Consider the following 288,358-nt stretch of genomic DNA (forward strand, 5'->3'; position numbering starts at 1 on the left):
TGGCCCTGGCCGGGCAGGGGAGCAAGAAGGACAGGAGGCAGAACCCCTGCTCGCGTGAGAGAGAGAAAAGGTAGTGCCCATATGTGTTTGGCGAAGCCATCTGCAGAGCCCCCATGCATGCGATCGGCAGCGCCTGCCCACAGAGGGCTCGTGGCATGGGGAGCCTTCTGAATTAGCAAATGGTAATAAAACATAGTAATGGAAGAAAGCAAATAAAGCCACCACTCGTCGCGAGGTAACGCTGGCTACCTAGTCTCACTAGAGCAACTACCCACATGCTCTGGTGCTCTCTTTCAGATGCTTCCTTAAGGTTTGGATTCCGGCAGCCCAACCGTCGCCGGCAGCGTCGCCGACTCTAGAAGTGGGGAAGCGGCGGCTCACCTCCAACGTCACGTGTTTCTTTTTATAAAAGAATAAAAAAGAACAGTATGATTTCTGAAGATTCCGCGTTCCGCTCCGAGGCAAGCGTAGCCATCAACAAAATCATTGATGGCTTGTTTGGATGCCCGTTACAAAGGCCATGGTGCAAACCCAACTGAGGGAGCCATGCAGAGTAAGCACACCCTCTTGGGCCTCCTGCAGGCATGCACTAGCCTCAAGCAAGCACAACAAACACACTGTCAAATGATAACCAAAAACCTGGCCTCGGAGACCATTCTACTCAACAAGTTGCTGTCTTTCTGTGCTATTTCTGATGATGGCTGTCTTGACTATGCCTGCACCATTTTCTCCCGCACCGATCAACCTAGTGTACTCATGTGGAATGTTATGATCAGAGGGCACTCCCTGTACAATAAACCTGAACAAACCCTCTTCTTCTTCAAGGGGATGCAGCAAGCAGGCTTGTCGCCGAACAATTATACGTACCCGTTTCTTCTCAAATCTTGTGCTCTCCTCTCGGAGACAAAACATGGAGAAGGGATCCATGGGCATGCAGTGAAGAGCGGGTTTGAGCTAGATATATTTGTTTCCAGTGCCTTGCTACATCTTTATGCTTCAAGTGAGAGGATGGAATCTGCAGAGCTTCTGTTTGTGAAAATGCCCATAAGAAATGTTGTCTCATGGACCACCATGATTGCTGGCTATGCACATTGTGGCAAGGGTGCAGACGCTATAAGAGTTTTCAAGGAGATGCAGGTGAATAACATCCATCCTAACCATGTCACGTTAGTTAGCGTTCTTGCAGCCTGTGCACTAACGGGAGACCTGGAGATGGGGAGATTCATTCATGGTTATGTTAGGCGAAGTGGGATGCAGACGGTAACTGCTCTAGAAACCGCTCTTCTGGACATGTATGCTAAGTGTGGCAGGTTGGATGTTTCTCGTGAATTGTTCAATGAAATGCCTGACAAAAATGTCATCTCTTGGAATGCAATTATTGGTGCATACAATCAAGCAAGACAGCACAAGGAAGCCGTAAGGCTTTTCTACAGAATGCGACTCCATAACATCAAACCAGATAAAGTAACCTTTTCGGGCATCTTGACTGCATGTGCTCACCTTGGAGACGGAGGTTTGGGTCAAGCAATTCATGCTTATGTTACCAAGAGTAACTTCAACACGTGTGGTGCTCTTGGTACAGCTCTCATAGATATGTATTCTAAGTTAGGAGATACAGACAGTGCAGTTCAGATCTTCCACAGCATTTCGCACAAGGATGCATTTACGTGGACTGCTATGATTGCAGGATTGGCTATGCATGGACAAGGAAAAGGTGCACTTGACCTCTTCGAGGAAATGCTAAGAGAAGGGGTACACCCAGATGAAGTCACATACATGGCTGTTCTTTCTGCATGCAGTCATGCAGGACTGATACAGAAAGGCTGTGAATATTTTGATTGCATGACAACTCTGCACAGAATCCAGCCAACCGAGGAGCATTATGGTTGCTTGGCTGATCTTCTTAGTCGTGCTGGGCTCCTTGAAGAGGCTGAGAGATTAGTGGAATCAATACCAGTCAAACCAAATGTTGCAATATACACCGCTCTTTTGAGTGGCTGTAGGATCTACAGGAATGCAGATTTAGCCCAGCGTATTACGAAAAAGATTGTTGAGCTCAAACCTGAAAGAGCTGGTGTCCATGTGCTACTCTCAAATGTCTATGCTAGGGAAGGTAGGTGGCAAGGTGTGAAGCTGGCCAGAAAAGTAATGAAAGAGAAGCGAATAAAGAAGTATCCTGGATGGAGCTCGATCATCAGGGATGCTGATCGTCTATGACATTCTGGACAAAGTGAATGCCATGAGAGAACAGGCAGGCAGTGCAGAGGTTGTACTTCTTGTTATAGAAGAGGAACTGGTTCCTACGTTGAGTAGTTGGTTTTGCATGGTCCCATGAACCAAAATATGTAATTCTATAAAGAAAGCTGTGTCTTAGTACCAAATAGGGCTTCATTCCCCGCCATAAGTCAGGATGGGTGTTGCATATGTATGGCCATTGAGGTCTGAGAGAAGGGAGTTCTGGGAGAAGCTTCTCATAATTGTGATATTTACAGAATGTACACGCAACCAGCTGAAATGAAAATCTTTGTTCTGTGAGACGGATCTTGCTTCTCATGCCAAATAGTACATACATAATGGTTGTATTTACAAACAGAAACAAATCATTACAAACAAGACGTCAGCTTTGTCATGGGAAAACATCAGAATATGCCTAAGCTGTTCCAGCAGAATGATTTTTACTGTAAGATCCAAAGAGCAAGACTACTGCCAAGAAAGAGAAGTAACTCTTCATGCTTCCATCTCTAAATACGAATTACAGTTCCCATGGCTTCATGATGCCCTTAAGCATCCAAGAATACCACTGCTATACCAGGGAGCACGGACATGATACAAGACAGGTAAAAAAGAAATTAAATAGCTTCAACAGCATATGCGTTAGGATCCCTAGCCTTTTTGTCATGAAAGCGAGCTGCTGAAGTGGCTTATTTTATGGGATAGAAAATCGACCATTGATCTGTAAGAAGAACATGATCAAGCAATGCTTCCCACATTATATCAGTAAATAAGAAGCTGACAACAGATGAATTCATTCATCATCTAGAGATACTATGATTTGCATACTGAAACCAGATCCCTTTACATTACACTGCCATTACTCACACCAATGAATTTTTCTCATATTTCACAATCGTCCTTAGAAGCTGGAAAATGAAATGTTACCCTAAAAGGATTTTGATCACAAGCATAGTTGCTCATTTCCTTGCATTATGTAACATGATGGAGCAAATTAAATTGCTAAAGCAGTAAGTACTGGAAAATATGAAATGAAATTAACGTAACTTTTTATTTATGATCCTTTTCTTGAGTGGGGATCACAGTAGATTGGCCGTACGTTGGTCCAGTCATAGATTGCTTTACCTGGGCAAAAAGCCTATAAAGTACCATAAAGTTATCAACTATTAAGGTATTCACCAAAAGAAAAGGTGAAAGGAGAATAAGGGCGGCACATTGACAGTTCCCAGTCATCTCCTGAACAGAAATTCATTGTGCTCCTCATCCTATCATAAGCAGGTATTTGCTGCAGCACAGAAGTGTCTGTTCTTAGCAGTTAAAGTCACAGACAGGACAGATCGCATCTCCTTCATACCAAACGCCAATCTCTTAAATCTAGGAAGGCTTGAACACCACATGTTCCTTCTAGGAAAAGCATACTTGTCCTTCAATGCTGATTCTAACAACGTGTTCGGCCACGAATGAGAACTGTTCCTAAATGCTAAAAATGGGAACAACAGAATGGGATCCACATCGATCAAGTAGCACAACATTAAGATCTGAGGCCATACAAGATCTTGGGATCTTAAGTACCAAATTTTCAGATCTTTAATTTCTGAGAAGGATCTAAAATTCTTTATTTGAAAAACATGGATTAGCTAACATGTTTGCATCTTAAAATCCATGAATCTCAAGTGAGATACCCCCTTCCCCTCCTTTTTTGTTTGAAGATCCATGGATTTGAGGCTTTTAAATTCACGATTCTCAGATCTGTATCTTTCTAAAACAATGGATTTGCAGTGGGCCTCTCGTAAGAATAGATCTTTAGGTCTAGATAAGGATAGTTAAAGGCCCCCTAAGAAATGGTAAAGAAGTAAACGATATTAAGGAAAGACCAAATGGCAACCGGAAAAGAAGGGGAAGCAGAAGGCCAATGCTGGTGGAAACCTCGCACTTGTCCTCCTCGGCTTACTGCTTATTCATGGTGAATTTCAGAAGACTTTCAGGGATTTCATGACAAAACTACTTAAATCCGGTTTCCACGACACTCTAGGGACATGGTGGGCTCCCTCTTGACTGGGGAGAAAACTAAAATGCGGCGAAATTTTCATCAGTCATCCAGTAGAACCAAGTTTATTCACTAGATTGGCATTCACAATTTCATTTTCGCTAGTCATTAAACATACTACACAAATAAGACAGCAGAGATTTATCAACGACTACAACTAAGGTGCATGAAGGCAGGTTCATAGGCTTCTGTTGGTTTGAAACATTATTGATGAATCAGAATCTGCTCCATGGAATGCACATATCTTAAGAGAAAAACTAGAGAGTGGAGGAGTTGGCAAAGCCCACGCTTAGTTCGACTAATTGCCTTCAATATCTAGATATGTGACCACTTGTTAGTCTTCAAGTGACGTGAACCAGAACCTCTATGAATCAGATTTCGAGAACTATGCATCGTGTAGACAAGCTACATTTGAAATTTTGTTAATCCCATCATCTACTTTTTTACAAGAAATCTATCCAAGTTTAGTTTAACTAACAAACATTTAGACAAGTTCAAACTTATCTTTACGGTTTACACATGCATCCTCCCAAAATCTTTTGAAAATATCGCCATGATTGCCTTCTAGCAACCCCTGGAGAAACAAGCATCGTCACCGTTTCGCTCAAAGAAAAGCTGTTTGTCAGACTAAACGGAAGTGTTCGTCCATCAGCACAGGTCTCAGATTCCTTCAAGCAGTTCTAACTCCTACATCGTCCACATGTATCAGTTCAGAAACTAATCCTTACCGAGAGTAACACAACCACTTCCATGGCACATTTAGGGATGTTATAAATAATTCTGGTCAGTTATACTTTACAAATAAAAACCCCAAATCTTAGGGTTGTAGGAGGTGATTTCTCTATCACACGAAGTATACAGAAAGCAAAGAGAATCAGCGAACGGGAAAAGGAAAAAGAGAATACGGCCAAAATCCTCATTTGAATTCTTAAAAAAGAGAAACTTGCCAACTTAGAGATATTAAAAAATCTGGACGTTCGAAACAACAACTACAAACTGAAGAAATCAGGAAGCAGGGAAAGGAAAGACCAACATAAGAATCCGCTTTGTCTCCTTCTCTCCCTCTAAAAGTTCCGATTAGGGGCCATTTCCAGGGGATGGGGTATCATTTCCATCTCCTGCGGCGAAGCGGTCCTGATGAGGATTCGGTTTGTCAACCGTTTTACTGCGTCTGCGGCGGAAGGAGTGGACAGCAAAGTCCACGACCACCCAACCGAATGCGAGCGCCGCAAAGACGATTCCTGCATCCTTCAGGCTCTTCTTCTTGGCCTCTCGCTCCCTCCAACTTTCTTCCACTACCACCATCCTCTCTCTCTCTCTCTCTCTCTCTCTCTCTCAACCGAAAACGAGAAGACATGCAATGCTATCTGCATCTGCATCTGCACCTGCAGACCGATGTTTAACTTGGAAGTGTCTGGATTGGGCTTGAGTTCGGTTCTCAGTGGATCTTGTAGCTGGTTCTGGAAATGAAGCTGTCTCATACCCACGTTTTAGTGTTCGACAGCAACATTCTTTTCATTTACTTTTAAGGGGGTAATTTTGAGTTTATAATTAAAATTTCAAAAATAAAATTTCCAATTTCAGTTTACTTTTGTGTTTGATATCTTAGAATTTTCATTTGAAAATTGGAATAACGTGTTTAATAAAATAGGAGTTAAAATTCTAGAATTAAAACCATCATGACATATGCCCTCAAACGATGAAAAATTCTAAAACTTTGAAATTATAATCCTACCCCTCTATGGTAAAATCATAATTTTGAAATTTTGATTCAATAGATGATCTATAATTTTGGAATCAAAATTCCCTGTTTCATAACACAATTTTCGTTTCATCAAAAATGAGAATTTTAATTTTAAAATCTCATAATTATGATCATTTTTTAGTCTAGGATATTTTCAGCCATCCCACATCTATGGTTTAGTGTTCCAACAACAACATTTGTTTTGATTCTTTTACTTAAAGGGGTGAAATCCATGAATTTGAAGTGGCGTGCTTTTGCTCATGTAGAAAAAACTTCACAATAAGATTCACGGTTCATCAAACAAAAAATTTAAGTCTGAATACTTTACTTTGCCTCTTTTAGAAGGAGAGTTCTCGATCTTAAATCTACGGTTTTTAAATCAAACATTTCTTCAATCTTAATGGGTATAGTGTAGCTGGCTGGGTTAGGAGCATGTTAAAAGTATGTTTATAGTTTGATTTTCGTGGGTGTTGTGCATCTTAACTCTTAAGGTGTTAGGGTGTGACATACAAGTTGACAGGTGCACAAAGAAAATGAAAAGACTTTTAAACTTCTTTTTGAATGGTAGGGATGAACCTCTCCCTTTCTAAAAATCAAACACCCCTTGCATTTTTTTCATTTTTTCTCACAAATATAGTAAAACTGCCTTTTCATTTAAAATAATTGAGAAAACGAATATATCATGTATAATGAACTTTAGGACACAGGCCGTGAAACCACCTGAAATCACCATATCAAGAAAAACTCTTGAACAAACCTTTTAAAAAAATTATAATAAACATGGAAACAACACAAAATATGACTTCTGAATGTTCATGGAGCGAAGGACAAACATTCTTAAACTTTTGTGGTGGCAAAAAGAATATACGAAAAAAGAAAATAAATAAAAAACAATTAAGCAGTACAATAGAAGTATTGGAGTGCTGATCACGATTGCCTTGGACCTCCTTGACCACACAAATAACAGGTGCCATGTTAAAATCATCCCCTATCCTTAAAATTGTATTTACTTATTTAGCCATCAAAAGGTACTTTTTATCTCTAGATCGATACAGATCAATATAAATTTCGCAAACTCAATTCAAAATATTAAAAGTTAGCTTTACACAACAAATATACACTCAATAGAAAAAAAAAGTAGGGGATTGAGCTATTTTAGGATTTTATATATATATATATATGTGTGTGTGTGTTTTAAACTTTTAACATTTTCACAATCTCATTTTCATCTTTCTAAAAAAGCTTCTTGTTTTACTATATCACATGTATTTTGGTTATTACACACCTCTACCACGTAACCAATTTCGAAGAGAAGAGGAGGGCTTTGTTTTGTTGGATAATTCATCCTCGCCTATAGATCAGTCGACATTTTTCAAAAATCTTACGAAGAGAACCTCTTATTTTCAAATTTGTTGTTCCTTAATTCTGAATCTACTCTTTGAAAGAAAATAAGTCTCTTTTCTTTAGTTCACCTTAAGTTAGTGTTTCAGCATCAAAACTTATCCCCATCAAAATTTAAATACCTAATCGTTTGTGTCACACCCCGACCTTTTTGACAGTCAAAACATTTTTTTTTTTCATTCAACATCGAGGTGTGACTACACAACATTTTAAAAGAAATGAGCCAAGCAATTCCAAACAATGGGGCAAGCTTTCCATTATATAGCATTTCAGTTCAACAATATATTCGACAAAAATGCCCCAAAATCACAACATCGATGCCTAATAAAAAACAAGGCATCAGTAAAACCAAAACCCGACGCGCCGGCATTATAAAAACCGAAACCCAAAACCTCCCCAGTAGGACGTGCGTGTAGCCATCTGCTCAGCCTGCTGTCCCGGGTCCACCAAAACCTGAAAAAAAAAGAAACAACTGAAGACTTAGCCTTCGCAGTATGGCAACAAGACAGGAAAAGTCCAAACCCTCTTAGGTAGGGCTCAAATATACAAGCAAACATCAGAACAATCTATCATTATGTCGTGTCAGGACACGACATGCAGAGGTCACTCAATGGCTACAATAACATAATTTCAATCACATGCAAGGCATCCTCAACATGTCACTTGCATTCATAAGCACAGTAGTCACAAGCACAACAATCCTGTACATTTCAATCACATACATTTCAGTTTCATTACTATCAGTGAATTTACAGTTCCTGTTGGTGCAAACACAGGCACGTGCACACCGCGGGCGGCCCACAGCCGAGAGACAACCCCCATGGTAGCCCAGAACAGTATGGATCCATCTATCCGCTGCACCGGTAGAGCACTCATCCATGGATGTGTAAATTCCAATGAAAGATACTCAGCCTTCCCTAGGACACCCAGGTTGGGAAGGCGGGAGCCTACGCTCCAAGCACATTACACAACAGTATCCTGGGGCCTTGCACCGCCTGCGCTCCGAACAGGCGAGACCAGTGGCGAAAGCGAGACAACTCCCAAACACATAGTCACATCCCACTGGCCTCTCATCTCTTATTCTTTCATTCTTATACTTATACTTGCACAAACACAATTAACTGGCTAGCTCATGGGGTTGGCTCACTTCACGAGTGAACTCACACCTCCAATTGCTTCCACACGAGGGTTACACATAACCACAACAGTTTTGGCTAGCCGTCATAACAATATGGGTACAACTACCCTCTGTGCAATCATTTGCATCATTACCCGCGGCAATGTGTATTCAATAAACATAACATTCACATTCATCATTATAACAATCACATCTTTGAAAACTTAGCCAAACCACAGAGAGTAGTCTCAATCTGTGGTGGGCTCGTAGCTGTCCTATGCAGTTATCATTCTACGATGCTTTCTAATGCACAATTGGGGTCGAGGAGACACTCGACTCGATACCCCGCCTCATCTGTCCTAAACAGTTATCAATTCTAGCATGCACATGCAAATGCGTAACATTATCAAAACAATTACTATAAGCCTTTCAAAACAATTCATATCATATATCAATTTATGTACATGCATACACACATTCATTCACGGAACACTCAATCAATTCACATCACAAATCCTAGGATCATGGGATACTAGGAACACACATTCATTCACTTGCCCAGGCAGGGATTTGCCTGTAATGTCGACATACCTGTGGCGCGTTCACAAGAATCTTTAAAATGCCTCGAGCTTCGAATCTGGTAGCTCAAGGTCGACGGGACATACCCAGTGTACATGCAGATACAAACACAAGATAAGATTCCTACTACATACCTCAACAATTCAAACAAAAACAAAACAAAATCATTGAGGCACGTGTCATCGCCTCAAGAGGGTGTCGACGGGTAGTGTCGACCCACGAGTTCTCCAATAGGTCACTTCCCAACTTCTAGCCGTGCCAACAAATGTCAAAACTCAAAGCCATCAATCCGTCTATCACTAACGCCTTTCTCAAAACTTTCTTTTTCTTTAATCAAGGCACCTCCAACTTACGTACGCTTTTCCTATTGCTTCAAAAATTAACCCATCATGCCAAAATGGTCATTAAATACACGAATTATCGCTTTTCCAACCTAATCCTACACTTTCCCAAATACAAAATCTCTAACATGCATCCCAAACCATCAATCCTACTTTCTAGCATGCTCAAACAATAATTATATATGCTCTACTCTATAATGTCCAATAATCTAAGCTCAAATAGGCCTTGCTCACCCCAAACTAAGCGTTTATACTGCTGTGACGCCTCCAACAGCCACCTCAAGCGTACAGTCGTCCCCGAATGGCAGAAATCGTGCCAAGCCGCCACCACCAACACCACTTAAACGCTGATACGAGGGGGAGAACACGTTCCCCAACTGGAATCCTAACAAACAGTGATGAAATCCATGAGAAAGAGTGCTCGGTTGGAGAAAAATGGAGAAACAATTTGAAAATGGAGAGAAAGACCCAATTTGGGGACGTGAGGCAAGGGGAAGGTGTTGACCAAAGGGGCGGACAAAAGAAAGAACGAAGGGAGGAGGGTTCAGACAGAAATGGGGAAGAAGGGCAGTGAGAGGAGAGGACGGGAGAGAAGAGAGAGACGGTGAGAGTGAGGAAAGGGATTGTGTGAAGAAGAGGGCACGAGAGAAAAGAGGGAGACGGCCAGAGAGAGTCGTTCAGTGGAGAGGGGAGACGAGAGACAGTGGGAGAGCGAGGAGAGAGGAAGAGGCAGGGGACGACAGGGTTCACTTCAAGCTTCGTCGTCGTCGTCGTCGCCGCCTTCTTCTTCCCTGAGTTCCGGTCGTGGGTAAGGAAGAGGCGGTAAGAGGAAAACGGAGGAGAAGAGAAAGCGAGGGAGGAGGGACAGCGTCGGGCTCCTCTCGCGTGGGGCTAGGGTCCTGGTCTGGACCCCGACCTGACCCGCTCTGCCCAAAACGCCGCGCGTTACATCCTACCCTCCTAAAAAAAAATTTCGCCCCCAAAATTAGATCATACCTCAATGCAAGAACAAGTGCGAATATCTCTTCCGCATGTCCTCCTCAGGTTCCCATGTGCTCTCCTTCAATCCATGGTACTGCCATTCCACCTTCACTAAAGGAATTCTCTTCGTGCGAAGCACTTGCTCTCTTCGATCCACAATTCTAATAGGTTTTTCTTTCATTGTCAGATCATCTTGCACCTGAATACCTTGAAAATCAATCACATGTGTCGGATTTGGTACGTACTTTCGAAGCATGGAAACATGAAAAACGTCATGAACATGACTCAAGTCTGGTGGTAGTGCCAATCTATAGGCCACCTCTCCAATCTTCTTTAATATCTCAAAAGGTCCTACGAACCTCGGGCTCAACTTTCCCTTCACACCAAAACGAAAAACACCTCTAGTAGGGAAAATCTTCAAAAACACATGATCACTAACCTCAAAAGACAATTCTCTACGACGAATGTCGGCATAGCTTTTTTGTCTACTCTGAGCAGTCAACAACTTTTTCCTTATCAATTGCACTTGGTCGGTGTAGTGTTGCAAAACTAAAGGGTTTTCGATTTTACCATCACCCAATTCGGTCCAACAAACTGGCGATCTGCACGGCCTTCCATACAAAGCCTCAAAAGGTGTCATCCCAATACTAGAGTGGTAACTGTTATTATATGCAAATTCTGCCAGTCTCACATGTTTGTCACATTCTCCTTTCCACTCTAAGACACATGCACGCAACATGTCCTCTAAGGTCTGAATGGTCCTCTCTGATTGCCCATCAGTTTGGGGGTGGAACGCTGTGCTTAGCTTAAGCTTGGTACTCAAAGCCTTCTGCAATTGCCCCCAAAATCTAGAGGTAAAATGTGGATATCGATCCGAAATGATAGACCTTGGCACACCATGCAATCTCACTATCTCGCCAATATATAACTCTGCGAGACTTTCCAAAGACTGATTAATTCTAATAGACAAAAAATAAGCGGACTTCGTCAGTCGATCAACAATCACTCATATGGCATCATGTTGTCTTCGGGTGTGAGGCAATCCAACCACAAAATCCATTGTAATGTCTTCCCATTTCCACACCGGGATATCGATTCTCTGCAACAAGCCTCCGGACCGTTGATGCTCTGCTTTTACCTGTTGACAAACTAAGCACTTTACCACATATTCTGCAATTTCACGCTTCATTTCAGGCCACCAAAATTTTCTCTTCATATCCTGAAACATCTTTGTACTGCCAGGGTGTATAGAAAACTTAGATTTATGAGCTTCATCAAGCAACCGTCGCTTCACCCCTTCATCTCTAGGGACCCACAATCTATGTCGAAACCGCAATGAACCATCTTCATCTTGATGCCAAAAAGCATCTACCTTCTTACACTCTTCCACGTTCTTAGCAAAATCAGGATCTTCCTTTTGCTTCAATACAAGCTCTTCCATCAAAGGGTGTTGTATCACGGCACTCATCGTTACTTTGTTCTCGTCACAAAGGTAAGGTTGCCATGCTATCACATCTTGTAACAAATTCCAAGAACATGCTAACATACTGTACATCGTTGCCTTAGCTTGCCTGCTCAAAGCATCAACCACCACATTCGCCTTGCCTGGATGATATGATATCGTGAAATCATAATCCTTTAGGTATTCAATCCATCTTCTTTGCCTCAAATTAAGATCCCTTTGGGAGAATATATATTTCAAAGACTTGTGATCTGTAAACACTTCAAATGTTGCCCCATAGAGATAATGCCTCCAAATCTTTAGTGCAAACACAACTGCTCCCAACTCCAAATCATGAGTGGGATAGTGTTGTTCGTGTGTCTTCAACTACCTTGATGCATAAGCCACCACACGGCCATGTTGCATCAGTACACAACCATAATTGATTCCTGATGCATCTGTGTACAGTACAAAACCCGAATGACCTGATGGAAGTGTCAGAATAGGAGCAGCAGTAAGCTTGTCCTTCAGAGTTTGAAAACTCCTCTCACACTCTTCATTCCAAATAAACTTCACTCCTTTTCTCAATAGCTTAGTCATTGGTGTATCTATTTTCGAAATGTCTTGTATGAACCTGCGATAATATCCTGCCAATCCCAAAAAGCTTCTAACATCGATTACACTGCATGGCGCCTCCAGTCCTGCACAGCTGACACCTTAGCCGGATCGACGGATACTCCATCCTTAAAGATTACATGACCCAGAAAGTTTACCTTCTCTAGCCAAAATTCACATTTTGAATACTTGGCATATAACTTATGCTTGCGCAAAAGACCCAATACACTTCTCAAGTGATCTCTATGCTTTGTCACACTCTCTGAGTATACCAAAATATCATCAACAAAAACAATAAGAAATCGATCCAAGAACTCTTGGAAAACCTGATTCATGAGGTCCATGAACACTGCGGGAGCATTAGTCAACCCAAAAGGCATGACCCTGAATTCATAGTGCTCATATCTGGTTCGAAAAGCAGTCTTAGCAACATCTTCCTCCCGTATCAAGAGTTGATGATAACCTGTCCTCAGATCGATCTTGGAGAAAACATTTGCATCCTTAAGCTGATCAAACAAGTCTTTGATTCTAGGAAGCGGATACTTATTGTTGATGGTGACTTGATTCAACATGCGGTAGTCAATACACAAACGCATTGTCTCATCTTTCTTCTTCACAAACAACACTGGTGCTCCCCACGGTGACACACTAGGTCGGATGAAGCCCTTGTCTAAGAGCTCCTGCAGTTGCTTCTTCAATTCTTCTAACTCTGCTGGTGCCATACGATAGGGTGCCTTAAAAATAGGAGTTGTTCCTGGTGACAACTCTATCTTGAACTCCACTTCTCGTGTTGGAGGCAAACTTGACAGTTCCTCAGAAAACACATCAGGGTACTCATTCACAACCGCCACATCCAGTAACCTCACTGGTTCCGTCTCATTGGTCAACACATTGACCAAGAAAGCAACACTTCCATTTTCTATCAACCGTTTAGCTTTCAATGCAGACACCATTATCTTATCAGTTCGACTGGCCTTACGAGCATGAAACTCCACAGGTTGCATTTCATCAGTCAACAACTGTATCTGCTTCTTCCTGCAATCTATATTAGCATAATGCGCATATAACCAATCCATACCCAAAATCACATCAAATTCGTTAAAACTCATGATCACCAACTGTGCAGGTAAGTGATGTTGATGGATCTCCACGTCCACATCAGATAGATACTCACTACACGACTCTTGAGCATGCATAGGGCTAACAACTTTCAAGACATACGGCATCTTCCTAGCAGACACTTCTAGTGAAGTAGCAAATCGACTAGATATAAATGAATGGGTCGCCCTAGCATCAAACAACACTCTAGCAATATGAGAACCAACAAGTAAAGTACCTTCAACAAGGTCGTGTGCCTGCAGCTCCTCCACGGTAGTAGCATAGACACGTCCAGTCGTCTGTCGTGCGCTAGAAGGACCGGCCTCTGGCTTCTTCAACTCTCTTTCTTTCTTTAAGGGACAATCCTTGATAAAGTGCCCCATCCTTCCACAGTGTAAGCAAGCTCCGATCTCTCGATAGCATGGCTTCCCAGGGTGCACACGTGAACAAGTAGGGCACCTCTGAGAAGTCGGAGTGGCCACTGACCCCTGGGTAGCCTCACTACGGGTTGGCTGGTTCCGTCTGAAGGTTCGGTCATCCCGCCTCTCATAAGGCCTTGTCCTGCCAGCAAAGTGGTGGCGCTTCACCTGTGTTCGTCCACCTTGTGAATGCTGGTCTGCTTTCTTCTGGTGATCCTTCTGTGTCCTCGCCCAGTCTTCTTCTATACATCTTGCCATAGTGACCGCCTCGTCCAAGTCACGAGGTCTGCTCGTCAAAACTTTGCTTCGCAGTCCCTCCCGCAGACCGCGCACAAACTTGCCTGCTCTGGCCCCATCTGTAGTGTAGAAGTGTGGGCAATACGCCTCCAAGTGTCGATATCTCGTAATATATTCCTCCAAGCTCATTTGGTTTTGTTGCAGATCAAGAAACTCTTGCATGTTCTTATCTCTAGCATGCACTGGGTAGTAGGTGTTGAGGAAGGAATCTCTAATCTGCTTCCAAGAAATTGACAGTTGGCCTGCATACCGGATCTCAAGAGTTGATTGCCACCAATCCATGGCATCACCTTTCAGCAGGTAAGTGCCATAGTTCACTTTGTCTTCCTCAGGCATCTTCAGAAGCACAAAGATGCGTTCAACTTCCTCAATCTACTGTTTTGCCTTATCGTGACTGCACCCACCTGAAAAGATAGGTGGCTGCATCGCCATGAATTGTTGAAACGACACCACTGATGCCTTCTCCTTAAGTGGCGCAGTGGTGTTTCCTGAAGGAGATGCATTACTCCTCTGGTTACTGACCATGGACTGTACAAGGGAGGTCAGTGTTTGCAACGTGGTCAGCAAAATAGTCTGCTGATCCACAGGTGGAGTCTGCCTCAGTGGGGTTTGAGCACCCCCACCCAGTTGGGCATACTGATGCCCTGACGTACTGTCATCGCGTGGGGTATGCGCATCAGAATGGGCCGGACTAGGCTCTCTTTGTGCCTCTGTGGATGGCCCTGCTCGCTTCTTACCCTTACGATGATATTTCATCTGTACAAACAAGAACCTTAATCTCAAATCTAGTCTATGACTAATTTCACAAATCAAATCACAACGTGCATTAGCACCAAGTTCAAAACATAGATCACACTATGTACTTATACGTGAAAAAGCATAACCACAATAACAATCTAATTAAATGAATGCGTACCTAGGCAACACAGCTTCACAGATAGGCTTTAACTCACATCCATAGTGGGGTTTGCCATGGCTGTGATACCAAAACTATCACACCCTGACCTTTTTGACACTCAAAACATTTTTTTTCATCCAACATCGAGGTGTGACTACACAACAGTTTAAAAGAAATGAGCCAAGCAATTCAAAACAATGGGGCAAGCTTTCCATTATATAACATTTCAGTTCAACTGTATATTTGACAAAAATGCCTCAAAATCACAACATCGATGCCTAATAAAAAACAAGGCATCAGTAAAACCAAAACCCGACGTGCCGGCACTACAAAAACCGAAACCCAAAACCTCCCCAGTAGGACGTGCGTATAGCCATCTGCTCAGCCTGCTGCCCCGGGTCCACCAAAACCTGAAAAAAAAAGAAACAACTGAAGACTTAGCCTTCGCAGTATGGCAACAAGACAGGAAAAGTCCAAACCCTCTTAGGTAGGGCTCAAATATACAAGCAAACATCAGAACAATCTATCATTATGTCGTGTCAGGACACGACATGCAGAGGCCACTCAATGGCTACAATAACATAATTTCAATCACATGCAAGGCATCCTCAACATGTCACTTGCATTCATAAGCACAGTAGTCACAAGCACAACAATCCTGTACATTTCAATCACATACATTTCAGTTTCATTACTATCAGTGAATTTACAGTTCCTGTCGGTGCAAACACAGGCACGTGCACATCGCGGGCGGCCCACAGCCGAGAGACAACCCCCGTGGTGGCCCAGAACAGTATGGATCCATCTATCCGCTGCACCGGTAGAGCACTCATCCATGGATGTGTAAATTCCAATGAGAGATACTCAGTCTTCCCTAGGACACCCAGGTTGGGAAGGCGGGAGCCTACGCTCCAAGCACATTACACAACAGTATCCTGGGGCCTTGCATCGCCTGCGCTCCGAACAGGCGAGACCAGTGGCGAAAGCGAGACAACTCCCAAACACATAGTCACATCCCACTGGCCTCTCATCTCTTATTCTTTCATTCTTATACTTATACTTGCACAAACACAATTAACTAGCTAGCTCATGGGGTTGGCTCACTTCACGAGTGAACTCACACCTCCAATTGCTTCCACACGAGGGTTACACATAACCACAATAGTTTTGGCTAGTCGTCATAACAATATGGGTACAGCTACCCTCTGTGCAATCATTTGCATCATTACCCGCGGCAATGTGTATTCAATAAACATAACATTCACATTCATCATCATAACAATCACATCTTTGAAAACTTAGCCAAACCACAGAGAGTAGTCTCAATCTGTGGTGGGCTCATAGCTGTCCTATGCAGTTATCATTCTAGGATGCTTTCTAATGCACAATTAGGGTCGAGGAGACACTCGACTCGATACCCCGCCTCATCTGTCCTAAACAGTTATCAATTCTAGCATGCACATGCAAATGCGTAACATTATCAAAACAATTACTATAAGTCTTTCAAAACAATTCATATCATATATCAATTTATGTACATGCATGCACACATTCATTCACGGAACACTCAATCAATTCACATCACAAATCCTAGGATCATGGGATACTAGGAACACACATTCATTCACTTGCCCAGGCAGGGATTTGCCTGGAATGTCGCCATACCTGTGGCACGTTCACAAGAATCTTTAAAATGCCTCGAGCTTCGAATCCGGTAGCTTAAGGTCGACGGGACATACCCAGTGTACCTGCAGATACAAATACAAGATAAGATTCCTACTACATACCTCAACAATTCAAACAAAAACAAAACAAAATCATTGAGGCACGTGTCATCGCCTCAAGAGGGTGTCGACGGGTAGTGTCGACCCACGAGTTCTCCAATAGGTCACTTCCCAACTTCTAGTCGTGCCAACAAATGTCAAAACTCAAAGCCATCAATCCGTCTATCACTAACGCCTTTCTCAAAACTTTCTTTTTCTTTAATCAAGGCACCTCCAACTTACGTACACTTTCCCTATTGCTTCAAAAATTAACCCATCATGCCAAAATGGTCATTAAATACACGAATTATCGCTTTTCCAACCTAATCCTAAACTTTTCCAAAAACAAAATCTCTAACATGCGTCCCAAACCATCAATCCTACTTTCTAGCATGCTCAAACAATAATTATATATGCTCTACTCTATAATGTCCAATAATCTAAGCTCAAATAGGCCTTGCTCACCCCAAACTAAGCGTTTATACTGCTGTGACGCCTCCAACAGCCACCTCAAGCGTACAGTCGTCCCCGAATGGCAGAAATCGTGCCAAGCCGCCACCACCAACACCACTTAAACGCTGATACGAGGGGGAGAACACATTCCCCAACTGGAATCCTAACAAACAGTGATGAAATCCATGAGAAAGAGTGCTCGGTTGGGGAAAAATGGAGAAACAATTAGAAAATGGGGAGAAAGACCCAATTTGGGGACGTGAGGCAAGGGGAAGGTGTTCACCAAAGGGGCGGACAAAAGAAAGAACGAAGGGAGGAGGGTTCAGACAGAAATGGGGAAGAAGGGCAGTGAGAGGAGAGGATGGGAGAGAAGAGAGAGACGGTGAGAGTGAGGAAAGGGATTGTGTGAAGAAGAGGGCACGAGAGAAAAGAGGGAGACGGCCAGAGAGAGTCGTTCGGTGGAGAGGGGAGACGAGAGACAGTGGGAGAGGGAGGAGAGAAAAGAAAACAGGAAGAAGAAGAGAGAAAAGAGGAAGAGGCAGGGGACGACATGGTTCACCTCAAGCTTCGCCGTCGTTTCCATCACCGTCGCCGCCTTCTTCTTCCCTGAGTTCCGGTCGTGGGTAAGGAAGAGGCGGTAAGAGGAAAACGAAGGAGAAGAGAAAGCGAGGGAGGAGGGACAGCGTCGGGCTCCTCTCGCGTGGGGCTAGGGTCCGGGTCTGGACCCCGACCCGCTATGCCCAAAATGCCGCGCGTTACAGTTTGAATCTTTATTCAAGTCTATAAATTATATGTCCCTTTGTTGAATCATAATGGCTGACTTTTATTTTTACTCTATCTCCTGGTAGTATTCGTATAAAACTATGTCTTATCCGCCCTGAAACATAATATTTTTACTCTATCTCATGGTAGTATTCGTATAAAACTACATCTTATCGACCCTGAAACATAATCTCCTGGTAATATTCGTATAAAACTACGCCTTATCCGCCCTGAAACATAACTTACAACGAGGTCTTTGTTATCTAAGTGAACCAAGAACATGCCACTGGGAAGTGATTCAGTAATTAAACCTTCGTAGATCAATTTTTGTTCTTTCATTCCAGGTAACCTCCTTGAAGTATTAACTAATGTAGGAGGAGTGACATTAGACAACCTACCTCTACTCTCTTTTTCATAAATAAGAAGTTACATATCAAATTTGTATACCAGATGGATCACCTCACCATATATAAAACAAAATTTCTCCTCCAGTTCTTTCTAGTCGAGCTTCTTGATCTGCTATTATATGCCTAGAAGTAGAAAGAATTACAACCCCTATCCCACCTAAAATCCTAGATATTCATTGAGAGTTGGAATAGATTCGTAGACTTGGTCTGCTGATACATTTTAAAATATTTCTACATGCTCTTTTCCTATTTATTCTATGTTGTAGGGTTAAACCAAGAAGTCGTTGTTGTTTTCCGGGTACTTCCTAACATTTTCGATAAAACCTTCTCACAGAAGTATTTTCATAATATTTTTGGTAAGATTAGTGGACGGTATTCTAACTGTTCCTTTTTTATCCATGTCAGCATTTCTTATATAAGTTATTATATTGGCAATAGTGTCTCCACCCATGGCCAACTATCATTTTTTTTTTTTGCTTTGATATAATCAACATGTTTTTTTTATTTTTCATTAAATATATATGCCTGAGATAGAGTCTACTAATTGATCCATTTCAAAGACTCTACTACCCATTGTCTCGTCTACTAGTGTTCATTATTTATAATACTTCGGGAGACCGACTCCAGTTAAAATCCACCACCTGTCCTTTTGACAAGGAAAGGCACAAAATCCTTTTCTCTCTCCTTCCTTTGGAGAGACCCCAAGTAAGAGGGAGAAGCATAGCTTTGATACGGCATCATTTTCTTCTTTGAAGTCTCACTCAACGTCATTTGCTACATAATTTGGTAAGTAGAAAGATAGGAAGAAGAGTCGAAAGTGGTGTCTTGATCGCTCTTTATACTTGTTTGTGGTTCTACCTATTGCTCTTCAAAATCACGTGATAAAATCTGCTGTTTCGGGGGCTGGAATTATTCTTGGATTGTGTTGATTAGATTCACTTTGGCTGTAGTTTTCCCCAAACATTGGGGTTTTTCCACATTAAATTGGTGTACCCATTTTTCTATTTTCTATCTTTCCTTCAGTATTTCTATGTCCATCTTCAAAACTGGTTGAAATGAGGCGGAGTTGAAAATAGCATGTATTGATTTTTTATCGTGAAGTGGAATCATCACGAGCAGTGTTTTTCTTCTGTGTTTTCTCTTCCTTGCATTTCCTTTCAAATGGAATGTAAAAGGAAAAATGAAAATGCAAATAACCATTAGTGCTTCATCAAAACTCCATACTTTCCCTACAAATGAGACTTAAACACCTTTATATAGCCTAAAAAAGAACCCTTGGATCTGAATCCCAAACAAAACAATAACTAAAAAATCAAAATATGAGAACGCTGAACTAGATTCTTTCAGCATTGCTCCTACATCACTTGAGCTCCACAAAAGTGCACTGTTCCTCCATTACATAAAGTGCACTGCCTTGGTCAAATGCATGCATAAGATATAGTCATATGCCTTCACATAAAGTGCAGAGCTTCTCCATAATGAACATTGATCATGTTCCATAAGAAGAGGTTTTCTATTCACTTGTATGCGAGGGAAAAAAAAAAAAAGATCATGGGAGAGTTGGAAGACATTTAACATGCTTGTAAGTCTAAAAAGTCATGCTAAAATGATATAATACTATGGAAAATCAAATGTTGACTCTCATTATCTAGATTTACTTAGTCATCTGATCCATTATGATGGATGGTTAACAGAAAAATAAGAGAAAAAAAAGGTGATAGACATTTTCATCATCTAGTATTAGTTCATACATTTTTCTCATTGTTTTTCTCTCAACCGTCTATCATGATGGATCAAACAGTCCTCATGAACAAGCTGAGTAATTCTGAATTTCTAGAGTCATCATTCACTCACTCCTAATACTATTAACTATGATTTTTGAGTGGGCTCAATCTGGATCATCAAGAGGCTATGCATGACACAAGTGCTGATCCAAATGCAACTTGATCCTAAAAGATTTAGTTTTAAATCAACTAAATCAGTTAAAGGGCTTAGGATCACCCAATTGTACACTGCTTCATTGAGCATCTATTCTTACTACTACCCAAAGTCACTAAGAGAAAACCTAATGCATTTCATAAACTACAATTATAAGTTGTAACTTCATTGTAGTTATTTCATAAACTACAGTTGGTTTTATTCCCTTTACATTGATGTTTTAGAAGCATATCCAAATAAAGTATAATATAAAAGTTTTCAATTTGACCCAGATGAGTCCCGGAGTTTTGCCCCTATAATCAAGCCGATCCAAGACCTCTTCACGGATTTGCCAACTATTGTGAGGAGTCAACATTGCTGAAACATATAGTTCTTGTAATGCTCTTCACATAATATATAAAAGAATGCATCTCCATTCAAGTCCAAATCATCACATACAAGATGTTTTATTTAAACAGTGAAGCAAAATAACATGCATCAGAACTCATTCATACATATTGAAGCGTTCAAAATTAGGCATCCTTTGTAGGGTAGGATGCCATCATGTTGATTCCACACAATCCTTCTCTGCTGCCGGTGTTCCTTTTCATCCTGATATAACCCTTTTCTCCCCACTTTGGCCCCCATGAGTTCCTCACGATAATGTAGTCCATTCCCTTTGTTGAGCCATACCCAACTGCTGTTACTCCGTGGTCTAGGTCAGTGGAACAAGGCCCAGTGAACACCCCCTGAAAAAAAATTAAAGAAGTTCATAGACCATGTTTAGGTCATCACTGAAAATAATGCCCAGAGTAGGTGTGGGATACGTGTGGGCAATTGCCCACATGGACTTCAAAAAACTTCCTTTTTTTATGTTAGTATTTTTGAGAAAATTTTTCTCATTTACATATTGGTCCCTTTAAAAATTTAAAATGTATACTTAGTACCTCTTGACTAAAATTTTCTGGCTCTGCCCCTACCTAATATAACATGCATAAACACGGGTCATTCAGATCTTCTATTGGACCTCATCCCAATTCTATATGGGAAGACCATATGTAAGAATAGGCTTTTGCAAAAACTCTGCCACTAATTATCTTTTGTTCTAAGGCAGTTTGATACATTAATTACAATTTATAAAAGCTTTGTCAAATTGGGTAGCTTCCAAAGCTTTTTGGGATATGAAACAAATTATTAAGGCCCATGGTAACACCATATACTTGAATTCATAGTCACAAAAAACATTTTTGCATTTTAAGCGGTTAGGTTTTTCTCAGGTATGATATGCTGACCTTGAAAAAAAAACGTTGAAAAAAAAGGAAGAAAAAAGGTAAATTTTAAAAAATTTGAAAGTTCTTAAAAATTTGTAAAAAAATAAAATAAGCGAGAATCTAATAACACAAACATCAAAAAATAAGTAGTTAAGCAACAAATCAAAATTAGAAAATAAAAACAAGTAGTTTTGAAATTTAAAAGGTGGGAAAAAACCTAAAATAAAAAATGAAACACGTGTTTTTTGGCTTTTTTTTTTGTTTTAGCACTTTTTTAAATGATATTTTTAAAAAGTTTTAAATGGCTAACTTCTTTTCATGCTTTATTATGTATTTTTTTTTTAAATGCATTCTTTTGTGGTTATGCTTGAATCAAACACACAGAGGTGCAAACCAGTATATTTAGTCGAAAATACTGAATTCATGTTCCTTGAATTAGTAAATTAAGGAATACTAAAGTCTAAAGGAAGGGAAGCAGCATCCATATGGAATATATATGTATTACCCCGCTGTAAAATTGGAAGTCTCGGCCTGAAGCCTCTATGGCGACAGCCACAGGTTGGTGTGCGAGCGCCTTTAACAGGCTCTCATCGTTCGGCGGCACATCTTCGTACCCACTGATGGTCACAACTTCCAGATCACCCTGTACATAAGAGTGTCAAATTACTTGATCACAGGATCATCATCATCATCATCTCTCTCTCTCTCGGCATACCTTCTTCTGCAAGCACGTGTTCTCTCTCATGAGGTAGGGATAGTCCTCCTCCCTGTGGAGACCTCCATTGTTGACAATGAACGAGTAGGCGTAGTCAATGATGCCGCCGTTGCAGCCGTGGTTGTTGTCGTCGCAGTCGACGAGTTCTTGCTCTGAAAGAGATGTTAGATTTGCAGTCACAATTTGGTTGATCCCCTCCACGGCAGCTACCGTTGAAAACGCCCAACAGCTACCTGCATCCATGCACCCTCACATATATTTACACCCAACTCCTTACATAAGAGCTAGTCTTCAGTTGAATTATATATATATATATATATATATATATATATATAGACTGCTACTTGATCATTAGATCTGGAATTGAAACAAGGAAAAGCAATTAAGCAAATCTTAGACAAGCACAGTTACCGCATTGTCCTTGGTTCTTCACAGCAGTGACAGCTCCCTTCCTCCTCCAATCGACTGACTTTGGAATGCTAACTACGTTGCTGTACCTAAAGCCATTTCCTGCGTCATGACCAGCACCTCCATGATCTCTTCTTTTTGGCCTGGTGCCCAGATACTTGGCCTTGAACTCTTCATGGCTCATGTCTGCAAATTCATTCAGCCCTAGCCAATAGCTTTTGTTCTTCCTGTTCACCCTGTCTATGTGCATAAGATTGTCCTTGAATATCTCGAACCGTTGCATTTTCTCTTCAAAAGAATCGTAAGCTTTTCCGTGTTTGGATAACCACGACTCAAACAGGTCGATCAGCCGATCTTCTGCCACAAGATCCTCTTCCGCATACCCAACGATGGAAAAATCTCGAGAATATGCGAAGAAAATGAGTGAAAAGAAGGACAAGACGGCAAGGAAAGTGGATGCAGAGATCGCCATCTTTGAAACAAGGCGGGCTCTCGACAGGGATGATCTGATGCTCGTCTCAGACAGCAGCTCAGGCTTTAAAGAGGGAGGAACCTAGCTACCAACTTCCCTTCAGTTAAAAGTCTACATAAAAGTTATGATGCCGGTGCTTTAAGCACGGGGCGCAATGTATGGCAGACTTCATTGATAATGTCTGAGCCTTAAAACAAAAGCAAACATAACCAGTACTGATCAGGAAAATAAAACGATGAAGATTTTCCAAAAAGAATCCTCCCTTTATGAGGTCATTTCTAAATTAAATAGCCCTCGGCTAGCCTTTAATATATGTCTGTATATTATTCAATAATCTTTTATCGCCAACCTAAGTTTGTGATTGACATTCATGGATTTAAGTTCGGAAACCCCAACACACAACCCCCCCCTCCCCCCTTTCACAAAATCTGACTTTAAAGTCATGGTTTTTAACATGTAATGTAAATTTAGATCTATGTTACAGAGACCCTCAGTCTGTTTAAACTGGGTAGCACATCTTTTAATGCAGCCTCAAAACTTTAACGAAAAAACAAAAAGAACATTACTCATGTTTTGCCATTAACTTAAATGGGTCAATCAGCAAAATTGATGGTTCTACCTGTACCTGTGCTTTATTCAATGAACTATCTCTCATGTATATATTCATTTATTTCAAATCAAATAGTTCTGTTTTCCTGATGCTGCTTAGTGGGTGTTTGTTTCACTGTGAGATCCACGGTGATATGAGACTTAGATTCATGGATTTTGGTTTTTAACATGTATAGATTTGTGTTACTTTTAAACTAGGGATCTTGGGAAGTACATCTTTTAATGCAGCCTCTAAACTTTAATGAAAAAAATGAACGTCACTTATGTTTTGCCCCAAATATAGCTGCTAGTTTCTCAATCTCAAGCTGTCAGGGATGAAAACTGCAAATTAATTAATTAACTATATATGTCCCACCAAGTGACATGGTCAGGATGTTCTTTTTTTAATTTATTATAGCTTCAACAAAGGGATAGGAAGGCTTAGAAGCAAAGTCAAGAACTTCCAAAGTGGAACTCACTCTGATTAAGCTAAGTTATAAGGTGTGGGTTCTTAATTAGGCGATCAGACAACCCGCATTATTAAAATGCTCTAATATCTGACCCTGCGTTAACTATGGACAACAAGGTCTCGTCATGAGCTTGGGAGCCATTTCTGTTATGGAATGTCAATATATCTGCTTTGAATCGGATATCCGATGACTGAATCATTCCCAAAAGTAAGATATGAAAATAAAATTAAATATTCAATTAAGTAATCGGATCGGATTCTGATTTAAAAGCAATCCATTGGATTTAGATTCAGATTCAGATATGTATTCATATCAGATTCAATTTTGGATTCAGATTGAATTTAGTTTTAAATAAATATTGTATATACAATACTCTTACATTTTGAAAATCAGCCAGACTTAGATTCAGTTGAAATTTCAGAGTTGTGAAAATCAGATTTTGGATTCAAATTTGGATATGACTTTTCTTTGTTCATATTTGAATCCAAATATATAAATATCTTAAAAAAAACTGATGTAGTTAAGGATATATTTGATCCAAGTCCGACCTGTTGACACAGCCTTGCTTTGGTATTAGATGAGACCAGGACGAAGTTGCATTGGGATATACATTGAAGTGCCGTCAATTGTTTAATTAGTTTAAATACGTTCTCTTATGAATTAATTTTACGAAGAATTATAAATACCCACTTAACAATTAAAGGATTTATGAAAAAAACCGCTCAACTTTTGAAAATTTACATTGGAAATCTAGCTAGATGCTAATTCTCAAATAATCGCCTTAGCCATGGCAGCCGAGGGAAAACGTTGAGGGAAATTTTTTTTTGAACGGGAAAGATTTTGCGTGGAATTGAAATTAATAAGGGAAAAGAAAATTGTTTTTCTAAGTGACAATTTTACCCTTAAATAAATGAGAAATACCCAAAAACAAAAGGCATCCTGCCCCCTTCATCTTTCATCTCTCTAATTTGTTGAATCTTGATTAACGAAACTATCATAGAAATAAACAGTTAATCATCGTCACGTGGCCGATTCTTCGGCCCAATATTCTCATATTTGAGTCGTGCACTCCAAATTACAGAGGTGACAAGGGTTTGATGGGAAGTTTTTTTTTTTTGACGAAATTCAAAGGAAATTGCAAGAATATATGGAAAAATCGATAATAATATCCATCTATTGGTGGCTAGAATCATGTTCTCTCTTCCATTCCCAATATTGATGTTGCGTCACTTCATGCCTTCCAGTTAAACTGTCAACCAAATTGAAATCATCCTCAAAAAGTTCCTTTGGCATGATAAAAAAGACAAAGGGATGAGAACATTTTCAATGTACGATATTCAAGCTAGCTCGATGCTTGAGATCAATAAAAATACAATTTCTATTCCCCTGGATCGCGACTACCAATTCGTTAAGAATTTCAATTACTTGTGAACATCATGGATTAAGGCCTTCAAATGAGTTCAAAACTAGGGCTGCACATGAGCCGAGTCAAGCCCAAGTTTGGCCAGCTTGAGCTTGACTTGACCGCACAAAATAGAGCTCTAACTCAACTTGTTTAACCCATTTAACTTGTTTAGACGTTAACTCTTTTAACGTTACTCATATAAGCATTAACTCGTTCAACTCGTGTATGCGTTAATTCGTGTAACTCGTAGAACCAGTTTTTGCAATATTATATAAAGCACCGGTTTGCAAGTTGAGTCGAGTATAACTGGGTTGAGTTCTTGAAACTCGAACTCAACTCGTTTATCATTTTGAACATCTTTGTAAGCTAGAACTCAGCTCATTTATAAACGAGTCGAGCTGGAGCCAAATTTTTTGAGTGAGTTATCGTTGTGCAGCCTTATTCAAAACCATAAAGACGACGCCATATATGGTCACTCCTGCTCCACGTAGGCCTTCATTCCCACGGGTGGATCTTTTAATGCCAAAAGCATACTATCTTTCCTTCCTAGCTCTAGAGGAACCCGAGTTGGCTCGACTCGTCATGCCCTACTTTTAGGACATTTCTGATCTCCCAATGCATTTCTGTCAAGACCGTGCACCTGCATGTGTGGTCACCAGGACGTAACTGGGCTCCAAACTCACCTGAAGTGCTAGAGGCCAGTAAACATAAGCTTCATCACTGAAGCTTTGTTCTAGCTGCTCGCAATGTGGGCAAAAGCCTGGGACACCTTAATTTGGGTTTCATCTTGTCCACACTTGAGTCGTTTGCCCAAGCCTCATAACCGGCATCTTTCCCTCAAGGAGGATCTTTCTGCTTCATTGAGCCCTTGTATTTTCAACAAGGAACAGGTGAATTGCTCGGGCATGGATTGCAGAACTTATTCAAATTTTTGGACGAATAAAAGCATTACAAAAAAAAAAAAAAAAAAAGGAACAACCAAACATAACGAGAATCATTTTTCTAACTTTCATACTCGGGGGTGGAATCAAGGGAGGCTGAATCAGAATCTGCTTCTAATCTTGAAAGAACGTCGGGCACTCCAGCAGTATTCCTTATTATCTGCATACAATAAACATTCATTTACGCATAAAATGGTAGATGAGAAAGCTACAACTGATATTTGATAAATCTGTCAACAGAACTCAACATCAGGTTATTCAAGCTCCGTTAACGTGTAAGGTCTCACAAAGTATGGGATCTAGCCTATAATATATATATATATATATATATATATATAGAAAGAGAGAGAGAGAGAGTGAAAGAGAGAGAAAGAGCTGCAGCATTCATGTTTCAGGATGATTCTATAAGCTTCATTTCCAAAAGAAAAGCATATGAGACAATGCCAGGATGTCATGAATATCGTGCTTAATCCAAGAAAATTAAAGACATGCAAATGTCACCTAATAAACACAGTTAAAACTATAAACAGCCAATCATTTCGATTACTATGGTGTTTCCTTGTTTAGTGGCTAACAGCATCTTTCATATGTTCATCAAACTTAAAAAGGAAGGACAAAATATTGGTCAGCTTCAGTTTTTCTTGTATCAGGAGAAGGCATGTAATCAATTAACATAACAGAGTTTCTCAAAAGAAGGCATCAGTTCTGTAAGCCTACAACCTAGATTGAAAGGAGAAAGCTACTTACTAATATTTCTTCATCCAGGTATGATACCATAAACATTCGCTGGAAAGTCCCACCTGAAACACATTAATATGGTCAGCCACAAGTTAATGGCCAGCAGTAATTAGTAAAACATTCCTACACTCCATGTAGCTAACTACAATTCATACGTGGAGATGAAAACAAATTAAACAAGCTATCTCATGATTATTGACAAGCACAAGTCAAGATTGATTTCTGATCAGTACAAATCCCTCAAAGGCTAGGCGTGTATCCACTTATAAGGACCCCCATGCAAATTTCTAGCTCTCAAGAAAAAAGCTAACATTCTAATCCAGTAAGACTTAGTTGCTAAGGATCTCCAGAATCTCACCAAGAGGAACTTTAAGCCCGTCAGACATGAAGTCCCTTATAGGGAGTGGCAACTGCTGAAGTGCACCAAGTGCTTGTTCATATGCACCCTTAATCTGCTCCGGTAGAGCCTCTTCCCGAATGGATGGCCTCTCGATTACTCCCTCAGTGTACTCTTCACTCATTCTCAATGGCCCTTCCACAGCCAACTTTGTGGTGATAATAAACTTAGTTTCAATCTGCATTTCAAAATTACTTCATTAGAGGTTCTTCATTTTTCCATCTAACTGTATGCTGATGAAGACACAACATGATGCAAAAACTCTATCAAACTTCTTGTGGTTAAATATAAACCAAATGAAAGGTTTTGAGATTTTTAATATGCTACTTACAGCCGTATTCTAGATGTTTTTTGATAAACAGTGGTTACAAGCTTATGCAATCAAAATCCACCTGCAAGATATTTCATCTTTAGCACAGTGAAGGTTAGAAATGGATCAAGACAGTGTTTGACTAACTACAAATTTAGTGACAACTTGGCTCATCCTTGTTTTTTATTCATTACAAAGTATTTTATCTTCACATCCACAAATAAGCATATCATCCTATGTGACTAGATGAAGGTATAATCACCAGCGCTCCTATGATCATTAAAGTTTTCCCCTTTCAACTGCCTACGAATAGAATCATCAAGGTTCCTACTTCCCGGACATCCTAATAAATTAGTCTCATGCTGGCAGGAGCAATTTAATTCTAGTACATGATACGCTTAAGGTGATTTTACAAATAAATACACTTGAATTCCAAATTCATGTTTAATGCAGACATTGATGAGCATTAGATGATGATAATGATAACTTATGATGAGACAAATTTTTTTATGATTTACTGGTGTGACCTAAGGGAAAGGTTCAAAATGAACATGTGATTTTAGATTAGAACCTTTCAGCCAGATGATTACCGAGTTAAAAAGTTGTAGACTTGCAGTAGCTTTGGCATAGCTGTCCTTGATAAGCACATCTAATCCCAACAACTTTGCAACAGGTGAAGGAAATCTCCTGGAAGAAACAATCCACCAGTTCTAATAACTTCCAGAGATTTGTGTAAAATCAATGCCTATTTTCCAGCTATTGACATGCATTTTGCAATATATGAGACATTTCTCAGGTACAAAAAAGGCAATTTATGGGAAAAAAATAAATAAATATGGACCCATCATGATAATGCATTACCAAATAAGACTTCTAATCCTTGAGATGACATTGGAACCAATATGACTATGATGATAATGCATTTCCAAGTAAGACTTCTAATCCTTGAGATATCATATTTGGAACCAATACAATTATGCATGGAAAACATTACTTTAAACCAGATAACATGACAATAACATCTGGTAGTGATGCCATTGCTATCAAAACCTCATGGGCTCATTATTAAACAGAAAACTTTTCATACATAAATGCACATAGATAAACTAATTAAGCAAATAATAGTGCAAGCATGGTTGCACATTTTAATATATATATATATATATATATATATATATATATATATATATATATATATATATAAACAGGTAACTACCAGACCCTCATATAGTAGACTTGATGGGAATTATCTAACCATTGATTCTAAGAAGATTAAACGGTGGAGATAAAGTTGCAAGTATATAAGCGAAAATATTTTTTTAATAAGATTTGAAATATCCCTCAAAGGAGACAACAGGTTTCATTTAGGAAACTGATTTGTTTACCTCTTCTTCTTCTTCTTCTTCTTCTTCTTCTTCTTCTTCTTCTTCTTCTTCTTCTCTCTCTCTCTCTCTCTTTTCCTTTGAAGAGTATCTCGGACTCTTGAAAAACAGTTTGACTTCTATATTTACAACTTAACTTCCACCATCTGATCTTCTTGGAATCTAAGTCTGATTCCTATCAAAGTATCGTATATGAGGGTCTGGTAGCTACTATTTTCCTATGTGTATACACACACACATATATATATGGAACATCCGAACATGGCCAACAAAAAATAGGACCACTGGTGTGGATTAACTTCAACCATCTTATCTAACTCTATCAGACCCTTACCAAGGCTGTCAGTTCTAAAGGGAGAGTCGAAATGTTTAGTTTTTGAAAAATGATGACATGTTTCTGTTTTCCAAATAGTTACTTGCTCGTGCCGATTTGTAAGCTATGTAACATATGCTCAGGTGCAGGTGCAGGTGCAGGTGTGGTAGCTGACTCAGTCAATGTGAGTCAGGTGTGGCTGAGCTGACCCAACCTTTTATGTTCAAGTTGGGTGCATACCAAACTTGAGTCACAAGTTGGGTGCAGTCAAATTCCACAAAGCCTAAAATTATCCTTTTATTGAGTTTTATGAAAAAAAAAATATTCAAACCCCCCTTTAGGGTTCAATTTTCACCTCATGCCCTCACATGTTCAACATAAAGATTTTATGCAACATATCGCACCTCAGATGCCCCCAAATCTTCACAGATAAGCAGCTCAGCAGACCCCTATCGGATGCTCAGCATGGCTCCTCCAAACCGTGTTCCTTTCTTTTCACTCTAATATGACTCTAATACCATATCTTATAGAGTTGACAGGAAGAACTCAAGACTTCAGAAGAGAAATCATCATAAGGGCATGGAAGAGTGGACACCCTCAGGCCCTAGAGTAACACAAAATTCTGGACCAAAATAGCCATGAAAAAAATGCCTATCTACAACAATGGTACATGACTAAGAAGCCAAAAGAGAAAAAGTGTGGATAAATAAGGCTATGAAATAGTTACAGAACAAATCATATATATATATATATATACACACACACACACACAACTCATGAATGAACAATTTTGTATTTTTAATATGTATGTCTGTGTAACACCCGCACATACACATGCACCTGTGTGATGTAAAACCATGTTGATCAGATGGTCAAAGTCACTCCACACCAGTCTCATATTTGTTAATGCACATATTACATAGGCACAATACATTTTTAGTTATTTATCTATTTACTTGTTCATATACTGAAAATCTTGAACTCCATAAAAGGCTTATTTGACACACTGAGCTACTTAGATATTATGACACCTTGAATTCAGACTTCTACACCAAGTCATGACTGTGTAGCATATCAAGACAGCAACTTTCTGGAACACCAGTTTTCAGTTTGAGTAATCTTTGCAACAGGAAATGTCAAAGCTGCAAAAGGGGCAAAAAGTCTTCAAAAAATAAAGCAATATAAAAAATAACATTTAAAAAATTAAAACCTAAGGCCAAAACTTTTACTATATTGCAGCATGAAATTCTGCACTTCCACCATACCACATATAATATGTTTTGAGTTGTACCTTACAATTCAACTTGTTCATCTGTAGGAAACCATAAACAGTTTCATGTCTTTCTATTTCTTTATCATCATTTTTTAATTACCAAAGAAAAATTTTGGAATGAAATTTCCAGTATTGTACAGAACTGTGGCTGCACAGCCCGAATCTAAATGACTAGGTTTGAACATAGAAATCCAACTCAGACATTCTTCAGATTTGCAGGCCTGACCCTGTTCACATGCGCCAGTTGGTGTCAAGGACATTATTTATAATAGTCCTTTCAACAAGAAACAAATGGAGCTTCAAACTAAGATATTGATCAACAATGTAGCTGTAGGACCAAATTAGTAATACTTCCTGGTGGAAGGCTGCTCATAGGCTCACGAACTAGCATATCAAACATGTCAGATCTATACTGTGAGGAGTTCTCAAAGTAGCTGTACATAAGAAATCATCAGCTGCTGACCAATGAGACTACTCCATTCAAGAGGGGACCTTGCTACTGGGAGTTCACCTTTTTCCACAAGTGATAGGAGGACCAAAGAGATATGAAGGTGATGACAGAAAAGTTCAGCGCTCATGCTCTCAACTAATGAAAATATCATTGTTGGGGACTTGCCCTACTTATTTTGATTAAGACACTGTGTTATGAAGAGTATAACTTCAATTGAGGACAATCTCTCTCTCTCTCTCTCTCTCTATCTCTCTCTCTCTAACCCAGTGCTTGTGCTTCTCTAGATGTGCGTCTGCATTCAAATAATGGTCAACTCATGTGTTTCGACCTTCTATCCAGCACTAAAATCATGCGACCAAACTATGGTTTCCATAGCTTCAATACAACCCCAGTGGGTCAGACCCCCAACCAATTCATGGCCTTGATTGGTATCACAAACCCAACTCCATTCACACACACACACACACACACACACACACAGAGAGAGAGAGAGAGAGAGAGAGAGAGATGAGAGAGAAAGAACTTGTTTGGAGCCCAATTTGATCATTGTAAAAAATAATAAGATCAGATAGTCTGCTTACTCAAGTAAAATCCTTGCAGCAAATAATCCTGGTGTACCTGCTCCAAACCACTCAAAATTCCACCGCCCTTCCAGGAATGGTGAACTGAAAAAACAATAGCAGTGTTAGGAATATAGGAATCATAAAACTAAACCATTTCAAGAGTACATAAAATTGCTGGCTCTGTTAACTTCCCTAGAAAAATCAAAATTTAGTGTTTCGGGAAATCCTCACGTAGTAGGCCGAGGTGTAGGGTTGAGCCGCTCAAGACTAGTAATTCTTTCATTTACATCAATGCGTTGTACATCTGTTGTCTTTCCAGTAAGCAATGCATCTAAGCCACCAGAATCTTTGAACTGAAATAGTACAAATAAATTAAAAAGCATGAGCAAAACATAATATGTTGAACTGTAGAAAAGATTGTTGACCAGCGATATCATATTAAGGCAAAACTAAATAACGGCAGGTAAAGAAAATCAATCTACACTGCTTGGCATTATTTATTTTTGAATTTAAAGATTTCAAATGCAAGCAGCTTTATACATGCTCCATGTCTTAAAGATCAAGTGTTTTAATTTGGCAAATCAAACAAAAAAACCATTAATCCCGGTTTAGTAGTACTAGCAAACATATAACATTAGAAAGGTTGACCAGTAAATTTCACTGTACGGAAATATGTCATCAGCTGGTTAGATCCTGAATGGTTTTTGTACCAACGCAGATGTAACATACATTGGACAAAGGTGCAGTCACTGCAGCCACCAAGAGGTAGTTAGCAGTCCCTTTCTTGACACAGTCACACAGCGAAAAACACATGATCTCATAAAATGGAAGCCCACTATTCTCTGGTTTGTTAAGCGTAAGTAACTTAAGATGTTCCACTCTGGGCTTCTGCCATTTGAGAAAATCCAACCTCCAAATGTTATTCATCTAACACACTAAGTGTAACCTTATGGCATGAGCTGACAGATATAACTCAACCAAATCGATCTTCCGCTATAGATGGTTTTCAATGATGCAACATCAAGTCATAATGCCAAAGGTGCATGAACCTATTTGATGGGTGAATTTCTGGAAGTCCTATAAAGGTAAATTTACTTGTTAGGCTATGATGGACAAATATCAAGTCCTCATGGGTGTCTTAGCCAGTATCATTTCCAAGTGTCCCAATCGGAGGTACCCAGCTCAACATGTTAAAACGGTAAATCTCATTGATGATGAAGTTCCAACATTTAATTTCAGAGGTATATAAATTGATGATATGTTATTATTGTAGCATATATCTCACCATGATAAACTACAAAAAAATATTTTTTTATCATTTGATGCATATGTAGATGGTAGTCCAATGATAGGCACAAATATTTTTTTAGTCCCATAAGATGTTTATGTATTTATAAACCAAGCATAGATATTGTACAAAATCAAGAGCAAACTCATGGCAACGTAACAATTTGAATTAAACATTTCTTCTGTTGTAAGTTTGTAACAGTTCAAGAAGTTTTTCCTTATGTTTAAATTTGCACTTGTGATGTTCTAGGTCTGGACGACTCTTTTTATTTTTCTATGCTTAATTTCAGTCATCAAATCCTTATACTACAATGCATGCTAAATACTGTGAATATTTTTTTGGTGTTCTAAGGTTTACATTGAACTTCATAATGCGGCAGAGCAATGATCCAACACCAAAATTTGGATATGAGCATGATTTTCAAGGTCCCTTAGATGTAAGGTTAAATTTATCATATGCAGTAAAATCCTAAAAAATCTGGACAGGCTGTTACAGACAAATTCGTGTACAACTGCTCCAAGGGCAAATTTAACTCACCAAATGTGTGCAAGAGATATCATCTGTTTTAAGATAAGCAAGAGCTGCAAGAGATATGCATTCAGAGAATAATCTGCACAAATTATTATAGAACTTGAAGCTCATTAAGCAGATCAGAGTCATGGATTCACAATGCAAAAGTTGCACAATGCACACATCATAATGATAATAAACTTGAAGATGGCAAAGTGACTGATTGGTCATTATGACACTTGGATTTATGCTCTATTTAGATGAATGTATTGTCACTATTGTGAATGCACTTTTGAATTTTAAATTAACTGCTTGGTGACTACTTGAACTAAATGCATGAAATTACCATCTAGACATGACTTACTTTATTGAATTTCCTATTTAATTTGCTCAATAATGACTGATCATACTTTATATGTCATTTTTTTATTCTTTTACCATCTTTTGTTTTTTCTAAAGGGTTTACGCTTTTGCATCATTTTTTTCCTTTTTTTCTTTTTTGACTTTTTATTTTTCAATTTTTATTGGAATTTTTAATTTTAAAAAAAAATTAATCAATCAGATTGAAAAACGATTCTTTATCCAATTCAATTCTCTAATTCACTGGACCATTCGATTTTATGATTCAATTCAAAAACTGATTTTGATAACATTAAGGAAAACTGCTTGAAAGTTGGCAGTTTTACAAAAAATGCAACTCCCAATTGTACATCTGCTTGAAGGATAAGTACGTGAATAATAGAGCCTCTTAATTCACGTCAAAACAGAAAATGTAACACTCCATCTAATTCATTACAAACATGGGTGTAAAAGCACTAACGTATAGATAAATGCATGTAGTCGATGTATAAAAATTATAATGCATGTCATGCATTATCAGTCCAACTGGTATGTAGTATGTACTACACCATTTTAATGATATGGTACAGATAAGCCATGACTTTGTTGTTGTGTTAGGCAACGTCGTGCTATGAAAGGGGAAAAAAAAGTTCACTAAATATAAGCAAAAGATACATCAAATGTAATGAGCAAGAGAGAGATAGAGAGAGAGAGAAAGAACCGGGGCTCTTGATGAATGTATAGGCATCCAAAGAGAATAGGTTTTCTTTTCAGGGTGGCTCCCCACGTAATTCGATAGACCAATTTAGCAAGAACCAACGAATGCACATCGGGGATTTAACTCATAATAGATACTCAACACTTTTCCATTAAAAAGCCAATTTTTCAAATGAAAAGTCGCATGGTCACGAAGATGAGGAAGCAACGAAAAGCCCAATACTCTATAGTTAGAGTAAGAAGGATCTCCACTAACAAGAGAAAGCAGTAAATGAGGATCCTGTTTCCTTGATCAATTTATCCTGAGCCTAATTCATCACAACGAGGACTGTCAAATGAGATGAAGGGGATAGAGGGGAGAACAGACCTTAAAGGGACAAGCGAATGAAGTACCTTCATGAGGAATACCGGAAAAACAATAGATGGTTTCCATCATCCTTTAGATTGAGTACGTAATCTTGAGAAGGGAACAAGAAAGGAGTGGAAAGACTAAAGAAGAATGAGACAGAGTAAGAAGAACGAGAGGAAGTATAAGCAGAAACTCACAGCCAATAGCAGGGACTCTTTAGCGGAAAGCCTCTCCATCTCCTTGGCGTAGGCAGCCGACGCCCCGATAGCCGCCGTCTGTCCTGCAGTTGCTTTCACAACTCCGAGCCTGCAATTCCTCCTGCTCCGGGTGAAAACCCCATTTGGCGAGGCCCGCCCATTTCCTATACTTTCACGGGAACGACTCACTCCCATCCACATGCATCCGAATGCAGTGGTCAGGTCAAGAACAGCAGCCATCAGAGCGAAAGAAAAAAGAGGAACAAATCTCGATTATGTTTCCTGAGCAGGTGGAGGTACAGAGGGCAAGTAAAGATATTGAACGAAATAACTCTCTTCTTCTTCTTCTTCTTCTTCTTCTTCAGCTCCTCACTTGCGACTTGCACAGATTGTAACCAACTCACTGAGTGGAGGTTCTGGAACTGTGGACTGTCGTGGCACTTGAGAGAGGGTGGTTGGAGATGCAAAACGAAGCGAAGTCCTCCTCTTTCACACATTATAATGCAATATAATGTTCCGCTTTTATCCGAACGGCTGATTTTTTATCTTAAATTAATTGAGTTCGCTAGTTTGTCCTAAATGAATCTAAAAGGAATGAAAACAAACTAAACGATGTTTACGTATCCGTCCTCAATTCCTAGGACTACAAGTTTAATTTACTTTCTGTATTAATTTCTAGAGCACCTTTTAGGTATTCTCGTCGTCACAAATATAAATCTTCCTACCATCTAGCCCTCCGTTTAGTCACGGCCACTTGTTCTTGTTACAATGCATTTGGTGAACTTGATTAAACATTCCATCCAGAGGCAAGATATATATATATATATATATAGAACCACAAGGCCTAAACACAAAGAAAAAGAAAGTTCTCTCTGTCTCTTTACGCATAGAAATGTAAACAAAGAAATTATTCCACATTTTACACCAACATATTAGTTGTTGCTGCTCCCCAGTGCATGAAGAAACTCTAAAAATGAATTGGTATGACGCATTCGTTTGATTTGAAAAGAAAGCAGGAATTAAAACAACCTTTAACAAAGAAAAAATGTGATACAAGAAACAATAATGTGATTAGATGCCTTGGCATCATAATAACAAAAACAGAAAGGTGATAAATTGGTCCACAAAGAAGCGGCTTATGAAAAAAACAAAAAATAAACAGAATCAGTTGCTTTGTGTATGTCATTAATGTCAGTTAACTGGATGTTTTGTTAGAAATTTTGAACCAGGAAATGATAAAAAGTCTAGCAGATGAGGGACAAGGCTAACAATGAGAGCACACATTTTAGGTGGATCTCAGATTTCTAGCTCCTTAATAGGGAGCAAATTCAAATAATAATAATAATAAGTCATCTAAAACGAAGATATTAGAGAATTCAACTTCTTACTAGGACACTAAAAGAAAGAGTAGAAATCAGGAGAAACTCAACACGTAAAAAAATAAATGAACATGAAGTACTATATGAGCATTCAAATTACAAGAAACAAATCTGAAGAAGAAACCTGCGGACTATTTCAGAACGTTGTAAAATCTTATTGTTTGCTTGAAGAAGAAAGTTGTGAAAAACAATCAGAAACATCTCGCTCAAAATACTAGCGAGCCAGAGACTCGTGATTGTTGGCTTTGATGAGTTTTTACGTGTGGCTTCAAGCAAGCTTTCCCTGTTCATATTATTACATTTCAAACGTTAGCAACTAAATTGGACAAAGAAATCCTGAATGAAAGTTTTATACCTACCAAAATCCAAGCAACAAAATTTTAAATCCGGAGAGTCCGTCGGCAAGGGGAGGTGCCGGCCGACACACACACACATATATATATATATATATATATATATATATATATATATATATATATATATATATATATATATATATATATATATATGTGTGTGTGTGTGTGTGTGTGTGTGTGTGTGTGTGTGTGTGTGGCATTAGCGATGGTTTATGATGACTTTAACAACAATTTATGGTCTTTTATTGGCAAACTTTTAAATTTTAGTTATTCGGCAACTATTCGGCACCACATATTGATTTTTTTTTATATATAATACAGGTTTGTGTTAAAATATCTAGTTATGAGGATGCGGCCAATTTCTTGTTGGTCAACTATATGAATTGTAATTTGGCCAGTTGAATAACCTTCAAATTGATAGGCATGTTTGCTGTGATCGGGTCCTCCACCTTCATTCTGACGATTATGTACAAGTATATAAAGGAAGAGAATTTCCTATAACTGCCATGGTCAGCAAATCAAGAACGCCTTCTTTTACTTGCCATTTTCCGATTGACTCATTCTTTCTTTTAAAGTACCAACATATGTTATACCTTAGGCCCCAAACACGTGGTTGTGTTAGGGCTGAAACTGAAACAAATATTTTTATGCACACGAGCCAAGTCGAACCCAATTCCAACTCGATCTGACTCGACTAAAAAAACTCAAGCACGAACTTGACTAGAAGTCGAGCTCGAACTGGACTCGACAATACTACATTGAGCTCAAACTCGAGTTGAGCTGGATAAAACGTCGACAATACAACTTTGAGCTCAAATTCACCTTGTTTAACTTGTTCAATTAAGCATGTTTCATTTCTTTTACTCGTTAACTCGTTTAGTTGTTACTGGTTTAACTCTTTTCTCATTATAATTCAACATTCATTTCATCATCGAGTCAAGTGGAGTTTAAACTAGTCAAGTTATAAAACTAGAACTCAACTTGTTTAACGTTTCAACTATACATTTGAACTTGAGTTTGACCTGTTTATCAGCGTGTTGAGTTCGAGATGAATTTTGATGAGCAAGTTCAAGTCAAGCTCGTGCGGGCTCTACTCGTTGTGCAGACCCTTCTTATATGGACAAAGTGAAAATTTGGAAAAAATAATGTTGTTATAAAAAAAAAATGAAAATACGCCTCTAATAAAATGGTGGAATATCTTGCTTCATCACCTAACATGGAAGCCGGCCACTTTAGAATACAAACACATTCATCTTTGCCTTAGTACACCGGATTCACTAAAATGACTTATTTACTTATGTACAAAATGAAACAATTGTTTTTTTTAAAGCTAGTATTAAATGAAGTGTTGAGTCAAATTAAGAAAACCTAATGATTCAATCAAGCGGTAAATGAAAATTAGAATTAGAATTATTTGTGAGCAAATGAAACAAGATATTAAAAAATTACAAAAGAAAAAGTTGACGAATTGGGCAATAACAAATCACTCTTCAAATTTTTAAAGTTAAATTCCTTTCATAATTCTCAAATTGCTGCCTTTAAATGAAAAATGTTAATTGAAAAATGTTATGTACAGAAATACCCTTTTCAAACAAATCATCCTAAGAAAAGACCCGATCGACTGTGAGGGTCTCTATGGAGATAACCTAGGGGCAGATAGAAGAGACCACAATGGTGAGAGAAGTCCAAATAAAAAAAAAAAATTAAAGTTAATTTTAAAATTTTCATTTATCCTATAAAAGAATTTTGAAACTATAATTTGGCCCCCTCATGAAAAATTCCTACCTCCGTCCCTGATGGCAGATGAAGAATTGGGTGAGAAAGCGGGAGCGTTCATGATGGATCTAAGTCCATAGTGCCTCATATGTGGTGTAACAGTTTACAGAGCCATGTTGTTAGTTCTACTGTAAACATTGGTGTTGGGAGGGTATTTGATTGTTTGGCCTTTGGTCACAGATGATTTCTGGTTATTTCTGATCAGTTGTGAGGATCGGTTGCTTCGACTGAAATTCTTTCCTCCGGATTAGAACACAAGGTCAATAGCTTTGTGTCAACCAAAGAGGTTGGTTCAAAGTTGCTGGGATCCTTCTATGACTATCAGAGACTTCAATGCCCTGCGTGCTTTCTCTCAATTTATATTGGATTTTGGTACTGGGGTGACAGAGGATGTTCATAGATATTTTACATGGGCTAATAACAAAAGTGGGAATGAATTGGTGCAGTGTCAATTAGATTGGTAATCAAGGTTGAAGAGACGGGGACTGTTTTGGGCTAGGTATAGGGTACCTGGCCCAATGCCCACCTTTATTCTCACTACCATGCACGTGATCCTTCTAAAGAAACCAGTGTCCTAGAAACAGAAATATTGAAGAAAACGGGGAAGATGAAAAGAGATGGAATGAAAGATTGGCAGGACATGAGAAACAGTGCATTAAGGAAATGGTCAAATGATCATCCTCCTCTAGAAAAGCTCTACCTTTTGTCTCGCTTGCTCTGTTACTACACTCGAATGACATCATTCAATAGCCGGAGAAATTGCCATGGGAGCAGATGCCGGCAAATGCAGTCGAAGAAGAAAACAAGCGTTTCTTTGTCAATTTTGAAAAAAATAATGTCTTCCATCCATAGCAGATCTTTGAGAGTTTCATGGAAAAGTTAAGTGCCAATTTGTTGTGTTTCAATAGGTAAGCGGTTGTTTGTAAAATTTTCTAAATTTATGTGGGACTCTGTCGCTGGATCTGTCTGATCAATCCAGTCAACTGGCACGAGAGCATGACAAGGTCTAGGCTGACCAGGCTTGACTGGCAAGAGCTAACGCTGTACAAACGAGCCGAGCTCAAGCTAGGCCAGCTTGAACTCAACTCGAGCTTTACAAGATGAGTTTGACTCACTTAAACCGAGTCTCAGCTCCAGCTCAGCTCATGTCCCTTAATATGTATTTATGATTTCAAGTGACCAATGTATGCTGAACTCTGTTATTTTTCATAAAACAAAGTTAAAAATTTCACATTTTTATTTAAGCCATTTTAAGCTTTTTAAATTACGTGTTAAACCAGTCAAGTTCGTCCAACTCAAACTCAACTCATTTACAAACTTGAATTATCAATTAAACTCGAACTTGACTCGTTTAACTTACGAGTCTTACGAGTCGAGCTCGAGTTGAATTTAAACAAACATCAAGCCCGAGTTGACTTGACTCATTGACCATCCATCCCTAGCAAGAGCAGCAAGAAGAGCAAATGGAGTGATGATCATGGTATGTGGAACAATCTTCCCTTCGAGGAAAAGAGAACCTTTTACTATCGTAAGCAATTCAATTCAATGATGAAGACTGTTTGAAAGGTCAAGACTGGGCAGCACCATCCATACCACGCCACAGGGTTTCACTTGGTACTGCATCTAACACGTGGTCTTACACAATCATATGGTACAGCATACGGGAATCGACAGGGCAGGTCTCCATACATCCATAATGGACGCCCTCATATTAGGATATGAACACTGAAGAAACTCGTCTTTTGTGATTTAAACGTCTATGAGGTGCCTCCAGAAACAAAGATGATCAGCGAAGCCAATGGTCCACCACTACAAATGAACCCGCTCAGCCACTAAAGTTTTACACAAAAATTACAGGACGTCACAGTAGCTCAGCCATAAGCACAGCCATGTCAACAATGAATGCCAGTCAAATCTGGAAAAGCTTTTGACTGTTCCCATGCCTGTAGGCAAGTGTAGAACTCATGAAAACTGTGGCAAGGATGAAACTGCATTAAGCATCGCCAATCAAAGAAATGAGTTAGTGTCAATAATCATAAATCATGACAACTAGAACGCAATCAAGTAAAATCAGGACATGACATAAAAGTACTTGTTCAATCATCAAAAGAAAAGGAAAATGATGAGTTCAGCGAAGTATCAGCAACTATTGAAATTTTCCATGCAGTGGATTATCTTGAGTCAAAAGTGGAAACCAAGTTTGCATTGATACATGTGTGCTCGTACTTTCTAGTAGTTTTCTGCTTTGAAGTTGCTAAAAGTTGTTGAGGCATGGTTTACTTCTACAATTGTCATGATAAAGTAATTAAAAACATCATTATCAATGATTTATGGTGGAAACCAAGTTTGCATTGATAGATGCATGCTCGTACTTTCTAGTAGTTTTCTGATTTGAAGTTCTTAAAAGTTGTTCAGGCATGGTTTACTTCTACAATTGTCATGATAAAGTAATTAAAAACATCATTGTCAATGATTTATGGTGGCAGAGAGTGTCGTATCTTTTCCAATTCAAAGAAACAATTTGTGACATGTTTGAAGTTGATAAAGATGAGCCCATGCTTCATAAAATTTATAAAATATGAGAATATGATTGAGCAAATTCAACATATAGTGTTTTTTAAGCATGAGGAAAAAAAGATTGCACTTGATGGTTAAAAACTTTTCAATTGCATACATTTAATATTAGTGGAAAGATGGAATAAAGGCAATATATAATTGCCTTGCACGTCTAATTTTTGAATCTAAAATATTATTCTAAAAAATGGCTAATAGGAGTTCCTGGCTGTTTCTCTAATTCAAAATAGTGAGACATCTAAAAATAGACTAGCACGCATGGAGAGACTTCATTTAAATCCTTACATCAGAAGAGAAGTTATAAATACACAATGTTTTGTACTAGTACCTTTGAATATTTAAATGCAGTGCTAGCAAGAGATGACAAAGAACAATGTTTTCCATTGGTGCTAGTCTTAAGGATAAAAAATGCTCACACTCCAAAAACTTGCAATGAGATTTCTACATCAGCCTGCTATATATTCATGTTGAGAACGAAATTGAAACACATATCCTCAAGCAGACGACATCAAAAGGAATAAACACATTGGCGAGTACCAGAATATTTGGTTTTTGTGCACTCCAATTTGTGTTTTGTTTTACGAAAGAAAGGAAAATAGCTATTGCATTTTTTTTTATGTTATTTTATTGATTCACTTGTGTTCCATTGGATTTGCTATGTTTCTATGCTTAATATATTCAACTTTCTAATTTTTATATTGCAATTACATGCAATTGTGGATCATCCAAACTTTGGGATGTAGAAAGAAGAATTATGACAAAGAAAGCATGACGCACACTCTTAACATGGTTGTAGTTGATTTTCTTATTCCCTTCTTCTGATTTGCAATGACAATGAAAGCTTGGAAGATATTGATGGAACAAGAAGACTCACATATATGATGCTTATGAAGTATGAACTCAAAATTGAAAAATCTATTGCTTGCTTACTTAATTATATAATAATTAATTGTTTCTTTTTTTTGAACCCTTGATAGAATGATTGATAATAAATAAATAATATATATATATATATATATATATATATATATAGGAAAAACGGTAGCTACCAGACCTACATATACTAGATTTTGATGTCAAAGCCATGTTTCTAAGAAGATTAGAAAATGGAGATTAAGTTACAGATACAGAAGCCAAGCTTAATAGTCCAAAATACCCTTCAAATATGGGAGGGGAGAGAAAGAAGAGGAACAAATGAGTTTCCTTAAAAGAAATCACTTGTCTCCATTGAGAGGTATTTCGGACCTTTGAAAAAATAATTTGGCTTCTATATTTACAATTTAATCACCACCATCAAATCTCTATGCCTTGGGATCGACTATGTAGATGATTCCATCAAGTCTGCTATATGAGAGTCTAGTGCTACCTATTTTCCAATATATATATATATATATTATAAAACTCTGCCAAAATGTCGCCTCTATTATCGCACAATCATGGGTGGATTGAAGAGCATCAAGATGCACTTAGTTGGTTCACTGTACACTACCCTAAAAGCTTGTCTTAATGTGCCTCCAAATGTGCGAGAACAACTTATCGCAAGTTTAGACAATGTTGACAAAATTATTCTTGATTTTGAGAATAATCTACCACAACTATCACAGCAACCACTGACGCTGCCATCGCCACCTTTCACATAGTAAAAGCTTAGTGGAGCCATTAAAGAAACACTGAAGATTTTCATTTCTTGCTAAGTCACATGGGTACGGGTACGGTTTGGGTATGGGTACGGAGATATGGGTACTGTTAGATTTTGGGTGTCGAAGTATCACCTATGTCCAGATTGAGCAAAGGAAGATAAGAGAGAGAATAGGAAAAGAAAAATGAGGAAGGGAGATAAGCGTTTACATTCTCACACAACCCATTTATATAATGATCCCTCTACACAATTTACAAGAATCTAGAATGAAACAATAACAATAATCTAGAGCCTAGAGTGAAGCAACACATTAATCTAGAGTGAAGCAACACATTAATCTAGAGTCAGAATAAAACAATTACAGAAATTATAATCATAACCCTGCCTAGATAAATGCGCTCAGACATGGTTAGATGTGTTGGATCTGATTCAGTAGACGTGTTGGATCGGGATCAGATTAGATCCAACATCTTATCATCCTCCCTCAAGTTGTATATGGTTTTGCACCATGTACAACTTGCCTTTTAGAAATCAAAATCGTTGCTTCATTAGTCCTTTTATAAATAAGTCTGCAACTTGTTCATCTATATGAACATAAATAGGCTGAATCTCCTTGTCTTCCGCCTTTTGTCTAATAAAATGTTGATCAATCTCAATGTGCTTTGTTCGACCATGTTGTATGGGATTAAAAGCAATGTTAATAGCGTTTTGATTATTGCACATTAACATTGACGTTTTAATCTTTTCTCCAATGTCTTCTAGCAAATGTCTAACCCATGTGACTTCAGTAGCACCTGCAGCCATGCATCTGTATTCTGCTTCAGTGCTGGATCTTGCCACTGCCTTTTGCTTTCGACAACTCCATGACACAAGATTACGTCCAATGAAAATACAAAAACCAGAAATGGACTTTCTTTGATCGGGATCTCCAACCCAATCTGCATTTGTGAATGTCATAAGTTGATGTCCAGCGGATATATTTTCACTCTTACCATAAACTAAGCCATCTCCTGCTGTCCCTTTTAGATATCTTAATATTCTTTTAACAACATCCATGTGAGTATCTCTAGGTGCATGCATAAATTGAGATACTTGATTCACAACACATATAATATCTGGTCTAGTGAATGTAAGATATTGAAGTGCCCCAACAATACTTCGATATTGTGTAGGATCTTCATATAACTCTTCATCCTGAGCACTTAGTCTTTGATTTAGAACACTAGGAGTTCCAACAGGCTTACAATCAGACATACCTGTCTTTTTCAGTAGATCCAACGTGTATTTCTGTTGTGTCAATGTGAGGCGATCATTGTGCCTATCAATCTCCACTCCAAGAAAGAATCGTAAATCACCAAGCTCTTACATTTTGAAGTTTTGCATCATCAAAACTTTAACTTCTTCTATGTGTTTTTCTGAATTTCCTGTGATAACAATATCATCAACATATATAAGAAGTAAAGTAAATATGTTTTCCTTTTGATAGATGAAAAGAGAGTAATCTAAAGGACATCTTCAAAAACCACATTCTTGAATCTTGCAGGAAAAACTGTCAAACCATGAGCGTGAAGCCTGTTTGAGTCCATAAATAGATTTTCTTAGTTTACAAACCCATGCATGAGGATCTCCTTTCGTATATCCTAGAGATTGTTCCATATATACTTCCTCCCTCAAATCACCATGAAGAAAAGCATTCTTCACGTCCATTTGATGTAGTCTTCATCTATATTCAACTGCCAATGATATAATCACACAGATTGTTCCCATTTTGATCACAGGGCTGAATGTTTCATCATAATCTTCTCCATATTGTTGTGTGAAGCCTCGTGCCACCAATCTTGCCTTGTATATTTCTACACTGCCATCAAGTTCATATTTAATTTTATAAATTCATTTCGATCCTACTACATTCTTTTCTTTGGGTCGAGGAACAACTTTTCATGTTCCACATTCATGCAATGCATCTATTTCTTCATTCATTGCCTTGATCCAATGCGACGACTTGGATGCTTCCTCAAAAGAAGTAAGTTCATCTCGTTTTATAACTTGAGACATAAAGAGCTGAAAATCTAAGGAGAGATTATCATAGCTTACCCATCTATGAATGGGGTGTCGCACTCGCACCGATCTTCATAACTTGAGACATAAAGAGCTGAAAATCTAAGGAGAGATTATCATAGCTTACCCATCTATGAATGGGGTGTCGCACTCGCACCGATCTTCTAACAGGCCGATCATAGACTTCAACGTGGGAAGAGGTCGGATTGCCATCTCTCCTTCTTTTCTGACGTGTGTAAACCTGTCCTGAAAATCGACATGAAGCATTGTTTTCTCCTTCTTTCATAGCTGGAACAAGTTCTTTGTTTCCTTCTGTTTCTGTGATATGTGAAGATCCTATCTCATCATGTGGATGTGATTCTAGACTGCCTCCTGCAAATAGCTCAGCACTTACCCAAGGATCATATGATCCCACAGGTTGAGAATTCTCAGTAGAAATGTTAAAATTGTGTTCATCAAACACAACATTTCTTGATACTTTGATGCGTCTGGTTGTAGGGTCATAACATCTGAAACCTTTGTATTCATCTGCATAGCCAACAAACCTGCACTGCACTGCTTTGCTATGAAATTTATTTCTCAATGACGAGTCAATGTGAACATAGCACACACATCCAAAAACCCTTAAATCATTGTAGTTTGGATTTCGACCAAAAAGAGTGAAGTAAGGAGATTTTGAATCCAAAACTGTCATGGGCAGACGATTTATTATATGCACAGTAGTGTGAAAAGCCTCCGTCCATAGAGTAATAGGAGTATTACTATCATGCATCATACTCATACCACTTTCCACGATGTGATGATGTTTCCGTTCAGCTACACCATTTTGTTGTAGGGTGTATGGGCATGAAATCTGTCGAGTTATCCCATTTTCTCGTAAAAAGTTAATAAAGTCATGTGAAGAATATTCTCCCCCACCATCACAATGGAAATGCACAACTTTAGACGAGAACTGTGTTTCGATCATGGCATGAAATTCTCGAAAGATACTAAACACTTACGATTTTTGTTTCATGAAGTGAATCCAAGTATATCGAGAATAAGAATCTATGAACAAAACATAATAGCGAGAGCCAAACAAAGAATCAATGGGAGCTGGCCCCCATACATCAGAATAGACAATCTCAAAAGATTTAGAAGCTCTTTTATTGATATTATTATGAAAAGGAAGTATATGACTCTTACATAGTTCACAACTAGAACATTTTTTGTCATAGGAATCAAAAGATAGACTGGATTTTGGAATGAGATTATCTGATGCAAGTTTTTCCAAAAACCCACGACTACAATGTCCCATACGACCATGCCATAAATTTGACTTACTGACGTCTGATTGGAGACAGCTAAAACTTGGAATTTGTGAAGGTTTGGAAGGAAAGCAGGTCAATTGAGCTGGACTTGAAGAGGACTGGAAGAGATAAGGATTTTCCTTGAAAACATACATATTTCCTTGGCGTTCTCCTTCAGCGAATGTTTTCTTCATTAGAAGATCCTTGACATACACAGAAGAAGAAGCAAATTCAACAGATGAGTTTGTATCATCTACAAGTTTAGAAATGAAAATAATATTCTTTCTGATATTTGGAGCAAGGGCAACATTTGACAAAGATAGTGGAAATTGTGATGTTGGAAGAGAAATTTGTGCATTTCCAATATGTGTGATAGGATGAAAACCTCCATCACCTGTAACTATATTACTTTTACCAGAATAAGGAAGAAGGTCATGTAACTTACTAGCATTTCCAGTTACATGAGTAGCAGTGCCTGAATCCAAATACCATTCGCCTTGATCACTTTGTTTCATTGTCATCTTGGAGAGGGCAGTCATAAGTATTTGTTATGCATCGGCTTCAGGTTTATTTCCTCTGTTTTGTGGATTGAACCAGCAATTTGCTTTGATGTGACCCTTCTTGTTACATTGGAAACACGTTGGCACCTTTTTTGTGGTATTAGTTTGAAATCTTCTTGTAACACTTGGTGTTGGCAGAATACCTTTGCCAATTTGTTCATCATGCCCACGATTCATGCCTTCTTGATGAGCCCCATTTCCTTTTCTATGACCTGCGGCAGCTTCCATAACTAAAGCATTGTGAGCATTACCTTGGTTTGTTCCTCCCATCAGTTGTTTCATATTCATTTCATGTTGAAGCAGCTTGCCATGAAGTTCATTGAAGGTGGGCAAGATAGGGAAAACTTCAAGAGCAGTAGTGAAGGCATAAAAATCTGGTCCAAGGCCGCTAAGAGTCTGCTGGACTTTTTCTTTGTCGGAAACAACATATCCAGCAACTCCCAACTGATCAGCTATCCCTTTAAGACGTCCCAAGTATTCCATAATCGACATTGACCCTTTGCTAAGATTCTGAAACTCTTTCTTCAAATATAGAATACGTGCCTCTGAAATTTGAGAATAGGTTTCAGCAAGACTGATCCATAACTGTCCTGTTGTACAGTCATCAGAAAGAGAAATCAACACTTCTTGAGAGAGCGTTGATGTGATATACGAAAAAAAACTTTGATCTCGTTTCATCCATGTTATAAATTGAGGGTTACAAATTTCCTGAGTGGCAATTGTCTCTCTTCTCTCATTCTTAACCTCTTGTTGAATGAACTGTGGTGGGATTGGAATGGAGCCATCAAGATGTCCGTACAGATCCTGACTCCTTATGAAAGGAGTGATCTGCCTTTTCCAGGTAAGATAGTTGGAGTGGTTCAGTTTTTCAGAAATAAGGTGTGGCAAGAAGTTGAGGACATATTGGATTGTGAGAGAATATCCATTATATATCTATCAACGTAGATGTATACAAACAGAAATATAAGAGTGTTGTCAAGGTAGATGAAGGATTAGTAGCAGAATGTTAGAAGGAGTATAAGAGAAAACCAACCTGGAAATTTCAAGTCTGTTCAAACATTCTCCTCGGTAGAACCAGCCAGACCTTGCTCTGATAGCATGTTAGATTTTGGGTGTCGAAGTATAACCCACGTCCAGATTGAGCAAAGGAAAGATAAGAGAGAGAATAGGAAAAGAAAAATGAGGAAGGGAGGTGAGTATTTACATTCTCACACAACCCATTTATATAGTGATCCCTCTACACAATTTACAAGAATCTAAAATGAAACAATCACAATAATCTAGAGCCTAGAGTGAAACAACACATTAATCTAGAGCCTAGAGTGAAGCAACACATTAATTTAGAGTCTAGAATAAAACAATTACAAAAATTACAATCATAACCCTGCCTAGATAAATGCGCTCAGACATGGTTAGATGTGTTGGATCTGATTCAGTAGACGTGTTGGATCTGGACCAGATTAGATCCAACATCTTATCAGGTACGGGTACGACAACTTTAAAAAAATGTGGGTACGGGGGTACAGCAGGATATATGTATGTATATATGCAAAAAAACACAAAAAAATCAAAATGAAAGCAACATTTTAGTAAACAAGTGATATAAACAAAAACATCAGTATGTTAATGAACAATAAATCTAAGAATATAATGAAAAGTAAGGTGAAAAAAATAAAATCAAAGTAAAATTAAGCAGTTTGAATCTAAAGGTGCTCGAATGTGTCTAAGTACCCACTTTGGGAACAGGTACAACGACACGGGTACGTGGACCTTACTGAAGTACCCGTATGACTTATTGTTATTTTTAGTAGACTAATGATTGTATGGTTGAATTCTTGAGGGACCTTAGATAGTTAAATTTTAACTTACTATTATGTGATCCTATGTGCAATCAGTGAATTAAGTGATTGACATGATTCACAATAATTTTCTTATGTCTTTGACTGCTTTGTTCACTTCAAATGTTGTGTTTGTGAGCCCTCTTTTAATTTTATTTTGCTTTTAACTAATTCAAACTAACTAGTCAAGGTTAGTCTCCTAAAGCTTTGACTTACTTGAGTCTAGCTTCCGATTTTGACAACTAACCCAAGTGGCAAGGAGAAGCCGCTGGAATGCACCAAAATCAAGGAGGAACTCTTTTCAACTTCTTGAACGGGTTTAGATGTGAATTTAAGAAAATGAGGTTGACTCTTCTCTTTACTCACTGCTCCACCTCACAAAGATATTCTCAGCAAATGTAGTGGTGAGAAGACAAGGCACAACATGAACAAAAATGGACAAAATGTTCTAGCAATGAATCTTCATCAACAGAAGAAGACACAGCTATTCAATTTCAAGTCAAAGAAGACATCAAAACTTATAGACCATAATATTTTATAACATTTTGAGGTCGAAGTCAATGCAATGAGCATATTTATAAATAGGCTGTTTAACAAGTCGAACTAACTCGAGCTCGACTCGAACTCGCTCGATAAACTTGACACGAACTTGACTCGTTTATTAAACGAGCTCGATAAACTTGACATGAACTTGACTCGTTTATTAACGAGTCGAGTTCGAGTTAAGAAATGAACTCTACAACCTAAACGAGTCGAGCTTGAGTTAAGTGGGCTCGGCTCGGTTAAACTCCGTTCAGCTCAAGAAAGAAAATATATAAAATACGTCTCATAAAATGATAAAAAAAAAGTAGATTGCTTAAATGGATATACACGTGACTGGTATGTGGGAGGTTCTATGTTCAAGTCTGTATGCTGCCTTCTTAAAAAAATAATTTTTTTTTTAATGAAATGCTTGGATTGGCTCAAGCCAATCTTCCGAGTTCAAGTTTTAATAACTCAAGCCGAGTCGAGCTCGAGCTAATGAAATTGAACTCGAGTTGAGCTTGAGCGGAGTTTGAGTTCCTTTCAAGACATACAAGCCGAGTTCAAGCTGGCTCAACTTGGCTTGAACTCGCTCATGAACAGACCTATTTATAAAATAGCTATATACCATTTCCTTTCCCATGAACTGGGAGCTATCAAACCCGTATTCTTGGAGAATTAGATGATAAGGAATGAAAAAAAAAATGCTATCTCATAGATTCTGTCAGCAGAAGCTATTGAAGAATTAGACAATAAATGAAAAAAAAAATGGTATGCTGTAGTCTCTCTCTCTCTCTCTCTCTACACACACACAGAGAGACACATACATGTGCAAATACAAGACTATTCACTATAGCAAAAGTTCATGTGTTTTTTAAAGTCCTCCCAATTTTCACACAATCTCATTGTGGTCATCTAAATGCCGGGCAATCTATGGTTTAGGGCCTTTATATCAAAGATCATTTACATTTTTTGATATGCTTAATGTGAACAGGTATACCTCAAATTCTCAAATATTTTTTTCTGTAATGGATCTGAAAATTGACAGCTATTGGAATAGTGGGAAAATGCTGCAGTGTCTCGTCATTAAATGTTTCTATGCTTCAAACTAGGATGAACTCATCTCAAGCACCATAGCTGAAGGAGGTCCATATGCATCGAGAACATCCTATGAAACTTCTGAGGTGACACAAATTCGATATTTATAATCAGGCTTACCTTATTCTCTATTTTCTTCTTTTAGTAAATGCGGCCCATTGGTTTGTGCTGGTTTAACAAGATTTTGTTCGTTAAAACAGGTCAACGAAGAGAGAAACACTGGAGCTGATTTAAACTTTTGCAGACAAGGCCGAAGATCAGCCTCAAAGTGGAAAAGAGCTTGTTTTTTGTGGTTCTAAAGCATTTTCTCACTGATGTGCCCTTTCCATCCGTTTCTTAATTTCATGTGAGATGGTTTAGCACTACGAACTTGGAGGTTGATTCTGTTCTAAATGAAAAATAAGACTGCCATGATGACTACAGAAGAAGGGTCAACCTCAAAGAGGACCATTAAAGTTATATATACACTCGCGCACACACACACACACATATACATAGGACCTTAGTTTTGGCCACTATTTAAAGCAGTTCTCAAATCTCAGTCTAGAAAAACCAACCATATGGATGTAAAAAATGTCCATTTTTTTTCTCAGAAAGAAATTTGATCCATATCTTAGATTTTATAAGGATCTGAGTTAACAGCTTTAAGTTTGTAATGCCATCAAATCCGAACTAGACAACCTTTTTTCTCAGTCCACCATACTTGGAAATTCCACATCCATCTAGACATTTAGATTTTTTGAGAAAACATTTTACATTGCTGGAAACAGCCTATCAGGTGAACCATCTAGATAGCCAAATTCCAAAATTTGCAAAAAGACATAAATTTCTACGAAAATTCCCGTAGGCAATTAGGTATATTTTAGGTACATATTCTTTCTCTCTCTTTTATATATATATATATAAAATGTGTGTGTGTGTGCATGTGTGTAAATGTACATGTATAGAGTTCCATAAACCAAACAAAGCCTGAATTCCGATTTTCACTTTCATCTTGCTACAGTATGCAGTGCACTCATGTCACCGCAGGATTGAAGATGGAGCAAAACATTCTGCCCACAAATAGCCTAAATTTTGGGATATAAGTGTTAAAATATAAATCCTTCACCAGCACGTTGAAGAGGAGTCTCTTAGGATTCCACCTCCTTGTAGAATGTGTTAAGATATTTAATGTCCTTGTAACATGTGAAGAGTCTCCTAGGATTCTATGTTGTAGTTAATATCCTTGTAATATGTGAAGTCTCTTAGGTTTCTATGATGTAATTAATGTCCTTGGAGCTTGTGAAATCTCCTAGGATTCTACGATTGGAGACTCTTAGAATTCTGGAAATGGGATTATAAATAGAGGCCGTGCAAACCATTTTGGCCACGGCTTCTTCTCCTCAGTTTCTTCTTGTTTTCATTCTCTCTCTCCCTCTCTCTCTCTCTCTCTCTCTCTATCTCTATCTTCCTGCGTGAGTGCTGTTTTCTGGTTACAGATATTGGTGCTAGATTTCTATCATGGTATCAGAGCGCCAGGTTACGTTATCTCTACCAAACGAAATGCCCAAACAGGTCTGATCTGGTTAGAACTCTTTTCTCATCTTGTCTCTATCCTGAATTTACTTTTCTCTTGCGCAATTCTTGTTCCTTTTTCTTCTTGCTTACCCAAGGACACATCTTGTTATATCGTGTCTTCTTTCCCTCTCATCTTCTACCTATATATCATTCCTTTCTGCTGTCATGGAAAACCTTTCGCATTCTGGCATGTCCTCAAGTTTTCTTCCTCACCTTATTACCGAAAAACTCAACCATGAGAATTATCTGATCTGGAAAAGGCAAATCATGCCTTTCATAAGAAGTCAAGGCCTCTTTGGACATCTCGATGGTTCAACAAAGCCTCCACCAATATTCATCTTACAGGAAATAAAAAATGAGGCAGGAGAAGTTATTGCTGTTCATGAAGACAACAATCCTGAACATGTTATGTGGATGAGACGTGATCAAAGTCTGGTTGCGTATATTTTGTCCACTTTATCTCAACAAGTGTTACTTTCAGTTTCTGATGATTGTACTGCAGAAGAATTATGGGAAACCCTTGCTGATACCTTTTCCCAAATATCAGAAGCTCGAATTATGTACTTAAAGAAAGAATTTCAGAATTTGAGCAAAGGTTCAACGTCTATCATGGATTATTTGGCGCGTATTAAGGCCTTCGCAGACCAACTTGCTGCCTCAGGGAATAACATTTCTGATAAGGAAAAGGTGCAGCAAACTTTGAATGGACTTGGGCATGATTATCATGCTTTTATTACAGCTCTTGAGGTCCTTCCTGTTCTGCCTTCCTTCAACGAACTACAAGGTAAACTTCTCCAACATGAAATGAATATGAAAAGAGTCATTGAAAGGACTGATCAAGGAAACTCCCAAAATGTGTTGGCTATGAATGTAAAGTTTGGTAAGAGCCATGGGAACTCCAACCATGGTGGTCGTGGCATTCTACCAACACCACATAACCAAGGTATGTCTCCTTTGGATACTTCAAGAAAAATACCAATTTGTTTTCAGTGCAACAAGAAAGGACACATGAAGGCACAATGTTGGTTTAATCCTCAAAATAAAGACAAAGGGGTAAGACATGATTATAAACAAGGAGGACAAAGTTCTAAATCCACCGCTGAAGATATGCAACAGCTATTGATGACCGCATTCTCAAAGATGACTATAAAGCAAAATGAGCAGGGAGAATGGTTCTTGGATTCAGGTGCAGCTACCCATGTGACAGGAAATGCAGGTAAATTGACTAACTTATCCCCTCATTACGGTAGAAGTTGCATTATAACAGGTGATGAAAAATCTCATCCTATTACACATATTGGAAATGCACATATTCCATTGTCATCCTCGTCTCTATCACTGTCTAATGTTGTTCTTGCTCCCAATATCAAAAAGAACATCATATCCATTTCTAAACTCATTGATGATACAAGCTCTTCTGTTGAATTCACACCTTCTTCTGTCTATGTCAAGGACCTCCAAACGAAGAAAATGTTCGCTAGAGGGGAGCGTCAAGGGAATATGTACGTCCTCAAGGAATGTCTACCCAAGGATTCATCCGCTTTTGATATAGGATTGAAGACATTTTCTCTTTCTCATAATGCGTCATCAGTGCCAAGTTCTTGCCATTTTCAATCAAAAGTAAGGGGCCCTAACCAATTTTTGGAGTCTGATTTGTGGCATAGTCGGCTAGGACACTGTGGTCGACATTTCATTGAAAAACTTGTCACAGATAGTCTCATTCCAAGATCAAGTTTACCTCTTACTTCAAGTGTCAAAAAATGTTCAAGTTGTGGACTTTGTAAGAGTCATGTTTTCCCTTTCCATAATATAAATCAAAGGGCTTCCAAACCTTTTGAAACTATTTTTTCTGATGTATGGGGGCCAGTCCCTATTGATTCCATGTCTGGGTCAAGATATTATGTCTTATTCATTGACTCTTACTCACGTTTCACCTGGATTTACTTCATGAAACACAAATCAGAAGTACCTCACATATTTCGAAACTTCTATGCCATGATTCAAACTAAATTTTCATCCAATGTGGTGCATTTTCAATGTGATGGAGGGGGAGAATATTCATCGCTTGATTTTATTGAATTTCTACGTGAAAAATGGATAACTAGACAAATTTCCTGCCCTTACACACCACAACAAAATGGTGTAGTTGAGCGGAAACATCGACATATAGTTGAAAGCGCCATGAGCATGATGCATGATACTAATGTGCCCATTTCCTTGTGGACTGAAGCCTTCCATACTGCTGTATACATAATAAATTGTTTGCCTATGACACTCTTGATGTCTAAATCGCCATATTTTACACTCTTAGGCAAACAACCTGATTACAAGAACTTGAAGGTTTTTTGTTGTGTATGCTATGTTCACGTTGATGCTGCCTTGAGGAACAAGTTTCAAGACAAAGCTATTCAATGTAGATTCGTTGGATATGCTGATGAATATAAAGGTTTTCGATGCTATGATCCAACAACTAAACGTATCAAAACTTCAAGAAATGTCATTTTTGATGAACATAGTTTTGATAATACAAATGAAATGCCTATGACCATTGAATCTTATGATCCCTGGACCAGTACACAGTTATTCAATGCAGATCCTATTATAGAAAATGATGTGCATCAAAGTGAAGATTCAGAGAGAGCAATACAACCGTCGGATATGGCTCAAAGTGAAAATCAAGAAGATCCAACACAGTCATCAAGTCATCACGAAAACAATAATGAAGAACAGAACAACGATGCACATCGGTATTCGGGTCTTATCTACAGTCGACGACTAAGGGACAGAGATGCTCACAGTGAAGAAGACAACATGCCCCACCTTAGAAGATCCCAACGCATTCGTCATCCCATTCACAGGTGGGTTAGCTATGATTCTTTATCACTTGATTTTCAGTTATTCATGGCAAAAGTTGGCAAGGAGGAAGAACCTACTTCATTTGATCAAGCATCAAAATCACATCATTGGAGAAAGGCTATGAAAGAAGAAATGGATGCCTTGCATGAATGTGGAACATGGGAGATCGTTCCGAGGCCACACGAAAAGAACGTAGTGGGCTCCAAATGGGTATACAAAATTAAATACAAACCTGACGGCAGCATAGAAAGACACAAAGCAAGGTTAGTAGCAAAAGGGTTTACACAACAATATGGAGAAGATTATGATGAGACATTCAGCCCTGTGATCAAAATGGGAATAATTCGCGTGATTATATCATTGGCAGTTGAATATGGATGGAGACTACATCAAATGGACGTGAAGAATGCTTTTCTTCATGGTGATTTAAGGGAGGAAGTATATATGGAACAACCTCCAGGATACAAGAAAGGAGACTCTCATGCATGGGTTTGCAAACTAAGAAAATCTATTTATGGACTTAAACAGGCCTCACGTTCGTGGTTTGACAGTTTCTCTTGCAAGATTCAAGAATGTGGTTTTCGAAGATGTCCTCTAGATCACTCTCTTTTCATTTATCGAAAGGAAAACATATTTACTTTACTTCTTATATATGTTGATGATATTGTTATCACAGGCAATTCAGAAAAACACATAGAAGAAGCTAAAGTTTTGATGATGCAAAACTTCAAAATGAAAGAGCTTGGTGATTTACGATTCTTTCTTGGAGTGGAGATTGATAGGCACAATAATCGCCTCACATTGACACAACAGAAATACACGTTGGATCTGCTGAAAAAGTCAGGTATGTCTGATTGTAAGCCTGTTGGAACTCCTAGTGTTCTAAATCAAAGACTAAGTGCTCAAGATGGGGAGTTATATGAAGATCCTACGCAATATTGAAGTATTGTTGGGGCACTTCAATATCTTACATTTACTAGACCAGATATTATATATGTTGTGAATCAAGTATCTCAATTTATGCATGCACCTAGAGATACTCACATGGATGCTGTCAAAAGAATATTAAGATATCTTAAAGGGACAGCAGGAGATGGCTTAGTTTATGGTAAGAGTGAAAATATAACTACTGGACATCAACTTATGACATTCACAGATGCAGATTGGGCTGGAGATCCCGATCAAAGAAAGTCCATTTCTGGTTTTTGTATTTTCATTGGACGTAATCTTGTGTCTTGGAGTTGTCGAAAGCAAAAGGCAGTAGCAAGATCCAGCACTGAAGCTGAATACAGATGCATGGCTGCAGGTACTGCTGAAGTTACATGGGTTAGACATTTGCTAGAAGACATTGGAGAAAAGATTAAAACATCAATGTTAATGTGCGATAATCAAAGCGCTATTAACATTGCCTTTAATCCCGTACAACATGGTCGAACAAAGCACATTGAGATTGATCAACACTTTGTTAGACAAAAGGTGGAAGACAAGGAGATTCAACCTATTTATGTTCGTACAGATGAACAAGTTGCAGACTTACTTACAAAAGGATTAACAAAGGAACGATTCTGGTTTCTAAAAGGCAAGTTGTACATGGTGCAAAACCATGCACAACTTGAGGGAGGGTGTTAAAATATAAATCCTTCACCAGCACGTTGAAGAGGAGTCTCTTAGGATTCCACCTCCTTGTAGAATGTGTTAAGATATTTAATGTCCTTGTAACATGTGAAGAGTCTCCTAGGATTCTATGTTTTAGTTAATATCCTTGTAATATGTGAAGTCTCTTAGGTTTCTATGATGTAATTAATGTCCTTGGAGCTTGTGAAATCTCCTAGGATTCTACGATTGGAGACTCTTATAATTCTGGAAATGGGATTATAAATAGAGGCCGTGCAAACCATTTTGGCCACGGCTTCTTCTCCTCAGTTTCTTCTTGTTTTCATTCTCTCTCTCCCTCTCTCTCTCCCTCTCTCTCTCTATCTTCCTGCGTGAGTGCTGTTTTCTGGTTACAGATATTGGTGCTAGATTTCTATCAATAAGATATTGAATAAAATATGTATTTCATGCAGCAGTAACTTTCTATTGTATCCATTCCCTTCAATGTTCTGCATTAAGGCTGAAAAGTTAAACCAATCATATAGGAAAGGAGCAGGAAAGCAAGAATATTGAGAAAACAAGAGTGACACTAAAGCAATGGCTGTACTTCAACTTACAGATGTACAATTGGCAATACTAAAACACAATGTTCATACACCTAACAAGGGAAAACTATAAATCTTGAAGCAGGATAACTGTCGTCAAATTCTGTAATTCTTCAACAAGAAAACAACTTACAGTACATTTCCAAATGGAATGTTTCGTTAAATGAATTTGCACTTACCGAGCTTCACCCACCAATGTGTATCATCGGTCTGTTCGCCGTCTTTGCCAGTTGAAACATATCAGCATGAGCAAATTTCTTTCTCTTCACCTGACAGAAGGAAACAAACATATAGAAAGGAATTACATTACGATATTCAAACTGATTAACTTTGCAATTTTAATACCAAGAGAAGTGACAGGATCTTCAAGAAGGGAATGCCATCAATACAAAGATCTTCACCACTATCATGTGAGAGCTGAGAGCTTTCTAGGGCCTTGCAGGGTATTACGGCCAATTTGTGTGTGGATATGGTATACTTGCAGTCGGATTAACGACACTGACCAAGAAGGGACAGTTTGAGTGGAGGTGAAGACAGAAGAAGCTTTTCACACCCTCAAGAAGGCAGTGACATCAGCTCCTATGCTTCAAATTCCAGACTTCTAACTCACATTTGTGGTAGAATCTGATGCTTCTGACACAGGAGTAGGTGCAACACCGAGTCAAAACCAACACCCTATCGCCTTTCGCAGCAAGGCCATGGGTTCTACTTTCAGTGCCAAATCTGCCTACGAATAAGAGCTTATAGCCATTGCTTTGGCAGTTATGAAGTGGAGGCACTACTTAATGGGCCAGCAATTTGTGGTACTCACTGACCACTACAGTCTGAAATTTTGCTTGCAGCAGCAACTTTCAACCCCTACCCTTCAGAAATAGATGTTTAAGTTGATAGGGTTCGATTCGAAGTGAAGTTCCATAAAGGGAAGGAAAATGGTGCAGCCAATGGTCTTTCTAGAGTGGTGGAACAGCAAAATGACTTGCTACTCCTGGCATTATTAGAGCCAGGTCGACTTATGGGAGCAAATTAAACAGGCTCATCAGAATGCATGGAGCAAACTAAACAGGCTCATCAGAATGCATCTTCTGTTATGCGCATTAGGTAGTAGCTGAAAACATAGGCATTGAAGGCCTACAGGTACCAATGGAGAGATCTTTACTTGTATCATCATGGTAGAGTCTTTATACCTCCAGAGATGGACCTGCCTATGATACTTACGGAACATTACCATGGTAACAATGCAGCTGGTTACAAGGGAGCTGAAAGTACTTATCACCACATGAAGCCCTCTTTTTACTGGCCTCGGATGAAACGAGCAGTCAGGGAGTTCATCAAACGGTGTGAAGTGTGTCAGCGTTATAAGTAGAAACTTAGACGCCCGCTGCCCTGCTCCAACTTGCCCATACCAGAGCAAATTTGGGAAGACAATTTTATTGATTTCAAGGAAGGACTGCCTGCCTCGCATGGAAAATCTGTCATATTAGTTATGGTTGACCGCCTGTCAAAGTACACACGTTTTGTGCCTCTTGCACATCCCTATATAGCTAAATTAGTGGCCAAAACCTTTCAGGATTATGTGCGAAAACTTCTTGGAATGACATGCTTTATTACAAGTGACTGTGACCCCTTGTTCTTAAGCTCTTTTTGGTATGAATATTTCAGGTTGTAGGGCACTAAATTGCAGATGAGTACCTACCTACTATCATCCACAGACCGATGGGCAAACGGAGGTGGTTAATCGGTGTTTGGAGATGTATTTATGCTGTTCTGTGGGACAGCATGCCAGACTATGAGCCGACTATCCATCTTGGGCAGAAGTAGCATATGATACCAGTTGGCACTCGGCAACAGACCTATCTCCATTTGAGGCCATCTATGTCAGACCCCACCAGACATTAGATATTACCAACCTGGGTCCGCAAAAGAGAAGGATCAAGGAAGTCAACCTACAGCTCCGATGCAGAGATGCAGTGCTTAAGGAGCTTAAGCAACACCTTTCTGCTGCAAGAAATAGAATGGTGCTCCAGTAAAACAGAAAACACCATGACCTGAAATTCAATGAAGAGGACTGGATCTCCTTACGTTGACCTTAACAGGGACCTGCCTGGCGTCTTCCAAAAGTCTTCAACAAACTTGCTCCTTGTTACATTGGACCCAACACAATTATCTACTGCCACCTACCTATCCATATAGACGCCTGGGTATCTATAAGATTAGAAGAGATGGTGCCTGGGTGACAGAATGGCTCATAGAATGGTCCAACTATGATAATCTTCCAGCAACTTGGGAGCAGCTAAAGAGATACACAGGAGCCTGACTTCACACCTTGAGGACAAGGTGGTTTTTCGTAAGGGGAACAAGTTGTTAGACCCGACCCAGATTAAGTAGAAGAGGCCCCTTGTCTCTTTATGTGTCCAATTCAGTGAGTCGGATGTCTTACTCAATGTAACAGATTTGGGTCAGGTGGACTAGTTAGGATGCTGTAATAAACCCACCCAACTGTGAGGTATATATATATTGTAGAAGGGATTAAACCCCAATCATAGAGATACTTTTTTTACAATCTGGGCTTCTGAGTGCATGCATAGTGGAGAGAAGAATGTGTGAGTTTTGTTAGCAGAGCTAACACTGTTTGATCTGAAAAAACAACTCAAGCTAAAAAGAGCAAAAACAAGCACATCAAATGGCCAAAGAGTAAAGACAAACTAACAAAAATTATACAAGTTTGCCACAATGCAGCATTGAAATATGAGGATCTAATAGTACTAGTGATCAGTACTCCTCAACAGTAAACAAGAGAAGAACATAATTTTTTTTTCATACATAATTTAAAGAAAAAAAACTTATAATATACATACCGCTGCCCCAATGATTTCCTTCAACCCATCATCATCAATACCATTGCGAATTGGATCTCTTAAACTTACCTGTTGCAGATCTCACCAACCAGAGAATGAGTAATTGGTAGTCAAAATCACATGTTAAACCCATAAAGCAACATCTAGCCAATGTCATATTATTGAGGTCTTCTTAGGAATTTCACTGTGTTCTAGCATACATATTTATCTAAAAGATACCTCTAAACATTCTTCCCAACATCTGCCACATCATAATGCCACAATGACCAAAAAAAGAAAGCGGCTATGGAGCATTAATATGAAAAAATCAGAACATACCAAAGAGGAATAATAATGCTGAGCAAACTGTTGACTGTTTTGTTGTTAATTTCATTAAAATTGTAAACAACTAAAAATAAATATTGAGCACCAGGCACCAGTTCATTCTCCATCCATTAACTGCAAATGTTATGAACACCAATAGGTTGATCATAGTATGAGGACTGTAAGATCCATATTGTTAAGTGCATGTTGGTCAGGACAGGGGAAAGACGGAACAAACAGCAGCAGCTTATTATTGACTAGGTCCTACAGGTTGATACCAACAAAGCAGTGAACAATTCTCCAAGTACAACAAAAACTTGCCGGCTTTAGAGTGAGATAGTGCCATGGTTCCCTAGAAGTACTAGGTGCATTATTTCATACATCTTAGACATTCATTAGCTTACAAAAACCAGGGTTATGATACTCTGCTCACTGGCAGAATTTCTGCTTTCTCTCTGCTAATCTACTGAGCACATTTTCACCATTCTGTGCAATATCAGAATTCAATGGCTGCAAACTATTATGAAGGTATTAAAAACTTGGGGTGATAATATTAGACCCACCTTATGACTTTTCCAGTTTGTGAATTTGTTTCATAAAAGTTTTGACACATACTTGTCAGTTATTTGAAGTATGCCAACACCCTACCTTCTTCAAGAAACCTTTTGACATTTGCCGCTAATCTGGATTGTTTATCACATGCTCCGTATTATCATAAAAAGTGGTAACAGCAGATAAACATGGACCATTATTAAGTACATAAAGGGAACTCTCATTTACCATTGACAAAGATGTTGAACCCCTAACATATGATTGAATTCTAGGTCTTGTGGACACTCTTGGAAAGGCACTATGCCCGTGTCAACACTGCTGGACACTGGCAGGTACAGGACAAGGTTTGGGCATGGTAGACTTATGTTTTTTTGTTTGGTAAAATGTGTACTTTATGAATATAGACAATGAGTATATGTTTGTTTGCTTAAAATCTATATACATAAATAAATAAATAAATAAATAAATGTGTATACATATATATATATATTTATATATATACATTTGAAAATAACTTGCACCAGTATCCACACTCTCACCCGTGTTTGCACCTGTACAAACATCCACGTTACATAGCTTGCTGGTGTCACTGGTAATGACATAACTATGTCTTTCATCACGACTCCTATTTTTCAAAATATGCATGATTTTATCTCCATGTGAAAAATACACTATGAACAAAAAGACATCCAACAGTTGTCTTCAGCAGAAAATTGATGACAAATGGACATGGAATCTTTTTCATGCGATGTAGATCAGATACCTCAGAGGGACCAAAAAGGCACACTTTGAAGTTTCCATCAGCGAGAATGCGCAACCTATTGCATCCAGCACAAAAATGCTCTGTCATTGATGTTATGAAAGAGACCGTTCCACAAAAGTGATCAACTTTAAAACTTTTGGCTGTATCTGTGTGATGGTCATGCAATTTCTTTAACTTGCCAAATCTTTTTTCCTGCTCACAAGAATCTTAAACAAATGACGAAGGACAAATAAACTTTAGAAAAGTAATAAGACAACCAATAGAGACTCTGTCAGTGGTCTACCTTACCACTCTATCCAACATCTCTGCATAAGGTACAAGCTTTTTTATGTTCCACACGTTCCCATCAAAAGGCATGAACTCAATAAACCGGATATTAACAGGTTTGTACCGTGTCATTTCCACAAAATCACATAGCTCATCATCATTAATACCACGCATTACAACGCAGTTTACCTGGATTTTGACATTCCAATCATATCAAAAGGATATCCATTCTAGTCGGTTTAATCAGAAGTTCAAATATAGACATGTGAAGGATAATGACAGCCCAACAGAATGACATTATGACAAATGACCACAAGAGGATAAATCAAACACAGCAAGAACTAGTAAGAGATAGAGGACAAACCAGCCAAGCAATCTAGCCAGACATGTAGAAAAATAAATGCTTACTTTCACAGGATTGTATCCGAGGCCTATTGAAGCATCAATTGACTCCAGAACCTTTTCATGTCCTCTCCGGCGAGTCATGAACTCAAACTTTGTAGGAACCAGCGTGTCCAAACTAATGTTGATAGACTTTAATCCATTTTCTTTTAATTTTGGGAGCTTCCTTGCGAGAGCTATACCATTCGTAGTCATGGCCAAAGACTTTAAGCCCTTCAAGCTAGACAGCTGCAGGCAAACGTCCTCAATATCCTTCCTTACAGTTGGCTCCCCACCAGTCAGACGAATTTTATCCACACCAGAACTGACAAAGATATTAGCAAGCCTGACAATCTCGTCTGTTGTTAGAAGTTCAGGTTTGGGAGTAAGTTCAACACCCTCAGCTGGCATACAATACTGACACCTGAGGTTGCACCTCTCAGTTAATGAAATCCTTAAATAAGTATGCATTCTTCCAAATGAATCAATTAACATATCCGAAACGGGACAGTCATTCTGAACAGTCTCAATCGACAGATTTGCACAAGACGTGGAGCACATCCTCATCTGAGTTTCATCACGAGCAAAACGGGGCATCTGCGTGCTTCTAGGTGAAGCAGAGAAACCAAATTTGCGCACAAATCTGAAAGTGTAGGCATCAGTCTGTTGTAACAAAACCAACAATCAGAAAATCTGTTGATAACCTCCTATACGTCCAGATTATTACGAGAACCAATTTAGTACTAAAAAAGGAATAATTGCAGTGCATAGAAGCAATTTCGTCTCAAAACAGATTGATTATTGAAATTTCACTCACGCAATCACCAAACAGACGATATTTCGAACTCAATGAACGTCGATGATGACTGAGATCGCGAAACCACCACCCTCGCATCTCTCTTCCGCTGAAAAAAATTAGTGGGAAAGAGAAAAACAAAATTAAAGCTCAAGCATGCCATGAAACTACCGACTGGTCGTGGGTGAATTTGAAAGGAATCAAAAAGTCTTCCTCTTCCGAAAATCGGCCGCAAGAAAGCATCAGATTTCGTGAAAATCCGTCCACCATGCATCAACAGACTACCCAGAAAAAAAAAAAGAAAAAAAAACAGTATTCCACGAAACAAAGAAAAATATATAGAAAAAAAAAAGTAAACTTGCCAGACGTGAAGAACGGCAGAGCCGCGTTCTCTTCACTTCTCCTCTCAGGTTTTCCCTTATCGGTCGCGACGTTGGAGAAATCTACAGAGAATTTCGAAGTTGGCGAAATTACGATGGCATATGCATCAAATCTTTCTATCTCTTTCTCGCTAAACCTGAAGATGGCACGTGGGGTGAAGCCGGAGAGGAGGGGACCTTACCTGGACCCCCTCGACCAAACACTGTCCGCCTTTTATCTGTTCGTTGTCAACTGGAGCACATGTACTTGGATTTTTGGCTGGAAGGAGAAAGTTGGTACGAAATGAAAAGAAAAAGAAAAAAGAAAGAAAGAAATGATGGGAAAAGAAAAAGAAAAAAAAATTTAAAAGAAAATTTTATTTGTGTGGAATGAAAGGAATTATCGAATGCGATATTTGTTTACTAATACAAAAGAAATTCAAACAAAGAATTTTAAATTTGTTTACAATAATCCCTACAACAACCCCAAATTTGATCATGATTCTTTTCTCTTTCTCTACAATAAGTCGTCTTTGTTCAAATGGATGCATTGCATCTAGTTCTGGATTTCTTCTAAAACAGATTATTCAATTCAGTTCATTGATAAAGATTATAAGAATAAAATGAAAAATATTGTTGCGTCTAAACTCAGGTATCAGAATCTGTAATAGAATGAGCATGGATACCAATCCACGTTCTCAAAAAAATAAATGATGCTAGCAAATGTGGGAATCTAATCTCGTTTCCACATAGTTTAAACTTTAATCTCCAGCGATGGTGCCATTAAAATATGTAAAAAATTACTCTGCCCATTAGCGCTTACACCACTTTGTGGTAGCTCCTGTGAGGAGAACGCACAGAGGCGATGGCTACCAGTGGATTTATTCTGTCCAATGTATACATAGAACAGATAAATCCCCTTTATTTGATACTCTTCTAGTGACAATCTCTATTTTCTTTGACCATATCCAATGCAATCCTGCTGGGGGAAGGCCTTCAACCAATTTATTGAAGAAAAATGGATAAAAGATACAAAAGAGTGGAAGGAATGTACACAAAAAAAGAACACAACAGCCTCACTTATAGAAAAGGGCTAAGCGACGAGTTCAATTCCATCCAAGAGAGGAGGGGTCCCAATAAAAGAAACATTGGATTGCAAGGAGTTAGACAAAATGACAACTCCTTAGATGGGTTACTACAGCAAAACTTGAGGTGTGACTTCAGCTTGCATATGTTTTGGAAACTTGGTTGTAGTTGAGTTTGATTGTGAATCACTTGCCACATGACTTTAACCCACTGCATGTTGTTAGTAAGAACCTGCACACTCTGCCCCTACATTGTATCTAATCTGCCTTTTGGTAGATATCAGCGCCCACTTTTAAAGTAGATATTTGGATTAGAATCTCATAATCTGTTTTGAGGAGATTTAGACTAGGAAGGAAGTTTGTTTTCACCCAAAGAGAGATCTCTCTTCTCTGATCTGGTGGCCAATTGAAGGATTGGTAAATCAAGCAGCATTCCTTCTAGATTTTGTCAATATTTTGTTATGGGCAAATGGGACGGTCTTCAAAGACTATTGAGTTTCTCCAAGCCCAAACTTTCTAAATCGCTACTGGAAAGGTTAGTCGCCAGCACCAGCTTAGCCATCCCCTCTTGAAAGAGGAGGCGATCCACCACTGGATACCTTGCGGGAATGACCTGAAAGTCCGATAGAAATTGTGGAATTTAGTTAGGATGAGCTGCCAAAGGCCAGTAGTGACCGGACAAACAAAAAATAGGTGATTGATAGACTCTTCATCAGACAGGCAAAAAAGGCATCTATTCGGCAAATGAAACTCTCTCCGTTGGAGGTTGTCCATAGTGCTCAATTTTCCTTCGCTGGCAATGTAGGAGTACCATTGAGCTCTAGGGGGGAACAACAACATTCCAAATGACCTTTTTCTAATAGAAAGAGTTTCCTTTCTTTCTGACGTCTTCCCAAACAAGTTGCCAAGATACGTTTTCCCAATCTAAACCCTTTCATTGCCAGGAGTCTTGAGATTGAGAAAGGCGGATAAGGTTTAAATGAGGAAGAACACCCATAGCCAAGCGGTTAGCCTCAAAGTCATGTTGAATGGCAGTCTTTAAATCTGCAACAGAAATTGAACGCATGGCCTCTAAGATATAGAACTTATAGGAATGGATTTTGAACAACAAGATGCCCTCCCCCCAGTCATCCAACCACGCTCGAGCCGTAAAGCCATTCCCCATAGACCATCTGACCTTTTTTTTAATGGCGTCCCAGCCTCATTCTATTCCTTTTCAAAGCCAAGAGTCTTTGGCCTTGCCCTTGCATGCCCAGAGACTATGGTTCATGAGATATTTCTTCGAGACAATAGATGCTCAAGGAGATGTCGTATGACCAACTTGCAAAGCAAGATTTTCCAAGCAAGCTCTATTTAGGCCTTGAGCCCCATAAAAAATTAGCTGCAAGAGATTCGAGTGCCTAAATAATCTTCTTCTAAAGTTTAAAAGGAGAAGACCGGAAAAATATTAGGGCTATCAAGGAAGATTGCCTCTGACCATATGAGCTAAATGTATTGAAAGCACATCTCCCTCAACGTGCAGGTTAACATCCAAAGACGGCCCAACCGACCGGCACTATCCCACCAGTTCTCTCTCTCTCTCATAAGAGGAAAGGCGGTGGGCACCATTTGCACCTCCTCCGGCAGCACGGTGGTGGGGGAGCAGAAGAGGATTGTTTCTTTCATTTATATCATGCCTATTTTAGTTTTGCCATGGGCTGGATGAGGTTGCATAGTAAAGCTTGTGTTTGGGTGGAAATGTTGTATTTCAAAATGCCTGATCTGGATATTGCAAAACATATATCACATAACGACTTTTTCCATTACTTATCTGTGAGCCAGGGTGAATCAATCGAGATCATCTCTTCCTGCTCACTAGTTGTTTCACCATTTCAATAATGTTATTTAACATCTGTGCAAATGGTCAATATTTTTTTCCAAGCTAACGACAAACAGTGGAATGGGATTTTTGGCATTATAATTCCATTCAATCACACACAACTCTTTTCTGATTCCTGGTGCTGCCAGACACTTAATGTGCCAAACTATCAAGTATTTGGTTTGTAATATATAGCATCATAATGAAAAAGCGCATTTTTTTTGAAAAAAAACCAGATAAATTAAATTGTCGTTTAAAACTTTTAAAAAATGCATTTCCTTAACGTGTTTTTTTTTTTTTAATGCCAAACAGTTTTTTATTTTTATTTTTTATTTGTTACAAATTCAGATGTTTGTGTTATTATTTTATTCACTTATTTTATTTTTTCTTTATTTTATTTTTTTAATTTTTAAAAATTTATCTTTTTTTTTTGTTTTTTTAACTTATAGTATTATACAAGAAAAAAACCTTGTAGTTTAAAATTCTAAAATGTTATTTGTAATTCTGATATATAGTTTATTTTATTTTTCAATGTTTTGCCGGTTTTGACGTAAAAAACAGTTGTAGAGAGAAAAATAAGTTGAAAAAAAAAAAAGTAAATGTAAGAGCATCATCAAAAACTAATGAGAAGAAGCCAATAAATGATTTATTCAAATATATGATATAAATATATTATTATTATTTATTTAATAACAACAAAAAGAACTAAACATACCAGCTAAGTTTGACTTTGACTGCTCGGGGGCGGCGAAAGGCCACTAGCCCGCACGGGAGTGAAGGGTCATTGTCCTCCCAACTCTCGCGGGAGGGCCAAATCTGGCCACGCCCTCTATCGCCGTAGAGACGTCGGGGAGGGACGGATGACCCTCCGCGCATCGAGAGAGACGCTGATTTCAGCCCTTGTGCAGGCGCCGGTGGAGGGCCATCGCCGACATTCCACCAGTCGGATCCTCCCCTGTTGTGTCGACGGCGATAGCGGGAAGGGGTAGTGAGAGAGTGATTAAGAGGGATCTTTATTATACTTGAGTAGAAGAACTCCAGTGCAACTATTCTGAAATGAACAGTGCACGCCTGGACCCTACTTTCACTGTTGGAAAATGGAAAACTTGTTCGAAAGAGGCATTGTTTGTACAATGTTTGCGCATGGCTCGCCAATGCCATGCTTATTTTTTAAATCTTATAAGAAAAAATTGAAACTTTGATGTACTCATAAAAAAAAATGCCACATATGAATAATCATTATATAATATTACATACACCCCTATAGCTATTGACAAAGTGGTTTTTCTTGAAAATCAATTTGGCTAGTTTTTCTCCAAAACCACCCCCTTGGAAGAGAGGGCTTTGGCCTCTCCACTATACTTTTCACTTTTAAGGTTCACAAATCATGCTTCAAAACCTTTATGGTTTATGAGATGAGTGAACTAGTACATGAAAGTGACCACTGAAATCGTAACCTAAACCGAGTAGATGTGGACTGTCTTGCTGTCTAGTGTGTTACCATGAAATTGAAAAAAAAAAGACTACTTATTTGTTGATAAGAGTACTCATTACATGAGTGCAGAGTCGTGCTGCTTCATCCTTTGTTTTATTATTGTGATTAATTTTCTTTACACACAGTTGCTCCTCATGGTGAATATACAAAAGGCGGCATGAAAAGAGAGCAAAAAACCTTGAAGAGAAGTTGACCATCCTTGGAGCATAGTTTCAGGATTTTTACCCTTCTTTGTTTGTTTGAAGTTGTAATAAATGTTAATTTCACTCGAACCCTCTTAGTAGGTTATCATAAGCATGATTTTTTTCTTTTTGCAGACTTATCAATTTTTCTGTAATAATTTCTTGTTAGAGCAATTTGAAGACTCGCCATCAAATAATCCTATTTCTTGGGAGCTCAACTTCTCACTTTTCATTGCTTGTGCAAACCGCTTATAAAAAACTTGATGCATGATATAAACTATAATTTTTATTGAAGATACTTTTTACGGAATCAACTTTCAAACTTTGATGCTATTGTCACCATGTTACCAAGATAACTTGCTCATCTTTTATTATCTCTATGACTTGATCAGTTTGACTACATGCTTCTTTTTAAGTGCATATCTCTAGGAGTTTTAATTTGCTTTTAGTATCATTTCAGGTTGTTTAATTTGCTTTTACTTAAGTATCAAGTTGCTTAGAGTTTATTTTTTGTTGTTTCATCAGTTAGGCCTGCCAGAATGACACAAGCATCTAGTTTAGTTTTAGGCTACATTTTTGTGGTTGTACAATAGAAGCTAAATTGTTTTTCTATTTGTGTTTCATTTTGCTTGTTACTTTTATGTGTAGTTAGCATTTGCTTCTTTCTTTCACTTTCTTATTGTTTGACATTTAACTATGCTTGAAGATTAGATTAGAGCTATGACAAGTTTATTGTTTGTTTGACTTGCTAGTGCATGCATGAACTATGCATGTGTTGGTCATGCTTTTGTGATAGTACAATTGTGAAGAAATCTAAAAGGTAAACTTTACTGTTTCAATTAAAACCAAGTCAACAATAAGTTTAAAAAAGGAAAATACAAAATAAGCAAATCTAACACAAAGAACTCTAAGGACAATCTTCTAATAGCTACTTTGAAGAATTGCAAATCTTCTATTGTGGCACTCAATAGCTCTAATGCATCCACCAATGCCAAGTCTACTTTAGAAGATTCTCCTATTGGTCACCAACTTAAAATAAAGGGGAAAACAATAGGCAAAAATATAGCTTGGGCTCTAAAATCTATGTTAATGACAACTAATTTAATAAACTATAATTAGTAGGCGATGGAATCTAGTTTAAAACATATGTAATTGAATGTAAACCTATTGAGTTCACTCAATAGTTCCTAGAGAAGCTGCACAAAGTGCTACATATATGTTAGAGAACATGTAAAAAGAAAGAACTGAATCAAAGCTCAGTCTATATATTGTCTAACTTCATTCTATAGCATCAGTTGTGCTTGTAACAATCCTAATGGATATGGAACAAATTTAAACTCAAAAGCTAGATCAAGATGCTCAATACATATTAATGTTATCCCTTAAGATTTTTAGAAAAATTGTATAACAATTTTAACACAACAAAGATTTCAATTCAACAATAGTAGTTTGACTAGAGAAAAAATTATGGAGTCAACCGGTCTACCATTGAACTAGGTATAGGACTTTTCAATTGGAATATCTAGCCATTCAGCATGTAAACAAACTAAACTTAATTTTAAACTAATTTCAAAGTGTAGCAGCGATAATAAATATGCATTATGAATCAAGACATTTCATGGATTACACCTTCAATTTCCTACACATTTAGCACAATTGGATTGCATCTAGTTGGTGTCTAAGTCATTCGCCAAACTTCAGCTCATATGAAGCTGAATGAAACTAAAGTCATATGCATTTTGATTAAAGAATGAGCACACAAAACATCTAATTCAACATTTCATGAAACATGACATTTAAGAGAAAGAAAACCTTATAAATCAAAATTATAATTTTGATAACTAACTTTCTACACCTTGCTATGAATGGCCTGAAAATGAATATCACAAAAAGTTTATAACACGTCCAAGTTGATAAAAATCATCCATATTAATGACAAATAAAATACAATTATAATGATAACTGAAAAGTGTAAAACCTACTAAAAGACACATTCTAGGTGAGCGAGAGGTTCATCCATACCATCCGGAATGAGACCCAAAAGCCCCCCAATTCCTCTTACCTTCAGGGTCTAGAGCTGTGTCGGCGTTAATAATTGCAACAATACACATTTCAATTTAGATGTCATGTCCCACTACCTTAAGGCGCAAGAACATAAAGCTCATGGGAGTCAAACTAGAGAACTGATTTGCTACAGATTTTTAGTCCGACCAGCTATACTATGCCCTTTGAGGCTAGTAAAAGAAACCTTAATTAGCTTGTTTTCTTAGAAATCTAGCCAAACAGTCTTATAATGGGATTTTTGGCAACTTGATAGGCCAACCAACAACTACACCTGGATTAGAGATGTCAGCAAAGCTAATGTAGAATATTTGCTATCATATTGAACTTGTTCAAAAAAATCAAAGTTTACCATTTTAATTAAAAAATCAGATCGAACTCAACTATAAGAATGATATTTCACCACAGTCAAATTTGGATGAAATTAAGTTTTATTTGGACGTCCTATACCCAATGTCCATACATTTTGGAAATTGGTTCTTAGCATATGGTGATGAGCTTCAAATTTGGGTTCATGTAAAAATTTGAAAATTAGATTTAGATCAAATTTATATCGTTATTCATATTCAACATACACTTTTCTTCATTTATATTTGAATCCAAATTTGAATATGAATATATGAACATCTAAAAAATTGGATATGTAGTACATTTGATTCAAATATGATCCATTGACATTCCTAACTAGATATACCTTAATGCTTTAGGTATGGGGATCCTCATGACTAAGGCCATGTGATAGCATTCTTATTACACTAGATGTAATCTCATGTTGAATAGCCCCTATGTTCTTATCCTGTTAGGTGTTAACTTGTTGGTCATAAATCTTCTCCTTTTGTATCTCACAACTTGTTAAAAATTATCTACAAAAGGATGAGGCTTGAGGTCATGCAACCATCACTCCTACATATATCAACTATTGGTTTGATGCAACATGTTCCTACAAGTCTATTACACTAAGCCTAATTAATAACCCAAACTATAAAAAGTAACAAATGAAACAACATAATACAAGATATTGCTCATACATAGAAAATAGAAATAATGTATATGCTGAAAAAAAAAATACTTTTTCCCATTGGATTGCATTTAATTTCGTACAACATTATTTGTTGCTTTTTATGAGATTTAGATCAGGTACCTATGTAGTGTATGCATGAATCTTGGTGTTTATATTTTTGAAATACAGTTTTGAGTTCATGTATATTTCTAGGAATTACAATTTTAGTCATTAATTTATAGCTACTTTTACATAATATTAATCACAATTACATTAGCTCTCTTCATTTCTTTGTAGAGTTAGTTATTTTGTGTTTTACTTTGTTCTATATAGTCATTGAATTCTATTTGAAGGGTCTCAGTCATTTCTTTTTGAAAATTATTCTCAACCTAAGATTTCAAAACACTCTTTGACTTAATTTTGCCATGTTTTTTGTCTATATCTAGAAAATTATTTAGCAATCATTCTATTATTGTGTACAGACACATGTCTTTTGATGTTCAATACCTTTTTCCTAGAAAAAAGGTTTTCATGTTAGGCAGCTATGTAATTCTTAAGCAAATAATCAATCTCACTCTTAAACCTGACCAAATATGTCCATACAGTTCTAATAAAGTCACCTACTACATAACAAAGTAATAAGTTCACAACCTAGATGTCTGTTGTTAGGGACCCCAAATGTCACAATGCAACAATTCAAAGGGCCACCTGAGCAAGATCACAAGTACTGAAAGAACGCCGTGATTATTTTGAGACTTCATAAATATTGCAAAAAAAACTAACATTCTCATATTAGAATCACAGTCTCTAATTGCTTTTTCTTAAAGTACAATGGTTGACCGAGCTTGAAATTCTATATATCAAAGTGTTATTAATATGAACTCAATACAACTGCATCATCCACAACCTTTGGATCTTTGAAAATGTACAGACTATTCTTCAATTCAGATCGATTATTGTCATCTTGCGGCTCATGTCCTGGATGCAGCAACCATTTGAAGAAAGATGTACATTGCAATTATTTGGTTCAATGAGTTTACTTTATGGACAGAGATTGAAGCTAATGTTTGGCAAGTAATAAACAGTTTTGAGTATAAGATTAGATGATAGATATAACATGGCCAACATGTGTAGCATAAGCTACCTTATTGTTTGACAATCTAATAGGAGAACAAGACTCCGATATTTTATTATTCATTAAAAGATTTAAAGAAGATGACATGTGGTCACTCAATTGTCAACTATCAAGTATCTAATTGCAAACAAGTGTCACCCAAAACATCTGATTACACAATTGGTCTATCTTTGAATAATTGCTTCATTTGATTATATGCGTTAATAGTCAAAACAACAACTATGTCCTAGCTTTCTTTTTGAGAGAAGTAGAAACTAATGCAGTTGAACTCTACTTAATCTCATCAGTATAATTATTGTTATTTGATTACTTTGTTTTGTTTATCTTCTCTAAAATTGGCTAGAAACCATTCAATTTAAAACATCAGTCTCTTGTGTACCCAAAAGTATGATAGTAACTATACTAAAATTTGTTTTTTATAGAACTTTTGCTTCGGTAGATTACATAACTGAATTTGAAGCTACTAGACTCAAATGTTCAATTGAGCTCATCTAATTCATGCTTTCTTTGTTTCTCTTCCTGTAAAACCAGCAAATATACTTTGGCTATTGAGGATGAAGGATCTAGCAAAATTCATTTGATATGTAAAGCGTTATACAATTCATTCAATCCCATCAAGAATTGAAGTACTTGGTCTTCCTATTGTTTCATGCAATTATTCTCAACGTTGAACAGGTACACTCTGGGCAAACATAATATGAGTCAATTTTCATCTCTATAGACCTTTAATTTTGTGTAGTATCTAGCAATGGACATCATCTCTTATGATAGTTTGCTAATTGTTGTCTTGATCTGATATTTTTAAGGATAGTATTCCAATTGTTTATTTGATCTATTATCTCTAACGAGTAGTACTCTGTGTATCATTCTCTCAAATTGATCTACACTTCATAACTTGTGGTTGTGATATAACACTACCAATTGAATCTCTAAAAACAGACTTCAAGATCAAGAGAGAAAACTGTGTGATTACAATGCCTTTACTGTATAAATTTCGGTGAAGGGATATTAAGTTATGGCAAACTTCCATCAACAAACATAATTTTATTCTTGGCTGACTAGTGCCATAACCATTGTACATCTTGAAACTGTCAAAACTTGATAAACCACTCTTTTATTCTCTGAATGATGGAGATAGTAAGGATGTGAAAAAATCAACAAAATAGGACTTAGATGCTGCTCCCAATCCTAATGAGCAAGGTTTTGCACAATGAGGTAAATGATATATAAAAGTGTCAGGCCTTGTCACTGACATGGCTCTAATACCATGTGGAAATGCAGGAATAGAGAAAACAAAGACTACAACAACATATCATCAAGCAAAAAGGTGTTATTTATTTACTGAAATATATATGTGTTATACAGCCAATGAATGGTTTACAAGATGCCCAACTACTTACTTTTATATCTGATTCTTTTACACTTTTTTATAGATAGAAGAGTTATTTTCTTTTCTATGTCATACTCTTGCTCTGAGCTCATGCAACTCAATAGGAGAAATAGCAATTTAGAGAAAATGATTTTTGAGAAAACATAAAAATGGAGAATTATTTAAGGAAGAAAACTCAAATTTGAATTTGGAAGTAGCTATTGAAATTGAAAACTTAGGAAGGAGGTTTGATTTTACATGAAAATGACAATTTTGCGCCCCAAACCTTCCAAGCACCCTATTTTCGCTGTTAACCCTGATTTCAATGAAATTTGAATGGGAGCTTTTTCATACCTAAATAAACATAAATATAGATGTACAAACACTAGAACACAAATAAATGCATGTAAATTGTAATGAAAATTCATGTATTATCATATAAAATAGAGCCAGTTAGTGGTTTTACCTACATTATCAAGTTGTTACTCAAGTAGTGGGAGGCAGACACAAGCTAAAGTGTATATATTGCCATAAAGGAGGTTCTCTATAGATACAAGTTAAAATACCTAAATGCCTAAGAATGGTAATTGGGCTCGAGAATGAACACCTTGTTTAGCTTTTAAGGGTTTGAATAAATACGAGCAGCTTGATTCTTGCTGTCACTGTCATGACCTAGAGGACTGCAATAGGTCCCAAAGAAAGCTTTGTAAACCCCAATAGCAAGGGATGCAAATGGGGCTACCGCCTCTTTAGGATGGTAGAAAAATAACCACTCACTTTGAAAAAAAAATCATTGGAAGTAAGTTCAAGAGGTTGTAAACCTATTGCTCTAAAGCCAACATTATTGGGAGTCACTGGTCTAGAGCTTGCTACATGGACAGCAAAAGCCTAGGAAGTGATGACATTATACATGGCATGGCTAAACAAAATTGCATGAACTTAAGTTCTAGTAACTCTTGTACTTAAGTCTAAATAATCTTCATACATAGTGCCATTATAAGGTAGTCTAGTTTATCAGCCACGTAACATGAGTCGGACAAAAACTAAAAGGTAACATAGAACTCATAGGGAAAGAGAAGAAAAAGAAAAGAAATGCATAAATCATCACTACCTATAAATTAAAAGTCTCAAATTATGAGAATTCTTCCAAATGAGGATAAAGAAAGGAAATAAAGAGTATTTAAGCTTTGTTGCAAATGAAATATAAATAATTATGAGTTTAGTAAAGTTGAAGTAAAAGTTTTCTACTATGGGAGAGAGGTTTCCGTTTATATGCTAATAAATGCAAATTGAAGTGCAAGTTGATTTTTTTTTCTTTTTCATGCTGATATTATTTTGAAAAGGTTTCAAATGTCTAGTAGACAAAAATGTTGCAAAACCTAATTGTAGTTAACTTCATTGCAAACTTCATGAAACCTTACTCATATACTGAGATAACCCCAAGGTTTAAGGGCTTGCCATATGTATTAAATGTGACTATGGCTGCTCACACGCTGAGTCGAGCTCCAACTTGACTGGACTCCAAAAACTCGATCTTCAGCTCAGCTTGAACTCAAGTCGAGTTCCATATAACAAGATCGAGCTTGAGCTCTTTGGCCACTTGGACTCGTTTCACTTGTTTACGTCATGTCTTGTTTCTTTTAATTTGTTAGCTTGTCAACTTGTTTAACTCGTCAAATAGTTTAACTCATCAACTCTTTTAACTCAACTTGTTTAAGTAACAGCGACATAGACATGTACAAGATCAAGGGAATATCAAATTGATCAGTTCTATTACACCTAAAGAAAACCAAGTTGGATAGGTGTACTCTGTAGATAAAATTTGCAAAAGGGTAGCATTTCTTAATAAGATAAAATAAACTAAATATGCAAACACCATGCTCAGTAATTTGTACAATGATCATTTTTTATAAAGGTAAGAAATTGGTAAGAAGTTAATCATATTGAGAAAGAAAATTGTGAAATAATTGGCAATAAGTTAGGCCATTGAAAAGGTGATGAACATTTGCTGGGTTGATATTCTAAGAAAAAGGAACGAAAATTGGGACATCCATTGTCTTAATTGAGATGCACAAAAGACAAGGACCAAGTTGCACCAAGTTAATGCTTAATTATTAGAAAGATTATTAAAACTAGAAAACCTAGTCCCCAAAAAAATGTTTTGCAAAATCCATTTCCAAACAGCTCAAAATATCCAAAATTTCCTCGATCTATAGTTGCTTTGAAGTTCGAAGGAATATGCAAGAGACCCAGTAAACGGCTTCTATTAGTTGACAATTTCAAGCACATTTTGGTGCATAGTATCCATAAATCCTCATTACACGTGAAGATCCATTCATCTTATCACCCACAAGACCCAAGGTCAAACAGTTTCACATTGAACTCTTGGTCCATTAAAACTTCAGAAGATTTCAGGTCTTGATAGATAGTAGGTGGGTTGTGGGTCGGCCTTGTCATGCAAATATATTCTAATCCTTTAACAAAATGAACAATAAACAAAATTCGTTTTTTGCCCTAACTTGGTGAACCAGTTTCTGTAACTCAACTAGTTTTAGGTAACAAGCCAAGCCGAGTTTAAACAAATTGAGTTCTTGCAACTCAAACTCGATTCATTTAACATTTTGAGTATAAGTTTAAGCTCATACTCAGCTCTTTTATAAATGGGTCGAGCTCAAACCAAGTTTTTTCAAGCGAGTTCGAGTCGCGCCCAAGTTGGCTCCACTCGTTGTGCAGCTATAAATGTGCCACTGTCGTGCCCACTATTACCTTTTGTTGCAGTGGAGTTAGGTAGTTATGTATTCATTTTAGTCATTTGCTTTCGCATGCTTGGTTTATGCTTTCTTCGATATATTAATTCTGCTCAAGAATTAGCAACATGTAAGCATGAGACAATTTAATAACGCATGAAATGCACATATACAATAAGAACATGTATGTGTTTTAATGCTTTAAAACTCTTTTTTATGATGAATTAGTAGATACGAGGGAGCCTCTGTTCAAGTTTCACCGAAACCAGAATTAAAATGAACAATTTGGAGCATAAATAGGGCTTTTAGGACATCCAAGGTAGAATCATTTAAAATAATTAATTCCAAGAGTAGACCCAAACCTGGAATGTGATCTAAGCCTAGGTCCAACATGTCCTCTAGGTGGCACCAACCTTTAAGTAAATTAGTTTTAGCTGGTGAGACTAGTTAGAAATAGGTTAAAGTTAGGTACTTATATGGAATTTTGCAAAACAAAATATGAGGTTGTTAACTATAAATACCCCACAATGGGGGAGGGCTCGGCCATCTTCTCAACCCCAAAGATTCACCACCTGCCTTTCATCTCCTCTTTTTACCAACAATTCTCCAAAGAAAACTCTCACTCATTGAGCCTCGCAATAATAGCTTGCTAGGGGATGCAGCCCCCTACTTTTATTGAACAAATATATCTGTACAAAAGGAAAGGATAACCCAAAAGATGAGCTATCCTTCATATAGAAAAAACATCAAAGATCAACATTATCATGCACATAAAATTACATCCCTCCATTGCTTGATGTGAGAGGTGATGAAGTAACCGAATTCGGCTGTAGGATAATCCTTTTCATCTTTGACATTGTGGTGAAAATCTTTAACCAGCATGTAGAACTCCAGCCAGTCTTTTACCTTCATAATGTTGTCATAACTTCTGGTTGAGGGCTTCCACCTTGGTGCATATGGATATGAAACCACCACATTCTTTATAATACTTGAACATCTTTTCAAACACCTCCAACTCGCCTGTGAGCACCCTGCCCCTTGAAGTCAACAAAATCGACATACAATTGGCTCCATCACTAAAATAAGAGTTACCTGCAACTCTCAATTGCCTGCCATTACAACCTGTGTGACCTCAAAGAAGAGCATGTTAGAAGGTTCTCTACACCTGTCAGAGCACATTAGGTTAGAAATAGCCCAAATGTGCACCAAGCCTTCTACCTCTTTAGGCCATTTGATACCCAAAAATGTGTCCACACATGTAGACTAAATGTCTTCTTTAATGTATCTAGTTGCAACTAATTGTTCTTCATGAGTCATCTTGTTTCAATGCCACTAGATTCACCAGCATACAACAAGAAAGGTGATTCTCCAACACACCCTCCTCCACCCGCCATGCACCTTCTTTTGCATCCACCGAATGATCTCGAATATGAAGCTGCATGTGGGAGAATAGTTGACGCCAAACTTGGCCAAGCTCCCCTCCCAAATTTGTCTGGCCACCTTGCAATGAAGAATAATATGTTGTCACTCATTGAGCCTCATTGCTGCCACCTTCTCCTTCTTCCTGGTATGATCCTATCTTGCTTCTTTTTCTTATAAGCAGTTAACTGCTAGTGCAACAGAGACTTTTCTAGGAAGTGCTTTCACATGAGGAGATTGGTCTTCTTCACCCCAGTGCAATGGTGATGCCAAAGCCAGGTATGTCCATAGTTTTTCATGCATCATAGCTTAGTTTGCATCACTGTGGCAAAAAACATTTTTATGTTTTAAACAGCGAAGTTTTTCTTAGGTATAATCAGGTGAATTTGAAAAAGAAAATACTGTAAATTTTTTAAAAAATTAAGAAGTCCTAAAAATTAGGAAAAAGATCAAATAAGTGAGAACCTAATAGCACAAACATAAAAAAAAAAGAAAAAAATAAAAATTAGAAAATGAAAGCAAGTAGTTTGGCATTAAAAACGTGAAAAAAGATGCTTCAAATGATAAAAAAAGGAAAAAAAAAACATGAAAAGAATGCGAAAGCCCTTCCTTTTGTTTTTCTTGTTCTGGCGTTTTTTAAACGGCTCACTTATTTCTTGCATTTTATGTGTTTTTTTTTTTAAACACATTTTTTGTGACTTGCATGTAGCTGTATATTCTCATGCATATTTTGTTGATAGCTCATATTTTCTGATTTCTATCACTGCATACGCATCCAGATCCCATTTTAAATTTGATTTAACATAGGAAGTGGTTCCTAGAGCGTACTCTGAAGAGGGGTTCTGAAGGTGCAAAGTAAGTAGCAACCTCCTTGAAGCTACCAGCCGCTTTAAGATGTCAAGCATTTGTCAGCATGTTCTTCTTTGGAAGGCCTAATCATTTGATTAAAGTTTTAGTTTTTCTGTCAGATTAGGTGCTGTTTTAATCTAATTTATGCTTGTGATGATCTTTTCATCCCATGATCTTAAATTATGTCATCTTCTTTTCGGGAGAAATCTAGACTGCAATTTGCGTTTTGGATTTAATATATGTTTCTCACCAAATCATTCTTAAAATTATATCTACAAGGTTTGGATTGCAAAAAAAAAAATTAATAAATAAATTTTAATGGGTTTGTCTCAAGTGATCTGGTTTTTACCAACTTTTATATTATATATATATATATATTTATTTATTTATTTATTTATTTATTTATTTATATATATTTTGCAATGTTAAGTTTTTTTACATTCTGCAGTGCTGAAAACAGTCACAAAGTACGCATTCTGGTTACCTAATGAACTGCCACCATCGCACACCATTTATAAAACTTTTGGCGTCATAAAATATTAAAAAAAAACACCCATAAATGGAATTGGATGGCTGATTTCAATTTTTGTAATGTATTTTTATTATATTACATTATATTATATTATATACTTTTATATAGAAAAAATGATAGATCCTAGATCACGGACAAGAACCAGATCGGTTAATTTTTTGCTACAAAAAAAGTTTAAAACAAAATAAAAACATCCAAATAGGTCCCATACAGCTGCGTCGTTACTGGACCACTCCCCCAGGCGAGCGCATATTCTCCATCTTCAGGTTCGGTGCAGCACTCGTCCTCTCCATCAGCAGCTCCTCTAGGATAGGTTCAGCATCCAAAACATAACAGCATCAAATCCAAACAATGTAATAGAAATCAATTGCTAGGGTCGTCACCAGATTTAAAAGATTACCAAACTGAGAGTGCAAGCGAGGATCCCCTCGCAGGGTGTTCAGGCGATGCACAGGAAACGTAGACGCTCGAATGTTTATAAAAAATAACTTGATACAAAACAAGCTTCAGTTTAAGTCGTTTTTATGAAATATGGGATTTCTCCAGCATCAAAATTTCGATGTTATATAAGCCATTCAATTTTACGTCATATAAAATCTAATTATATTAAAAATAATTAACTTAACATATGATTTCCATCAACTAATTGTTAAGATCATATCTGCGATGTTAGATCTTAAAAAATACGCCATAATTATTGTACTTATGTTGTATTTAAGCAGTCTGGCTTTTGCCCCAAACCTAGTAATCATAGGAAGCATCATAACTGACCCCACATTCCATATTTAAAGCTGTATTTCCATATAATGGCACAAAACTATTTCCCTGAAGACCAAAAAAATTACACGTTACGAAGAATTAACAGCTGGTTTAACCACAAGAAAGTAAAAGGACCACATAATATACAGACCGAGTTGTTAAGGCCTGCACCCACACACTGGCGCCGCAGTCCAACTGCTGCTCAAAGACTAAGAGTTGAATATCTTCACTTAACATTTAGACGTACTTACAACTACTCCGAGCATCCAAATTGACAATGTGGAAAAGAAAAAACAGAAGGCACAGAAATGGGCATGACGAGAGCACAATGTATTTCAAATCAGCCAAATAGAACAGGACATGTGAAGTAGATCATCGTGCTCGCAGCCTAGCACGTACCCAGAGAGTTGAAGTCGCTAAATATACAAAAAGAAGCCTGAATGCGCTAAGAAAATAATTTCAAAGATACATCAACATCAGTTTATCAGAAGTAACCAAATTCAGGGTGGACAAAGGTGTTTACATAAAAGTCTGAAGGTATTCTGGCAATTCACTTCAACTATCGGGACAAGAAGTCCTCTTAAAGGACGAAATAAGCAATCAAAATGGCAACTCAAGTGGAACTAGCAGGCTATCTGCTTATCCTCACAGAAAGCCCAGCTGCAAAAGAATTTCAAAAAGATACCAGAATAATAGAACTTTCAAGACTGGGAGGGAAGCCATGCTCTCTCGTGTCCCCTCTCCAGGTTCTGCTTCTGATGTTGTAATAGAAATTTCTCAATCCACCCAAGAAGGATGCAGCATTCCTGGAATATATATACATAACAATTCCTTTGAGGCCCTTCATATGAAACTAAGAAAATTTTATCATTTCCTTTCATCTTTTATCCTCCTCCATTTTTGTTACTTGATCCAGAAGCCAGCACACCTTCTGCAACCAAGTCAGAGTGCTGACATGCAGATGAACTGTGAACCACTGTGGTTTTGTTGTCCACTGAATGTGGTTCTTGATCTGGGAAAGTTTCTGCCAGCAAGAAAGGGGCAAATGCATTCACATGCATCCATGTCAACTCCCATAGGCTGTCACCACCTAAAGCACTTCTCTGAACAAGAACTCCTCGGTTTTTCATCACAAGAAGTATATTTTTTAGAATTTCAGGCACCTGCTCCTGAAGCTTATCACATCTCTTTCCTCTAATTTTAGCCTTTCCATACTTATCCATCCGTGTAAGGATACCAAGCCACATCTTACAAAAGCTAGGCAATGAAGACAGATCAACCAGCAATTGAAGAAAAACCTTGGATAACAGTTTCAGTGCTAGAACCATAGAACCTTCCATATTTTTGTAGTCTTTAGGAGAATGCCCCTGTGCAATCTCAAGCAGGTCATCAATCAAAGTAAACACGATATGATCAAAGCAGTGCAACCATGCAGTTGGAGTGACCCCAATCCCATCCGCCGTCGTCAAGCATCGCTGAAGCAAAGATAAAGCATGGTTCCTCACCTCCTCCCTCTGTTCAAGACACACTCTCCTCAAACCTTGCACCAACTTCAGCCACATCTCCACAATATCCTGTGATACCTTAGAGGAGTCATCTCCTCCTTCTTTGGCCACTGAATGCCATTTTGCAAGGCAAGGGAGTGATTCAGCCATCAGATCCAGCGCCCTAAGAGATCTGTCTGTTAAACCAAGACGGGACTCAGCAAACTGCCTCGATGCATCCAAGCAAAGCACATAATTTGTTGGTGAGAGGTGTGCACCCTCGACCATGATAAATGTAAGCGCCTCAAACCCAGCTTCAGATGCTTCAGGATGTCGAGCTGTGATAGACAACAGTGAACAGATGGTTCGCCAGCCAGGTTGAGACCGAATATGTGCAGCATTAGCTTTCACAAGACGCATAACTTCCTGGGTGATGTGCTCACAGTAAGCATCAGCTACACGAGCGTCAAGCTTTAATATGAGCTGTAGGGACCTTAAGAGTTCGTCGGCCAAGTTTTCCTTATACGGAAGCAGCCTTTGGCAGATACGCAGGAGTCCAAAAACAGCCTTCTCAACAAGAGCACAAGGCATCACTGTTGACTGTACAATACTGGCTATATGTTCATAAACACCTTGCCAAAGAAGAACAATTCGGTCGCGGTTGTTCAATGTGATGGCAATCAGCAACTCCAAGCAAAATACTGCAGTGTCTTCATCCTCAGGTGATGGATTCCCTTTCTGAGGCCTACCAGCTGCCCATATAAGGGCCCTAGCAAGCTGCAAGAGTGAATCTGCTTGCAAGAATTTACTTTCAGTAAAAATGCTATCAATATGACATGTCTGGATTGTCTGAAGAGTGCGTTGATGAGCAGCAAGCTGCTGTTCAGTAGGTTGTGACCTGGGTTCTTCTGTGTCAAGTGACAACAATTGACTAAATCTACCCATCAAACCTGCAGATCTTCGAGGCGTACCCATTGGTGTCATATGGGACACTGATACAGCACCAGGGGCAGGTTTCCCATGGCTAGAATCTGTAGACACCTCTGAATCATCTGCTGCATCACTGGCAACTCGAGCAGGCAAAAGCCCAAGCTTGTGCAATCTCAAGATGCAATCAAGGATGTTTCTCCAACCACTGCGTATGTAATCACCAAATCGATTAGCGATAGTGAAGACAGTAACAGTTGCCATCCTTGCTTTAGTATCATCACCAAATGCAATAACTGGTTCCTCAGATGACAGAGGATTTAAAAGTGTTGTGGATTTGCAAAGAGAAACAACCAAATCATCCAATACATCTTCAAGATGGTGGCACGCAGAGATCTTTGCTACTGCCAAAAAGCCTTCAACACACATGTGGAAGACCTCTTCATGTTGTGCATGTTCAAACACAACTGAAATGGCTGCAATGGTAGGGCCAGACATGATTGCAAACATATCATGATCAAGAAATGCTCTCGAGTCACAGGTGATATAGGGGGCAGTCGTCTTCGATTTCCTCATGAGATCAATCCAACGACTAGGAGTCATCTCCGGAAAGCCAGCTCCTTGTTCTGGAGTTGTACGAATTTCATTTTTGCAGATCGAATGATACAGATCAGAGAGAAACTCTCTAGGAAGGTCTCTACCACCATTAATAGTTCGATTGTTTCGTATAAAATCCTCTTCTGTCATTTTCTTCTTCACCTGAACATTGTGTTGATCTGTATTAAGCATTATGATAGAATATGACAAGACTAGAGCAGCATCTTTGTCTGCAAGAACATAGGGTGATTGCTCATAATATCTTTCGGAGAATGCCTCAAGCACCCTCTGTATCTTCTGTGATTCTCCTGGCAATCTGAAAGTTTCCAAAAACAGCCTTAGAGCAGTATCCAAGTTCATTTCCTGGAAATCAAAAGTCCGAGCAAATTCATGCAGCACCTGTACACAGAAATCATCGTGATTTCCCAAAAAGTCGCCAACAAGACTCTTATCCAATCCAGCTGTGTACCTGAAAAAGCAAGCCACGCTTTGAGGATCAAGCTTATCGGGCAATAAATGTGTCCCTTGGAGGAACTCTAGCCCTTTCTTAGGATCCCTGTTAAAATGGTTTGCTCCAATCATCAGCTTCCTCTTGATATATTTTCTGCGGCGCACAAATTTGACCCAATAATTAGGATCATTATAGCTTTCACACTTAACAGTCCAAAATGCTGTGTACTCTTCCAGGTCACTCACTGGGCCGTGGCCCAAAGCAGGAGATGCAGAGCTAATCCTTTCAGCCATGCCCTGAATGACAGCAATTAACCCTTCCAAGGCAAGGACATGCATGGCAGAAAGCGGACAGTTGACAGGAAATGCACTCTTTGATAGCAAGTTAGCAAGATCTTCAAACACATTACTGCACGTTATGTCACAATCAAGGTTTGCGTACATCTCTGCCATGAAATTCGGCTGCCTGCAGAAGTCAACAAGAGCTTCCATTATGACTTCCTGCTGCTGGAATGTAGCTCCATATCTGCTCTGTGTGAGTCTCAGTACAACACATGAAAAGAAAGCTTCAAGCTGAAGCTTCAGTTCCTCCCTCAAATGTAGGTACAAGTTCAGCACAATGCTGCAGACCATTGACAAAATTAGTGGACTCATTGACAAACCAAACTGCATCAAGTTCCGAAAAAGCTCATCCTGCACCAATGCCAACAGTTTTGGGTGCTGACGTATAGACAACCCTCCCAATTCTATAGCAGAATTGATTAAGCCCAGAGCAAAAAGTGGGACATCTTCATCAAATGCTATTGGGTTTGACTGTGGCCCCACGCCAACATGCTCACCTATATTCAAAAGTGAACACATGAAATGAAATATCTCAACCATGCAGGGAATCCCATAGGGTTCATTCATAAGATGCATATCATTTGGTGACTCCAAGTTATTGGCAATCTCCATAGAGTTATCATCTACCAGACTGGATGCTGGAACCACTGAAGCATTTGAAGGGAAAGACATAGAAACAAGTGGGACATCAGGTTCAAGGTTCCCATTCCCATTATCACGGGACTTATTCCCAAAGCTGTAGTCCTTTTCATGCCCATCCACCTGCAAAAAGAAAAATGGTTAGCATTTTCAAGAAAATATTGAAGACTTGCATAAAAATTGTGTTCCTTACAAGAGCATCTGGATTGTGACGAGATCCCTCTTTACTAGCCAAGGTAGACTCCAAGTGCCCAATATCCGGTAAATGAGAAAATATACACCTGACAAGCTCGTGCATGGTGTGGCGGGCTATCCTCTGAAGCAACTCACCCTTTGTGCCAGCTTGATGGACCACACGGAAACACGTGTTCACTATAGTGCAGACATGTTGATTGTGCAACATAACTGATGCTTTACTTTTCATGCAGGCAAGAAGAACTTGGAGAATCTTCATCAACACGACTTCTTCAGATGCTGGGTCAGTCACCTCAAACCGGCAGCTGGTCACAGCGTCCACTACCATATGCATTGCTTCTTCCACGTTTACGGTACTTAGATCAAAAATCTCCAAAGTCAAAATCTTGTATACGGAAGATAAGGCCACCCCTGTGATTGGTGCACCAGTCTCATCTGATCGAATCACATCTAAAAATGGCTTAAGGTACGTGGTTGGATTAATCGTCTGCCACTGCTGTTGCCATGAAAAGATCTGCTTCCGAAGTGCCTTTAGTGAATAAACAAGAGCATGCTCTGATTGATCATCACCAGTCATATAACGACCGCCCCATCGTACATTTCTCCTCATGACAGCCAAAACAGCACCCACCTCTGAATTTACCATGCAGGCCAAGGCTGCTCTTTTTGATGAACATTCATTATCCTCTGGTTCTTCGGCAATTGCATTAATTTCTGTCTGCATCTTCGGGCGCCCCATTTTGAAGCAACGTGTAGCAGAAATTTCAAATCCCTTCAACCCCAGCGACAACAGCAACAGAAAAAATGCATGAAGCCTACATCAACGAAGCATTTCTGGCAAGAAATGCAGTATACCTAGACGAGGGAGAATCCCATTGTTTCTCATGGATGCAGAATTATAAGTTATGTCTGATAAGAACATCAAACGCTGTTATTGTTGATACCAAGCCCTACAGCAAATTTAAAGAACAGAATTACCAAAAGCTCAATAAAGCGAGATTTGACAATCAATATCAACACCTAATAAGCCAGTATCTACAAAGTAATAGATCTATTTACTCCTCAAAGAACAAAAGTTCGGTCTAGTAAAAAGGCAGCAGAACAAAATTCATCCCTCAAAGGATCACCTGATTATGGAGGAACCACAAGATTTTTGAAAGTGAAGCTACAATCAACTAAGCAAGAAGCTAGTCATGGTCAATCATTAGAACAAAGTCGATGCCTCCAAGAGTTTTCAATATCCCAAAACACATGTCAATTGAGCTCCTCATCAAATATCGAGGAAGTTCAACCAATGGTGAAGCGACGGAGCAAGATTGCAACATCGAAATATAGATGCTCCCAAATTTTTTCCTCGTCACCGCCGAATCACAGAACTTAAGAAAGTAACCGATTTAAGGGTCGATCCAACACGTTCAAAAATCGCGACAAAGGTTTGAGTTTTGGGAAAAAATTAATAGTAATGGAACAAACATCAGTCGACTTTGGAATTCAACAATTTCCCAAGATTCGACCCGATCGTAAAGCTCCAAAAGAAAGAGAAACAGGATGAAGAAACACCGTAAAACACGAATCCTACAAACACCAGTAAGGAGAAAAAAAAAACTCCAATGATCCCCCTGCACTCAAGAGATATGAACCCAAAAGGACAAGAAAATACCAATACATCTGCCACGAAACATAATCAACGCAAAATTAAACCGCATTTCTTGGAAACCGAGTTGATCGAAACCCTAACTGATCAAAGCACCTACGCAGCACACTAGATTCTAAACCACAGCGTTAGATCCGGCGTACCTCATCCATAGGGATCAGGGCTGGGGCTAGGGTTTGACGCACAGAGACACAGCCAGAGAGAGGGAGAGAAACTTTCGCTCCTTCTCCCGTTTCTCTTTTGCAGGAAAGAGAACGCCTATCAAATTGGCACTTGAATAGTCAAACTTTCTTCCTGATTTAAAGCGCTTTATCAAAAGCGATTTCTTCAGCAGATCCGGTCCGTGTTCACATATAGATCCAGTTATCAAGAACTAAACCACGCAAAATGTGTTTACCAGAGAAGTCAAGATCGAGCTTCGACCTGGCATCTAAAGCACCACCCGAGTGAAGGCCAGCTTCGGTCAGGAACGGCCGAAAAGAAGGAAAGCTCGGACGTCCAACTGATATTTGGGTTTGGACTTGCGCCCTCCAATTAGTATCCAATTCGTGATAAGTGTAGTAATATAGAATTCACGTCGACCTCAATCTCCTCTCCTAGGGGCGGAGGTAGCGGGGTTTTATGGGGGGTATGCCCCCACAAAGTTCATTCTATTCTTTGAAACCTTAATGTTAAAACTAGGTGAACTTTGGTCCATTTATATCATGTAACCCCACCAGATCCAGAGCACCCTCCTATCATCAATTAAAATTTTGTTTACCCTTATGGCCTGTTTGGTAGGAGGGAAAGGGAGGGAAAGGAATGGATGGAAAAGGAGGGAAAGGAAAGGGAAAGGAAGAGAAAGGGAAGGGAATGGAAAGGAATGGAAAGAGTTGATTAAAAAAGTTGTTTGGATAGAAAAGGAAGGGAAAGGAATGAAATAAAAAAAAAAGACTAAATAGCACATGGATTTAGAAATAGGTGAAAGAAAAGGAGGGGTAGTGTGGGAACAAAAAACTTTTCCACTTACTTTCTTTCCTTTCCTTCCCAATCCGTCCGATTTGGGAGGGGAGGGATTTACACTAAACAATCCATCCATTTCTTTTCCTTTCCTTTCCTTTCCTTTCCCTCCCCTTGCAACCAAACACGCTTTGCCCCTTTCCCTCCTTTCTACCGTTTGCAGTCCAGAAAAACAGTGCCCACATAATTGAACCGACAAGCAAACTTTCATTGGTTCACCAGTCCAACCAATTATACTACGCCTTTCATAGTAGACTTTAGTACTTGCCTAGGGTAATTTTAAACGTAAAATTAGGAACTTACGCAGCTTGATTTCTACTAATGGAACCACAGTAACAGCAAATCTTATTTGGGAGGGAGATATGATTGTAGAAAAGACAGGTTTTTATTACATAAGTGCATGTGTTCTTGGATGTTTTGAGGGAAAAGCGAGACACAATGGTGGATGGGTCTGCAACCTGCATTTGATTCATCACCCACTCCATGGAATAATTGAGTTCCTCTATTATACAAGTTTGCTGAACACACGCTTATAATTTGCCCATGCAAGGTTTACATCATCCAAAAATTGTGGTTTTTTATCAAAAGTATAAAAGGACTGGAGTTTTAGATTCCCACTTGAGTTGGGTGATTAGGAGTATCTCATCCTACCGTCCAACAAGGGAGCCAAAGCCTATACCCTTTCCTCTGATTCTCTTAAAGTACCAGACCTGCTTTTAGTGTCTTAGAATTTCCACTAAAGCTAATAGCATGACATTAAATTTATTAACATACTCGCCCATTGACTTTATGCAAACAAACCGCATGTATGACCAACTTTAGCCATGTTTGTATAATGACCCCTCATTTTCACTTTGTTATGATTTGTAATAAATTAGGTCTTAGACCACTAGGTTAGGGACAAAAAACTAACTATTTGAATGCAAACATTCAGGGTTTTTTTTTAATTTTTTTTTGTGATCTAACCTTATGTAGATATAATCTCAATAATATATTGAAGGGAAACATACATTAAGTTAATCGTTTTTTTATTTTGATTGTATTTTTATACATCAAAATTTTGATCATGGAGAAATCTTCATTTTTCGTAAAAACAACATAAACTAAAGCAAGTTTTATACCGAATTAGATTTTATAAACATATTTTGATGCTTTTATTTTGTTCAAAATAATATGTTAACAAAAACTTAAATGTCTAGTTTTTATCGATGACCTAGAGGTTTAGGATCTACCAATTTCCAAATCCGATACATCATCACCTTTCATGATACCTAGCGGTTTAGGATCTACCAATTTCCCAAATCCGATACATCCTCACCTTTCATGATACTTCGCTTCATAATGGCCACTATGTTACAGTGGTACGCCTCTTTGGGTGGAGTACCCGTAACGGTACACTGGTACAATGGTATCGGTATGGCGGCATGGCCCGGTATGTTTGGATCTGGATTCGGGTCAGAATTAGATCCAAAATATATTATAACCTCAAAAGTTTTGTTTTTGTTTCTTTTTTTTATTTATGAGATTATCTATGGATTTATGAAAGGAATGTGATGATATCATTTGATTTTTTTAATTTTTTGAATTAAAAATATATAATAATATATAATATTCACCATACCACCATACCAAGATTTACAAAAATGCTGTACCAGTACCCGTACCATTGTGACATAGAATGACCATTCATTTTCACGGTCTAAACTAAGTCCTATCCATCATTCACCATGCATCCCTCGGATGACCCTTTGTAAGGATTTATTGTTTTTACTCCATTATCGTTCATCATGAATCCCTTACCCCAACAAGCTTAAAAGCCTTTTAGAGGGTGGTGAGTGTTGGCAGAGCCAAAAAAAAAAAAAAAAAAAAAAAAAAAAAAAAAAAATCTAGAGATGCGCCTCAGTCTTTCGTACTGGCCATGTCTCAAATCGACACTCTCTAGCAACAGTGAGGAAGAAAAGAAGAGGCACGCGACCGCTTCAATCAAAGGCAGTTATAGAGATATTGCACAATGAGTGGCAGATGGTAGGAAAATGATGGGAAAGGAACGTGGTAATGGATGAAAGGAAATAATGAAGAAGAAGACAATGACAAAGGGGAAGCCAGTTGAAGGCAATCACGGTGTTGCATGATCATCTTTTCACTTGTTTAAAGTACTGTTGCAGGCAGTTTCCCCACTGATCGACCCCAGTGAGATGTTCTCCGATTCCGAGGGCAAGGGAGAAACGTACGGCATCAAACATGCTTGGTTCCATTGGACCTGGACACACTGATGAGCCGTAGCTTCACATTGGGCCGAGAGTCTCATGAGACTCCCCACGCCCATAGTTGGCAAACTCGAGAATCAAACTCAGACTGTAAATCAACTTGGTGACTCGGCTGGGTCAAGTACTAAAGAATTGGACTATCAACATGAAACTGAGTTACCTGACTCTAGCTTTCTGTTTTTTTCTATTTTTTTTTTCCAAATGATATAATTAATTACCCAATGCTTAAAGATTCGGTGAAATCATTAAAATGTAAAAAAATAAAAAAAAAAGACATGTTTTGGGAGGTCACTGATAGCCCGACCGACCACGGCTTTAAGCTTGAGGGTTGTCGAAAATGCAAAAACCGCCAACAAATGGTCCACCCTCCCGGGTATATATATATATATATATATATATATATATATATATATATATATAACCAACCAATTCAGCCTCCTCCTCCTTTTTTTGGTCTTTCAATATTGATTCAAGAAAAAAAGGGAACCAAAATCAATTTTGATCATTAATTTAGTTTTATATGGCCAAAACCCAAATTGGACCTGACTCGGCCGAGTCAGCCAAGTCTTGGTGTGAATCGCTTGGGTCCTAACCTGTGACCCACTAAGTGAACGATTCCGATCTGTCGGGTTTGCCAACTATACCCATGTTTGAGTAGGGGTTGTTACCCAGACAACTTCCACTGAGTATTCTTAGGTGGTACAAAACAAAGGACCATCGTCGTGGTAAAATTACAACAATGAACTGTCATTCACCACCCTCACAACTGTGCCACTCCATCGAGCTTCTAATTCATCTTAATGACCTTTTTATTATCATACATGAATGACAATGTATGTTGCATGCATTTCTGGCAATATGTTACGATTTAAGCATTAAATATACAAGTTGAATAGCATGCGAAGGCAGAATTGAAAAAGACCAGTCTGTTCGCTCACAACTGGCAAACCTAGAGTCATGGATGATTTCTTAAGTTTGTGAGTTTTTGCAAACTATAGATATTCTTAAACTAAAAGCTTAGGGCCAGAGTAGGTTCATCGAGCCTAGGCCTAGCTGCCATAGCTTGGCCTCGGCCTAGCCTTGGCTTGGTCATGGCATGACCATGAACGGCTAACCATGGTCTACTGGCTTAGCATGGTTAGTCAACCCTAGTTCGCTCAACCCACCATGGTTGACTTGGGTCGGTCAATCGATCCTAGCCGAGCGCCGGTGGGCTAAGTGGTACTTTTGCACTCAGCATCATGAAACGAGTCTTGTTTGATGGTATGACCTGCATGCTCATAGGGTGGACTGTTCGCAAAAAAACTACGAAAATGCCCCTATACAAGCGCACTCGGTAAACAACAATTCGACCATCAAAATTAAAATTTGTCTGCTCAAGAAATGGTGGGGAATTCTGAAGATGCATTCCTACATGCAAATGGATGGAGTATGACTTGAAAAATCGCCTTTTGTTCGTTTTGACAAAATTTCAAACATTCAAAACCAGAGAGCTGTGCGTAAGGTGGCCTACTTGAGTTGCTGGGCATCGATGCGATCTTCCCGCCATCGCATGCATGCTGCCTTAATTTTTTCCTTCTTCTCTCTCTCTTGCCTCTTTCCTTTATTCACACTAAAAGGCACCTCCCTTTTAAAGGGGCGGTGTTCTCATGCTTATTTTAAATGTTTTATATAGTATTATATTATATTATATTATGTTTTATTCTTAATCAAGTTCAACTTCAATTAATCTTGTTTAGCTTAATAAAACATGATTAGATCACCTTAATTTGTGTTTAGACCTTAATATTTAAATTGGATCAAAATACCCTTGTCAATTTTTTGAAATTTCAGTCCTCCCTCAAGGTAAATTTACTATCTAACCCTTGCATTAACACTTAATGACATATATACCCCTTTTGGTAAATTTATTATAATATGAAATATACATGTTTGTTTCTCATTCCGATCAAACCTACGCAGAGCATGTTTCGTGCCTCTAAGCACCTAGACTCTTACATGCGAACAATGTAATTCTAGGGAAATAAATATAAACACATTTAATAAATGAGTTAAAAAATGGAGATTTTACAATTCTTCCCCCCCAACGAAATTTCGTCTGTGAAATTTAAAGAAAACTAGTTATCAACTAGGGTTGGTTAGGTATTGCCTCTTCATGGCATCCTCCGGTTCCCACGTACATTCTTCAATTATATGTTGCAACCATCGACCTTTCACCATGGGAATCTCTTTATTGCATAGTTTCCTGGTCTTTGATCATATGTGTTGAGTCAAATATGGAACACGTTGTGAACGTGCTCAAATTGTAGTGGTAGAGCTAATCTATAAGCAGTAGCCTCAATTTTCTCTAAAATCTTGAATGATCTAATATATCATGGGCTGAGTTTTCCTTTATTTTCGAAATAAAAGATGCCATTTGTCAAAGAAACCCTAAGGAAAACGTATTCACCGGCACCAAAGACAAGCTCTAAACAATGGTTATCAACATAACTCTATTGTCGGTTCTGTGCTGCCAAGAGTCGTTGTATGATCTTTTGTACTTACTCGAAATAATATTGGATCGACATAGGCCCATCAATACTTTTGGCTCCAATATTAGACCAATAAACAGGTGATCAGCATGGTCGCCCATATAATGCCTTTTGTGGTGCCATATCAATGCTTGCAAGATAGCTATTGTTATAAGCAAATTCTATCAATTTAATATGTTTAACCCATTCGCCTTTCCAATCAAGTGCACATGTACATAACATATCTTCCAATGTTTGTATAGTGTGTTTTGATTGACTATATGTTTGTGGGTGAAAGGTTGTGTTGAATTTCAAACAGGTGCCAAATGCCTGTTGCAACTGCCTCCAAAATTTTGTAGAAATCGGGGATCTCTATCTGAAATTATCAATCGTGACACACATAGATGCTTTCTAAACAAAATTATTTTATTCTTGTCTATAGACATACATGATTTCTAATTTTCTGACATGGCTTTTAGGTGCTCATAATCGGAGTCTTCCTTTTGTTTACCCTTGATCTCATTTAGAGTGCCAGGCTTGACAAAGAGTCCATTCAAACCAATCACAGACTCAGCAGCTACGAAAGGTTTTCAAGCTCTGAAGTCCTTAATCAGTTTCAGTGTTAGGTTAGCATACAACTTATTGATCCATTTTCCTTACGACTCAAAGCATCCATCGATTAGCTTTACATGGATGATAAAGAATTTCAAAATCATAGTCTTTTAGATATTCCATCCACTGTCGTTGTCTAATGTTTATTTCTAACAAAATATGTATTTGAGACTTTTATGGGTTGTATACATTTCAAATTTCTCACCATACGAGTAATGTCGCCAGATTTTAAAACGAAAACTACCACTACCAACTCCAAATCATGTACTAGGTAGTTTTGTTCATATGGTTTTAATTGCCATGAAGCATAGGTAATAACATGATTGGTCTACATTAGATCACAATCTAAGCCAGTATCTGATGCATCAGAATAATTAATAAAGTTTTCAGTATCAGAAGGACTGTCAAAATTGGTGCAGAGACCAGTTGGTGCTTCAACTCTTGTAAACTTTCTTAGCATTTAGTCAATCATTAAATTTACTCATTTATGTAAAAGTCATGTCATAGGAACAACAATACGAGAGAAGTTTTGTATGAATCTTTGATAGTAACCTGTGAGACCCAAAAAACTTTGCATCTCAGTGATATTCTTCGGTCTCTCCCATGACAAAATAGCTTCAACCTTTGCGGAATCAACTGCTATGCCTTCAGCAGATATGATGTGTCCCAAGAAAATTGCCTTATAACCAAAATTCACACTTCGAATATTTGGCAAACAACCTGTTCTCCCTCAAGGTTTGGAGCAGAATCCTTAAGTATTATTTGTGTTCATCGATAGTCATTGAGTAAATAAGAATGTCATCAATGAGCATAACTATAAACAATTCCAAACATGGTTGGAACACTCGGTTCATGAGGTTCATAAAAGTTGTTGGGGCATTAGTTAATCCAAATGGCATAACTTTAAACTCATGATGCTCGTACCTTGTTCTAAAAGCGGTCTTAGGAATATCACACTTCTTGTTTTTTAACGATAATAACCGAATCTCAAACCAATCTTCAAAAACACACATGCTTCTCGTAATTGATCAAATACATCATCAATTCTAGGCAAGGGATACTTATTTTTTATAGTTACTAATCAATACACAACCGGAATGATCCATCCTTCTTCTTCACGAATAATATTGGTGCTCCTCAAGGTGAGATGTTGGGTGTAATGAATCCATTGTCAAGTAATTCTTGTAATTGCTTATTTAGTTCTACTAATTCAGTTGGGGCCATCCTGTAAGCAGCCTTAGAAACAATTGCTGTCCCTAGGAGAACATCGATAACAAAATATATTTCTCTGGTTAGAGGTAGGCTTGACGAATCTTCTCAAAAGACATAGGGGAAGTTTTTCACTACTTCAGTGTCTACCAGTGTTTTTGGTGAATGCTCCGACCAAGCAATACTTGCAATGAATATTGTAGCACCATTTTCAATACACCTTTGGGCATTCATAGTAGATATAGTATCTCAAATTGGCATTTTCACACTAAAGTGGTATTCTAATGCCAACTTACTGGGTGGAGTAAATAAAATCTTTCGATCATGACAATTTAGAGAAACATAATGCTCATCTCAACCAATCAATACCCAAAATCACATCATAGTTATCCATACTAACACAATTAAATTTGCAAGAAAGTTAAGATTAGCAATAATAACTACAACATGAGATGAATAAGTGTGATAAAATAGTTTCAACTCCTAAAGGTGAATGCACTACTAAAGTAAATCCCATATTTTCACCTAGCATAGGCAATAATTTAGCAAATTCACTAGAAATAAACAAATGAGTGGCTCTAGAATCAAACATAGTGTGAGCATAAATTTCAGTGATGAGAAAAACACCTTAATGAGTATTCTGTTCTTGATTTGGCTCAGGAGACTTAATGGCAGAAACACACCCTGGTGCTTTCAGAGGTGGAGGGAGTTGTGGAAGTCTTGGAACTCTTTGAGATTGCGAGGGCATTGGTGGTTGATATCGTACTGGGAAATCTTTGACATAATGTCCTTGTTGTCCACAATGGAGGCACACTCTAGATTTAAGGTAGCATTGTCAGTCCCACAAACTGCATCCTTTAAGGGTTGACTAGACTGACTCTATTGTTGGGTATTTCCACCAGTATACTGGAATCCTTGCTGAAACTGACCTCTGCCAGCTGATCTCTATTTCTTCACTGAAGGCCCAAAATTTATTCCATGACCATTGAATTGACCTCTTGGCCTGCTCTAATACTCACAAATTCTCTTTCCCTTAAATGTGGATTGGGAATGAACATTCTGCTCCCAGTCATCTTGCATTGCCTTGGCCATATCTAGGGCCTCAACCAAGGTCTTCGGCTTGTTGGGAAGCACTCTACCTCTCAATGCATCCTTTAAGCCCTTTGTATACTTCTTAGCTTGGGCTGCTTCTATTGTATATGTGCTGGGATAGTATTTGAGAAGATTTCGAAATTTGCCATATACTCCTGCACAATCATTCCTGGGTCTTGTTTTAATGCTAAAAACTCTTCTAACTTCTTATCTTTTTCATTCTCGGTAAAATAAGCCTCCATGGAAACTTCTTTAAACTATTCCTAGATAATCTTTGTTCCTTATGGGAATTGGATCTCTTTGATGGTGTCCCACCAAAGACATTCAACGCCTTCCAAGCGGTAAGTGCCAAAATTCGCTTTTTGATCTTCTAATATTTGTAGTACGTGAAAAATTCAATCGATACTGCTGCTAATTCCGAATCACCAACTCTTGTAAAGGACGATGGCATGTATTGTGACATAGTGTGAAGGGATTCCATAATAAAATACCTCTACTCTACCCATCCTTGTAATTGATTTTCATCCCTAGAAGGATGATCAATAGTTTTTTATAGTACATATAAATATAAATTTAATAGATATTGAACCACATAAATCAATAATCAACACAGAATTACTGATGAAGTTACTCGTGCCACCACAGAGCAAGATTGGAGAATGATCTGAAGTTTGGACATGTGTGGCTCACTAGCACATCGCTCTGATACCATTTAAGTTTGTAACATCCCGAAAAGTATCCAAATATTTTTTTTTGGTAGCACAACATTTACAATAACATAACCTACGTAATTGGCATCGGTCCATGCACAGATAATTGCTTGCATGTTAGCACATGGCACGACCTGGGTAGTTAATGGTTCTAATTAGTCTAAGGTCTAGGTTCACATTTATTGATAGTGTGGTTAACAATCAAATTTCATGCGTGGAAATTTGTATCAATCTAGATCAACTTTATAGATTACATGTTGAAGGCCTCACCAACCGTTCTGAGCTAGTTATAGAGCTGCAAACCACACAAATATATACAAAAGCCAAAATAACAGTCGCATAGAAGTCTGTAGGTCGTAATTGTCAGCTCTACCAAGATCTCCCTTGTTCACTATTGTGGTGTATCAAAATCGCCTGAAAAATAGTAAAAATTTTACAACATGTGTATGATTTATCATACTTAGTAGGCCTACAGACAAGGTGTGTGTGAAGATGTAATTCACACATCGAAAACAGTATGTCATAATATTATAATAGGATGATATTCACATCATGAATATAAAATATGTAAGCAGAACTATCAGTCAATATCACCTATTCATTAGTTTATTCAATCATCACTGAATATTACCTTGTGTGGCACAATACATGTGATATATTCTTCCACGATCATCTTTTACTCAATTTCCATTTGTTTAAAATACTGCTAGAGTCTGATTCCCCACTGATTGAACCTAGTAAGATGTTCTATGCTAATAGATTTTGAGGGCAAGAGAGAAACTTAAGGCATCTACCATGCCTAGTCCCATCAGACCTGGACCCTCATGAGTTGTAGCTTCACATTGGGCCGAGAGTCTAATCAGACTTCCCATGTCTGAGTAGGGTCCTTATCCAGACAACTCCCACTGTGTCTTCTCAGGTGGTACACGACAAAGGACCATCGTCCTGGTACAATTACAACTATGAACCATCGTTCACCACCCTCAGAACTGTGCCACTCCATCGAGCTTCTAATTCATTTTGTTATTAATTGTTGCATAACTTTTATGGTCATACATGAATGAGAATTATGCTGAGTATGTTGCATGTATGTCAGGCAATCTAACTTGATTTAAGCATTAAATATAAAATCAAATAGCATGCAAAGGGAGAACTGAAAAAGACCAATCAATACGCTAACAACTAGCAAACCTTGAGTCATGGATGATTTCTTAAGTTTGCGAGTTTAAGCAAAATAAACACATTAGGTTAAACTAACGGTATCACAAAACTATGTTCTTAAAATAAAAGCTAAGGATTAGACTAGGTTCGTCGAGCCTGAGCCCGGTTGCCTTAGCCTGGCCTTGGCCTAGCCTTGGCATGGTTATGGCATGACCATGGCTGCCTAACCATTGCTGGCTTGGGTTGGTCAAGCGATCCTAGTTGAGCGCCAGTGGACGCGCTAGGCTGGGTGGTACCATTGAACTCAAGATCACAACACAAGTTTGGAGGTACAACCCGTGCGCTTATAGGCTGGACCATTTGCTTAAAACTATGAAAGTGCCCCTACACGAGCGTACTTGGTAAACAACAATCCGACCGTCAAAATTAAAATTTGTCTCCGTAGATATGGTCTATTGATGTTGATGAATCCGAATATGTATTCAACAATGCAAATAGACAAAGTACGACTTAAAAAATCACTTGTTGTCCGTTTTGACAAAAATGTAGACCGATTTCAAACATTTAAAACCATACAATTGTGCGTAGGGTGGCCCACTTGAGTTGTCAGATGTCCATGCGATCTTCCCGCCATCCCAGGTATATTGTCTTGAATTTCTCTTTCTTCTTTCTCTCTCTTCTCTCTCTCTTTCTTTCTCTTTCCTTTCTCCCTTTTCTTTCTCTCTCCTTTCTCTCTTTTCTATCTCTTCTCTCTCTCTTTGTTTTTTTCTTCCTTCACATGTAGAGGCACCTCCTTTTTAGGGGAGCGGTGCTCTCTTGCTTATCTTGAATGTTTTATATATTATTACCATATTTTTACTATATTATATTATATTATCTTCTTAATCAAGTTTAACTTCAACTAATCTTGTTTATCTTAATAAAACATTATTAGATCACCTTAATTGGTGTATTGAAAAGGGCTCTGATGCAGGAGCCTGTGCTCAGGTTACCCGACCACACTAAGAAATTTGAAGTTCACATGAATGCTTCAGATTTTGCTATTGGTGGAGTGTTGATGTAGGAAGGTCTCCCGGTTGCCTATGAAAGTAGAAAGCTTAAAGACACGGAACATCGATACTCCATGCACGAAAGATAAATGACAACCATTATCCATTGTCTTCGCACGTGGAGACATTACTTGTTGGGAGCTCAATTTGTGGTGAAGACTGGTAATGTAGCCACAAGCTACTTCCAGACTCAAAAGAAGTTGACCCCGAAGCAGGCCCAATGGCAGGGATTCCTTGCGGAATTTGATTTTGCCTTAGAGTACAAGACAAGAAGGATGAATGTCATAGCCAACGTGCTAAGTCAGAAGGCGGAGTTGGCAGCTACTCGGACGGCATCATCTGAAGCACAACTTGAAAGTGCTCTTCTTGGGCGGATTCGAGAAGGCATGAAGGAGGACCCTATAGCTAAGCACTTAGTCGTGGCAGTTGAGACGGGAAAAACATGACGATTCTGGTTGTGTGACGGAATTTTAATTGCAAAGGGCAGACGTGTGTTCGTACCTAGATGTGGCAACCTTCGGCAAGAGTTTCTGAAGGAATGTCATGACTCATTGTGCGCAGGCCATCCTGGCCAGGAGTGGACATTGGTGCTCTTCGAACGTGGTTGTTACTGCTATAGATGTGCGATGATGTTGAGGCATATGTGAAAACTTGCTTGATTTGCCAATAGGATAAGGGAACAAATCAGAAGACTGTCGGCCTCTTGGAACCTCTTCCAATTTTAGAACGTTCATAGGAATGTTTCTACATGAACTTCATCGTCAACTTACCTAAAGTTGACGATTTTAGCTCCATCCTTGTGGTTGTGAATATATTCTCGAAGTGTACGACCTTCATCCCAGCCTCTAAGGAATGTTTCCCGTGGAGAAGACGGCGCAGTTATTTGTGAAGCATATAGTGAAACACTAGGGCATGCTAAAAAGCATTGTAAGTGATCGTGACGACCGCTTCACCAAAAAGTTTTTGACGCAAAGTATTTCGTTTGTTGGTTTTCGATTTGTTATTCTCAACAACTTTTTACTTGCAAACTGATGACCAAACTGAATGGATCAACGACTTGTTGGAACAATACCTTCGACACTATGTCAGTGTGAAACAAAAGAATTGGGTGAAATTACTGGATGTAGCTCAATTTTACTATAATTTATAGAAGAGTGAGTCTTCTAGACATAGTTCATTCGAGATAGCCACTGGGCAGCAGCCATTGATGCTTCATACCCTTGCAGCCCAAGAGAAGAGACGACCTACTTTCGCATACTAGTTTGTCAGCGATTGGCAGGAACAGATGAGGTTGGCTAAGACATTCTTATATAAGGCTGCAAAAAAGATGAAGAAATTTACAGATCAGACTCGAAGGCCAATGGAATTTCGAGTGGGCGACGAAGTCTTCGTGAAGTTTTATCCTAACCACACAACCATATTTTATGGTCAACACAAGTCATTAATCCTCAAGTATAAATGATCCTTTACAGTGCTAAAGAGAATCAGAAAGCTAGCCTACAAGCTAAACTTGCTGCCAAACTTTAAGGTGTATTCAATGTTCCATGTTTGTAACATGAAGCCCTTCTGCTTTGATGAGAAAGACCCTGATAGAAGCATCCTAGAACGAGACTCGATCATGCAATGAGCCCTACCGATGAAACGAGCGGCAGACTGACAAATGGAAGAAATGCGAGCAAAAAATATCAAGTGAAGTGGATAGATGAGCAGAACTCAATATGGGAGTATGCATTTTGTATAAAGCAGCACTACGCACTGGAAGTCAAAGCCTATCATGAAGCAGCTGGCGCCGAGGATGGTGCATGATTTGAAGGGGAGAGCATGTTCCTCTGTGTCTAGAGTCTATACAGTCTGTTGCTTTGCTATGTACTTCATTTACTTATGTTGAGTCTTTCCTTATGCTTGTTCACTTGTAAGGGAGTACCCTCCCACTTGTCTAATGTTGGGGATTCTATGTTTTGGGTGGTTGGCATGGGAATCTTTGTATGCAGCTTCGGCCAACCCTATGTAAGCAAGTTGAGATTTTCCTTTTTTAACTCTCTCGTGATGTACAAGTTTTCCAACATGAATACATTGTAAGATTTTTTTATTCACACTTTATTTTCTTTATGCATTTTGCTTTCCAAAATCATCTTTGAGCCCTTTTCGCTGGTTTGAAGGCTAACGGCAAATAGGCTCTTGTCGTGTCGTACGGCCTCAAAGAGTCAGCCTGTGACAGGTGCAGTGTTTGTCTCATGTTGGTTATGGTGTACCGCAAGTAGAGTATACCAGCTGTTGCCAGAATCTTATGAGGGAAAAACTTGGTTTATAATAATGCTCCTAACACTCTTTATCTCAATTATAATAGCTCTCTCTCATTCGAATTATCTTTCTATCTTTTTTCTTTTTCCCTCCACAATAATGCAGCCAATATTGAATAATAAGTTGACTATTCATATACTAGAAGTTGATTGTACACTTCTCTCCCTTCCAAATGAGTTTTGTTTTTAATCGTAACAATTTGAATATTGTACATCTCTCTCACTCTACAATAAGTTGGCTAACATTGTAATATATAATTTCAATGTATTATTGAATTTCTTCACTGAAAAGTAAATGCAATCTTTAGTTTATGCAATAAAAGACTTTTGAAAAGCTGAACCCAAGCAAAAGTCGAAATTCAACTCTGGTTACTAGTCTTACAGCCACAACTTGTCTCATTGACCAACACCTTTGGTCTGAACAGCATAAGGCTTCCTAGCGATGTTCTGTTCCAGTGCATCATAATATATAGCTGACTATAACGTCAACAAGCTAGGAAGGCTTACTTCCTTTTAGTTAATAAGAAAAAAAAAATTATTTTTTTCTTGGTCTAATTTCAGTATCATGCACATAATTAGCAGCTCTATACAAAGCTCATCATCATCACGATGCTCCAACTAGGAGAATTTGAACTTTCATTTGTAGACCAACGCATTTAGATCTCAAATAGGTCTCGCACTATCATCACATGCACAAGCTCTCAAAGAAAATTTTCATGCAATTCACATGGAAAAAAATGTTTTATCCCTCTTTAACAATATCTGTTTCAAGATGAAGCTCCAAAATGTTTCTGCATATATCAAGAACTTTGTACAACCAGTAGCATGTGTTGCAGTATTATTTGAGTCTCCCATGTAGTCTCTCCTTTGTCAACAACAAAAGTCTAACTGAAATTCTTCCTGAAATTGAAAATCTCCAAAGTATATGAGCCAAGTGGAAACCTTTTATCTGGACTCTTAGTTATAAAATGTGCCCATGTGCATGGAACATCCATTCCTTTTAAAGTGACATGTACCTCCTTTCAGCTTCATTTAGATCACTCTCTACACCAACCAACTGTACATTATCCCTGCTCATAAACAGCTCCTGCACCTTGAATATAAATTATTATTTTTTTATGGTTGTTCCTCTATTATGAATGAACCCCCAATCTCAAACCACCTATCTTCATTAACCTCAACTTGGCCCCCGTTTATCCATTGGTTCTTTACATCGAAAGCAATATTGTCAGGACCATTTGCATTTGAACCAACACATACTCATGCAGACGCTTGGTAAGTAAAGAGCAGTTTTACTTCATCAGTAACAAGTTCATGCGCTCATACAGATTCCCTTGTCATGGAAGGAAGCAAGTGGGGTGTACTTGTAGATATAGTTAATGTCCATGGGCCAAGCGAGAACCATCCATTCAAAGCCATTAGACAAATTGTTATTTTCATGATATGTTTACTCCATAAGCGAGGTTTTGAAAGAGGACAGGTAAGTCATATAAATCATTTTGCGTCTAAAAGAAGCCTCGCCCTCTATCTACGTGTATGATGAAATGGCCCCTCATTACACATTTACTAACTCATATAGCATATTATAATGTGGATGACAAAATAAAATATTTACAATGGAAAAAAATAAAAAATGCACACAAAACCAATAGAGCACCTCAAATCCCCCCCTGGCTGGCAAACATGAACATGATCATCAAGGAAATCAACACCCGGGTCAGACAACCGCAAGCACTAGACGACTTGTAAAAAGAAAAGAAAACTTCTTTTTCAACTTAACCAACCTCAGACTTGATGCCTTGGTGTTGCAACAAGGGAAAAAATTTGCCACCAACTTTCATGAAAATGCAAAAGCAAAGACAAAGAAGGAATTCATGGTTACCTTCCAATGTAAAGAAAAGTAGGCAAGGATTTTGGAGATCTAAAGCCCCTGACAAGAAAAGAGTTGTTATCAATGCCAGAAAAATGTCAATAAAAATAAACAAAATGACGTTTTCTTATGAACGGCAATAAAAAATAATATCGTTGATACTTTTATTGACGTTTCCGCACTCCATTAGTAAAAAATAACTTCTATTGATCTGTCAGATTAAATATCACTGAAAATCGGTTTTGATGTTTTATGTTTGTTCCCTTTATTGAAGCAAAAAGCGCATCACCAACACTTTACGGGCAACGTCACTGAAAATCATCACCACAAGAAACGACACTGAAAACCAAAGAAAGGTAAGGTTTTTATTGATGTTTTAGAGAAAATGCCACTAAAAATTGAATACCTTTAGTAACGTTTACTACTGAAGACAAATGAAAAAGAACTTCTCCACTGACGCGTTGTGGAAAAACATCACAACAAACTTCTACATGCCTTTTGTTGATGTTTCATAGGAGACGTCAGTAAATGATTGACCCTTTATTGACATTTACTTCACATCATTGAAAGTTTTCACTGCAGTAGACCTATACCGGTGAATAGTCTCACGCTGTAGCCTTCTTCATATCCACCAAAAAGGAATAATGAACTCTCAGTGATGTGGATCCATTCTCGTCAATATAGTCTCACACCTTTACTGACAGTTGGCAAGTATCGTGAATAATTATTGATCTTCACTCACGTTCTTAACGTGTTATTGTTTTCAGTTCAATAAACCTAATACCGGTAACTGATTTCACCGTTATAGGAAAAACAATATAGAAGCAATGACGGCATCCACTACGATTTCCTTTTACTAACATTTAGATGGAACGTCAGTAAAGATAAATATTTACTTTCCAATTTTTTCCTTTTGATCCCTTATCATTTTTTTGTTGCTCCTCGTGGTATCAAGATGTCAATGTGTCCGAATATCTTATATGTTTCTCTAGGAAAAGTAAATACCTATTCTTTTTTTTTTTTTTTTTTTTTGTAGGTAGACACAAGAGAGAGGCCTCTGTATAGGCTAAGGGCCTCCTTCCGGACAGAAAGATTGAGAGAGACTTGCATATGCCTGATCGGACAGTAAAAACTGTGCGCGTGGATGGGAAGAATTTGTTGTGCATGGAAGGTTCTATGTTTGCAGGGGAAGAAGATGTTGTTTGTGTAACAAGAGATGCAATACAATTTCTTCATTTCCTCATTTTCTAAGGGGCATATGAGTTGTTGTGAACAGCTTTCCACACTTTCCTTCCAAATCTCTTCAATTTTAAACGAATTCTAAAGAAAAACATTTCCCATTTTCTTTCCTTTCACTTTCTTTTTTCTTCCCATCCAATTCAAACAGCCTTCTACATAATCCTTTCACTTTCTTCCTCACTTTTCCTCCATTGAAACTCACACCCCTCTCCAGGCCCTTTTCTACCCCTTCCATCCCTTTTTCACTCATCCAAACAGTGTAGGAAAAGAACAAGTGGCAATTGAATAGTTCCCGAGCTTTGCAATGGAGGAGGGAGAAAAAAAAAATTCGGTATTTAAGCTAAGGTCTAAGGGTCTTCGCGTACTTTTTCATGATATTTTAACGTCTTTTGCAATATAGTTTAAGGTTGAGCGGCTTTTTTATAATTTTACACTTTTCCTTTTTTTTTTCTCTCTCTCTCTGAGAGGGGTTAGGGTCTGGAACTGGAAGGCGAGTGCCTACAAGGTGGGAGTTGGGGGTCCTCTCCTCCTTGGGAAGCCACATCTGGTGCTAGGAGAAGGGTGGAGAAATGGCTGCAGCAGGCCACTGCGTCCGATCTCGCCTCCGCGACCTCATGGTTCGGCCCTTGAGGGAGAAGTGCCACGGCTCCCTCGCCTCCTTTCTGCTAACTGGCGACGACGTCAACGCGAACGGAAGCCGCTTCGGAGAGAACCCCCGCCTTTACCACCATGTTGCCGCAAGCACTATTTTGGGCGGCAAGGGGAGAACCATCGGTTCTGAAACCAACTATGAGGTCTCTCTCTCTCTCTCTCTCTCTCTCTCTCTCTCTCTCTCTCTCTGTGCACGCATTTTTTTCCCTCTTGTCTAATTTGTCGACGTGTGATCAAAAGAAGATCTGCTGGTGCCATAGTCTGTATTGTCATGGGCCTCCTTTCTTTAGGTTATCATTTGAGTTCATCACTTCCTGATCCGCATAAGTGAATCGTTTTTATGTTTAAATCTGGTGGCTTTTAGATGCATCTGTTTGTCCAAAAGCTCGGAAAATCGGGAAATTTTATGTCATTGTTTGGACTGAACCCGCGCGTGGTGGATTCACAATCCACTGCCTCAGCGAAAATGACCTCTGGTTCCAAACCCTTTTAGACAAAATGACTGAATCTGAAAATCCCCTTTGCTTGGATAGGAATTGTTACAAGCTCATATGAACAAATGCTATTGAGCCCATAATTTGTTTTTTCTTATACTTTAGGACTTGGGTTCTTGAGAAAAAAAAAAAAACAGTGAGACTCGTAAAGATGATGTCTTTATTGTTAAGTAATTGATATCTCATGTCTGGTATGTTATACCAACTATGTCATGTTCTAGCGATTCCTTTACTACTAGGATAATTGGGATGTTCAATGCAAGTGTTCCAACACATGGAAGTCCTACAAGGATCTAGGGGTCGGATATGAGAGGGATTTTTATTCAAGACAAGCGAACAGGTCCATATTCTTTTTCTTCTCTAATCTTTGTGTCTATAGACTACAGGTCCCCTATAACTAGTTACAGGGACATATTTTAATGGTTTTTCCAAGTGTTATATGATGTACTGTGCCATGTGTCACGATACACACACTGCTGGATCTTTTTCTTTTTCTTTTTTTTTTTTTTGGGTGGTGGGGGGTGTTGTGGTTGGGGGTTTGGGAATAAGCCTGTGAGCAGCCATATGAAACTCAGTCATCAGATTAAGTTTCAAATAATCTATTTTGATATGTTATCCAAACACATGAGAAAACTCTGTTGTTGTCAAAACTAGATTTTTTTGGCTTAACCCAGTTTGATGTCACCCAATTGCACCCTTATACTTTGGCTGGAAGTGAATGAAAATAATAGTGACAAGTGGCATAGTCATGTAGGCTATACTGAAAGAATAATGCTTGTATAATTAGTAATGAAACTTTTTGTTGCTAATGAAGTTCATTACATAATATGACTTTTACTGACACTGTTGTTCATGAATTTATGAACTGTTTCTATAATATGATGCCCCAATCTACCTGCTGAAAGATTTAGATTTCACCTCTCATGATCTCATCTATGTCATGACCATAATTGTATATATATGACTAGTGACCACGTGGAAGCTCATAGAGTTCATATACTGGATGACTCTTCACAAGTACCTTTGAGACAATCCCTCTTGTTATAGAGTCCTTATTTTAATGGAATCCATTTGCTTCAACTGCTACATAAAAAACAGAGAGAATGGTGAATGATTGATGTTTAGCTTGAATTTTGGAGTGTCATAAAAACAACAACCACTTTCTAGTGTTGACTGGAGATGCTCAACCTTTCACACAAGTTAACAAATTTGTCTGCTGGTTGTGTATATGGTTTGAGGGGAATCGGTATTATCCTTTTGGCAAATTATTCATATTCTGCCTCTACATGCTGATTTATTTTTATTGGCTTCTGAAGTCAAAGAAGTTGGTCAGAGTGCCAATTTTCATAATGAATTTGAATTGATTAGCTGCTTATATATATAATTATATATGTGTCTAGATTTTGTCTATGTTATTAGGTTTGCTCAAAACTGAATGCATTAATTTATCCTTTTTGTAATTTGGATGTTGAAATGGGATATCTGAATAATCTGTGACTATAAACTATAAAGGTGTCTTAGAAATGATTATTGGAATTTCTTGCTCTTGAGAACTGCTTTATATTCTTTTGTTAACTTCTCTTTGTAAAGTTAATTCGAAACAAAAAAAGGTATATTAGCTGAATGATTATGTGGTTGAATTTGTGAAGGTCACTGGTGGACTATGTCGATTAGGTAGATTTGGACATGGGCTTTCATTTGGCTCTCGTTTTTATTCTACAGACAAAGGTTCATATCTTTTCCCCTGCACTCAAGAATTATTTGCTTTCTATTTCTTTTATGGAATATTTTCTCCGTATTTGGTTTTGTATCTACAGACATGACAAATAATCTGGGCCTTAGTATATCAGACAAAAATGCATCTGGTTGTACCTAGGCTTTGGGTGCTCAACTTTTGGATACACTTTTCCCATTCCAATAAAAAAAAGGTAACAACGAATCCAAGGAAATATAAGGAAATAACAATACAATAAACTTACTTCATATCATACAAATCGAAATAGCTCTTGTTGCTGCTTCAACTCATTAACATATTGAGTTTTCCAATTTCTCATTTTACATTTACCATTATTGATGCTAATGTGGCAAGTCAGGATAAAGTGATTTATGCCCTCTTTCTTTAGTCCTTGAACTTCTTAATCATTTAGCAGGCAGCTTAAAGCATGCACATCTCATACTTTAGTAAGATGTTTCCCTCATATATGCAACCACAACCACTTTTCTGGCTTTTGTGTTGCGTGGATATGGTAAGCTGTATTGAATTTCAATTAATTTCTGACAACCTTAGAAGAAAAATAATGCAACTTAAACATAAAAATATGAGAATAATCCTGGATTCAAATGAATCATATAGCTTTGATCGTGTGGTCATTTTTTACGCTAGTTTACTGTATCTATTGAAGAGACCATGTGTTTGTGCTGTCTCATTGATATGTATGTTGGATAAGGTGTCCATTTCATGTAGGTAGGCCTCTTAAGAAGGTACAATAAAAGTTAAATTTTGCTGAACATGGGAAAGCCTTAAGGCTGTAACCCTCTCTAGATTGGATGCTGGAATGACTATCAAATATGAGGGAATGCACATCAGTACCAATTAGTGGGCATGCCAATGCAGGCATGATGGAACTCAAGTGATCATCTTGGCCTACTAGAAGGCATGCAGTGGACTAGGGTCCAGTGGTCAGTACTGTATGCTGCACTAATGCACATGAACATGGCCTATGGGTAAAAGCATCCTTTTGTATACACAAAGTGATGGCATTAAGGCATATGCGCATCTTTCCATGGGGATTAGACAACTAGGTGAACAGGCACATTTGTGTAGCATTATTATATTGTGCAATCTATGTGGTTATCAATCATAGTCACAGAAAATGTGTTTTTTTGAAAAAAAAAATTAAAAACGAAAAAAACACATTTTTAATGTGTTTTTTGTGTTTTTTTCACTTTTTCATTTTTTCAGTTTTTTTAATGCCAAACAGTTTTTTTTTCATTTTCTATTTTTTATTTGTTGCAAATCTACTTATCTTCTGATGTTTGTGTTATTAGTTTCTCACTTATTTTATTTTCTCCCTATTTTTAGTTTTTCAAAAAAATTTAAAATTTACCATATTTTTTCCGTTTTTTTCAAGCTCGCCGTATTATACCTGAGAAAAACCTCGCCGTTTAAAACTTCGAGACGTTATTTGTGACTATGTAATATCAATCATGTAACAGAGAAATATATGATGCAAGTACTGCTTGCATGAATAGTTTGAGGGCATTCAATGCCTAGTTAAGACTTAATCTTTAATGTTGTGGAAAACAGTATGACCACCAGAGTGGTGCATGTGTCCAAGCATTAGCTGGTTGTGGTAGCATTAGACATGGTGTGTTGCACAGATTTGCCATAGGATGCAGTTACTGGTTGGAGGCCAGATGATGCGGGAGAAATCTGGAAATGCTTCATAACTGTCTATTAGTGCCATGCATAATGCTAGGGAAGTGTTTACTTTGTAAATGTGATTGCATTAAGTTACTTGCTTTACTTTAAAATTGTTAATAAATGTCATGCTTTTCAGTTTGTTCATGAAGTTTTCGATCAAATTATGTATCCTGTTTTTATTTTGAAAACATTACAATGCAGCATCTCCTGTTCTGTTAAAAACACACCTAGGCATGCCTGGGCTAGATAATGGCTAGGCATTTTCAAATGGCACATCGCCTAAAAAACAATCAGCCTAAGTGACTAGGCTGATGTTAGGAATTTTCTCTTGCAAAATTTTAGTTATATTTATTATCATGTTGTGAAATGTTTAATGCGAATGTTATTGTGCATTTTTATTGTTTTATTGTTATAAGTTGATAAGGTTTTTCTTTGACAAATGCTTCAGTTTTACTCTTAAAAAATTTGATATTTCATTTTATTGGTTTACCTTTTCTCTTATTGGAGCAGCTTAATGCACTTAGTCTGATGAAGTCCTGGCAGGGCGCCAGGCTCAATTTACTGTTAGGCTGCATGCATTTTTAACAGCAAGGCATCTCGAAATATTGCTTGCATTGAAGATTACAGCACAAATAGAGTATTCTATTGTGAAGTAACTTAGTGTTAACTGTTAAGTTTATTTTCATGCTACTTGGCTGTCTATTTAGATGCTCACATAAAATAGCATTACAATTTGATATTTTTCATAATCACTTGAAATAAAAAGATTAAGAACCCAATATGCCTAGCTATCCCTGATCCATGCTGGCCATATATCCAAGCACCCTAAAGTTTAATGCGTCTAATTGATTGTGCAGCTCCATTACTTGTACATCATTCTAATTTATCTATTCTGGTTGGTGGCAGTGTTGGATAGAAAGGAATTTGTATTCTGATAATGTTCCTGAAACTTGCAGATTTTGTTTTTTCTGCTGTTCATTTAAAATGCTATTTCTGAATGACATGTCAACATTCCATTTATCTGACAGTTCATGGTGTTTCTTTCCTTGCCACAATTATTTTGAATTCTGCTATTTTAGCTTCCTGGTTGGCAAAATAGTTTCAGTTGGCTTTCAAGAGAAATTCACCAAACTCGTTCCAGTAAAAATATTATTTATATGCATGTCATCTGGATAATTATACAAGCTTTTAACAAAATTATTTGCGCTGAAAAACTATCTTGCTGTGGTTTTGTTGCTTTAGACGATGTAGAGAGAGAAAAGTTGGCAAAGGAGCTCTCCAAGGATTGGAGTGCAGGTAAGATACTTGACGAAATAATTTGATTTGTTCCTCCAGCTGAGTTATCATCGGACAAATTTCTATTGTGTTCAGTTTTTGAACGGAGTATAAATACGTTGTTCTTAACTGAAATGGTGAGGGGTATGATGCTGACACTGAAGTACTTCTTTGAGAGGAAGGTTACTGTAAGTAGCGTTGAGCACTTCTCTGGTTTCCTTTATCTCACTTTTGCTGTTATGCCATATTCCTGTCTTATGGTGGTTTACAAGTAGATTTCTGCCTCAGATCAACTATCCATTTGAAAAGGGACCTTTGAGTCCTCGTTTTCGTGGTGAACATGCACTTCGCCGATATCCAACAGGGGAGGAACGTTGTATTGCTTGCAAGCTATGTGAAGCGGTAATTACAGACTTTTTATCTTATGTGTTAGCTTTCTAGAGAGCTAAACTTGGTGACTTTGTTCAGCTATCTTTAATTAAGATGGCCACAGAATTAAATGTATGTTGCTTCTATCTCAAGCTTGTGTTATCATTTCTCTCTCTCAAGCTGCTTCAGTATTCTTTGGTCAGATTTGCCCAGCTCAGGCAATCACAATTGAAGCTGAAGAACGTGAAGATGGAAGCCGTAGAACAACTAGGTCAGTAGTCTAGCATTTTCAAACTCATTATGAGGTCGGCAATTGCTGATTCAACTGGGGATTTCCAGGTACGATATCGACATGACAAAATGCATCTATTGTGGATTCTGCCAAGAGGCTTGCCCTGTTGATGCCATTGTGGAAGGTCCCAACTTTGAGTTTGCTACCGAAACGCATGAGGTGATATTTGGACCTTAATATTGCTTTCCCATCTTTTCTTTTGTTAGTTCTACAGTTCTGGACCTTGTGATTATGCCTTGGCGCAGGAGCTGCTTTATGACAAGGAGAAGCTGCTGGAAAATGGGGATAGATGGGAAACAGAGATAGCAGAAAATCTCCGATCCGAGAGTCTGTATCGATGAGAAGGCAGTTAAATGTTTTTGCCTGCTGCTTAAGTGGATGGATGAAACATGAAATAAAAGTTCCGATCTGAAGAGGGTATCTTTTGATGACTTTGTCTATTTTTGTTTCTTGTATCAGAATTCAAATCCATTGTAACTTCGTCCCTCCTTCCCTTGTTTATCTCGCTTCTGTTCGCTAACGTTTGACATCTATTGAAGAATAAACTTTGATGCAAGCTGTGGCCTTGATGCTTGCGTATCTAGATTCCCTTAATCTCATCTCCCATTGGGTTCACGTTAAATCATCCAAGTGACATTTTAGATCCCACCTTGTAGTAAAGCCTAAACCCCTGGCTTAAGTTACTAGCGCCCACAGATATACTGTCTGATATCCGCCGGCATCAGTCCTTGATTACAAATTGGAACCTCATTTCTTGAAACTGGCGTCTTAAATAATATATCGCTTCACATTTAATTGGTAATTTAAGGGTGGATCTTTAAACCAAAACTTTGGTTTTTTTAGTCAGAGGAACACAGGTCTAAACTTAAGCCTAGGCCCTTGGACTTGTAGTTTAAGCAAGGTGACTTCATTAATTCCATTGAATGGACGTGAACTACTCCTCCATGAATTCTATTCTGACTGCAGGTCTACCTAGGTTGGATGATCTTTATGGGTCGCTTGGCAATGGTAACACATTGTTATTATCTTATAAATTTGTCTTAAAAATATAACAGATTCATTGCACATTTGTAATAGTTTTTATGAATTTGCATAAGTTTTTGCATTAGGTTTATGGAATAGTAACTGAATGTTAATGTTTTTTTAGTCCCAGCGAGTTTGCCACAAAACGGGTTGTGGTGCTGGACGGTCAAAACAATCCGGCCACTGCCGGCGGCAAGATGGTCAGAACTAGTAGCTCATCATGCTGGTGCCAGTCCGGCCATTTTTCTGCCAGCTACTGACGGGAACAGCCATCTGGTTTGGCCCTTTCCTCGTTATGCCATGTTCCAGTTACTGAGGCCAGAAAATGGGCCGTAACAGGCTACCCAAGAACAGCGGCCTTGTTGGTCCATCTTCACTAGCCGCCGGAAAATGTGTAGCCTTTTCTTTCAAAAGCATTTCAGCCAGCTTCTCGGCGAATCAGCAATAGAGAAATGCGGGTTCGGTCATACAAGATAGGTAGGTGACCATAGCTGAGACATTTTCTGGCTGATACATGACCAAAAAATGACCACCATGCATCCCTTTAAACAAGTTTTTCAACTGTTTTCTTTGCCAAATTCTATTCCGGCAGCCAAACAAATATGAAAAGCCTAGGTAGAAAGACGGGTCCTTTTCCTCCCTTGCTATCCGATCAAATGCGGCGCCACATGCTGGCATTTGGCCACCCAATCCCACAAATTTTAGTTATTTTTTATATTGGTGGTTTTCAATAATTAATTTATTCATATGTTCTCTGCCTTCTAATTATTTGTCAAGTGCTCTTTCATTCATTTTATTATGTCTAAGACGTTTTCTGTACGAGTGCCTATTGGCAAATGTATATATATATATATATATATATATATATATATATATATATATTCACCCCGTGCGTTCCAAGATCTAGAAAAATATAAGGCTACTTAGAGTTCCCTTCCCCTCTTTTTATCTTTCTTTATATATATGTATAAGAAAATAGATAGCCTCCAGGTTATCATATACCAAATTTCATGAAAATTAATCATCTAAGCTATTGATTGTAAGGAGATTAAATAATGAAAATTAAGTTGAAGACAGAATTTCACTTGAAGAAATTCGCTGGTTTCCTTCTTTCTCTCTCTAACTCTCTCTTCCATTGAAGGGTAATTTGGACTTTTTAAAAATAGCTTGGCTTTTATATTTACAACTTAATCATTATCGTCTTAATAACAGTGCTTAAAAAAACTCATTTGTTTCTTTTTTTTTCTCTTTAACTCTCCCCTCCTTTAAAAAGTACTTTAGTCTCTTAAAAAACTTCTTTGCTTTTATATTTACAACTTAATTTATGCAGTCTGATCTCATTGACATTGTAATAACAACTCATATTAAAGATATCTCTTCATTTCTTTCTTGCTCTTTCTCTTACACTCCCCTTCCTCTGTGGTATCTCTAAACCCTTGTGCCGTTTTTGTGTGGTCCCTGGTTGCAAAACTGCACCCTTCCATCGTTGCTACCGTTTTTGTGTGGTCCTTGGTTGCAAAACTGCACCCTTCCATCGTTGCTTCCTTGCTAAGGTCGAGTTTCCGGTCTTGGGGCCAGTGAGGACTGCAAACCACTGCCGGTGTGTGGTCATTTTTCAACAAGAGGGACGAATTCATCCTCTTCTTTACTTTAGAAGGAGGTCTATGTTGCAGGTAACGGTTAGTGGTGGAGCTACATATCGGCTGATGTGGTCAGTTGCCCACACAAACTCCTCAATTTTCTTTTATTTTTACATTAAAGTCTTTTAATATTTACTTTTGTTATATATTATGTAAGTGCCATTTCAAGTATAAGAACTGTTTTAAGATTTTTTTTTTTAACTCAGATGAACAGAGCACCTTTTCTCATTCTAGATCTCTTCAAGCTGCTTTTTCAGAACAGCTACATGTGGGTTCTGATATGTACCATTATTCGTGAGGCTGGGGTTTGGCGGCCAAGTGCGAAGTCAAGGAGGAGCTTGCATGGGCCCTGACCTGACCTTAATTTTTTCTTTTAAGAATTTTACATATAAATTTTAAAAATTTTACTTATTCTATATAAAATTTTTGAAAAATAATATTTTTATCCTTATCAAAATTTAAAAGCTTTAATTTGATCCATGAAAAAAGCTTTTGCTCCTGCTGGCGGCGGTCATGAGAAACTTCTTCTTCTTTTTTTGGTTTGTATAATAGTAAATATTTATTTCTGTTGTTATTTGATGTGCTATATTGCCTCTTTCCTATGTAAAATCGGTTAAATGTCGTCAAAATTTTTATGGGTCTCTCCTTCTAGCCTTTCCCAGACCGTTCAACTGTGTGGGAGTCGCCAGCTGAGGAGAGCGGAATGGGGTTCTATCACTTGGCCACAATTGGCCGAGGTGCTCTTTTCCAGAGAGCAGCTCGGCCAAAGCACTCTCAGCAAGGGTGCTCGGCAACGTCTGGCCGAGGCTGTCTCATGAATAATTAACAAGTCGCTTGGAGGTGTTCCCCTGAGTCAGGGTTATACAGTCTTTGCTTTTGTTTTAGTTGATTTCCTTTGTGTATGTTTGGGCCTTGGTGTAAGCTTGAGTGTTCATTTGCGTAGGAGCACCCTCCCAAGGTCCTTTGCAAGTGTATAGATTGGGGTTCCTAGCGTTGGTTGGTCGGCTTGAAAACTTTGTAAGTGGCTTCGGCCAACCTTTGTAAGTAAAGTGAAAAGCTTACTTGCTTCCCTCGTGATGTACTCATCTTGTTAAAGTGAATATATTGCGAGTTTTCTTTCGACACTCTTGTGTATTTTGTGTCTTTGTTTTCGAGAAAGTGTTCAAGTGATCTGCGCCCACTTGAACGAAGGCGAAGACTTGTGGCTTACTGGCGAGAGTTTGCCGCGCCGCACGGGCTGAAGGAGTCGTCCCGTGACAACTGGTATCAGAGCTCAGATTCAGGTCAATCTGGGGAAGCGATTGGAGAGTCGGTGTAGATCGTCGCGCCGACTAGCTGCCGTTGAAGAAGGAGCCATGACATCATCATATAATCTGCGAGGTGCCAAAGGCAAGGAACTGGCCCGTCCAGAGGAGGCGAGCCCAAGCCGTGGCCAGGGAAACCTGGAAGATACGGTGAACAGGTTGGTCGCAGATGTGGCCACCCATGAGGAAGCCCTCGGCTTTGCCGCCGAGACCTTTGAGGGATTCAAGGAGGAGATGAAGTTGATGCGAGAACAGATGGCCGAGTCAGTGGCCTTGAACCGTTCACTCTCCGACTTGGTGAAGACCTTGCAGGACGAAGTTACTGAACTTCGGGCTTCAAATCAGAGACTGCTACGTATTAGCTCATCCAGCAGTAGCCATGAGAGGACCAGTAGGGTCGACGTTCAACGTCCGGTGAAGTACAGTGGTAGCCGGGATGCGAGGGCGATCGACAACTTTCTGTTTCAAGTGGACTACTACCTGGACTTGCAAAACGTAGTAGAGGAGGACTTGAAGATCAAGACCGCAGTGATGTTGTTAGAGGGAGATGCTGTGGCTTGGTGGAGGCGAAAGATATTTGATGTTGAGAATGGCGATTGCACGATTGCTACCTTTGACGACTTCCGTAAACAGCTGAAGGGGTACTTCATGCCCGTAGATGCCAAGAGACAGACTTACCGGATGGTGGCGAACCTGAGACAGACAGATTCCTTGCGGGAATATGTTAGAGCCTATCAAAAGCTCATGTTGGATGAACATAAGATGCCAGAAAAGGATAAGCTTAACTGGTTCATCATAGGGCTCCAATCTTGAGCCCAAGCCGATGTGGAGAGATCAGACCCGAAGACTTTGAAGCAAGCATATGTGGCAGCCGAGCGCTTGACAGATACCCAACGCAAAAGCTACACTGAGACCTTCAAGCCTACGAGGGAGTCTGACCACAACGGTAAGGAGGAGCGACGAGACAGAAGTGGATCGTCATTTCAGAGGCAAACTGGGGGAAGACAATTCTTTTGTAGGGATTACAATGGGCTACCAAGAGAAGTTACTTGTTGGGTTTGTGGGGAAAGGCATGAGGCACGCGTCTGCCCAAAGCGAGTAAGGCCGACAAGGCAGGCCAATGCTGCGAGGGCTACAGAGGCAAGCACTTCAAGGTCATCTGCCAATGCGCTACAAGGTGGAGATGTGAAAGAGTCCAAAATTAGGGCACTTAAACTTCTTCACGCCTTGACAAAAGAAGAGGAAACGAAGGTGACAACGACACCTTCAACGGAGCTCATGTGCATAGAGATTCTGGTGAACGGAAAACTTACCATCGCCATGGTAGACACGAGAGCCACGTACAATTTTATTTTGGAGAAGGAAGTCGGTAGATTGGGCCTTACCCGAGGAAAGGAAGAGTCACGCGTGAAGGCAGTGAACTCAGAGGCAAGACCGATCTACGCCATAGTCCGAGATGCAGTTGTGAAGATTGAGGGTTGGTCGAGTAGGTCCAACTTCTCGGTGGTTCAGACAGATGATTTCCAGATGATTATAGGCATGGAGTTCTTCTGCGCATCAAAGATGGTACCGATGCTGCACTTACGCAGTGTAAGTATCATGGACGAGAGACACCCTTGCATGGTCCCAGCCGTCCCAACAAGGAAGGATAAAGGAAAGGCCGTGGTAGTATCTACTCTTCAACAAAGGCAGGGCATAGACTCTAACAGAAGCCTTCCGGAACGAGACCTCACCGTGCAGCGAGTATCGCAGACCAAACAAGCAACAGATCGACGGGTGGAGAAGATTCTTCGGCAAAAAGCAAACTCTCGAGAGGAGCCGAAGAAATACCAAGTAAAGTGGATAGGCGAGCAAGACCCAACGTGGGAGTATGCGTTTTGCATGAAGCAGTGCTACCCGTTGGACGTGAAGACCTATCACAGCAGATAGCGCCGAGGACGGCGCTTGTTTTGAAGGGGCGGAGGGGAGCCTGTTCCCCTGAGTCAGGGTTGTACAGTCTTTGCTTTTGTTTTAGTTGATTTCCTTTGTGTATGTTTGGGCATTGGTGTAAGCTTGAGTGTTCATCTGCGTAGGAGCACCCTCCCAATGTCATTTGCAAGTATATAGATTGGGGTTCCTAACTTTGGTTGGTCGGCTTGAAAACTTTGTAAGTAGTTTCGGCCAACTTTGTAAGTAAAGTGAAAAGCTTACTTGCTTCCCTCGTGATGTACTCATCTTGTTAAAGTGAATATATTGCGAGTTTTCTTTCGACACTCTTGTATATTTTGTGTCTTTGTTTTTGAGAACTGCGCTCACTTAAAAAAAAGTGAAGGCTTGCGACTTACTACTCACGAGAGCGCCGCACGGGTCGAAGGAGTCGGCCGGTGACAGGAGGTGGGCCCAATAACCCTCGTCCCTGGTCGGGCGCTTTCCAAAGTGGTAATCAAACGAGCGGTGGCTTGAAGAAGTGAGGTGTCGGTGTGAGCAGAGTGCCAGGCCGGTGAATCGCACAGGTCTCTTGTCTCTCTCTCCCTGTTCTTCCTGGAGTCAGTCTCTCACTCTGCCTTTTTTTTTTTCCTGTGGACAGGAACCCGTCTAGGGGCCGTGAGATGCCGCAGCGCCGGAACATCGGCGTCGACACTCGGCTGTAGGTGCGTTTTGCCTTTCTTTCTCCCTCTCTTCCTAATGTTTCACTCTCGACGGACAGGGGGTTCATATCTCTGCAGATTCTTTCTCTTGAGGACTTCCTGTTCGTATTTTGATTCTCCCATCTGCATGACCCAGATAGCTGCTTCAACTTTTCATCCGGCGATGCTTATGGATTTTATCTTTTCGTTTTTTTTTTGTGGGTGTCCGTTGACAGTTGATAAAATGTGGCAGACCAAGCGTTCGGTTGTTTACTCCTTGTGGGTTTCGGCGACACTTCGACTGTTTCTTTCTTCTTCGCTTTTATATTTTTACAAGTAAAGCATTCCTGGAGTGAGAATGGTTAACCTTGCACGACTCCGTCATTCTCCCGTATTAGAATTGTTCCCTTTGATGCATTGACCTCAATTCCTTTACGTGGATCTCTCAATTTTTAGACCTACCATATTAATTGAATTTATATTGTATGTCTTTAATCTCGAATTGTGCTTGGAACGCCCTCATTTATATTCTTTCTTTCGTTTTGACTTTTACGAATCCATGATTTCTCTTTTCTGAAAATTTGGAACATCCATCCTTAACGTAGCCATGTGTCTGATCATTGAATAAAAAACCGAGATTTTAATAGTTATGAAAGTTTAAAAAAAGAAAAAGAAAGAAAAACATATATCTGCAATCTTCACTTCCTAGCTTACATAAGTGTATGTTTCTTTATTGTGTAAATGGAACATTAGAAGCCCCAAAAAGTTAGACCGTTGGTTTCTAGAACCTTATAAAATCCTAGATGTACGAATGATAAATTATATTTTTAGTTAATTATTAAGCTTCCCGAATCCCAACACAGGGATTGACAGTATCCAGTGGCTAGTTTGCGAAGAGCATTCATTATATAACTTTTTATGTTTTTCTTCTGGTATGTTCTCTTTGTTTTTATTACGTCTGAACTTTTGAAGCTGTCCATAAATCAATGGCAAAATTACCCTTTTTGGTTGAGTTTGACAGTTTTGTTGTCCAACTTAAGGTTCTTAACCTTTAAAAAAAAATGTTTTTGCCTGTGTTAAAGGGAAGTAAAGGATGAATTTGAAAATGTGTATATGAGAAGCTAAATCTGGAGTACAAGTAATAAGGCTTATATTGAAGAAAATCTGACGTTATACTGCATGTTGGTTACTTCAGCTTGAATATGACTCTTGGTAAACCTCTTCCCTAAAGTTTCTTATGAGGCTGGTGAGTCACTGATTATGGCCGAGCCATAGATCTGACTTTGGTTCAAGCCGTCAGTTGACAGCTTTTGTTGCAGCATGTAGGCATCACTGGTGCTCATTCAATTGTATAAAAAATTCAATTGTATAAAAAATTGAAAATGAAGGAAATATTTTGCGTCTGCTGCTTATTATTTATTAATATGATAGACCAAATTGGACAGATAATTTCCAAGTGCTATTCTAAAAATTTAAAAAAAAATTGGATCTATCAGTATCTTTTTTTTTCAATGATTGGAAGCATCCACCTTTCCAATCTGCCACCATCGAAAGATCCTGTCAGATACACTTTTATAGACAGTCCATTTATTAAATCTGCAGCATGTCTTTAGCAGTTTTGTTTCCCATGCAACGGGCAGCCGGCTCTGTATTTGCTTTTGAAACATAAAAGTTTTTGAACCAAACGCTTTTCTATCAGCTTTCTTGCTGTCCTCCACACCTTGCTAAAAATCACTTCATGTATTGATGTTCTTTTATGTATTTAGGTTATTGATCATCTGAAATTTTGACTGAAGAGTTGAAATATGGTCATTCTTGAGAAAGAAAAACTTGGAAGTGCCTGACTGAGATTTGTATTAATCTGTGGCTGTTTTTTTGTCTTGTAAAATATGAAATGGATAATCGCCAGGTTAGCTTTTACATCGTGCTAAATATGCATTATTTTCCTTTGTTGATTAATTCAAAATGAACCATGTAACATATTGAGTCATAAACAACTAAATTCAAATGAACAACACTGAGTTGATTGTCAATTCAAATGAGCATGTAGACTAGTAAGTTGTTAACAAAGAAACGGGAGAGCCCTACTTTTAGTTGTCTTTATGTTGTTCACCGATCTTTATCTTGATATCCAATGGAGTTGCAATTCTCTTGCATTTGTATACTATTGTATTGAAACCTGAACATTTCTCCCATTGACTTGCATGAAATTGCAAGCTACTTTCATCTCTATACTGAATAAGCCCTTACATAATATTCTCCTAGTAAGAAGTGCCACTGCTAGACATATCTTGAACCTGACATATGGCTTCATAGTTGGCTAAATATACTGCAATGCTGGTTTCCCAGCAATAAAAAAGTTTGGTAAGGAACTTTCTGTCTTGTTAATCTACAAACAACTTCATTGACCATTTTTTGAAATTTGGTTGCTGCAAATTTGTATCCATTTTTTATTCTTCTGAATTGATCTTAAGTAAATCCCTATGAACAAATGTTTGACCGGAAAAATGGGAATTTTTGTCATAGTCACTATGAAGCTGCAGTGACCTTTGCACCCTGGTGAAGTTCCTAACACCGCCAATGGGCTACAAGGGCATTGGGATCCATTTCCAATTAACATTCCGTTCTGTCCACCTTGTATGGTAATATCAACCATCAGAATTTCTAAGTCAGGGAGGTTGGAGGGAAGGAACACAGGGCAGTGCCAACAGTTTGTTTACCAGTAGAAAGCCTTTTATTCTATTTACCATTCTTCCTATTGCAGTAAACATGTGAAAATGATCTGTGGAATTAATATTCTAGACTACCAAACAGATGCCCAATTTGGAAGTTCGGAACTTTTTCAATCTTCCAGCTATTCCAGAATTATAATTCTAGCACCATTGAATGGGGGTTTTACTCTTTTCTTTGTTGTCCTTGCTTTCAGCTGTGGCTCAGCTTAAAAAGAAGAGAAAAGTTGTTGATGGCCTCTATGTCATTTCGTGGTTATTTTTTCAATTTGCTTCTGGCACAAGGACATGATGAGTCTATATATGCTGTGGAAAGCAATATTTGTTATTATTGAGTTCCGATATCTTGCATGTCTCTTGCAAATACATAACACTTCTAATTTTGTTTCGTGTTACAGGCAATTTCTTGCGAAGATCTTGGTCTGATCAATGTGGAAATGATAGTTTTTCTCCTATTGGGAGCACTTAAGCACCACATATTAAGTTTGGAGCCCTTTTTTCCTAGATGATGTCTCCTGCTCAGGCAATTGTTGAGGTCAAGGAAGAAAATAACCATGAGTTTTTTAACACGTCTGATGTAAAGGCAACCAGAATACATGAAAAAATGTCAACTGTTCTTGGGACAAATCAAGAGCTTTCTGATTTAGATAAGGACGTTGTGGATTCAGAGAAGGCACTGGATTGTGATTGTAATTTGAATGGTGTTGGTGATGAAGTGATTGATATTCTTGAAAATGCTGATACTGGCATGAGACTCTCTCCAACTGAGGGGACAACAGAATGTTCTAGTTCCTTCTCAAATACTGGCTCAAGTGGTGAAAGTTCTATTATGAATTCTGGTGATGCCGAAGTAGAATCACAATACCATTGTGACAGCGATGTGTCAAGGTTGTTCATGAGGTATTTCTTCATGTGCTTTATCGTGTACTAAACTTTACCTTTTTAGGTTAACTTTGTTGGGTATATTAGTTGCTTTGCAAAACTAGATACTTTTTATTGTAAGACCTCAAAGGTAAACATGGTTAACTGCACATAAATTCCAATGCTTTCAGGCTCCATTGTAATGTTTTTTATGTTATAAGTCATTTGATCTTTTTCTCAACAAGTAGTTTTCATGAGAAAATCTTGGGAAATGTTAGATGTTTTCAAATTAAAAATATCTCCAAAATAGTTATATGAAATAACAGATTTTTATGGCACTTTACTGCACTATGGAAGAAAAATAATTAACAGTGTTTTAAAGAGAAATTTTTTTGGTTAAAATAGTAAAAAGTTTCAAAGATCTATCAGTGGTGTATCATTGACATGTGTAACTGCATTTGCATGCACACATAAACATTGCAAATATATTAAAATATTTCCTTAACTATTTTCGTGATAGATCACAATATTTTATATATCGCTGATATATGTGTCAATGCTTTGAAATATCTCCATTGCTTGAGACAAATTGCACCATTATATCATGATAGTCTGTCAGCACTTCAGCTTGCCTCAGAATGAATTGTGCTTCCTACATGAAGGATCAAATTTAATAATTATTGTGTTTGAAACTTCCTACAAAATCAACTGGTTCAGTATAGTTTCCAGGCACATGTTTGTTGGTTACTGCAATGATGCAGCAAACATTTGCTGCTTGAACTTTTTCTGTCCCTTCTTTTATGTGTACTTCCCCTGATAACTCCTGCTAGCAATTTCTTTGTGATACTTTTATGGTTGAGAAAGTCTTGATGGACTTCTGTGACAATATGAAGTTCTTTTTTTTGCTTTTGGTTTTATGAATGCCATAAATTTTCCTTTTGAAAATTATACATTGATGAGGAGTTAAGTTGTCAAAACGTGAACAATTCAAGACCCTAAAAAGTAAAAAGGCTAATCAGGACTACTTGGTCCAAGTCGATTATACACACACACACACACACACATATGCATGTACTTATATTGAACTAAAAACAAACCAAATATATATCTATGCATTCTACATATATTTATAGATCAGGGATTAGTTATCTGACCAAATAGTAGGCTGATTATTAACTAGTTTGACAAACTAGTTGCTAGTTTGAATATATGTTGATAACCTACTCAACTAAGTAGTTGGGCTAGTCGGCCAACTGGTTGGGATTTTAACAACTAAGAAGTGGAGATAATTGATTTAACATGTGATAGTTCCTTGAATAGGGGAATATGTTATGATGGAAATTCTGTCTATGTCTCTTGTGCATAACCTGTGTTGATATTTTAGCAGAAAAAAGACACTGACAGCCGATTGGAAGAAGTATCGTCGTCCTCTCATGTGGAGGTGCCATTGGTTAGAATTGCGGATGAAGGAGCTTCAATCTCAAACATCAAAATATGATAGATTGCTTTTGGAAATAGGACATGGAAAGCAATTGAAATATACCCATGATACTTTAGGTAGTTCTGCTGCCAGGGTCGTTCCCTTTTCCAGCCAGTGTTTTGAAACAAGGATTAAGAAGAGAAGGAAAAGAAAACGAGTAGAGGATATGGTTGATGTACAATCACACATGTCAGCACACCCATTATTCTCTTATTATGGTACTTATCTTAGAACTGTACATGCAGCTGTCTGATCGGTCAATTTTGTGTATAATTTTTTCTATAACCTTTGCAGAAAAGAAGAAGAAGGTTGACACTGATGGCATTGAGGATGATTGCAGTAGTGTCCCAGGTACAAAAGTTTTCTCTTTTCTTTTTCCCCTTTTTTTTGGTGCACTCAGGCACACACCTGTATGTGAACTTGATTTTTAAAGCATTAAAAATCTATCAAAAATGATCTTTCTACATGTATAGATAAGAATTATAAGATTTTAAAATCAATGGTCTGATTTTCTTTTGGCTTCTAAAACTCATCTTCCTTGTCCAAAAGCATGTATTTGTTGTTGGTTAATATGTTTTTGGACCAGTGTCACAGATATTGCAATATTGTTTATATTAACAGCAAAAATGAGAAAAACGAAAAATGAGAAAAAGTCTCGATATTTTGAAAAATAATGTGAAAAATAAACTATCGCCTTTTTATCGTGATTTTTTGTGCCTTTTTCATGATTTTTTCTGTTGTATGTTTTTTAACATTAAAATCATCGTTGATTCAAATTTAAACTTGAACTAAATTATTTGTCATTATTTTTAACATCATTGAAACATTCTTCGTATTGCAGTTTATTTTATGTCTTCTTATTATGTTCCCATTTATTTTATTTTTATCTAATGTTTAGAAATTTTTAATTTTTTAAAGTTTGCCACAATTTTCCTGAGATTTTTCCAAGCAAAACTGCTTTGCCAAAAAATACCCGAGAAGAACCTCGCCGTTAACAACCCGAGAACGGTATTTGTGACAATCTTTTGAACATGCAGATTACATCTGACTAATTGTTCTGGAAAACCCTTAAAAGGAATGGCTCCTGACTGCGACGTTCACGGTCGTTCTATGCATAGTCGAGGCATGACCATGATTTTTTATTTTTTGTTAAAAACATTGTTCCTGTTACGCCAAATGCCTGGGGTAACAGGAGACTTTATGTATATATAGATAGATAAGTGAGTGAGTGAGAGAGAGAGAGAGAGAGGAAGGAGAAGGAGAAGAAAAAAAAGAAAAAAAAAGGGGGGGGGGGAAAACAAAAGTTAGTATTGTTAAAACTTAAGAAAAGCAGGTCGAATTGGCCCCTTCCGAAGCAGTGACCAATTCGAGAGCCTTAAATTATCAGCCGATCTTTTGCTGAATTGCCTGAATTTTCCGATTCAGACGGACTTGCCATCTCTAGCCCTGCAAAAGAAAGAAATGCTGCAACACAAAGGGCTTCTTAGTGACTGGCAAACCTCTGTTGGCACTACCTGTTGGAGGAACAATAACTGTTGAACTGAGGATGCTAGTTAGAGGTGGTTGGACTCAAACAGGGTAATGATAGATGCAGAATGGGAGCATGAAGTGAATGAATTTCTGGTGAAGCGACGGGAAATTGAAGTGCCCTAGGGCAAGCAGCAGTCCAAGTTTCCCAAATCGCGTGGTGTGATTGTCTCCTAATTCATAACAGAAACTTGCCAGATCTGTATTATTTTTCTTCTGGTTAGTTATTTCCTATGTCATATGGGTGCTTCTAAATGGCTCTGACACCCGTGTTGATGCTGGTGCTGGTGCTTCTTTGACACAACACATTCGGTTCGGTCAACCGAACGGGACCAAAACAGACCATTTTAAATGTGCACATAACTAAACTATCTCTAATACAAAACATTTATATCTAAATATAGATAAATCAGGCTACTAAGCAGTTAAATAACTATATAACAAATGATTTATATACACACACACACACACACACACACACACACACACACACACACACACACGTATATATACATCCTCGCTGCACCCACACCTTTTTTTTTTTTTGAAAATGGCCATATCCGCACCCGCACCTCACGCCCATGTGACATAGGTTATTTCCTCATTCTTCTTCCTCATCACATGAATGCATCAAATCTGCTACATTTCGTTTTTTCTTTTTTTCTGTTTAGTTATTTCCTCCACCTTCTTCTTCATCATCGCATTAACTCACCAAATCTGTCTCATTTCTTTGTTTTCCTTGTTCTTTATTTCCTTTTTCTTCTCCTCCTCCTACACAAAGACTTGCTATGTCCTCCATCATTCTTATAATTAGATCAGTCATCTCTTCCTTGGTTCTTCTCCTCCTTTGTTATTTTTTTTTTCTTTTTTTCTTTTTTTTTTTTTCTGTTCCCTGTTTGATATTCATATTCTCGTTCTTGTTCTTACGACCACCATCACCACCACAACCATTACTATTATTGGTAGCGGTGGTAATTTGGAGCTATTATCTCAACCTAATATATTTATGCTTTCTTGAATATTTTTTTGTTTATTTATTTGAATATTATTATTAAGGTACTATTATTATTGAATTATTATTTTGACTGTCTAAGCTATTATACCATATGAGGTGTTTACGCTTAAGTATTTTTACAATTTTTTTTAAAACTAAAATTTAAAATTTATTTTTTAATCAATCTGATTTTCAAGATTCTAATTCTGATATGATTTAGCCAATTGCTGAATCATCAAGCTTGTGATTCCATTCTGAAACTGATTTTGATGATGTTGGTAAAAGTAGGAGAAAAAGGGAGAAAAAAAAATTACTTCATTCATTTGGTTTGGGTGTATGGGTAGTTCGGGCCAGTTGAAGTGGTGGTCACGTAGGGCCTGCACATTTTTTCAGGTTGACTACATAGGAGCTGATCCATTCTGAGTGAATTACCTGCTTAGGTTATGAATATATCTTCCCTTCATAAAGATTTCATAAATCAAGCCTCAATGTGCCGCGTGCATTAACTGGGAATCAGAGAAGATAAATGCACTGGTTTCTTTTAAGACTGGTCACCAACTCACCGGGTGGGGCCTGGGCTGTAAAAATGGGCTCGGGCCCAGGCCCGGTTTGACATCGGGCCAGGCTTGGCTGGGCCTGATAAAAGTATTTTTATTAATTTTTATTATCTTTTTATATATTTTTCTTTGTATATAATTATATATAATATAAACATTCTAATTTTTTTTAATTAAAATTGAACTGGGCTGGGCCTGGGCCCAGTTTTTCTGGCCCAAGCCTGACTTCGAATCAGTCCCGCCCAGCCTGGCCTAATGCCCATCCTTAGTTTCATTCCACCTCAATATACTTTTTCCATGTGCAGAAAATATTTTAAAATTATTCTCAGTTCAGTCAAGAGGTCAACATATCAAAAGGAGTTTATGTTGACATGCACTTGTTAGACACTAGTTCCTTGATTTAGGTGCTGTCGATTGAACATCTGCTGATCAAAATAGGGCCAGAAAGTGAAAGAAGCACTAATCTACAAACGTTGAATGAATATATGCTTAAAGGTGGATAGTAAAGTTCGTTATTCTCTCATGCTGTAGAAATGCCAATCATGTTTCACAGTTCACTGTATTGTTATTCACTAATTATCTGCAAAGGTTGAACAAGTATATGGTATTGAGGGTAATGAAGATGGTTTACCTCTCTGGTGTACAACGAGTATCTTTCAGTCGCCTTCATTCCATGTTTATCAATGTTATTAAAATTACTTCCTGCATTGAATCAGAAAGCCAAAAGATTATGTGAAGTGGCCGAATTGAATGAGTTCAGAATCTTTTATGAATTGGATTGATTGAAAACGTATATTTAATTAAAAAAACCAAGAAAAAGTTAAAAAGATAATAATAATAAAAAGTTTAAATTCGTTTGAAAATTCATAAAAGAAAAACAAAAATGACCTGGTATTGGTAATTATGATCCACAATTAACTATGGAAAAAAAGGTAGTTGGTAGCATATATGATCGCAGCCACCTAAGACAGAACAATCACAAACAAATATAATTGAAAACCCATATTAATAGTGTGACTCTTCTTGAAATCCTAGGTCTACATTCCAAAGTTTGGATGTTTCGTAATTATATGTAATTATGACATGAACATTGAAAATTGAGGATAATAACCATAATATGAAACACAATAAACTATGTCTTGGATATCACGATATTCTAAAAATATTGTGATATTAACATAAAAATGAGAAACACTTTGTCACACGGATGCATGAGTTTAGCCCACGTACCCACTCCGATATGCCGACACGCGGATCTGGATACTGGACACGGGTGGGACATGCCAAAAAATAAACTATTAATTTATTTTTTTTTTCATTTTATCATTTTTTTGTGATGCATCCAATTATTTCCATGAACAATCCTTTCAAATACTCAGTACTTTTGTGATAAAACAAACTTTCTTATGAGATTGTAAGGGTCAACTATTAATTTAATGTTTTTTTTGTCATTTTATCATTTTTGAGAATGTAAAATTTGTCGTATCCGCGTACCCAAACTTTTCAAAATTGCCATGTTCGTACCCATATCGTTGTACCTGTACCCGTATCGTACCTGCATCCATGTGACATAGGAGAAATACAAAAAAGGGGAGAAAATCGTGACATTTTGAAAAAATAAATTTATCTCGTTTTTATGACGACTTTTTTACTCTTTATTGCGATTTTTACACATTTTTTTCGTTTTTTTTTAAACATTAATATCATTGTTGATTCAATTTTAAACATTATTTTTCATTTTTTTATCATCATTTAAACATTCTTTGTATTACTTTTCATCCAGTTTTGTTTATGTCTTCTTATTAGGTTCTCATTCATTTTATTTTTATCTAATGTTTAGAAATTTTTTAATTTTTTAAAGATTGCCGTGATTTTCCCAAGAATTTTCCGTGAAAAACAACTTTGTTGAAAAGTACCCGAGAAAACCTTGCTGTTAAAACCCGAAAACGATATTGTTGCAACAAAATACCATAAAGAAATTTTAAATATGCATTACCTATGTTCCTTTTCCTTTTTGAAAGTAGACACAAGAACCAAATCTAGTTTATTTATCTTGATATTGTGTATATGAGAATATATGCTCTATAATTGGCCAATTCTTCCTGGCCTTTGAATCAGTTCCTGTGTCAAATTGAAAAGGGGATGGTCAAATGGGCTGATTCTGATGGACTTTTAGAACTGGTTTTAGTACTCTTATTTGTTTCACATAAAGAGGCACAATATGCAGATTCATAAAGCGAAATACTTGTGGGTTGTTCTTGTCTTATTCAATGAACTATGAACATTTTTCGTTAGTCGATAGCTTACAGATGTCATAAAACCATTTTTTGTTTATTTGTCACATTTATTCATTGTCTCCTGTAACATGTCCTTCATCTGTCCTTAGTTGCAGCTTCTTTATGTATATTTTTTATAACACCAAGTTCGGGCCAATTAGAAGGCAAGGTTTTCCCCACTTGTAAAATAAGGAAAGAGTTAACACCAAGTTTGTGCCTTCCATATTGGATATGAAACACCATGCAACACTTGATCTGATGAAGGCCCTGAGTATATGTTCTATCTAGAAGATGTTTTATCCCTATTGATGCTGCTTGTTGGTGGACGGTAAGTTGGCTTAAAGGGGGTTGAATGAAGCCCTTCAAATCATCATTCTTGCTTTCTAATTCAAATCTCCTGTTGTGGAAAGTAGAATCCCTTAATTTTCATAGCTCAAGCAATGCCAGATTGTCATTCTTTCGTACAGTCAATGACAGCTGTGAAGTTCATTGCATTGATCATATATTCGAATAATGAAAAGGCATATCTCATCATTTTGTAAGTGATTCATGAATATATGCATTTATTGATGTCTGCAGTAAATGATCTTACTGTTTATGATCATAAATTCATAATGTTAGAGATGGAATGCGTGATTAATAATGATCATGGAACCAAAGCTCCGAGACTCAAATTTCTTTTTCGGAGGTGATTTTGTCCCAGGCCAAATTCTTTTTGGAGTTTATTTTGATTCAAATCTTCTCAGGAGGTAGATAAATGGATGAGCAGCAGGTTCCGTCTCTTTGGCAGAGATGAGAGAACTAACAGCAGAAACTCTGCTATCATTGTTGTTGCCTTGATTGTGTTCCTTGTGTGACATAGTTCCTTCATCACTTTTAGAACTAGCTACAAAGTTCATTTTGCCATTGTTGTCATTGCAGTTGTTATTGAAGAACCTAATAACAGCACAGAGGATTTTGGTATTAATTCTGATTGGACATCCATTGAGTGGAAGGACAGTGAGAGTTTCCTTGAAAAAGTTCTTTGGAAAATTGAAGGCTTGCAATCTCACGTCCTGAAGCTGAAAAACCAGCTGAATAAGTTGATCTTGAAAAGTGCAGCAAAGGCATTGGTGGAGAATTCAAGCCATTGTGTAGCGGTAGAACCTGTAACAAGTTCCATGAACCTACCCCTCTCACCTGCTCATGACGAAGCAAAGTTGGTGGAAGGACTTTATGCACCTTGTCAGCAGCTGTCTGAATATGAAGCGGGGAACTTGTTCATTCCAGGTAGTGCTGTCTCAAGTTTTGCAGACCATGCAATGCTTGATATTGATGACACAGGGAAGTGCCTGTTTTCTCTGGCGGACATGCCACTTGATCAGGCTCCGATGGGTGATTCTTGTGAAGATGTAAGATTTTTTACACTGAACCTCTGCTTTTTCATACTAAAAATTTTTATTGAGCTTCCATGTGACACAGACACTTTGATAACAAGAATTATCAGAGTCTGACATCTCTGCACAATGGCACTGACACTCACTGGGCACTTCTTATTGGCTGTGCATCTTTTTCTGTTATTTGACAGAAAGGAGGTTCACCCTATTCTGTCAAATTAGAGAAGGGGATAGTTAGGGTTGATGAAGCTCCCTGGCCTCTGTTCCTCCTCCTCCAGCTAGACTTATAAACTGTAGGACATTAGCAAATCTGATCCTTTTCTTTCAACATATAACAACTGAGTCTAAGACACGAAAACAAAGGCAGATTTTGAGGATTATTCTTGTAATCAACAAGGTTGACTCTAGGCTTGCTTCATCTTAGGTCTTATTTCCTGCAAGGAGTTAGTTTTGTTGCTGTGATGGGGTCCACAGGAAGCCTGCAGGTTTCCATCACATGGGTTTTGATAGTAATTATGTGTGTAAGCTTGCTTAAATAAAAGCACATGCAACTGCAAAAGCTAGCTGACAAAAGGTGTCTAGTTACTCATCTGTTCTGGCATGAACCTTATGTTAGCACCTCCTCGGCCCAATTTGTTTGGTGCATGGGGAAGGGAATGCCTTTCTGCTTCCCAGAGATTTGACATCTTTCTCTGCTGGAGGTGGTAAGAGAATATTCAATCACCCTCTTCGGAATCAGGTCCACATTTTCCTTGAGAAAAGAGCACATGCGAGAATATCTTTGAGCCTTGCACTTGCTAGTCAGTTTCTTTCTCATGAATTATGTTCTTTGTTCGTATCAGGAGGAAAGAGAGGAACTTTCTGCCAGCTCCTTTTTTCTTCCCTCTAACTAATGGGAAATAAACGGGGCCTTGAAGGAAACTGAAACTATTCCAGCTTGTGATAGCAGCAATATATTATGGAGATATGTTTGCAATAGTTATATGTTCTTGTTATTACTTTTTTGGGTGATTTTCTTTATTTCTGTTTTTTTTTTTTTTTTGGTGAGTGTTCAACGGTAGTTTAGTTTTCTCTAGTTTTGTAGTTTTCCTGGAAGCGTTGTCTTTTCGTACTTGATTCTTAGTCCACTTGGCAAATGCACATATCTGCAATATCCTGTGTTTTGTTATAATAGGACAATATCATCTGTATTATCTCAAGTCTGTGTTGATTTTCTATTAATTTCCTATATGTAGATATTTGAGGAAGTCCTCATTGACAACCAAGCCGCAGAGGAAGGTCTTCAAAATTACGAGGTCTGTCAGCCTGTTGAAAAGACTTGTCACAGTCAGGCGGAAAATGGGAGGAACGGTCTTGCTCCAGCTGTTTCAGTCCAACCTTATGAGAGAAAGGTAGAAGAAGAAAGTGATGGTACTTTAGCTCCAACCCCAGAATCATCTGTCTTGAAATTATGCTTGCTATCTGATGTGCATGTGCCAAAGAACAAGAGGAACCGAGTGGGACGTAGAGTTCCTTCCAGTGTCCGGAATTCTGAGAACTCGGTATCAGGTACTGATCAAGATAACTAGCAAGTTAGGTCTTCCCTTAAAATGGGTTGCCAGTGAAAATCTAGTTTGTCTACGAGCATGAATTTCTCTGGAAATCTTTGAGAGAAAGCCTTTGATCCCGTCGGAGACAGTTTACATTCGGGGCTGCTTTTATGCTCTTGTGCTAAATGGAAAAAATAATGTCAAGGGTCCTCTGACAAAATAAATGAGAAATGAAAAAGGACGAACTTTGTACTTCGTCTTCTATACAAATTAGCTATAAGCAGAAATGTTTGCAGTTCCGGAGAAAGAGTTGCATCTTGGGAACTGCCATATGTTGTTAGGCAAGAGCCTCTGTTTCTCGACTGCCTTTCCCCTCAGATGCCCGGAGCTGGTTTTTTCTGCATCTGAGCAAGATGATTCTGTAGAACAAATGGGTCTGTTGTTTGTATAAAAAATTATTAATGCGTACTCTCTGTTCCCTCTCGTGTGTCGCTCCTCGTCTTGTCTGAAGTGGCCAAAATGACCCCCCACTGACCATGAGACCGATTGGTCTATCGTCAGCTCTTGGATGAGGTGTCCAACTGTCTGGAAAGCTGCATTTTGCCATCGGGTATATAGTTTCTTCCAGTAAGGTTCTGTCAACCTGCCACGATGGCTTTTGGATGTATACATTCCCTTTTGATACCTTGGGTTTCTGCTGTTCAGGTGGAATTAAGATCCAAAATTTTAAAAATTAACCTAGTCACTACAAACTCGGGTATTAAAATGACAGGATTTTAGACTCAATCTGATACCAAAGTACTGAAATTAATCTCACCCATTGAGGTGCGATTCTAATGTTGGAGAACTTCTTTTGCGTTGGCTTTCTTTTGCTTCACCGATTTCTCTCGAGCCCCTACAGTGTTCATTTCAGCAGCAGATTGCACTGTACAACCTGGACCATCGTTGCTGGTATCAATCTATTCTCCATCACTGACGATGCTAGGCTCGTTTTCTCTCACCTTACCCCTCTCTATATCTTTCATTCCATTTCCTTCTCTCTCTCTCTCTCTCTCTCTCTCTCTCTCTCTCTCTCTCTCTCTGTGTGTGTGTGTGTGTGCCTTCAGAGGAAGATGCCTGTCCTCAACCTAGGAAGATGGCGGCCATCACAGTCACCACCACCATCACCATTGTCACCTCAACTCATTTTGTCATCCACGTACTTCTTTTTCTTGTGTTTCTTCCTCCATGTTTGGGACCTTCTACCCCTTTCAACTGAAAGGGACAGAGTATCAGGGAAAAGGTTTTGCTCCATCATACTTCTCACTGGCATTTCTAAGCATGCCCATAACAATGAAGCATACGTAAACCTTGATCGTTGTTATCTAGGCAGAATTCATCTTATTTTCTGGTTAGGTATAAATAAGGTGTTTATGTTTTGATTGTTTTGTTGATTATAAAAGCTCTTAGATAATATAGATTCTAATAAACCTCAAATTTGTAGACTGGGGGGTTTTTACTTATCATTGAATAACCAGGGGATTGAACTACATTTAATCAGAAAGGAAATTGAATTCCACATCTTGCTTCGATTCATAGGGCCCTTTTTGTTGTTCAATTATCCTTTCCCCTTATTGTTGGTTGTGATTATTGTTGCTTCTATAGGTATTGAACTAAACGTGTAAAATCTTGCATAGAAGGAGCTTGTGTAACATTGTTTTCCCATCGTTCTCCACAAATTGTTTGAATAGAAAAAAATAGAGGACAAAGGAAGGAAAAGATAAAAGAATGCTTGGATGTCTAATTATAACAAGAACGAAAAGAAAAAAAAAACTAGAGGAAAAGATGTCTGGATAGAAAAGAAAGGAAATGAAAGAAAATGATGGTAGATGGGAAGAAAAAAAGTGTATCTCTAATTCCTCCAGAAGAGAAAAAATTGAAAGGGAGAAGAATGAAAGATTACAAACATGCCCTTATTCTGTTCTCTAATTTCTCACTTTCTCTTTCATTGAATGACAGGGAACCTAACTGCAGCCACTCTTTGTGTTGTTTTCTATTGGCACAAGTAAGCCAGAAAGGGAGAGATAAGGACCAAATTCTAGGACACTGAGGGTATCATTGTAAACAACCTAAATTATTTATTTATTTATTTATTTATTTTAAAGGAGGCGTTTGATAGCCTCAAATTTAAGATCATTGGGATTTAAAAACCATGGATTTTAAGACCAGAACCTACCCCTCCAATCTTAAATCTGATCTTTTCTCAATGCAAAGAAATAAAATAAAGACCTTTAAGTGTGAATCTTGTGTTTAGCGTTGGACCGTGAACTATGAATTTTACCATGAATCTTTTGCTACATCAGCAAAAGCATGCCACATCATATCTACATCAAATAATGCTATCAAATGCTCCCTAAATTGTTTGACAAGCATGATGGGAACTTTCTTTTATTTTTTTTCCTTTCTATCCAAACAAATTTTTACATTAGTTTTTTTTTTCCCTTCTGTGCCATAAATCCCTTCCATTTTTTTTTAATATTCTTTCGATTTCTAGTATCATTTCCTTAGTCTCTTTCTACACGAGGGTTTCTTATTGAATTCTTCATTCTCGGAAACATTCACATTCTATCTATCCTTACTATAACAACTTATATGTAAACATTTTGGTATTCGGAATTAGTTCCTTTTCCATCTGTTGTCAACAGAATGACAAAGCATTTGTCATGTTTCTTTGCTAATGATATGTATAATAAATTCATTACATGCAATTATAATGGGCAAACATCATTTTGTTGCATCTTGTGGAGAAAAGGATGCCATCTTAAAGTCTTGATAAATTGCGTAGACCTTTAATCGAGACCAATAATCATAATTATAAGTCATAGCATAAGGATCGGGCAGTCTTGTTTCCCAACTTTGATTGAAATTTTTTATTTTGCACATCTTAGTTTAGCTGCCAGTCTCTTTCACTCGCTTAATACTTTTGCTGAGGTGATTTGAGAGTGTTTTTTTTAAAGGTTGTTATGATTTTGGAGCAAAATGATTTGCCCAATCGGTTGCAAAAAAGGGATGAATATCATGTGGCACCGAAGATGAACTTTGTTAATGTGTGCACATGGAGATCAAGAAATAGCTTTCTAGACATAAATTGGTGAATTGGTGACTAAGGAAAACAACAAGGAACAAAGATACGAAATATGCAAGCTCAAAAACATTAGTGCCTTTTTCATAGTTGTCATCCAATGGGTATTCAAAGTTTTAGTCCACATTACTGGTGATCATCATGTCCTGTCCGAGTCTCTGAGAGAGGGCTCCTATTACACACTACTCGGTAATGGATGTCAATATATTGGATTTGAGTTGGATATATGGAGTTGGATATGCCTTTAACTATATCCGTTTTTTTTTTTTGATATTCACATATTCATATTTGAATACGAACACAAAAAAGTTATATCCCAACATTTTACAATTTGAATCTGATTTGTACTTTCATATCAAAATCCAAATTTTGAACCGAATCATATGATATATGGTATTTATGTAAAACTAAATCGAATCTGAATCTGATTTTGAAATTTGATTGAATATTTATGTATATCTGAATCTGATTGGATATCATTTCTTAAATCCAAACCCGATTCAATTTTTAATCCAATATTAATTTTTTTTATATCTGATTTTTTTAAAATTGTTCGGTCAGTTATCTAATTCAAATCAGATATACTCCTACTCAAGCCTTGTAAGGCATGAGAGAAAAAATGCAACTAGAGAAAGAGCAACTGCTTCAACTGAACTTCCACTTTCTCTTGAAAGAAATTAAACTGCCGTAGTCATTAAAATTACTATTTTACCCCACATCACAATAAATACAGCACCTGGGCCATGGCTCGGGTGAGCACAGGAAAAAAAATAAATTAAAAAAATCAAATTTTTTTAGTTTGGCCCGACCCGTCGCTCCTCTTGGCCCGACCTTCGGACTGTTTAGCCCGCCCCTGATCCACGAAGATATCACTGACGCAACTCTTGGTGTGGCGTGCAATGTTTAATGCCGCTGATTAGCCATTAGCAAAATAGACAGTTGAGGTAGACCGTCAAGCCAGTGAAGTTTGTGAATGCCGGTGCACGATGGGCACCTCGTTGATTATATATGTCTAATGCAAATATGCAGATTAGATGAGGATGCTTGTGGGCAAAGTATATGGGCGCTTCAGTATCATTGTACACATACCTAAAGTAAATACTTGTACACAAGTAGGTACTTTTTTTTTTTTTTAGCTTGAAGCTGATCTAAACTACATAATTTTACTTCATTTAATTTGTTTTAACTCAGTTTTCATTATGTTCTTTAGAGTCATTGTTCATTGTCATATAATGTTTTTATTTATATAATGTGTCTATTTGAATGTTGCTTTATGTATATCCCGTCGAATGCTGAGACCCACATTTTCTAAATTTACCGTGTCTGTACTTGTATCTTCGTGTCTATGTGACTTAGGTTGTGGACATGCATTTTTCATTAATGCTCTCACCGTGTCAAAAAAAAAAAAAAAACATGAGTGACTTTTCTATTTTGCTAGGAAAGATGTTATCTAATCAGTGGCTCTACTTCTCGCGCTGATGCAGTTTTTCGTCGGAGTAATTAAATTGGTTTAATTCTTGTTGAAAACATCGACGGAGATGCACCAATTATAATTAATTAAAGAAAGTGGATTGGGTCCATCCTCGGTAATGAATAGGAATAAGGCCTAGATTAAATCAAATAAAAGAACTTCAACTTTATGGAATAACCTAAAAAATAAGCAGAATATTACGTCAATAGTTCACTCCAAACAAGGGAAAACATCAAAATATTCAACTATTATAAACTAGACTCTGCAGTGCCTCAAAAGATCTTCGGGCGCCAATTAAAAGTGGGTCCGCCTAGCGGCTTTAAGACAAGCTAAAATAAAAAATGGCCAAGTTAGAAACACTTGACAAACAAAAACAAACATACGATAAATTATTGTAAAATTATGCAACTCTATGGAACAACTACTAAAAATAACCTACCATGCTTCTTTAATGTCTAAATGCACTTTATACATATGAAAGCTTAATTCTAACATAAAAGCTTGATCAAAACATACGACATGACACCTATATAAGGATGTCAATATATCTGATTTGGATCAAATAGCTGACCGAATCGTTCTGAAAAAATTGAATATGAAAAAAAACTATTCGATTAAGAAATCAGATCGGATTTGGATTTAAGAAATGACATCCAGTTGAATTTGGATATATATAAATATCTGATAAGGTTCAGATTCAGATAGATAAATATATGATCGGATTTAGTTTTAAATAAATATCTTATATCCCATCTCTTACATTTTGAAAATAAGCCAGATTCAGTTCAAAATTCATATTCATATATGAATGTAAAATCAGATTCAAATTGTGAAACCAGATTTTAGATTTAGATATTACTTTTGTTTGTTCATATTCGACTCTAAATATATGAACATCCAAAAAAACAGACACAGTTGAGAATATGTCTGAATGGAGTTTCATCCATTTACATCCTTACACCTAAAACACATGACCAGTATGTAGACAACTCCAATTAATTATGCAAAGAAAACAAAAAAAAATCCTATAAATATAGACTATAAAGTGCAATAACTTTACAATATCCCAATTTTATATTTGAAATATAAAATAATTAACCCCAATATGACTAAGACTGAACATAAAATATCAAGTAAGAAAATCCCAATCTAATTTGATGCCAAACTCATAAAAAACCCTAAATCAGTCTAAAACTTAATGATGCCTAAGGATCATCCAATTAACACCTTATTGGTTCAAGAACTAACATTGACATCTCTGGTCATGTCTAGGATGCAGTATTGGAGCCAGAAAATTTAAGCTCAAGGGCACTAATTCAAGAATACTCGCGTCTTTAGGGGGCACTACTATATAAATTAGCAAAAAAATGGATGCATCAATATGAAAATATAAAACTTTTATGAGACTGCTATGGGCAACTGCCTGCAGCTGCCTACGTGTGGCTCCGACACTGCCGGATTAGATTGGTACGTCATGGACATAAGTTAAAAACTGACGCAACCATGGCCAAGAAAGAATGTGCAACTACGTAAACCTTCTCTCTTCTGGGCATCCAGATCAAGATATTGAAATCAAAGGTCCTAAGCCAGAACGTGACTCAAAACTCGGACAAGAATGAGATCAAACATTGTACAAGAAATTTAACTCAAATTAAATAAGAATTAAACTAAGGATGCATGAAAGATGCGTCAAAGGAAGGGAAAATGCAAAACTCTAGTTCTAGATGGCATGCATGGGATCGCCTGAACCCTTGGTGCCAGAATGAATCCTAACTTGTTCTTAAAAAAAAAAAAAAAAAAAAGCATATATATTATGAATCCAGTATATGCACGCTTGAGAAGCTATATATTTTGCATGATGGGTAAGTGGGAGACAACCAGAATCCTAGACCGAATGGCCTGTCTCTAGACATGCAAGAAAAAAGAAAATTTCCCTCTATTATCTACCGATCTTAGCATTCTATCTCATGTGCTGCATCCAATCTAAATACTGTGCAAGAGAAGAATGCAAGTGCATTTTATTATCTATGATTGATATCAATTACGTTAGTGCTATATTATGTCCGGCATCTAAGTGCTCCGGCTTTCAGAAAAATTCTACAAGCAGAGGTTCCTTCTATGGAAACATATCCCCTTATCAACTTTACCTACAAGGTACATTTGATGGAAAGTGAAAAGATGTGCCGCATTTAAAGACCATCTATCTTTGCTTGTCCTGGTAAATGCTTGTAACAGTTTTTCTCATCCCTTACAAATATATGTTAACATTCCCTTAATTTTCGTTCTGTAATCTCGCACAAACAAAGCTGAATCTCAACAGCAAGAAATGGCTCTAAAGGCCTAAAATATCAAAGTCCTGAAACCTGTTTCAGTGGATGCAACCTGACTAACTAGAGTTAGATGATATATAGATTAGCTTCCAAATCTGCCTTGACATGTTAGCACTAAGACCCTCTTAAAGTGCACATCTAGGAACTTTAAGCTTTTTTTCTGTAAGCAAAAAATGGATATAATTCGATGTCTAAAGTTAAAAGTTACGTGTAATGCAAATAGTAAAAGTAATTATGAACAGCCTAACATGTTCTTTACCACATAAAAAAACATTATCAAGTTACCATGTGTAACTGGATGAAAAAAGTCTCTTCATCCTCAAAGTACAAAGAGGCAAGGAAAAGTAGAAGGGAAAAAATGAGGCACGACATATAAAAGCTTTTCAGGTGCAAGGAACTAAGAATAAGTACATGTGACATTCCATGTCACTGCAAAGACATCAAAGTATCTGAAAGAGAGAGATCAGAAGAGAAGAGTTTTTAGTTTTCCATAACATATGTTACACTTCAATTTCATAATAAAACAAAAAAAAAATTCCCTGTGACCATAAACACATATCATCAAGGGAATAGAAGTGTGCTCAAGCCTGCATAGAAAGTGAAATATATATTGCAAGTATGAAACCATTTACAAAAATATAATACTTGAACATGAAATACGTGAGACTTAAATGTGTGGACCCAACATGACTGCTGTAAATTACTCAAAACTAGCTTCAAACACATCTACCCTAGCACATTTAGCTTCAAGTTTATGCACCAAGAAACTTGAGCTTTCAATTGATTCATCTCGTGAACTTGAGGTTTGAGTTCATGCACCTTATCACCATCTCACTAAGCTTTTCGTCTATATCAGATATCTCATTTTTCATTTATGCATTTTCTTAAAGAAGTGCAGTCTTGCTTGGACCGACAATCATTGTACTGTGAAGCCTTCACACCTATGCGCATTATCCATACTCATCCATGATCAAATTCCTAAGTTTTAATAAAGGTATAGGGTTTTATCAAACCTATGAGTTCCAGCATGGAACGAGGCAGGTTGATCGACTAGGATATTCAAAGGCTGTAGAAGAAAGGCAGATTCAAAGTCCCACAAAGTACTATTTAATGTTTTCATCCTGGACTTGATCAACTCACCCTAAAGCACTGGGAGGCCGTGGATGATCTCCTAACCAAAATCAAAGTAAAGCATGGTACCTTACCCTAGTCTCAAATGATGAACTTTGTAATAGCTAGGGAAGCAGTGGTGTAATATTAAGAGATTGTGTGACATGAAGACACTGATAACAATATGGGAGAAGTACCACAAAATCTCTGCATAATCACAAAGATATGGAAAGCAATGAAAACTAAATACTCTATTATTAGAGTAAGACCTATTGACTCAAACTTGCAAAGTGAAGCAATGAGAAAGGCTTAAAAGGAATGAGCAAAATGTAGCCTAATGTCATCATCAAAGCCCTCACTTAACCGTTAGAGCTTGTTTGATAAGCAAAGCCCACAAAGTGTTCCCAACAAAAGCCTATTGTCCATAAGAAACGATGGGTGTAAAAAAACAAAGAAAACTCAACTTGAGAAAAACCCAATCAAGCAAGAAAGAAGGCCATTGACTTTCATGGTTTATTCTCAAGTAAGAGTCAAGCTCAAGTTTGAGAAGGGCAGTTTGTAACGGATACTCCACTTTCTGTGTTGGAGCTCACTTCTAAAGTAAAGTGCAATAATGCTTTCTCATGAGAGGTTTGTTAAATGACTTGTTTATGACAGCTGCTTCCTCTATTGATTCTACATGTGAGACTTTGCATACAAAAGACAGTACTGAATTCCTGAGGAAGAAAGATAACTTCTCTCCTCCTTGCTTTCATGCACACTAGACTAACATGTTGAAAGTGATGTCATTGTTTTGATTCCCATTCACTAACATTGACAGAAGAATGGAAAGGGACTAGCCTTATAGGGGACTTCCCTGAAAATATATAAACTCATATCGGAGCATGAAAATCCTATCGAGGCTAAGATCGCTTGAAATCATACCACATTCTCAATAGGACTGTTAAAATGACAATCTGAGGCTTCCTTCTTCTCACATTCATGTCAATATCAATCACCATTCCCCTTTTTGGGGAAAACTAGCAAATAGCATTTTCCTATAAATGGCATGTCAAAAATGAGAATGCACAATGGAGGCTCATAGAAAGATTCCCAAGTAACAATTGTTCTCCTCCAGATATGAGTGGAACCCATTTAATAGTAGCTTTTAATCTGCCCCAATATCAATACATGGAGGTAATGTAGATTGAGTGAACAAACATAGATGTGGGCTCAACCGAGATAGACTAATAGCTAGTACCTAGCTCATTGAGTAACACAGGAGCACCAAAGATCATTCAACTGGTCCTTCCTGCTCCTGCAGCATAAAGCAATACTTCATTGTAGTTAATTCAAGAAATACATAATTCGACACACCTTTCACCACATATGGTGCAAGTATCCATGATTGACTTTAATGGAATTTTTTTGATGCACAATAAGGGAATTCAAAGGATGGAAATTGGAAGCAAGAAGTTAATTTTTCTTCAATTCAATGTTGAAGGTTTGTATAGGCTTACTATTGATGATTGCTCACCATGCACTCCATTGACATCTATCGGCAAGGAAGGACTTAGAAGAAATGATAAAAGGACTCTACATTAGCTTCAATATGCCCCAAGAAGATAACTAAGGTATTGGGGTCAAAGTGGAGGAATATATGCTACATCTCTGCACCATATGTTACTTTAATAACCATGGTAAAAAACTGCCAAGGGGAAGATCTTTTTTGAAGTATTCCATAATCATTCAATTCAGGAGATCCTCTTCTACATGGTAGATATCTCACCCTTATAAAATCTGATACCTAGTTGGTTGTGGATTCATGGTGAAAACATTATGTTGTCCACCCTACATCAATCTATAAAATGGAGCTAAGGAGTCAATCTATAAAATGGAGCTGAAGGGATGTTATCACCATTGTGCTCACAGAAGACATAGAAGAGTGGTTGCCATAGCTTGCATGCATAGTGAAGGTTTCCAGCATTGGCAGGAAGAATAGATCACCTTGGGTGAGAGTTTGAAGATCTTAAAGCTCCAGGAGTCCATGAAACATGTAAAGTTAGTAGTTTAATGGCAAAATCCAACAGTTTTCAAACTTGGAGGGTTGATTGATGACCAAGATATCAAGAATCATCCTCTATGTGAAATTTCATTAAAGTCAAGAATGATTTCCACCTAGTATGCAAGCATGAGTGTCAATCGTTTAGAGAATTTGACAAGAAAAAGATGAATATGCGGATAGGGCTGCACAACGAGCCGAGCTAACTCGAGCTCAACTCGAACTCGCTCAAAAAAACTCGGCTCGTGCTCGACTCGTTTATAAATGAGCCAAGTTCGAGTGTACAAAGATACTCAAAATGATAAATGGGATGAGTTTGAGTTTCAGGAATTCGACTCGTTTATACGAGACTCAACTCGCAAACAGGTACTCTATATAATATTGTCAAAACTGGTTCACCGGTTTTAACTTTTAGGGTAAAAACAAATTTTCACAAGTTACACGAGTTAAACGCTTACACGAGTTAAATGAGTTAATGCTTACACGAGTTAACGTTAAACGAGTTAATGCCTAAATGAGTTAAATGAATTAAATGAGTCGAGTTCTAGCTTGATTTTGTGTAGTCGAGTCGAGCTCGAGCTTGCTATAAGGAGCTTGACTTGAGTTCGAGCCGAGCTCAAGTTGGCCAAGCTCAGGCTCTACTTGGCTCGTGTGCAGCCCTATATGTGGAGCTAGTGATTCTACCAAGGCATGCCTTTATTGGTGAAATGCCAATATAACCTAGTTCACTTATTATAGAATGCTAACATGTTACTTTACCATGTGATATCAACATACAATACATGTGAGGGGATGCTAGAGGGGGCTATGATTACATGTGAATATTAAATTGATATTGAAACTTATGAAAAAGTTTTGATTGAGAAGTCTTCTTATAAGGGAACTTTCATATACTATACTCTACTTCAAAGAATAAGAATTGTAGCATTCATAGTGCACATTATACTCATTACCTGCATTCCTTCTACCAAAATAGCATTATCAATGCCAACACTTGTATCATTTGACGACCGGAAATAGTATGTCCCTCACATTCATCTAGGGCTGCACATGAACAGAGTTGAGTTCGAGTTGGGCCAGCTCGAGTTCGACTTGACTCAGAAAACTCGAGCTCAAACTCGACTCGAACTTGAGTCGAGCTTGATAGAACAAGTTGATCAAACTCAACTCAATGATGCAATGCTAAGTTTGAGCTCGACTCAATTAACTCGCTTTTATTAAGCATGTCTTGTTTCTTTTAACTAATTTAGTTGCTACTCATTTAACTATTTTTTTTCATTATCATTCCACATTCATTATATAGTCGAGCTGAGTCGTGTTTAAATGAGTTGAGTTCTTATAACCAAAACTCGTCTCATTTAACATTTTGAGCATACATTTGAACTCGAGCTCGACTCATCTATAAACAAACTATGCTTGAGTCGAGTTTTGATGAGAGTTTGATTTGAGCTCGGTTGGTTCGACTCATTGCGCAGCGCTACATTCATCATTCTCATTGCTTGCAATATCAACACTTTTGGGTGTGTCATTCTCGCATTTGCATTAAATATTTTCGACTGCAAAATTTTCATGTAAAGTGAACCTTGTGATTGTGTCATTCATGCAATTGCTCTGCTTATGTACTCACTGTCCATTGGTTCAAATTTAGATTCTTCAGAACTAATAGATGCTCATGATAACATCGTTACCAAGCAATCTAATGTACATAAATTCAACGAATCAACTATGGCTCTATTTAACAAGCAACAAAGCACAATTTGAGAAACATTTATAGCCAAAAACAGATACGCAATTTAGTCATGGATGAATGCATTCACTATATTATTAAGTGAAAACTGATATTTGATTTAGTTCTATGTTGTGAATGTTTCATTAGTTTTTGGTGAAAAACAATGTGCAATTTGGTTCCAAGATGTGCGATTTGTTCCAAGATGTATGATTTGATTGCAAATGTGCGATTTAAGAAGTGATCAACTTGCATGTCCAACCAGTTGCCGACCAAGATTAATGCAAAAATAATTGGACGGGTTCCAAACTGTTGCTATAGCATTTTCTTGTCATGTCTATAATCAAGCGAACTTGTTCCCAGGTGAAAATGTTCATATAATTTCTTCGAGTACCAAACCTTCAAAATGAAGTTCCAGAGTCTGCAATAACAGCGTGCCATTGTAAATATAATGCACACGATTTGAAGAAAAGGCTAAAAGCCCAACAACTTTGTAGGTGACTCTTATTGTTTAGTTTCTTTATTCATTTCTTCAATATAACTTCCTTTAATACTATTGTTTTCTTCTTCATGATTTATTGTCATTGTGCTTGACGAATATGGAGATGAGTAGATGTTTATCAATGCAGGTCGAAGCCGACCGTTTGCCAAACGTAGTTGGCAGATTTTTCATCAAGGTAGAAAGGTAGATTGTTAAATTGGTTGAAGTGAACCCCTCCTCTATGTGGAAGGGAAATGCCTGCAAAGGTCGGAGAGAGGCTGGTAGACCATCAGTTACAATTTTTTGTGTTGCAAAATGCAAGCTCAACCATAGTGGAAGTCCAAGATTTTTTTTTTTAAATCTACACACAAAATGGGAAGAGAAGATAGATTTTATGGGCCCCATAGTCGACGCCGCGAACGATTTAATCAAACGCGGGACACAACTTGGCCGGAGGGAATGACTTTTCGTTTTCGCTAGCACAGCGGTTGAGATTGAGGTCGATGCTCGGGGCGCCTTTCCACTCGCAGAGGTCGGACCGTTGTCTTCTTCTTCCGAGCTTTTCCTTCCTCTGTTATCGCCCCCGGAATCGAAGGCCTTCGTCCATGGCGTCGAAAATAGTAGCAGAGTACGCCAAGTCGGCGCGTTCGTCGTGTAAGAAATGCGGCGTCTCTATATCGAAGGATGAGTTGAGGTTAGGGGTCGTTTCGAGAGATACCAGAGGATTCGATGTCACGAAATGGCACCATTTCCAGTGCTTCCCGTCCGGACTGACAACCACGGCGGAGAAGATCGGGGGATTCGTGTCTCTTAAGGTTCGGGACGGTTCTACTTGGATTAGTATCTTTAGACGTTGATGATGGCTGATGGTCCCTTTGTTTTTTCTACTGTATCTTTTATTTTTTTGTGTGCAGAAACTCGATCAGGAGGCCCTGGTAAAATCGTTTGCTGGTGGTACGGAAACGGAAGTGACTGTAAGTGTTGCCAAATTGTTTAGGTTCTTTCAACTTTTCCCGGTGAGAAACGAGTGTTTAAGGTGGAGGTCATGGATGCATGACAGTGTTTGTTCCTTAGTTGTATCCTGAAGACGGTTGGATGGATTTCTTATTCAAATCCCACGTTTACGATTTGAAGTGTTCGGCTGGAACTTGATTTTTATGGAGTTTCAAATTTAAAGTCAAAATAAATATCCAAATGAGGACATGAATCTCTACTCTCTGGGTGTAGAATGTGCCACTACGGTGTGCAAGTTCCGGTACTCGAATTTGGGATTTTGTGGTTATTGCTTTTCCTTCTTTTCCTCAATCACATGTTTTCCGTTGTATCATATGTTCCTGTAAAAGTTCAGTTGGTATCTCCTAGGCTTGGTCACGTTTTTCTTGTGATTTTTAGAATGCATTTTTTTTTTCTAAATATTGACGTTATATGCATGATCCGATTGTGATCATAGTATGTTACGCCGACATATATTTTCATCAGTATAGGAAATTTTACTATTATGTAGGAATTGTATAGTTTGCAGCAACGCCTATAATAACCTTTTGGGATTTTGAAGTTATCAGCTTTTTGATGCCGCTGAAATACCTCCTTGCTTTCCATCTCAGAGTATTCACATTGCCGAGAAAAGCAATAATTTTTATTCTGGAGTTGACTGTCAAGAGCAGGGGAATTCAAAGAAACTGAAGGTGGATATTTGTTTAACTCGGTGCTTCTTGTGGTTTTCTCCTCTTTAATGGTTACTCCATAGTTAATTTTCCTACTATATCCTCAAACAACCTCCATCTTGCATGCAAAGTTTGTCTCATGGCTGGTTGCTATTCGCTAATTATATTAATTGATTACAATATTTATATCAGTGTCATATAAAACATGTTTTATTTAAAAAAACATTAAAAAAATGTTAAAAACAGGTCAGTCGAAAAAGCGGGAAAAACAATTTTTTTAAAAAAATGCCACAATGAAAAAAGAGCAAAGAACCATGCTTTTTTAAAGTTTCTTTTCGCGTTTTGTTCACTTTTTTTTTTCAAATTTTTGCATTTTTGTGGTTTTTTCACAATTTTTACATTTTTTTAGTTACCAGATTTTTTTTCTCATTTTTCACATGTTATTTAGGATCTTTACTTTTCTAACCTTCTTAAATTTGCCAAGTTTGTCCAGAGGAAAACAACTGTGCTACATTGTACCTGAGAAAAACCTTGCTGTTTAATATCTGAAAATGATATTTGTGACAATATTTATATTTATTCTTTTTGCAATTTTAATTCTCCCATGGTGAAGAAGCAACTAATTCTGGTATTGGTCCACAAGCAGTAAGAATTCTGCTTACGAATGTAAGTTCTACAAATCGGTCTTCTGATCACATTCATATGTGGTACTTATTGCTTTTTTTCTTTTTTCAATGTCAATTTTTATTCTAAAATAATGACTGAGTAGCTAACGTGAGACTGTTGAAATTGCAAATGCAAATGAGTCCATCTTTTCTGGAAGAAAGTAAAACTGCACTGCTATCCCTTGTTCCCCTTCTTGTCAATTGTTATATCTAGTGCAGTTGGGATGCTAGGTTTACCATATTTTACTGTGTTCCATGGATTAGCTTGTTCTTCTCTAGGTTTACTCGCTCCCTCTTACTTGAGGCAAATCAAAGCATGAGATTTTGCAAGAGATGTATACAACGGGGAAACATATCGAAAATTAAGGTATTAAAAAACAATGACTTTCTGCCAATAATTTGTTCCCTTGGTTGGAAGAGAAATTTGTAAACAGTTCTTTTCTCTATTGTCCATCCTTTGCCTCCAAGTATTTCTTTTTTGGTTGGAAGAGAATTCTGCAACAGTTGAAATCAATAACTTTTGCCTTTTCTTCTCTCTTCCATTATCCTTGGCGCTTCATTGGTTAAACTTTTGAGCTCTCCCAAGTCCCATGCCCAACCAGAATATGCACAAACTTGCAGCAAGGGATGCTTTGGTTTGTTTTGAACTTTGTCCTGTCCAATTTGTGTCAACCACAAATTCAACCTGCTAAGTGTGCAATCATGTCTTTTGCTGTTCATGAAAAATCTCCCTTTTCGTTTGTTTAGTTTTTCAAATGTTCATCAATGAGTGCACCATTCAATCAAAGATTCAAAATGAAGCTCTTCAAGCCACTAAATCGGCGTGGTAAGAATCAGTTAGTACTTAGTACATGCCCTAGAACTGCTAAATTAGGTGATTTGTATGCATATAAGTGATGTTTCATTCATTAAAAGTTTAGCTAGAGTTTTATGGTATACATATTGGTTATTTCAGGTTCAGTTACTCGAATCTTTTTCTTTTTCCCTTTTTTTTTCGCAAAACCAAGAAAACAAGTTTGTATTTGTTTATGAGGTTATGTATGATGCTACACTGGAATACAAAAAGACAAGTATGAAACTTGCATTTATCTTGGAAGCGATAATCTGTATTAGAAGTCATTAATCTGGGTCTGTATCAAATGAGATCAGATCAGTCATATATACTGTGTGTCAATCCACAGGTGTAATTTGCAAGCTGTAATTTTGTTTACAACCTAAGGGCCTTCATATTAAGCTGCTCTGGTATGATGTTAGATTTTCTGTTGTTTACACCAGATTCATCTAGTGCAAGGGAGAGGAAGGAAGAAGAAAGAAATAAGCATAAAACCTAAGTCACATGGATATGAGGATAAGGCCTCCGTAACACAATGATGTGGGTAGTGGGACAAATTACGTACTCATATTACGAAAACAAGCTTAAACATTTAAAGCATGCAAACCATTCAACAAATATATATATATTTTTTAAATGCAATATTAAACATAAGTTTTGTTTTTAAAAGTATACATACTTTCCCATATCCTCGTACCCATATTTTCCAAAATTGCCATGCCCATACTCGCATCGCTGTACCTTAACTTATACTTGCAACAACATTAAGCTCTCTCTCTCTCTCATTATATATATATATATATATATAGTGACAATATGAGCGACAATGATGCCCTTACGTTATAAGAAAAACGACAACTTGCAATCAAAGTTATGGCTCCTTGCTTTATACATAATATATATGAAGATCCAATTGGATCCAGATCCGGACCAATGACTTCTAATAATCTGCTCCTGTGAAATTCAATGGAGCAATCATGTTCTTTTACTTTGGCTCCTTGCTTTATAACTTATAATGTTCTGTACCACCAGATAACTCTTTCCCTTAAGTCAGTGGAATTTGATTATGGTTATGATTGCCAGATATCTAGCTTCAGCAAAGAAACAGAGGTGCAGATGGTAGTGTCTGCTTCTGATATCAAGGATAAGTACAAGGTTTCGTGTCCTTTTTATTCCAGATGCTGTGCATGTTCAGTTTATATTTTTGTGATATGTACATTTCTTGTGGAATTCAGGAATCTAATCTTTTACCCAAATGGAAGGCATTTCAGACCGTCATTTTTCTTGCAGATGTGAGTGTCTATCATCTTCAGTTCTTATTTAGGAATCTGATTGCCATCAAAGGGATGATATTGACACAAGAAGCATCTCTGTGTATGCAGTTTAATTTTTTTTGAGAATTATGGGTCTTCTCTACTATTGTCTGAGCCACTGGTCTGCAATTAACAACCACCATGAATGCTCCTCTGTTTCTCCAGTGATTTACATTTGGATTTAGTATTGGTGGCCATCTGAGTCCAAATATGGTGCTGTTTGGAACTATTTTGCATGTTTCCTGAATAGCAAAACAAGTGTGAATCAGAGTGCAAACAATTGCATGGAAATTTAAATGGCCAGTTTTCAAACAATAATCTCAGACTTCACAGTCAATCACACCACAGAGAGCCATCAGTCTTAAAAAACTACTAAAAAACAGTTAAAACCACTGCCACAAATATCGCATGTTATTTGAAAAAAAACACGATAAATACGTTAAATATAACTAAGCCGTATAAAACGTCAATAAAACGAGTCTTTTTGAAAAAGACACCATAAAATAAAAAACACATTTTTTGCTCTTTTTTACTGGATGTTTGGTTTTTTTTTTAAGTGTTCAGCCAAACCATGAGTTGCTATCTTTTAAATCTATTAAATAAGAGAGGGAGGTGTAACCTGAAAATTAAACATAATAAAGAAGAGTGCGGAAAGGTGCATGTAGTAATGAAGATTAATTATGTAATAAAGAGGAGAGATTGATGGTTTACAGAAAATTGGATGCAATAAAGAAGAGAGGGAGAGAAAGCCCAGCTGCTCCTACTAAACCCTAACCGGTAGCTTAACTCCTTCACTATGTCACATGGGTACGGATATGGGTGCTGAGCACTTAAGCTTTAGGTATGGAGACATGGTTGGTATGTAAACATTTCCAAAAAAAAGAAAAAACATGAAAAGTACATGATATTTGAAAAAATGTTAAAAAAAATAATTTATCACTATTTTAACGTGATTTTCCCGATTTTTTCGACTTTAGTTTCATGTTAACAGACAAACATAAAGTCATAAACAAAATCTGATAAAAGCAAGCCATGAACAGACTTAAAGAGTAAGATTGTAAGTGCCAAATCAGATCATATTCATATGATAAAAACACTAGCAGACTTCAAGATTACATATTCAGCTGATCAAAAAAAAGAAAAAAAATGTAATCTGGACCTTATTTGTACTGAATACTGATGCAGTTGCACACAGGTTACATGATCATATCCATGTGCGCAGATATCAGACTTATACACACACACATGAATACAAAACACATGGTTTTTACAGTCCTCTTCAGACAAAATATAGACTAAAAGATTAGTGAAACTACGGAACTATGAAAGAAACTGAGAAAGAGCTATGTAACATGGACATTTTTAGAAGTTAGTGGTATCTGTGTCAACGCATCAAGACATTGGTGCTGGTACGGGACACCGCTTTGACATTACAGACTTAACTTTTGTGATTTTTTGTATATTTTTTTGTATCTATTATATGTTTTTGATCTATTTTAGTATTTATTTGTTCAATAATATATATTTTATAAATGTAAACAATCAATTTATGTGCTTTTTTTAGCTTGTCTGCTTAATCTTAATATATATATATATATATATATATATATATATATATATATATATATTTATATATATATATGCATGGCCGTGTCCTCATACCCAAGTTTTTAATAGTACTCTGCACTTGTACCTATACCAGCACCTGTACTGGCACCCATATCCATAGCAATGTGTCATAGAGAAAGAGAGACGAAGACATAGAGAAAGAGGGGGGGGGAGAGAGAGAGGCGGAGTTATAGAGAAAAAGAGAGGCAAAAAGGAAAGGAGAAAGGGAGAGAGAGAGAGAGAGAGAGAGAGAGAGAGAGAGAGAGAGACATATCTATTGCTGGAGATCGGTAGCTTAGCTGGAGATGGTGGGTTTGAGGGTCAAGGGTTTGAAGCTTCAGAAAAATGAGGAAGTGTTGAAGTATTGACCCTTTCTCTCGCCTTTATAGGGGAACAACAGAAAACAAAAAAGCCCCAATTTTGGAACCAATTTAGACTTGGCCAATTTTGACTGAGACCAAGAAAGGATAGACACGGCCTCAGGTGCATTGACTACACATATCTCTGTCAGAGGTCCATGTCTAGACCTGCATCTGTACTGGTACCGGTGCCCATTTTGGGTCGTGTTGACATAGGTGCATTGCTCAGTTTGAAGTGTCCATGTTACAACATAGGTTATTACATGATTTTGTACCACATTATACTTCAACATTATATGTTTGTTCCATTACTTTTTTTTACCCTTACTGGGCTTTTCTCACTTGACCTTTTTCTTCCTCTTCCACATATTCTTCATTAGGTGCTAAGTTTATTTTATGTTTTCTCTGTTTTGTGAAGTTGTAGCTATCTATTTTGCATAATCAGTAGGATCTAGAAGATGTTTATAAATAAAGCACAAGCTCTATTTCTCGTAATCTCACATCATGTGTTTATGTTTCTTCACTATTCATCAACTCCCTTAGAGATGCATATGAAGTAAAATATAGTGATCAAATAATTTGCTTATATCTTTAGATTATATATGGGTATTTTTTAATTGATGTTCAATGCTACTTTGGAAAACAATTTGACAATTGGACATTTAGATACTATGAAGGTCATCCAGGAGTAATGTACTCCTTTTGCTACCTATGATTAGCCTTTATATGTCTAATCTCTGGACACATTAATGAAGGATGATGGGCTTCGTGACTCAAATAAAATTGCAGCATTTGATTTTGATGGATGTCTAGCAAAAACATCAGTCAGAAGGTAAGCTTTTCTTCCTCTTAAAATTCAGTAGTATGCAAAACCTATTTTTTCTTTGTCATAGAAGCAATGAGCCATGGGCAGGAATACTTTTTCCCGATATCGCATACATTTGTAGATGAAGCTCTTTTATTCTGTGTGTAGAAATATGGATACCGAGGAAGAGAACAGAAACACACGGATTTCATTTAACATGTAAAACTCGTCAAAAACAGAGGGATTGAGCATGTTTGACCTGTATGCCCAACTTAAGGGGAAGGGTTCACGAGTTTGTATCTGGACGGGCCATGGGTCCGTCCAAACCCAATCCATCCATCTCTTATGTGTGGTGTATCGTCACTTAATAGGGGTTAATTAACCCTAATTTGTTTTTTAATGAAATTAGGAGAGTGAGAGAACATCACTCACTAGTTGCTGTTTTCCATGTTTACCATTTCCTCTTGCAGAGAACTTTGTGCTTACCCATGGATCATAATCCTAAGAAGTTGGAAGCCTAGTTTCCTTGACGTGAAAACTCATGTTTAAAATTCATCTCATCAATGGTAACATTCTTAAAGATTTTGATGCGCTTGCTGACAGGGTCACAACACCTATATCCTTTGTAATAATATGCATTTGGAAGCTTAGTACTGAATTTATTTCTGAAAAGCTATTAACATGTAAGTAGCAAACATATCTAAATACACAAAAATAATTATAACCTATGTCACATGGGTGCGGGTACGATACGGGTACGGGGACACGGCAATTTTCAAAATTTTTGGACACGCGAACACGGTAAATTTTATATTCTCAAAAATGATAAAATGAAAAAAAAACATTAAATTAATAGTTCACTCTTATAATCTCGTAAGAAAGTTTGTTTTATCACAAAAGTGCTGAGTATTTGAAAGGATTGTTCATGGAAATAATTGGATGCATCACAAAAAAATGATAAAATGAAAAAAAAAACATTAAATTAATAGCTTTTATTTTTTGGCGTGTCCTAGCCGTGTCCCGTGTTCGGATCCGCGTGTCCACATCGACACGGGTACGTGAGCAGTTTAGCTGTGTCCGTGTGTCATAGATTATAACTAGAACACTGCCCAAAAAGAATAAAATAAGGAAACTTGTTTGCTGAAATAGTCATGGGGAGCCAACTTGTAATACGCATAATAGTATCATGATTCTAATGAAAATGTTGCTATCAACAATGTCTCAATGTTGTTGTTTAGCTACACCATTTTGATGATGTCGGTAAGATATTCTATGATTATTCTATCATCTAAAAGAAAGTCAATAGAGTTGTTCAAGAAATACTCACCACCAGTATCACACTTGACATGCACAATGTTTGAGGAAATACAATTCTTGGCAAGGGCATCTAAATCTTGTAATAAGCCAAATATTCATATTTGTATTTAATAACGTATATTAAGGTATAATTAAATAGTTGTCAATAAGGATTACATAATGTCAAATTTCAGAAGAAGACCATATAGGGGCAGGTTTCTATATGTCTGAACAAACAAGTCTTTGAAGCTATTTGATCGATTAAACTAAAAGGAAGAACATGACTTTTGCATAACTAATAACTTGAACAATTTTTTACATCCAAGCCGAGACCCAAGGGGGATGCTAAAATAACAATGTCAAACATTTGCTTTTCAATAAATAAACAACTGGAATAATGAAAGTACCATGCTATGGATATGTTGGAACACACTCCAGTTCCTTTCGCATCCATTAGCACTGCATGTCTGGCTGAGGACTTTGATTGAAAAACGTGCTAGGTTTGGATAATCAAACCCATACCTAGTCCACCACAAATCTAAAATAAAATATAACAAATCAATGTGAAAGTTTTAAAAGAATCAAATGTAACAAATGCAAAGTAAATTAAAAATTTCTATGTATTTACTTGGATGTATGGTTGTCCTGGCTCGAATGGCGACAGGTTGTCCCATGTTCTGAAAACAAGTATCATATAGATCCAACTCATTGTGCACAACATCTTGTTCTCTAGAATTTGCCACTAACACGTTAATACAATCCAACAAACCACCTAAGACTTCTCTGTCCTTCTTAAATGTAGGAGAAAATCTAATTGCAGGATTTAGATAGTAAGCTGCTGCATGAAGAGGTTGATGAAGTTGTCCAGTTCACCTTTTATCTATAATCTTCTATATGGGCATATATAACTTTTTCTTTCCTTTTAAATTGTCTCGAATTGCCTCTTTTGTTTTATCCATAGCTTCATATAAGTACCCTATGGAAGGTTTATCCTCGCTGTCAGCTAACCTGAGAACTTTAATTAATGGAACACAAGCCTTCAATAGCTTCACACATGATTCCCAAAATTCATTATTGAATACAATATCCACAACTAAAGAAGCATTTCTTTTATGAGCATGTGGATATGTAGCTCATTCTTCACTAGCAAACATCTACCTCAAAGGAGTTCTTTGTTTCACCACACTCTGCACAGTCAATACATTTGTGGCAAATCTAGTTTGTGCAGGTTGTATTAATTCAACTCTTTTTGTAAACTTTCTCATCAAACTCAATACATATGCATGATTATAGATAAATTTTGTTACCTCTTGACATTGGTCAATGGCTGATTTCATATCATGCATCTCATTAAAATTTTGAAGCATTAGATTAACACAATGAGTGGCACATGGACTCCAAAAAATTGTTCTATACTTTTGAAATAACAAATCTCCTGCAGCTTTATAATTTGCATTATCTGTAATAAACTGTACAATGTTTGCAGGTCAAACTTCTTGTACGACATTATCAAAAACATTGAACAAAATCTCAGCAGTCTTAGGAACATCAGACAAGTCAAGAGATTTTAAGAACATTGTACCTTTAGGGTAATAAACAAAAAAATTTACAAGTTTTCTTGACCTTGTATCAGTCCATCCATCTAACATAATGGAGCAACCTGTTTCCTTCCAACATAATTTCAACTCATCGCAATGTTCAGACACTTCTTTTACTGTATCCTGAAGAATTTTGCCCCTCAACTGATGATATGAAGGCATTTTGAATCCGAGGCCTATAGAAGCAATTGCATCTGCCATGGCTTGGAATTGAAAAGAATTAGCTGCATTAAATGGAATACATGCATTATAAAACCATTTCCCTACCTTCTTTTGTGCATGATATAGCATATCTTTAGATGTCATAGCAGCACAAATCTGCGGCTGACCACCTGGGCTATTACTAACACTAGACCTACCAGTAGGAACTCTACCACTAAGTGGTCGCATACCACGCCTGACCCTAATATCTGTTGTGCCTCTTCTCTTCCTTCCTGTTATGCCAGATCGACCTCTTTCATACATGATCCCTCTTCCTCTACGATCTCTACTTCTTGAGGTCTCCAAATCTGTTCTTAGACTGCTATCATCTTCATCATCACATTCATAAGGTTCTTCCTCTTCTTCTTCATCTTCCAAAGGCTCATTATAGCCTACATCTGCTTCTTCAATTTCTTTTTGTATCCTCTTTTGACGTAAAACATGAAGCATATCTAAACATTGCTGACGCACAAATGGAGGCAAAGGTTTGTTTGGTTCTCCAACACAAGGAGACACATCTTTGGAGGTCCCTGTCAAATGGTGTTTCATTCTACCAACCTCCTGAAAATGTATTCCCACAAAAGCTACATTTGAGTTTCAAGCGGTTATTCTCCTTCACCCTTTTGCATCATTGCCATGTATGATCCATATCTTAAAAAAAAACGAAATCCTATGGTAAACTTAATGAAAAACATTCAAAATCTTTCAATCTATGATTGTACGGTAAAAAATTATGAATATATGGTAAAAACATGAGATTTCATACCTTACGAAGAAGAAATGAAGAAAACCCCTTTCCTCCCAACGAAAATCAACCACCTACGCACAAATCGACCCCTTAATCTTCGATTTCATGGTGAAAATCAACTTTTTGATGGTGAAAATGGACGATCACCCTCCTTGACGGCAGTATCCGAGCGTGAGAAATGAAGAACGGAGGGTGTTTTTCAAAAAGAAGTCGAATAAGTAGGTCTCGGGCGGGTTTCTGCGAAATCAATCCGTCTCATACGATACGGGGTGTATCACCCCGTATCGTACGAGACGGGCCCTGTATCGCACGATACGTGCGATACAGGAATGATCCACCCCCTATTTACGATACGGGGAGTGTATCGTACCGTATTTTCAAAATAGTACGATACGTATCGTACGATACGCACAACATTGATTAATACTTTCTTTTTGTCACTTTTAGTTTATTTAGTTTTATTTATGTTTTCCTATTAGTTTCTGATTTATTTCATTTATACATAATCTTTTTATTCTTTCAAAGTTTTCCGAGTTTTTTTTGAGATTTTCTCCCAAAAAAAATACTGAAAATACCGGAGAAAAATCTCGCTGTTAAAAACCAAGAACGATATATGTGACAATGGTTTGAAGATCCTTAAAAAAACATGAGATCTAATGCCTTAACAATAGTAGGTCAGGGGAATGAAGTATGGCATAGATTTTGATCATCTTAATGGGATGGGATTTGATTACAAAAAGGCCTTTGAAGCTGTACCTAGTGCCGTGACATCTTTATCCATTGCCTCCATGAGAAACGGCTACCTTCAAAATTGATATATGTGAGCAATAATATTTCGATTGAGGGAGGTTCCTGTTAAGGCGAGCCATTCACTCATAAACCAATTGAAACTTATTCAGCATAAACACTAAGCCTTGTGATTTCATCTATTTACAGTATATATCCTTTTTACTCGAATGCTACCAGCATGGCATGTAATAATTCTTGAAACTGATGACAGCAACATGGAAAGGGCACATTTTCGATTTCAGATCATGCATTTACTTTTGTTTCTACGATTTCTGACAGTTATATTTTTAGAGTGTATTTTCTCATGTTTTCCTGCTCTAATCATTTTTTCCATTTCTCCCTTCACTTTGTCATGTTCAAGCCACCACTGGCATGTCAAACATCATGCTTGGTTTTCTTGATGGTTATTGCTGCAAATTTATGTTTGTCCAAGTGGTTGATGCATATGAAACCATCAAGTTGAAATTTATTTGCTATTTGAACTTTGATTCTTTGAGATTTACGATGAAATTTTATGAAATTTTTTGTCAACCCTTTGTCCTTTTTATATTTTACTGTAGGGTTGGTCCAGATGCATGGTCTCTCCTGTATCCATCAATACCAGATAAGCTACAAAAATTATATAATGATGGATATAAGCTGGTTTGATACAATTCTGTCTTTGACATTTGTTCTATTTTTGAAATGGTTGGATTTGTTTGTAAAATTGTGACACGTTAATGTTTCCTCAGGTAATTTTCACTAATGAGTCTAACATAGAACGATGGAAGAAGGAAAGACAAAAAGCAATTGACTCAAAAATTGGCAGACTGAATAGCTTTATTAAGCTTGTCAAAGTTCCAATTCAGGTTGCTCTTAAATACTACGTTTGATTTTTGTAGTCTCTTTTCTTACTGTTTATTGTTACAGAATCCGGTTGAAAGTCATATGTTATGTGCTAGTTTTTTTGTTTCTGTCCTGTTTTATGGACTTAACTTTCCGTCTTGGCTGAGCATGACTTTTATGAAGCATAAATACTGCTAAATGCATGGCTACAATATCATTTTATTTATTCTCCAAAAGTTCTTGAATAATCTTGTTCTATACATTTCATGGAAGGTATTCTCCAATAAAGTTTGAAACAAATCCATGTGTGAAGCTTACTCCTATCCTATCTGCAGGTTTTCATTGCTTGTGGGATGCAACAAAAAGATGACATGTTTCGGAAGCCAAAGCCTGGAATGTGGAGACTAATGGAGCAAAAGTTTAATTCAGGAATTGAAGTTGATATGGAACAGTAAAACTTCTTTGCTTCTCTACTCAACTTTGTCTTCCCCTATGTTTTTCTTTTCTTTTTCTTAAGTAGTTATTTATAGGATGATTTCGTGGTAAATGTATAAGAAGGTTGCTGAAAATGCCAATTTGTCAGCAAAATACACACACACACACACACACACTATATATATATATATATATATATATATATATATATATATATATATATATATTTGATGTTGCAAAATATTGGGAGAGATGGGAGAGAAGAAAATCATTCATTAATTAACCCTAATCTCTCTTAAATAGAGATTAGATGGTGGCATATGGCATATTGGTGCTCCAAAATGGCTGTTGCACCCCTGTTGCACTCATGTCGATGCTGGTGCTGGGTGCTTCTCCGACACAACACATCCGGTGCGGTTGGCTGAATCGAGCCAAAATTGACCATTTTAACTGCACACCGGACTAAACTAGCTCTAATGTAAGAAGTTTACATGTAAATATGGATAAATAAGGCTACTAAACAGTTAAATAACTACATACAAACTGTATTAATGAGAAATTCCCGTCTCTTGATTCTAAATAACTTCAATATAAATTCTAATTTCTAAATAAAACTTCTATCATAAAGACTAAATTTCTCATAAGTCATAAACAACTAAACAAGTAAAAATCAAGGTATGGAAAAAATGAAAGTTTTAATAGTGTATATATATATATATATATATATATATATATATATATATGTATATATATAATATAATATATATTATATATACACGATTGTACCCATATCTATGTGACGTAGCGTGTGCGCACACATAGACACACACACATATAGCGCCACACCCGCATTTTTTTTTTTTTTGAAAATTGCCACATCCGCACTGGCACCTTGCACCCATGTGACATAGGTGGCAACAAAGAAAATTACATCTAAGTCCAACAAATTGAATTAAAAATAATAAAGAAGCCTCTCCCTATTTTAAAGTATTTGCTAATCACTACCTACGGTCTTTTATTTTCTTTCAACACTCTTCCTTATGCTGGTGCATATGTATCTAACATTTAGAGAACCCAGAGATAGGTAGAAATTTAGTAAACACATTGGCAATTTAATTGTTAATCAAGACATGAATGATAGAGATGTTTCTTGCCTGCACCATATCTTTGATGTAGTGACAATTGGCCTTTATATGTTTGGTCCTTTCATAAAGGACTAGATTATTAGCAAGATAGGTGGTTACTTTGTTGTTACATACACCCTCACTAGAAAAGAGACTTGACCCTCAAGCTAGCACACATTGTCTTTACCCAAATTATCTAGCTGCAGTTTGGCTCATAGTTCTGTACTCAAATTTTTGCACTCAATCTTGCACCATTGACTGCTTTTCACTCCTCCAACTAATCGGATTTTTCTCAACAAAGATACAAAATCTAGAAAATGAATATTCTATCTTCAACTGATCCAACATAGTGAGCATCTGTGAAGGCCATCACATCAAGTGAATTGCTTACAATAGTGCTCTTCTTTGTATCGGCTTGAGATATTTGAGTACCATCAGGGCTGCTTTCCAATGAAATTTTCTTGGTTTTTCCATAAACTGACTTTACTTTCCCAAAACTAGAGAGATATCGAGGCATGTAACTGTAGCATATAGGAGTTTACCAATTGGTGAGCAATATAATTTGCTATCTACCTACTCAAAGTCCACAATATATAGGTGGAGCCGAGTGTCCTTGTTTCTTGAAGCAAATCAAAAACATTTCGCTTGAGAAAAAACAATACCTTCACTACTTCTTGCAACTTTTATCCCTAAAAAGTACCTAAGAGGACCAACATCTGTAGTAACAAAGTGCTTATGTAGAATAATAAACTAGATGTCTGTAATGTGGGACTGAATACCATTCATGATTCAGGACATGACAATGTCATTATCCTCTACCCATGTAGCATATTTTATGTTTTATTGGTAGGTTTTGGTTCAAGAAGAATATGCTTGTGCCAATGTCCTGACACAGACATAAGAAAAAATCGTAGACCATTTTTATAATTATTTTCATCCAATTCAGCAGAAGATCAATATGAAAATGGATTCACAAACACTTTGTGTTCTGCTGGAATATTAGTTTTAGGCTCAGTTTTGGAGTCCTCCGTTGCCATGATTCAAAACAACCACCACGAACCTGTCAGCAATATTGAAAGCTGCAAGAGACAAAATCTGCCACCCAACAGATGATACTATAATGCTTCAGCATTAGGACAGATTTGAGGGAATAAAAGATTCTGAAATAATCTGATCTGAAAAACGCCCACGTCAAGATTCAGCATCACAAATTCAATCAAGATAATAATATGTTTATGATCGAGATAATTAAGAAAACACTCCAAATCTGTGCGACAATAATAAAGACTTCAAGATACTAAGCAACCAGTCCAATAAGAAAAGCAATGCAGTCTAGCAAACAAAAACTCCATGATGTAAGAATCTTTGCTTGTTCACGTCTCTCCGTCTGAAATCAGGTAGAATGAGAAGAAGAAATAGAAGAGAAGACAAATGGAGGAAGAGAGTCACCGGCGTTAACAGCCGTGTGATCCTTAATCTATATTAAAGAATTAACCTAATCAGGTTATAACAAAATGTACACAAATTATATAACATTTACAGAAGTGCCACCGCCTAGTATGTTTAGGCGTGTGGATTAGAAAACAAGTGGATCGGGTCTAAATAGACCCGAGCCTTCATACGCACAAACAGCCCCCCTCAAGTTGTGCATGAGATTTGACCATGCATAACTTGTTCTTCAATTCCCAAAAGTGCTGCCCTGTGAGTCCTTTAGTAAAGATATCAGTTATCTGTTCACTGGTGGATATATAAGTAGGCAAAATCTCGGCTTCTTCAACCTTCTGACGGATGAAGTATTGATCAATCTCTATGTGTTTGGTACGATGATGCAGAATGGGATTGAAGGTAATTTTTATTGCACTTTGATTGTCACATAGTAATGATGACTGGGCAATAGAAAGATTAAGCTCTCCAAGCAAATGTCGTAACCATGATGCTTCAGCTGTCCCTGCAGCCATTGCTCTGTACTCTGCCTCAGTGCTGGATCGTGCAACAACACGCTGCTTTTTACTGCTCCAACAAATGAGATTAGAATCAAGAAAAAGACAGAAACCTGAAACTGATCGTCGATCATCGGGATCGCCTGCCCAGTCTGCATCAGTATATGTATATATGCTATGTCCAAGAGAAACATTGGGGCATTTTGTGTAGACTAGTCCATCTCCAAGAGAAGCTTTGAGATACCGCAATATCCGCTTAGCGGCATCCATATGTCCTTCTGTGGGGGCATGCATGAACTGAGAAATCTGATTTACAGCATATACTATGTCTGGGCGAGTAAAAGTGAGGTATTGTAACACACCAACAATGTTGCGATAGAATGTAGGATCGGAGTATGCTGCAGTTCCATTAGATGAAGTCAACTTAGTGTTTAGAACACTAGGAGTAGTTATGGGTTTGCAATTAGTCATGTCTGCCTTGTCCAAAACATTAAGGGTATACTTGTGCTGCGTAAGAGTCAATCTATCATTTGTCCTGTCAAGCTCAACACCCAAAAAATATCGTAATTTGCCGAGATCCTTCATCTTGAATTCTTGCTTCAACATATCTTTAACATAGGATATATGTGATGCCGAGTTCCCAGTGATAACAATATCATCAACATATATAAGCAACCAAGTGGTAGTTTCTCCGGAATGATAGATAAACAAAGAGTGATCGAGAGAGCTTCGGAGAAAACCAACTTGTTGTATATGATGAGAAAAACGATCGAACCATGATCTAGAAGTTTGCTTCAACCCATATAGAGATTTTTGTAATTTACAAACCCATTGTTGAGGATCATGAGTAGTATAGCCAGGAGGTTGCTCCATGTAAACCTCTTCCTTAAGAATCCCATGAAGGAATGCATTTTTAAACTGATAAAGAGGCCATCCATATGAGACTGCAAGAGAAATAATCACGCGTATTGTTCCCATCTTGATGACTGGACTGAATGTTTCATCATAATCTTCCCCATATTGCTGAGTGAACCCGCGTGCCACAAGACGCGCCTTATGTCGATCAATGCTACCATCTGGCTTATATTTCAGCTTGTAAACCCACTTGGAACCCACAACATTCTTATCATTTGGACGAGGAACAATCTGCCAAGTTTGACATTCATGCAAGGCTGTCATTTCCTCATTCATAGCTTCAACCCAACATTTTTCCTTACTCGCATGGTGATAAGATTTTGGTTCCACCTTTTTGTTGACTTCTGTCATAAACAACTGAAAATCCAAAGAAAAATTATTATAGCTCACCCATCTATCAATAGGATGTCTCACGCGTTGTGACTGGCGTGGAACTGCGGTTGGATCTGCCGTAGGAACTGATCGCGTAGAATACACCAGGCCTGAGAACCGATTATATGTAGGTGGATCATTGGGCTGAGGAAATGGAGGCATGCTGTCCAAGGAGCTACTTATAGGTGTTTCGGGTTCATTAACAACTTGCTCCTTGTGTTCATTCAACTTTTCCGCCCCTTGTCTTAAGATTTCAGCATGTAACCAAGTATCATAAAACTCATTTTTGTCCTTGAGTGTTAGAGAAGTTGCCTTGGAGTCCTGTAACCTGCTTTCATAAAAAATAACATGCCGTGAAATATGTACACGCCCAGTTTTAGGGTTGTAACATCTATAACCCTTGTAATTTTCTGCATACCCTATAAATCTGCACAAAACAGCACGATCTTGAAATTTGTTTCGTAAGGAAACATCAACATGCACATAGCACACACATCCAAAAACACGTAAATCTTCATAACACGGCTGTTCTTGATGTAATAGAAAAAATGGAGATTTTCCATCAAGCAAAGCCAATGGCAGTCGATTTATAGCATGAACAGCTGTATGAAAAGCCTCGGTCCACAATGTCATAGGTAAGTCTGTGTCATGCATCATGCTAAGGGCGCTTTCAACAATATGCCTATGTTTCCTTTCAGCAATTCCGTTTTGCTGAGGTGTATGGGGGCATGAAGTTTGTCTAGTGATCCCATTATCTAGTAGATACTCAGTAAATTCACTAGAAATAAATTCACCACCACCATCACATTGAAAATGCACAATATTGCTGGAATATTTATTCTGAACCAAAGCATGAAATTGAGTGAACAGGCGGAAGACTTCTGATTTGTGTTTCATGAAATGAATCCAAGTATATCGGGAATATGAATCAATAAAAATAACATAATATCTACTCCCAGAAGAAGAAGGAATTGGAGCAGGCCCCCAAACATCGGAATGTATAGTGTCAAAAGCCTTTGAAGCTCTTTTATTTATTAATTGAAAAGGAAGGGCATGGCTCTTACAGATATGACAACTCGAGCACATGCTGAACTCACTGACTGAACTCAGACTGGACTTATCTAAGAGCCCGTTTGCAACAAGACTTCGAACAAAAGACTGACTACAATGAGCTAACCGACCATGCCAAATGGATGGCTTATTATATTCTGCGACATTGATTTCACTATGAATTGAAAAGGATGGATCTGAAGGGTGAGATTTTGACAACTTTGGAGCTTCTTCAAGAACATACATGTTGCCTTTGCGAGTGCCCTCAGCGAACGTCCTCTTGGTTCGAGCATCCTTGACATAAACAGAAGACGGTGTGAATTCAACAGAGGAGTGAGTATCATCAATCAGTTTGGACACTGAGATAATATTTTTCTTGACACTTGGAACAACAAGGACATTCTTTAATGGAATGGAAGAGGAACCCATAGATATTTGTGCATTTCCAATGTGCGATATTGTGTGATGGGAACCATCTCCCGTGACAACTGAGCCTTGATCTAAATAAGGGAAAACACTAGATAAAGTACCTGTGTCACCAGTAACATGGGCTGCTGCTCCAGAGTCCACATACCACTCTCCTTGCTCATTTTGCTTCAAGTGGAGCTTAGACAAGGCTGTCATAAGAAGTTGTTGCACCTCCGATGAAACATTTGATGTTGGATTTGAGCTAGATGAGGATGAAACTGACCCTACTGCTGCCTTGTTTTCACGCCTGACTTGATTATTTTTATTCTGAGGATTGTGCCAACATTCTGATTTCACATGTCCCCTCTTATTACAATAGAAGCAAGTCGGAACCCTTCTAGATGTGGCGGCAGTAGTATTCATGCCTGGTGGTGTCGGGAGAATCCCTCTTCCCATTCTTGCCTGAGGAGTCCAATGGCGAGTACGATTCCCTTGCAATGCATGTGTCCCTGTAATCAATACATTGTGGCTGTTGGGAGAAATCATATTCTGTCGCTGCACACGACTAGCTTCGTGTTGAAATAACTTGGCTTTCAGATCTTCAAAAGATGGAAGGACAGGTAAAACCTCCAAGGCTGTGCAAAAAATATCAAACTCTGTTCCCAGGCCACTCAAGGCTTGTTGCACTTTGTCTTTATCGCTGACAGGATGTCCAATGGCAACAAGTTGATCACTTACGTTTTTTATTTCATTCAGATATTCCAAAACTGTACGCGTCCCACGCTTGATATCCTGAAATTGTCTTCTTAATTGCAGAAACCGTGCTTCCGATACTTGAGAGTACGTAGTGGCAAGGGTAGACCACAATTCTAAAGCTGTTAAATCATCATCAATGCCTCCTAATACCTCCTCTGACAAGGTAGAAGTAATATATGCAACAAGTGACTGGTCGTGGGCCAGCCAAACATCATATTCAGGATTACTTTCCGTAAGAGTATCATATTCAATGCTAGTTTCACTTCCAGCCGAAGCCCCAGTAGCTTGATCTCCCACTACGGTCTTCTTCACTTCACGGTAAATATATTTTGGAGGTGCTGGAGTAGTGCCATCGATATGCCCATAGAGTCTATGACTTTTAATAAATGGAACAATTTGACGTTTCCAAGTCAAATAGTTACTATGATTCAGTTTTTGGGAGATAAGTTGGGAGAGAAAGCTGGAGGATAGAAGAGAGGGTGTCCGCTGATCCATGACTGAAGAAAGATGATTAGGGCAGGCAACGTGAGGCAGATTGGTGCAGCAACAGAATTAGGGCAAAAACGAACCGAAATTAGGGCAAATCAATTTAGGGCAAACGATGAGAGTAAATCACACAAGATTCAAGGCAGAAACCGAAATGAGGGATATCCACGCCAGAAATGAGTACTTAGGGCAGATTAGGGATAATCACGTCAAACTGAAACCACTCACCGGAGGACGAGGTAACCTGGCTCTGATACCATGTAAGAATCTTTGCTTGTTCATGTCTCTCCGTCTGAAATCAGGTAGAATGAGAAGAAGAAATAGAAGAGAAGACAAATGGAGGAAGAGAGTCACCGGCGTTAACAGACGTGTGATCCTTAATCTATATTAAAGAATTAACCTAATCAGGTTATAACAAAATGTACACAAATTATATAACATTTACAGAAGTGCCACCGCCTAGTATGTTTAGGCGTGTGGATTAGAAAACAAGTGGATCGGGTCTGAATAGACCCGAGCCTTCATACGCACAAAACTTAACACATGACAGGTCCATGACTTGATTATTGAGAAACGGAGACGAAAGAAGTTTGTGCAGGCATGATATTTCCAGACCCAAATCCACACTTCAACTTACAGAACTGATATAGATTTGACATCAGAATCGTCCAAAAACAATCAGCAGTGTGAAGTGAGACATCTACCCAAAATATCACGTCTCCTGGAAGTAGGCATATAGGCAACCAGGGGACTGATTGCTCCATGGAAGTCTTACTGCTCTAAAATAATCTTCGTATCAGAGGCAGTAAAACAAGCAGTACGAGAGAGAAAAATTGAAGAGACGAAAGTGGAAGAGAAAGAAAGGAAGAAGAAGATTGAGGAAGAGGATAAAAAAATTTATGCGTCAGAGACTCCCAGGCATGGCAGCTCTGATACCATGTTGCAGAATATTGGGAGTGAAAAATAATTCATTGATTAACCCTAATATCCCTTAGAATAGAGATGAGGTATGGCTGCAAAGAAAATCACATCTAAATCCAACAAATAATTAAACATATAAAGAAGCCTCTCCCTATTTTATAAAGAAGCCTCTCCTTATTTTAATGTATGTGCTAATCACTACCTATGTCCTTTATTTACTCTCAACAATTGAATTGCTTGGCCAGAGGAGATGTTGCCACTCTAATTCTGGTCTTACTTTACACCTTAAATAACGTAATATGCATGTTTTATGCTAGGCGAGATGTACCTTCAATCTGATGTTTCTATAATTTCATGATTGGAGAGAGGGGATGTTGTAGGAAGTCTCAAGTGGGGATTGGAATCAACTTTGGTTTACCAACTACCATGGACATTACAATTTGGAGTTTGAGTTTCAGGGTCTGCTTTGTATATTTCATTCTGGATTTGGTTGTTCGCCTCCAATTTGTTGCTTATTTTGTGACTTTTCTATTAAAAAATTCACTTAAAATGTGCCTTTACTTGTCTTTCAGTTCCTTTTATGTCGGAGATGCTGCAGGGAGAGTCAATGATCATAGTGATGCTGATATAGGTTTTGCTAAGGTGTAGTCTTGCTGTCTCTTATATTTTTCTTATGCTTATTCATTTGGGTAGTGTAATGTGTTTTCTACTAGATCTTGTCATATACCTGTACATGTTTATCGAAAGCCAGTTTTTCAAAGACCTGGTTTGCTCCCTAAGAATGCTAGTCCACTGGTGTCTCCTCAGTTGGAACTTTTTTGGTGTATCACCTTTCTTGTCTTTGATCCACATGTCCAGCTAAGCATGTTTACCCTGAAAAAATATGGTTCTAATTGTTCAATTTTGATTCGGATGTATTTTTATTGTAATGAACATACCTTGTGAAGATAAACTACAAGAAAATAAGTAGAATGGAAGGAAAGAAGAAGAGAAGAGGAGAGAGAGAGAGAGAGAGAGAGAGAGAGAGAGAGAGAGAGTAATCCATTGTGATCCCTATTAGGTCTAATCCCTTCTTTAAGTAGGGATTAGTAAAAAATTATAATGACATCCAACATATTTAAGAAGTTCCTAAAAGAAGATCACATAAATATAAATTCTATCTACCCCTTCACAATAACGTGTATTATTACTCAATACTCCTCAATTTGGAGCATAGATATCAATTATGTTCAGTTTGGTGCAACACTTGAAAAACCTTGAACTTGTAAGAGGTTTGGTGCTTCCCAAGTTTTGCATTTTTATACAGCATGGAGTTTGACATTCATGGTTTCTCTCTTAGAATCTAGTGCAGCTTCATCAGGTTCATTATATGAGTGGATGATAGCTAAACTTTGCATAAATTTGAGAGAAGGAAAATTCGTAGATAACAAATCTGTGGGGTGACCTTGTATGTCTTTAAATATTCTAATATACAGTTCTGTATTTATATTATCTCTAGAACCTCCTCTAGTTGTTTGTCTTCTGGGACAGGTAATTAGTATTAAGATCCACGTCTGGATCTGGATCCAGATCGTCTGATTCATGTCTGACTTGTATGTTTATTCTGTCTTGTTTTAGAGATGTTTAATTAGTGGCATACATGTAATATTTATGTTGTGTCATATTTTTTGTCAATGGTGTAATTGTATTTAGGTAATAAAATATAGGGTTTAGAGGCATGCTGGGTTAATCGCTGCCCCAACCTTGCATCATCCCTCTTTTCCTTCTTCTCTGTTTTCTGCTCATATTAAGTGTGAACTAAGGTAATTCAAAGAAGCAAGATATCTAGAATCTTTCATGGAGCCAGTTTTGCTAGATTCTACTGAAGGTATGCACAAAGAGATCCAAGTTTTGTTCTTCCAGTCAAGAGATTGAATCCTTCCTTCTTTTCCTTTATTTCTGTTGCTGAATCGTGTGATTCCTAAGTCTTTCTCTCTCCCTATCTTTTCTGTCGTCTATTCTTAAATTTCAGAGTCTCCTACTTTTCTGTCGTCTTGGGCTGTTGCTTTCTGTCGAGAACCACATTCTTCCTTGCTTACCTTTTGCAATCTGTTCTGTTCTTCTCCTAAATAAGAAAATGGCATTGTTGAATCTGATCCTGATCAACGGCCTTGTTCAGAAGTCTGTACTTCCAACTGTTTTTACTTCCTCTTGTTTCCAAGTGTTGTAAGCTTTCTTTGTGATTCCTGATCTGAGATAACATTGTTCTTTTGTTAAGTCCTTTCATGTTATTCTTGGTTGTTTTTTGCTCTTACTCTTCTTTTTTCAATCAGCAGTAGAAAATAGGTATTTATCGGACACAACTTTCAGCATACTGTGGACAAGTAGACTCTACTAGTTCTGCCCTTTGTCCCTGAAACTTGTTTCTCTTCCAGCAGAAAAAAAAAGGAAAACAAGTTCCCACCTTGCAAATATATTTGTCCAATTAGGCCCATTGAGGGTCTGCTGATTGATTAAGGTGAAATTTTTCATATTGTCTTATATTCTTGGTTTCCTCTTGTTTTCATTTTTATCGTGATGAATTCTTTTTTAAGTTCCGGTCTGTCTACCACTTTCTTGAATCAACTTGCCAGTTGTCACTGTAAAGCTCACCCATTCCAATTTCTTGACTTGGAAGAGGCAAATACTTCCTTTATATAGAGCTAGGATCTCAATGAGCATCTTGATGGTTCTACTCCCACACACCATAGTTTATTGTTTAGGAAACTAAGGATGAGAAGGGTACTACATCTTCCAAGCCTATGAAAAATTTAGAATACACAACATGGAGAAAGCGTGATCAGTCTTTGGGCACTTACATCACGTTAACACTTTCCCAAAAAGTGTTGGCCACTCCTCAGATGACTATACTGCAGAAGGATTGTGGAGTCATCTATCTCAAACATATAGATATGGGAGGCACAAGTTTTGTTATTGAAGAAAGAATTCCGAAATTTAAGGAAAGGTTCGATGGAGTCTATAGGTCCTATGAAGGGGACCACCGATCACTTGGCAGTCATTGAGAGTGCTATTTCAGACAAAGACAAAGTTCAACAACTCATCTGTTGAAAGTAGAAAGTTTGGCTTTAAATGTGGTAGTTAGTTGAATATTTAAAAGTTAGGGTTCTCTTATGTCATTTCAATATTTTATGTGTCCTCCGTTTGTAACTGTTACAGCCGTGCCCTAATCTCTCTTTTAGTAGAGATTAGTGTACGAGATTGAGTAAGAAGTTTTACCGCCTCTCTCTCTCTCTTTCTTTCTCTCGTTCTCCCCTTCCCTATTACGCAACATGGTATCAGAGCCACGACTCAAGCTGCTGGCGTGATCGGCTCAAGCTGCAGGCGTGATCGACTCAAGCTGTTGGCGTCATCGACTCTGTGTTCTGGCGTGATCGTTTCTTGCCCATCTTGCATACGAGAATATCTCAGACTTACGAGAACACCTCAAGCTGTTGCTGGAGTAATCTCTAACTTATCTCATATTCTCTGCTGTGTAGAGGAGGACCTGATCTCGCCTATGTGGAAGGCGTGATCAGATCCTCACGTGGAGTATTTGGATATTTTTTTATGTGCTGGTCATGGATACTGTTTAGAGTGTTGAACGTTTAAGTGTTGAAGAAACGTTGATATGCTGTCTGTAGTTGTGGTTTGAGGGATGATCAGAAATTCTGGTGAAGCAAAATAGATGCAGAATTTATCTACGCAAGATGTGGAATGTTAGAAGCAGCGGCAGACTTCATTTATAAGTTCTGTTTTCCAGCAAGTTTATTCCCTGTCGTTTCCTGTGTAGTTTCAGCAAATTTTCTTTCCAGCAAGTTGTCCGTTTTCTCCTTTTTCCTTGCTGTTTTGGGGGTTGTTGAAAGAGGCTGCGTGACTGTTCTTTGTTCTGTTCCTGAAGGCTGCGTGAAATTGCTGCATATATATATATTTCATTTTGGTCGTCCCATTCTTGCTGTGATTTATGATGGCTGAGAACCAAAGATTGGAGGGTGGTAATGATCATAAAGGAGTTGGAAATCCCTTTTCCTATGGATCTACAGTTAAATTAGATGGACACAACTATGAGTTGTGGTCTAGATCCTTTATGTTGTCAGTAAAAGGACATCGAAAGAGACACATTATTGAAGAGGATGAACCTCTTAACAAGACAGACAAGTACATAACCTGGGAAGAGGACGACAGCATGGTTATGTCTTGGATTATGAATAGTGTCCAACCCCAAATTGCTTCTACTATTACTTACTATACTACTGCGAAGGAGATGTGGGACTTCCTTAGACAGACATATTCTCAAGATAAGAATGTAAGTAAAATCCTTCAAATTGAAGAAGAGTTGCACAACCTCCGACAGGGAAATCAAGATTTATCTCAATACTTTGCAACAGTGAAAGCTACTTATGAACGTCTGAAATTTTTGCGTCCTCCTTGCAAATCGTGTTATAAGTCACATTTTGAACCTACTATGGTTGCGAAGTTTCTTGCTGGTCTCTCCCCTGAGTATGCTTCTGCTAAGGATCAAATGCTCACTGGAAGTGAAATTCCTGAGCTCTCTGATGCATACAACAGACTTAGCCGTCTTGCTGTTAGCCTGTCTCAACCAACTGGTGTGACGCCTACCTCTGCTTCTGCTCTTGCTGTGGGGGGTGGTCGCGGTCATAGCTCCACCTATAGTGTCAGAGGAAGAAATATAGGTCGTGGAACTGGGGGCCGTGGGAGGTTCCAATGTACCTATTGTGGAAAGATTGGACACTTAGAGGATCGCTGTTGGGATAAACATGGTCGCCCATCCTCTTTGTCGCAAGGAAGAAATATAGTCATCAAACAGGGCAAGAGTCCTACTCACTTATCTATGGGTTCTGCACAGACTGCCACTCCTACAGTGGAGGACGCTTCGTCTAGTATAGCGCCAGAGACAGTTACAGTCAGCATTGACAGAGTTGAGTACGAGCAATTTTTAGCGCACAAAGCCTCACAGGCTTCAGCTTCTATAGCGTTGACCGATCGAGCCTTTTCAGCGGGTCCTTCCACATCTGACTCAGGTACTTTGTGGATTATTGATTCAGGAGCATCGAGACATTTCTGCAGTAGCCCTGGGTGGTTTACTACTCTACATAAATTTCCTCAGCCACGTCATGTCAAAATTGCAGATGGTAGACTGTCACCCGTATTGGGCTATGGAAATGTGAAACTTTCTCAGTCTATGACTATTTCACATGTTTTATATGCTCCTAACTTTCCATCTCATTTACTCTCGGTTAAACAGTTGACTACTGATTTACACTGTCGTGTTATTTTTGACCCTGGTTCATGCTCATTTCAGGACTTGCAAACTGGGAAGACGATTGGTGGCGGCTATGAGAAAGGGGGAGTCTACATCCTGTCGGCTCCAATGGGTCTTGCAGCTACCGCGTCTACATCAGAGTCTACAATCTTCCAGTGGCATCTCCGGCTTGGTCACCCTTCAGCACCCAAGCTTCGTTCTCTCCTGCCTAAACTTTCAGTTCCAGAGTCTTTCCAGTGTGAGGCATGTCAACTTGGCAAGCACACACGTAGTAGTTTTCCTTCGAGTCTTAGTCCTTCAAGTCAAGGGTTATTTGATCTTCTTCATGTTGATGTGTGGGGGCCTAGCAGGGTTGCTAGCCGAGATAGGTTTAGGTACTTTCTTGTCGTTGTTGATGATTATTCTCGAGTCAGTTGGGTATTCCTGTTGAAGGAAAGGTCTGAAGTAATTTGTATTCTCAAAAACTTGATTATTGAAATAAAGACTCAATTTAGTTCTGTGGTTAAGTGTATTCGCACTGATAATGCTCTTGAGTTCAAATCATCTATCTTAATGACCTTTTATGCTGAAAATGGTATCTCTCCCCAATTTACATGTCCTCATACCTCACAACAGAATGGAGTTGCCGAACGAAAACATCGGCAACTTCTAACTCTTGCTCGAACCCTAATGCTTCATAATCACGTACCTGCATACTTATGGGGTGATGCCATTCTCATGTCTTGTTACCTGACCAATCGTTTGCCATCATCCTCCATTGACAACAAAGTACCTATTAAACTTGTTTATCCCAATCGAAGCTTGTTTTCCGTTGCACCAAAAGTTTTTGGTTGTACCTGTTTTGTTCATATTCTTGGGCCTAAACGTGATAAACTTGCTGCTCAAGCCATTAAGTGTGTGTTCATTGGCTACCCCCGAAACCAAAAAGGGTACAAGTGCTTTGATCCGGTAACTCACAAAGAGTATATCAGTGCGGATGTCACTTTTTTCGAGGAGCGGTCTTACTTTAATCCTCTTACCTCTACATCATCTGAAATGCCATGTCCTATCCCTTTACCTATCCCACCTATCCCGTTGCAATCCTTTCCATCTCCTACGCTGACTATGAATAGGTTTCAGGATCCTCCATTGGTCTACACTCGGCGACAGGACCCCTCTCATGGTCGACCATCAGACTCTTCTCAAGATGTGAGCTCCACTGAAGTAAGTATACCTGATGTTGTTCCTTCAAATGACTTGCCTATAGCCCTGCGCAAAGGCAAGAGACAGTGTACCATGCATCCTATCTCTCACTTTGTTTCCACTGCCCATCTTGATGATAACTTACAACAGTTTCTTAAGGCTATGGCAGTTCATACAGTCCCAACTAGTCATCAACAGGCCTTACTCGATTGTAAATGGCGAACAGCTATGCAAGATGAGATGGATGCCCTCGTACAGCGTGGTACCTGGGAGTTGGTCGATCCACCTGACGACTGTGACATTGTTGGCGCCAAATGGGTATTTACAGTCAAATATCATTCAGATGGATCATTAGAGCGATACAAGGCTCGATTAGTGGCTAAAGGTTACACTCAGACATACGGGGTTGACTTCTTTGAGACGTTCTCTCCAGTGGCAAGATTGGGCACTATTCGTCTTATTATTTCAGTTGCGGTTCACTCGGATTGGCCTATGTATCAGCTTGATGTGAAGAATGCCTTTTTGTATGGTGATCTTGAGGAGACCGTGTATATGCAACAACCTCCAGGGTTCGAGAAACAGGGGGAGTGTAGTAAAGTGTGTCGGTTGAAGAAGGCTATCTATGGACTTAAACAAAGTCCCAGGGCATGGTTCCACAAATTATCAGAGGTAGTTTCACAGTGTGGATTTGAACGATCTCCTTTGGATCATTCTCTATTCATCAAGAAGACCTCTACAGGTATTGTTGTCATGATAGTATATGTTGATGACATTATTCTGACAGGTGATTGTGGTCAAGAAATATCTGTTACTAAGGCCTTCCTTCAAAAACATTTTGTCACGAAGGATCTTGGTCACTTGAGATATTTTCTTGGAATTGAAGTTGTGGAGAACAAAGAAGGTGTAGCATTGTCTCAAAGGAAGTATGTCCTTGATCTTCTGCAAGACACAGGGATGCTAGGGACCAAGCCGGCTAATCTCCCGATGAATCCTCGTATTCATCTTCATGATGATCAATCAGAACTAGTAGATTCCCGATCTTACAGGTCTCTTATTGGAAAACTGCTTTATGTTACTGTAACAAGACCAGATATTAGCTTTGCTGTTGGAAAATTAAGTCAGTTTATGGAAAAACCTAGAAAAGTCCACTGGGATGTGGCGTTGATGGTGTTGAAATATCTAAAATCTTCCCCAGGCAGAGGTCTCTTCTTTAAGAAAGGTGAATATCTAGATGTTGTTGCTTACAGTGATGCTGACTATGCAGGGTCTGTTGATGATAGAAGGTCAACAACTGGCTTCTGTGTCTTTGTTGGGGGTAATCTCATATCATGGAGAAGCAAGAAACAAAATGTGGTCTCTAGATCAAGTGCAGAATCTGAATATAGAGCAATGGCTCAAACAGCTACTGAGATGACGTGGATTAAATCTATGCTAACGAATATGAGTATTCATGTTCCTCTTCCTATGAGAATGTATTGTGATAACAAGGCTGCTACTTATATTGCAAACAATCCAGTATTTCATGAAAGAACTAAGCACATTGAGGTGGATTGTCATTACATTCGTGATCTTATAAAAGAAGGTGTAGTGTCTACAGTTCATGTAGCTTCTGAAGACCAAGCCGCAGATATGTTTACGAAAGCTCTTCCGATTGGTGATTTCTCTAGATGTTGTGACAAGCTGAGCATGGTTGACATCTATGCTCCAGCTTGAGGGGGAGTGTTGAAAGTAGAAAGTTTGGCTTTAAATGTGGTAGTTAGTTGAATATTTAGAAGTTAGGGTTCTCTTATGTCATTTCAATATTTTATGTGTCCTCCGTTTGTAACTGTTACAGCCGTGCCCTAATCTCTCTTTTAGTAGAGATTAGTGTACGAGATTGAGTAAGAAGTTTTACCGCCTCTCTCTCTCTCTTTCTTTCTCTCGTTCTCCCCTTCCCTATTACGCAACATCATCAATGGTCTGGGTCCTGATTTTAATATGCTTACTAAACCACTACAATGCTTACATCAGCTCCCTACTTTTGATGTGTTATAGGCAAAGCTACTCCAAGATGAGAATACTATGAAATAATAAGCAGAGGAAAATGACACAGCTAATTTGACATTTAAGTGCTTGACACATATACTTGTACACATTTTGGATGGGGGAGTGGAGAAAATCAGGAAGGCAGAGGTTGAGGCCAGTTTAAGAAAGGAGGGGGTGGCATTCCCTACCCCCAATATTCTAGGTGGAAATAATGCAGGGAATCAAAGAAGAGTACCCACATGTTTTCAGTGCAACAAGGATTATTCCATTGCTCAGGTTGGTAGTGCACCCAACCCTATATCCAAGTCTTCACTCTCTTTATCTGATGATCTTTTTACTCCTAAGTCCAAACATTAGTTGTTTTGTTTTTTGTAGTTGTGTAATTATAATGTAGGTTTAATTCTCATAAATTAAAATGATTTGATCATCTGTAGTTGGCATTTGGTTGTAATTTCATAAATATTATTGAAATTTTCATTAATTTGTAGTAGAAAATACAATGCAAAGATTTATGGCTTGACTTGGCTGAGTTGCCGAGTCAACTCATCGGCCCGGTGACCATGCTTCCCGATCCGAGTCCAATTCACGACTTTGCCAACTATGATTCACAAGAGAACGTGTGTTAGTCTTGTTGCAAAGTTTACTTTTTTTTTTCAGAAAATAAGTGTTTAAGTTGTTAACTCTGCAAGTATAATGTTCTTCCTTTCCATGTTATCGATAAAAGAGATTTTAAGCTATTTGAAATAGCATGTTATGATGTTTAGAGACCTGCTCTGGTTTCTTCTTTATCTAGAAGTCGATACTATGTTATTTCCATTGATTCTTAGTTTCGATATACTTGGATAGATTTTATGAAGCATAAGCATGAGGTGTTCCAAATATTTTGAGCCTTCTACCTAATGGTCCAAACTAAGTTTTCCTATAATGTCAGGCACTTACAATGTGATGGTGGAGAAGAGTATTCATCAAATGAATTTGTTATCTTTTTTCATAATAATGGAATAAGTTGGCAAGTTTCTTCCCCACATACCCCACAACAAAATGGGTTTGTGGAGGGGAAGCTCAGACATATTGTAGAGAGTGCAATGGGTATGTTACATGACATTCATGTGCCCATCTCTTTGGACAGAGGTTTTTCACGTGGGTTTATGTTATAAACCGTCTCCCTATGTCAATATTGGACTATAAGTCCCCTATCTTATGATGAGTTGTCACGTTTTTTGGTACATTTGTTATGTACATATTGACTCGTCAAAAACAATTTTCATGCCAAATGTAAGTTTGTAGGATCTGTAGATCACTCCAAAGGATACCAGTGTTGATCTTACTAGTAGGTGCATCGAGACTTCCAAGAATGTTGTTTTGTATGAGCAGAATATTGAAAATGATTCGAGCAGTTGTCTTCTAGCCTTTGTCACATGGGTGCAGGTTGTAGGTACTAGTGTGGGTGGGGATGCAGGTGTGGGATGCGGCAAGTTCCAAAAAGATTGGGTGCGGGTGCGACGAGGGCATATATATATATATATATATATATCTGTCTGTGTGTGTGTGTGTGTGTGTGTGTTTGTGTTATATAAGTAATTTTATTTGTCTTAACCTTGTGATGGTTTATGTTCGATTCCTTCCATTTTTTTTTATCCTTTAATTGGTTTCTCTTTTTCTGCCCCTTCTAATTCTTTTGTTTTGCCATCAACTGTCTTAGTAAGATTTACTTTCGGCTCACTTTTGGATCCATCGGTAAATCCCAAGAAGCCTTTACCTCCTATGTGATACGTCATAGTAGAAACCCAATTCACATAGTTGGTAGGGGAAAGCTTAAGGAATGGTTGAAAAGTGAGAGATTCCTTTTCCTCCGTTTTGTGAAGACAAAGTCTGGCCATAAGAACCATGACACACCAGAATAGGAGGCTTGAATTTGCTGAGCGGATGGTCCAGCTCTACACAATCTGCCAGTCACCCTTAATGCCTTGATGATGCTGAGAGGGAATCCTTTTAACATCACCTGTAGGATTGGTGAATAGGCTTGGGCATCGGGCCAGCCCGGCTTGCTAAGGAGTCGGTTTTCGGCCGGTCCGATACCTGAAACTTGAGCCCGGGCTCAGCCCGGTGAAAATTAAAAAATATATGTTTTAATGTAAAATAATATATAAATATAATTAATTATAATAAAGTATTATAATTATATATAAAAATCAACAAGAATAAAATTAAAAAAAACTTATCGAGCCCACCCCTGCCTGGGTATCCGTTGGGTACCTGGCCCGATGCCCAGGCTTACTGGTGAAGATCCACACTGATGTATCAACAACCAGTCAGCAAACAGCCAGCAATTTGCTCCAGCAGTGAACTCAGTTCTTCCATGGCGTACTCCCCAACTTGAACGTATACATGACAGACTCTGATACCATGCAACTTGCAAGGGAAGTACATATGGATACAAATCTATATCTTCCACACCAAATATACTGATTACTGAGTCACACACAAGAAAAGGAAGATATAGATACAAAATCTATGGCCCTAACAACACACTGATACACTCAGGCTGAAACAGTACATTTAATTCATCAACTTGCTCTCAAAGAGATTACAATAGATGAGGTTTATATATATACAAGAAGAAAAATAAGAAATATAAAAATTTTTATTACAATTTAACATCTACGTGGGATCCATGCATGTAGTTGTCTCTATTATCTGGAAATGTTTACAGACTTTAACAGCCTTGAGACACTTGCTTTTGTGTGGTTAATTTGTTCCTGCCCTAGTACAAGCACAAGTAGACTTTTGCAATATAAGGGCGATTAATTTGCCATGGAGCCCTTTGAAAAATGACTCTAGGTAGCTGGAGAAGACTTCCGAAGCAGGTGGACTCCCTGCTGTAGACATGTCTGTGTTGACTTAGCTTCTTTGAGTGTTCTTGGCCTTTTGACGGATGTTGAGCAGTTTTGCTGAACAAGCTAACAAGAGGTTCAGTTAATTCCTTTATGACATCTGAAATGTGTAGATGTGGTCGGGTTTCAATAGTTCAACCATGATTTAAATACCCACACTAAATTTGATGGAAAAGGTCAATGCATCGTCTTCATGATAGTCCTGCAGAATATAAGTTTCCAAACAGGTGACTTGGTTGACTCGCACAACATTTCTTTTTACATTATTAGTGATATGAGTGCCAGATCTCTTTCAGGTCATTGGATTGACATTTCTTGCCTTAGAAGACTTCTAAGTTGATTCATGACAAGAACATTGTATAATTGATAGTCATTTCTTTTTGTCAGTGCGTGATTTAGAACTCATGAGTATCAAATATCTTTCAGGCCATTGGGTTGAAATTTTTTGTCCCAGAAGACTTCTTTGTGCAGGAGGGTTCCTGATTAAAGTTGTTGAAGTTTGTTTACTGCAAGTCTGCAATGTGTTGCTTGGTGACAATTTGCCAGCCTTCTACCTTGAATCAGGACTCTTAGTACTGACGACGAGGTTAGCTGATAAAATTTTGGAAAGCAATGGCAAAGGGACGGCTGTTCAGTAACTGTAGTTGCTTCTGTAAAGTTGGGTAGCAGTAATGAGCATGGAAGATTCTGCTTTATGTTATCTCGAGTAAAATTTTTACCGCGGTGCCACCGAGTAATTTTTTTACATCTAAACTTGCTGCCAACATGGTAAAAAATGTCCAACACTTCAGTGCAGTCTGACAGTTAAACAATTTGGTCAAAATGATTAACACTTTCTTGGAGATTGATAAACAAACAGCTTGTAAAACATGAACGTTTGGATCAAGAATTAGAGTTTGTAATTGAATGAGCTGAAAGTCAAATTCAATTAAAAATTGGTTTTGAGATCAAGAAAAAGTTAAAATGGATTTTTTTTTTTCACATCTAAACTTGCTGCCAACTTGTTAAAAAATGTCCAATACTTCAGTGGAGACTGACAATTAAACAAAGAGGTTTGGAAAAATGACTAACACTTTCGTGGAGATTGATAAACAAACAGCTGGTAAAACATGAACGCTAGGATCAAGATTAAAGTTTGTAAATGAATGAACTGAAAGTCAAATCCAATTAAAAATTGGAATTGAGATAAAAAAAAACTTAAAATGAATTTGTTTTTACCTCTAAACTTGCTGTCAGCCTATGTCACATGGGTGTGGGCCATGTGTGGGTGCGATACGGGTATGGTGATACGGATACAGACATGGTAATTTTGAAAATTTTGGATATGCGAATATGGTAAAATTTTATATTTTCAAAAATAATAAAATAATAAAATATTAAATTAATAGTTCATTTTTATAAAAAAGTTTGTTTTATTACAAAAGTTTTGAGTATTTGAAAGGATTGTTCATGAAAATAATTAGATGTATAAAAAAATGATAAAATAAAAAAAAATATGAAATTAATAGTTTATTTTTTTGGCGTATCCTACCTGTATCTGTATCTGGATACACGTGTCCGTGTATCAGATATGTGTACGTGGGTTTAATCCGTGTGATAGAGCTGCCAACTTGGTAAAAAATGTCCAACACTTTAGTGGAGACTGACAATTAAACAAAGAGCTTTGGTCAGAATGACTAACACTTTCGTGGTGATTGATAAACAAAGAGCTGGTAAAACATGAACGCTTGGTTCAAGATTAAAGTTTGTAAATGAATGAACTGAAAGCCAAGATTAAAAAAAAAAAAAGACTTAAAATGAAGTTTTTTTACATCTAGACTTGCTGCCAACTTGGTAAAAAATGACCAACACTTTAGTGGAGACTGACAATTAAACAAAGAGCTTTGGTCAAAATGACTTGACACTTTCGTGGAGATTGATAAACAAAGAGCTGGTAAAACATGAACGCTTGGATCAAGATTAAAGTTTGTAAATGAATGAACTGAAAGCCAAAACCAATTAAAATTTGGTTTTGAGATAAAAAAAAAAACTTAAAATGAATTTTTTTCTACATCCACACTTGCTGCCAACTTGGTAAAAAATGACCAACACTTTAGTGCAGACTGACAATCAAACAAACAGCTTTGCTCAAAATGATTAAAATTTTCGTGGATATTGGTAAACAAACAGCTGGTAAAACATGGACGCCTGGATCAATAATTAATGAACTGAAAGCCAAGTCCAATTAAAAAATGGTTTTGAGAAAGTAAGCTGCCACGTATTTGACATAATGACGCCCATTTGAATTCATGACATGATGAGATTTTTAGTGGACGCATAACGACGTCACATTAAACGCATGAAAACTTTGACAAGACTATGAGTGTACGCAAGGACTATTCGTGCAACAAAAAAGTTAAACGGGGGTTTACGTCCTAAATCTGCACCTTCATTTTGATCGTTATATATATATATATATATATATATAGAGAGAGAGAGAGAGAGAGAGCGAGAGAGAGAGAGAGAGAGAGAGAGGGAGTGAAAGAGGAGAAAGTGGGAAGAGGGAGGGACAAGAATCAATCTACTTAGCCATTATAATGACATCTCTAATCTCCTGAATACCATGAGAGAGAGAGAGAACCAACCAATTCAGCCTCTTTCTCCTTTTTGTGGGTTTTCTGTAGTGATTCAAGACAAAATATTGGATCAAAAACAGTTTTTAACGTTAATTTAATTTTGTATTTTAAAAACTCATATTGTGCATTACTCAAGTGATTTTCAATTGAGTCAGTCAATTCTCTGTCTAATCAGCCAATCTTGGTGTGGATTGCTTGAGTCCTAACCTCTGACCCAGTAATTGAACGATCTTGATTCCTGAGTCGGATCGTCGGTTTGTCAACTTATGCTGTCAGAAGGTAGTGATTCAACGTTGTAACCGGAAGGACTTCAGTTCAAGCGAGGACACTCCGTGAGAATTTAGCAAACATTTCTAACAGGTCTAGGAGGGATTCAAACTTATTGGCCCATTTGGCACGAGCCCTCACAATCTATTCTCTCATCCTCACTCTACTAGCACCCATCATCACTATCTAATGGCAGCTATCTCAAATTATTCTCTAAACGCAAAAACTGGCCTGTTTAGATTCCAAAACTTCCCACAATAATATCTTAAATGGCCTCAATATGAAAACATGCTTCTTCATCTGCAAGTCCTATGGCAGCATGGAAGATGTTAAGTCTCGTCTTCTTGCTCTTGGATGACAAATTCATGGAACCCGTACAACAATCAACGCAAGTATTGACTGTAGAAGGATATAAATGCCCAAGAATGATCAAGATATAATGGATCTAGTTCATGTCATACATGTCAAGGATGACCAAGCCCGGTGTGAAGTAGAAACACAACCAAAACATACTCCAATTTCCTCCACAAGACTTTGACCGATCCATGTGTTAACTTCAAGGTCATGAGTAGCATTCATGTCCTTCAACCCAAACAAATCAAACAAAAAACCAGGCAAGATTTTAATATCTGCCCCTAGATTGTGCAAGACACGCTTAATGATTATGTTTTTATGACACAAGAGATGATAGGAGCCACCCGGAGGGGTGGCAGTGCACTAGGCAACAAGGTAATCCACTTTAAAAGGGTCTGAGATTCAAATGTCGTGATCGCTATAACAACCCATTGAGCTCATCCTCTAGCCGATGCAAGCTCTGTGAACCCTGTGGCTGATGGGCATAGAGGGGAGGCAGTTGCCTTTCTTCGGGGCGGTGGATATGAACCTCGGGGCGGTGGATATGAACCATTCACCCTTTAAAAAAAGAAAAAAAGAAAAGAGAGAGATAATAGGAGCCACTAGATCTTGAGCTTAGTTAGAGTTTGATGCTAAATTACCAAAACTCTCCTCTCAATTACCCATACATTCTTGTAGTACCCCACTTTTAGTAACATTATTACGGCTCATGCAGCCTTATTGGTGGTTGACCCAATTGAGTACATGTAGGGCTGGCGTCTGCTGGGCCGGGGAAAACCTGGCCCGGGTCGGATAGGCCGACCGGGTAGACCGGGCAGCGGTCTCGGGCCGGATAGGCTGGCCCGGTGGCGGCCCGGCCCAGCCCGACTCCCGGGCTCCCCCTCCTCCTGTCCTCCTTTCCCCCTCTGGGCCAATCCCTCTTCCTCGGCCCGGCCCAGCCCAGCCCGACTCCCGGGCTCCCCCTCCTCCTGTCCTCCCTCTCCCTCCTCCTTCCTTTTCCCCTCTCCCCTCTGGGGAAATCCCTCTTCCTCCTCCTCTCCGCTCCCCCTCTCCTTCTTTCTCCTCCTCTCCGCCCCCTTTTCCTCACCGCTCCCCCTCTCCCTCTTTCTTCTCCTCTTTCTCCTCCTCTCCGCCCCCCCTTTTCTTTACCGCTCCCCCTCTCCCTTTCTCTCCTCTCCGCTCCCCCTTTCCCTACCGCTCCCCCTCTCCATCTTTCTCCTCCTCTCCGCTCCCCCTTTGGCCCTTTCCCTACCGCTCCCCCTCCCTCTTTCTTCTCCTCTCTGCTCCCCCTCTCCCTCTTTCTTCTCCTCTCCGCTCTCCCTTTCCCTACGCGCGCTCCCAACTGAAGTTCGGCGTGGGAGGTGGCTCCTGCACTGCCTGCCGCAGCCCACGGTCCGTCTGTAGCAGCTCCGAGACGGGAGGGGGAGCCGCTGCCGGGCCGTCGGGTATATTCTTGATGTTAACACGCCAAACGGGCCAGGCTGGGCCGCATTTTGGGTGGACAGGCCCGGTACCCGGCCCAGCCCGGCAATATTACGGGCCGGGCCCGGGCCCGGGCTTCAGGGCCGACCCGGGCCGGGGAAAACCTCGCCGGGCCGGGCCGGCCCGATACCAGCCCTTACGTACATGGTTTGGATTGCACCGACCTAAGAATGGGTGCAATTATTGATGATGAGTATGGAATTATGTTGTAAAGCAGAGAGAAAAGATAGTCTTTCTGGAGTTGAGAGTTTTAGATCGACACTGACTCCATTTCCCCCATCCGAGAGTGCTGGAGGAGGTCACTGGAGCCCGCATGGAGGTGGCCATGGAGGACGCGGTCCTCTATTTCGACACAAACTTTCGCCTGCTGACAAGAGGCAGCACCAACAGGCAACAGATCCTTTGAGGCAGTCGAGGGACATCTGCAAAGCTGCATAGAAGAAGCCCAAAGATGGGGAAAAAGGAGTGGTGTCTTCGGGTGAAAGCACAAAAGAGCGAGCGGAATCAGAAGGGAGGACAAACCCTAGTTGCCCATAAGGTAAAGTTTCTTGGGCATCTATTGCCCGAACTCAAGAGGTTATCCAAAGAGGCCTACTGTAAGACCATTTTGTCCCTGTAACACCTACCAAGCCATTCTAACACTCGGCGATAGGGGCCTTAACAAGAGAATTTGGCCATGGGAGGCTGGATTACACCTACATCCTGCGCTCATTAGAAGATGTCTGGAATGACATTCCAACGGTAAGATTCATGGCGGTGGGCAGAGAGAACTTCATAATTAAAGTTTCATTAGAAGAGGAGCCACAAAGAGTCCTTACCCCAAGAAGGTGGTTCATAGTAGGCAAGATGCTTGTGGCGAATAGTTGGTGTTCAGGGGACCTGCTCAAGGTGGAAGAAACTAGCCGAGTGAGTATGTGGATTCCCTCAGACTTATTGATGGAGATGTGGAACACTCGACTCTTTAGGGATGTGGCGAACATCATAGGAGCCAGTGTGTAGGTACAGACCTTTTCACCAAGATAATAGATAGATTAGGTTCGTGTGGCTCCTTATGGAAGCGCCTCTAGGCTACACACTAGTACGAGAGGTGGAATTGGAAGTGGAGGAAGGCAAATTCGTCAGTCAAGTAATTGAATTCGATGCAGAGTTGAAATAGTGTCATCACTATTTGTTCAATCAGCCGCTTCCCAACAAGATGTGAGTACTCAAAGCAGCAGAAACAGGACAGCCCTCCCAAAGACAATGAATGGGGGCAAGTTAAAATTATGTGTAGGAAACCGAAAGCCCCAACCCATCCCACAGAGACGTATGGGGAAGCAGTGTTGAAGGGAACAAACTCTCAATCCTAGCTAGGGATAGAACTTAGAAGGGACCTTACGAAAGCCATGGATGAGGAAGAGATACAAACTCCTGTTCACAAACATCTCACGACGCAAAGGAAGTGAACTCTACACAAACAATCTTGACTCAGATAACTGAGTGACGCAGCAATCACAGGCAAGAAACCGTGAACAAAGCACCCTCTCTATCGGAAGCAAATATGGAGGGCCTCAGAGAATCTTCCTGGTCTTGAGGACCAAATGGACATAGTCAATGAGGAGTAACGGAAGGAAGGTAAAAGCAGCAGTCATAGTAAGAAGACCAATTCGGCTAAGGAGAAAGCAAACAAAAGGTCACTAAAGTGTAAATAAATCGGTGCACTCAAGAAAACGCGCCAACACCCTCGCCCCAACCAGTTGTAAGAAGCAAAGCGATAATCCAGATGGGAAAGAGGAAGAGTAGACAAAATTTAAAGCAAAAACACAAACTGCTAAAAGAATGCTCTGCTAATCAAGAGAACCAACTACCGGACTGTGCAAAAGATGCAGAAACGGACACAAGTGAAGTAAAGAATTTCTCAAGATCAAAGTAAGGAATGGCAATGAGAACGCAAGCGGCCACGACAGTAGGGCCAAGGGTGAGGGTGGCACTGCCCCATCCTAATTCGTGTTTTATCTTGGAGCATAAGGGGCCTTGCTAGAAGGCAGGCCAACAGCTAAAACTGGAAGTTTACGGTGATTATGAACACCAAATTCAATGATGAAGCGGTTCAGAGTTTCAGCTTGAAAGTGCCCAACTATGGTATAGTGACAAACATCAGTAAAGGGAATCCCTGGGCTAGGATCATGGACCTTTGGCATCAGCCATCCATTAGCCTGCAGCAGTACTCCATAAAAAATTACTGGATTTAGCTCCAACTTATCGATATGGCCACAGGGGAAGCCTTTGCAGTTTTTGGTGCTTACCTTGATCCTGATTTTAAGATAAAGAAAAGCCTACACCCGATCCTAGCCCATGCCATAAAATGATGCCCCCTTCCCCCATGTTGAATTGGAGATTCCAATTCAACTCCGAAACAGGTTGGAGAAAACAGGTCGAGCACCGAGAATCAGAGCCTGTCTAGCATTTACTGATTTTGTTGATGAAGGAAGTACGATTGAGATTAATGACACCTCCAATCTCTACTGTTGGTCCAACAACAGGTTTTGCATTGACCATTGTTTTTTAAATGTGAAATGGGCGGACAAGTTTTTGCCTGAAATGTGGGCATGCTGCCCAGGACAGTATTCGATCACAATAGTCTGGTTATGCACGCCTCTAAAAAGAGGATTCACTCAGCCAGTAAGCCCGTTTTTCGGTACTTCAACCACTGGGCTTCCTTACAAGAATTTGGGCCAAGAGAACGGACGTGTCATGATTAATTGTTAACTAAGCTAGGTAAGCTGAAGGATGCTATCACACAACGGGATAAAAAGAACCTATCATTGGTGCAGGTGATTAGCTATCGATCAAATAAGCAGGTAAGTTGGGGACCTTGCTGCCATAACAGAGGAGCTCTACATCAGGAAGGCACTTGTCAAATTTGTTATCATGGAAGAACCGATTTGGTGTTAGAGGCCAATGATAAAATAGATGATAGGGACAGATCTAAAGACTCATGTCATGAAACTACCAAAGGAAAACGAAGAAAAATCAGATTTCGAAAATATGATCGTATCAGGGTGCTGTCAAGGATTTGCATGATAGTTTTTTTGGCTAGTTCATACCATTTCAATGACTTTCTTGGCATTGTACAGCCGAGCTTCAAAGGAGATTAACGAGGGCTTTATAGTTACTTGGTAGGAAAACGCAAGATTGTTAGACGTCACGGAGCGCATACAAGGATCCAGCTTGGACCCAGACGGCTATCCCAAATTCTTTCCTTCCACAGCATTAAGTCAAAACTCATGTTTACAACACCATTAAGAATTTCATTTCATCGGGGGCATAGCGAGGAACATCAAGCGTACGCATATCACTCTTTATCTCTAAAATGGAGAGATTGGAAGGGAAAGGAATGGATGATCATTCCTTTTCCTTTCTTCTCCTTTCCCTCCCCATTCCCTTCCATCCATTCCTTTCCCTCTCTTTCCCTTCATCCAAACATAGCGTAAGATCCAAGGCGACATGCATATTCACAACTCTGACCAATCTCTTTATGTGACACTCTTTTTAAGTTTATTATCAGGATCATGGTAAAGGCATGTGTCCCGTTCTATCTGGGACTATTTCTCCTAATCAAAGTGCATTCTTACAAGGGAGGTGTATTCAAGATGCCTACTTGTTGAATCACGCCGTCATCCATAACTTGAGCTCGAGCAAGAGAAATCAATGTGTATTAAGAGCGGTCTCAGCAAGCCACACGATAGAGTCAACTGAAGATTTCTCAGGGAGGCTCTCTAGCATCCGGATTCCAAGTATGTTGCCCCGACTGTGTCCATAGCCCCGTCAATCAATGGAAGGGAAGGGGAATGGTTCCAACCTAGCTTTGACAGTTCTTGACGATCATGGAAATGTTTACACAGAGCCTCGCAAGGAAGTAGCATTTGAGATTACTGAGGCCACCTCCCCTGGGAAAAAAAATGTGAACATTTCCAGTCCACCTTCTACGCCAACGATGCTTTGGTATTCACTGAAGGAAGCACTAAGTCTATTGATGAACTGGTGTTGTCTGTTGAACAATACTCAGACATGAAACCACTTTCTTCGGGTTCTAAGTGTAGAGGAGATCAAAAAATAGTAAGAGCTCATAGATAGAAGCACGGAAAGCTTCCTACAAAATACCTGAGGCTCCCACTCTAGCTAAAGAACATCACAGACAACCAATCCACGCAGCTAATTACTAAGGTGGAGGTGAAACTAGCGTCATGGAAGTACTGGCTCCTAACTTATATAGAGTGTGTGTGCCTAATCAAACACATGGTGGCTGGGATCCCACAGTATTGGAGTCGGTACTCAAAGTACCGTCTAATGCTATCAGGCATATCGAGCATCTAAGCGCGAAATTCATATGGGGATAGAGATGAAGGTCGTGGATGGCACCAGGTCCAATGGGAAAGATTATGCTTACCTAGGAATGAGGGTGGCATTGGAATTACGTGACGAGAAGATAGGAATAGACTTATCTCAAGTACTTAGTGTACAAAGCTCACTTTCGACTCAATATGTGCCTCGCTGGTGGGAAGAAAATACCTATCCACCAAAACAGATTGACCGCCTGAAAGGCGATTTTCAAGTTCTAGAATAGCATTAGAGAGAATATTTGTTGGAAGTGGAGATCAAGTAAAGTTCTGGCTTGATGACTAAGCTGGTAGGCCTACCATCAAGAATGTTCCTGTAGAACTGTATAGGCTTGTCGAACAGTCATGCACCCATTGGTTGATGAGATAATAGAGCACCAGGGATAATGAAACCTTAGTTTTCCCCACAGATTTGATCGCAGCCTCATGAAGCCATCCTAATTGGGTAATAGATCAAATGCATTCAAGTAAACCACTGAGTCACGCGAAGGCGCTCGCCCCATTTCTAGACATGCCATATGTTATGCGATGAGGCGCAAGGCAGCATATAGAACTAGAGGAAACACTTATAACTAAGCAAATGATACCAAAGAGGTCTGGAACCAATTTATGGAAATGCAAGCTTACCAAAGAATTTTTCAAAGATACCACAAAGAATTTAGTCTGATAGCATGATCATGTCAAGCAAGAAGCTGTCATTGGAAGTCTCTCCTAACAGTCAGCCTTAATTTTTCCAATTAGAGGGAATGGATACAACCTCCTACAGGGTGGGAGACTCTGAAAGAAACAGTGTAGTCTTGATCTCTTAATGCTTTTGCTTGGTTTTCCCAAATCCTCTAAAGAGGCTTGTGGTTTTTTGGTCCCATTTTTGCCCTGTAAATACCATTCTTCGGCAATAAATTCAGGGGCCATGCGCAGCAGAGGTTTTCCTGAAAAGATGTTGCTCGTGCGAATCACCCAAATAATAGATATGACGACTGATGGAAATGTTGCATAGTCATTTCATTATGGATGATATGTTATTGGGAGATGAGACAACATTGAGGCACCTATAAAGTGGTTTTGTGAACTACATCTCGATAGTTTCAGCTGAAAAAGTTGCTATTTGTTTATAGGCTACCAGTCGTGCATGGTTGAAGACTAGTTTCGATGTTCTCTCAAAGAAATTATCAAGTCTGATATATGAATTTCTTAGGTGTATGGGAGTGGAAAGACCTTGCATTCTTAACAATGCTGACTGCATTCGGTTTAATAATATTCCAGTTCAAGACCTTGTCTCTCAGACTGTTTGGAAGCGCACGTAAAAGACATGAAGAAAAATGGCGGGGAATAGGTCTGGTATGTTCCAACAAATCCACGCGCCCAATGGTTCACTTATCCAGCTTGCAAGGGAAGACTACCCATGCTAGATAGACTCCAACGTAAGGGAGTTCATTTGGCAAATTGTTGCTTCATCTGCCAAGCAGATGGAGAATCCATAAACCACCTGCTGTTCCAATGCCAATTTGCTGCTAAATTATGGGACTTAGCTAGGAAGAAATTCCACAAACAGAACCAGCCTCACCATAATGTCATCAGGGAGATCAAGAAATGGTTTTCTTCCAGATTCAAAAGAAGGTGGGTGACAAGGTGTTGGAAAATACGTTTTGGGGTAATCATCTGGAATACTTAGTCCAGAAGAAACCACATAGTTCATGACAAGAACAAATTTAACTTTAATCCTGCAGTTCAGACAGTTTGGAGAAACTGTGAAGACAGCTGGATTGCTGCAGAGTCCAAGGACGAGGAGCGGATTTCCATTAGAAGTTGGGAGAGAACTGGGTGTTTGGCTGGAAGATGGCGACCTCTCTGTCCAAATCATGTGTTCATTCAAATTGTTTCTCATTGCAATGGAAACAGGAAGTGTGCAGCTTATGGCATAAAGAGACGTGGAGAAGATTGTCAGTAGTGGTTTACAAGAGTTTGTTGAATACAACATAACTCCGGAAACTGGTTTTCTTATTCATATGTTAAGATTTGTTGAGGTGGCGCAGGTCTCAGGGATGGTTCTCATATCCAACCAGAAACGATGGCTCCGATGGCTGGGCGATTGCTTCAACGGAAGATGCGTTCTTGCCACTGAATTCAGTTCTTTGTCTGCCATATCTTTCAAAATTCAATTCTCCTTTGAGGATCCTACCCTGGAGATTGCATCCTTACTACTCAAAGTGTTCTAAAGCCTCTTCTTCATTTAGGGTATCCTGTTTTGGCCTAATTCGGCTCTCTGTATTACATTTTGTTCAGTTTGTTTTTGACTGTACAGATTTTGATTGTTTATTCAATCGGAAGGTAGCCTCCAACTGGATCGTTTCTTCTTCAGTCGTGCATGGTCAAGCTTGACAATGTCAGAAATATTTCCGATAACCCACAAAACAGTAGATATGGACTGATTTTTGTAAACATATTTTTTTTAAGTCCTTTATTGTATTATATATATATATATAAAGGGAGGAGGAGGTGGTGGTCTCCTCCGCCGGCCAACAGCAGCACCAAGCAGGGCGCCAAACGACTGCTTGGGAGCAGCCGTCGGCCGGTGGGAGGGAGGAATCCCCTTATCCCTTCCATGTTAGGGTTGAAAAAACGTAAGGGAGAGGGGTTCTTGTGGTCATGCATAATCAAAGATGATCAAAATCACAGGACAAGAAAGTTCACTGGTCGTCTGGTCCGATCAAAGTCACATGCCCTAAGAAACCGCTAATCAATCCGAACAAGTTGCATAATTAATACAGAAGACAACCCAACCCACTAGATAATTTGCTTTCACGATGATCTTCCAAATGAAGCCAGATTTTTCTCTGCAGGTACAAATGCCTTGCAGCAAAGAACTTCCAAAAAAAAAAAAAAATGAAAAAATGAAAAAATCTCCACATCAAATAGGGTATATAGCAGTCTGACACGGTAAAGTCTGATACACGAACATGAACACAAACACAAAGAGAGAGAGAGAGAGAGAGAGAGAGAGATCATGATCACGATGCAAAAAAATGAAGATAACCTCAATAAATAGCAATGCGAAAGTTGTAAAGAAAACCTCCCCACGATGTAGCAGGGGATAAATCTGTCAAGAAACTTATAACAAAGTAATACTGTATCAGCTTCCCCAAGATCTACAAAGTGCACTTCTACAGTAATTTTGTTATATTTCTCAGTTTCTCTTATTATTTTCAAGAATTGCTAGCCTTAAAAATTTGCCATGCTCTTGAAGAATGCTCTCGTTGATTTATTTCAGCATTGTTACACATCCGCATTGTACAATTGTTTTCCATGCAATAACAAAGCCAAAGAAAACCTGCAAAACTACTCATTATCCAGGCAGCAACCCAAAATCCTGCAGAAAAGAGAAAAATCAACATAGAAGAGGGAAAGAATGACAAGTAATACCCAAAACAAAAGCAGGTAAAATTACCTTTGATGCAGCCCAAATAAATATTCGGATAATGGCCACTGTAGCCAAAATGAATGAAACAGAACTGCAACCTCAATATGCCTGAGTTTGAGGACACCATATTCCTCGGCCGCCGTCCTTTTTCATAGTGTCCTAAGAAGTAGAATTAGATTTTAGCTTTCGTTTGGAATCCAATGATGCCAAGCCAGCACCTAGCCCGACAGGTGTCTGAACTTCCTGACCAACAGTCAAGCCATCATCTTTACTGCTTCCATTTGCAAGACAATTATTGGTTTCAATGGGTTGTGCATCAGTGGCACCAGAATTGATGATGCTGAGTAGCTGTGTTAGTTGTGGCAACGTCTGGACTGAAATACCCTGAGGACGGATGAGCAGCCCCCTTGCAGCAGCCTTTTTTCTAACTTCTGCAGCAGCACGAGCAGCTCTTTCATCAACCCCTCTTCCTCGGGGGATGGCATCACCCATCATTGCAGCACTGAGGTTCTTGTTCATGGGTGTGCCACTACTCGCAGACCCTCCAGCTGCTACTTGGAACGCTTGCATAAGATCAGGATGTGCCTACAAGGACTCCAGGTTAGTTAGAGGCAATGAAACTCGAAAAATCTACTCTTGACCCAAAACATGTCAACAATAAAATGCCAAATAGTTAAATAAGAACAAAGTAGAAACATAAGAAAAAATATGCGACAATTTTTTGTATCAAACAAATAAAAATGAATATTTAATAGCAAATACATTCAGGCCCAAATAGATAGTATATTTTTCAGCGCATATCAGAATTAAAGTAACCCAAAAGGATTTTGCAGTTCATGTTAAGTCATACTGGATCTGGACCTGGGTCTAAATCCAATTCACTCAACCTCAGTTTTCTGTATTATCATAATGACCGTACATAACTTTTTTATGATAGGGGGGTATTGTCAAGCCGTGTAATGGTGGTGTAACTCTATAAATTAGTAAAACCAAGCCAACTGGTGTAACTCTATTTATAATATGGCCAGGCATTTTTCTTTTCTTTTTTTTGGTAACGCCTGCCATAATGGTATGTTCGGTACCCACATTAGCTTATTCATCTCTGCATATATGACGTCATTTCTCTTAGGATTGAAGGCCAATCAATAAAACCAAAACCCCTAATTCAAGAGAATGCAATTAGGACGGAAATAAATCAAGAGAATGCAATTAGGACGGAATATGGTATGTTAGGTATTACTTAAAATTTTTAAGGGCAAACATGGTATGGAAAACTAAGAAGGGCATAGCAGGCATTTAATAAAATGTGGAGCGAAGAAGTGCAATGCATAGGGTCAGCTTCATGTGATTTTAGGCAATGTTCAATCGCATTTGTTGTATGACATTCCCCATTTATTAGACACTGCACAGTTAACGTTGATGTCATGATTTATTCCATATGTTTACTTAAATGGTTTTTTGTTATGCTTTTATTCCCCCGTAATTGACGTTTTATTGTTAAATGTGACTGCATCTTGATAGCCATAACTAATATTAATTGTTGGAACTAGAGTTCTAGTTTGATGCGATTCATGAGTCAACAGAGTCGTGCATGACACTACTATCCATGACTAAATTGACAAAATATATGAGTTAAGATCGATGGACGTTCAATCACTATAGGTTTACGACGGCCACATGGTTGAAAGTTGGCAGGGGAAATCATTTCATGATAATTGAATTCATTTACTAATAGTTACAATCTTATTTTGATGGCATGATCGAATCTTTATGTATGCCTAAATGAAGTGGAATGATTGAACATACAGGTAAGGGATCGGCTATGTCTGGAAGTTGGCAGCAGATGATCCCACAATTCTTTCACGAGAAAGTTATTACTTAACACTACAAACTGGTAAACAGCATGCCTCATGGGAAATGACTAAAACCAGTCCCAAACTTCGACTGATTGAATCCATTCCCCATAAATAATATATGTGCGAGTGTGTGTTCAAGAACATATAAGAACCCAATGCAGGGCTTGTTTAGGATCATCACATAATCGTGCACACTCTAGGCACAAAGCAGAACACAATATTTACAAAGGCTAACAAGGGTCAAACTGACAGCCTTTTAATCTCTCAAAATGCTTAGGGAAGCACTCAAAGCAAGAGTAACCCAACGCTGTAAAAAACATATTGTAACACATATCGGTAAGGTTAATTGATACTTTGTATCGCAAGGTATCGTATCATATCATAAATTTATCGTAAAACTATAATTCAAAAAATCAGAAAAAATAGAGAAAGAATTAGGAAAATATCAAGAAAAAAAATTGTGGCTGATTCCATGCAACAAAGAGGTTTCATGACTTCTTACAGAAGAGCCTATGTTTGTCTTCCAAATAAGAAAAAATGCAAATAATCATTCATATAATGCCAAAAAAAAATCATAATCAAGGTTTATTATAAATATGCAAACCAACATAGGCAATAATGTTTATATTAAATTTAAAGTATGCTATAGTACATTTCAGCTTTGTAGATTTGTTTGGCACATAAACCTTGTGCTAGCTATTAGTGAATCCATACACGCTCACAAATTACATATGACTAGTAGAACTCATGAAATATGAGACCCGTTATGTGTTGCTCAATTCTACAGATTGGGATGATACATGCTATCTTCTCAGAAGTACTTTTAAAAGCCAAATTGACAGCTCAAAATCATTCTTTAAATGAAAAGAATCAGAGAAAATCAAGAAAAATCAAGAAACAAAATTATGGGTAATTCCATTTTCATGGTTTTGACCTGTACTGCATGATACATATATGATACACCATCTATTGATGGTGTCTCGTATTGTAAAATTAAAAAAGAGACGATATGTATCATATGATGCAACTCCATATTGTACGACATACAACAATGGAGTAATCCCTCCCAGTGTCATCCATATCGCACGATACATATCGTATATGTTTCAAAAACCTATATGATATGCCTACGATACACGATACCTGTATCGTATGATATGGGGATAAGATGATTTTTTTTTTTTTTTTTTTTTTACAAAATAACCTCTTACTTCTTCTTTCTAAACATGTCTAAAAGTTGTGAGAGGGGGAAGTTTTACTAGTCATTCTATAAAAATTGCCCATTTATGTGATAAATCATTGATTTAGGGTCTGACGGGTGGAGAAGAAGGTTTACTCATGGCCCCATGGGGACGATGAGACATTGAGTGATGATAATCATTATATATTATATGTTGTGAACTTGTAATGTAATCTAAAACACTTTTAAAGTTTAAACATTAAAGTTGTAATAGACGCTTATTATGTTATTATGAATTTCTTATTTCTCATTTCTAAATGTGTTGTTAATATATTATGGTTTATGAATGATGTGATGAGTTTTTCTATATAGAACACATTTTTCAGAAACTTTCTTTGTTTTTCCTGATTTTACCGATTTTTTCTAATTTTCCTATTTTTAAAATTTTTTATGAATTAAAAAATTAAATTTACAATATGCTACACTATGTTTACGATACGTTACGATAATGTGTTATGACTATGATCTGTCCATTACATACATGAATACTTCTATAAACATCAAGCATCAATTACTAACATTTCCAGATGCTAACACTTTTTTTTTTCGTAATATGAATACTATTGATGCTTTGTTATGGTTACACTACTTTCTTTTCTTATTTTAAAGACTCACTTCTCTATCAAATTAGAAAAGAAGGCAATGCTAACTGAGCCTTTGTTCTATTTTGGTTAGATAATAAATGGAAGAAGGAAGGATGACCACACCACTTCCTTGCTTTATATATATACATACATATATGCATTGTCTAGTCAAGCCAAAATAGAGTTACTTAGTGTCTTAATCACTAAAAGGTTTCTTGCAAAAAGGAGGAGAAGAGGCCCCCAGGAGTCTGGGTCAGTGGGATTGACCTCATTCTCTTTATCATATATCATTTTGCAATTTACAGTAGTGACAAATTCACATTGACTACATTGACATCCAATATGTACAACCAACGTAACCACATATCTAAGCACAACAAGCTGTTTCACTGAGCAGATCCAAGCATAACTGAATATATGCCTTAACGGCATCCTTCAAAGTTACACATGATCTTGGACTGCGGACAATTTGCTCTTTAGAATCTCAGATACCAAACTAATTGATTTACCAATTCTTTTGCAAACAACTCAGCCACTTAATGCTCCATAAAAAAGAAAATGAGGTTCAATCTACGTGTTTTTGCCTTTTTACCTCACAAAGTGTCTATCGCCTTTCTACTTCATGAGAACATAAAGTATGAAAAAAATAATATATTTATAGTACTTTGATTATCACATAAAGAGTGACATCAAAACATGTTCTCGCAATTCTGTTAGCAAATATCTGACACATGCCACCTCAGCAATAACTGTAACCTATAACCATGGACTTGGCTTCAGTGACCAATTTAGTGACAGTCCTTTGTTTTATACTACTCCAGAACACCATTTTTTTTCAAGGAATATGCTTTAACCAAAAACTAATATCCTCTAATCAGGATCACATGCTCAATTTGCATCTACATAAGTAATTCAATTCATGTAATCCCTTAGCTGGCTATTCTTTCGATAAAGAAGTTCATTCCCATTGTTCCTTTCAAGTATCTCAAAATACTTACAACATCCACATGCACAGGCACTGATTCGTGCAACTACATGCACTAGGATAGGTAAAAATGAGGTATTTGGAGCATACCAAGTATGCCGAAACACCATCTAGGGTCATTATACAAATCTCCATTTGTGATTCAATTGTAGCTAAAAGCTTGCAATCTTTCATTCAATAGTTACCAATGAAAATTATATCATCATAAGTAACAAGGTAATCCTATCCTCAATGCAAAACAAAAAGGAAGTGATTCGGCAATGTTGTGCATTGTGTAAGTTGAAATGTTATGGTAAACTATGCCATAATTTTGGTTACATCAAAATTAGTATATATACATAAGATATTAGGCCATAAAACTATGTTTTTAAGGAAACTTTTGATGTTTCATCGCTTTACTTCTATTTTTCTTGAGCAACTTCTCACTCAAATTCAAAAGGCTGTACAGTAAATTAAAAGAAAAAACTATAATCATAAACATGAACAACAGGTGAGATCAAAGACACACCTACTTCCACATTCCTGATTAATTTATAGTCACCAACAGTTTTATTATAAGGCAATCCATTGACATACCTTTAGAATATCTATAGCCTTTTGGGTAGATGCAGCACTGGCAATTTGCCCTTTCTGCTTCTGTGCATTAACCTGTACAACAAAATTATTGCCCATTTAAGTTCAAAATGTATTTGTCAAACAATCAGGTCGCAGAACAAAACAGTGTAATAACCTGGATATCTCGCAATTTAAATGTATTTATCCAGTTCTGTGAATCGCGAGTTCTTGAGTCATCTTCACCAAGTTGTTTAACAAGTATGTCATACGTTCGCCTTTCATGCTACAGAATAATGAGATAAAACATAAATGATGGGTTCAAAAGAAATTTCTTACAGGTAGATTATTGTCATTGCGTACATAACTAAACACATACTTGTAGAGACAGCTTGTATGCTCCTATGCAGTTGAATGCAATGGCAAGTGCATGATAGCAGACTGCTGTTTGTATATGCTCTTGACCTAGAAGACGTTCATTCTTTTTCAAGGCTTCTTGCAAATATCGTAATGCAATATTCATTTTCCCAATATCCTGGTACATCATCGCCACATTTATAAATGTTGCAGCTACATCAGGATGATCTGATCCACATGACAAGCTTAACAGCAGCAATGTCCGAGACATATATCTTAGAGCAAGCTCAGTTTGGTTAAGGCCATGATAAAATAATGCCATGTTGCCGTAGCTGAAATTGAAGTGTTCAGAAGAACAATTAGTAGATAAAATAAATGCAAAACAAACATTACACACAGATGTGCATCATTAGAAAAATAATTTATACCAATGACGTGTAGAACCTATTGCGTGAAAATTACAATTTCTATACAAGCATGACTCATGTGATCAATAAAATTTGCTTAGAAGAAATTACTTAATCATGTGCTTGAGAGATATGATCAGGATTTTCAAGTTGAAATTACGAGTTTAAGATCTGCTAAAACTTAATGACCTACTGAAAGGGGAAAGCTATGTCACACGAAATTTGATGCAGGGTATGGGTGGGAGTGCAGATGTAGTTGGGGCAGTGTCATTTTTCAAAAAGTCTAGGACTCTAGGCTGTGGTAATCATGTTACATAAATAAATAGATATATACCTATGTAACACGGGTACTGCTCCATACCCGCACCGTACTGGTAGGGGTATGGGGATGTACTCGGGTACGCCCTGGGTACTCCATTGACCGTACATGCTCGAATACGAATCCATCCATTTTCGGACTCGGTCAAAGTTGACCGAGTCCAAAAGCATCTATAGTTAGGGTCGTCGCACGTTTTAATTATCCGCCTCTCACGAGGGATGCCCGCTCGCTGTCCCAAGCTCTCTCTCTCTCTCTCTCTCTCTCTCTCCTCGTCCTACTCGCCCTGTGCCCTCTCGCACAGTCAGATGCCCTAGTCGTCCTATGCCCTTTCTCTCGCCTGTGCCCTCTCTCTCAATGGTCAGATTGCCTAGTCACTCGCCCTCACAGCGCCAAACATTAAATGCATAGCAGTAGAAGACGCCTTGCGAGGAAAAGACCAGGTCGGCATCATTCGGCTGCATCAAACGAAAATTGGGTAAGAAACACCAATGTTTTACATCTGCAAGTATTTCACCAAACCAGAAAACATATCTTCCCTTCCTAATGCCCATTGCATTAACCAAAGAATACTAATAAATTTTTTTGTTTTTTTTCTCCAAGGGGTGTATATTTCTTGAAGTCAGTTGATGCTGTAATTTAGTTGTTTTTGCATATTACAAACCCTGTATTTCAAAATATTCATGCCTAAAGGAATTAATAGTAGACTAATAAGGAAAAATCCATAGTAGACTAATAGGGAAAAATCCAGTCTAATCAGCTCAGAAAAGGGAAACCAGTTGCTATCAAAAGGTATTAAATGGAATCTCAAAGTACTTAAGACCTTCTCGTGAAAAACTGCAGAGGGATAGGCCCTCAACCTTTATTGCGAAGAAAATGAATATTTACAACATAAAATTTCAGTCCAATGAGGGGAAGATCACTTCCAAAACAAAAGACAACTAGGGTCCCAGTGTCATTGCCGAACCCTCCCTCTTTAAAACCAGAGTCACCGGAACTGATCAAAATCATGTAGCAGACCTCCATAGCAAGTTGCTTGCTAGACAGCGTTAATCTTTCAGAATTCTGTTGCATGTGCAGGAACCTATCAGCAGCAGGAACTATCCCTTGAATCACCCTATTCACCCAATGTTTCCACTATTGTGATCTGAGTTTGTTCCAATGGAATTTCGCTCAAGCACCTGTTAAGGACCCAGCTTTCTTATAACAGAAACCCATCTTTTGCCCAGCAACACACACCATACAAAAATTCACACGATTTCCTATGAACTAGACCAGCAAAGCGTCTGAGATTCCCATCCGCCCAGGAGGCAATATGAATATTGAAGCAAATATTGTCACCAAACATCCAATCATCTAGAGCAATGCCAAGGAGCAGCCAAACTTCAATATTCTTTTTGTCCATCCAAGACAAGTTAAGTTTCTGATATTGCTCTTTGCAGACTTGCCACAAACCATTGACGTTGTTATGAGTCATTCTATCCTCTCTATGCCTTCTCGCATTTCTGAGCTGCCAAAGATACCAGATCACCAAGTGATAGGTTGTTTTCCAAGGACAGACCATGGTTTCCTTCTAACTTTTGGCTTACACCACCATTTCAGCCCACATTTGACGTTCCTTGCTCTAGGCAATTGAAAACTCCAACAGTCCCTAGACATATTGCAATTGAAAAAAAGTTGCTCTTCATCTTCTATCGCCCTGTGACAGAGAACGCAGCAAGACAAAGTTGAATTCCAAGCCTTTGAAGCCTGACTTCTGACATGATTCTGCCCTCACACGCTATCTTGATTAACAAATCTCGAAAATGAACCTTACTGTCAAGCAAATGATATTAGACAACCTGACCTTGCTCAAGCAGAAACCCAATTATTAAGGAAGAGACTCTGAGGGAGCTCAGAATAAGTTCAATAAGCTGTGTCCAGCCATAATGATGTACGTCTTGGATAAAGCTCAGGTCAGTCACAGGCTACAAACTGCTGCATTTGCTGAATATGCAACACGCTGGGTCCAAACCGAACTCCTGCATTCCTACCTTCAAGAAGCCTCTGAGGCCATTAAAAAACCCAACTATTAAGGAAGAGACTCTGAGGGAGCTCAGAATAAGTTCAATAAGCTGAGTCCAGCCATAATGATGTATGGCTTGGATAAAGCTCAGGTCAGTCACAGGCTACAAACTGCTGCATTTGCTGAATATGCAACACGCTGGGTCCAAACCGAACTCATGTGCATTCCTACCTTCAAGAAGCCTCTGAGGCCATTGAAAAATGCAAACAAGTGCATCATGGTCTTATTAGAACACTCCAGTTGTCAGAACTTAGGTTAACAATGAGTTCCAAGAGAATTAAGGTATAGTTTTGTCCCCTGGTGTGTATGTGTGTTTTTTTCTGCACTCCCGTGTGTTCTTTCTGCACTCTTACAAGATGGGAGTTGGAGTAAAGACCGTTTGGATACTTGCAGCCATGCCTGCAACATCAGAACACCACAAATTTCCAAAAAAAAACTTGGAGGAGAAACTAATCTTCTTGCCAAGCAGATGCTAATTCAAGTAAATTGAGATTAGAAATAGCATTCTTGCATGTGTGTGTGTGCATACATACATTTTTTTGGTTTTGTATTATTTATTAGTTTTTTGTACTTCTCCATTTTTTTTCCTGGTCAAATATGGCACTGACCTTAGTTGCAAGGTGCCAGGCAGTACCTAGGCAAAAAAGGCGCCTTTTTTTTTTCTTTGTTTAGTTATGTTACTCATCACATAATAAAATTATGTACTTACTGATTGAACTATAAGCTTCTATTCCAAGTAAAACTTGAAAAACTGTTCTGTTCTTTTCTAATTGAATGATTATACTTTGTAAGTAAAGCCAAAAAGTAAAACATGAAAAACTATTATGTTCTTGTTTACATGACAGATTAACAGTACACCAGCTTGGTTACATACTGGAAAACTGTGCTGTTCTGTTTTAGCTGATGCCTTGGTTTGATACACAAAAGAAAACATGTCATTCTTGTTTACATACTGGACAATGCTTGCATTTCTTATGGACTATTTCAGTTATCGACCTTATAGACTATTTCGTTTGAATCGTTTCAAACAAAAATCATATCAAATCAGTACATATAATATACATTACAAGTTTACAACAGATTGTACATATAACATATAATATACATAAAGCACACAAAACACCCTCACAAATGAGAAAATAAATCTGTTATCATGTTCCAAAAGTGAGGTCTGCACGTATTTCTCTGATTACTAGACATGCACTAAACAAGAGAAACTTGTGGTCTTTCTACCATAAACCTAGGTTTTAACATGGGTAAGAAGGCTGGCACAGGTTCTACAAAATATGTTTTAGAGCACGTAAGAAATATACAGAAATTCATTGGTTTTATAGAATATGTACTTAACGTATTGCTGAGTTGATATAAAATATATAATTAACGTACAACAAACTGTACTTAAAAAACAGAAATTATATAATATAACTGCATATAATATAAGTATATATGGTATAACAATGTATATTACAGAACTTCATTTGAAAGGAAGGTGACATTTCACCTTCCCATGAACTAGGCATATAGGGCTTAGTCCAGCCTAGGCACACCTAGGCACCAGTCTAACACCCATCATCTAAGTGATGGGCTTAGGCGACAGGTGTGGACTCGTGACTAGGTGACGCTTAGGCATGGACTTGTCCATGCCTTAACAAGTAAGGCACTGACCATTGACTGAGCTAGTCATCAGCTAGTTCCGCTAGCTCCTCTGGCTGTTCATGGAGGGATTCCCACCATGGAAAAGTAAGTTTTTGCTAAGCTTTTGGCTCATGTTTAAATAAAAGTTTTTCTTTATACTTAAGTGCCTTTCTGCACTTGTTCTTTGCCTTTGCTCTGAGCAGTCTTCTCCATATTTGAAGAGTAAATTAGACTACGTTAGTGGCCTGTTCTGGTGATTGATGAAGAGTTCCATGTCTAGATACTATAAAGTAGAAAACCCTGTCACAGCAATATTGCCTGTTTAAAGCTTTAAAATAAGTCATCAAACAAAGAAAAGTGTCAAGAAGAGAGAAATGCCTGTGGGCAGTATCAGGGTGGTCCAAACCAAGGCAACGCTCATTTATGATCAACTCCTTATGCTGCTGTATTATTGCACCTGCCATGTCACCAGCATGGTAGAGAACCATAGCGAGATAGCTGCAAATTAAAAAGCAATTTTAAAGGATTGTCAATGTAATACTGTTCAACAAAAAAAGAAGTTAATTCAACAAAAAAGAAAGATAAAAGGAAATGAGCTTCTGCCTAAAATATCAACATGCACTAGCTTTTTCCTCGACCAATTCACTGCTTACTAGAATTCAAAGTTTTGGTGCACATTGTAAAACTCTAGAAGGACCATGTTGCACCACCATGCGATCAAATTTTGGTAACACAAGCTTTAATATGCTTGCAAAGACAAACGGATTTGGTAGCTTGCAGATAGTAGGCACTTGAGCGCATGAGGTTGTGAAGGATTCATAGCTTAGGGCTCAAACTGTCACAGAACCCACACCAGACCATCTCATAATGCAAACATTGGGTGTTGTGGAAGTTTTCTACAATCATAGAGATTCAATTATTCACATGGATCTGAAGCCCATCAACCTAACATCAACTCAAATCTGGTATCTGTGACAATCAAGATACTGGATGGATGAATTAAAAGAATATCTAGTCACTTCAGTACGTTAACAAATCAATTGCTATCTGTATAACTTTGCACAAAATACTGTTGGTTTCTAGCATTAACAACCCTTTTCAGGTACAATTTTTCTCCTCCTCAGGATAATATAGGACATAACATAGAAGCAAAGCCATCTGAATATCATGTCTCCATATTCGAGACTACAATCAGGAACCACAACTAAATACTTAACGTCAAACTCAAGTTAAGAAATTACCAGCTTTTCGCCTCATTATATTTTTAAACATCGTAATCATATTTGTGTATACAAGCATGAAATACCTATAACCTGATTGCTTCTGAACACATTTAGTTCATAAAAACCACTATTGCAAACAGTTTGTGGCCAAAATTCATGTGATTACCGGCAACAGTTAGCAACTTCTCGATGCATGGGACCAGTTACCTGCATTCATACTTATCAATATCAAATTACTTTGAGAACATTAATGTCAAAAGGAAAAAAGCAACAGGTTGAAAGGTCCTACTTGCTGAAGTATTGAGAAAGCTTCAGAAAACAATGAGTACGCTTCATTAAGCATGCCCTACAATGCCAGAGGATTAATATAAATTAGACTGGCAGTTTTGCAACCAAAAATCATTAAACAAGTCATTTTGAAACCTTGGTTTCTCTAGTACCTCAGCTAACCGGAGCTTTCCTGTTTCAATAAGATCTTTTGCTTCAATGCAGACAGGAACAGAATGCTTCACAACAGGTTGAAGATCCAAAACATCTGATGTTTGAAAAGGACAAGTTGCATCAAGGTCATACTTTCTTGCAGCAATTGATATGCCCAGCTGTTTGTACATTAAAGAGTGGTATCAGATAAGGACGTTATCCCCAGCTACTATTGACTGCAGAAGCAACTAAACTAGCCAATATCAGACAGCAGTTGGGTTATTCTAACCCTACAAGCACTTCCAGAAAGGAAAATTAAGAACAATTGTTTTCCCTGAAACCAATATATCATCAAAGGAACCATCCGCTAAACACCAAATGAAATGCTGGAAAAAATCTGAAATCAGCATTGCATGGAAAGACGGGGCACAAGATGGATCGAATCCTATAAAAACACAAAGATCACAATCCAAAAACAAAAATACCAAAAGTTACCTTTTGGCACAGATTTCGGATGGTTGACACCTTTCGTACTTGTAATTTTGCATCGTCAGGTAAAGTGAACTACAATAACAGATTCTTCGCATCAACAAAATGAATTTTTAAAGAAAGGAAAATGAGCAGTGAATGAGATTTTTTTTAAGTACCTGATATTTGTGTTTTGCAAAATCCTCAATGCCAGACCAAACGACTTCTGATGTGATATGAGCATATGCCACGTGATGCTTCAATGCCATTGCAGCATTAGATGAATTTCTCTGGCCTTTTACAGAATTTTGTGTAGGTTCTCGACTAACCTGTTCCAGGAGAGATTAGATACTAGAACAATTCAAAACCGAATTCAACTCTTAATTGCCAAAATCAGAAGACAGACTCAGGGACCTACAAGGACCAGCCAGATTGAGCTAAGGCAGCTAGACCTAAACACACTTCAGAATTTCACATTTACGAGCAGTGTGTATGGGTATATACATACATACTGACATAAATGAATACATACATATGCATAAATATATACATATATATATATATATATAGCATACATACTTATACATAAATAATATATACACAGAGAGCTTCAAGTTTCAGAGGAAAAGAGAGAGAGGAGGAAGAATATACAGCAGAAAAAGTACATAGAGATGCAGGATACGAAACATTCAGAAATACATAATATATAGAATAAGTAAATAGACATACACCAACATATATATACATGGAACTTTAGTTTTATACTTTTGTAACTAAACATCAACCACCAGTCATTTTGGAATTTTAGTTTTTCTAGTATCAGCTAAATGCAGTTGTCCAGTTTCAATAACATCTTCCAGTTCCATGCAGACAGGAACATAAAGTTTGATAGGTTGAAGAACAAAACGTCTATGTTCCAATAAATAAACAGAATATATATATATATATACATGCACAAAAAAATCATATTTGATATTTTAGAAGGGTTTTTTTTTTTCTTAGAAAGGCCCATATCAGCAACTGGTTAGTCAATGACGGGTAGTGAATTAGTCAACTAAGTCGATTAGTCCCTCAAATGGGGTTACTGACATGGACATAGGGACTAGTCAATAGAATGGTTCATGGCCCACTGGGCAACTAGTAGGACCTAGTTTAACAACTAAGGTTCAACTTGAGGTATTCTTGGTCTCACCCAGCAATTACCTGACCCAAGTAGTAGAGATACACTCAACTGATCAGAATTGGGATACAGATTCGCTATAACACAACCAAAATCCCAGGGAAGTGCAAGCTGACTGCCATGAGCCGTTAGACTGCTTGCCTTGGTCAAATGACTCAAATCAGCAGCCCAGCTACTTGGACCGCATGCACAAGTATTAGAATTGCACTTGGCTACTCCTGAGAAAGTTCCTTTCGTAATTTCATACAGGTAAGAAAAAAAGTAAAGTGATTTTTGACAAATTCACCACCAAGTAAAAAATTTTAAAAAATGTGCAACCAAATACTGCCAATTTTTTATGACCTAAATGATGTGCATCTTTTTGTCACCATAGATTTCCAAAAACAAACTTGGAATTTTTCTTTTCAAAAACAAGTGAGATAGACACCAAAAAGGTTAGGAGGCATTCCCTTGTTTTATTTTTTTTAATAGAATCTAAAATCAAGTTGGACAAATGCCCACTCGCCCCACCCTCAGCTAATCATGGTTCTGCAGCTGCCCATAAGTTCATGTGAGTTGGAATGAACTTACAAATACATAAACAAATAAGAAATACTTGGCTTCATGAATAGAAGTATATACTAGTGAACAGCATGTAACAAGGACACATAATGTCAGGTTTTCTCATCAACACACACACACAAATCTACCAGTAAGAAATGACAAATAATTTAGGACCTTGTGACATTGACTTGGCAGGGCACCACCTTCTTAACATGGCTGGGCACAGTCGCTATTTTAAAATGATAGCACTTTTTCAGCCTATTTCGGTATTCTTTGTTTTTTCATTTATATATTATGAATAGGAATAGTGGATCTACTGTTTGTTTGCTTATATGTATATATATATATTAGCACTTTTTCAGCCTATTTCGGTATCTTTTGTTTTTTCATTTATATATTATGAATAGGAATAGTGGATCTACTGTTTGTTTGCTTATATATATATATATATATTAGCACTTTTTCAGCCTATTTCGGTATCTTTTGTTTTTTCATTTATATATTATGAATAGGAATAGTGGATCTACTGTTTGTTTGCTTATATATATATATATATATATATATATATATATATATTAGCACTTTTTCAGCCTATTTCGGTATCTTTTGTTTTTTCATTTATATATTATGAATAGGAATAGTGGATCTACTGTTTGTTTGCTTATATACATATATATATATATATATATATATATATATATATATATATATATATATAGACGCACACACACACATCCCTGCAATGCACACCCATGTGATATAAAATAGGACTAGTTAACCATTTCAACTGGTCCTACAAGTGCCAGTTTGCACCATTGGGTAGAATAATCTAACAACCCAGATTTGCATGTTTTGAAAATGAGATGGTTATCAGAAATTGGCCACTTACCATCCTCTTTCTGCCATTTTAAATGATATCTGGACTGTTGGATAAGGTAACACCACCAATTCAAGACATGATCAACCTGGATCAATTCCTAACCCTACCCTTAGCACACCTTCATAGACACCTTTTCCAACATTGAACACAGGCAAAGATATATCGCACTCACAAATGTGCAACAAAGAAATGAAAATGATTGAAAAGAGAGGCATTTATCATGCACACCTTCCTAGCAGCCCTCGATCGCATGTTGCTGATATTATTCTTCACAGTCCTAGTAACATCATGTCCCAGAAAACAATTTAGGAATTGTGACATTGTAAATCCAAGTTCATGGTCTTCACATTGCCTTAAGATATCCTGCCAAAGTGTGAAAAAAGGAGCATATTTTTCAACTTAGCACCAAAAAGGACTTTCAAGTCTTATTCAGGAACAAATTTGTTACTGTGGAACTTGAAAATGTAAGATCCATGGCAGCACATAATGAAGACTGGCATAACCACATACAGATGCAGAATTTATTACACAGGATTTATTACGCAGGTGATGATGGAGATGCAGAAGTGAGCTTTCTCCAGATGGCATGTAATGGTTATAAGCACATATAGATGACATCAAGAATACAGTCGATGACTAAAATTAACACAATATATGTCATACAGTTAGTGCTTTACTTGGAATCAGACTGGAATCAAATTATGCATATCCTCAAAGGTTAATCATGTTAAAAGCTTCACAAAAGTTGCCATATTCTCAAATCCATTTGACAAACTGATATAGGTATATAACATGTACCGCAAGTAACATTTTGTGACTAAAGCTAAGGTGTGCAAGGTAATCTTTCAGAGGATTGTTCTTCGGCAAGCATGTGGTGGTGATACCCACACAAGAATTATGTATATTTAAACCTCAAAGCATGAAAGTACCAAAAGCAGAGCAAAAAGTTCTATTCTCAAATTAATTTGATACAAGGATCTGAATACATAACCTATGCCAACAAGCGACAACTTTGTAGCCCACAAAGTAGAATCATCTAAAATCAGTGAACTACATACAAGTGAATATTTATTATTGATGCTCCTAAGCATCTGACAGAGTATGAGAAGTAAAGTATGCTTTCACAGACAAATAATATAAAAGAGACAGCTCTTTTGTCACCAAAGCATATATGAAACAGGATGGAATTTGGCAACACTTCACCTTAAGAATATGCTTCGCAGACCGCACAATAATCTCAGTAACACATAGATCCCATATATGGGGCAAGTGTTTTGTCATCTTAGCTATCTGAAAATATCCCAAAACTCAATCTGTTATAATACAGGATGAAAAATATCAATCATACACCAGAGAAAATTCACAAACTTCACCTTGCCAAGGTAACGAACATTTATTCCATGAGCATGCAATGCTTCAGCTAATGTCTGTCCATCCATGGGGGAAACCTCAAGTGTGTTAAGGTCTTTTACAAACTTTGGGATCACAACATCTACAAGATACGAACCAGCTTTTTTCACTAAAGCCTCATCTGTAGCTATCTCCTGATTAAATGCAAAATTCATCAGGTTAATATAAACACTTCACTAGGAACACCCAAAAAATATCTGTGCGGCATATACCTCTTCACAACCAGCTAATGGGAATTCCGTTAGGACATTGGGGTTCAAAAGAATATCCTCACATGAACTAGCAGAAGTCGGTGCAGATTCATTTGGTTGGGCTGTTTCACTTTCTTCTTTGGTCACATCCTTCACAGAAAAAAAGTACATGGTTAATGAAAATTTACAACAGAAGACTCTTTCAACTCTCCAAACTGAAAGAAACAAAATTGTCTTCCAATTTAGTAAGGCCATGCATCAAATCCAACAAGAACAGAAGAACAGAAACAGGAAGAAGATGCCGCCAAAATTAGCAACCATTAAAGAAAATGTTGTAACTAAGGTCATTAAGTTGAATAAAAGAACAGAAATTCAAAAGGCAAAAAAAGAAAAGGAGAGAAAATATCATCCATTGAAGACAGTCAAGGAGCATTTCTGTACCACTTTTGCTGATTCACAACCACTAGCAGCATCTAAGTCTGGGGAATGTAATTCCATTTGGGTATTTACATCATCTTTGATTTTACCGTTCAATCTCTCTGCAGCTTCAACCTTTCCAGATTAACAAATTCACAATTAGAAAAAATTAACTTGTGCTCCACCTTATTGCAAATATGGCATCAAATGAACCATGCATGAGTACTACCTGACAGAAAGAAGAAACAAGTTCAGGCCTAAGAACACAAAACCTTGACCCTTCCCCAACGTAATTAGCATCCCGAGGAGTCACTCTCATCAAATCTAAAAGGTAGTGTCTGATCATTATTACAACAAAAAACATTCACAATTAGATAATAAAGAATTAGAATTAACAGAACAAAATTAATTGCCTGCAAAAGTCTGTCATTTCCAACTTGGAAAATTGACAATAAAAACCTAAAATACTTGTAACTCTAAGGTGGCGTTTGGCAGCACCAGCATTAAAATCCTGGGATTTTAATCCTAGAATCAGGTGAATAGATCTATATATATATATATATATATATATATATATATATATATATATATATATATATATATATATATATATAAGCAAAAGAGAGCAAAACAATATCAAACAATTGAGAATTTTTTTGTTGCAGCAAGAAAAATGTAAGTAGCAAGAAATAAGGAAAATATATGAAAAAATTCAACATAAATGAATCATAGTTTCCATTTTATGGTTTTTATTCTCATAAATCTCTCTCATTTCCTCTTGTATACTAGAAAACCAATTGAATGACACAACCACTTGAAAACAACATTCATCGCATGTGTCTCCCTATTCAAGAGACGTGTTGGATCATATTGTCAATCAAGTATTCATTCTTCCCTTCTAGTAAGCAAGAATGTGGAAGAATGTCGCCGCCTGGACACACAATCTGCCAGGCCTGCCCCCAGCAGCTTCCTCCCTCCCTCCTCAACAACATCAACTGCCCAGAATGCAATCAGGTTGCAAAGTTCCCCGCTCTGCTGCCAGCTTTCACCAGTGATGGCAGTTCATCTGGTTCTGTGATTAGGCTTACCCATGGTTTGAAGAAGATGGAGAAAGAAAGTTCCGTGAAGAGATGAAGAAGAGCAAGAGAGACAGAGCATGCAAGCTTAACAGGCAACGAAATTTTCCATGGATTTCAATCGCATCCCTCGAGGGTGGATTGAAATCCATGGAATGGTATCCCAGTTTCGTATCTAAATTCCAGGATTTTGTTCCAGCGTTTGCTGGGATCTGGATTTTTCGGAAAATAAGGAATCCAACTTGAAGAGTGGAATCCACGCACAACAAACACGCCCTAATAGGAGTTTTACTATATTAGATCAGATTAAGATGGACCTTTCCTTTGTACAACTCACTCAACAGCAAAATTTGATGCCTGATGCAGTGAAATTAATGTCAACAAAAAAAATGAGAGGCATAAAAATCTGCCAGACACAGACTGAACAGCACTTGCCAAATGGTGGTGAAAATCGCATTAGGCATAAAAACCAGGTTAAGCTCTTGAAGGCTACCGAAATTTTTAACATGCTTAAGAGGTATGATTTCAATGGTTAAAGTAGCTATGTCCACCAGCTCTTCAAAGAATAAAAAATGCTGGTGATTGAGCAATAAAAAACAACATACTGTAGGTGTTATTTTTTTAGGCGGCAGTTAATAGATTATGTTCCACACATTTAATCTTGTTCAGAAATGTGTGTTTTAGGCGGCAGTTAATCCAGTTTAAAAAGTGAGAGTGGTGAAGTGGACATCGGCAAAATTTGAAGAGTTAAGAAATTTGCAAGTTTGCTAAAATCAATGTGCAAATTTTAAAAAGCTAAGTTTATTTTGTTATACAGTAAAATATAAGGAGGTTCTCTCTCTCTCTCTCTCTCTCTCTCTCTCTTTTGGTACAATGAAGCTGTTTTTGGTTGCAACTATCGGCACATTCTTCCAAGGAATGAGAAAACAGAGTTAAACGACATAGAAACTTAAGCTTCTTAAGAGTTGACATTTTGGATTAGGCCTGACCTCGACCTGATCCAAAATGTACCTGCTTGCCCAACAATACTCATGTCACGAAAATGGTGCATGAACATAGGTACACCTGACCAAGTCATGTAGCCATGTTGCATAGGTTTAATGGAAATTTGAGATTGCTTGGACTTCTCCAATGCATTGTCATTCTATCCCTGACCATGCATAGATCCTCTTCTCATCTTCCGACTCTCCATCATTCCTTACTTGCAAAAAAAAATTGTACTCAAAAGAATAATGAAAAAAAAATCCATGACAGACCGTTCTAGTCCCTTCCCTTAATCTTGCTCTCTCATGCGCACTTTTGTGAGGAAGGGCTTTCTGATTCCCAAACTTGTGCTAGAGGTTCACTAAAATCCGACAGTTTATCACTGAGTCTTTGAAAAGGGTAGATTTTTCTAGTGTCTATATGCCAGAATTAGCTTCTTGGAAAGGGTTTCCTCTCTCTCTCTCTCTCTTGCCCAATGAAGTTGTTCTAGATCACTACCATCAGCAGATTCTTCCAACTAAAGAGATAGAAAATAGGGTTCAACAATATAGACACTTGAGCTTCAGAAAGTTACTGTTCGGATCAGGCCTGACCTAGACCTGATCCAAATTATACCCGCTTAACCACCAACATGAACAAGTTAACACTAAGCTACATTAGTTCACTAAGCAAGCACATTCCCATTGCATTGGCACAATTCAAAGATGCAAAAGGGAGCCAAACAACATTTCTGAACATGATCAACTACCTGACCACAGTGACCCGGCAACTTCCGTTTTGAATACTAATTGCATATTTACTATGGGCTAATAAGAAGACAAAAAAACATCCAGTTAAAATGATAAAAGTAATAAGCATTGTATTGCCTCTAGAAGGTCGAATTAAATACCAAAAGCAAGAGAAATATGACAATGAAATAAAAGTTGAAAAAAATGAAAATATAAAATGAAAAAAAATCATGAAAAATTATGAAAAAATCGGATAAACTGATTGTCAATGATTTTTACAAAATATCAAGATTTTTCCTTTTTATTTTTTGTTAAGATTGCATTACTTTTCAAAAATATTGTGATATTTGTGGCTATGGTTTTGACAAAACTCAATTTAACAAAAGGCCTGACAAAGCTGCCTCCTCCCAGTTTTTCAAGCGCTTTGTGAAATTGAGTTTTTGACGAGCCACCCAAACACCAAAACCAATTATTAAAATCTATTTTAAAAAATCATTTTTTCGAAAACATGGTTTTCACAAAACACCATTTTCAAACGGTGTCATCGAAACACTACCTTATCTTTTTTCATTAAAACTTTTTATCAACGCTAGTACTTTCTAACTTCATATGTGCTGTCTTTACTCTTTAGTCATGATTTAGAATTGGACTTCAAAGAGTTTGCATTTGTAATAGAGTTCACCATTATTGCTTTAATATGTGTACTTTGTACATATAAAATAGTAAGGAGGCATTTGGATGACACCTAGAAACCAATTTCTGGAGATATAAAATGGTTTTGCTTCTAAAATGTCATTTCATGCACGTTTAAACCTTAGTCACAAGTCACAACTAATGTTTCAGAGTTTTAAACAGTGAGGTTTCCGTGTAATACGGCAAGCTTGAAAATACTGGAAAAAACGGGACAAAAAGCAGAAACAAGAAGACTACATGTCCAGTCTTTTTTAGTACTGCTTACCTCAAAAAATCCAAGGCAAATCTGCAAATCGACTGAAAAAACCAAAGCAAATCCTACCTGCACAGTGCGCAAGGACAGACCGCTGGAGATATGCTGGGTGCTGAAAAATGTACCCAGCCGTCGGAGGTTTTATGTGGCTGCCACTCGACTAAAGCTGCGACCAACAAACGCATGTCGGTGTGACCCACCGGTAGGTCAGAAATGTCACCTAAATCGTGTCAAGTTGTTTTCCTCTCTGTCGATGAAATGTTTTTAACGTCATACGTTCTACAACTTGGTCATTTCTTTTACGAATCTACCATTTAAAATTTTTAAAAATTACAAGTGATGCTATCACCGGAAAAAAAAATCTCGCTTGTAAAAAAGACGCAAAAAATCACGTTTTTTAAGTGTTTTTTTTTTTTACTGCTTTTTTGAAAAAAATGTGTTTTTTCCCCTTCTTTCAGTGATTCATTTTCCCACTTTTTTTTTTGGAAAATAATGCATTTTTCATGACACTAGTTTGGACAATACAGGAAACGAGTTTTACAAAAACTTGAGTTTGGCAAACCTGTTTTTTGGAAGGGAGTGAATAACCTGGCACCCACCAAGTTATTCACAAAAAAATGTGTTTTGGTCATATCACCGAAGCACACAACCCATGTCATATAGATACAGGTCTAGGTGCCGGTACGGGCACCAGTACGCATATGGGTGCGAAGAACTTTGAAACTGAGAAATGGTCTAAATCTTTGTAGTGACAACCCAGCCAAACAGACCCACATACCTAGCTCATCAAATCCCAAACCACTTTGAAGGTGGGTAGCTGATTCTGGGGGCACAGTAAAAGGCTATCAACCACGACTATCGGTAGTACAGCAGATGAGTATTTAAACCTATGTCACATAGGTACAGTACATGCACATATGGGTACCAGGATGGGTACGAGTACAATGCACTTTCAAAAAATTTGGGTACAAAGAGTAAGATTTTAATCAAATAAAACACTATAGAAAGTTCTATTAAAGACAACTTATAACTAAGTTGACTGAAAAATCGTTGGTCACCGGAATATCTCGTCGAAAAGCCCTACTGAATAGGTTCAAATTCAACTTCAATCAAACTACAAAGAATATGAAGAGTCCTTTAGTTTCTACTAAGGGCTCTTCATTGCCATCAAATATACACGATTGTTTAGAAAAAAAAATTAATTTGTGGACAAAAGTGAAGTTAGTCAAGTTTGATCGAGTCCAGAAAAAGAACGGCATGGTGCATTTGAGTCGTTGACCACCTATGTCATCACATGGGTGCGGGTGTTGGTGCGGGTGCTGGGTGCAGCAAGTTCCAAAAAAAATTGAGTTCGGATGCGGCATATAAATATATACATATATATATATATATATATATGTTATTTAAGTAATTTTATTTGTCTACTTTTTTACATTTTTTTAATCAAGGTTACCTTAATCTCATACAAAATTCAAAGTTTAATTAAATAAAATAAGAGGGAGAGAGAGAAGAGGGAAAGATAGGAGAAGGAAAAAAAATGAAAAAAAAAACACAAGAGAAAAGAAGAACCGATGCGGTCAGCAACACCCGATTCGGTTTGATCAAGTTAGGTGTCGTGTTAGACCATACCAGCACCTGCATCAGTGGGGTGCGCCACCATAGTTGGCGCACCCGTGCGACTTAGTTGACCACACCCGACACAGGTCTGACCTAGGCCATGTCCAAAGGCATACCTGCACCCATACCCATGTCAACATGCCGTACCCATGACGCACCCATGTCAACATGGGTATGACACCCAAATAGAGGTACCCATACGACATAAATTTAAACCTTTGAAGACTTTTGAAAATCTTCAATATATGATTATTCTCAAGCACCATCATAAACATGGGGTTTTACAAGTTGTGCTCCTCAAGGCCAATGTTGTACGTATCGTACGATACGACCCCGTATCGTACGATACGTATCGTCTTGTTTGAAAAAAACGGTACGATACACCCCCGTATCGTAAAAAAGGGGTGTACCGACCCTGTATCGCACGTATCGTACGATACAGGGCCTGTATCGTACGATACGGGGCGATACACCCCGTATCATACGATACGGGCTAAAAACGCAAAAGGGGGCCCGAGACCTACTTATTCGGCTTCTTTTTGAAATTTTTCTTCCGTTCTTCATTTCTAACGCTTGGATAGTGCCGTAAGGGAGGGCGATCGTTCATTTTCACCGTCAAAAACTTGATTTTCATCGTTAAATCGAACATTAAGTGGTCGATCTGTGCGTGGGTGCTTGATTTTCGTGGGAAGGAAAGGGATTTTCTTCATTTCAGACATTTCTTCTTCGTAAGGTATGAAATCTCATGTTCTTACCATGTATTCTTAATTTTTTACCGTATAATCGTAGATTGGAAGACTTTGAGTGTTTTTCATTAAGTTTACCATAGGATTTCGTTTTTTTTTTTTTGAAGATATGGATCCTACATGGCAATGGTGCGAAAGGGTGAAGGAGAATAACCGTTTGAAACTCAAATGTGGCTTCTGTGGGAATACATTTTCAAGAGGGATTATTAGAATGAAACACCATTTGGCAGGGACCTCCAAAGATGCGTCTCCTTGTGTTGGAGGACCAAACAAACCTTTGCCTCCATTTGTGCGTCAACAATGTTTAGATATGCTTCATGCTTTACGTCAAAAGAGAATACAAAAAGAAATTGAAGATGTAGATGTAGGCTATAATGTGCCTTTGGAAGATGAAGAAGAAGAGGAAGAAGCTTATGAATGTGATGATGAAGACGATAGCAGTCTAAGAACAGATTTGGAGACCTCAAGAGGTAGAGATCGTAGAGGAAAAGGGATTATGTATGAAGGAGGTCGATCTGGCATAACGGGAAGGAACAGGAGAGGCACAACAGATATTAGGGCCAGGCGAGGTATGCGACCACCTAGTGGTAGAGTTCCTACTGGTAGGTCTAGTGTTGGCTCTATTAAGAGTTTTTTCCCTTCATATACCAACCCAGGTGGTCAGCCGCAGATTCGTGCTGCTATGACATCTAAAGATATGCTATATCATGCACAAAAGCAGGTAGGGAAATGGTTTTATGATGCATGCATTCCATTTAATGCAGCTAATTCTTTTCAATTCCAAGTCATGGCAGATGCAATTGCTTCTATAGGCCCCGGATTCAAAATGTCATCATATCATCAGTTGAGGGGCAACATTCTTCAGGATACAGTCAAAGAAGTGTATGAGCATTGCGATGAGTTGAAATTATGTTGGAAGGAAACAGGTTGCTCCATTATGTCAGATGGTTGGACTGATACAAGGTCAAGAACACTTGTAAATTTTCTTGTTTATTGCCCTAAAGGTACAATGTTCTTGAAATCTCTTGACTTGTCTGATGTTCCTAAGACTGCTGAGATTTTATTCAATGTTTTTGATAATGTCGTACAAGAAGTTGGACCTGCAAACATTGTACAGTTTATTACAGATAATGCTGCAAATTATAGAGTTGCAGGAGATTTGTTATTTCAAAAATATAGAACATTTTATTGGAGTCCATGTGCCACTCATTGTGTTAATCTAATGCTTCAAGATCTTAATGAGATGCATGATATGAAATCAGTCATTGACCAATGTCAAGAGGTAACAAAATTTATCTATAATCATGCATATGTATTGAGTTTGATGAGAAAATTTACAAAAGGAGTTGAATTAATACGACCTGCACAAACTAGATTTGCCACAAATGTATTGACTGTGCAGTGTGGTGAAACAAAGAACTCCTTTGAGACATATGTTTGCTAGTGAAGAATGGGCTACATATCCACATGCTCATAAAAGAAATGCTTCTTTAGTTGTGGATATTATATTCAATAACGTATTTTGGGAATCATGTGTGAAGCTATTGAAGGTTTGTGTTCCATTAGTTAAGGTTCTCAGGTTGGCTGACAGTGAAGACAGACCTTCCATAGGGTACTTATATGAGGCTATGGACAAAGCAAAAGAGGCAATTCGAGACAACTTAAAGGAAAAGAAAAAGTTATATATGCCCATATGGAAGATTATAGATAAAAGGTGGACTGGATAGCTTCATCAACCTCTTCATGCAGCAGCTTATTATCTAAATCCTGCAATTAGATTTTCTCCTACATTTAAGAAGGACAGAGAAGTCATGCATGGTTTGTTAGATTGTATTAATGTGTTAGTGGAAGATTCTACAAAACAAGATGTTGTGCACAATGAGTTGGATCTATATGATAGTTGTTTTCGGAACATGGGACTACCTGCCGCCGTTCGAGCCAGGACAACGATGCGTCCAGGTAAATACATAGAAATTTTTAATTTACTTTGCATTTGTTACATTTGATTCTTTTAAAACTTTCACATTGATTTGTTATATTTTTGTTTAGATTTGTGGTGGAATAGGTATGGGTTTGATTGTCCAAACCTAGCACGTTTTGCAGTCAAAGTCCTCAGTCAGACATGCAGTGCTAGTGGATGCGAAAGGAACTGGAGTGTGTTCCAACATATCCATAGCAAAAAAAGGAATAGGCTCGAACATAAAAGGTTGAATGACCTTGTCTTTGTTCGATATAATATGAGGTTGAAACAAAGGTAATATAGGCATATAGCTTAATTAATGTTTACATTTTTTGTACAATATATTTATATGAAATTATATACTAACAAATTTTCTCTTATTTAATGTAGAGAATTAGAAAAATCATTAGCAAGGAAGCACACATCTCAGTTCGATCCTATCAGCTTGAAAAATTTTGACGATCTAGAGCCATGGATTGAAGAAGAACCAGCTGCAATATTTGATGATGAAGATCTTGAATGCTTCAACCCTGAAGCTGAAGCAACAGAAGGCTTTGTTGATGAAGGAGAGTCTGCTACTGCTGGTATTGGTGCTGAATATGTTGGTGAAGATCTTCCAATTCTTGACGATGAAGAAGAAGAAGAAGATGAAGATTATGAATGATGAATCATGAATGAGAGTCAAGTCAAGAGTGCTTTCATTTTATATGTATCAAAAACTTAAGAGTTATGAATCTATGGTTGTTGAACACTTGATTGAATGTTTTATGACTTTATCAGTTTATGGCTTATGGCCTTATGCTTTGTTGAATGATATTGTATTATTGTTATGAATTTTGATGTTTATGAATGATGAACGCGTAAGTTTATAGCAATAATAAGTCTATCATTATCTCAAACATGTTTCCTATGAACAATTTATTATTTTTAATTTTCTCTAATTTTTTTATGAATTTTCCGAATTTTTTTAAATTTTTTTCTGATTTATTAATAATTTTTAAAAAAAATTTACGATACGGTTACGATACGGCGTATCTTAAAGCCCGACCGATACGGCTTACGATACGCGTTTTACAACATTGCTCAAGGCACATGCATCCTGCATGTATGGGATGTCAGGTAATGTATTAACCTAGAATTGGCTTTGAGACAATTGTAACCCAATTTTGCAGATCCAACCTGCTAGTGCTTGTAACCCACTTTAATTCAGATCCTATAAGGCTATTAACTAGGAGGTCCAGGACAAGCAGTAGTTAGATAATATGACAAATGGGCATGTAAACCTTCAAAGATTTCTAAGGATCGTCCTCAAATTCTATCATGCAAGGTTGTTAACCTAGCATGTGGTAGTCAATCACAAGTGGATACTCTTGTCACACCCTGGATACCTACACAAGATGAATTGACCTAGGTCATCCCATCTCACTACATGAACCGCATATGTGATAAGTCTAGAAATGGTCAAGGGATTTCTCACTACTCATCAACTGATCTCAATTTGACATTTGGTTTTATTGGGGATTCCACCTTTTAAATGCCACTAGACAGCCTATATTTAACCACAAATTGGTCGCATTGTCTTGTTGTGACAAATATAGTCCTTTCCTTAAGTAAGAAACTTCAAGACCAGAACGTCCAATAACTTGAGTTTGTTTAATTTTGTAAGCTATAACGAATTACTTGTGATATGAATCATTTTACAAGTTTCCAAATGGTAATCCACATCTTTCAAGCATCTTCCAAAGGAAAGAGTTTAGCCATGTTCAAAGAATCCTTTATATTTTATATAATTGCATGAATTTTGAATATCAAATGTCAAGACATTGTTAACAAATTCAGGTGGATATAGAAGTGTTCTGGTGAACATCTAGCAGCAAATCCATATAGTTACTTGGAATTATGTTGTTAACAAGAAATGCTAGACAATAAGCAAATTCAAACTGGAATAGACAAAGGTATGTGCCTAATATTAATGTCCATAAGATTAATGAGCGCAAACCAATACTATTGTTTAGAATTATGCTACTAACAATGAATATGAGCCAATAAGCAAATTCCATATGGAATAGATGAAAATATATCCCTGAAACTGATGTGGATAAGATTGATAAACACATTGCCAAATAATATTAACTAAAACTTGAAACCAGAAATTATCTTGCTGCAAAACCTGTCATCACTACCGATAATGCCCTTGCATTCCACAGGGGCTGCTAGCTTAATGGGATTGCCAAATCCATCCAAGACGCTATGTTCCTTAATATGCAGAACCTTAGCTGCCTCTAGAACCTGAAGAAACAAAACGCTATCGTTAATTCTTTAACATGCTATGATGCAATGTCACAAATCCAACAGGAGTTGGCAAGTGATCCAAGAAAGGAAGAATAAAAGATGGATAGAAAAAATTTTAATTCAGAAATTGTCAGAGACAACGAGAAGCACAAATCAATGACAGTCATCTTCACTGGTACTAATATCACAAAACTAGTCAAGACATGTAATGATAAAAATAAGATGGCCAAAGACCCAAAGGAGTTATCTCAAAATTTGTCTAACAAGGTAGAATAGTATCCAACAGCTTGCGACAAGGAAGAACAAAATGCAGCTTAATTAAATATAAATCCTAGTTACATGGAATAAGCAAGTTTAAACTTCAAACATGTCCTTTTCTAAATTTTAACATATCCACATTGAACTGCACATCACATGGGAGTCCAAAATCAAAAGAACTGCCTACTTGGGGTTTTACTGCACCATATGCTGCAAAAAGAAAAGTTCAGACCCACCAGTCTTTCCATTTTGATGCCCACAGCCCGACGACATCTTATCAGGCCATCCATGTCAGATGCTCCTGGTTCTCTCACTCTTGTGATTTATAACTTTGTTCAATGCATATCCGTGTCTATACTTTGTGCTTGCCATGCATTTTCATATTTTTCATTGTTTTCCTTGCACTTCCCCCAAACTGGATTGATGATTCTTAAGTTATAAACTTCTAATTTACTATAAGAAACAATTATCTTCAAGCATAAATCTTATTATTTAAGTCTAAATGCCCTCTCCCATTAACACTTTAATTGTTAAAATTAATAATTATTAATTTCTATATATTGAACATAGACCTTTGTGCTTATACAGGGTATTATGCGAAAAATCCTGCAAAATCTTAGTTATTATTTGATGACTAAGTGCTTAATATAAATGTTTGTTTTAGCTTATTAAATATCCATTTCATGATTACTTTGTCATTGATCCTTTTCAATCTTTAAGCACTCAACAGTAACAAGTTTTATGTTTTCATTAGTTAGAGAAATTGACAACTTTGTTTCATATTCAATTTCATCCGACTTCCATATCTAGTTTTCCTGTTGACTGATACTTCATTCTATTTGATCTCCTTTTCAAGTGTGGATTAATTCAAAAGCCACTTCAGTTCAATCATCCCTTACCATTCATGCTTCCTGTCCCTAAGGTTTTTCCCATAGTTGGCAAACCCGGAATTGGATATGGATTGGCTAATAACCGGGTCAGCAGGACAATTGAGTTGACTCAACTCAGCCTGGTCAGGTCATCATTTTTTGTCGGGCGTTTTTAAATTGAAAAATTGGATGTTAAGAATAAAAGCTAATAAAAGTATGGTATTACATATCAATAATACAAACAAAATTAGCAATCTTATACATGCATATAGAAGAAAATCAGAATCTCAGACCATTAAAAAAATCAGTAGTATTGCAATATATCAGCAGAATGCCTATCAAAGAATCAGGTTAACCAATTAAATGATTGACAGAAAAGCAAGAACCACGATATACTCCATAGGCCTTTAGTTCAAACTTGTTGAGAAGCTTATCAAGCTATTAAGTACACAGACAGTTTTCAAACATTGAAGGTCATCTATATACTTCCATAAACTCAATAAATACATCAAACAAATTTGTGTGTGTGTATGTGTGTGTGTATGTGTGTGCGCATGTGTGTGTGAGAGAGAGAAAAAAAAAAGAGAGCGAAAAAAGAGAGAGAAAAAGAAAATAGGAACTGCATCTGCCAGGGCCAATGCAGCAACATCGAGAGAGGGAGGAAGAGCGAGAAAGAGAGAGAGAGAGAGAAGAAAAAGAAGGCACTGACCGGAGAGAAGAGAGAAAGTGAAAGAGCCACCAGACACATGAAAGGTTGTAAGACGGCATCATTGGCACTAGAATTAAAAAGTCTAAAACCCTCATGCTCCACATGCATAGGGAATGCTTCGAGAGGGAAAATGACCCTTCCACGGGGGATGCAAATCACTTGAATGCATAAATGATAAAACAAAGTCGAATTAATGATTCTACTCAACATTCCACAATGTATCGCTGAAAACCAGATTAAGCCAGACCTGGCTGATCTTATCCCAATTCAGTGAGCCAACAATCCAAGCAGCAGGTACTTTGAAACGGGTCATGGCCTGGATCATGACCCACCTTATGTCCAATCCAAGCTAACTCGAGTGATTCTTGAGTTAGTTCGGTTAGTTTGCCAACCACTGGTTTTCTAGGTCATCACACTTCTTGCTACTACTTCCCATATCATGTCGTGTGCGTGTCTCTGTACTAAGGCCTACAAACCCACCAACCCCTCCCCCCAACAAAAAGGGAAAAAAAAAAAGACAAAACCTAAAAACCAAAAAGGCAGCATCTATTTCTTCTACGCCCTCATCCTCTGCTTTCCCTTTTTTGGGGGGCGTGTGGTGGTGGGTGGGGAGGAGCGGTGGGGTGAAGACAGCCACACCCAAGCAGCACAGACAGCCATGACACAGGTGCAAAAGCCAAAATTGCACATCCATGTGTAAACTTTTATGTCATAATTCAGCCAAATTATAAAAAACCAAATCAAGAAAAACATCACCTTAGCATGAAACATTTCATTCCAGCAAATCTTTTTGCCATTGTCAACAGAACCATATAAAAGAGAGTCTGATTTATCTCCTTGCAGAATGCCAGGAATAATGCTCTGCAATTAAAAAATGAATAGAGTAAGCTCATGGGAGGACGCTGTCTGTGACCAGCACAGTATGAAATGATCAAAAACATAATCTGCATAACTAAATCAGGCAGACTTTGGAATCCAACTTCATAGAATCATAACTGCCAAAGTTATTTAGCAATACTAACGAGCAAAGATTTATAAAAGCTGCGAAATTTACCCCCCTGCAATGGACTGCAGAATATATCTAACATCTTGTCGAATGCAATTGTTGGAAGACTAAAATAAACCAACAAACTACTGTTTTACTCCAACAATAAGAAGTCCTAAATAATCACCAGCTAACAGAATAAAAAGTTGTCCATGAATAGACTACACAAATCGTGTTCACGCCAACTAGAGGCAGCTCGATCTCGGATCAAGTCATGGTATGCTCCGCTTGGTCGACCTCATCGAATCTCAAATTCAGCTTGGCTAAGCTCAAGCCACAGCTGAGTGAAAGCTGAGTATAAAACTATTAATATTTTAAGGTACAGATTTCAAAAGAGAGTGTGATGGGTTTATGAGGCACAAGATGCCCATCTCACAAGAAGCATTTTCTGTGATAAGCGTGTAATCCTTGTGACATTTGTGCTCTTATTGAGCCTAATCTTGCATGCACAAGTCGTGCGTGTATAACTCAGAGTCAACCTGTTTAATTTATCAAGTTTTAGCATCGGCTGAAACATGAAATGAGCTTGGGCCAATGTTACACAAGTTGAGGTGAGGTCACGTTGCTAGACTCATTGTGCAAACCTAACCATGAACCAGTTTTTGTAAGACAGAAGTTACTTGATCATATTTGATAAGCAGACTCCATCCTTAAGCACATCTATATAAGCAGTGCTAGACAACAAGCAGCCTTTGGCTGCCCCAACCCTCCCTGGTCTTTATAGCAGTAGTACCAACCTGAACCAGTGCAATACCCAGTTTACATTTTGTCATCCTGGGCACATCTCAACCTGCATGGTTGGCAGTACCGACTTACATACATATATATACATAAAAAAAACATATTCAATAATAAACATAAACTCAAAATATGTCCAAAAGAGAAAAAGAAATTGCAAAAAAAAAGAAACAGGCAAAGAAATAACAGTATTTTCTGAAGGTACTTTCTGAATAAACTTATAAAGGAAAAAGAAAAGAAAAAGAAGTAAATGCAACTTACCTAACACAAGAACTGGTCTGCTCCAGGATTACCAGAAGCACCCATGGGACTTGGGAGAAATACTTCGGAAGCAAAAGCAAGGCACTTCCAAAGCATTGCTGGAAGTTGGAAAAGAAGTGAGATTACCTTACAACCAGAAGTGTGCTTCCTTTGGAGGGAAGTTAGCTTCCTTTTCTAATGGAAGCATGTTTCCCTTTCAAGGGGAAACATGGTTCCATTATATGGGAATTGAGATTGTCGTTGTGCTTTCCAGTGGAACCAGCTCTGTTTTAAAATTTTAATTCCATCGTTGCCCCAAAATTAATTTGACAAACTGTCTGGAATTTAAAACTGGAGTATTTGATCCTTGTTACCATGAAAACTTATATTTTTGCTTCCTATTTAAGAAACTGGGCCTTGATGATTCTGTGACCATGGACTAGTCAATGCTTGGCCAACTGCAGACTTGGTTGACTAACTAGTCCATGGGTTCACAACCAAGTTTAAGATGGTTTTCTCAAGGTATGAATTGAAGACGTCAAATGGACTTGAAATAGATGAAAATGCAGAGAAAATCTCAGTTATCCCCTTTTCATGATTCCATTTGTTTCAGTTATGCCCCTTCTATGGTTCCAACTTTAGGTTTTATCATATTATGTTACAAATTCTCAGTTTTATAAGTCACTGAATGAGAACCAGCACTTCAATATATCATAATGTATACTTATTTAATTGTAGTTAGCTAGTAGTTATTTTACAGTTGTGGCTAACCTGTTCACGAAATGACAGAAGAAGATCCTCATTTTATGACCTAACCCAAATGAGCTGCTTACCCAACTCATTGACAAGCAAGTAGAGATAAAGCCAATCCAGGCCTGAATCATGGTTTTGAACCACGGTCCAAACATTGCAGGGATTTTAATAAATGGGCAATAAAGAATTCATCTAATGGCTCATAACTTTTAGTATTTTTTTTTTCAAGGATTTAATATGAAGCCTAAGAAAAACAGATCCTAAAAAGTATGTACGGATGTGTTTGGTATGTTTGCATTGTAACGAGATATCCCTTGCAAGGCTTACTGAGATTCATGGCAATTATATGCACTTTTTGGCAAAAGTATGGACGTGATCAATATGATTATGTTTGCTAACACTTGGATTTCATCAATGACGCTTATCATCATCACAAATATCAGCATCAAGTTTTTATTGATGACATATTTTCAGGTACTAATTAGAATTTTTTTTTTCTAGACAAAATTTTGGAATTCAAAAAGTTAATATATGCATAAATATACATATATATATATATATATATAAATTAATTAAAAACACGAATGTTTGAGTTTTCTAGTAATTTTTTATAAGACCACTGATCAAAGCTTAAAGTAGTGCCACAGATATCACCAGAAATTTGAAAATCTCACAATATTTACAAGAAAATAAGTAAAACGAAACAAGGGGAAAATCGCATGATTTTGAAAAGCTCGCAAAAAATGAAAAATTTCCAGCATTTATCACAATTTTCACATGATGTCCAGAGATTTAAAACTTTTTAAAGTGTTTTTATTTTTTAATTTCATAAAAATGTCACGATTATCCCGAGATTTTGCCGAGAAATTCAAATTTGCTGAAATACTCAAGAAAAACCTCGCTGAGATTTTCTCAAGAATGATATTTGTGGCAAAGACTCAAAGTATTTAACAATACATAAACAGAAACCTCAAAAAAACCATTAAAACACTTGTTTTCTAAAAGAAGGGAGAATTGTGATAAAGACATGTTTTTCTAATATACTGCAATTTTTTCATGTTTTTTACATTTCCTACACTTTCTTTTGAAAAAAAACACTAATATTTGTGACAGTGATGCATACATATGCTTTTTTTAACAATTCCAAAATATCACTAGCCTAAAATTTTAGCGGACATCCTAGACTCAAAACATCATACTATCTATCAAAAAAACTTGGTTGAACTGTTGATTCTTAGCCAATAGACTATATAAAGAATAAGATCAAAACCTGTGCAACAACTCTATGACCCCTATAGTCAATTATTGCCATGGCAAGATTGTGCAACCCCGATATATCAGCTTCCTGGTAAGCCTTTGTCCCACGCAAATCATTATTTGCAGATGCATAGGTTGCTTGTTCATTATCAGTCATTTGGATATCTGCCTGTTTATCCTTAGCATCAGCTAATTGTCCCTCAGAGCCTGTAATTGTATCCTTTGGGTCAGCCATTTCATCAGTTCCATGCACCAAACCCTTAACATCAGCTGCAGGTGGAAGAGAAGTTGAACGAACAGTAATGTCATTCTCAGAGTCCTGGAGAGACTTGGACTTGATAGAGTTATCAGGACTTTTGAACATCAGAGAAAGATCAGAATCAACTGCAAAACTGAAGAATATATTGTTGTGGACATACCTGAAAACAGCAATAAAGGAACGTTATCAAAAGACAGAAAAAGGAATTACTCTAAGTAATTATAAAAATAACCACACATAAAACACCTTTCATCAAGTACTTCTGGAAATCTGAATTATATTGCAACAGATCTTATCCCTGAAACAACGGTTGTTTTCAGCCTTGTCACATAGGTCTGGATTGTGGATGCAGCATTTTTTAGAAAAAACTTGGGCATGGGTATGGCAAAGATATATACTATATACATACATACATACATACACGCACACATACATACATATACACACATATATAGCTTAAGATCATTTAATGTTTTACAATAGAAAAGAAAACAAAACAAAAAAATTTATGTAGAAACAAGAAAAACTAAGAGAAATTGGGCTAAAAAGAAGAAGAAAAACCCTCCATCAATACATGGTAGAGGAGCCCTTGGCATGTCTGTTGAAAAAGAGTCTTTTTCATCTTTAATCAGGGCCATTCATCCCTCTTTCCACACCCGCATCAACAAGAGTGTGAAGCAATTGTGTCTGCGTCCATGTGCGAGATTTTCAGAAATCAGATTTGATTGAAAAGCTCTTAAACATTTTAGAAGGCATTAAAACCAAACTAGTAGCCAGCTGAACAAAAGTACAACACGTATTTTAACTGAAACTGGCAGTTAAGATGATTGAGTAACAAACAGCAGTTAAAACGTCTATACTGTTAAAGAATATACTTTTAGTATGCCGCATTCAGCATTCAATTTCTACTCGGTACTCACATGTGGAAACATTCTGGGTCTGTTGGATTTATGGGAGGGATGCACCTATTGATAACTCCAATTGCACCCTTTGTTGCAGCATCAACAAAATCGCATGTTACTTTGTAAAGGGCTCTATCACGCAAAATCCTGCAGATGTTTACATGTTCAGAAAAGAGGCTTATCTTATGGCACAACACATGCCAGTAAAACTTCTTTGCGATTTCTTTCAAAAGCAATGCAACACTACTAAAAGAAATGGAGAATGGTGGGAGACTAAGAGCAGACTACACCTTTCCTGAAAGGAATTGTGAGGAAACTCCCGGCAAGACTGTAGCTCCTCATTCCAATCCCTCTGCATGCCAATCAGCTCACTTCCATAGGAGAGCACCAGCGAATCCTCAGCTCTAGCAGCATCACGTTTGTGCTCTAGAAGTGAAAACAACACAGCAAAATCCTCATAATGCATGGTCTTAAATGAGTTGGGAATGCCAAGTAGTTAGATAAATAGATCTTGTATGCAATCAAACTCCTAAATATTGGTACTTACCTGGGATTGGGTATGTCCCCAACCATGAATTTGGAGGCAAAAGGGACTGCACACTTTCAAATGGATGGGCTGCGGCTTTCTGGTCCAAGATTTCACGAAAACCTTCATCAAGCAGTATCACAAGTTTAATAGATGAAAAGTAACTAGCACATGAAAAATACTCAGGAGTCGAACAAGATCAGTACCTTTTTTAAATTTGGGGCTAATTTTTTGGAGAAGCCCTATAAGCGTAAACGATTCACTAGAGTTCTTGGTTGGCCGTGGGTCTAGCACGCTTCCCAAACTTGAATTCACATAAAATGTTCTTGTAGTCCCAGTAATACACACTTTGTGACCTTCTAATGTTTCTATATCTAAATAAATTAAATCACCAACTAGTCTGCAAAGAAGGCCAGAAAAAAACAAGTCAGCACATTTCAACAACTGCAAATGCTACTAACCAAGAAAATGTTCAAACTGCCTCCTTCCCCACACCCAGCCCCCCAAGCACCTGAATACAATGCTTGCAGAATATTGATGTCATCTTTCTATCACATTATACTTACATCAACTAACCCAACTTGTGTTACTAAATATCTTTTAATTGCACAGAAAATTTATCGATTTTCAGGCCTTAGATGGAAGATCGACTTAAATATATGCCATCAATTCCCTTATCTTGGTTTGCATTGCTTAGGAAATGATATCTACAAACATAACAATAGCAATAAAACTATATAACCAAAGTTATATGCTTAAAAATAAAGATTTTAGGAACTTATGAAACAACATTCATCTTTCAATGTACTCACAGAGAACCACTGGATTCACAAGCACATGCTTCATGTATGAAAAACATTGAAGTGTTTTTAAAAAGCCGTCATATCTCTACTGGAAAAGATAATACCATTATGTGGCCAGTCTCTCCACAATTTCATCTTCCTTTTAGATGTGATTCTAGAGAGAAAAGAGAGATGAAAGTGTGGAGAGCTCGACTTAAAAAGTAGTTAATGAAATTTCTTCTTTTTAAAAAAATTGCTTTTTTATTAAAGGTAAAGTTAAACTAGCCTTTTTTACTATATTTTGATGTGTTTAATACTTTAATTCATGAAACATGTGTTTGTAAATTATTTAACAAACTCAGGCAGTAATTTGTAAATTTTCAAATATTAGCTAGTTATTTGTAAATATCTCCAAGAGTTGATCAGTTATTTGTGAATACCTCCAAAAGTTTCTTGATTAATGATGATCACAGTTAGCATCTAAGAAGACAGCAATCTTAAGGGAAAAATTACCTTCTGTGGCTAGGAACTGGATTAAATGATGAAAACACAATGCTTTCTACACATTTGGTCTCTTTAGAAGGAGAGAATGAAAGCTTATCAAGAGATCCTGCTATTTCTTCCATGAAACCTAGCCCATCAAGCTCTGGAACCTCAGCTCGTCCTGCATCGTTTTAGATATGATAAATCACCTCAGTGTTGCAAAATTTGTGTCATAAACAGGAGCACTCCAAATCTTTTAAAATAGTCACAAAGCAATTCAAATTTCTTAAGAGAACTAAAATAAAATTAGTAAGGCACACAGACCTAAAATAAATAGAAACTTAGAGTTTCATTTTTTAGAGCACACACAATCACATATACACTATAAGGAGCTTCATGATTTAGAGATGAAGGGAGAATATACAGGATATTGAATATATAGAAATACAGGATATACAATGGGAGGATGGCCACGTAAAGGGAAAAAAAGGAAGAAAGAAGGGGTAAGACAAAAAGTAGGTGTGCGACTAAAAGTAAAAAAGGGCAGCCATCCCATTCGGTTAAAATAAAAAGATGAAAGAGTGAGAGAGAAAAGAAGGGATGAAAAAAATCAGTCTCTAAATGGGGCTGGTTGAAAAATATAGATACATGCACCTGAGTATAGAATAATACAATAACAAAAACCATATTTGATATTCTAACTTCTAAGACATCTTGTTGACTAGTCGATTGAAGTAGGGTATGGGTGAGTGTGCGTGTGTGTGTTGTGTACATAAATGCACCAGCGCATAGAATATACACACCACATAACAAAAATCACATGTGATATTATGGACCTTCTTGTTGACTAGTCAACAAAGTAGGCTGACTAGTTCCTCAACTAGTCAAATGCACCCAGCTAACTTGGAGGCGGGAATCAGTCAGCTGACTGGTGCCTAGCGCAACCAGGCAACTATTTGCTAGTATGACAAATAAGCTTTCTGTGCATGAGATCCATGTGAAATTTATTTTTAATCTAATCATATATCTCATGACCTGCTATCAACACCAAGGGATGTTAGGTAACTTACCGCCTTCCAGCCACACAAAAAAAGAACCCAGAAAATAAGTTTTGGAAGTTTTAGGTTTCATTACAGGTGTCAAGTATAATACATTAATATCCTACCATGCAGTGAAGATAAAGGGCCATATCATAAGTCACAGCCTATATTGGATACTTACAACCCTGAATCTAGCTTCAGAAATGTACTGAATTGGTTCTCCTGTCTAGGTATGTCCAACATTGTAACGAGTCATACAGTACCATAATATCATGCAGTACACTGTGTTATGCACAACATAGATCATGTGATGTTATTAGTCACTGAGAAGGTGTCTGATAGGCAGAGAGACAGGGAGTCAGGGACATTGAAATAGAGGGATGGGAAGAATAATTGTAACCTCAAACAAAGGTAAGGGGCGAGTAGACATGTCGACCCAGTCCATCCAGTTTTTCATTTCATGTTAATAAGTGTGCAGGTAAAAGGATGGATCCATAAGGATCCCACTACCAATAAACGGCAGTGAGACAAGTTCCTCTTGTCATCAAACACATCCTAAGACAAAAACAACCACCGTAACAAGGGTCATAAACTTGCACATTGGAAATTAACAAGGAAATAAAGATCTTCTTTAATGCAGTCCGAAGTAACACAGAGACCGGTGAAAGGCTTTTGTACCCATGTCGACACGCTGATACGTACACGGGCACAGTGACGCAGTTGGGCATGGCAGTTTTGATTCGTACAAATTTTTTTGTGGAATTTTTGCATGTTTTTTTGTGGAAATTCACACACACACACATATATATATATACCTTGTCATATCCCCATGTCCACAATTTTTAAAATTGTTGTGTCCGTACTAGTGTCCCCATTCCAGTATCTTGTGACTTAGATGCAGTCTTTTAATGACCTCAGCATCTCAAATACAATAATTGGAATAACCATTTTTGCACCCATTTTAAACATGATAAACTCTGATTAAGGGTGCTCATCAGGCTGGCCAAGCCTGGCCTCATTACTTGATAGCCCCAACACCTGATAACCAAAGAATCAGGCACCATACCCTACCTGATAGTATCGTGCCATGTAGGGTCTAACCGAAAATTCACCTTCATTTTAAATTTTTAATCTTGTACTTAGTATAAACCCAATTAATTAAACAATTCAGACCAGATCAAGTCAACCTTGACCCAAAAAAATATAGTTAATATTTTGATTTTATTTACTAAATAGGCAAAAGAAACAAAGTAGGAAATTCAGAAATATGTCATTAAAGAGAAATTAAAAAATCAAAAAATCAAAAAATATTTTTTTAATTACTAAATAATAAATATCCTGGAGCAATAAGCATAAGATATATATATATACACACACACACACATATATACATACACATGTTCTTACAGGAAAAAATGAAAAATTAATTTCTTATTATTAAATTTCATGAACTGATAAGCATTATACATACATACATACACACACACACACACACACATATATATATATGTGTTTGTGTGTGTGTGTGTATGTATATATGTATGTATGGCCCCAAAAAAGTCCAAGACCGAGTAAAGAGCAGGCCATGTTAGAAACGTCATCATGCACAAAGAACGAGAAGCCACTCAATTGTCTTTTACAGATTTGAGTAGCTAAATATAACCTACCACAAATTGAATTGGAGACAAGTGAACCAAAGAGCTATACATGAGTTTCCAAAGGAAGATCTCTTGCAGAGAAAAAGAATATTTAAAGGATCCTGTTTCCAAAACTTCAACCACCTAGGACATGCTTTTAGTGAAAGGTTCAAAGGAAATGCCTATGCAAGCTTATACAAAAATAAATATGTAAACTTACAATCATTGGAAATGCTTATGCAGCCACAAATTTTTTGAAACTGTAGTTTCAAAAATATTCGGCAACCAAAAATTTTAAAAAAGTAAAACAAAACGCTCTTTGCAAGGACATAAAAGAACCAAGCGATTTCTAGCAAGATTATTGCAGAGATGGAAAAGAAAATCACAAATCACTTCCCATGCAATGGTGGTGCTCTACACATTTGGAGAAGGAAACTGACAAATATAGTTGCTGACCGTGTTACAAAAGCATAGAGCAGGAACTTGAAACGCGAATGGCATAAACAGCACACTTTCTTTTGCCTTGTTACGCAAGCTAGAGGTTAATGCTGAATCCCTTTGATAAACAGTTAACCATCTTTATTACTTTAACATTCATAAAAATATCTTTCACCTAAAAGTCTCCAGATAAAAATTCTTGTCAAAAGAAAATTTCGAACTGTTAATGCATGAACACAGAAGAGATCATGAACACAGAGGAGATAAGGGAATGAGAATATTATATTAAGCTATTAGGCTTCCTGTTTTTCCAAGTCAATGAATGAAAGTTGAAAGGAAATTAATCCATACTTTCAAAACAAACAACAATCCAAACAAGTTAACCATGATAGGAGAAGCACTCCTATGACAACCCAGGGAGTCTTGAGCACCACCCCAGTCAGCCTCTGTCTAATCATTAACTAGCCTAAACCTGCTTCGGCAAATGCTTTGATCTTTCATAAGACCATATTATCTCTAAGTTATGCACCTGAAAGTCTTCTTTGAGACTGACATAGCCCGAGCCCTGGCCCCCAGCAGAGCACTAACTTGTAGACAACAAACACAAAATGAAATTGCTACCATACCTGCCACAGTCTGATTATTTGCTTCATGCTGCAATGCATATGTTGTTGACAGTGAAGAATGAAGAGATGAAAGAGAAAGCAATTCCCGGGCACGCCGAACATGAGCTCTTATAGACCGCTCATCATATAATCCTGTGCAAACAAGAAAAATAGCTCAAACACATCATCACTACTTCGACAAAATTTGTTAGTTCAGATGGTCATGCACCTCCAATCATTTCCAATGAGCAGCCACCACTTGTAATATCTGCAATTTCAGCTATTTCATGGTAATCCTCCAGATGGTGAATAGAACCGTCCTTGGAATGAAGTATCAAGTCATAGCATGTAAAGAAGCATGTCTCAGGAGCATCAAGAAGGAACTGCCTTATGTCCATCACAGAATCCCCTGGATTTAACTACAAATTTTTATGTAAAATGCAAAAATTAGACTCTACACAACACGGATTGCTGCAAAAGGGTAAATAATGGACTAGACTCTTAGGAGAACTCAATTATGATAAAAGTGGAAGAACATACATCCACCACAGAAAAACTTCCAGAAAACACTTGACAATGCATGAAAGAAATAGCTTTATTTTAAGGAAACTAGACAAATTTTAACTCCGTTATATTTTTGCAATGATTTCTTTGGACATGACCAGAACTTTGTACCCATGATTGAGTTGCTTCTTAGGCATCTATCATAAGATAAAAGGCCTTGTTGGTGCAGAAAATGGAAACAAGTGTTCCTAGAATCACATTCTTTATTTGAACTCTGATTCGTTTTACCACAAATAAGGGTCTTTTTTTGAACCATGAGCAAGCCAATCCATTACATTTTTTAATCCTGATAACCTGTGCTCTTTCTTTCCCTCATCCCTCAAAGGGGACTCTTTAACACCAACGTTTGTCGGCTCTCCACACTATGAAGAGGGTGCATTCTCGTTCTTGGTAACTCGGCATAGAAGCCAAGCTCTCCTAAGCACTGCTAGCATTCCTACCTCCGTCAGCACTCTCCCAATCTTCCCAATTTATGTCAGATGTCCAGTCTCTGTATTACGTCCTATGTAACATGGGTACGCCTCCTACGGTACGACACCGGTACGGGCCTGGGTACGGCTCCAGTACACGTTGACCGTACCGGGTATGGTCAACATACCGGAGGCCGTATCCGTCCAAAATTGGACATGGTCAACATTGACCGAGTCCAATTTTGTCCATTTTTTTTCTAACGTTTATTTCATTTTAATGTTAAAAATCATTTTGACGTTAAAAAAAAAACGTAAAGCGTCGAAACCCTTGCGTCTTACCTCTTACGACTGTTACCTCTCGTCTCTCTCCGGCAACGAAGCAGCGGCGAACACAGGCGACGGCAGGGGCGGCGAACGCAGGCAACGACAGCGGCGGCGACAGGAGGTGACTGTGACTTTGTTTTTTTCATTTTTTGTTTTCATTTTCATCGGCTCCACCGACTGTGACCGGCGACGACCGGCGACGGCGACGACCGGCGCCGGCGACGACCGGCGCCGGCGACGACTGGCGATGGAGACAGTGTGCAGAAAACCCATCGCCTGAAAACCTATCACCTCTCCCTCTGGCTCGCCCTTTCTCTACCCGAGAGGGTTTCATCGTCAATGGAAGAAGAGATATTCTAACAAGTAGTCAATGTGATTGTGTATAAAAATAAGTAGTTTTGCAGTCGATTTTTTTCTCTCTTGTCTCAGTTTCAGTGCAAGCACGACTGCACAGTGGCTTTTTGTGGTCATCCTCTTCATCTACCTTTTTTTTTTCTTTGTAATTGTTTGATTGTTGCAATATCGTGTTAGACCGTGTGTTTGGTTACTTTGATTGATTGATTTATTGTTCTTCTTGTGTATCGCTACCAGCCTACTTATACATATGCTACTTTTTATTTTTCTTCTTATGATGTTCTATGGTTTTACATGCTACCGAATGGCTGAATGGGTCAACACTCTGTTGAAGCTTGGCTGAATGGCATGCAATTTTATTTTTTCTTGAATATCAAAATAAATTTGTGTGGTTGTGTCGTTAGAATAAATTATCTTTTACCATTGTATCCAATTTTTTGATATATATGTGGGAATACTGAATATGTTATTCTGTTTGCAATTTTTTGATATATATATATATATATATATGTCTGTGTGTGTACGGCCATACCCCCGTACCAAAGTTTTTTGAAAATGGTCTGTACCCGTACCAATACCGGCACCCGTACCCATGTAACATAGATTAGGTCCTTGTTAGGACGTGGGTACAAACCTATGTTGTTAAGGCCTCGCCTAAGCATCGCCTAGGCATGGACTAAACGTGAATCCACAACCGTTGCCTAAGTCCAACACTTAGGCAACAGGATATGTGTTTGCGCCTAGGCTGGCCTAGGCTCCAACACGCCTAGTCCATGGGAAAGTGAAAAGTCACATTCCCTTTCAATTAAAATTTCTTAATTGAGTATATATTATTATGTACCTTATGTCGTATTGATTATGTATGTTTATGAATTATTATGTTGATTACGCTGTCATATGCAATGTTGTAAAAGGTGTAGCATAACGCTATCGGTCGGGCTGACCTAATTACTCTGTATCCGTAACGTATCGCAAATATAGCGTAGCGTATCGTAAAATTAATTTTAATTTAAAACAAATACTAAAAATCATAGAAATAGAGAAAATCATAAAAACTCAAAAAAACAATCAGAAAAAAACAAAAAAATCAGAAAAAAATCAAGAAAAATGAAGGAACATCCATGTATATCAACAACACTTTCAAAAATAAGAAATCAGGGATTCAAAAATAACATAATAAGCATCAATCACAATTTTAAACTTGAAAATTTTATAGAATCTTAGGACTTAGATAGTTAGATTACATCATAATTCATAAGTTCAAAACATATAGTTATCATCTTTCATGATTCAACGATCATCCTCGTTATTTGCATCATAATCTTCATTTTCTTCATTAATTGCTTCTATCCCTTTTGTTGGAATGTAACCAACATTTCATTGCTCTCCAGCCTCTCCTCCTTCAAAAAGCTCTGATGCTCCTTCAATGTTAAGAAAATCAAGATCGTCCTCATCAAGGATCGTAGATAGTTCTTCTTCAACCCAAGAATCTTAATACATCAAAATTGTCAAGGCTGATGGGATCAAATTGAATGATTCAATAGTGAAAATGAGTAATTTTTTACCTTCTTGGTGTTAGAAAACAAAAAACCCTCTTTGTCCAAGCTTTCCACCGTTCTGACTATGAGAAAGTTTCTTCACCGACTAGTAGGCTCTCCCAAATCGATGAATCCTCAGTGATTTTTGATGAAAATGGGTAAAATTTCTCCCTCCCACATTTCTTGGAGTCCTTAGAAACAAGAAGAGAGAGAGACAGGATGTAACGTTATTTTGTTTTTGGGCAGGTCGAGTCGGATCGAGACCCGACCCGGACCCGAAATCATTGGCGTGAAGGGCCCGACGCAAGGGCCCTTCTCCCTCGCCTTTCCCTCTTCTCCCCCGTCTTTCTCCTGGTTGCCTCTCGTGCCAGCGCAGAGAAGAAGAAGAAGACGGTGGTGGTGCAGGGCGGCGACGAGGACGGTGGCGGTGGCGCGGGTAAGCCTCTGTATCTCTCCACCTCTTCCTCCTTCCTCGTCCTTCTTCTCCTCCTCCCTCTTGTGCAGACTATTCCCTCGCCGTCAGCACCCTCTCTTTGGCCGTCTCCCTCTTTTCTCTTGTGCTCATCACTCACGCCTCCCTCTACGGTCTCTCTTACTCCCTCTGTCTGTTTCTCCCCTCTCTGTCCGTTTCTTCCCAACTGTCTGAACCCTCTCTACTTGCCCTCTCTTCTCTCACTGCACTTCCTCTCCATACCGCCAGCCTCCTCCCACTCACAGCTCTCGTGCTCTCTCTCTCTGTCTCAGCTTCCCTCTCCCTCGTTGTTCCCTGCCTCTCCCAACAAAATCAATCCCTTAGCCGAACTCCTCCTCTTGAGCATAGTTTTACTTTTCTCACTAGTTGTGGCTGTTGGATTGGAATTGCAGTTTGGGGTTGCATCTTTCTCTTCATAACAGCGAATAGAAGGCGTTGTGGTGGCGGCATTGCATGATTTTAGCCGTTTGAGGACCTCTCTAACTCGTGAGGTGGCTGCCGAGAGGACTGCAACAGTTCAGACTCTTTAATTGGGGTGAGCAAGGCGTAATCGAGCCTATAGTGTTGTAAATTTTCTGTTGGAGCACGTATAAATATTGTTTGAGCATGATAGAATTATGTATTGGTGACTTTGGGATATATGTTAGCGACTTGGCTATTTTGGGGAAGTTTATGACTATGTTGAGAAGACGATGATCTATGTGTGTAAGTGCTTTTCTAGCATGATGTGTTGATTTTCGAAGCAATAGGGAAACATGGTAGAGTTTTGATGTGGGTGAGAAGATTTAGAATCGTTTTAGTGAGCATGTGGCGCATACTTCTGTCTATGGGCGTATTCCTATGTTAGTTGGAGTAGAGCATGTAAGTTGAGTGTATTATTGGGAAGACGATTCAACTAAGAAAAATTGATGAGAAATGTGTTAGTGATGGATTGATCGAAGCTTTGAATTTTGATGTTTGGGGGCAACGTCAAGAAGTTAGGATGAGGCCTATTGGAGGGCTTGTAGGTCGACACTACCCGTCGACACCTTCTTGAGGCGATGACATGTGTCTCAATGATTTTGTTTTATATTTGTATGGATTGTGTAGCTAACTAGTAGAAATTTTATCTTTGCTTATGTCTACAGGTACAGCGGGCACGTCCCGTCGACCTTGAGCGACCAGATTCGAAGCTCGAGACATTTTGAAGAGTTTTGAGGGCGCGCGACAGGTATGGCAGCATTCTAGGCAAATCCCTGCCTGGGCAAATGTGTGAATGTGTGTTCCTAGGATTGTGATGTGATTGATGGATTGTTTTGTGAACGAATGTGTGTATGCATGCAAATGGTTTGATACATGATATGATTTGTTTTGAAAGGCTATTAGAAGCATGTTTTGAAAATGTTACGCATTTACATGTGCATGCTAGAATTGATAATTGTTTAGGACAGATGAGGTGGGGTATCAAGTCGAGTATCTCCTCGACCCCAATTGTGCATTAGAAAGCATCCTAGAATGATAACTGCATAGGACAGCTACGAATCAATCACAGATCAAGACTACTCTCTGTAGTTTGGCTAAGTTTTTTAAAGAGGTGATTGATGTGATAATTGATGTGACTGATGTGATAATTCATAATTGATGTGAAGGTTGTGTTTTGTTGCATGCACATTGCCGCGGGCAATGATGCAAATGAATGAATTGGAGGGTAATTGCACCCGTATTGTATGACGGCTAGCTATGACTGTTAATGTTATATGTAGACCTCGTGTGGAGGCAATTGGAGGTGTGGGTGCACTCGTGAAGTGAACCAACCTCATGAGCTAGCCAGTCATTTTGTGAATGTGCAATTGTAATGATAATAATGAAAGAATAAGAGATGAGAAGCCAATGGGTTGTAGCAATGTGTTTGGGAGACGTCCCGCTTTCGCCACTGGTCTCGCCTGTTCGGAGCGCAGGCGGTGCAAGGCCCCAAGGTACTGTTGTGTGTTGTGCTTGAAGTGTTGGGCTCCCGCCTTCCCGACCTGGGTGTCCTAGGGAAGGGTGAGTATTTCTCTTTGGAATTCACACATCCATGGATGAGTGCTCTACCGCTGCAGCGAGTGAACGGATCCATACTGTTTTGGGCTACCACGGGGGTTGTCTCTCAGCTGTAGGCCGCCCGTGGTGTGCATGTGCCTGTGTTTGCACCCACAGGAATTGTCAATCCATTAAAGTTAATGAAATGAAATGTATATGATTGATATGCATGAGAATGTTATGAATGAAATGATATGTTTGTTCGTGCCTTGCATGTGAATTGAAAACGTGTTACTGTGGCCATTGAGTGGCTTTTACATGTCGTGGTCTATGTTAGGGGCCTTCTTGGCAAATGATGTGGCTATGCCCTGACACGATATGTTGATAGATTGTTTTTATGATTGTTCTCATAATTGAGCCCTACCTAAGAGGGTTTGGAATTTTCCTGACTTGTTGTCATACTGTGAAGGTTAAGCCTTCTGTTGTTTCATTTTTCAGGTTTTGGTGGACCAAGGGCAACAGGTTGAGCAGATGGCTTCACTCACGTCCTACTGGGGAGGTTTTGGGTCTTTTGTAATGTCGGCGTGTCTTATTTTGATTGTATTGATGTCTTGTTTTTGTTAGACATCAATTATATGTTTTGGGGCATTTTTGTCATACACTTAGATGTGATTTTGTATGAATCAAAGTTCTTATATGAATGAAAGTTCGCCCCATTGTTTTGAATTGCATAGCTCCCTCCTTTGAATTGTTGTGTCGTCACACTTCAACGCTTTATGTTAGAAAAAAAAATGTGTTTGAGGGTCAAAAAGGCTGGGGTGTGACACAGGAGTCTTTAAACTTTAAAACATAACGCAAAAAGGGGTCGTTGGGCCCCTTTTTTTGAATTTTCCCAGTATTGTACGATACGCGGGTGTATCGTCTGTATTGTACAATACCGCATTATGCTTACGATACACGAGTGTATCGTGTATCATAAGCATACCTTATAGGTTTTGTAAACCTATACAGTACGTATCGTGTATGATACGCGTGTGTATCGTACGATACACGTGTGTTATATGTATATACTATTAGTCGCTTAGTCTGTTATATAGTATTGGGATACCTCACACCTACTATATGTACACATTACTATGGTCAAGTCTTTCCTTAAATACAAATGGATTAAAGCCTTCTTGCGAATTTACATTCCTTCTTCTAGAGATTAGATCTAGTTTTTTTTCTTGTATTAGATTACATTTAATGAGTAATGTGAAATTTTTTCCATTGATTTTGCATATTCAATGAAGTAAACAATTAAATTTTGATTGTTTAAGTTGATTATGCTTGTTATATTACTATTCTCCATATTTCAAATATTAGTAATAGTTAATTAAAATAACTTGACATATTAACATAACTAAAAAAAAAATTAAAAGAATTAGTCACCTTTTTTGCTTAGGCTCGCCTAGGCGTTAGGCGCTGCTTGGCACCTAGGCACCACTTGGGCACCTTGACAACATAGCTTATTAAGGCCTTTTCTAGGTCTCGCCTATGCGTAGACTAAGCATGAGCCCACACCCGTTGCCTAAGTCCACCATTTAGGCGATGGGATATGTGTTGGCCCTAGGCACCAACACGCCTAGTTCATGGGAAAGTGAAAAGTCAGCTTCCCTTTCAATTAAGGTTTCTTAATTAAGTATATTGTTACGTACTTTATTTTGTATTGACTATGTATTTTTATGTATTGTTATGTTGATTATGCTGCTATATGATTACGTATTTTATGCATTGTTATGTTGATTATGCTGTTATATCATTATATGTAGTTATATGTATATGTTGTTAGTCACTTAGTCTATTATATAGTATTGTGATACCTCATACATGTTATATGCATACATTAGTATGGTTGTGTTACGTACTTATATCATATAGTTATATGTATTGTTAATTTGGTATACCTATTATAAACTTATATGTATATACTATTATGTTAAATTGTATTGTAATACAATTTGTTGTTCTTGTTATATGTCTTGTAATATGTGTTATATATATATACTGTTATGTAACAGTCTGTTATACCAGTTATATGGTATCAACCTATTATATGCATATACTGTTAGCTTGTTATATAATATGCAGTATTGTGATACCTATCATATGTATATGTGAGTATCGTTATGTACTTATATGTATTGTTTTTTGTACTTATATATATATATATACTATCATGTGCTGTTAGTCTTCTTTGTTATATTATGTCTTTCTTTAAGTATAGATGGATTAAAGCCATCTTGCAGACTTACATTCCTTCTTCTACAGATTAGATTTAGTTGTTTTTTTTTATTTCTTGTATTAGATTATATTTAATGAGTAATGTTAAGCTTCTACTATTTATTTTGCATATTCAATGAAGTCAACAATTAATTTTTGATTGTTTAAGTTGATTATGCTTGTTGTATTATTACTCTACACATTTCAAATATCAGTAATAGTTATCAAAATAACTTGACATATTAACATAATGAAAAAAAAAAAATAGGTTGCCTTTTTTGCCTAGGCCCCCCTAGGCACTAGGCTCTGCTTGGGGCCCAGGCAGCGGCAACATAGATCCAAACCTTAGCAGGCCAACCCCAAGGCAGGCCTGCATCACCTCGATTTTAAACAAAACCAGATTCCCCAGCATCCGTTAGAATATAAAACCCTTGAATGGTTCATATAAACTAAATCTTTCAACTTTTTCCATATTTCTATGATGAGCTTTAGCTTGTGCATTCTTTCACTCTATTGTCATTTTTTTCTATATCAATCACGAATTCCCACTCATTATTAGTGGAAAAGGTTTTCTATTTTTCCATATTCTTATAATGTGTTTTTAATTTATGCATCTTCTACCCTCTTTTGTCAGCTTTGCATGATTGCACTAATTCCCATAGCCATAAACTGAAAGAGAATTCTAATAGATTGCCTGCTATGACTTTGCATTGGTTTGGCTCAACCTGTCACATGACTAAGAAGAAACCAGTCCATCAAGAGTATTCCTTAATTTTCATGCCTTCTCTTTTTTGGCACTTCTCGCCTCAAACCTATGTTGCCAAAGGCTCACCTAGTTCTGCAAGTTTGGCTGGTTGTCTAGGTTAGTTGTTCCTATGCAACCTATCTCTTGAAAATGCCTAGCCTCAACAGGTAGCTATGTCACATGAGTGCGAGGTGCGGGTGCGGGTGCCGGTGCCGATGCGGCGTATCCCAAAGAATTTGGGTGCGAGGGTGCGGCAAGGATGTATATACATAATACATTTATTTTATATACATAAATGTATGTATTCATAATACATATAATCTTAGCTTGTTTCTTAGCTTAATTGGTCGTTTCTTTTTACTTTCATTACTATGCATAAAGAAAGAAAAGGACAGAGAAGAAAAAAAGAATAGAAAATATTTTGAACTTGCATAAGAAAGGATGCAGTTGGGGCACGTGTCGAAGCCGCACCCGTATCAGCACCAGCACCAGCGTCGTGTCGACACAGGTGCGGCCCCTTTTTTGAAGAGTCTGTGTGACATAGCCTGGGAGCTTAACCACCTAGCTTTTTTTGCTTTGACAACTTGAGTTGTTCCTTTTCCCTTCTCATCTGTATTTTTTCCTTCTTTTGGGACAAGTTTCTTTCTTTTCCTTCTTTGTTTTTGTGCAATACTTGTTTCCTTTTTTGCTGTTGCATCATGCATGTGATTTTGCATTAAAAATATGTCTGCATGTGAATACATGCATGTCTATGCATTCTTATAGTTACAAACTTACAATCACAATTCATATATTATTATACTTTAAATAGTTCTATGTTATTTCAGTTTTTAATACTTCGCACATATATGGATTATCTTCTTAATACTTTGTCTTGCTTATTTAGAATTATAATAGATGGCAATTTTCTAATAACCAATCGCAACATGAAAATTGTTTTTAGTTGAGGATTTATATGTCTTTTTCTAATTGATTGCTAATTTTTGGTTTTGTTTTAAGATTTTAGTTTTAGAAATTTGGCAGTTGGCATTTAACAACTAGTCAGATTTTACATGCTCTATAACATTAAAAAGAATTCATAGTTGCTTGGAAGTTTTTTTTTTTAATGTTCTAAAAGTTGTAAATTTTAATTGTTTAACTTTACTAAATTTGATTTTCAGAATTTTAATTATGCTTATTATCATATTATAAAATGTTGAATATGTTTGTGATGTTGTTCATTTTAATTGTTTATTGTCATAAGTTACTAGTTATAAGGCTTTCATTGGGAAAAGCTTCAGTTTTTTCTAATTTGTACAATTAATGTTAATTTTTACTGATTCCCCTCTTTTTGTTTGGGTTGTTCTAATTTTTGTGTATGCACCTAGTCCTGCCTAAGTTCTAAGCTCATGTAACTGCATAACTTGCACCTGATGCTTTATATATATATATATATATATATATATATATATATATATATATACATGACTTGATGTACTCACACGTACATTGAATTGAATGATTATGTTGTATTATCTTAATAATTTTTATATGACTATATGTGACTTAATATATGTTTAGACATGTGGCTATAGATAATATGATTTAGTGCTGTATTTTATCAATTTCTATTTTTTTTAAATTCTGCTCAACATGCTTAGTCCAAACCAGGTGTGCTTAGGCTATACCCTCTACTGATTGCCTAGTACCTTTAACCACATAGCTTCAAACTCCTCTTTGTTGTTCCTTTACAGTCTCCAGAATATTCCAGAACAGCTTAAAAGGTCACCAGATTCTCATATCGCATCTCTGACAGTCAAATTCACTATGGTCCAGTATCTATGTCTGCTTGTGGACATCCCACACAGGAGTAGCAAGAGAAATCATATTGTATAGAAACATAAGAATAATCGTCCTTCAGGATCTAGATACTTATCATTATCAATGACAATACAGTGTTCATATACTTGAAACTTGATGAGCCCTTTCAACTGGACTAAATAATGGTCCTTTCTGATGTTTTCTAAAGTTTTAACTTCGGCAAATTTTGATCTTTTATAGACTCAAAACACCATCAAAAGTGGTTCATATTTGTCATAGGATTACAAAGTGGAACCATAGGCAAGACAAAGTAGTTATCACTCACGAATTTCATCTCATATATCATTTGTTTCATTTCTTAGTTTTCAATAGTTAAGTTATCATGTTTTACATGGAACCACAATGTCTTTGCCTGTAAAAGAAATATACTAAGGCGTAAGGACTTGGAAAGAAAACATAGAATGATGTTTGACATATTGAAGTGGACATAACATATAATATCAACAATTCAAACCCATGAAAGGAAGTCGGAAGCAAAAAACGGGTCAATAAAAACCAGTACCCTTTTATTTGTAAAAAATAAAATGCATTTTTCAGAATGAGAAAATTGAAATTACATAAATAAAAATATAATTGCTGGTTGTCGTATGTTCCAAGTAAAGCAGCAAGATATACTATAGGAAGCAAAATAACAACCCATTAACAGAATTACTCACTTGTAGTTCTAGCTTTTCCCCAGATTGTGTTTTCACAGAAACAGGATAGAGATGAACATCTGTTAATACAAAAACATAAATGAATTTTCCCACTTTAAAAAATAAATATTTTAATCTAAAACTGTTCAGCTGAAATTGGAAATATTCTGCTAAACTCTCTCCTGCATGTAGCAGTACAAGAAGCGTAGCAAATATCCATAGAATCATAAAATATCCAAACAAGATGGGAGAAGCTATAAGCAACTCATGAAATGAATGACTGGAACCGTCAATGAAAAATGCAACGAAGAAAACTTGTTGGTGCATGTTGGAGAAAAAAAATGCCTGTTCCATGATGCATATCACTAAATATAATTTAGCAGATTTCCAATGAATTTTGACAGAACGCTACAGGTTTCAGATTAATTATAACTACAGAATTGTGTTCAAATTAAGCAGACAATAAGAGATCAAGAAAAAATATCACGGTATAAACAATGAGATGCAACATCTCAGATTCTCACCGTTGCCATAAGATGATTAACTGTCAGGAAAACATTTCACAACCTAGAAATACAATGTGCATGCACCGCACCAACTACGCTTTAAACATCCTTATGGATGCACTTCTCTAACTAAAGAATCCAACTAGTCAGTCTCTGTACGAGAGACTTGCATTCAATGAAGATAGGGTTTCCGGTACTCAAAATTTAAGGAGTTACGGACCCCACGAGTTTGTCGGGAAGCTCCTTGGGGCATGCAAAACACGGAAACTTTCACTCTCACCCAGTCTGGCGTTGCTTAACTGATAAATGTAATGGGGGACTCTGAACGTCGTACCGCATCAAGATTACTTGTATGACAACCAATTGAAGGATAAACTTGATACCCAAAAGATGTCCGTCAAACTCTGGGTGCCCTATTAGGCCAGCATGCCACCTTTCTCCGCAATAACAAAGAAGCTGACAAAGGCTTAGGACTTCAAACGAATCGCAAGCACGCTCCACTCCACGCTTCAGCTTGTTCTCTAAACATGACACCATACGCACGGACAGAATAAGGAATAGAATGAACGATTACCTTCTCCTTGTTTGCTTTTATTGCTGTCCGGTGCATTTGCTTCTTGTACCTTAGACTCATCTGCTGCACCATCGCAGGCAGCCTTGTCCAACACATGGTCACCTGCATCGCCGTTCTCCTTAGGCAACTCCGCCGAGCTGTTTGACGAGGACCTGTCAACCGCCGCATTAGACTGTTGGGCGTGAGAAGAACTATGTGCTCTTCCTCTGTTCTTTCCTCTGCCAGACTTGCCTGCCATATTTACTCCCAAAACCTAACAGAAATAAGCAACCAAGTCAGAAAATCAAGTAATAGGCGGCTATACTGTAAATCTACGCCATATCGAACATCAATGCAAACCTCCATAAGTGCACGAAATCCTTTATGATTCAACAAATCTCTCTCTCTCTCCCTCTCAAAAACTCATGAAGAAAGCATGTTATTGGGTTTCACTCTGCACCATTATCAGGAAAAAGTTGTGCCACTTTTCTGTCCAACGAATACTCAAAACAGAGCAAACATGCAACCATTTCCCGAATGGAAGCATGAGATATCAAACAAGCACGAAGGATCATGATAACAAAAAACCATGGTTTAAAGCCAAAAAGGAAAAGCGAGATTGATTGGTGATGATGACAGGATTCTCAGTACCCAAGTTGTGAAAACCAAGAAAGATACACATATCATTTTGCCGATGGCCATTATCTCTCTGCTGGACAAAGAAAGAGAGGGATTACCGATTCCAAGCGATATCTCGCGAGGAGAAGACGAGAAGAGAATGCTTCCGAGACTGGACAGTGTGCGCCTGCGTGGGCGTGGAAGGAGAGGCGGCGCCCGGAGAGACGGAAGAGGCCCTCGCACCTCTACCTGCGTTTCTTGTTTATAGCTCTAAGTGCTTTCGCTCTCCCTATGCAAGATATTTTAAATATTTTTTTTCCTTTAACTTCGGCCCCTGCTTTCACTTAAACTACGCTCTAGCCATCGTCTCTTGCGAATCTTTTCCTGAGATGATGCCATTTCTGAAATTTTAATGCTCTGATGTTAACTCAGAGAAAACGGTGTCGTATTTCAACTCAGATTGTTCTTGTAGGGCAAGAAACTGGTCTTAATCTTCTTACTTGTAAGGTGTTATATTTGTTGGAAAGGGTGGTACTTTATGTGCTTAAAATACATTGGTGATGTCTTCGGCACCATCTGATTGTAGAATACACTGCAAAGGAGTAGTTCAGTTTACATTGGAACCACAAATTTCAAGTATGTCAAGCCTTACAACTGGTTGAGTTTTCGAGTCTCATATATACTATTTTTCTTGATTATTAATGGTGGCAGTGTGACATTCTATTTAAAAGGTGTACCGTCCACCCAAGTTTAAAATCAATATTGGGCCCTTGCCCTTGGCCAGCTTCTGCTCACCCAATAGCCAACGTACGCTAGCTTGTGTGATGGTCGTGAGAAGCTAGTAGTGTCGCAGATAGATTCAATTTATTGGAGACATATACAAAAAGTGTATGTTAATCATGCATGATTCACTAAGATCCATTTGGATAAATCTAGTTCATTTAGTGCTTAGATTTGTTTACTGCACTAAATCCTTTGTCACTTAAAGGCGATGCAGATTTTAGTAAGTAACAACAAATGCACAGACGTGTCTTGTTTTTAATTTGGAGAAGTAGTTATGGCTCAACTGAGGTAGCTGAAACTTGGTTTGGTATTAAAAAAAAAAATATTCCCCCTAAGCCAGTAAAATAATGTCACTTTTTAGTCTTATTAATCTTAACCTTGCTTTATATTAGAATACTGGATTTTGGTTTCGACTATTAAAAAAGACACCTGCAGTTTGAGCTCTATAAGAATCAAACTCCTTAGGCAGGCCATGCATAAATCTTGAAGGCTATGCTATTTGAACATGAAAGTTTACAACTAGAGCAAGCGAATAGGTCTCCCAAGCTTTAATTGAATTATATGTCAGGATAAATCAAAAGGAACTAAATGGCCATAATTTAAAGGTTTAAATATCAAACGCCACTAAATTCACTGGCCGGGAGAAATACAATTTTATCAAAATTAATTACTTAAAAAGTTTGTTTTATAGCTACGTTTCTCACAAGGTGGTTGAAACTTATAGATGAGCCACGTCCACGTTGTGGCACGGTTGCTATTGAGTTTACTTGCAAGGGCAATTCCAATACTTCCATTGCTCTGGTTCATTTGTTCTTATCGCGTTGGCCTGTTTGTGGGTTCCCGTCTTTCTAATCTTCCCTTTTTGCCCTTGACATGGGACGCTTTATAACGAACTTAGGTTTTTCTTCTATGCCTTCAGCAATTAGGGTTTAGCACTGAATATGATTTCTAGTTTTTCCTTTCTTGTTTTTATCTCGAGTTATCTTTTGTTTTGACTTGTTCTCCTGCTTGTTTGTTGGATCCAGTATATGAATACCTATATCATTTGCGCACCAGTGTCCAGGATCCACACGAATGTGACAATGAAAAGCAAACCCGCAAGGCCAATACAATTTTTTTTTTGTAATTTTATGTTTTAATTAACATAAAATATATTAAATTATTCATACAATTCATAATTTTAAAGTTAGAGCAATATACAAACAAATATATAAGGATCCTATTGGCTGGTAAACTATGTCAATAAGCAAATCGATCATTACAGTACTAACATTGTTTTCTACGGCAACTGTAGTGGGTGGGTCCCACAACGGATTCTGATCTCCTTGGAAGAATATGCCCTTCAACGAAAGCCGCTCACCTTTCCTAGTAAATCTCCTTTTCTTTCGATGATTTTGCATACAATGGCATTTAGTAGGACAAGTTCACCTCCAAACCCTAGCCCACAATGCCATTTCATCTACTTGGCACCCTTTCTTCTGTTTGCCCATCCATCTGTATGTGGAAGCATCTACATGCAAAATTTTTTGGCTTGGCACATAATCAGGGAGAAGTGAAGTAATTGGCCTTTGTCCAAAGAAAGTGGGACGATATTGTCAATGCAAAGATTGGTAGTTTTTAGTACTTTTATTAGGGGTAATCAATGTAGATAGATTACATTTAGTGGCATTCGAAATGTGTCATTGAATATTGTCATTGATGAACATAGCACACCGTTGACAATGGCAGTGATTGCATTCAGTGGCAAAGTTTCCAAACGTCATAAATGGGCACTTTTTATGGTGCTGAAGTGGTGCCACTGAAAAAATTTAAGTTACTACAGATGTTATTTCAGCTTGCAGTGTGCCCAAACTTTTAATACCTAAAATGTCTAAGTATTGTGCTTTAAACCTAGTTTGCAACACTCAATGTGAAATGCATATGTCATAGGTTTTGGAAAAAACATTGATTTTAGAAAACTAAAGAACCCTCGTGGCATTGACAATGATGCTGACCAAAATGCATCGTGGGTTTCATAACATGGACCCTGTGGCTGTACCATTCATGCAATGCAATTTTAGAAAATGATTAGGAAAACAAATTGGAAATTGAATAGAATAATTGGAGTTTGAAAATATAATTGAACGTGATTTTCTTATATTGTTAGAAGACATGATGCACACTATTTAAGCAAGTCAAGATCAACCTTTTAGATGGTATTGACCAGGTCCTTGCATACTTCAAAATTTTTCAAGTAGTTATGCATGCAAAAGATAAAGATATGACCAAGCACACTGAAAAAAGTATGACTAGCCAATCCAACAAGTTATGCGCTCCAATACCATACTCCACCAAAGCTTAACGATTCAAGAGCTCTGACCATCTCATGTGTGATAGCAATATAATGATCGAGCATCCATTGCTCAAGTTAAGGGCAAGCATTAACATCTTGCCCAAACTCTTTCATGACACGTGGGATGAAGGATTTATGACCAACATCGATGACACTTCAGTTGAGGGACTAACATGTCAAAGTTTTGCATGGAATAGTCGTGTTGGTCAAGGTTGACGAGTTTTATTTTTGGTGGATTTTGTTCAGTTCTTAGCCACGATGAATGCATACATCAACTGCCAAACATGAGTGATGGAAGTCTAATTTAGTAATAATAAGTGTTCAAATGAACATATTTCATGCTGCCATGAAACCAAAAGGAGAAGATGTATATTGTCGAGTGAAACGAATAGAAGAATTTGGAAGAAACACATTTGAGGACTTCACATATTGAGATTGTCATTTTTATTCAGGTCTTCAAGATATTTGTGAATTCAAATTAGGCAATTGCCCAATGATGGATGAGTTTCATGGTTTCAACCCTCAGTTAAATGACATTGATTAATATATTAATGGCTAATGCAATTGGATCGAGTATTTCTGAATGCATCCTAAATTTAGCAAAGTATGCTACTCAACCTTCAATGGAGTGTTCTCCTTAACTTGAGCTAATGTCATTGCTGGCTTTACTCAAGTATGTTTTTTTAATAGCAATGAACCACTATTAACTATCATTCATATTCACTTGGCAAGAGAATAAAAAAGTAAACAAAGAGGTGGTGAAGCTATCAAATAAACATATCATTTGCCCAGTCTCTGACATTGAATGGGCAGGCTACACCCAAATCATACTAAAGAAATCAACTCTTGTTGTTGTACAAAAAGAAATGGAAAGTGCATCCTCCAAACCACCTCTATATGTTGAATCAATGTGGTTTACAAGAAGATCAATGAGGTCATGCAAAATGATCACTTCTCATGTCCATTCATTAATTAGATTTTAGAGAGATTGGCATGCCATAGTTACCTTTGCTTTCTAGATAGTTAATTATGGGTATAATCAAGTAGTCATCCATCCTAAGGATCATGATATGTACACTTTCACATGTCTTTAAAACATGTTTGCTTATAGGAAAACGCCATTCAGGTTGTGCAATGATGGTCATATTTTTCAGTCTCACAGATGATTGCCTAAAAGTTTTTATGAACAACTTCTCAGTCTATGGTTATTCATTTGAAGATTGTCTCAAAAAACCTAAAGAAAGTGTTGATCAAAAGTCAAGAAATGAATTTCATTTTAAGCTGGAAAAGAGATCTTCATGGTCAGATGGGAGATTATGCCTAGAAATATTGTGCCAATGTGGCACCAATATAGATAGCTCACTCCACCAACCTTGGTTTACCAGATTGATCTTTTTCTTAGTCATTTAGGATTTTTCCAATAGTTTATTAAGGACTTTAACAAGGTAGTGAGATTTTTGTCCTAGCTACTCATAAAAAATATATATCTTTGATTTCAACGAAAGTTGTTTGAAGGCATTTAATGTTCACAATGAAGCTTTGAATTCAATGCCTATTTTGTGTTCTCTATATTGGACGCAGTCATCTGAAACAACGTGTGATGCTTTCGACTAGGCTATAAAGAACCGTATTAGGTAAAAAAATATAAGATGTAACAACCATATGTGATATACTATTTAAGCAAGAGTCTCTCAAAGGCTCGTTTGAACTACATGACTATGGAAAACGAATAGCTCACAATAGTGTTCACACTTTAAAAGTGTAGGCCATATCGTTCGGGCTTTAAGGTCATTGTGTATTCAAATCATGTGCCTTTAAGATATTTGGCAATGAAAAAAGATGCAAAGCTGAGTTGATCAGATGGACTTTGCTAATACAATAATTTGAATTTGAATCGAGATAGGAAAAGATAAGAGAAGATTGTAGCATATCATTTATCTAGGATTACAATGTAGACATCATGTGAAGCAAGAGAAATAGAGGTCCGATCTCCATACGAGCAACTTTTTAAATAAGTTTTGTTGACAATGCTCTTGTTGTCAATAAACATGGGCCATTAGAGAGACAAATTATGACATTGACTTTATTTTGATTATAGACATATTTAGTGTTTGTGACATTGATTGTATGAGATTGTTTCACCATCATTTGGAAATATGCATGTTCTTGCTGCAGAGAATTATATTTTAAATTAGGTAGAAGTAGTGACTTCATAAACTAATGATCACATAGTTGTCTTAAAGTTTATCAAGCACAATAGTTTAGTAGGTTAGGATGCCTAGAGCTATCATTTCAAATGAGGGTAAGCCTTTTTTGAAATATTAAAGTGGCATTGCTTTTGAGGAAGTGCGATATCAACCATAAGGTCACCACCTCCTATCACCTATAAACAAGTTGGCAAGTGAAAGTTTCTAACAAGGAAATGAAGAGAATATTGGAAAAGATATCTAGACTGATCTAAAGATTGGTTTGTGAGATTAGATTATTCAATTTGGGTATACAGGATCACCTTCAAAACTCATTTGGCATGTCACCTTAATGATTAGTATTCGATAAAGCATGTCACTTACCAATTGAAACACAATGCATATTGGGCTATCGAGAAGTCAAACTTTGACATGACTCAACCAGGAAAAGAGAAAAACTTACAAAAGTTAAATTGATAAATGAAGTGTATAAAAACGTAGGGATTATAAGGAACTAATGAAAGCATTTTATGACCTGCATATTCATAGAAGTTTCTAAGTAGAAAACTTCACTTTACAATTCAATACTTTAAAATCTTTTTCAGCAAACTCAAGACAAGATGGATCATCCTTACAAAGTAACGGAAGCTTAATCTGATAGAGCTACTGATCTTGGTATAGGGACGCAATCCATTGCAATTGGTTAGAGGTTGAAGCAGTACATTGGAGATTTAGAGGGTCGAGATGTGGAGGAGATGGATCTTCATAATCCACGGGATTAGCATCATTGTAGTATTGACTGTATTGCACTTTATAATAGTTGGGATTTCATTTTTCATATTTTTGAATAAAATTTATGAGCTGCATATCAATAAAAGATATATGCATAATGTTTGTTTGTTATGGTATGTGAGTTTTATGTATGAATGACCACTTGAAGAGATCATTGAAGCAATAGACTTTATGTGCATGATTGTATTATGAAGACTGCTTGGAGTAACTAGAGTAACTAGAGTGTGTCCCCAGGTTGTATTTTTTCTTGTTTCCTTTGCTTGCATTTTTAAAAACATGTATCCATATAGTTCAGTTTAAGCATACAAACATCATTGAGGGCCACAATGTTTAAGCATGGGGGAGGCATCCATACCTCAAAAACTTTTATCTGTTACCTATTTTTATAAAAGAATCACTATATTAGGCATAAAAAGTTAACTTTTACCTTTTTATTGATTGCAATCATACAAATTAAAGAGAATATTAAGAAAATTTTAAGCCACATGAGAATTTTTTTTTGAAATTAATCTTAGAGACACAATACTTTTGTGTAGAAATTGATGAACGGATTATATGTGATAGTTTGAATTTAAATAAAGTTCTTGTTATCTTTGTGTGGTAACATTTAATTAAATCAAATGAATATATAAGTGGTTGAGTGAACTTAAGGTGAGTTTAGGTTTCACTGTCCAAAATCTTTAAGTAGGAAAATGAGGTTAAGGCGGTATGCATATTGCCCTCAAAGTATAGTGAAGAGGATATGAGCATCTGCGTAGTGGTGTTTATGGACAATTGAGTTGAAACAAAAAAAAAAAAGATAAAGAAAGAAGATAAAAAAAAAAGAACAGAAAGTTCAGTAAAAAGTTTATAAACATGACATTGTACAAGACAAAACCATACATAACTACTGAACCAGTGGAATCTCATAGTGGGTCTAGCCTATTATTCAAGTTGATGAGTACTCTGATAGAGTGAAGGCAGCTTGTTTCTACATGTGCTAAAAAGATAAATTATTGAATAAAAATGAAAAAGAAAGCATAAAAATGAAAAAAAAAACATGTCCCACCCAATTATATAAGAAGACCTATGTGTACATGAAAGTAAAAAAAGGAAGCATAAAAGTTATTACAAATTCGAGAAAGTTTCCAAAAGTATTTTCATTGTGGTGGAATGGAATTTACTTGATTGACTCTAATGAATATGATTGCATTTCCAATACTTCTTTACTGTGTTTTTGTATGTGTTAAGTATATATTAGGTGTTCTGCAAGTAGAATTTGCTATTCATTTTGCTCGTTTTTTCATTTCTTACGTACTCATTTTCCTCATCTCAATCTTCCTCGTTTTCATGTTCCTTCTGAGTCTCTGACCCTTGACCCAAACACAAAATGCGCTTTCAATTTTATTGTACTTTTCCTCCTTCTGCTTCTCTTCCTCCACTTTCTTTTTTCTCTACGTGGAACTTACAAGAGCTCTCTTCGCTTGCTCAATAGCTTCTTTATACAAAATTTCGTCCATAGTCATCTCTGTGCTTTCGCCTACCAACTTCATGGAATGACTAACGCCTTTCGGCACCAAGCATGTATTGGTCATGGATGGCAATAGACAATGGTAGCTCTTTCATCTGCATCTCAGCATTCGACCAACTACCTTGCTTGGGGGATGACAACCTTCCACCTGCTACTGATGGAGAGTACCTCTACTCCTCTAGATGTCGCTCTTTCATCGCATAGTTTACCACATGTGCCACCACGGTCAGCATATGTCTTCTCATCTACATGATTCTGAGCTTTGTCAACAAGATTTACAACAAACATTCATTCGTGGTTTCTTATGAGCCTCAACAACGACATTTTGACAACATTTTCATTATTCACCATGACACCCACCACTTCCTTGATTGGGGACTTTGAAGCCACTGGCAGCAGTTATTTTTTCAACATTTGATTGGATGGGTATGTGTAATAGTCAGTAGCGACAGGCTCAACTTATCTGCTGAAACGTCTTCATAACATTCACTACAAACTCTTCTTCATCGTTTCAGCAAAACTTTTCTTTATTGTGTTTGCTAAAAACTCTTCTTCACTATGAAACTCTTTTTCATTACTGACGATCCGCTTCTCTCACTGATTATATTGATGGTGCTCTACTGCTTCTCGAATGAGGTTACCAGGTAACCGAATGCAGACGGTCGCAATGATTCAGATCGAGTTTATTCCGAAGGGCCTTGATATTGAATCTATGTTATTGACTATGCACCCATTTAGAAGTAGTTGAACGTATTTTCACCTAAGTCACATGGGTACCGTGTGATGTACCTAAATATTCATGTTGATATGCCGTATAATGGCATGGATATGTGGGTATGGTTGGGTATAACTGTATTTTAAAGTTTTAAAATTTATATTTTCAAACTTGATTTTTGAATTAATTTTCATTCTCCATTCTATTCTCTTCCACTTATATTATATATTTCCCTCTCATTTATTTTAATTATATATATATAATTATTTATATATTTACATGTATGTTACACCGAAACTTATATTTAGATCGTACCATAATCTGTAATTCTGTACCCATACACTTACCCATGTCTTACATTTTTGACGGACGTCGAATACTGCAAGTTCTTCTCATTGGTCGGGGGCCGAGCCTAACAGCGCCCCTTTTTCGAACAGCGAAACAGGAAGCAGATAACCAAGATCCCACATAACTAGCTTCCAAAATCTCCAGTGTCTACACTTGCTGCTCCTTCTTGCTCTTTCGAATCCATGATTCCAACGAAATCAGGCTCTGAGTTCCCAATAGTGGAAACCAGAGACGGGGTGAAGCTTCAGGCCAGAGTCTACAGGCCCAGGGAGGACATGGCCAACTTGGTCATCGTCCTGGTGCATCCGTATACCGTGTTGGGGGGAGTCCAGGGACTCATGAAGGGCATCGCCGGTGGGTTGGCAAATAGGGGCTACAAGGCGGTTACCTTTGACATGAGAGGAGCCGGCAGATCAACAGGGAGGGCCTCCCTCACCGGCTCATCCGAAGTCAATGATACCGTGGATGTCTGCAGATGGGTACTGCAGAATCTTGGTTCAGATAGGATCCTGCTTGTGGGTTCATCTGCAGGTACACTTTCTAACATTTCTTTGCCTTTGCATTTGTTTTTCTCATCGTAGTTGGCATATGAATGCGAACTTCCTGCTTCATTCTCTTTTGGTCCTCATAATTTTTTATCTTAGATTGACTGGGAGCAGTGATACTGTATATAACATTTTAGATGTTTTCCTCTTTTTTTTTCCAGTTTTCATTGCAAAATCTATGAATTCGATTGGGTTAATTGGACGATTTTTTATTTTACTGTGTTCCTTGACGAGCTTGAAGATGAGGATATGGGTGTCTTTACAACCTGCTGTACAAATTCCCAGCACCTTCATAGGCAGTTGATAAGAAAAAAATATAGATAGTTGATTCTAAATCATATGAAATCTGTGAGGAAAATCATGTCGCGGAACACAGAGAGAAACATGTAGTTTGCTTTTAAACGTGGATAATAGGATTTCGGAAGAAACTATCACAGTTTGCAGATAAGTTGTCTATAGACCATGCAAAACACAAACATGTGAAAATACCAGCTCGAAGAAGGTTTCATACCAGGGAAGGATGAGGCAATTGAAGCAAATGTGTGTAACTAAAGCTAGACCTCTTGATATATACATACTTTTTGGTGATCCTCTCTCATACTTCTCATGTCGAAGAAAACATGCCTAATTGCAAATGCAGAGAAATGACCTTGAATAAAAGTCACGAAGCCTGAAAGATTATTGTCCAAGATTGTGGAGAGCAAATTGATAGCCACTAGAAAAGATTGAAGGAGTTCCGAATATGAAGGGAATTGATGTATTAGCCAAAATTAGCAACTAATTGGCCAACCAGTCATGACTAGGCAACTAGTCAACTGGCAAACCAGCTGACCAGTCCATGATCAGCGACTCTGCTGGGGCATGCTGAGGGATCAGTTGACCAATTTGGTGGACTTTTTGTTCTAGGTACATCTATTAGTCTATTATTGTTCTTTCTGTTAGTACCTAATATTTATTTCACATTCTCACTGAATTTTATGTCTTACTTGGACCCTAATGTTGACTAATCTCGATTGATTTTTTTTTTTTGGGACTTGACTCACTGTGCCTGAGTTCCAATTTTGAAAATTTAAAAATACACAATTAATGCCAATGCTGGGATCAGCCATAACTTCCATTAGACACACGGCCTCAAGTGCCAGCTGGCCCTTTAATTAACTAGCTGATTTTTCATGCTTAAGGCAGGTTAATGAATGCTATTTAAAGATAGTCGTGAAAGAAACTCATTTCTTTCTCCTTTCTAATTGTGTGACATTCTGCAATCATGGTAAAGGGTAGTATTTCTCATTGATTATCATGCCAATTAAATCACAAAAAAAAAAAATTAAGGCTGGAACTTGATGAATGAGTAGGCAAGGTTAAATTGTCGCAATCGAGTATCCCCAATTATTGGGAGTATTTGTTTAGATTTAACTGTCGTCATTCACCCATGAATGACTGCAATGCCAGAGACTACACACAAGTTGTCTGCTGTGAGTTGTCCTATCCTCTTTCTCTAGGAGACAGTGACACATTTGTTTGTGCATTCACTTGTGGCAGATTATAACTTCTGAAACTGTTCAGTAGTTAAAGTTGCAGATTTTCTTGAACGAATTTAGTTCAACTTCAGCCATTCGTATCAAGAAAAAGTGACCCCAATATCAAAGGTTAGAAATTCCTATAACATGTTCTATTCTTTTCCATAGGCCACATATATTTGTAGTAGTTAATCATGATCATGTTTTAACTTTTAGATTGGCTCGTAAACATTCCTGTGCTTTATCTTGTTGTGAGTGACATTAAAACACTCGATTGCATATCACTCAAGTAACGACATGGAAGTGTGTTTACTAGAACAGTGTGCAAAACTAGACTCTCAAATTAGCTGACTGGTGCTCCTGCATAATGTCCGTAGCAAAGGCAATTCCTAAGGATTGACATTGATGCCAGTTAGACTTTAGATTGCCGCATTACCTCGTGTGTGTTTCTGGGGTCCATCATACTTATTTATGCAGAGTGATGCAGTACATTCAGAACGCACAACAGGTTCCTTAGAATTGCCTTTGAGGAAAAAAAGGTTTTGAGAATCATCAGCCTTGTCACATATTAATTTAACTGATCACATTTTTGCAACTGAAGTTGGTTCCTCTTTCATCATACATCAAAAAGGTTAAGAAGCTTATTCCATCAGTTACCACTATGACTGTATATGCTTACCCCAAAAGCAGGTTAGCATAATCATCCTTTTAAGTTAAAAATATAAATGTTTGTGAAATTATATAGGATGTTATGTCCTCTGCATTTGCTTGATTCTTGAGATGCTCTTTGGCATAGTTAATATGTGAACTGGTTGAACCAGTGTCACAAAAAATGCATTTTTTTTTTCGAAAAAAAAATGCGATAAATTAAATTACAGTTTAAAACTTAAAAAAACGTTAAAAACGAAAAAAGGCGTTTTTTTAATTCGTCTTTTTTGCTTTTTTTCACTTTTTTCAATTTTTTCATTGTTTTCATTTTTTTTTAATGCCAAACAATTTTTTTTTCATTTTCTATTTTTTATTTGTTGCAACTTGCAAGTCTACTTATCTTTTGATGTTTGTGTTATTAGTTTTTCACTTATTTTATTTTCCTCCCATTTTTAGTTTTCTTAATTTTTTAAAAATTTACCGTATTTTTCCCTTTTTTTCTCGTTTTTTTCAAGCTCGCAGTATTATACCCGAGAAAAACCTCGCTGTCTATGTCACACGGGTGCGGGTGTGATACGGGTACGGTACGGGGATACGGGTGCGGACACGGCAATTTTCAAAATTTTTGGATACGTGGACACGGTACATTTTATATTTAAAAAAAATAAATAAAAAAAACATTAAAGTAATAGTTAAATCTTACAAAAAAGTTTGTTTTATCACAGTATTTGAAAGGATTATTGATGGAAATAATTGGATGGATCACAAAAAATTGATAAAATAAAAAAAAACATTAAAATTTTAATTTTTATTTTCTGCCGTGTCCGCACCCGCGTGTCCGAGTGTCGACATTGACACCTGGGCTATTTTGCCGTGTCCGTGTGACATAGCTCGCCGTTTAAAACTCCGAAATGTTATTTGTGACTATGGTTGAACATATTGCCCACTATTTCCTTGTAGAGCATTTACAAGCACTACATTGTGTTGGCAATTGGTGAAATGGATATTCATCAAAGTTTGTTGTGAAGGATAGGTATCCTATGACTGATGATCTTTGTCACATGAGTACGGGTATGGGTGCAAGTGCAGATTTGGGTGCCGAGCAATTTCAAAAAACTTGAATATGGTGGCACAACCATTCAATGCATGGCGATATATGTCACATGGGTGCGGGTGCAGTGCAATTTTCACAAAAAAAAAGGAATATACCAATACAAAAAAATCTTGAGCATTTATTTAGATTTAGAGTAGTGCATCATGAAACAATAGGACATACATCTCCAGTCTCCACATATGTTCACTTCCAGAACATCTTCGATTTTATAGAATTGGTAAAAACCAGTCTGTAGGCTAGCAGTTGGTTTGTAACATTGAATAAGATCAGATACGCCTAGTTAACTCATTAGTCATTAGTAGTTGCCAATATGCACTTTATGAAACTAAAGCAACTGGGAACCTGCTGCAAATATAAATAAGATGGTTCAGGTTAGAGGTACGGCTGTGCAGGTGGAGTACATCCAAGTGAGATTTTTCAACTTTTTTATTGCACCAGACTAAACTTAAAGCTGAGGCTTGATATATTTAGCATAATGGAGCATGAGGGCATACTTTTTGCCAGAGGTTTGGCACATCAGTTGGTAGAGCCAGTTGCCAGCAGACATACAGAGAGAGGGTTGAGCGGCCAAGGGTCTCACTTGGCATTGGCTGGAGATCTCACACAACAATCAGCAGTTGCCAAAGGCAGTTGAGCAGGAGTTGTTGACAAGGGAGAGAGGGTTGAGTAGGAGAGGTTGGTTGAACCCTTTCCTGTGTATATAATGATTGTAAATCCAAGAAAAGGAAATCTATTGGGCTTGGTCAAAATTGACCGAGTAGAGAAAAGGATGGATTCATGCTTGGGTGCATTGACTGCTTTCAACATGGTCAAAGCTGTGTCCAGATCCGCATGTCAACTCAGGTGTATCGGTCAAATTGAGGTGTCTGTGTGACATAGAATTAATGGTATGATCACCGTGAACTGTCAAATAGACTATTAGTTTCCAGATATGGTCTAGAATAAAATGTATCATCCCATTTTACTGAGGATAGTAATAGGAAATTTCAATTAGTTTTCTGGTGTGATTCCTTGTGCTATTGACGACAGAGCCTAAAAGGTTCCTTGGAATTTCAACCTTGGTCAAATAGATTATTCAGAATTTTGTCAACACACCCAATACTTTTCTTTGGATCTTGCTTTGGTTGCACACAGTGTATTATTTTTCTCTAGGAGCATGTGGTTGATTAAGAAAATTAAAATTTTATTAAATATTTTTATGTTAGTAAGAGGAAATTTGACTTGTATCACCATAATTCCTGCCATGGTATACCACACTCCCATGGTACCAACAGCATGGAACTTTCATGATCTTTATTTCTTTGCACTTCTTATCCTGTAATTTCTCTGGCTGCAAAAGGTATCATGCATCAGAAAAAATAGATGAAGAGGTGTCCTTCTTTGCAGAAAAAGATGTATTAGTTTCCAATTTAATATCTAATGAAGTATCATGGATGTTGGTAAATCTGTAATAACAGATATTTGAGGCAAAAATTTTGTCTTTCTTGCACGAGAAAAGCTTTTATCATTGCATGTAGTGTCGTTCAAAAACGTGGCCCTTAGAAGCACCATTTTATCCAAGTTAGCATGGCTGAACTCTGAATGCATTATAGCAACTCAGGTTGACCTGTCCATCAGTCCTTTGTCCCTGGGCAGCCAATGTTAAATTGGGATCACCAATTTGTTGTTGTTCTTGGTGTCATTAATCATGTGGGAACTTGAGAGAAAGTGCATGATAGTCACAAATACTAGATTCTTAGTAGTGGGGCTTCTCTGAGGGCACGTTTGCTTCCCAGGAAATCTACTGTAGCTGCGGAAAAAAAATTCAAATTTTCAAAAAATATAACCGTCAAAGTCATTTTCGGAATTTTTTTTCCGAAAATTTCTTTCCACTCGGAGGGGTGGAAAAAATTCTGGAGACAAAAAAATGACCGTTGGGCTTCTCGGTCTCTGATTCTTCACAACAGCGCCTCAGCTTCCTCTTCTCCCATCCGCAACAGCTCTTCTACAGCTGGAACGACAGTTCTCCGTGGCTTCCGACCATTTGAAGTAAAGGGAAGATGGTCATTATGAAGCTAGAGACGACAGCCTCAGCACCCTCTTCTTGGGTTTTCGGCGACCCATAGTCATGACAAAGGGTTTCAAATTTCAATGCCAAGGGTTAGAGGAAGAGAGAGAGCGAGTAAGAGAGAGAGAGAGAGAGAGAGAGAGAGAGAGAGAGATAACTAGTTCCTGCAATTGGAATGGTTTTCTTTGTGAAGCTATATTCTAATGGGACATGAAATTGACCTGATTCGTGCAAGTCATCCGAAATTCTATGATAAGTTAATCGATTTCAGTTCTGTTTGAAGCGAATGCATTCTTAGAACAGTGAAAATGTAGAGACACATTCACACACATAAGAAACTAAGAAACTAGTTTCCTGAAACTTGTTTCCAATCCATCAAACTAAGAAACAAGTTTCAAGGAAATTTGTTTCTCAGTCATCATACACATAGCAAAATGAGAATGGGAAAGATCTTTCCCTTTCCTTTATTCCAGGAAACTTATTTCCAAAAACTTTTTTCCAATTCCAGGTTTCCAATCCATCAAACGGCCCCTGAGGCATTATTCATGTTAAAGAGTGTTTCTGCAATATTAGGAAGTTGAATAGTAGTTCTTTAAATATTTTCTTATATTTAGTGGACTAATTTTGTAATTGTTATGTTGCCAACCCTAATCTCTTTTAATATGAGATTAGGGTCACGTGAATAAGCAAGAAAGTGTTTTCCTCTCTCTCTCTCTCTTTCTCTCGTCCCCTTCTTCCTCCAATATTCAACATGGTATCAGAGCAATAGACCTAGGGCTGTATGATCTAGGGTTTCACACCTAGGGTTCCCTTCTCCTCTCAACTCTCCTCTCTTCCGCCAAACTAGGGTTTCACACCTAGGGTTCTTGCTGTTTACAAATCAAGCAAGTTGATTGGTTGGTGGATAGGGGCTAATCACGTTTTTAACATGTGAAAACGTGATTAACACCCTTGTGTTGCTGCTGCTGTCGTGAAGTTGCTGAAAGCTGCTGCCGTTGAAGCTTATCACGTCGATGAAATGGTGAATCAGATCAGACCTTGCTGCAAAATCAAATCTAACTCAAGTGCAGCCGTGGAAGATGTTCAGGCCAAAGAATGTCGGATATGCTAAGGCAGTCTGATTTGTTTAGCCATGTGGTGCTTGGTGGATTCTCACAGGCAAAGGTATGTCGTGTGGGCAGGTTCAGTCTTTTTCCTGCATCGTTGAAGTGAGACAGGTTTTCTATACTGTCAAACTTGTGCTTGTTTGCTACCTATTATCAACATCTGAAAGTGCTGCCTGCTATCCACGTTTGAAAACAATCCGACAATTTGTTTTGTGTTTGTGTTCAACTTGATCCTTAAGTGGATCTCGTGGAGGTTATTGTTGCTGTAATCAAATTTTTATGTTGACCGTGTGGGGCAGAGTCAATCTACTGCTTGTGGATATAATTTGACGTGAGGAGTAGAATGATCTACAGATCGTGGATATGAAATCTATAAGTTGAGGTCTCATTAGTTGTGAACTGCTGCTAATCGTAAAGTTCCTGCTTGTGTTGCAACTATCGGCTGAAATTATTTTGTTGAGTTGCTGCTTGAGTTTGTGCCTATGTTGCTGCCTGTTTTAGTGAATTTCTGAGTTGATGATTGGAGCCATAAGTGTGTTCTAGATTCTTCTATGCTGTCGTGCCTTGGTTGAAGTTAACTACTGCACCTTATACATACATATTGTGAGTACAATTCTGGTTGGAATTTAACTATGGCTGATGATAATGTGTCTGAGGGTTCCAATGACTACAAGATGGCTGGAAATTCCTTCTCATATGCCAGCACGACTGTGATAGACTCTTCATTCTCTGTTGGTGCTCCTACCGATGACCCAGATATGATGTGGAAGATAGATTTTGGCGCCTCCAGGCACTGTTGTAATCAACCACATATTTTTTCATCATTAGTCAGGTTTTCTAACCACAACATGTCAGACTGGCTGATGGCAAGCTATCTCCTGTATTGGGCAGCGGTGATATTTATCTCCCACATTTAGGCACTATTACCCACGTGTTCTATGCTCTACAGTTTCCTGTTAATTTGTTATCTGTTAAGCAACTGACTATTGATTTAAAGTGTAGAGTCATTTTTGACCCTAGTACATGTTCTTTTCAGGACTTATTAACTGGGAAGATGATTGGTGGCGGCCATGAACGTGAGGGTGTCTATTTCTTGTCTGTCCCAGTAAATGTTGCTGCATCTTTATTCTCCTCAAAGCCTTCTCCTTTTCAGTGGCATCTTAGACTGGGTCGTCCTTCAGTGTCAAAACTTCGTCGCATGCTTCCAGGTATTACTATATCAGAGTCCTTCTTATGTGATGCTTGCCAATTAGGCAAACATACACGGAGTAGCTTTCCTTTGAGTCAAGAACCATCTAGTCAAAGTCCATTTGATCTCCTTCATGTGGATGTGTGGGGTCCTAATCGGGTTCCTTTTCACTCGCGTTTTCGGTATTATCTTGTTTTGGTTGATGATTTTACTCGAGTCAGTTGGGTATTCTTGTTACGGGAAAGATCCGAAGTCATATGTATTCTTCCTAAATTTGTCAAGGAAATAAAAACTCAGTTTGGTTTCATTGTCAAAAATTATTCGCACTGATAATGCTCTTGAATTCAAATCTTCCGTTCTACTTTAGTTTTATACCAATCATGGAATTCGGCCTCAATATACTTGTCCACACACATCCCAACAAAATGGTGTTGCCGAACGCAAACATCGACAACTCCTAAATTTGGCCCGTACCCTCATGCTGCATTCTCACATGCCTGCCTACTTTTGGGGGGATGCTATTCTTACTGCATGTTACCCTCATTAACAGATTACCCTCGTCAGCCATCCAAGAACGTATTCCCATTCAACTTTTATATCCAAATCGACGACTATTTCATATACCTCCCAAAGTATTTGGATGCACTTGCTTTGCACACATCGTAGGCTTAGACAAAAACAAACTTGTTGCTCAAGCCATCAAATGTGTATTTATTGGATACTCAGCCAATAAAAAAGGATATAAGTGCTTTGATCCCTAGACCAAGAAAGAGATTATCAGTACGGATGTTACATTCTTTGAGTCTCGTCCTTATTTTTCTTCTTCGAGTCCTCCTCTGTCTGAGATGCCTATACCTGTTCCTCTTCCCATTCCACCAGTGTCCCTTGAGTCCTTACCGCTATCTCAACCTATGTCACATGAACGTTTCTTTGATCCTCCATTGGTTTACACTCGTCGTCTTGGTCCCTCTTCCAACCGCCTACCAGTGTCTTCTCAAGAGGTAAACTCCACTGATCAGACTGATTCAGGTTTAAATGATGAACACTATGCAGATGATCTCCCTATTGCTATTCGTAAGGGAAAGCGACAGTGCACACTACACCCGATTTCTAATTCTGTCTCTACTGACCATTTGAGTACAAGTTTGGTGTAGTTTGATCGAGCTCTGTCTAGTCACGTGATCCCTTCTTCTCACCATCAAGCCCTATTAGATTCATGGTGGCGGCATGCCATGTAGGAGGAAATGGATGCTCTTATCTCTCGAGAGACTTGGGAATTGGTGGATCCATCGAGGCACTGTGATGTGGTTGGCTCCAAATGGGTGTTCACCATCAAGTATCATTCTGATGGTTCAGTTGAACGGTTCAAGGCACGTCTTGTCGCTAAATGATATACACAGACTTATGGTGTCGACTTCTTTGAGACCTTTTTACCCGTGACTCGATTGGACTCTATTCGACTTATTATATCTCTTGCTGTCCAGCGACAATGGCCTTTATTTCAGCTGGACGTGAAAAATGCTTTTCTATATGGAGATCTGTCTGAAATTGTCTATATGCAGCAACCACCTGGTTTTGAGAGACAGGGGGAGTGTTCCAAGGTATGCAAATTAAAGAAGGCTATTTATGGGCTTAAACAGAGTCCTTGTGCATGGTTTCATAAGCTATCTGAGGTCTTGTCTAAATGTGGCTTTTGTCGGTCTCAACTTGATCACTCATTGTTTATCAAGTAAGGTACATCTGGTATAGTGATATTAATTGTTTACGTTGATGATATTGTTCTCATTGGGGAAAGTGATCAAGAGATAGCTCAGACAAAGGAGTTTCTTCATAAACACTTTGTCACAAAAGACCTTGGACAACTCCGTTATTTTCTTGGTATTGAGGTGGCCCGTAGTAGTAAAGGAGTTGTGGTATCTCAGAGAAAATATGCTTTGGATCTTCTGCAAGAAATAGGTTTATTGGGGGCTAAACCTGCAACTCTCCCCATGAACTCTCACATTCATATACATGATGATGAATCAGAGCTTTTTGACTCTAAATTTTACAGATCTCTAATAGGAAAACTGCTATATTTGACTGTCACTCGCCTTGACATTAGCTTCGCTATGAATAAACTAAGTCAATTCATGGAGAAACCTAGGAAAGTTCATTGGGACGCTGCTCTAATGGTTGTCAGTGTAAATCAGGCCTGAACTTGAGAATACAAATGCTTCAAGAGATACACTCTTGAAGATCCCAACAACTTCAATAGGTAATACACAACCAAACTTCAAACTTGAGGAGAAGATACCAAATCTATTAATCTCAAGAGAAGAATACACAAGAGAGGCCTAAAAGCCTTAACCAAACAAGGGACAACAATCCCATATATATAGTACAATGAAAGGGAGAGAAGAAGGAGGAGTTGGCTGTTGGGCCAGCTCCAACGGCTAGAAATCTAGCCGTTGGAAGCTGGTCCAACAGCTAGTTCCCTTTTACAAAAAGGAAAAGGTAAAAATAGAAAAAGAAAAGAAATAAAAAGTACATAAAAAGGAAAAGGAAAATGAAGCAAATAAAATAAAATACATAACACCTATGCATACATAGATATTCATATATACAAATCATATATGAAACATATGTATACTTACATAATGTCTAATTTTTAAATTCTAACACCCCCCTCAAACTTACGGTGTGATCACCGAAAGTTTGCCAAGAAGAAACTGAAAACGTGCTGAAGCAAGTGCCTTGGTGAAGAAATCTCCAAGTTGATATTCGGAAGGGACAAAGGATATATCGATTGTTCGGCTAAGATATTCTTCTCTCACATAGTGACAATCCATTTCAATATGCTTCGTCCTTTCATGAAAAGTATGATTGCTAGCAATATAGATGACACTTTTATTGTCGCAGCAGAGCTTGGTTGCTTCATTTAAGTCAATTCCAATGTCCTTCAATAAGCTTTTTAACCACACAATCTCCATGGTGGTGGTGGCCATGGCACGATATTATGCTTCAGTTGATGATAGAGAGACTTTATTTTGTTTTTTGCACCTCCACGAAATAAGAGAGACACCTAGAAAAACACAAAAACCGGTGGTGGAATGCCTGTTATTAGGATCTCCACCCCAATCAGCATCAGTATAGGCAATCATATTCAAGTTTGATGAGGAGGATAGAAAAAGTCCTTTAGTGATTGTGTGTTTGACATATCGAACAATCCTCAATGCGGCTCCCATGTGTACAGAAGTGGGTCTTTGTTGAAACTGACTTATGACATGTACCGCATGTGATATGTCGGGCCTTGTGATGGATAAATATGTGAGAGCTCCAACCAATTGACGAAATGGAGTGGGATTTTCTAGAATTTCTCTATCATCAATCTTCATCTTTACTCCTAAGGCTTCAGGAGTGTCTACCACCTTGTCATCAGTGATGCCTGATCTGCTTATAATGTCATTGGCAAACTTCATTTGTGAGAGTAAGTATCCTCTTCTACTATAAGCTACTTCAATACCAAGAAAATAGGTTAGTTTACCCAAATCAGTCATTTCAAATTCATTCTTTAGAAAGTCCTTTACCTGCATAATTCCGTTGGCATCATTACCTGTAATAATCATATCATCTACATATAAAAGTAACACAATTATACCTATAATAGTATTTTTAACAAACATAGCAGTGTCAGAATAGCATGATTTAAAACCTTGTTTGAACATAACATTGCTAAACATGTCAAACCAAGCTTTTGGAGCTTGTTTCAAGCCATATAATGCCTTTCTAAGATAAAGAACTTTTCCTTGAGGTAAATCAAGCCCAGGGGGTGAATCCATGTATACCTCTTCATTTAAGTATCCATTCAAAAAAGCATTTTTGACATCCAATTGATATATAGACCATTGTTTAATGGAGGCAATGGCAATAAGAGCTCTAACAGAGGTCATACGAGCAACATGGGCGAAGGTTTCTTCGTAATCAATCCCATATTCTTGGGCATATCCTTTGGCAACAAGTCTAGCTTTATACCTTTCAAGTGATCCATCACTTCTAGTCTTGACGTTGTAAACCCACCTACATCCTATTGTCCTTTTCCCTATAGGAAGAGACACAATGTCCCAAGTTTTATTGTCTTCAAGGGCTCTAAGTTCATTGTTCATTGCTTCAATCCAATGTGGGTTAGTTTTGGCTTCTAGATAGGATGAAGGTTCAACATGAGAGTGATTAGCTAATAAGCAAGCTCTATGTTTTGGGGAAAAAGACTCATAGGAAACAAATTTTTGAGGTGGATGAGAATCTCTTTGAGATTTCCTAAGAGTAGGTTGAGACTCTTGGATGTTTTGTTGAGACCTCTTATAAACTATAACTTCTCTTGGTGATCCATCACTTCTTGGTGAAGATCTATCAAAAGGAGTATTCTCAACGTCATTTTGAGCATCATTATGTGAAGAAGGCAAAACATCATCATCATTATCAACATCATCATCATTTATCCATAAAAAAGAATAGTCATCTTCATGCTTGGGTTTATTTTCATTAAAGCCATTTTCTTCTTCTAAAAATATCACATTTCTTGAAACATACACCTTATCTTTTTCAATATCATAGCATCTATACCCTTTTTGAGTTTCGGAATAGCCAATAAAGACACATTGAATAGCCCTAGATGAAAATTTATCATTTTTGTCATTTAAAATGAAACATTTGCAACCAAAGACTTTGAATCTTTTATAAGTTGGCTCCAAATTAAAAAGTTTTTGAAAAGGTGAAATATTTTCTAAAACTTTAGAGGGCATTCTATTAATCAAGTAAATGGATGTTAAAATTGCTTCAGCCCAAAAATTTTTTGAAACATTTTTTGATATAAGAAGAGCTCTTGTTGTTTCAAGAATATGTCTATGTTTTCTTTCGGCGACTCCATTTTGTTGGGGGGTTTTGGGACAAGACTTTTGGTGTATAACTCCCTTTTCTTTTAGGAATTCTTCAAATTCATTGGAAATGAATTCTCCCCCGGAATCACTTCTAAAAATTTTAAGGTTTGCATCAAATTGAGTTTTGATCATGTTGTAAAAGTTTTTAAAATTCATAAAGACTTCCGATTTGCGTTTAAGAAAGTAAACCCAAGCATATCGAGAGTAATCATCCACAAAAATGACATAATAAAGCAAACCACCTTTAGACATAATAGGAGCGGGACCCCATACATCCGAATGCACTAATTCAAAAGGTGCTTTTTCAACAAAATTTCTATTTCCAAAAGGTAAAGCCTTAATTTTGGCTTTAATACAATCATCACAAGAGATCATTTCTTTACATTTCTCTTCCAAAAAAGGGATACAAAACATTTTTCCTAAACTTGAATGCCCAAGTCTTTGATGTCAAACTTGAATGTCACTCTTCTTGATTATATTGCAAGTAGGGTTGGAAAGATCCAAATAGTCAACATAGTAGAGATCATTTTTCCTAGAACCTTCCCCAATCGTCTTCTTGAAAAGATGGTCCTGTATCAAAAATTTATTTTGTGAGAAGATAATATCACATCCATGATTTGTTATTTGAGAAACCGACAAGAGATTTAAGTTAAGTTTGGGAATAAATCTAACTTTTGGTATTTTAAAAACTTTTGAATTAAAATTTTGATCAATATTCTCAACACATTTGATTTCAAGAGGAGTTCCATCGGCGATTTTAACAAATGGGCACGATTCTTCCTTAGTGCATTCGGTAAGCAAAGAATTACAAGGGGTCATATGAAGTGAAGCTCCGGAATCAAGAATCCAAGAGTACTTACTTGATGATGTAGATGCCACGGTTGCTCCGGAGATTGGAGAAGTCCCTCCTCCTTTGAAAAGCGGTTGAAGAGCATCAATAAGCTTTGGTTGGAGGGCACTTACAAGTTTGTCTAGGTCAAATCGATTGCTTTCTTCATACATTGTCTCAGCCACACTTGTCTTTTTATCAAATCTCCTCAATTTAGGACATCTAAGTTTGGTATGTCCTTCTTCTTGGCAATGGAAACATATAATCTTCTTGTTGCCATTATTGCTATGCTCATAGTTTCGATTAAAGTGAGGAGGCCTATAAGTTCTCATATGAGCACCGGGTCTTGAGGTAGCAAGAACACTTTCACTCTTGTCTTTTGAAAAATTGAGTCTATTCTCCTCCATTTGAAGTTCCGCTATGGCTTTGTTCATAGATGGCATTTTATGCCTATGGAGCAAGGAAGTTTTGACTCCATCATATTCCGATCTAAGACCAAGAATGAATTTATAAAATTTCTCCCTTTGGATTTGTTTTTCTCTAACTCCAATGTCTCTTGGATCATACCATTCGGGTTCAAATAGAGCAAGTTCGTCCCATAATTGCTCCATTTCTCCAACGTATTCTTTAATGGACTTGTCTCCTTGTTGGAGACTTGCAATCTTCATTTGAAGATTGCACATGTAGGCCACATCCTTCATAGTGTGGGTTTTCTTGAGGAATTCCTAAGCTTCATGAGCAAAATTATGTTTTGCTATTTGGCCCATGGTTGTAGTATCAACACAAGCAATAATCCAAGTGATAATCTTGTGGTGTCCTATTTTCCACTCTTCCCATTTTCTCTCATATTCATTCATAGCCTTGTCTTTTTCAACTCCATCTAGTTCTTGAGCTTTACCATCTATGGTCTTGGTGAGGACTAATTGAGGTTCACTTTTTGACCCATCAACGAGTCCCCATAGGCCTTTACTTCTAATAAAATGTTCCATAGTTTTTGCCCAAGAAACATAATTTGATGAAGTTAATTTGGGAAGAGGAGTAGAGGAAGTTCTTTCATCCATAATGTGTACCTTGTAAAGGAGACGTTGAGGTAGTGCTAGGATGAAAAACAGCCACACAAAAATGAAGCTTTCGACGCGTCAAAGACTGCCACAATCTTCACCACCAAGGGAGCTTTATCCCGTCACAAATATCACCAAAAGAGGCCAGCAAAATAACAGCACCTTCTTGTGTCAAATTTCAGCCAACAATATATCGAACACTTGGAGTGCTTCACAACTCCAAGGAAAGAGTAATAACTGGATCTTCAAGCTTGAAAGACAGCAACACAAAGAGCCAAAACGAGGCTCTGATACCATGTAAATCAGGCCTGATCTTGAGAATACAAATGCTTCAAGAGATACACTCTTGAAGATCCCAACAACTTCAATAGGTAATACACAACCAAACTTCAAACTTGAGGAGAAGATACCAAATCTATTAATCTCAAGAGAAGAATACACAAGAGAGGCCTAAAAGCCTTAACCAAACAAGGGACAACAGTCCCATATATATAGTACAATGAAAGGGAGAGAAGAAGGAGGAGTTGGCTGTTGGGCCAGCTCCAACGGCTAGAAATCTAGCCGTTGGAAGCTGGTCCAACAGCTAGTTCCCTTTTACAAAAAGGAAAAGGTAAAAATAGAAAAAGAAAAGAAATAAAAAGTACATAAAAAGGAAAAGGAAAAGGAAGCAAATAAAATAAAATACATAACACCTATGCATACATAGATATTCATATATACAAATTATATATGAAACATATGTATACTTACATAATGTCTAATTTTTAAATTCTAACAGTCAGATACCTGAAATCAGCCCCAGGAAAGGGGTTATGGTTCGAAAAGGGAGAAGGTGTTGACATTGAAGCATATAGTGATGTTGATTATGCAGGATCTGTAGATGACAGAAAGTCTACTACAGGTTTTTGTGTCTTTGTGGGAGGTAATCTTATTTCTTGGAGGAGCAAGAAGCAGAATGTGGTGGCTCGATCTAGTGCTGAGTCGGAATATAGGACTATGGCTCAAACTGCGGCTGAAATGTCATGGGTCAGATCATTACTTTTAGAGTTGGGCGTTTCAGTGAATCTCCCAATGAAGATGTATTGTGACAACAAGGCGGCTACCTATATTGCTAACAATCCTGTTTTTCATGAAAGGACAAAACATATTGAAGTGGATTGCCACTATGTTCGGAATTTAGTTCAAGAAGGAATTATTAGCACTATTCATGTCTCCTCTGAAGATCAGACAACTGATATGTTCACCAAGGCTCTTTCCATAGGCGATTTCCTGAGAGGTTGTAACAAGCTGAGCATGATTGATATCTATGCTCCAGCTTGAGGGGGAATGTTAAAGAGTGTTTCTGCAATATTAGAAAGTTGAATAGTCGTTCTTTAAATATTTTCTTATATTTAGTGGACTGATTTTGTAATTGTTATGTTGCCAACCCTAATCTCTTTTAATATGAGATTAGGGTCACGTGAATAAGCAAGAAAGTGTTTTCCCCTCTCTCTCTCTCTCTCTCTCTCTCGTCCCCTTCTTCCTCCAATATTCAACAATTCAATTTGCTTTTCTTGGGTATATCTTGAGATTGAAATATTACATAATATAATGAAATTATAAAATTAAAATTTGTAGTACCAATGTTACAAATCAAGATTCAAAATCGTTTTAAAAATGTAACAAAGGAGAAAATATTATTGTGATATTGCAAAAAAACTTTTTGACTATATTTTGAAAGTGTCAGTAGATTTTCCCTAAAAAAACAGTTTTTTTGGCAATCAAAAGGTGATATTTTCAAAATACTGTTGATATATGTGATTTTGGAATGAACATAGGTTTATATGCTATATAGTCATTAACTCATTATTATAAATTGGTCGTAAGTAATTAAAGCTCTTTAAAGGACTTGTCAGAGCTAGTCGAGGCTAGTTAATCAGAGTCAGTCCAACCAGCGAAAAGAACATCAATAAGAGAATAATATAAGCACAATAATTAAATTGTCAAAGAGAAATAAAATATATGGTGTGACTATAAACCATAATATAAAAATAGATAAGTCACCTACCACAAAGCATCACATCGTTGATAATCTTGAGTGCGTGACGTGACTCAAGAGTTAAAGAGTCTAAACATAAAGTTGCTAGACTAATAAAACAGGAGGGAATGAAAATCTTCAGCATTTCCTTCATGGCAGAAAGAAAAAGTAGAAGAAGAAGCATCAACAGCATGGACGAATAGTGGAGCAACTCAGTAACAATGTATATGGAGAAGGAGAAAAATGAAAGAGGAGGAAGACTGAACAAGGAGTAAAAGAAAGCACCATATGTGGGAGAAGGAAGAACTACAGCACAGGCTGCAGCTAGATGGTTGATAAGAAAGAGAAAGAAAATGAAGAATGAAATATACATGTTTTTACAAGAGAGGGTGAACGGGGAGTCTGAGTGTGTTGTGCCCTTAGATACTTATGTCTGTCAAAGGACTAGTTATCGACTAGTCAAGCTAGTTGGTGGCCAGTTGCTTTAGGGGTAGGCTGCTTTTGGCTTAAAGACTGGTTGCAAGAGCTGCCTACACCAGCTAGCTGAACTAGTCAACCAATTAGTTGGGGTCTGTCACATGCACACATCTAAAAGGCAGCCACACCTGTTTTTATCATGAACACTGCTTGGATATGCTGGAACTTGAAAGTCTCATTGGGTGCAGTCAACAGGTTTTATGCTCTTTTTTGTCCGATTTTGGATTGATTCAACTTTGATTAGTCCATTTTTCTCTCTTTCTATAAAACTTGGTCTTTTGTGTATGTTGAGAGATCGAGAACTTTCATGCAAAAGTCATCTCATTAATATTTTTTTTGGCAACTTGAATATCTTTTTCTGATACTTATTTCCTTTGGAACATTACCCAAGCGGTGGGTCGTCCAAGAGAGAGTTCATGGTAACTCTTGTGTTAGTTTCTTTTGCTAGGAATGTAAAAGTTTGAAATGCTTATCCTGCAACTGAAAAATACATGCTGCTTCTGATATAGGCTATTGTATTAAATTCAATTTTATTTCGCTCTTTGGAGCACCTATATTCACTTGCAAAAAAATTATTTTTTCATAAATGACATGCTTTTTTAACCGTTCAACTTTATATTTATCGTTTATATACATATCTTAGTAGGGAATAGGTTTAGATAATGTAGTTTTAGCATAAAATATGGGTATTTTAATAGTTTTAAAAATCATTTTAGGACTTGAAAATTCATGTTTCTATATCCAATCAGCATGATGAAAACATCATTTGTATCAAATAAATAATGTTGAATACACAAACACACACACACACACACATATATATCTGCGTTCTCATGCCCTAGTTTTTTGAAATTGTCCCAAATCCGTGTCTGCATCAATATGACATGGTCGGGATATTTTACTACAAAGGTTACATGTGGCACATGAGCAATTGAATTTCCTCTCTCTCTCTCTCTCTCCCCCCTCCCCACCCCCCACCCACAAGGCAAATTCCCCTTATACTTTTCATGTTGTTCGACATTCCGAATTTGTAAGATTCGAGGAGCAGCAAACCAATGCAACTCATGGATGCAGAGGTCTTTTTATGTACTTCTTTATTCTTGGAGGAACATAAGGTATCTCCCCAGCTGGAAGTAGTCTATTTAGGCGTATTACTTAACTTAGACTTTTAACTGGGATGATTTATTTGTCGTATCAATTGTAATCAAGTTAACAAGACTTGGCATTTGAGATGTCACCCTTGTTTGTGAGGAGAATCTTTGAAAGTGATTGTAACCGTAGCAAGCAACTGGTAACTATTATTGAGCTGAAAAATTCACCACAGTACTTTTGGTATGTTTAATTGTCAACATCCTGCTATAAATTGGATTGAAGTCAAAATTCTAGGTTTTGTAAAATAACTCGGAAGTGGAACGAAGATTGGATGGTGTTGCATCCATTGCCGCACAAAATTTTTGGCAATGGTTATGGACATTATTGTTAGTGACTGTTTTTTCTTTTCTTTGCGAGGGTGTTCACTTGCTCATTCTTTGTGTTGCTTCTTTCACTTTGCCTAGGTGCTGCTATAGCAGGCTCTGCTGTTGATCAGGTAGAGCGGGTCGTGGGTTATGTCAGTTTAGGCTACCCATTTGGACTGACAGCATCCATTCTGTTTGGAAGGCATAACAAAGCAATTTTGCAGTCCTCTAAGCCGAAACTATTCGTGATGGGAACAAGAGATGGGTTTACAAGCGTAAAACATTTAGAGAATAAGCTCAAAAGTGCGGCCGGTCGAGTGGAGACGCATCTGCTTGAAGGAGTCTCCCATTTTCAGATGGAGGGGCCAGACTTTGATTCTCAGATGGCTGATTTGATCGATGGATTTATTGCAACTTTGTAACCATCAACTTTGGCTAAAGCGGCAACAAAAAAAAAAACGACTTGTGTGATTCTATGTTACGGTGAATTTCGAGATTTCTATTGTATTTACTCGACATGTGCAAAGCCGTTCTCATGGTTCTAAACAGTTGCCCCAGATCTTAGATCTAGGGATTGGATCAAACCCACGATTCTGTAAAATAACATTGTTGAACTGTTTTTGGATCTAAGGTTCCTCTTATCTACCAAATTTGTTGTTTTTTAGCCGAGGGGAAAGGTCCAAATTCAAATCCATGGATTAAATGTTTCTTGGTGAGAGCATAGATGGGTCACCAGAACATGGTAAACCTGTATCTGTCTTTCTGATAACTATTCTTTTCATCGTACCAGCAACATTTCAAATCTCTACGTGTCTCTATATCGTTCTAGGTGTCGTTTTCTTCGAATTTGATGAATTGAATGCTCATGCCTTTCTCCAAGAACGAAGCACCGAAAAGCCAATCGGGCTACATGATTCACCAAAAAAAAAAAAACAAAAAACAGCACTTTACGTCTACAGAATTTAATCCAGCCCTGCACCCCAAGACTGGAATAAAAAAGCGCCAGTAATTCAGTGAAGGGGCCACGAAAGAAGCTCAACTAACAATGTTAGGCCCTTGACGGACGGGTGCTGCTCACAACCTGCATCACACGCGAGGTAGAAGTCGTTGAAACAGTGACCTCCTTGGCGCATCAGGATCAGGGGTGCTCCACTAACGTAATCTTGTTACAGAACCCGCTCGACAATATGAACAAGCATGTTCCAAGCACCAACCCTGCTATTTCAAATAAACTACAGGAGAAGAAAAAAGAGACGGAAAGAGTAAGAAGGGTTGCTCAGGAGAGGGTAAGTTAATTGTCCGCAACTTTTCATGGTTTTCCATCAAAACACTATAAACGCATCAAAATTTTCTCCAGAGAATAAAACATTAACTGATAAAAAATTACCAAAAACACATTTGATTTCTTGATAAATAGTTCCCGACACACCCACCCAGGCATTAGTTGTACAACCCGCAAACCTCGGAACGTGCAGCAGTTTTTGCCACAGCATTTGCTCAGATTCCAGGTTAATCCATGCTCACCAACTTTACAAGACTGTTCTAGCTGCCATCCACCTGAGAAACATCAGCACCGGTGCCGCCAACAAGATGACTGATTGTTCCGGACAGGATAGACTAACTCGGAGTGGGCCATGTCAAACTCAGGCTCTCGTCCATTGGTCAACAGAACAGCAAGTTTAGCATTTAAGCTTAAAATATCAATCATCATCACCATATTGTTGATCATCAGAAGCAACTCCTCCCTCCGTAACCATGTGATCTCCATCTGAGCCTTCACCCCTTCCCACACCAGCCCTGTCATCCTCAAAATCTGCACTGTGCTGGTTTCCACCATATCGGTGGTTCCTCCACCCTCTTTCGCCGTCAACAGACTGGTCGTGTGAAGATGGATGTTCCTCTGCACAGGACAAGAAAAAGCCAGGTTGTAACATTCCCTAGATTTTTTCCATGCTTAAAAAATTTACAGAATACATAAAATATACCATACCCAAATGCGAGTTATGACATATACAATCAAACATGAACATAAATTAAGTCATATGGGTACTTGGGTAAAGTTCCCGTACCCATGTCTGAGATGTATCGACATGGCAAAACAGGTATAGGGACAGGTATTTTTTGGATCAAAACCAACCCAAACAACTTACTTTTACTTGATTTAGCTTGTTCCTAACTCAGTTTTCATTCTCCTTTTGCAGGCCATTTGTCATTAACATGTACTGTTTTTATTTATATTATTTGTTTACTTTAATTTCAATTTTTTTTGTAGGATTTTGCATATATACTTGTACACACATCTCCATACCTGTATCTGGACCCATACCGGCACCTATATAACTTAGTACGTAAATAAAGTAGAATTTCACATAATGTAAGACATGAGCAGTGGAAAATATTTGATAAATTTGAATGCAAGACGTGCTTCTACTAGCGTCCCAACTATGCAAGCAGCCTGGCCTTAATCAAATGCTTCATGTTTCTTACCTAGTTTCACACAAGCATCAAGAAAACAAAAGAATGACCATCAAGGGTAAGATATAGCTTGTCCCTTCTCTTCCATATTATATGAACAATTTGTGCCGCTCAAATTTGCATAGTATTTCCTCAGAAGCTTCCCATTTTCAGATACTTGATCTAAATATTCTTAAAATTGCACTGCACCTTGGATGGCTGAAAACTCTCAACTAGTGCAACCTTTATGTTCCTTTTGTTACAGTTGTCTTGTTACCTTATTTGTTTCATCAGTATCGAAGTTCACATTTATCCAGAACTCCAGATATTTAACTCTTTCATACATAATGATTGGTTTTAAAAATATTGTTCTTGATCCTTGATTTACTTTTTGCAATTTTGAGATACATGCATAGTTGATTCTTCCCCAAACATTATTTACATCCATTTTGAAGATCCCTTCCAAACTGACTAGAATCAAACATTGCCAAGCCTTTAGGCATCATGGAAATGTCTCATCAATTTGCCAGATAAACTGAAGCAAAGCGACCAGGTTGATTGTGTGAATATTAGATAGATGAACCCCCTGAGTGGAAAAGCAGATTGGGTGCAACAGTGAAATGTTAAATGACAACGAGGATCATAATAATGTGAAACAAGAATTAATAGAGAGACAATAGTAAGAACCTAAAATCTCAGGAAAACAGAACCTCACTAACTGTCTCTAGAAAATTAACCGAGCTCCCGTAAAATTTTCTCCACAACATAGAAAGCCACAAAGTGCACATGAAGAATAATATGGAAATACAGATAGTTACAGTGTGCCCATGTAATTCCACAGGAATAAGCACCAAGGTGTTAAGAAATCATAAGAGCGGCAAAAAAGTACTCACCACTTTCACCATCTGATGCATCTTCCAGTTTGGCAATGTTTGATATGGCATCCAGTAGCGTTTGTTCATGCTCCTACCAATGGATAAAGAATATTTATATATTGTGGAGTGACAAGCAAAAAGATAGGTGAAAAAAAAAGAGGTCATACTTTCAGCAATTTCTTTGCCTTCTCCGACTCCACAGGATCTGGATGGTTTCCATGGAAGATCCTTTCTATCTGTCCAATCAATGCAGAAAGTACATTGACATTTGAAGCTCAAAAAATAGGAAAAGGTGTTAGAGCTTACCTCCTTAATTAAAGTTTCTGTATGCAACATTTCTATTTTATCAGGGCCCTTCTTCCCAATGCCATTCTGAGATGGAGGAAACTCTTGCCTAGACTGGGTCTTCGTGGCACCCCTTCCTCTACCTACCCCAATGGCACCACTACGTGACATGGATTTCTTGATTCCACGCCCTGGCCCTCCATGGCCTCGACGAGAAATACCAGGTTCATCACCTTCCCAGAGGATGTCCTCAGGAGATATCTGTGTTTCACATATCAAACAGCACAAGCAAGGGAAGATTTTAACGGCTGAAAAGAGTTTCAGTGTGCTAACATCAAACTCGATATGAAATTGTATTATCAAATATTTTAGTCTCCACAAATCAAATTGCTGATGAGACAAGATGCACATACTGCTAGACATGTCTCTAGAATTACCTCCGAAAAATAAGGCAATAGCCCTGAAAAAGAGCTGTTTGGAATAAATGTATGAAGGACCAAAAAAAAGAAGATGCAAACAAGCATGCAGGATCCTGTTGAGGCATACTCTTTTGACTTCATGAATATGCATCCTCTACGCATGAAAAAAATATGTACTGGCAGACACATAGCTCAAAATGTTCCAAATATAAGAACCTTAGCAATTGGCCCTTCCCTTTCTCTCACATGAAGTAAACATATAACCTTTCTATTTATTTCAAACCAAATATCCACTGTTCACAATTTAAATATGAAGATCTAGCTCCTTTAAAGATTATGTTGCTCTAAAACTCAGCAAATTACATGTTCTCCATTCTTTAGTCTTTTCATCTTCACATACTGCAAAAAACTATTTGAACAATTGCAGTTGAAATACTAGAACTACAAGTGTTATTGTAAAAAGGAAGGAATTAATGAATTTTGTCAAATTTTTTAAACAGTCAATGCTAAGTTTAATTTCATGAAAGGAACTGAACGTTTTTCTTTTTTTGCAGGTATCTGGCATGATCAATTAACTAGGCAGGTGAAATTCAGAAGTATTCCACCAACTTTCTCCCACTTTTTGGATTCATTCAATTCCACAATTACTCAATTTTGACCAAGGCATTTCAAATCTTTGAGGTGTTTTGTTTTAGCAAACTCAATTCAAAAACCTACTGAAACTTGCAAATATTTGGCAGCCTTTCCAAGAAATGCTGGGGAATAAAAGTCTTTCGATTTTTTAGGTTTTTATTTTAAATTTTAAAGACACAATTCAAGAGCTTATGGACTTGTTGCAACTATGTGGGAAACTCATTTAGAAAGCTTGGAAGATAAGATTGCTGACAGAATATTTAGTAGCAGTAACATTACCGACAGAACAGAGAGAATTAATTACCTCTTTCAGATTGACCCATTCCCATGTCTCCCGCTTTGTGTTAATATCGTAAACAAGTGCATGCCGACCCTAACAACCGTAACGGATCAGTTTTATCAGAAACCAGATGCATTAGAGCAGATTATTTCAATGTCGTCCAGTTATGGCGACAAACCTCTTTAGGGTTATAATCAGTTACGACAGCCTCGTAAAAGTTGTTATCCTCAGGCCACCTTGTCATCACTTTCCGGCCAATCAGAGGATCAAGAGAAGCAGCTTCAGCAGGTCCATTAGCAACAACAGTACCAGATGAACCATGGTTTGCCACTTGACTCCGTCCAGCTGGAACCCCAGAAGAGTATAATCCTGACTTCGTCGAGTTTACACCAACCACATGCCCCTGCCATAAAAATGAATAAAAGAAGATAAGTGTCACATTTAAAAAAATCTTTTACTGGCACTTTTGGTCAAAACTCTTACGGATTTAGGCTTCTTGCCGCCAGCTCCTACTGCAGCTCCACGCTTTGCTGCAGATGAGGACGGCTGTATAGATGGAGCAGTTGCTCGAGGATGCATCGCAGGTGGTGCTCCTAAAGAGAGAGAAGCCATAGAATGAGAGGTCTTCTGTTTCTTCCGAGAAGCAGATACTGTGGGACTAGGACCAGGTTCATGACCAGGCTGTGAAGCACTATGCATGCTATGTTGGATTCCGCCTGCTTGCCTCCACTCCCTGATGTCATTTTCCCAGTTATTGGTTGAGGTCACAGAAACAAATGATTTAGCATAAAGCAGTGTTTTAAAACATGCCAAGTCAGCTCATCGGTTCGGTTAACTCGGCTTGGCTTGGTATGCAACCAGGTTAACCCAGTAGAGTCACTCGTGTGTGCATAAAACTCGGTGTGCTGTGGCGAGGACTCCTTTGACTCGGCTGAGTCATGAGTCACTCAAGTGCATCCCACCTTCCTAAGTTTGGTGGATCCCACCTTCCTAAGTTTGGTGGGTTTATTTAATAACATGGTTGTTGGAAAAAAAAAAGAAAAAAAAAACTAAGTAGCACGGTTGTAAACTTTAAAAAACATTAAAAATCCTTAAATTTCCAACAATTTCTCTGGCTGTTTCCAATATTCCTCCCCCCTCTCCGACTCTTATATTCCTCTTTCTGTCCTTTCTTGCGCTTCTCTCTCTCTTATCACAGCTTTTCTCTCTCTCATATTTCAGTCGTTCTTCTCTCTTTCTCTCTTTTTTCGAGCTTCTCTCTCTCATATTTCAGGTGTCCCTTTTGCTCTCTCTCTCTCTCTCTCTCTCTATCTATATATATATATATATAGGGTCTCTCATTCATATTTATGATGCCTCTCTCTTTCCATTTTTGCATCCCACCCCTTCACTCTCATGTGAGTTTACAAAGTAACAAAAATAAGTAACAGAAATGGAATATTGTTTAGATAATTAGCTATATGTGGGTTTTCTTAAAAGAAATTTGATAGAACTAGGTTAAGTCACCGAGTTGACCCACCAAGTCATGAGTCATAATGGACAAGACAATTCCAACAGAAATATCATACAAAATACAAGGATATCAAAATATAAACTGCTGCGCAGAACCTTTTTTGTAATAAAAGTCAGTTATACTGACCTCAAAACAAGTTTATCCAAGACAGACTCTTTGCACTCATTTTGTAATACTTGGATAGCTTTTTGAACTTAAGTGAACAAACCAGTAAGCCAAAGATTATTTGGCCATAGCAAGTGCAATTGAAAAGTTCCAAACACTACTCCTATTCATAAGAAGAACACATGATAAAGAGATACCTTATCCTTCGGATTGTATCATCTGCATTAACACGCCCAAGAAGTTCTCTATGTTCATCATCAGATACTCTTAACTCTTTACGTAAACCTGTCATTAGCTCCTCCTTTTCCTAAGGTACATTATAATTCGTGTAAACAAACAAAATATATGTCCTTGAATGCCAAGAATAAAGTCAGCAAATTACCCAAGTGACAACATCAGCCTGGGCCTTAAAAGCCCTTAAAACTGAACTATAAGCTTCTTGTTCTAGCCAATGGATCTCACTCTCCATGTCATTTTGTACTCTATTGTAAGGTAAATTGCCCATGATAGCAGCTCTACCATTTGGTCCATTTCCAGATGCACGTGGCCCTCTAGTTAATCTGTTCTGGTGAGAAGGAGGAAGGTCATCATCTGTACCTGTTTATCAATTTAAGAAACATGAGCCCAACTAATTTAAAGCAATGCCTAGAAGAGATCAACAACAAAACTCGTATATGAACTTTCGTATATGAACTTGGTTTGGAGTTCCATACTAATGGCTGCAAAGGGGACATCTATAGACAGACAAAAAATGCCACCCAAAAGAAAAACATGTCTTTCATGTCTGGGTTACTTCACAAGAAGAACTTGCTCAATAGATCCTCAAAACTTTGTTTACTTTGAAAAAGCCCTGGCATTCTTACAGGGCTATCTGCTTCAAAATCGATGGACCACAGAAAGAACGAACAGGTAAAGTCTTACTGTCAGAAGATACAGAGTACCCAACCATTAACGATATTTGGTTTCTTTTTACTCGACCATGTGGTTTGGCTTTTTTTCTCTGTGTAACAAAGAAAAGAATGGGAAGAGGAGATGTGAATCATGTGACTCACCTCATCTTGGATAAAGAATAAAGTGACTTTGATGGGTTAGGCATACCAAAATATTCCACGTAGAAGTAAAACATATGCAGCTTTTTGAGAGGCGAGAGCAGAGTACATGGCCATTCAAAAGTCAAACAGCCACTCATCCTTTGCTCCCAAAGTCATAGGACTAAAAGTTAAAAGTTTGGCTATCAATTGAGATTGCAGAAATGAATTTATATATATATATATGTGTGTGTGTGTGTGTGTGTGTGTGCGTGTGCGCACACATATATATTTAGGGACACACACCTAACAAAATTGTGTCTACAACAAGACCTGCCACACATAGACCAAAGTGGAAAAAATTTCATGAATTTGTAGTGTTACAGTGCAGGTATACTAAATGAAAGGACCTGCAAGAATTCGAGAGTTACTAAATCGAAATGGTAAATAGAAAGAAAAAAGAGGGATGAAGATTGGGCTAATGAAGTACTTTTAAGAAGTTGGGAAAAGAAACTTCAAATTTCCTCTCACTCTCTAGGGGAATCAACATAAGGCATCAAAAGTTTGTGAAGATCATTCCCAGCACAAAAAGCAACAGTCAAGGTCAATGTGGTTAGTCCTTTTACAGATATCTAGGTCTTGAGAGTAGTAATGGTTACTCCAAAATTCAGGTATTTTAGTGACCTCACATTCAACTCCATCCACATTACACACGCACTGAAAAACCAAAAGCCCTTACAGAACTCAAACCAGAACTTACCTTCAAAGTTCAAACTAGCCACACCACCCCTAGATACCTAATCTTTGAGCTACAAGCAGATTATGCTTGATCGAACCTCCAGCGGAGATCCAACACCTCATTTTGGATGTCCACGAGTTTTGTGTTAACATACACATTTCAAATACAGATTCAACTTTTGCTTCCATATCATTTCAATACAGATTTGGACATGACTTAGAGCACGCATAAACACCATCATATCTAATCTATGCCAAACCTACATATAAGCCTAATTACACTATATAACATAATAAGGACAAAGACAAAATCATCTTATTTTTCGTCATGATAAACTTTAAGAACAAGTAACAGGAGAATAGAGAAACTAGACAAGGTGCTCAAAGATTCAGCGCCCTTTTCTGTTCTGTTGTGGCAGAAGATACTAATACAAGTTATACAACAATCACCATGCTGATTTGATCAATGTGAAGACTGACATATTCATTGCGATAGATCCAAAGAAACCTACACGACATATGTTGTCAATAGGAAGAAGAAGGATGAAGCTGATGCATATTTTAGCTACATTACCATTAGTTCCAAAGAATCAAGATGATATAAAGAAGGAAGACATAGCTGTAAGAGAAACTTCAGAGGACTGGGACTAGGCAATCACCAGCTAAACGAGAATAACAACTTCTATTCAATTCATGCTGCCTATCTAAGTATTCAATTCTATGATTCAATGATATGTGTTAACCTAAACTTGGTTCCTCTTCCAGCATCAAGTTCTTGCAGGAATTGCGGATACACGCCCATAATATCTTTTTTTGCTTGGGTAAGTTTCATGACTAAAAGAGTGATAAATCCATGGATCTGATCTGGCACATGTTTGCTAATGTGGCAAAGCCGCAAAAGATCTATAGTACAATCCCTGGTTGATCAAACTAAAAATCTTCAGTCAGACCTAACATCCACAATAGAAACTAGAAACCTCACTTTACTTTCTTGCAGTACAACAACGTCTAATCCATGGATCTCAAATCCTGATAATAATATGGCAGAGTAGATCAAGGGCAATCAAAGCCCCTAAGGGTTTCTTATACTATTATGGCAGCCCATGCACCTCAAACAGCATTCTAAATCGTTGACTCAGCTCGGCTCGTTTCCGTACTGGATCAACTCAATAAGGTGACTCATTGTGCATAAAACTTGGTGTGGCTCAACAAGGACCCATTTGACTCAGCTTAGTCACGAACAAACAAGTGCATCCCACCTCACTCTCCTTGATGTTTCTCTTTCCCTCTCTTTTTGGGGTTTCCCTCTCATAATTACACCTTCTCTCTCTCGTATTTCAGTTGTTTCTCTCCCTCTAGAAATGGACTAGTGTTTAGATAAGTAGTTATATGTGGGTTTCTTAAAAAAAAAAGGTTGAAAAAACACAGCAGATTCACAAGTCGTGAATGGATGAGTTGAGTCTCGAGTCACTGGGTTTTTAGACATAGACATCAAGAGAAACTAGATGAACACAGGAACAGAACTGACCAGACAAACAAAAGTGTATTGTGAAGACCACCCTGAGAAAATGACTTGAAGGGTTGCATAGCAGCAAGAAGAAGAAAATCATTTAGCAGATAGTCCTCGTATGTTATTTTATGTAGTTATTTTACATAAACTAAGTATCTTCAAAAGACCATCCTCTTCAGAATGTGTTAAAAAGATTGCAAAACAGTAAGAAGCAGAGACAGTTTTAGCACCTGGTTCTTCCATATTATTATTTTATGATTTTATTTTGTACAGCTTCTATAGCGTACTTTCCTAACCTTAAAGAGGGAAAACCACCAACTACTATCATCCAAAATGTGCTCAGCAGTCAATTAAATGGGCATAGGCACCCCATGAAATTCATTTGTGTAAAGTGAAAATCGAACCTAAGAAATGGCATATCCAGTATCCACAATAACACTTCTCAACTACCAGCAAAATGTACAGAAACATAAACCTATCCATACGAAACCGTGAACAAGAAATCCCCATCAGAATGTCTCCACTAACTAAGCATAGCACACTGAAGATGGTAACCGCCGTTTCCTTGAAATATTCCACGGAATTCGCATCACTTCTTCCGAACTGATATACTCTGTCTGTGGCTCAAATCACCAGGAGCCCATTTTTGCCCAATGAAAAAAGGACAGACAATGTACGAAACTGACAAATCAGACGCTAAGCCATAATCTCATCGCTGACGCGGACTATTGTCATCCATATTGTCTCCTCGAAACCCACCAGAACAAGGAAAGGGAACAGCTAATTCAGCTCAATCCCCAGAACCACCCTTGATCACATATCAAATCTTTTAAAAAACCTACTTTTCCTAAATGGAAGCCAGCTAGAAACGCAGCACCAGCCACCCAAAATGAGAACTTAGACGAAAGGTCCAAACTAAACAATGCATAGAATTCGCATTCCTGAGCTGCTTCCAAGAAGCCAGACATTCGGAGACAATCAACAACTATGAACCGGAGAAGACGGAACGAAATCAAGCAACAAGAGAGAACCAGGAATCAATGGCGAGCACTCACCGCTACTATCCGAGGGGCCATAATCCATCGTTTTTCGCTTTCACCTAGCGCCTTTGTCGCATGAAAACCCTAGAGAGCAACGCAGAGGCCTCGGGACAAGCCTCTCGCAGATCAAACGCGCGTCGTGACGGCATTCGCCTTCTGAATCGTGGGATTCTACGGCACGAGCGAAAGAAACATATAATATCGACGCGGGGAGAGCAGAGGGACGTGGAAGGAAGGGATCGCAGACGCGCTTTGGGCGGTCGAATTGAAACGAACAGAATTATCGACAGAGACAGAGAAAGGAAAAAGAGAACGAGAGAGAAGGGGGCGCGAAAGAGAACGGACTCGAAAGCCCTTCTTATAAAGCCCCGAAGGTGTGACCGGTGAGTAAAGGCAGGGAGCGGCGCAAAAAGACAAACTGGACCTGCTCTGTTTCGGTCCGGTTGACGTAGGGACACGGTCGGCCGGGTTTGCAAGGCTGCGCATCGGGTCGGTTCGGTTTGATTTTGACCTGATTAACATTAAAAAATATATAAATAATAAATTAACACCAAATATAAATTAATAAATTTTAATATCAAATATAAATTAATAAATTTTAATATCAAATATAAATTAACCGAATCTGCTTGAGTTGCCTGACAACTCATCGGGTTTATATATCCCTTCTTGGTTGTTTGTTTTTTTTTTTTTTTTTTTTTTTCGCCTTACAAGCTGTTGATCTTTCTTACGCCTAGCAGATCTTATTCATTTCTGCTATTGCTGCAAAAAATGGGTTGCTAGGATTGCTCACTCACTATAACGGTTCCACCTACTATTTCCTAAGAAGACATTAGCAAAGAGGAGCAAAACGTCAATCGAACTTTTACTGATGCAGCGAAATATGTTGATGACAGTCATGTTGTTGACACTTCATTGACAAAGCCCCCTTACTGACGCAGCAAAAAGCATAAAAAATACACCAGAAAAATGTCACAAAAGCCAAGTCTGACGATAGTATAAAAGCAACAATGACACATAAGATGCGACAATAGACGCAATCAATAGTGACAACTGACAAGCATGTTGCATCAACGTATAGAACAGTGAGACTTTTTTTTTTTTTATGAAGAGAAGGCTTCATCAACTTTCAATCACGGGATGGTACTGCATGAGAGAAGCTATGGTAGTCCAGATGGGTTTTGGCACCGCTGATGGTTCTCAATTATACAATGTTAGCAGGATTGAAAATTCATGATCTTGAGTTGTTGTGACATTGAAGATATAGATTCTTTTGTCCAATGAATTTTTGTGCCACTTATGACTTTGTACCCATTTTTCATGTATAAAGTGATATATACACCCCAAATTTTGGTCTCCCATGATTTTTTATCTGTTTTTCATAGGTAAAGTGACATATACACCCCAATTTATGGGTCCGATGTAACAATAACTAGAACAACTTGTCTTGTATTGTAATGAGTTCTTTACATTATAAATATAACTATATACATCTCAATTTTTGGATGAGGCTAGCTCTTGAAATGAATATCAATAGAATTGCAACCCTACGTCTATGGATGAAGGACCAGCATGTCTTTAATAGTAAACCTCCCTTCACTTCTATACGTCTACCCAAGCTACAATGCCTTGAAAAACTTGTCTAAGGCAGTCCAACACATGGGTCGAGCTAGAAAATTTTGGCTAAGGAGCAGTAGCTATAAAATTTAAAATTTTTAAGGGGCACCAACATGTGAATGAGAAAAATTACTCAAAAGTATCACTATAAAAATAATAAGTTTTTTGGATTCTGTGTGGGCAATTGCTCACACATAGCCCACACCTGCCTTTAACCCTACTCCAACCTGATCACCACTGACAAAGGAGAATAATGTTGTTCTTATCTAACACACTACAACTACATTGAATTATGGCATATACATAGACTACATCTTCCCTCAAAACTTAGAGTAGTCTAAGATAACAAGACTTGAAGGCAAAGATAGGATGATCAAATCTTGCATGCAAGCATCCTACAATAGCTTACACAAATAAATAGTACCATATGAAAGAAAGAAAGTTGTAGAGCGAAGTATGGAAGAGATGCACAATTTAGGCAAAGTAAAATTCCAGCTAAGTTGACTACAAATTGTAAAAGCATAATCACTCCAAAAAGGTCAAAATGAATAGAAACATGACTAAGTCGATGGTTGGGACTTATAAGCCCAACCAGAATATGCTAATCTCTACAAGATGTACCGTGATATTCAAAGAGAGTTTGCTGGCATCAAAGGGGCTTGTTCTCACCATGGGCGGAAGTGTACATGGATGAAAAAATGAGTACTTTGAAAAAGAGCCAAACATGGGAGCTCGTCCCACTCAAACCCTACAAGAACATGCGGCATCTAAATGGGTTTTTAAAACGAAGTTAAAATCTGATGGGTCCGGATAAATTAGAGGCTCATCTTGTGGCGAGAGGGTTCAGTCAAAAGGAGGGGAATGATGTTGTTCCAAATTGACAAGTAGGAGTTAAGACAACTAGATGTTAAAAATGTGTTTTTGCATGGCTCCATAACTGAAGGTGTTTTCACATGGCAGCCTCCAAGATATGATGATGAGTTCAAACTAGACCATGTTTGTAAATTAAAACATAATTTTTAGGGTCTCAAACATGCTTCTATAGTCTAGTTTTCCATACTAAGTGGATTTTTGCTCAATTATGGCTTTCAATCTGGAAATGCTGATCATTCTATGTTCATCCATTGTAGAGCCTCTAATATTATTATTTTGCTTGTATATGTGGGTGACATATACATGTGGAGACTCTACTTGTCACACCCTGACCATCTAACCCTCAAACCTTTTTTTTTTCTAAACATAAAGCATCGAGGTGTGACTACCCAACAATTCAAAAAGACGATGAGCCAAGCAATTCTAAACAATGGGGCAAACTTTCATTTATATAACCATTTTGTTTCATACAAATTCACATCTATGTGCATGACCAAAATGCCCCAAAATCATAACATTGATGCCTAACAAAAAGAAGACATCAATAAAACCAAAACATGACGCGCCGGCACTACAAACGACAATCCCAAAACCTCCCCAGTAGGACGTGAGTGAAGCCATCTGCTCAACCTGTTGCCTCGGGTCCGCCAAAACCTGAAAAAGAAAACAACTGAAGGCTCAGCCTTCGCAATATGACAACAAGCCAGGAAAATGCCAAACCCTCTCAAGTAAGGCTCAAATAAAAGAACAAATATCAACCCATCTATCGTCATGTCGTGTCAGAGTACGACACGTAAAAGCCACTTGATGGCCACACTAACACAACATCAGTCACATGCGAAACATGCTTAAACATAACACTTGCATTCATATCAATCACATATACGTCAGTCACATGCATTCTATCAAACACATTACATTTTCATTAACTTTAGTGCATTAACAGTTCCTGTGGGTGCAACACAGACACGTGCACACCGGGGCGGCCTACAGCCGAGAGACAGCCCCCGTGGTGGCCCATAACAGTATGGATCCATTTCACCCGCTGCAGCGGTAGAGCACTCATCCCTGGATGTGTGAAGTCCAAGGTGAGATACTCAGCCTTCCCTACGACACCCAGGTTGGGAAGGCGGAAGCCCAACGCTCCAAGCACAACACACAACAGAACCCTGGGGCCTTGCACCGCCTGCGCTCTGACATGCGAGACCAGTGGCGAGAACGGGACGTCTCCCAAACACACAACCACATCCCACCGGCCTCTCATCTCTTATCCTTTCATTTTTTTTTATCATTATCATTACTCATTCACAAGATGACTGGCTAGCACATGAGGTTAATACACCCTACGAGTGCACTTACACCTCCCAATGCCTCCACACGAGGTCTATACATACAGTAACAGTCATTGCTAGCCGTCATACAGTACGGGTACAACTACCCTCTATTTCATCCATTTGCATCGTTGCCCATGGCAATGCATATGCAACAACGTACACATTCATATCAATCATCACATCAATCCTCACATCAATCACGTCAATCACCTCTTTGAAAAACTTAGTCAATCCACATAGAGTAGTCTCGATCTGCGGTTGGCTCGTAGCTGTCCTATGCAGTTATCATTCTATGATGCTTTCTAATGCACAATTGGGGTCGAGGAGACACTCGACTCGATACCCCGCCTCATCTGTCCTAAACAGATATCAATTCTACCATGCACATGCCAATGCGTAATATTTTCAAAACAAATGACTAATAGCCTTTCTAACCCATTCATATCATATAAGCAACATACATATACTCATTCACAAAGCAGTCAATCAATTAACATCACAATCCTAGGATCCCTTGCCTAGGAGCACACAATCACACATTTGCCCCAGGCAGGGATTTGCCTGGAATGTCGTCATACCTGTGGCGCGCTCACAAAACTCTTCAAAACTCCTGGAGCTTCGAACTCAAGGTCGACGGGACGTGCCCGGGGTACCTGCAAACATAAACAAATGATAAGATTCCTACTAGATACCTAAACAATTCAAACAAATACAAAACAAAATCCTTGAGGCACGTGTCATCGCCTCAAGAGGGTATCGACGGGTAGTGTCGACATACAAGCCCTCTAATAGGCCACTTCCCAACTTCTAGCCGTGCCAACAAAAGTCAAAACTCAAAGCCATCAATCCGTCTATCACAAACGCCTTTCTCCAAACTTTCTTTTTCTTAATCAAGGCGTCAACCCCAAACGCACAACCAACTTACGTACGCTTTCCTTGTTTAACTCCAAGACGCACCCGTTCACCAGAACGTGTGCTACACGCTCACCAAAACCATCCTAAATCTTCCCCACAGCCATACAAATGCTACCATGCTTCCCTATTACTTCAAAAATCAACTCATCATGCTTAAAAGATCAACAAACACATGAATCATCGCTTCTCCATCATAAACCCACATTTTCCCCAAAAGCAAAATCGCTTGCATGCTTCCCTAACTATCAATTCTACCTTCTAGCATGCTCAAACAATAATTATATGCGTTTCAAAGAAAAATATATCGTAAAATAGGTTCAATTTCGCCTTGCTCACCCCAATTTGAAAGTCTAAACTGTTGTAATCCTCTCGGCAGCCACCTCACGAGTCTAAGTGGTCCCCAAACGGCTAAAATCCTTCAATGCCGCCATCACCAAGGCCTTCTCTAAACGCTGTTACGAGGGGGAGGACAAATCCCCAAGCTGAAATCGGATCAAACAGTGATAGAATAGTGAAAATCAGTGAGAGAGAGTGCTCGATTGGAGAAAATAGAAAAACAAGCAGAAAATGGGGAGAGAACGTGAAGCGTAGACAGAGAGGGAGGTCGAGTAGAGGGAGAGAGAGAGAAAAACAGAGGGGGACTGATAGGGGAGAGGGTTCGGTCAAAGGGGAAAAAGGCCAGCAGTGAGGTGACCGTGAATGAGAAAGGGGAAGGAGACGAGAGAAAGAGTGAGCGTGGGTAGAGAGAGATGTGAGGGAGAGCAGACGAAAGGGGAAAAAGAGGAAACGGGGAAGGCAGCAGAAATAACGAGAGAGGGAGAAGATAGGGCAGCAGAGGAGAGCTTACCCACGCTGCCGCTGTCGCCACCTCCACTGCTGCCGTCTCCACCTCCGCCGCTGCCGGTCGAGCCACCGCCTGCACCATCTCCGTCTTCTTCTTCTCTGCACTGGCCGTGAGTACCCAGGAGATAGACGAGAGAAAAGAGGGAAAGGCGAGGGAGAAGAGCCCTCGCGTCGGGCTCTTTCACGCCAAGGGTTTGGGTCCGGGTCTGGGTTCCGATCTGACCCGACCTGCCCAAAAACAACGAGCGTTACATCCTACCCTCCATAAAAAAAATTTCGTCCTTGAAATGTAAATCATACCTCAATGCAAGAACAAGTGTGGATATCTCTTCCGCATGTCCTCCTCAGGTTCCCATGTACTCTCCTTCAACCCATGGTACTGTCATTCCACTTTCACCAACGGAATTCTCTTAGTGCGAAGCACTTGCTCTCGATGATCCACAATTCTAATGGGCTGTTCTTCCATTGTCAAATCATCTTGTACTAGAATACCTTGAAAATCAATCACATGTGTCGGATCTGGTACGTATTTTCGAAGCATAAAAACATGGAAGACGTCATGAACGTGACTCAAATCTGGTGGTAACGCCAATCTGTATGCCACCTCTTCAATCTTCTCTAATATCTCAAAAGGTCCTACGAACCTCGGGCTCAATTTTCCCTTCGCACCAAAGCGAAAAACACCTTTAGTAGGAGAAATCTTTAAAAACACATGATCACCCTCCTCAAAAGCCAATTCTCTACGACGAATGTCAGCATAACTTTTCTGTCTGCTCTGAGCAGTCAACAACTTTTTCCTTATCAATAGCACTTGGTCGGTGTAGTGTTGCAATACTAAAGGGTTTTCGATCTTACCATCACCCAATTCGGTCCAACAAGCTGGCGATCTGGAAGGTCTTCCATACAAAGCCTCAAAAGGTGCTATCCCAATACTAGAGTGGTAACTGTTATTATATGCAAATTCTGCCAATTTCACATGTTTGTCCCATTCTCCTTTCCATTCTAAGACACATGCGTGCAACATGTCCTCTAAAGTCTGAATGGTCCTCTCAGACTGCCAATCAGTTTGGGGGTGGAACGCTGTGCTCAACTTAAGCTTGGTACCCAAAGCCTTCTATAATTGCCCCCAAAACCTAGAAGTAAAACGTGGATCTCGATCCGAAATGATAGACTTTGGCACTCTATGCAATCTTACTATCTCGCCAATATATAACTCTGCAAGACTTTCCAAAGACTGACTAATTCTGATTGGCAGAAATTCGGCGGACTTCGTAAGTCGATCAACAATCACCCATATGGCATTCTATTGTCTTTTGGTACGAGGCAACCCAACCACAAAATCCATCATAATGTCTTCCCATTTCCACACTGGAATATCGATTCTTTGCAACAAGCCTCCTGGCCGCTGATGTTCTGCTTTTACCTGTTGGCAAACTAAGTACTTTGCCACATATTCTGCAATTTCACGCTTCATTCCAGGCCACCAAAAATTTCTCTTCATATCCTAAAACATCTTTGTACTGCCAGGGTGAATAAAAAACTTAGATTTGTGAGCTTCATCAAGCAACAAACGCTTCACCCCTTCATATCTAGGAACCCATAATCTCTGCCGAAACCGCAATGAACCATCTTCATCTTGATGCCAAAGAGAATCGGTCTTCTGACTTGCTTCCATGTTCTTAGCAAACTCTGGATCTTCCTTTTGCTTCATTACAAGTTCTTCCATCAAAGGATGTCGTATCAAGGCTGTCATCGTTGCCTTGTTCTCATCACAAATGTAAGGCTGCCAAGCTATCACATCTTGCAATAATGTCCAAGAACGAGTCAACATACTACACATTGTCGCCTTGGCATGCCTGCTCAATGCATCTGCCACCACATTCGCCTTGCCTGGATGATACGATATGGTGAAATCATAATCCTTTAAATATTCGATCCATCTTCTTTGCCTCAAGTTGAGATCCCTTTGCGAGGATATATACTTTAAGGACTTGTGATCTGTAAACACCTCGAATGTTGCACCATAAAGATAGTGTCTCCACATCTTCCATGCGAACACAACTGCTCCCAACTCCAAATCATGAGTGGGATAGTGTTGCTCATGGGCCTTCAACTGCCTTGATGCATAAGCCACTACACGGCCATGCTGCATCAACACACAACCATATCCGATCCCCGAAGCATCAGTGTACACCACAAAACTGGAATGACCTGATGGAAGCATCAGAATGGGGGCAGAAGTAAGCTTGTCCTTCAGAGTTTGAAAACTCTTCTCACACTCTTCATTCCAAACAAACTTCACTCATTTTCTCAGCAGCTTAGTCATTGGTGTAGCTATTTTCGAAAAGTCTTGTATGAACCTGCGATAGTATCCTGTCAATCCCAAAAAGCTATTAACCTCAGTTACACTGCAAGGTGTCCTCCAGTCATGAATAGCTGACACCTTAGCCGGATCGACGGATACTCCATCCTTCGAGATCACATGACCCAGAAAGTTTACATTCTCTAGCCAAAATTCACATTTTGAGTATTTGGCGTAAAGCTTATGCTTGCGCAAAAGACCCAACACACTTCTCAAGTGGTCTTTGTGCTTTGCCTCACTCTCTGAGTACACTAAAATATCATCAACAAACACAATAACAAAACGATCCAAGAACTCTTGGAAAACCCGATTCATGAGGTCCATGAACGCTGCGAGAGCATTAGTCAACCCAAAAGGCATGACCCTGAATTCATAATGCACATACCTGGTTCGAAAAGCAGTCTTAGAAACATCTTCCTCCCGTATCAAGAATTGATGGTAGCCTATCCTCAGATCGATCTTAGAGTAAACCTTTGCATTCTTAAGCTGATCAAACAAGTCTTCAATTCTTGGAAGCGGATACTTATTCTTGATGGTGACTTGATTCAACATACGATAATCTATGCACAAGCGCATAGTCCCATCTTTCTTTTTCACAAACAATACAAGTGCTCCCCAAGGAGACACACTAGGTCGGATGAAGCTCTTATCTAAGAGCTCCTGCAGTTGCTTCTTCAACTCTTCTAACTCTGCTGGTGCCATACGGTAGGGTGCCTTAGAAATAGGAGTTGTCCCTGGTAACAACTCTATCTTGAACTCCACTTCTCGAGTTGGAGGCAAACTCGACAATTCCTCAGGAAACACATCAGGATACTCACTCACCATGGCAACATCCTACAATATCATCCGTTCAGCCTCATTGATCAACACATTGACCAAGAAGGCAACGCTTCCACTTTCTATCCATCGCTTAGCCTTCAATGCAGACACCAATATCTTATCAGTTCGACTGGCCCTACGAGCATGAAATTCCACAGACTGCATCTCATTAGTCAACATCTATATTTGCTTCTTCCTGCAATTTATAATGGCATAATGCGCATACAACCAATCCATACCCAAAATCACATCAAACTCACTGAGACCTAGGATCACCAACTGTGCGGGTAGTTGAAGTTGATGGATTTCCACGTCCACATCAGGAAGATACTCACGACACAACTCTTGAGCATGCATCGGGCTAACAACTTTTAAAACATACGGCATTTTTCTAGCCGACACTTCTAGTGAGGTAGCAAATCGACTAGATATAAAAGAATGTGTCGTTCCTGCATCAAATAACACTCTAGCAATATGAGAACTGACAAGTAAAGTACATTCAACGAGGTCGTGTACCTGGAGCTCCTCCACATTAGTAGCGTAGACACGTCCAGACGTCTGTCGTGCACTAGAAGAACCGGCTTCAGGCTTCTTCAATTCTCTTTCTTTCTTCAACGGGCAATCCTTGATAAAGTGTCACATACCTCCGCAGTGTAAACAAGCCCCAGTCACCCGATAGCACGGCTTCCCGGGGTGCACACGAGAACAAGTGGGGCACTTCTGAGAAGTCGGAGTGGCCACTGACCCCTGTGTGGCCTCACTACGGGTAGGCTGGTTCCGTCTGAAAGTTCGGTCATCCCGCCTCTCATAAGGCCGTGTCCTGCCCGCAAAGTGTTGGCGCTTTACCTGTGTCCGTTCACCTTGTGAATGCTGGCCTGCTTTCTTCTGATGATCCTTCTGTGTCCTTACCCAATCTTCTTCTATGCATCGTGCCATTGTAACCGCCTCATCCAAGTCACGAGGTCTACTTGTCAACACTTTACTTCGTAGTCCATCTCGCAGCCCACGCACAACTTGCCCGCTCTGGCCTCATCTGTAGTGTAAAGGTGTGGGCAATACACCTCTAAGTGCCAATATCTCGTAATGTACTCTTCTAAGCTCGACCGATTCTGATGCAAATCTAGAAATTCTTGCATTTTCTTGTCTCTGGCATACACTGGAAAGTATGTGCTAAAGAAGGAATCTCTAAACTGCTTCCATGAGATTGACCATTGGCCAGCGAACCGAATCTCACTAGTAGATTGCCACCAATTCTTGGCATCACCCTTCAACAAATAGGAGCCATAGTTCACTCTATCTTCTTTAGGCACCTTCAGAAGCCCAAAAATACGTTCAACCTCTTCAATCAAGTCCTTTGCCTTGTCATGACTGCCCCCTCCTGAAAAGATAGGCGGCTGCATCGCCATAAACTGCTGATAAGACACTGCCGTTGCCTTCTCCCGAACTGAAGCACTGGTGTCCCCCGAAAGAGATGCATTACTCCTCTGATTACCGACCATTGACTGCATTAACGTGGTCAGCGTCTGCAACGTGGTCAGCAATATAGTCTACTGATCCACTGGCGGAGTCTGTCTCGG

The 288,358-nt window shown here is 38.1% G+C and overlaps 12 protein-coding genes across 22 annotated transcripts in view; 6 read left to right on the top strand and 6 right to left on the bottom strand.

The window, feature by feature from the left end:
* Positions 1-2,947, top strand: part of LOC116251432 (putative pentatricopeptide repeat-containing protein At3g05240) — a 3,734-nt gene extending 787 nt beyond the window's left edge. Inside the window, exon 1 of the mRNA XM_031625748.1 lies at positions 1-2,947. This exon is cut by the window's left edge and continues 787 nt beyond it. Coding sequence (XP_031481608.1) covers positions 490-2,217 — 1,728 coding nt within the window. The 5' untranslated portion in view covers positions 1-489 and the 3' untranslated portion in view covers positions 2,218-2,947.
* Positions 2,948-20,928: 17,981 nt separating this feature from the next.
* Positions 20,929-23,427, bottom strand: LOC116266083 (cysteine protease XCP1-like). Its single transcript, XM_031647170.2, has 4 exons — positions 22,910-23,427; positions 22,499-22,731; positions 22,289-22,426; positions 20,929-21,261 (listed from the first exon to the last, which is right to left on the bottom strand). The coding sequence occupies exons 1-4, from the start codon at positions 23,376-23,378 to the stop codon at positions 21,046-21,048; spliced, it is 1,056 nt and encodes a 351-aa protein (XP_031503030.1). The 5' UTR covers positions 23,379-23,427; the 3' UTR covers positions 20,929-21,045.
* Positions 23,428-26,725: 3,298 nt separating this feature from the next.
* On the bottom strand, positions 26,726-36,094 carry LOC116266088 (probable plastid-lipid-associated protein 13, chloroplastic). Its single transcript, XM_031647182.2, has 7 exons — positions 35,610-36,094; positions 32,441-32,562; positions 32,228-32,311; positions 28,818-28,914; positions 27,879-28,095; positions 27,530-27,582; positions 26,726-26,942 (listed from the first exon to the last, which is right to left on the bottom strand). The coding sequence occupies exons 1-7, from the start codon at positions 35,847-35,849 to the stop codon at positions 26,844-26,846; spliced, it is 912 nt and encodes a 303-aa protein (XP_031503042.1). The 5' UTR covers positions 35,850-36,094; the 3' UTR covers positions 26,726-26,843.
* A 4,526-nt stretch (positions 36,095-40,620) lies between these two features.
* Positions 40,621-63,816, bottom strand: LOC116262342 (GTP 3',8-cyclase, mitochondrial). Of its 4 annotated transcripts, none has more exons than XM_031641633.2 (8): positions 63,589-63,816; positions 63,248-63,335; positions 62,458-63,093; positions 62,071-62,238; positions 61,783-61,974; positions 60,165-60,233; positions 57,489-57,578; positions 40,621-41,091 (listed from the first exon to the last, which is right to left on the bottom strand). In XM_031641633.2, the coding sequence occupies exons 2-7, from the start codon at positions 63,323-63,325 to the stop codon at positions 57,495-57,497; spliced, it is 1,227 nt and encodes a 408-aa protein (XP_031497493.1). In that variant the 5' UTR covers positions 63,326-63,335; positions 63,589-63,816; the 3' UTR covers positions 40,621-41,091; positions 57,489-57,494. The 4 variants fall into 4 exon arrangements, with proteins under 4 accessions (XP_031497493.1, XP_031497485.1, XP_031497511.1 ...); XM_031641625.2 differs by having other exon boundaries at positions 40,621-41,108; XM_031641651.2 differs by having other exon boundaries at positions 40,621-41,108; positions 61,783-61,837; positions 62,066-62,238.
* Positions 63,817-80,385: 16,569 nt separating this feature from the next.
* Positions 80,386-86,665, bottom strand: LOC116253329 (ARF guanine-nucleotide exchange factor GNOM). Its single transcript, XM_031628105.2, has 3 exons — positions 86,508-86,665; positions 84,709-85,660; positions 80,386-84,638 (listed from the first exon to the last, which is right to left on the bottom strand). Exons 2-3 carry the CDS (start codon positions 85,447-85,449, stop codon positions 80,961-80,963), a joined length of 4,419 nt encoding a protein of 1,472 aa, XP_031483965.1. The 5' UTR covers positions 85,450-85,660; positions 86,508-86,665; the 3' UTR covers positions 80,386-80,960.
* A 17,165-nt stretch (positions 86,666-103,830) lies between these two features.
* LOC116246278 (uncharacterized) lies at positions 103,831-110,443 on the top strand. Its single transcript, XM_031618065.2, has 8 exons — positions 103,831-104,176; positions 106,177-106,255; positions 109,194-109,247; positions 109,323-109,414; positions 109,515-109,628; positions 109,799-109,866; positions 109,935-110,046; positions 110,133-110,443. The coding sequence occupies exons 1-8, from the start codon at positions 103,952-103,954 to the stop codon at positions 110,226-110,228; spliced, it is 840 nt and encodes a 279-aa protein (XP_031473925.1). The 5' UTR covers positions 103,831-103,951; the 3' UTR covers positions 110,229-110,443.
* A 5,771-nt stretch (positions 110,444-116,214) lies between these two features.
* On the top strand, positions 116,215-130,257 carry LOC116245508 (uncharacterized). Of its 3 annotated transcripts, none has more exons than XM_031617016.2 (7): positions 116,215-116,346; positions 116,421-116,484; positions 119,588-120,089; positions 121,435-121,748; positions 121,825-121,881; positions 127,806-128,275; positions 129,496-130,257. In XM_031617016.2, the coding sequence occupies exons 3-7, from the start codon at positions 119,695-119,697 to the stop codon at positions 129,826-129,828; spliced, it is 1,569 nt and encodes a 522-aa protein (XP_031472876.1). In that variant the 5' UTR covers positions 116,215-116,346; positions 116,421-116,484; positions 119,588-119,694; the 3' UTR covers positions 129,829-130,257. The 3 variants fall into 3 exon arrangements, with proteins under 3 accessions (XP_031472876.1, XP_031472879.1, XP_031472878.1); XM_031617019.2 differs by having other exon boundaries at positions 116,217-116,346; positions 121,438-121,748; XM_031617018.1 differs by having other exon boundaries at positions 116,346-116,484.
* Positions 130,258-142,323: 12,066 nt separating this feature from the next.
* Positions 142,324-175,274, top strand: LOC116245523 (polynucleotide 3'-phosphatase ZDP). Of its 2 annotated transcripts, none has more exons than XM_031617025.2 (11): positions 142,324-142,884; positions 142,984-143,043; positions 143,674-143,754; positions 146,314-146,385; positions 146,466-146,522; positions 149,266-149,342; positions 154,508-154,589; positions 154,679-154,795; positions 155,108-155,223; positions 163,752-163,821; positions 171,695-171,956. In XM_031617025.2, exons 1-11 carry the CDS (start codon positions 142,573-142,575, stop codon positions 171,728-171,730), a joined length of 1,080 nt encoding a protein of 359 aa, XP_031472885.1. In that variant the 5' UTR covers positions 142,324-142,572; the 3' UTR covers positions 171,731-171,956. The 2 variants fall into 2 exon arrangements, with proteins under 2 accessions (XP_031472885.1, XP_031472884.1); XM_031617024.2 differs by lacking the exon at positions 171,695-171,956 and adding an exon at positions 175,006-175,274 and having other exon boundaries at positions 142,326-142,884.
* Positions 175,275-186,690: 11,416 nt separating this feature from the next.
* Positions 186,691-239,822, bottom strand: LOC116260180 (clustered mitochondria protein). 3 transcript variants are annotated; one of them, XM_031638322.2, is made up of 30 exons: positions 239,672-239,822; positions 238,956-239,208; positions 237,897-237,955; positions 226,943-227,132; positions 226,735-226,866; positions 223,024-223,174; positions 221,935-222,128; positions 221,750-221,851; positions 221,493-221,628; positions 221,221-221,349; positions 220,055-220,460; positions 216,765-216,869; positions 214,051-214,169; positions 204,053-204,161; positions 203,848-203,958; positions 203,428-203,556; positions 203,179-203,349; positions 203,009-203,095; positions 202,034-202,168; positions 199,382-199,531; positions 199,230-199,298; positions 198,755-198,913; positions 198,604-198,660; positions 198,481-198,521; positions 197,470-197,589; positions 192,691-193,000; positions 192,490-192,597; positions 192,336-192,407; positions 187,122-187,679; positions 186,691-187,043 (listed from the first exon to the last, which is right to left on the bottom strand). In XM_031638322.2, exons 2-29 carry the CDS (start codon positions 239,191-239,193, stop codon positions 187,254-187,256), a joined length of 4,215 nt encoding a protein of 1,404 aa, XP_031494182.1. In that variant the 5' UTR covers positions 239,194-239,208; positions 239,672-239,822; the 3' UTR covers positions 186,691-187,043; positions 187,122-187,253. The 3 variants fall into 3 exon arrangements, with proteins under 3 accessions (XP_031494182.1, XP_049936428.1, XP_031494189.1); XM_050080471.1 differs by lacking the exons at positions 186,691-187,043; positions 187,122-187,679; positions 192,336-192,407; positions 192,490-192,597; positions 192,691-193,000 and adding exons at positions 194,222-195,090; positions 195,238-195,855; XM_031638329.2 differs by lacking the exons at positions 186,691-187,043; positions 187,122-187,679; positions 192,336-192,407; positions 192,490-192,597; positions 192,691-193,000 and adding an exon at positions 194,222-195,855.
* Positions 204,455-214,044, top strand: LOC126410522 (uncharacterized). Of its 3 annotated transcripts, none has more exons than XM_050080473.1 (3): positions 204,455-211,879; positions 211,970-212,174; positions 212,271-214,044. In XM_050080473.1, exons 1-3 carry the CDS (start codon positions 211,732-211,734, stop codon positions 212,542-212,544), a joined length of 627 nt encoding a protein of 208 aa, XP_049936430.1. In that variant the 5' UTR covers positions 204,455-211,731; the 3' UTR covers positions 212,545-214,044. The 3 variants fall into 2 exon arrangements, 1 of the variants encoding a protein (XP_049936430.1); XR_007574628.1 differs by having other exon boundaries at positions 204,455-212,174.
* An 8,401-nt stretch (positions 239,823-248,223) lies between the features above and the next one.
* On the top strand, positions 248,224-267,802 carry LOC116252700 (uncharacterized). The gene is made up of 2 exons (XM_031627185.2): positions 248,224-248,749; positions 267,238-267,802. The coding sequence occupies exons 1-2, from the start codon at positions 248,401-248,403 to the stop codon at positions 267,558-267,560; spliced, it is 672 nt and encodes a 223-aa protein (XP_031483045.1). The 5' UTR covers positions 248,224-248,400; the 3' UTR covers positions 267,561-267,802.
* Positions 267,803-268,425: 623 nt separating this feature from the next.
* LOC116252634 (protein EMSY-LIKE 3-like) lies at positions 268,426-278,354 on the bottom strand. Its single transcript, XM_031627071.1, has 10 exons — positions 278,034-278,354; positions 274,085-274,299; positions 273,900-274,009; positions 272,568-272,817; positions 272,263-272,487; positions 272,109-272,177; positions 270,774-271,013; positions 270,635-270,703; positions 270,486-270,558; positions 268,426-269,038 (listed from the first exon to the last, which is right to left on the bottom strand). The coding sequence occupies exons 1-10, from the start codon at positions 278,059-278,061 to the stop codon at positions 268,839-268,841; spliced, it is 1,479 nt and encodes a 492-aa protein (XP_031482931.1). The 5' UTR covers positions 278,062-278,354; the 3' UTR covers positions 268,426-268,838.
* Positions 278,355-288,358: the final 10,004 nt, after the last annotated feature.

The sequence above is a fragment of the Nymphaea colorata genome, chromosome 1, assembly GCF_008831285.2.
Source record: "Nymphaea colorata isolate Beijing-Zhang1983 chromosome 1, ASM883128v2, whole genome shotgun sequence".
Lineage (NCBI taxonomy): Eukaryota > Viridiplantae > Streptophyta > Magnoliopsida > Nymphaeales > Nymphaeaceae > Nymphaea > Nymphaea colorata.

Bases quoted from the DNA above. Each gene is read 5' to 3' on its own strand.
- LOC116266083 (XM_031647170.2), bottom strand. From the start codon at position 23,378: ATGGCGATCTCTGCATCCACTTTCCTTGCCGTCTTGTCCTTCTTTTCA. The intron at 22,732-22,909 runs GTAACTGTGCTT...GCATGGATGCAG, and splicing joins GAAGAACCAAGGACAATGCG to GTAGCTGTTGGGCGTTTTCA. The intron at 21,262-22,288 runs GTAATACATATA...ATTTTTTTTCAG, and splicing joins ACTTCCAATTTTACAGCGGG to GGGGTGTTCACTGGGCCTTG.
- LOC116262342 (XM_031641633.2), bottom strand. From the start codon at position 63,325: ATGCGAGGGTGGTGGTTTCGCGATCTCAGTCATCATCGACGTTCATTG. The intron at 62,239-62,457 runs GTAAGCATTTAT...GTCAAAATCCAG, and splicing joins TCGGATACAATCCTGTGAAA to GTAAACTGCGTTGTAATGCG. The intron at 60,234-61,782 runs GTATCTGATCTA...GATCTGCAACAG, and splicing joins GCCTTTTTGGTCCCTCTGAG to GTAAGTTTAAGAGATCCAAT.
- LOC116245523 (XM_031617024.2), top strand. From the start codon at position 142,573: ATGCTCGGGGCGCCTTTCCACTCGCAGAGGTCGGACCGTTGTCTTCTT. The intron at 142,885-142,983 runs GTTCGGGACGGT...TTTTGTGTGCAG, and splicing joins GGGGATTCGTGTCTCTTAAG to AAACTCGATCAGGAGGCCCT. The intron at 146,386-146,465 runs GTTTCGTGTCCT...TGTGGAATTCAG, and splicing joins ATATCAAGGATAAGTACAAG to GAATCTAATCTTTTACCCAA.
- LOC116246278 (XM_031618065.2), top strand. From the start codon at position 103,952: ATGGCTGCAGCAGGCCACTGCGTCCGATCTCGCCTCCGCGACCTCATG. The intron at 109,248-109,322 runs GTAAGATACTTG...TATTGTGTTCAG, and splicing joins CTCCAAGGATTGGAGTGCAG to TTTTTGAACGGAGTATAAAT. The intron at 109,867-109,934 runs GTCAGTAGTCTA...GGGGATTTCCAG, and splicing joins GGAAGCCGTAGAACAACTAG to GTACGATATCGACATGACAA.
- LOC116252700 (XM_031627185.2), top strand. From the start codon at position 248,401: ATGATTCCAACGAAATCAGGCTCTGAGTTCCCAATAGTGGAAACCAGA. The intron at 248,750-267,237 runs GTACACTTTCTA...CACTTTGCCTAG, and splicing joins GCTTGTGGGTTCATCTGCAG to GTGCTGCTATAGCAGGCTCT.
- LOC116252634 (XM_031627071.1), bottom strand. From the start codon at position 278,061: ATGGATTATGGCCCCTCGGATAGTAGCG. The intron at 274,300-278,033 runs GTGAGTGCTCGC...ATTGATAAACAG, and splicing joins TGGCCCCTCGGATAGTAGCG to GTACAGATGATGACCTTCCT. The intron at 269,039-270,485 runs GTGAGTACTTTT...TGTCCTGTGCAG, and splicing joins TGCATCAGATGGTGAAAGTG to AGGAACATCCATCTTCACAC.
- LOC126410522 (XM_050080473.1), top strand. From the start codon at position 211,732: ATGCATGGTTTGTTAGATTGTATTAATGTGTTAGTGGAAGATTCTACA. The intron at 211,880-211,969 runs GTAAATACATAG...ATTTTTGTTTAG, and splicing joins CAGGACAACGATGCGTCCAG to ATTTGTGGTGGAATAGGTAT. The intron at 212,175-212,270 runs GTAATATAGGCA...TATTTAATGTAG, and splicing joins AATATGAGGTTGAAACAAAG to AGAATTAGAAAAATCATTAG.
- LOC116260180 (XM_031638322.2), bottom strand. From the start codon at position 239,193: ATGGCAGGCAAGTCTGGCAGAGGAAAGAACAGAGGAAGAGCACATAGT. The intron at 237,956-238,955 runs GTAATCGTTCAT...TTGTATTAACAG, and splicing joins TAAAAGCAAACAAGGAGAAG to ATGTTCATCTCTATCCTGTT. The intron at 216,870-220,054 runs GTTTTGATCTTA...TTTTAATTGCAG, and splicing joins GTCATAGAGTTGTTGCACAG to AGCATTATTCCTGGCATTCT.
- LOC116266088 (XM_031647182.2), bottom strand. From the start codon at position 35,849: ATGGCTGCTGTTCTTGACCTGACCACTGCATTCGGATGCATGTGGATG. The intron at 28,915-32,227 runs GTAAGCAGACTA...TGTTTCTTCCAG, and splicing joins GCTGCAAGGATTTTACTTGA to GAGATTTCCTTCACCTGTTG. The intron at 26,943-27,529 runs GTAAGTAGCTTT...TATTGTATGCAG, and splicing joins ACCTGGATGAAGAAATATTA to ATAATAAGGAATACTGCTGG.
- LOC116245508 (XM_031617016.2), top strand. From the start codon at position 119,695: ATGATGTCTCCTGCTCAGGCAATTGTTGAGGTCAAGGAAGAAAATAAC. The intron at 121,749-121,824 runs GTACTTATCTTA...TAACCTTTGCAG, and splicing joins CCCATTATTCTCTTATTATG to AAAAGAAGAAGAAGGTTGAC. The intron at 128,276-129,495 runs GTAAGATTTTTT...TCCTATATGTAG, and splicing joins TGGGTGATTCTTGTGAAGAT to ATATTTGAGGAAGTCCTCAT.
- LOC116253329 (XM_031628105.2), bottom strand. From the start codon at position 85,449: ATGGGGCGCCCGAAGATGCAGACAGAAATTAATGCAATTGCCGAAGAA. The intron at 84,639-84,708 runs GTAAGGAACACA...TTCTTTTTGCAG, and splicing joins GTCACAATCCAGATGCTCTT to GTGGATGGGCATGAAAAGGA.